Here is a 211,463-nt window from a genome sequence, read left to right on the forward strand (position 1 = left end):
GCGTCAAAATAAATTGCGAGAAACCTTTATTAAATTAGTTATTTTTAATGTTTGTTTTCAATTGTGAGAAAATTGTGATTTCTATTTTAATTTAATTCAGTTTATCAAGAATCATGTAGCTCTACCTTTTTGTATTTGCAGTGTATGTCAATATGTGTATCTTGCAGGTATAAGCCAGTCAGAGAAGATGAAGAGGGCTGTAAAGACGCTGTAGGAGGGAAGAGGGGTCGAGCACAGACGGCACCCACTAAAACCTCCCCTCGAAATGCCAAGAAACAGGACGAACTGTGGCATGGTATGGAGATATCATTTTTTACAAAGATCAAATGTGTTTTGTTGTTTCGTAATGAACTGCTTTCAATCTTTTTTGCGTGTGTGTTTTTTCAGAGGGTGTGTGTCCCAGTGTGGCAAACCCATTAGAGACATACCTCATTTGTGATCCTCCAGAGGGCATCACTTTTGATGACCCTTCAATGGAGGTGATTCTGCTGCTGAGGGTCCTGCACTCCATCAGTAGATACTGGTTCTACCTGTACGATGTGAGTAAACCATGCTAGAGGATACAATTTAACTGTGTGAATCTCATGCTTCACCCCAGAAAAAATGAAAGATGTTAAACTTTACTAAAGAAAAAATAAACTTTCAGATGCAATTTTTTGAGCACATTTAAAAAAAAAAGAAATAGTTTATTTTCATGATAAATAAGTACAGACTGGTACAATCTTGATGCTGGAAAATGTCTAGTGAAAGTATACAATTATATATATATATATATATATATATATATATATATATATACATTTAAAAAAAAATAATAAATATGTACACAGTTTTTTAAAATATAGTCATACAGGAAAAAGTGTTGAAACATTTATTAAAACCATTTATTTATTTTATTTTTTCCTAAATAAAACTATTATTTATCTTATTATAAATAAACTTCTTATTGGAATAGATTCAGATATATTCATTAATGATGCAAAAATATGAAATGAGACTAAAGTTGGATTATCTTTTTATGGAAAATACACTTTCATTTAGACTTGGTTTGGAAAAAAATGTGTCCTGGATGTTAGCCCAGCAATAAAATGCCCAAACTGAGTATATTTTACCTTTGTTGTATTTGTTGCTTATCCTCAGAATGCTGCATGTAAGGAGATCATTCCCACTGGAGAGTTTATTAACAGTAAACTGACAGCAAAGGCCAACAGACAGTTGCAGGATCCGCTGGTCATCATGACAGGAAACATCCCCACCTGGCTCACAGAGCTCGGCAAGACCTGGTACAGCAAACTCTTGATTCTGCAGTTTAAGCTTAATTTAGTCTTAAACATTTCCCCAGAATATGCTCTTCTATACATTTTAAACATCTCATCTTCTCTCCTCCAGTCCATTCTTCTTCCCGTTTGACACGCGGCAGATGCTCTTCTACGTGACTGCATTTGACCGTGATCGTGCCATGCAACGTCTGCTCGACACCAACCCTGAGATTAACCAGTCTGACTCACAAGACAGCCGCGTGGCTCCACGGCTTGACAGAAAGAAGGTTGACATCAAATTCCAGTTTAAATGAGACCTAGTATGCAAAATCAATTTTAGAAGAGGTTTAAACACAACTGTGTGGATATAGCCAGCCTGTAATAGTCAAAATTCAGTATTTCTATTTTTTATAATCACACTTGATTAAAACGCTTTGACATTTTCCTTTTGTACATGTCATCAGAGCAGAAAAGCTCTGCCCATTAGTAACGATCTCTCCCTCATTAGCATAGACAGCCCTTAGTATGTGCATAAGTTTATAGCTCCGCCCTTTATTAAAAAAAGAGGGCCGGGCACACAATGTTATTAGAATTTAAAGTGGCACACATCCAGGGTTCCCACACTTTTTGAAAGCACTTGAATTTCAGACATTTAAGGCCTGGGAAGTACTTAAACAAAAACATAGGTCCTTGAAAGTGCTTAAATCAAATTTAAAAATGAAATTTTTGGCATTATTTCAGCAATTGTACTGTGGTGCTCTCAAATACGGAGCAAAAAAGTAATAAATACTTATAAATCCTTTAAAAATAAATAAAAAAATAATAAATACTTCCTTTAAAAATCTACATTTAAATATTGTACAAGAACTGACTAATAACGCACATTTTATAAATATTTCTGAAACCACATTTGAATATTAACAATATTTAATTTAACAAATTTTACTTAAGTTTTTTTTTTTAAACATGACTTTGTTTTATCAACATGTTTTATTAGTGAAAATGATTAAAAATGACTTATGCCAGCAGCTAGCTCTCTATAACTCTCACATGGTTGCACACTAAAGCTAAGCAGGGCTGTGTCTGGTCAGTACCAGGATGGGGGATCACATAAGAAAGCTAGGTTGCTGCCGGAAGTAGTGTTAGTAAGACATGCAGGGGGCGCTCAACCTGTGGTCTGTGTGGATCCTAACGCCCCAGTATAGTGAAAGGGACTTTTTACTGCTAAGTGAGCACCGTCTTTCAGATGAGACGTTAAACCGAGGTCCTGATCCCTTAAAATTACAGGATGTTTTTCGAAAAAGAGTAGGGGTTTAATCCTGGCTTCCTGGTCAAATTTGCCCACTGGCCTCTGTCCATCATGACCTCCTTACCATCCTCGTATTATAGTTGGCTTCATCTCTCTTTCTCCTCTCCACCAATCAGCTGGTGTGTGGTGTGCAGTCTGGCGCGAAATGGCTGCCGTCACATCATCCAGGTGGATGCTGCACACTGGTGGTGGATGAGGAGACCCTCCCAAAAAATGTGTAAAGCACTTTGAGTATCCAGAAAAGCACTATATAAATGTAAGGAATTATTATTATTATTATTAGTATTATTGAAAACGTCATCATTATTCTGACGTTTTAATCTTAATATTAAGTTTAATGGAATAGTTAAGGGCTTTCGTGCCGCTACATATGCTGGGGGAAATTCTAAAAGGTGCTTGATTTGAAATTAATGGTGCTTTAAAAAGTCATTAAATCTGCTGTTCATTAAAGAGTGGGAACCCTGGTCACCAAAATGGCATAATTTGGATAAAAGCTTAAATGGGGCAGTTTCAAAGAGTTATAAAAAGATTTTTTGTGCTGTATTTTGAGCTGAAACTTTACATACACACTCTAGGGACGTCAGAGACTTGTATTACTTATAAAATAGACATAATAGGTCCCTTTTAAAAATCTTGCATGCAATAATTTTTCTATTCTAATTTTTTCTATTGTCTAACCTTTTTTTTCTCATACGTGTAGAGAACGATAAACCGAGATGAGCTTCTGAAGCAAGCAGAGTCAGTAATGCAGGATCTCGGGAGCTCTAGAGCCATGCTGGAAATTCAATATGAGAACGAGGTATGCATGACTGTCCATTAGCATAGAAACATAATCTCTACAAATGCATAGGCACACATTCCTGACAAGTCCATTTTAAATGTGTTTTTTGTGTACCTGCATTCTTTTGTTGTTGTTACGGTTTTAAAATGATAAACATTAAGTTTAGAGCCTTGAAATATGCAGATGTGTTGGCATTTTAATACTTCACTAGAAGCTTGCTGCTATTTGAACTAATTACCTAGATTTTCTTTAGGGAGGCACAATATATAAGTTTTGCATTAGGCTCTGTGAAACTGCAGTTTAACCAAACCCGTTTTTCCAAAATAGTGCTTGATTATATAAATATAAATGTTCAAACTCAGCCAATACATAGCATTTGAAGTCAGTTAACTCTTTTAGTTAGTGAAATTTCTCTTCCCAAATAATACTATAGTGCCCTTTAACCTACATTCACACTGCAGGCAAATGTGGGCCGAATCTAATTTCCCCCCCCCTCATGTGACTCAGGTAATGACAGTGTGAACATCCCAAACCGCATGGAGTCTGGGGTCCGTTCTTCGTACGTGGATTACTCAGTTAGCTGGATTTGGATATTGACGATTTGACACGATCCAAAATCGTTTCGTTCTTCAAAGCTGATCCGAGAGTTGTTGTCATAGCAACAGTTCTGCTAGCTCAAACCTGATCGGAAGCAGGTTCTATTCATATAAACAGGATTAGATCGGGTCAGTTCAAGCAAATATAATAGAGAAAGTATGTTCCGAATTCTGATATTTTCTTACAGTTGTAGTTATATACACTTGGGAAAATAGTAAATATTTTTTAACTATATATAAAGTTAAAATTATTAATAAAATAAATAAAGTTATGTATATATTAATAAAACTTATGCAATCTGCACCCCCGAAGTGAAAGTGCAAAGTATGCCACCTGGTGGTGCAAAGAGAAAACTTATTGATATTAACTTTTTAGATCGCTTTAGTACAATTTGTGTATGATAATAGAAATGTACAATATGTGACTTTAAAAAAAAGAAATAATACATTAATGCAGTCATAAACATGTTTTGACAGTTAATATGCCTGTGATTATACTTCACAAAAGTTGCAGACGCCTTTACCAATATCAAAATGCTTTTGTAAACATCCAGTTATTCCATACAGCGATTAAAAAACCAGCTACTATAATAAAGAAAATCTTTTCTAAATGTAGAACTAAATACACTGATATGCATTGAAATACATGATGAATACTCGACACATGAAAGAGTAAAGCCTGCAGCTCACAACAAATGCTGAAGGTTATTGCGTGTCATATTTAACAAACAGTTTACTGCTAATTTGAGGTAATTTTGCTCACATGGATAATTGAATATTAATCAGATGATGTCATTACGCTGCTGTGCCGTCAGCCAATCGCTGCATTGCTGATCATGATTTCGAGGATCGATGGGTCTGTCCTTCACAACACACGTAGCGATCTCAGATCAGTTCATCTAGACATGCTAATCTGATTCGCGAACTTGTTTGAAGAACCAAATTAGCGAGAGATCAGTTACCAAGATTAAAAAATCCAGGATCTGCCAAATCATCTTAGATCATTTAAGCGAGGTACGAAGAACGGACCCCTGATCTTTTCAGTTCAGATTTGTGCCACTTTCATATGTAGTCTTAAATCAGAGACCGAACTAATGTTTTTGTTTCTGTCGGATTTCATGTGACTTTTACATAATCTTCGAGCGACATGCGTCATCACTCTGTGCCACAAACATCCTCTACTCTTCAGCAGCATAGTAGAAAGGCACACAGGGTGATTACTGTATCACAGAAAGTTGGTTGTTTATATTGAAAACGATTTTGAAGGCGAAACTGGTGCTTGTTAACTAATCTGATTAATGATTGAGGCACGGGTTGATCGCGAAGCAATGAGTGTCGTGGGTGTTGCAGATAGGGGATGCGTGTGCAAAGGACAGGGAACTTTCTCTCCGAGAGAAAAAAGGGCAGGTGCTCGAGCACCCAAACCACGCTCTGCACGTGTCTGCTGTTTATAACCAATTGAAATTAAAAAACTATGCAAACAGAGATAATTTAAGTCTGCCTTCACAGTTCAGTCTGCGGCTGCTCATTATCCCTTTATGAGTTCACTGCACCGGTGGTCAGAGCGCCGGTGTGATCAAATGATCAGTGTTTTCAATCACAGGAGACTTATTTTCATTCTCAAATTTTCATTCTCACATTAGTAGTAGCAGAACAATCCTTTACAGTTCGTGAAATATACCATGGTCGTCTGTGAAAAGGGTAATAATCATATAAGCATGATCTGACGTTGCTTACCTCATACAGTATACACATTGTGTGCATAATTAGACATTTTGTGGTCTCCGTAATGCACTTTTGTGCATGCGGGTCAGGTATGACAATGATCTGTTCACACTGCAAATCTGATATTGGCCACGTTTATAAGAGCAGTGTGAACAGCCATGCAGAAAAAAAATCAGATCTGAGAAAAAAAAAAATCAGATTTGAGCACTATGCCTCGCATAGTGTGAACGTAGCCTTATGCCGAGTTCAGACTGCATGATTTTCCAACTAGTCGTGTCACAGATGTTTTTACACTGCTTGACTATCTGGGCTGGTGTTTCGTCGCTGCTTTATTTACACTGCAAGATGGTTCGGCGACATAGACATTCACATTGCATGACTTTACTATAGGAAGAATCGCCGACAACTTCGTCCAAACTACGTCTCACAGCCAAAAACACGTAGTATAGCCTATCTTTTGTTATTAACTACATAATGAGAAAGAAGCCTTTAATGGGGTAGAACATGTACATGTTTGCTCACCTGGGTTTAAAGGGTATTAGCCATTTCTCCTCAACGTTGATAATAAACTAATTTCTTTCTGTATGAAACGTCAAACAGACACGGTTGCCCCTGAGTCCTGTCAAACCTCCACTAGATTTTCCTCCATTTCGTGGGTCCAAATAAACCGAAAAAGAGCGCTTTTAACTTCTCCTCCAGCCTCCCGCTGGCCTGCAGCAGGTATACACACACGCACACACAAGTGAAAGCTGCTCTCTCATTGGCTGTAGGCGATGGCTAATGTTATTTTCAGTCAAAACTCAATTTACACGGCATGATGTGCATCGCCGACAGCTCCAGATATTTAGCATGCCAAATATCTCACAGGCATCTGCGACTCATCGGCAATTCTCTCAGATCGCGTCTTTGATAGTTCATACTTTGTGATTGTCACTCACGTGCACGAGCAGCGATTTGCCTGTGATTTCAGGCATTTGTCGGCGATTTCTTAAAACCTGTCGGCGAGCCAAAATCGGGGCTAAAATCACGCAGTCTGAACTAGGCATTAGATAGCGGTGTGTAGCTTATTTTTGTCAATTCGAGATTGTATGGAAAATCTGTAATATTGATCACTTATCCTAAAGACAGTTCTGTTCTGTGTGAAGCACCGTGAATATAAATTAAAGTTCTGAATGCACTACACAGTCATCAACAGTGTGTGAACAGGAACTATCAGTTGTGTTAGTCTATGTAAACAAGCTCTTGATGTTGAAATTACAGTAAGTCATGCAGTCCCTCTTGTTGCTGATGAATTTCCATTTTTTCCAAATCACTTGAAATTGTGATTCTGCATGTTTTCTGTTTGGATCCAATTTGCCACCCTTGGCTGAAATACACAAACAGACCCAGTGTGGGTGCTTGTAAAACAACAGCTCCAACATTAAATCTAAAAACCTGTCGTCTTTGGAATATGTTTTTCTACCAATCTTGTTTAATCTCGTCTTCCCTCCGCATCTTAGGTGGGAACGGGACTCGGCCCGACACAAGAGTTCTATGCTCTGGTGTCTCAGGAGTTGCAAAGGGCTGATTTAGGCCTTTGGAGAGGAGAGGAAGTCACTCTCTCTAACCCTAAAGGTAACTGTCACAGATTGGTCAAAATAAATACGATATTCAGTGTTAACTCAAAGAGCATTCACTAAGTTTATCTATTCTCTGTCTTGCATCCCTGTTTCTCCTTCACACACATACTCTCTCCGTCTGTCTCCGAGTAGGGAGTCAGGAGGGCACCAAGTATATGTTCAGTTCCAGAGGGTTGTTTGCTGTACCGTTTGGACGAACTACCAAACCAGCTCACATCGCCAAGATCAAAATGAAGTTCCGTTTTCTTGGGAAGCTCATGGCTAAAGCGATCATGGACTTCAGATTGGTATGTTTGCCATTTTGACTGCACTGCAAAAAACGATTTTCTTACTTAGATTTTTTTTGTCTTGTTTCTAAGGGTGTCACGATCCTCCAAATCCTCGATTCGATTACATTTTCGATTCTAAAGGCACGATTCGATTCGATTATGAATAATTAATTAATTAATAAATGACCAATTAATTATTTGTAGCCTACCGTTTAAACTACCTGACCTGTATGGTCTTTGTTTTACCCATAAACAAATCATACAGTAAATGAATAAAGGCAAGATACACACATAATTACCACCTGTCAACCACTTTTTTTCTGCGGGACTCGTGAATAGGCAGTAATCTGTGTCGTTATAATGGCGCCTGTAAAAAAGACGCACAACCAACAGGAACCAGCCAACAGTATCTGAGGTGTGCGCTAAAATGACAAGTACAAGTGAGTGAAAGATTGAAGCAGTCCTCTGACTGCCTGGACCTGCTGTCTGGAGCACATGGCTGTGTGTGTGCCTGTGTGTGTGGTCACGTGATGTGCATTTTCAGCGGTTGTGAGGAAGGAGGGCTGCTCAGAAATGCTACACGCCACTGTGGAGGTCAAATCGTTGTCGTTCTAAAATGCCATTTAAATACAAAGACAGTGTAAACAGGGCCTGAGTGTGTACTTTTCGCGAGCGGATTTGCAACGGGGGCGGGCGGAGGATCGCGATGCCGGTGTTGTCTATCGGACGAACCGTACGTAATACGCACATAGCAGAGCTTGCAAAACTGACGACTTCATTGAAAGAGGAGAAGGGTTTAAGCTCTGTCGATGGGTCTCCTGCTTCTGCAGTTTAACAAGCACTTCAACAAGACAGTTTTTTCCCGCTTGGCAAGCCAAGCTGACATGACTTGGGGGCTTGGCAGCATCGATGATTCTATTTTTTGATTCGATAATCGAAATTGAGCATAAATTTTGATCGATTTCGTGACACCCCTACTTGTTTCTAATCCAAATATCTAAAAACTCTTAAATCAAGCTGAATTTTCTTGACAAGCAAAACATATTGTCTTGTTTTCAGAAATAATATGCCAAAATTAAGCGAGTTTTTCCTTAAAACAAGCAAAATAATCTGCCAATGGGGTAAGCAAAATAATCTTATGTCAAAAAGAAAAACAAGAGTATTTTGCTTACCCCATGGGCAGATTATTTTTCTTGTTTTAAGGAAAAACTCACTTAATTTTGGCATATTTCTGTAAACAAGACAATATGTTTTGCTTGCCTAGAAAATGGCTCTTGATATAAGAATTCTTAGATTTTTGGACTAGAATTAAGACAAAAAAAAAATCTAAGTAAGAAAGGCATTTTTTGCAGTGTGTATGTCGTTGACCAAAATTTGCGAATATTCACTCGCTACTCAATGCTGCTAATTTATGTATTTTATTATTTCAGTTGAGACTTACAATTCTACATTTTATAATATTTCAATAATTTAGTTTAGGGGTGCCACTATATGCTAGTGTTGACTGTGATATTTTAGATAAAGAAAATAGATGCCATGTGAAAACTACACCCTTAATATAATGAATCCGTTACGTCTGTTGATGTAGCATTTCTGTTTATTCAGGTTGGCACCCGTCATAAAAATTAAAAATAAAACGCCTTGTTTTTTCTATAGTTTTTATTTCAAATTTTGACTTGTTACAAAACCTAAGAATGTTTTCCCCCTGTGAAATAACATCCTCTTATGATGTTAGTGTGATGGTTTGTAAGAACATCCTGTCCAACTGTCATGCATACCCCTGCTTTTCTCCATCCAATCAATTGACCATTCGGTAAGCCCCGCCCTACTTAGTTACTGTTGCTACGCCTGTCAAGCTTTCGTGCCTGGCACATCTATTACAATGTGTATGCGCTAATGTCAGACATTGCCAGGGATATAACTAGTCATTTTTGGCAAACAGGTGAGATATTCGAGAAAGCCAGACAAAAAAGGTCTGACATAGGCACGAGGCTTATAAATTACTGAAAAACTGCTGAACTGAAACTATTTAACGCAAGTGCTCAGATTGTGATCATCTTTGTTTTGTTCTGTTGATATGTAATTTCAAATATTCGTAGCTTGAAACAGATGGAAATATAATTGCTATTGGTATGACTACTATGGCGACGGCTTAAACGGAGCAGTGCTCATAATATCCAGCGGGGAAAAAAGACAGCTGGGAAACATAACCTGCTTTGTAGTCTTGTAGGAAACATGGTTTAGATCTTTTTAGGGTAAAAGGTGTGAGAGTTTTTGCCGTCGGTCTATCACTGAATATGTCAGGATGATCAAAACAAAACCAACTTAACTTTGCTCCTTTAGTGCCCCTCACAGAGCTTGATCCACGCTGGCATTTCTCCCCTATGGTTTTAGGTCTGGAAAAGGGAAAAAATTCCATCACCCAGTCTAAAGTTTTAGGACACTGGGTATCAGATTTGCACAGTTCATATGCACAATGCTCTGACCTGTTTCCCTCGCTTGAAAAGCTTGACAGAGCTCTTGCGCGTAGCTACGGTTGCTAAGCCACCATTGGTGGTTGGTGGTTTTTAGGTGTGGCTTAGCGAAGGGTCAATTTTTCACCCTCTGTTATTATTCAGCGTTTTATTTTCACTCTGAAAATACAATGCAACAATAACTTCTGTCACATCTTTTTGATTCATGCAGACATTGAAAGGTTAGTTCACTCAAATTCAAATTCTGTTATTAATAAATCTCCCTCCAAACTCATGAAACCTTCATTTGTCTTCAGAACACAAATTAACATATTTTAGGTGAACTTTAAAAGCTCTTATATCTTCCATAAATGATGATGATGAAAAAAGCGATTATTTATTTATTTATAATTAATTTATTTTTTTGTATGGACATAAAACAAAATTTCATTTAACAGTTTCTTTTTCTCAGTGTCAGTATATTGTGATGCACCCAATACCAGGGGTGTCCAAACTTGGTCCTGCAGGGCCAGTGTCCTCCATCTTTTGGTTCCATCCCCAATTAAACACACCTGAATCAGCTAATCAAGCTCTTTCAAGGTAAACTAGAAACTGCCCGGCTGGTGTGTTGAAAGAAGTTGGAGCTAAACTATGCAGAACACTGGTGCTCCAGGACGGAGTTTGGGCACCCCTGCCCAATACTGACACTGAGGAGAAGAAACTGTTGAATGAAGGTATTTTTTTTTTTTTTTTGTGTACACAATAGACACTTGAAAATATTTTGATAATGCTTTTTGGTACTTCTCTGGAATTTGAATGAGTCAGGAACCTTACAGTCTATAGAGGATGAGGTATCTCTCAGATTCCACCTAAAATATCTTGATTTGTGTTCTGAAGATGAATGTCTCATACATGGTCGCCCACTAAAGCCAAGCAAGGATGCGCCTGGGTAGTACCTGAGTGGGAGACGACATAGAAAAGCTCGGTTTTTGCCCGAAATAGTGTTAGTGAGACCCACAAGGTTCACTGAAACTGCAGTTTGTGTGAGTCCTAATGCCTCAGTATAGTGAAGGGGACTCTATACTGCTCAGTGAGTGCTGTCTTTCAGATGAGACGTTTTTTGTGGTCATTAAAATGTTTTCTTTGAAAAAGAGTTGTGCTTTAACCCTGGCATCCTGGCCAAATTTACCATCTGGCCTCTGTCCATCATGACCTATGAATGTTTTGAATTCATCGTTCATTCATTATTAATTCTAAGTTTTTATTTTGGGGAGAACTAACACTTTAATACCATCATGTTTAAAAGGAATATCATGTCACTTGAGTTTAATTGAGGTTTGTTTTTGTCTTCAGCTGGACTTGCCTCTAGGTTTGCCATTTTACAAATGGATGCTGAGGCACGAGTCCTCTATCAGCTCACATGACCTGGTCAACATCGATCCTGGCGTCGCCAAATCCATCCAGCACCTAGAGGACATCATCCGTCAGAAGAAGAGAATAGAGCAGGACAGATCACACGTGAGCATTGAAACTTAAACTTTTTAGAAACACACAACTAAAGACATGGGGCACAGACTTCTACATATGGCAACAAAACCAACAGTCAACTTGGTGCTTTTTCTTTTATATTTTCTATTGTACAGTAAGTAAGAGTGTGCACGTTTTATTTTGCTACATTACTTTGCTGGCAGGAAATACAGTGAGTCCATAAAAAATGCTGCTTACACATGAAAGCTTGTTTTCAAAAATATCACTGACTACTTTCTGGTTGCACAATTAAATTAAAATGGGATTTTAACAATATTCTGATTAAACTTCACATGAACACAAGCAGATCCTACACTCTCGGTTTAGAGTTGTTGCGTCTCTTGTCCAAACTCGAGGCTTTGTGGTTTTTGCTCAAATTATAGGCCGTTTAAATATTGCGTCTTTTGCGTGCACAAGTTTGTCATTTCCACAGTTGAAAACAAATCAACTTTTCAGAATGCCATTATTGCACCATTAGTCACGTGACAAGAACTGACAGATCAGCTTCATAATTTGTATGTAATATACACATTTTGATAGACTAATTACTTCAGACAATCACAAAACACCCAAACACTACAGTGCTTTTAATTTTCTTTATAGATAAAACTTATCAGAGCTGTTTTGTTAGTTTGTCATCTTTTAAAAAAATGGTTGATGGTCGCCTATCAGCGACAAAGGAGCATAAGAGCAAATCATGTTGAAAATAGTGAAGGAAGCGATGCGCTTGCTCCTTCCACATGCTTTTATATGTGATGTGATATTGGTGTGCAAGCCTGATGGAGCATATCTTTGAAGCTGGCATTATTGTTAAAAAAAACAGAGCCAACATTAATTCTATAGTATTGATATTAGGGATCCACTGTATGTTCAACCAAAAGAGAAATGACTGAAGATATGAGCTGAAAAAAGGGCTATGCTGTACCGCACTGCCCAGCAGAGTTCAGTGCGCTGGTTTCACTCTCCCTCCAGCTATAGTCACTGCTCATGTGAAGTGGCTTTCACACCAGATGTGGAAAGCGCTGCGCTATGAAACCCATTGATTTCAATGTGTTGAGCACTGCACCAGAGCAGTGGATCACACACACTTCATCTAGCTTGTGCCTGCCATAAAGGATAAAAATAGCTTAATATTCCAATCTGTGGATATTCCGCTCATGTGCATGTAAACGTATATACAAAATAGACTTTATATTATTTAACAAAATAATTATTGTAAAGCATTTTCCGCCAAGTGTATCTAGGATTTTAGGTAGTGGTTCTGCTCCAGAATTTTAATTTGTGTGAAATCTTGAAATGGATTAATTATGAAAGAAATTGCTCATTCCTAATTGTGCCTGTGTGTGTTTGTATCAGACGCGGGAGACGCTGCAGCAGGCCTTGGAGAGTCTCAACATGAACGGCTGCTCGGTGGAGGATCTGGGGCTGGACTTTACTCTGCCTGGATTCCCAAACATCGAGTTGAAGAAAGGAGGCAAAGATGTGCCAGTCACCATTCACAACCTGGAGGATTACCTCAGAGTACGCCACTGAATAACCTGCCCTATCACATCGTCAGTGTTATCCGAATAAACTGCTCTAACCTCCTTCTCTCTCTCCTCTATCTGTAGCTGGTGGTCTACTGGACGCTCAATGAGGGCGTCCTACGGCAGTTTGAGTCCTTCAGGGAAGGGTTCGAGTCTGTCTTCCCTCTGCACCACCTGCAGTACTTCTATCCTGAAGAGGTGAGCACTTACACTCTTTTCATTTGTTCAAATCTTCTTTATTAAAAAAAAGCACTGAAGAAGACGCAGGTGTGCATTTATGCCTAAAAGAAATTGTTCAGAAGCTGTAAATGTGTGAGCATGTGTGCTTCTAACATGTCCATGGGCATTTTTTATAATCTTAAATACAAAAATGTTGTATTTAATTTTTTATTTTTGGGGTTGGAAAAATGGTAATCACCCAAATATAATCCTCTTGTGTGGGATAAAGTTATGAACAATGTTGCACAGTAATGATTTCATACAGTTATTTTTAAACAGTGTGACAACCAGTGCTTTAGCAATGAAACAATGATTAGTTTTAATATGTTTTTGTTAACGTACTCTCTCCTCTCAGCTGGATCAGTTGTTATGCGGCAGTAAGTCAGAGTCCTGGGATGTGAAGACACTAATGGAGTGCTGCAGACCAGACCACGGCTACACACATGACAGGTATACAGTCACGTTTGCAGACCTCCACTGAAAGCTGGTGGCAACTGTAAACTCTTTAATGTCTGAAGCAGTTAATCAAGGCAAAATGTGAAATATTGGCCATTTGAAGTTGATTTAAAGATTTTAATTAAAATAGTGTGGCTTCATATTGGTGCATTTTTTTCCTTGTCAAGATTATTATTCTTGAGACTGATTTCACCCAATCTTGGGTTCATCAAACTTTTTATATTCTTAGTCAATTTTTTAACTATATATATAATTTTAAAACAAATCTAAAAAGTCTAGAACAGGGGAACAAGTCTCAATTCAAGGGTCCTTTAAAAAAAATACTATGATGCGCCTTTTGTGTTTAAAAATACATTAATATCAAGTACAAGAAGTGGCAAACTGATTAATAACGGTTAAAGCAGGGGTCACCAATCTCGGTCCTGGAGGGCCGATGTCCTTGCTGGGTTTAGCTCCAACTTGCCTCAACACACCTGCCTGGATGGTTCAAGTACATCTAGTAAGACCTTGATTAGCTTGTTCAGGTCTGTTTGATTAGGGTTGGAGGTAAAATCTGCTGTACACCGGCCCTCCAGGAACAAGTTTGGTGATCCCTGCATCAAAGTATCAGCAATTTCATGACCAAAGCACAACCAGCGTTAGGTTAAAGGTAACATGGTCAGAGCAGCCTAATGTGCAAAATGGCACTGTCTGTATTCCACCAGCTTTTGTGTTATAATGATGTTTGACATTTCCACTCTTTACAACTTCACAAATCTCATTACCAATCAAATGAAACTGTTTTGTGCTGGATTAAAGCAAAATGAAAACAAACCGCTGTCATTTTTAAAAACACAGAAATTGACATCCACACCCATTCAAACTTTGACTGTGGTGAAGGGTGTCGCCCGATTACAGCAAATATCATATTATGTTAACTGGATGTCATGACAACAGCATCACACAGGGAAACGTTAAGTATAATTTAAAAAACATCACAGAAAAAACATTTAAAAAATAGAATTGCAAGATAAGAATGCATTTATCGTAGTAGTAAATCCATACTATTAATCCTTTACACACAATTAGTGCTCTTGTATGCAAGTATGAAATGCAAGTGGATCTTAATTGAGTTGTCTCCAGGTCTAGATCCGCGTGTTAAGGAGCTATAGCTGTATCATTGGTTCACACGACTAAACCATTTTTATGTCATTGCAAGAAAAAGGCACACATAATTTCAGCATCAAAGAGGTCCAGATCTTCCTCATGTTGGTAGCCGAAGAGCAGATTCAGAGAGGATGGGATGACTTGTAATTTATTATTCATTAATAAAAAAAATCACAGAAGAAGGGGCATGGCAACTCTAGCAGTGATCCCACCCACCTTTAAAAGGCACTAAACTGTAGTGGAAATGCAAAAGGAGCTGAAGTGAGCCGTGCCCAGCCATACTGTGCAGTGAGAAAGCTGCTCTAGAGCAGTGGTCCCCAACTGGGTGCGTCTGGAAGGCGCAAGTCGCACACCTCTATTGGAAATAATGAGCTTCCGCAAACTCTAGAAAAGATGCGAAATGCGAGCGGCCCCTTAAAGGTCACTGTCATTTGCGATCTCCAGCATTTGATCATCTTCTTGCATGCACAGACATGCTGGATTCACCTGACTTGTTGACAAATGGGTTGCGGATCCATCCCTTGGCAGTTTGTGGGTCTTTTACTGGGCCTTTGCCCCTTAGCAAAAATCTTCTTTTTTTTGACGTCTGTTTCTTACTCATTTTGCTGCTTGTGGGTTAGTAGTTGGGCGCTCAAGTGACCAAGATGTAAACGAGAGAATACAGTCAGTTTTCAAAATAAAAGATCATTCAGACTCGGTTAAGAAATAAAACGGAAATAATTAATAATTTCTTGTGGTCCATGGTCCACGGCCCTGTGGTTGAGGACCACTGCTCTGGAATATAATTACTAATCTATATGAATATATAGTAACTTGCATGTTTGGTCGTATTATTGACAGAAATGTTGTTGTTTGTGTCTGCAGTCGTGCAGTTCGGTTCCTGTTTGAGGTGCTCAGCAGTTTTGATGCAGAACAACAGAGACTGTTCCTGCAGTTCGTCACCGGGAGCCCCAGACTTCCTGTCGGAGGTGAGAAACCCTTTTCTTTTGTATGTATATGTATATATATATATATATATATATATATATATATATATATATATATATATATATATATATATATATTTCCTTTTTCAAAACAGTTCAGAACAAAACAAACAACAACAACAAAAATGGAAACAAAAAGACATACAATACAAGCGTCTTAAGGTCACAGAATACAAGTTTATTTCTTCTTAACCGTTTACCCCAGTATGCAGAAATTTTATAGGCTAGTTGTCTCAAGAAAAATGTCAGTACTTCCATATCATACACCTCTTTTACAATATCATGCCATTCACCTTCAAATGGAGGATCTTCCTTGAGCCATTTCTTTGTAATTGCCTTTTTGCTAGTTATTAGTAATGTATTAAGAAGATATGCATCTATTTTGGTATTTTTACAAGGTACAAGGTTTTAAAATTACATTCCAGATTCAATCCCATTATTGCATTTATCTCTTTATTTAAATCCTGCCAATAGGTGTGTATAATATTAAAATCCGTGAAAGCCTTTTACATTATTTTATTCAGCTGTCAAAAGAGTATTCTTGCATAAACGTGGCTTCTGTCTCTGTGTTTTTCAGGCTTCCGGAGTTTAAACCCTCCCCTCACCATCGTCCGGAAGACGTTCGAGTCGACGGAGAACCCGGACGACTTCCTGCCGTCGGTGATGACGTGTGTGAACTACCTGAAACTGCCGGATTACTCCAGCATCGAGATCATGCGCGAGAAACTGTTGATCGCTGCGCGCGAGGGCCAGCAGTCTTTCCATCTGTCCTGATCTCACCTCCTGCTCCCCCTCACTCAAAATGGCCTTCAATCAACTCACTGCAGAACCACACAAATCGTGACTTCTTCCTTTAGGGTTCCTCTTCCTGTTTCATTTCCCCCTCCCCCCCTTTTTTTTTTTTTTTTTTTCAGTTCGTTTGTTTTTTTTAAACACCCACATTGAGGCAAATATGTACAGCCGACTTGTTTAAAGAAAAGCAGCTTGCAGAAATTAAACGATAGAACATAAGAGACACTTCCTTTTGACTCCTAAACTGGAGGAAAGGGTGTTATGCGACTCAACAGATTTAAAAAAAGATAACCTTTTTTTTTAAAGAAACGTTTAAACTAAAAAAAGAAGAGAGAAACACTTCAGAGCAGATTATAAAATATATCAGTAGTCGAGAGATGTTCAAGGCGAAAAATAAAGAGGAGAAAAACCTGGGCGACATTTTAACTCTTGCTGTCTGATGTATTAAGAAAAAAGGGATGTTTTCGCTCTCTCTTCTCTCCTCTCTCTCTCTCTCTCTCTCCTGGTGAATGACATCTTCACTGTGTGTTCCTGTTGGGAGTGGGCATCCATCAAGCCGGCGAGGGTTCCTATAGCTCCAAAGATCATTTGTACAGACAAACATTTGCAGATTTTGCTTATTCGACACATTTGATAGAATAGCTGTGTGCTCTCCTGCCCAGTTTCCTCTGTTCTGTATTATACCCCCCCCAACCCCCCCTCCCGAAGTCTTGTTGCGTTTACTTTCCACTTCATTTAATTTCTCTCTCTCTTCCTCTTGTGTGTCTCCTTTTTATTTGAGCATTTTTTGAACGCGTCAGAGAGTTCCAGTTGGTTGAATGCGGGTAGTGTTGGAAGTGTAGTATCTTTATTATTATATTATTATTATAATTATTATTATTATTATTATTTTTTGGTTTTGTTTTGTTTTTTAACCCGAGTTGAAATTGTTTTCTGGCCGACATTTCACAGAGTGTCAGCACCATGTTGAAAAGATGTATCCATCGCGTTGGATAAATAGACTCTTCTATGGTTATAGTAGTGTGCCTCTGCTGGACTTTTTGGGGGACTGGAGGTCTTACGATGGGCCTGCTGAAGTTTGCTTGGCAGCCGAAGCCGGGCTTTAATCCCATAATGTAGCCGAGCACAAGAAATTCATTTAAAAAGAATTGGCTGGTCTTATTTTATGGTTTCACGGCCAGATTGCATTTCAAAAAAAGACAAAAAAAGTTCATTAAAATAAAGTTTATATGCAGTCTTCACACCCGGTTTGAGGTGGGATCGTCTGCTCGTTTTTTTATTTTAATTTTCTATCGTTTCTTTTTGTTTTTCCCTCTTGCTGTAGTTTATTTTTGCACTGCTGGCTTGGAACAAACCGTGGTGTGCACTGCAGTCTGTGGCCAGGAGGAGGCGTTCTCCTGTCCTCATTGTTCATGTGCTGGTTTCTAAGATCTGCAATAATTTACTGCATCAGGTTCATGTTTTTACCTGAACATAAATAAAGTAATTGTTTGACTCAGCCTGTCCCGTTACTGACCAAGCTGCAGTTTTCTCTTGGTCCAGAGTTTTCAAAACATATACATATTTCTGTATTTATTTTTACTTTTGTCTTCAGAACAGTTTGCAACTACTGTACGCTACCTGACAAAAGTCTTGTTGCCTATTCAAGTTTTAGGAACAACAAATAATAACCTAACTTCTAGCTGATCATTTGGTATCAGAAGTGGCTTATATGAAAGGCAAAGACCTCTAGATTGCACTTATTTTACCAAAATAAAATATGATCATGCCTTGATTTTTAATTATTTAATGAGGACAGTAAGGTCTGACTTGGCTTAGACTAAAGTCTAGTCACTACCCAAAATAATGTACAGCAGGGGTGTCCAAACTCGGTCCTGGAGGGCCCTGTGTCCTGCAAAGTTTAGCTGTAACTTCCCTAAACACACCTGCTTGGAAGTTTCTAGTATACCCAGAAAGAGCTTGATTAGCTGATTCAGGTGTGTTTAATAAAATATGCAGGACACCAGCCCTCAAGAACTGAGTTTGGACACCCCGGATGTACAGTATAGAATATAAAGTCATGGTGCAGTTGAAAAAGTCATCTGAAATGGCAAAGAAAGTGTTCTTGGAGGACTCCCAGAGTTCATCAAGATTCTCTGTATTCATCTTCAATGCCTCCATTTTACCCCAGACATGCTCAATAATGTTAATTTCTGGTGACTGGGCTGGCCAATCCTGGAGCACCTTGACGCTCCTTGTTTTTTTTATTAACTTTGTGGAGGCTGAAGTATGAGAAGTGCAATCCTGCTGAAGAATTTGCCCTCTCCTGTGGTTTGTAATGTAATGGGCAGCACAAATGTCTTTATGCCTCAGGCTGTTGATGTTGCCATCCACTCTGCAGATCTCTCACACACCCCCATACTGAATGTAACCCCAAACCATGATTTTTCCTTTACCAAACTTGCCTGGTTTCTGTGAGAATCTTTGAGGTTCCAGTAGGTCTTCTGCAGTATTTGTAATGATTGGGATGCAGGTCAGCAGATGATTCATCAGAAAAATCTTCCTTCTGCCACTTTTCCATATGATCAACTAGAAGTCAAGTTACTAATTGTGCTCTTACTACTGAGATCGACAAGACTTTTGTCAGGTAGTGTATGTTGCAGTGTCCTATTTTTGAAAAGCCTCTGGAGTGCCCTTACAATTGTTTTTGTACTACTCGGTTTGTCCACAAGGTGTCAACACTGAACCAGAAATTATAGAGGAAATTCATACATTGTTCTATTTTGACTGCTATATCATCATAAATTGTACAAATAATCAATCACAGAAGGCTTTAAGACCAAGCGGAATCCCATGTCGGCTGTCATTTCGGTCTGACTTCTGCTAATCAGTTTTGACCAATGCAAACAATTATTTCTCATGACTCAAAGCTGTGCAAGAAACCCAAGACTATTTATAATCGGCTTTGTCATGTTTCACTACTACAGTGCTCAGCATGAGTGCACCCCTCACAAATCTACCTTTTAAATTCATATTTATAATAGGAAGCTATACAATAATATATTTGTGCATATACATTAGATCAGTCAGTACTGAAGCCAAATCTGGAGCTTATCTAACAAAATAACTTATGACAACGGTCCAAAAACTAGTACACCCAAACTTATGTTGTAGAAAAATATTAAATACAAAATTTAAAATGAGGAAAAATCAAGAGAAGCAAAAATATAGATTGTTTTTTTTTAATTTTGTAGTTTTTTTTTTTTTGCAATATTTTTCTTGAATTTAATTGTATTAACTTTCGATTTCTAAATATGTTTAATAACTAAAATATTATTTTAATATTTCTGTTTAATAAATCTGTTTTGCTTAAACGCACCAAAATACATTGCCGATATTCACTGAGAAATGGATATAAACATTCATTTTCAAAATGGGCTGTACTCAATTATGCTGAGCACTGACTATTATTGAAATTAGTATTTTTACCTGCTGAGACTTTATTGACATGAGAGCTTAGGAAGTGGGATGGGTAAAATAAGTTTAAATAATAACAGGACAAAATTGTATATACATGGTTACATTAAAAATGATTACACCCAAACTTAAACTAAATAACTGACAAATGTTCTTTTGCTGTAATAATTTACCATAAAAGCATGATCGAGATATGAATTAAAGAAAAATGTAAGCAAATGTTTGTGGGCAAATTAAACTTGTCAAGTTTTTTAAACTTTTATATAGAATCTTAATAGCGTATATTGCCAAGTGCCCTTAAGGTTTTCAATCTGGATAAAGACATGTAAAAAAAATAATGTAAACTGGTCTAAAATATTATTAGACGATATTTATTTATTTCTAAATTATGTGTAAATTATTGATAATTTTAAGACTTACATTTACTAATGATTTAAATCCAGTGCTGTTATTCAAATAACATTTTGGATAATTTATTTTATAATAATTACCATAATTAACCACCAACTTATCCAGCATATGTTTTACACAGCAGATGCTCTTCTAGCTGCAACCCAGTACTGGGAAACATTCATACACTCCCATGCACTACAGCCAATTTAGTTGTATTCAATTTACCTACAGCTTATGTCTTTGGACTGTGGGGTAAACCGGAGCACCTGGAGAAACCCACGCCGACACGGGGAGAACATGCACACTCCACACAGAAATGCCAACTCACCTAGCTGGGACTCGAATCAGCGACCTTGTTGCTGTGAGGCGACAGCGTGCTAACGGTGCAAACCTCTAAGCCTCCGTGTCGCCCATATAAGATGCTTAATTACATTTTTGTAACTTTATTTATGTAAACGTTTATGAATTATCATTTATTGATTAAATATTTTAAAATATATTTACGTTTTTTTTCCGCTGCGGGACACCTCTGGTCCTGTTAAAAGAGCTCATTAATGCACCTGTTGCTGAATGTAGCTCCAGCTTTGACCACGAGGAGGCGAATCCGCCACTCCAGCTCTCAAGTGACTGAAATAAAACTGCGTCCTGTGGGAGAAGTTGGTAGAAACAGCGAGCATCTCGCGTTGGACTATCCAGAAAGCCCAACACTTCGCCTCCTTGTTTTAATATCGACGGCAAACCCGCGGGCTGCTGTACTGAGAAGAGGTGAGTGACCTTGAGTGTTTCGAGAGCCTGCTTTAGCTCATTATGATGCTTACAGAAATGTGGTTTACTGGCATCAGCCAAAGTTGACGAGAAACATCCATTAAAGCTTTAATCAGACATACCTTATGTTCATTAATGTGTAGCGATGTGGTTAAAGTTGAACTGTGGTCGCGGTCACTCTCTGTCACGTGCAAAGGATTTCAATGCAGAATTAATGTATTAAAGCAACTCAAGTTGAGAGGTGAATATGGACCAGCAGCCTTAATATTATATTTCCAAATGCACTCGGTTGTCTTCTAGAGAGGCTGTGAAATGAAACGCCACTCTTTAAGGATAAATAAAGCGGAATGATCTTGAATTGCAGTGGATGTTGCGAGGATTCCGCGCGCATTCCGTTGGACGTCACCGCGTAAACAAATAGTTCTTATTCGGAGAATAGTTCCTGTGAGAGTCGCGCATTTTCTACTCGACCGAGCCAGTTCACATGCACGTTAGTATCCCAAACGCAAATCTTGGTTCATATTAAGTTAGATATTGGCACCAGTAATTTAAGGCTTCAGATGATTTTATGTTTGATCAAGCAAAATTATGTTAGTAGCCCACCTCTACTTGTGGTAAAATTGTAAAATGCCTTACAACAAGAAATATGTATGTACATGCCCATTATGAAGATAAATGTAATATTGTTTTTTTTTTTTTTTTTACATATTTTGCTGACTTACAGGATCACATTATCACAAATAGTGATACAACGATTACCTGTTATTTAATTAGTTACATTAATTAATCGTAAAAGCTTCTCATCATTGTGTTTGTGTACTGCAACTAAACAAAGTTGTGCCAACTGTGCGCTAGTTTAAAGTTCAGAACTTGTACACCAATGCTAATACGCACGCACACTAGATTAACTAATCGCTGATCAAAAATTACTTTTAGACAGAGGTTCAGCAGCCTTTGACTACATTTGTTCTCTTTAAAAAGGGAAATGTTTAGCTAATAGCTTAGATTTACATTAGACAAATACTGTATTTATTTATTTGTTTGTTTATTCATTGTTCTGTCAATTTTACATTTCAGTGTAAAATTATCAGTTGCGTTTAAATGCCAAAAACATTTTTTCACTTATTTATATTTCACTTATATAGTTTTGATATATATATATATATATATATATATATATATATATATATATATATATATATATATATATATATATATTATATACACATGTGATTATATACACACACACACACACACACACATACATATATACATATATATATATATATATATATATATATATATATATATATATATATATATATATATATATATATATATATATATATATATATATATTTATTTATTTATTTTTTATTAGATTTTTAAATATATGGAGTTTTCTAAACTAGTATTGTTTTGAAATTAACGAATGCCTAATAATTGTGATTATTCCTTAGACTGTAATCGTACAACCAAAATCTATAATCTTTGCATCCCTAGTCACAAATGGTTAGAACAGGGTTGTCCAAACTCGGTCCTGGAGGGCCGATGTCCTGGAGAGTTTAGCTGCAACCCTAATCAAACACACCTGATCCAGCTAATCAAGATCTTACTAGATATACTAGAAACTTCCTGGGAGGTGTGTTGAAGCAAGTTGCAGATAAACTTTCCAGGACACCGGCCCTCCAGGACTGAGGTTGGACACCCCTGGGTTAGAATGTATAACCTGTGGCTGTAAGCCATGAAGAAGTGTTTGTACAACAAAATACAATATTTACAAAAATACGGCGGTAGTAAAAATAGAGCACTTACAGACATATAACTTCATGTGATTTATTGACAAATGGCTTGCGGATCCATTCTTTGGCAGTGAGGTCCTTCACTAGGCCTTTTCCCCATAGCAAAGAAAATTCCCAAAGATGTCTGTTTCTTATTTATTTTGCTGCTTGAGGCTTAAATTTGGGCGCTCAAGTGACCGAGATCAGACTGAGAGAATATGGCCATTTTTCAAAATAAAAGTTTTTTCAAAATTAAATATTGTTCAGACTCAGATAATACATAAAACGGAAATAATTAATGACTTCTTGCACAGCCCGGTACCATTTGATCCATGGACTGGTACCGGTTGAGGACCACTGAGAAAATGCATCAACTGATCTTTGTGCACTGATGATCGTCATATCCATTCACAGTCATTTCTGCTCAACAGTGGTGCTTAAATGTTAGTGGGAAATGGGCAGTTTTGTACCGAACTCGATAGTTTTGACAACCCTAATTCATACTACCCCCGTTTATTCAATATTTTATTGTGAAGTGTAGCACTAGACAAACTCCTTGAGAGTAAACAGTGATTGAAACCGGTTGAATAGATTGAACAGGTTGAATAGAGTAGCATTTGTAGCACATTCTGACCGATGGCTTTGGTGATCAGATCCATGCATGGTTTGACCCGTCTTGACAGGTAAAGTGAGGTTGATTGAGTTGAGCAGTGAATTCTGCAGTAGGACAGTGTTTGGACTGGACTGGTTTGGGTTTAAAAAGGCCTGAAAAAAGAGGTTGAGTCCACAGTGTGATATGAGATCAAAGTATTCAGTAAAGTCTGAATTAATATTAGCCCTCCTGAATTATTAGTCCCCCTGTATAATATTTCCTCAATTTCTGTTTAAAGGAAATACATTTTTAAACATAATAGCTTTAATAAATAATTTCTAATAACTGATTTCTTTGCCATGGTGACAGCACATAATGTTTTACTAGATATTTTTAAGATAGTAGTGCAATCTAAAGGTTTAACAAGGTTAATTAGGTAGGCAAGTTTGGTTAATTAGGCAAGTCGTTGTATAATGATGGTTTGTTCTGCAAACAATTTAAAAAAATATATTGACCTTAAAATGTTTTTTAAAAAAATTAAAAACTAATTTTATTGTTGCTGAAATCAAACAAATAAGGTTTTTTCTAGAAGAAAAAGTATTATTGGAAATACTGTGAAAAATTCCTTGCTCTGTTAAGCATCATTTAGGAAATATTTGACTTTATTTTGCCTTTATGTGACTTTTTTGTATTATTTAGGAGTCAGTCTAGAATTTGGTCAAAAGAAACTGAAACTTGAAGTTGTCTATTTAGCAGTGCTACTGTCTGTGTGTGAAGGAATGAGAGAAAGGCAGTTGCATGGGGTGTATTTGAGTGTCTGTACTTTATGTATAGGAGTTGCTGACAGCTTCCAGCATTGTTCGTCATTCACTCCTGCACAGCAGCTGCACTACTGCAGGCCATAAATAATGCAACATCTCCGCCAGCGATTCATGCTGATTCCTTTTTTGAGCATATTTAGCATATCTTTTTTGTGGAGTTCCTGTGTAGTTCATCTCATGTCTTCCTGATGCTTTTCTGCAGCATCTGCATAATGAGATAATGTGAAGGCAAACATTGCTCTCTTGCCAGCATGTGTGACCCACTTTGCAACAGGAATGTGTAACCACTCACACAATCGGTTAATTTTGCAGAGGAATAAGAAAGGCCTATTTTGGGGCATTGGCTGTCATTCACTTAACATGTGTTCGTACAATTTCATTAGAATGAAATATGCTACAATTGATACAAAATCCACACTAAATATCTGAACAAATTATATTCCAAAATTTAAGTTGATATCTCAAAACATGAGCTTTCAGTCAGATTATGTTTGACCGCAGTACCAAACATGACCACCTTCAGTTTTTATTAGTGACCAAACAAGGGCGCCCCCTATGATTTCAGCAATATGAATTTTGGAAAAATATTGGTAGCGTAAACATACAACTTTAAAGTAGGATGAGAAATTTAATGGGGTTTGATTTGAATATAACCTCTAAAAATATCTGAAACAGGTGTACATGTGGATTGCTGTAGCAAAGTAATGCTCTGATGAGTATTCTTGTTGCAAATGAACTGTTGCTCAGTAATATCTATCAAAAATCAGTAAATGGAAACTAGGAAATGGAAAGTAGAAATTTTAAGCTATCAAATGATATATAGTTAGTAGTGATTGCTTTATGTTTAGACTAATTTAATGGTTTACAAATTTTAACCATTAATGGTCCCACTGGTGTTAAGGTGACAGTAAAAGTTTTAACCTATTACGTAACAAAAAAAACCCTAAAAACAGAGATAAAATATGTTTTTAGAAGTCTTGACCTATCAACAACATGATTAGATATGAGTTTAATTGGAAAAAAATGTAAACTAAAGCATCTGGATGGTGAGACAGTGACAGGGGTTATGTTTGCTGTGAGTGACAAATGGCTGTTCAGACCAGAACATACATGCGTACACTACGGACAATTTAGCTTACCCAATTCTCCTATAACACATGTCTTTTGACTGTGGGGAAACCAGAGCACTTGTAGGAAACCCAAACCAACACAGGGAAAACATGCAAACTCCACACAGAGATGCCCACTTGCTCGAACTAGCAACCTTTTTGCTGTGAGGCAACAGTGCTAACCACTGCACCACCATGTCGCGCTCCCTTATTGATTTTTCCAACTTTTTTAAATGCCAATTTTTTCTGGTTTCCACCTCAGCAAAGACTCCAGTTCTGTCTTTTGTTTCGATGCCATAATTGTCTTTTTGTGGATGAGTGCTGCTTTGTGGAAAGCCCTTATATGGAATGGCGTTTATTATGCAGATTACCAACCTTGTGCATGTGGACGCTCAGTTAAGGACTCCAAATTAACAAAAGAAAAACGAGTTTAAGAACAAGCTTATGTGCATGTTAGAGCTGCACGATTCTGGCTAAAATGAGAATCGCGATTAAAAAAAAAAAAATCAAGATCACGATTTTCTCACGATTCTGTAGATGTAAAATAAAGGTTAATACGAGTGGGCTATTGTTATTGTTGTTCTCAAACATCTGGTAAAACAGCAAGAGGCTTTGAGTAGCTGTACTGTTGGTTAAAAGGCTCAATTTTGTATAAACTTGTAACAGTGGACTTGAAAAGACTTTAGATTTGTCCTGGTCATTAATGCTGATAATAATTCTGATGTTGAAATATTGTGTTTGAGACGTATGCTTGCAATCTGTCATTTTCTGCTTAAAATCCGTCACTGAAGTGGTTTTCGTGAATACAGAAGACTGGGTGGGTATGTTTGCATTTCGGCGGGTTTTGGATGCTTTTTGGGCTGGAATCAGTCAGCTACATCTGGCAACACTGTGTGCGCTTTCAGTTTCATTTTCACTGCTAAGAGCGGTTCCCTTCACGCACGGCTCTCAAACATTCACTCTGTGCCACAAGCTGAATGTTATTTACAACTTTATTACCTGTTATTCACAGCCTATGCAGGTTCTGTTCTCTTAAGTAGACTTCATTCAGAGGCGCGCGTGTGATTTTGCGGTCGTAAATACATTACATGAAGACAGAATGGCATTTTTGAGGTGAATTATTTCTTATAAAGGGCGAAGCAGTGGTGCAGTAGGTAGTGCTGTTGCCTCACAGCAAGAAGGTCGCTGGGTTGCTGGTTCCAGCCTTGGCTCAGTTGACGTTTCTGTGTGGAGTTTGCATGTTCTCCCTGCGTTCACATGAGTTTTTTCCGGGTGCTCCGGTTTCAGACGCAAGTTTAAAGACATGCGGTACAGGTGAATTGGGTAGGCTAAATTGTCCGTAGTGTATGAATGTGTGTGTGTGTGTGTGTGTGTGGATGTTTCCCAGAGATGGGTTGCGGCTGAAAGGGCATCTGTTGCGTAAAAACTTGCTGGATATGTTGGCAGTTCATTCCACTGTGGCGACCCCGGATTAATAAAGGAACTAAGCTGACAAGAAAATGAATGAATGAATATTTTTATAAATACAGCATGTGACTCCTTCAACACCATTTGGAGATGTCCACGTTGCTGAACAGCGTATGTAAATGTGAAGACTTGTGCGGCCACCATTGCTTCTCTTCTGAACTTGAACATATGATTGACAGAATCGTAAAAATGCTAAATTAAGATCATCTAGGGGGTCGAATCGAGATCGCAGTCTTTTTACGATTAATTTTGCAGCTCTAATGCACATGTTGTAAAAGCTTTGCGTGAGAAGTTCAAATGTGTGTAAAAGGACTTAAGAATACTGTTAATATAATTATTAGTATTATTTATTATATGCAAATTTATTTTTATTTTTATTAAAAAAAGTTTAGGTTTGTCCACCTGTCTGGATTTGGAGATGTATGCGTCACTATAAGGGGCATAAAAATAGGACGCGTGTCTGGATATAACTCAGTTTTTTAACCACACTTCATTATTATTGTTCATTTCTTCATTTGCTGGAAATTGGAACTGATTCTAGAAATAGTTTTGAAACAAATATTTGCGCTTAACAAACAAAATTAAACAGGCTAATGGATGTCATCAGTGGAGTGAGTTTCCACCTGTTCCTTACACCATGAAATTAAAGGAGTAAAGAGTAAAAGGAAAGTAAAGAGGCTGAATGGAGGAGGCTTGTTCTTTATCCTTGAGCTGCAGATGGTCTTTAATTGTTTTCTCACTCGTGAATCAGTTTTTCTCTTTACAAAGTCCGCCAGGTAAATAGCAACTGCATTATGGCACAATGACTCTTAAAGGCAATGGGAGATGGGACTCCGATTGGTTTAATGCACCTTATGCTCAAAACACACCCATTACTCATTAAGAGAATAAGCACAACCCTGTTATACCATGCACTGGGACGTAGACCATATTTTTCCACCCTTAAAATTCTAAAAGTGGATTCGGACACGCCCTTAATGCTTTTGCGCCATGTGCTTTAGACCTTAGCCTTAGATCATTAAAATAGAGCCCGAATGTTTTGTTTTGGAAAAAAAAACTGTTTCTCAATAGACATTAGGGCTACATGATATTGGAAAAATCTGACATTTCAATATTTTATTTTTCTGCGATGTATATTATGATATAAATACAATTTTGGCAGATGACTTTAATAGCTCTATTTGGAATTTGATCATTAACTTTGATTGGAATAATTTTGTAGAGCAGGGGTGTCAAACGTACGGCCCGCTGCCTGGATCATCTCGCAAACGGGTTTAATCCGACTTGCGAGATGATTCTGTAAAGTATAAAAAAAGCTGCATTTTTTCAATAAAAGAAAATGCTGTTCCAATTGTGTCCACTGGATGGCAAAATTGCAAATTTGTAATTTCATCCAATCCAGAAGCCTGAATCCGTGTCAGTTTTACAGCCTTCTCAGACAGGAAGACCACATCTATGCCCTGCCATAACACACTGAGGTCTTCTCACGAGGAAACGTAAAAATTTCACGTTTGGTCAGTTTAGTGGTTCATTCGTACAAGTTCAGTTGTATAAAAATGTATGATATAAAATGAAGGCGTAGCACCCAACCACACCACTAAACCCAACCGTCATTGTACAAATTTGTACTAATGAGATTGTACGAATTCATAATAGCCATTAAATGAAAAATTTGTTAATTGTCTTGAGATCGTGTTGTCCTCAGGCTCCAGCTTTATGTTAAATGTTGATTATATTAAAACAAAGAAAATCTGATGTTGTTGTTTTTAAGTTATATATACTATGATTTTACTAGTCTGGCCCACTTGAGAATTGATTTTCCTCCATGTGGCACCTGAGCTAAAATGAGTTTGACATCCCTGTTGTAGAGGAATCAAAGACATTGCAAGTGTAAATAAATAAGATAGAACAAAGATAAAACTGAAATAAGTAGTCAGATATTCAGTAGAACGATACGCTACGATATTATTGTGTTATTTTGCCCCCATCAGCAATAAATAACAAGAAAATCACAATATGTTATGATGTTTGTTAATGAAGGGGAAAAATGCAACTAAACTTTATAAGATGTACTTCTTTTATTAACAGCACATTTATTTTGTAGAACTGCAACACTGATATATGTTCGATCCGTCGTTACCAGAAAAATTATAAATTGTGCAGCCCTAGTAAACATTATTAATCGCATCCTATCCTTCATTTTACTTTAATATTTACCCTGTTTTTACCAAGCATGTCTAAATCCACTAGAATACAGGTTGGATAGCCTCGTCTGCTGCAGTTCTGCTTCAAATATCTGACCTTGAGGGTTTTCGTTTCAAGGACGTTTGGCTGGCGGGCTGCATTGTTTTGATTGTGATGGCGAAGGAATGTATGAATGGGCACTTTGCTCCCACCCTCATCCCTGCCACACAAAGCCTCTCTTTGACCACGAGCCTGGAGGGAAACCCACTCCCACCCTGTCTGGGACAGCGTACACAAACCGAGGGTTGTGAACAGACCCTGTGTATGTGTGTGGGGAGAGACCAGGTGAACAGGTATTAAGGGATGATCATAGGAATGCTGTTGTATCTGCTGTTGGTGGCTTGGACATCTCCATAAGTGAGCTGTGATCAACAGGTGGCCATTAGGGAAGAAGAGGAGGAGTGAGAATACAAAAGACTCTATGTCAGTCTCTCTACTTTAAAGAAAAGCCTGGCTATGTTTAGTTGGTGATCTTTATAAAGGTCAGACTTAATTTTATAAGCAGTTTATAGTCATTAACATGACATGCGCTGCCTTTTTTACATTCCCCAGGCCAAAGGGATTTTTCCCACAGGACTATGCTGGGTGGTGGCTGTCTTGCGAGAGAGTTGCTTGGTTTGATGAATTAATTCTTTATGGTATAGATTTGACAAGGTGGTACTGTCAGATTTTGGCCCTTATTGTCATGATGGCATCACTCATCAATCTCATGTCTTTATTGAATTAAGTTCTGGAGGCTCTAATATATTTTAAAGGGGCTGTATGTAAGTTTTTGAGTCTTCTAAAGCAGGGATTCCTAAACTTTTTTTAATCCGGGACCCACCTAGGCAAGTAATTCAATCCCAAGACCCACCATAATATTTTAATATGGAAAAATGGGTTTAAAAATGTATCCATTCAAAGCAGTCAAAAATATATGGTGTGTGGCTTTTTGGATTTAGCAATTTGATCATAGACTGTAAAATATATGGACGTAGTATCTGTGACGTCACCCATAGGTTTCTAAAAAGCGCAAAAGAAGCCACAAGTAGGCGCGGCCAATCGTCGCCATTTTGTTTGCGCGTCATCACACCCACGGCGGGAGACCAAACAAGGGCAAAGAGGCGAAGAGTGAGCGGAGCTACAGACACCTGCTGACAGTTTGCTTGGACCTGGTTCAGACACACTTTACCTAGGGAGAAATGCTTAATACTTTATCACCTGTGACTCTTTTGTATTCTGACCACATGTGCTTGGTTGTACACTATATCAATAAAGTGTTTAGACTTTTAAAAACACTTCTGTAATACAGTGAGCCACTAAACATTGTTCTTATGATGTTTTCCAACAGGAGGAAAACGCAAAACTTCCAAACACTTCAGATATAGTCTGTGTTAGTTAATGTAAGACTATTGATGAAATCCAGCATAACACTGTATGACAACGCTTCAGATGACTGTTCTAGAGCCTACAGCTAATCAATCTGACAGATTCTGAAGTGCATTACAGCTCTAAATATAAATATAAACGATAAATGATCTTAAATAAAACATATACATGTATAGAGATGGTATATAAGTATATAACTTTACTCACATGGGAAACGGAGGCCACGTGAATGGTTTGTGAGCATAAGTTCACTCAGCATGCCATGCCATCTAATAATTGTAAGAAACAAGTCCAAAAGGCAGTTGACTGTGTAAAGCCACATAAAACAACACAGAAATACGATAAATATGCCGAGTTCAGTGGCTAATCTGCAGGATTCAGCTGAGGTGACGTGACGGCAACCAACGAGACCTAGCTGTCACTCAAGTGGCCACGCCCTTAATTATGCAAACTTAATATAGCTTAATATAAAGGAAACGATTGAGTTATTAAAAAAAATCACCCCCTCACAGTTGTCATGAAGGGTAATATTAGCTGTATTAACTAAAATCTTTTTTTGTACCAGGCTGTAAACACCTTTTTTTCTGCTGTAAATTTGGCCATTCTAACAGTGGGCTCAATTGAAATTTGCTCTGTTTTGGAGCCAGGAGCGGCCAAGACTAGCGGAATTTCGGATGAATTGCAGTTTTAGTTACTTCCGTATTGGCTTCCTGAGGGAGAGCGGGAGGTTGCCGCTTGGATTTGATATGCACAAAATGAGGCTTGAAGTGCATTTTGTGGGATGCTGGCTGTAACTGTGATCATTTTTTTGTTGATAAAGATACTCTTCTTTTTTCAGAAGAGAATATGATCAACCTTTGATCAAGCCCCTTGATTATGATCAAGCCCCGTCACATCGCAGTAAATTCAACTGCTAGTGTATAGTCATAAGAAACTAAATAGCTTTTTGATCGACTACTACAAGCTGGGAAAAGGTCAGATAAATATGCCAATGCAATTAAAATTATTGCTGAATTGATCTAATATTTACACATTTGCTTGAAGTGAATGGAATGATGGGGGTAGTTACATTACTATTACTATTTTCCATAACATCTATGCCCTTCCATAACATTAGGTGACGTTAAAACTAACAGATAGCACTATAACTATTTATTGATTAGCAATGTGTCAACGTTGGGATGTAAATAATATGGGACAACAAATAGCTTCAAATGACAGAATGCATAGCAAACATTAGAAAATATTGAATAAAAGGTTATAAAATAAAAGGTTTAGCCTACTAAAATCAATCGCCTATCCATAAATAAAATAAAGCTATTAAATCTATTTCACTTTTAATTGTATTTGCATATTGATTAAAGTTACTATTGTTATTTAGTGAAGAGCAGCAAATGAATCTCCCATTGTGTTTTGTTTGATAACAGAGGTGTTAATGGAAGAATGCACAGATCTATAATGAAAGCATTCGACTGCTTTAGTAACTGTTTGTGCTCATTTAAGAGAACATTAGTAGTGTTTAAAATAAAACACGCAGGACGGAGCAAAAAAACAAAAAGAAAAAATGTGAAAAAAATAAGCACTTTTCCGACGGTCCCTTACTGAGAGCTCCGCTCTGCGCAAGCTCTCGCGGCTGAACGCAGATTGCGAAGGCTCAAACAGAGCAGTGCTCGTAATGTCGAGCGGAAAAAAAAAAGAAAAAGACAGCTGTGAAACATAACCAGCTTTGTCTTTTTGTATGAAACACACTTTAGATATTTTTAACATATTTTTAGGGTAAGAGGTTTTTGAGTTATTGCCGTCAATCGTACTAGTTTTGATTCACCGCAATGTAAATATAGCTGCAGCTATGTGACGTTGCGCGACCCATCTTTGCTCGCTACCCACAGTTTGAAAACCCCTGTCCTAAAGCATAAAAATAACATAAAATGACTGCAGATATTTAAGAAACATGCTACTTACTTAATTCTGCTTTGAAAATGTGCCTTTAGTGCCAGAACGTCTGAGAGGGGAGGGGGAGCTCTCGAGACCTACCTGATCTCGGATCCCCTTATATGCCTATAGACCGGCCGGGAGCCTTGGGCTCAAGTATCTCCGAGCTCAGGGTTCTCTCCCGGGACAGCATGCCAAACCTGCTATAAACGCCAAGCATATCTAAGTGGGAACTCTTGAAATTTGTTTTGTCAATAGAGTTTGAGGTTTACTGTGGGATTATTATAGACACCTTAATAGATGTTCATCTGTATCTGTGTTTACACTTTATCATTGCACACACTTTGTAACATTTTATTTATTAAGTTTGAGTCTCTTTAGCACTTATGTTTACTCACTGAAGCTAAGCAGGGCTGAGCCTGGTTAGTACCTGGATGGGAGACCACTAGGGAACACCAGGTTGCTGTTGGAAGTGGTGTTAGTGAGGCCAGCAGGGGGCGCTCAACCTGTGGTCTGTGTGAGTCCTAATGCCCCAGTATAGTGAAGGGGACACTACACTGTCAGTGGGCGGTGTCTTTCGGATGAGACGTTAAACCGAGGTCCTGACGGTCATAAAAAATCCCATGGCACTTCTTGTGAAAGAGCAGGGGTGTAACCCCGATGTCCTGGCCTAAGCCCCTTACGATCATGGCCTCCCAATCATCCCCTTCCACCGAACTGGCTCTATCACTGTCTCTCCACTCCACCAATAGCTGGTGTGTGGTGAGCACACTTGTGCCGTTGTCCCGCGGCTGCCGTCGCATCATCCAAGTGGATGCTGCACACTGGTGGTGGTGTGGAGAAACCCCCCTCATGATTGCGAAGCGCTTTGGGTGTATGGCCATACACAGTAAATGCGCTATATAAATACACATTACATTACATTACATTATGTTTATTTTATTATAAGAACATAAGAGACAAGATTTTTTTGTTAAATTTTTTTGTTTATTAAAACTATTTGCCTTAATGTTGGTAGATTAAAATAAAGTGGTTTAATACAAAAACAATCCTAATACTTTTAAATGGATTGTAAAAAATATTTAATAATTATCGAGACCGAATGATATGAAACATGATATCATGATTTTTTTTTCTGTTTCACCCAGCCCTATAAGAGAGAATCTTAACGTAAACAAATTACCTTTCAGCAGCTTATCAACAAAAACCTGACCCAAACAGTGCATCCTCAATGTGCGTCTCAAATAAAATACAATGAAATAAATGTAGTTTAATTATCTAAATTGCAGTAAATAGATGTAATATCTTCCTTCGTTTGTCTATTTTATGCTTTTCATTAGTTGTTTTTTCATCTCTTTGCCGGGATAATTTAGCTAACAAACCTTTGTAGAAGTATAGTTGGAAGTTTGGAAAACGTTTTAGAAAAAGTGCAGAAGTCAACTTTTGACGATTATTATGCACTATTTTGAACAGCCATGTGCTGCTTGTGCTTTGCTTCCTACTGGTGTTTTGCATGCGTTGGCTTTGGATCATGGTAGCGCATGCTTGTGTGCACTGAACCGTGTGTATATGAGCGTGTTTTTAAAAGGCTGCATTCCTGGGATTGCTGAGCCGTTACCTGGAGATTAATTGTAACTTGGTGGTTGTTTAAGAGACCAGACCCAGTGACCTGCTTTATGTCTAACACATTCAGAACTGTCTAGTTACAAATCAAGGTGTCATCAAGTGATTGTGCATTTTTGCTGCTGTGCTTTGTTTTAAAAACAAACCAGCATAAATTAATTCATTACAGATTTATGAAGCAAAGTCAAAGATTAAAGGCCTGTTCACGCAAACAATAATACCTAAATACAGTAGATTATATTAACATCCAATTATTGGTTCATTGGTTGTATATTGGTTGAAATAGTATTATGAAAGTGATACCTGTGATTTTGTTGCTTGTTAATATCATTGTAGTTTTTCTGAACTTCAGTATTGCAATCGAATTACACTCACCGGCCACTTTATTAGGGACACCTGTCCAACTGCTTGTTAACGCAAATTTCTAATCAGCCAATAACATGGCAGCAACTCAATGCATTTAAGCATGTAGACTTGATCAAGACGATCTGCTGCAGTTCAAACCGAGCATCAGAATGGGGAAGAAAGGTGATTTAAGTGACTTGGAATGTGGCATGGTTGTTGGTGTCAGACGGGAAGGTCTGAGTATTTCAGAAACTGCTGATATACTGGCATTTTCACGCACAACCATCTCTAGGGTTTACTGAGAATGTTCTGAAAAAGAGAAAATATCCAGTGAGCGTCAGTTCTGTGGGCGCAAATGCCTTGTTGATGCCACAGGTCAGAGGAGAATGGCCAGACTGGTCTGAGCTGATAGAAAGGCAACAGTAACTCAAATAACCACTCGCTATAACTAAGGAGAGCATCTCTGAACACACAACACGTCCAACCCTGAGGCGGATGGGCTACAGCTGCAGAAGACCACACCAGGTGCCACTCATGTCAGCTAAGAACAGGAAACTTTGCTGCAATTCGCACATGCTCACCAAAATTGGAAATTAGAAGTTTAAAAAAATTTGCCTGGTCTGTTGAATCTCTATTTCTGCTGTGACATTTGGATGGTAGGGTAAGAATTTGCCATCAACAACATGAAAACATGGATCCATCCTGCCTTGGATGAATGGTTCAGGCTGGTGGTGGTGGTGTAATGGTGTGGGCGATATGTTTTTGGCACACTTTGAGCCCATTAGCATCGATTGAGCATTGTGTCAACGCCACAGCCTACCTGAATATTGTTGCTGACCATGTCCATCCCTTTATGACCACAGTGTACCCATCTTCTGATGGCTACTTTCTGCAGGATAACATGCTATGTCATAAAGCGTGAATAATCTCAGACTTGTTTTTTGAACATGACAATGAGTTCACTGTACTCTAATGGCCTCCACAGTCACCAGAGCTAAATCCAATAAAGTAACTGGGATGTGGTGGAACGGGAGATTGGCATCATGGATGTGCAGCTGACAAATCTGCAGCAATGCGTCATGCTATCATATGGACCAAAATCTCTGAGGAATATTCTAGTACCTTCTTGAATCTATTCTCCGAAGGATTAAGGCAGTTCTGAATACAAAAGGAGGTCAATGCTTATCTTGTTTACTGGCACAATTGCAGATTTACAGCAGATAAAATAATTATTGAACATGTCATGATTTTACTGGTAAACATATTTCTAAAACAACTTTTGACATGAAATTGACCAAGACTTTTGTAAAAACAACGATTCAAACATTTTTTGTTAGGTGCAATAACAATGGAATGAACTTCTGAAAGGTTTTTAATACTTTGGATACACTCTGTTGTTTGGTAATGAGAGTTTTAAGTCGCTTCTCGTATGCAGAATGTACTCTCATGCATTCTTAGGTGTGATTTTTATTTTATTTTTTATTATAATTTTTTTCCAGACTTCAACACAGGGTTCAAATCTTAATGGTTTTGCTGGTTCTCGTCCATCAACTCTGATCTTTAGTTCTTTTTTTTTTGATTCAGGTGGTTATTAAAGAGCCCATATTATGGGTTTTTGAAAATTCCCCTCCATGTAGTGTGTAACACAGCTCTAAGTGAAGTGAAGTATCCAGCTAAGGCTTAAATCTGTTAGTGTACAGTGTTTAAAACTGTTGATTCATCTATAAAAGAGTCGACTCATAGTGCTTCAAACGAGTCGCCTTGATCACGATTCATTAGGTGTTTCGCCATGACGTACGAACGAAACCAAGTTATTCACGTGCACGCGCAAACCCGGGAGATTTCAAACCTGAGGCCCCGCCCTCTGACGCAGAAACCCAGACACACACATACACACACCCACAAACACACACACACAAACATGCCGGTTGATTGAAGTCACACTGCAGATGGATATATTGAGTCTCTACCCAAAGATGAAACCTCAGCATTATAACCAAGCAGTTGGAAACTTCTGGAAGCTACATGCTACAAAGAATACTTCATCTGAGTTTGTTAAAGGAAGGATCAGTAAAGAGTAACTGATGGACGTCAGGATGGGTTTCTTCCATTTCTCAAGTGTAAGTACGTGCGGTTAAAGTTGTTGCCTCGTTTACTCTAGCTTGCAAATGTATTTAGTTGTGATTTGTTACTTGTAACCGAGTGTACTGTATCAGGTTAACTGGATATATTATCTTATCGCGTGCAAAGTCACGTTAAAAACGCGACGCGTGCTGTTTGTTTATGGAGCTCCGTGTTAGAGTTCTGCTCCCGCGATTTATTCGGAAATTTATTCCCGCGCCGCAGAAATCTGGCGCGGGGACAGCCGCGGGAATAAATTTCCGAATAAATCGCGGGAGCGGTCGGTAACGGGTTTAATTTGGGACGGGAGCGGGCTGTCTAGCAATATCACGGATATTGCTATGTGAATTAGAAAGAGAGAGTCTGCTTGGTATGAGAGAGCGTATGAGAGAGAGAGAGAGAGAGAGAGAGCGAACGAACGAACGAACGAGCTTTGTGCTGTGTGTATGTGTTTATACAGACAGCTTGGCTGTCTGGACTGTATACTGGGTGATTTTTGGTTGTGTTCTCCGCTCTAGCAGGACCGGGCGCGGCGGGCAGAAAACGGAGCGGGTTCTCAGGCTAAAACCTGGCGGGTGCGGGCGGAAACGGGAGCGTTGTCATCCGGAGGTGTGTGTGTGTTTTTGTGTGTGTTTGGTATGGCGAGTACACGACTGTCTCCTTAGTTCGGTTATCCGTAGCACTATCCACTCGCCATAGTGTGGCAGCTAAAATCCACGCATACACTATCGAGCGTGTATGAACTGTGATTACTTTTTAAATTGCTGATTAGCTATTGGCCATTTCCCTCTCTGACTGAAGGCAGTTGACCAATCGCGACAGACTGTCATCGGTCCAATCAGCGCAGATTAGCTCTGCGCTAAGGAGGGGTTTGGGAACAAATGAATCACTGGACGATTCATACAGGAGTCGCTGGGATAATTAGGTAAAAATAAATGCAGATTATAAGACCATGAAAGTGTTTTTTGACCTTGCATGCATATTAGACTGTTGTTGGAGACCCTTACAACCAAGATATGACCCTATTTCATGTATAATATGGGCTCTTTAAGTCAGGTGATTGGCTGGGCCATTCTAGCAGCTTTATTTTTTTTCTGAAAGCAGTTTAGATTTTCCTTAGGTGGAATGTGGTCATTGACTTGCTTAATTGTTCACCCTGGTTTCATCTTCATCATCCTAGAAATGTAGGTGTTCAGACCGAAGCATCTAATATCAATTTACACTGACGAGAAGCAGGGTTGCTTTCTAAATACTGAGAAATTTTAGCTGCTGTCTGGGCTTTCCATGATTTTTTACACCTCCCTTTCTTCATGTGTTCAATAGTTTTCTTTTTTGTCATTTTGTTTTATTAGACGTGAATTCATTTGACTAATTAGTTTTGTGTTTTTTGTATGTATGGATTGCTTTGTTACTAACTTTTGGTAAAACTCAACCAAAAGTCCAAAAGTCAACGGCACCTTTGTTTGTTCTGAGAAAAATGGTGACATGTTCAATACTTATTTTACAGACTGTATCTGCTCAGAATATACAGCACAATAATAATTGAAATCTGTTAAATTTTACTTTAATTAAGCTCGGCCTATAAAATCATTTTCAAATTCAAAATCAAGTACATATAGCATATTGTCAGTTTTTAGGGAATGAAGTGAGTTTAATTGCTTTATAAGCAGTTGCATTGATGTGTTTTCAGCTTTGAATGCCTATCCAGATAAAGTCACTGGGATTGTATTTATGGTTAAATCTTTTGCTCAGACCTCCAAAGGCTCCCTGAGTGTTCCTGATCTGGTATCCTAGCGATGCTCAGATCGGGAATGCAAGGACGGGGTGTAAAGTGCAGCTGTGCCGTCTCCTCCGAAACGACTTGCCATTGGCTGCCTGCCCCACAGAGCCTTCTGATTGGCAGGACTAATGATTCGTTTGGATCACTGACTGATAAAACAACAAACAAGAGAGGGCCCCAAGACAGGGAACTTTTCTTTATAAAGTTTTATTCTCGGAGCCAGACCTTTTTTCATTGACAGATCATTCTGACAACTGATTTTTCTTTAACCTTCTGTTTCATACAGAAGAGAGCAGTTAAGGAAAGTTGCATGGTTGCGTAAAATAACCATAATAATCTAATGACGGGTCAATGTTATACAACATAAGAGAGGTACATTCTGTAGCCGTTTTTCATGACGGAACACATCCTCTCTCGTAGTGATCCATGTTTGCATATTTAAGAGTTTGTGTTGAAAAGTGTGACATTTTGCACTCTTTAATGAATGATGGAGTTCTGCAGGGACAGGTTTAACATATCACAGATTAACAGAAGTTTAGCTTCACACTGTAAATTGTCTGAGTTGTCAACACTGGCAGAATTGTCTTCTGAAAGAAAAAAAAAAGTCATTAACAGGAAGCCTGACAGAATGGAACTCCATACAGGATCATTTTGGGGCATTCACTCATCTCAAGAATATTTTTTCCATTTGATGTCAATCCAAACTCTTATGCTGTTTTTATTTTATATGCAAAACTAAAGGATGCGTTTCAGGGTGGCCTTAAGGAAAGATAAAAGTATTTTGATAGCTTCTGTGATTTTATCAACCTGGGCTCATTCTGAAAACATACCCCTATATACATTTCTGGAATGTGCCAAAAACGCCCCTGGAGCTACATTTTTTGCAGTTTTTGTTTTCGTAAATCCACCAAAGGCCACTGTGTACACTTTTTGACATCTCAATTTTTTTCTCGTGAGTGCTATTTGTGCCTGCTCTTTTTACGTAAATCCACCAGAGGCTGCTATCGACTGATTGACTTAATGACTGAATGACCGATCGACTCACCCACCCTCCTACTTTTTCTAAACTTAACCAATAGTGTTTTCAAAAGCATAGATTGACTCGCCCACCCCCTTTCTCTTAACCCAACTGACAGTTTTAAAAAGCAATACAGAAAAAAATCTCGGCTGATTTTTACCACGTTTTCAGATTTTACCACATTCTCACCTTGATGTTTTTATTCTTAGCCACTTTCTGGAACTGTTCTTTGCTGGACCCCAACCTCATCATTGTGGTCAGCTCCTCTCTGCGTCAACTGGTCAAACTGGTAATAGCAGAAGAGCCGTCCATACGGAGTTAAGCGGTCAGCTGTTAAGCACGAATAGGAATGGTGTCATACCCCACTGTAGCGTTTGTTTTAAAGATGAAATGCAGCCGTACGTACTTCTGGCTACATAATTCGTGATCTCCAGAAAGGTATATAGGGCTGCGTTTTAGGAATGAGCCTATGTTGCATTAATGCTTCAATATCATGCCTAAATGTTTTTTTTTTTTTTTTTTTATATATCTGTTGTTATTTTTGGATCAACATACTGTCACTTTTGTCCCTTTTTTGAATATCCGCATGTCCTGTTTGGAGCCTTGTTCTCGTCTCCTTGTTTGTCTTAATTTATCTTCCTTGAAGCATTCTTTCAACATAGACTCATTCTGAGAACGTAGCCTTATATACATTTCTGGAGATCGCGAACTATGTAGCCAGAAGTACGTATGGCTGCATTTAATTTTTAAAAGGATTGTTACGAGGCGGTATCACATCGTTTCTTTTTTTACGCTAACCAGCTGACCGCTTACCTCCATATGAACGCTTTCACGATGTTACATGTTTTGTTCAGTATCTCGCCATGTACGTTGACGAACTTGAGACACAGAAAGAGGAGTTACCATGATGACGGGGTTCCAGTTCCAGAAAGTAAGACAAAAACAGAAGCTAAAAAAACAAACAAACAAGTAAATAATATGGTGAGTGTGGTCAAATCTGCAATTGTGGTTAAAGTCATTCTTTTAATGGTTGCTTTTCAAAAACCCATCGGTTGGGTTTAGGGAAGGAGGTGGGCGGGTCAATTGATGCTTTTGAAAACACTATTGGTTGGGTTTAGGAAAGGAGGAGGGTGGGTCAGTTGATTGGTCAGTCAGTCACACCGTGTTCCCACTAGACACGAAAGAAGCATCAAGCGGGAGTGATTTACGTGTTAAGTCAATGCAAATTCGTGAATAGACATCCTGCCGTGCAATAAACGGGAATAAGGTGGCACGAGTGACACGATTTGCATGAATGAAGTGGCAAGAGTTGTGCGATACATGCGCGTTGTGTGCGAATCACTCAAGTTCGAAAATCTGAACTTCAGCAGACATTCGCGTCGCGTTAACCAATCAGGAGCTTTCTCTTGTAGTGGCATGCTTAAGATGTAGCGCCTGTTGTTCGTGTCCCAGGGGAAATCCTCCAGCCGTCACCGACAACAGTTGATCAAACTGGGCTCGGCTCAGTCAGAAGCACTGCTGAAAGCTTCCATCATCCAGGTTAAGTTTCTGGAGGAGTTTATGAACTCAAAGAGCTGGGTGCACCTCTGAAAGAATGTAGTGGACTCCAAACTTATCGACGCTTTTTTTCAGCCTTCATAAAGCACATACAAAACTACAGTCACCAGGCACACAGAAGCCCTGCCCATGACGTGATTCCGTGTCTATTGTTAAGTGGATTTGATGCACGAATGAAGCGGGTAAAGTCAAAATGTTCACGCGATTTATCCACGCGTACCGTGTCTGGTGTAAACACAGCATCAGTCAGTCAGTCATTCAGTTAGTTTACAGCGGCCTCTGGTGGATTTATGCATGAAGAGCATGTGTGAATGCCACTCGCAAGGGAAATTTAAGATCACAAAATGCGTACACAGCGGCCTCTGGTGGATTCACGAAAACAAAAACTGCAAAAAAACAAAAGAAAAAACGTCACTCCAGTGACATATTTGGCACTTTCCAAAAATGTATATAGGGGTATGTTTTCAGAATGAGCCTGGGTTGCATTCTTCTCTTGTTTGGTCATTTTTGGCCTTTCTTTGTGCTTTCATCTCTTCTGTCTTGAATTGTAGGTGTGAGACTGATGTCACTTTCAGGAGCATGTCAAGTGATTGTGGAAACACAGGACAGCAGGTTCAGCCTGCTCGAGTTTGAGCCTGTCCCAGAATGCACCAGCTGTTCCGTCTAGTGCTGGGGCAGAGGGACTTGTCCCGTGCAGGAGACCTCTTCTCTCTGGATGACAGTGAGATCGAAGATTGCCTGTCCCAAGCCCTGGAGGAAATTAAAGTCATATCCTGCTCTCCAGTAAGTAGACAGCCAACGTCAAATAGCCAACAAGAACACCATTAAACAGACACACCATTATGTTATAATTGTAAGATGTACCTAAAGTTTGCATTAATCATTGCTGTTGAAGTACGTTATAATGAAAAAGTGAATTGCCTAGAAATTCACATTATTGTAATGAGCAACTCCATGCAAATTTCAACATTGCCAGGAAAAAAATTAAAGGTTTAGTTTATGACCAAAACACAGAAACTGTTTCTATATTTTCTGTGTAAGCAAGTATTTTACAATACTTTAGAACTACTCAAAAATGTCTCTGTCAATGTTTTTAAGTGAAGTTTCATTAAATAATTTTCGAGAGGAGCACGGGATTGAGCACGTAATCAGTAATCAGTAATAATCCAATCAGAGTGATCCTAGTTTACGAAAAATGGATCATTTTCTCCCTACGGCTCTTTGTTTTGGAAAAATCCCCCCTTCCACCCCATCTCCTCCTTTTTCTCCCTTTTTTTAAAGGGGGAGATCTCAAGACCTACCTGATCTCGGATCTCTTGATATGCTTATTGACCGGGCAGGAGCCCTGGGCTCTAATATCCCCAAGCTCAGGGTTCTCTCCCAGGATAGCATGCCAAACCTGCTATAAATGCTAAGCATATCTAAGTGGGAACTCTAGAAACATTTTTATTTGATTTACCAAAGTCACACGGGTGGCAACTTCACATCTGTCGCATCCATAATGAAGCTTTTAAAATAAATCCAAAAAATCTGAAATAAAATAGGATTAATCATTTTTGTTCTATAGTGAGACAATTCTTATCCTTTTGAATAGCATTATAAGCATTATTTCTTTTGGGTTGAGCAGTTTAATTCACAGAATTTCTACAAAGCATGTTGTATACTGTAAAGTCACATACTTTTTTGGTTTCATCCATAACACATGTTTATTTTCCTCATTTAAAGTACAAAACATGTTTACAGATTGATATCTTTCAGATCCCTTAATTCTGTGGTCGGGTGTTCCTGGAAAATAATAGCAGATGTTTCAATATAATGTTAACGTTTACTTTCTATGTAAATTTATGTTTTGAGTTTTTACTGCAAATGTCACACTCATTATGCTAGAATTGCTCTAATGCAAAAACATGTTATTGTAATACAATAATGAATCAGTTTAGAAACAAAATATTGCTGTAATGTCAGTGCGCATAAGCTCGTTGACATTTAATGCAGCTGCGTTTACGGCAATTTTCTGTCCCCACATTGAGGTCTCTCTATTAAGTTCCTTTCAAGAAAGGTCTTTTCACTTGGCAGCCATATTTGCAAAGCCTTCCGGCAGCTCATCCAAGACCAGGACCAAGTCCCATTTAGTGCAACTTAATGGAGGAAACCTGATATCTCACACACTGCTTACTGAACTTACAGTTAACTTGCATATATTCATCAAATGCGGCATGGTGGCTCAGTGGTTAGCACTGTCACCTCACAGGAAGAAGGTTGCTGGTTCGAGTCCAGACTGGGCCAGTCTGTTTGGAGTTTGCATGTTCTCCCTGCATTCACGTGGGTTTTCTCTGGGTGTTCCGGTTTCCCCTACAGTCCAAAGACATGCGGTATAGGTGAATTGGATGGGCCAAATTGTCCATAGTGTATGAGTGTGTGTATGAATGAGTGTGTGGATGTTTCCCAGAGATGGGTTGTGGCTGGAAGGGCATTCGCTGCGTAAAAACGTGCTGGATGAGTTGGCGGTTCATTCCGCTGTGACGACCCCGGATTAATAAAGGGACTAAGCCGAAAAGAAAGTGAATAAATGAATGAACGAGTGCTTACTGGGCTCTTAATTTTTGTTGGCCGGCCAAACCTGGGACGGTTCTCTACTCTTCAATGTTTTTACTATTTATAAATGACTTCATAAATAGTTTTCTAACAATTTCCAGACTGGTAAATTCTTTCTGATTTATTTTTGAATTTCTTTGTATCTAGACACAACGTCTAGCTTTCGAAGATCTTTTGGTCTACTTCACTTCTTCAGACAGGTTCTGTTTAAGTAATTTCTTAATTGCGAATAGCTGTGGCAGAAATTAGGTCCTGGGTGTTGATGATTTGTTTTACGATATGAAATATTAAAGTGTGACAAACATGCAAAAAAAATAAATAAATGAAATAAATCAGGGGGCCAAAGACATGCGGTGTAGTGTATGTGTGTGATTGCGTGTGTACGGGTAATTCCTAGTTCTGGGTTGCGGTTGAAGAGGCGTCCGCTGTCTAAAACATTAATTCATTCATTTTCTTGTCAGCTTAGTCCCTTTATTAATCAGGGTTTGCCACAGCGAAATGAACCGCCAACCTATCCTGCACATTTTTACGCAGCGGATGCCCTTCCAGCCGCAACCCATCTCTGAGAAACATTCACACACTCATACAGCCTACCCAATTCACCGGAACCGCATGTCTTTGAACTGTGCAAACATGCAAACATGCAAACTCCACACAGAAACGCCAGCTGAGCCGAGGCTCAAACCAGCGACCAAGCAACCTTCTTGCTGTGAGGCGACAGCACTACCTACTGCGCCACTGCGTCACCTTGTCTAAAACATATGCTGGATAAGTTGGCAGTTCATTCAGCTGTGGCGACCTCTGATGAATAAATGGACTATAGTCAAGGAAAATGAATGAATGAATAAGGGGGCTATGAATGTATCTACAGTATATATGTGAGAGTGTGTGTGTCTGTTATTATTAGCTTTGTACATATTTTGTTTAAAATGGTAGTATGTTCTGTTCTGACGTTTAATTGTGTTATATTAATTACTAGAAGAATTATGATGAAGAAGAAATTAATTAAAGATTATTATTGTTGTTGTTCAAAGTCATATTGAATTAGTTAAACCCAGGTTTTTATTTCTTTACAATTTTAGCTGATCACATTCACATGATGCTGTTACAGTGAAGTTAGAGAGCATATGGCATGTTTTGGTTGATCGCTGACCCCATCAGCACTACAGAATAATTACTATCTGGATAATTTGAATAAGGTGACCCCTAATTTGCACACATTGTATATTTTAAATTCAAATGAGTGAACTTGTAAAGGATTGCTGGTGTCACCGTGTGTGCTAAAGCCAGTTTCTCCTGCCTCATTGGGCTTCTTTGTTCTGGATGGCTTCTGTAAACAGATTTGGGCTCATCCAGCGTCTCAGGGGCAGCTTTCTCTCATTCACTCTTCATCTCATTCTCTCTTCTCTTGCATTTCCCTCTCCAGGGCCAACAGTGCCCTCCTTTTCACAGTCGCTTGCATTACATTATCATTCTGAACATGCCACATCGCAAAAAAGATGAAAACATTTGCCATCAAATATTTTAGTTTAATTATAGCTCATGTTTTCAGAGATTTTAATGAAGCTGTTTGCATAGACAATTACCATACAAGCTGTAGCTTAATAGCCAATTAAATGACATCTGTCAATTCATAAATGTTTAATGTGTTACATAATAATGTAAAAAAGCCAGTTCATTGGATAAATCAAATCAGATATGATAGACATCTCTTCTTTTTTGATTGATTTGTTTGTTTTAATATTTAATAATTTAATTTAATATTTAATAATTAATAATTTAATTTAATATTTAATAATTGCTTCTAAATCCGAACGTTAATATATAGATCATAAACTGTGTGTGTGTGTGTGTGTGTGTGTGTGTGTATATATATATATATATATACACACACACACACACACACACACACACATACACACACACACACACACACAGTTGAAGTCAGAATTATTAGCCCCCCTGAATTATATATATATATATATATATATATATATATATATATATATATATATATATGTCTGTATGTATATACATACATACATATATACCTACCTACTGCGCCACTGCGTCATCGTGCATTAACCAATAAAATTAAAACTGACATTAATTAAATCTGAACAATCTGTTGTCATTTCTGATATTTGGGATTTAGATTTAATGCAAGTAGAACATTGTAAACATTGCAAAAATTGTAAACTAAGCTTGGTAGATTCAAATAATGTAGTGTAAAAACTTTAAAAAACATCAATATCTGTGCATTGTCCATTAATATAAAAAGCTTATCAGGCGAATAGGTATTATAAAGTAATACAAATAATGTATAGTTTTCTACATTATGTTTATCTTTTAAAAAATAGCTTACATTAGCAAATAAAACACAAGGTAGGCCTACTGGGCTTGTTTATCCTCATAGCATCCACGCGGGATAAAAGAACAGCATCTTAACGTCGTCTTTCGTGAAATGCTTATAGATTTTTGTTTATAGTAAATCGGACTCATTCAAAGTAGCGTCGCTGCGCAAAAAACGTTATGAATGCATGCTACAATTCCGACTACACAATGTGTTTTCTTTTTCTTATGATGCACAGAGTTTTGAGGTAAGCGATGTTTTCATTTGCCATTCACTGACCGTCAGACAGCCTCATACAGTTCATCAAACTCCGTCTTTTAAAATCGAAATCAAATGTGTAATAAAACAGTCTCCTCATAAAGCAGGGGTATCAGCGCGCTGCTACATTGAAAACATATGATTCGATTCGCGTCTTCTGATTGGAATTTGGATGATTAGAAGCAAATCTACATGCCTAAAGCATTCACTTAATGTCATTATCAAATTTTTGGCGGAAGTGGCGTTTAGCGGCTTTTGCATTTGAACTCTTCACATACATATATATATATATATATATATATATATATATATATATATATATATATATATATATATATATATATATATATATATATATATATATATATATATATTTTTTTTTTTTTTTTTTTTTACATTGGCGTCACGGTGGCTTATTGGGTAGCACGATTGCAAAAAGGTCACTGGTTTGAGCCCTGGCTGGGTCAGTTGGTATTTGTGTGTGGAGTTTGCATGTACTTTCCATGTTGGCGTGGGTTTGCTCCGGGTGCTCCGGTTTCCCACAGATAACAAAGACATGCGGTGTATTGAATAAGCTAAATTGGCCGCAGTGTATGTGTGTGAAAGGGTGTGTATGGGTTTTTCCTAGTGTTGGGTTGCAGCTGGAAGGGCATCCGCTGCTTAAAACATATGCTGGATAAGTTGGTTCATTCTGCTGTAGTCTGTGTGGGTCCTAAAACCCCATTATAGTGAAGGGGACTCTATACTGCTTAGTGAGCGCCGTCTTTCGAATCAGAAGTTAAATTGAGATCTGACTCTTTTACTCTGGCATCCTGGCCAAATTTGCCCACTGGCCTCTGTTCATCATGGCCTTCTAACCATCCGCATTGGCTTCATCACTCTGTCTCCTCTCCACCAATCAGCTGGTGTGTGTTGTGCAGTCTGGTGCAATATTGCTGCCGTTGTGCATCCAGATGGATGCTGCACACTGGTAATGGATGATTGAGGTGGATGAGGAGATTTCATCAATGTGTAAAGCACTTGCAGTGTCTAGAAAAACGCTATATAAATGAAAGCAATTATTACAATTATTATTAATATTATTTAGTGTGTTCAAGAAACCTATTTATGTTTTCTCCATTAAGCAATACCTGGGAATAATTTGAAAAAGAATTCCAGTTTCCCAGGAGGGCTAATATATTTTTGTCTTTAACTGAATGTAATGTGCGATCTGTGACTGGTTTCAGGACTACCTCACCAATGACAATGACCAGGCGGTGGTGGAGATCTGCATCACACGCATCACTACAGCCATTAGAGAGACCGGCTCCATCGAGAGGCATGGAGCAGCGCTGGTGTCATTATGGGAGTCTTGCCTCGAACATAACCTTCAGCCACAGGGCAAAGATGAAGACACACCTCATGCCAAAATTGCCTCTGACATCACCAGCTGCATCTTGCAGGTGGGAGCAACACCTGTGGGTTGTCACACAAATCACACAAATGATTCCAGATCTAGATTTTCTATATTTATAAAGATATTAATAAACCACAGATATGTCACAGACACCTTCTAAAGCAGGGCTTTTATTATGGAGTCCTGAGGGTTTGAACTTATTATAAAAAAAGCATAATAAATATGCAAATAGTTTACTAATTAAATAATTAATTGTATAATGTAAAAAAAAAACTTTATCTACTTTATTGTGAAATTATTATTTATATAATAAATAGATTAATAAAATCTTATAATAAAAAAAATAATAATAGTAATAAAAATATGAAATAATAATAAAAAAAATAAAATTAAATAATGCAAAGTTTGATTAAAACCAATATAAACCAGTAAACGTGTACATAAATAAATATAGTAGATTAGTAATACATTTAGATGAAAATAATCTAGAAATAATAATGTTTACTCATTTAAAAATAAAATACAAATAAATAATGTAAATTTTGATTTGCATAGAAATAAAATAAAAACTAAATGAACAGAAATAAGATTGAAATGTATACCCAGTTACTGAAATTAATCCATAAGCATGTAAATAAATAATATATATTTAGTAGATTTATAGTACATTTATTAAAATTAAATCCAGTAATAATAAGAATATAAATATAAAATGTTTTATTATAAAATTATATTAATATATAATAAATTATTCAATTATAAATCAATAACCATTAAATAAACAAATGCAAAATTTAACTAGTAGATTAGTAGTAAATTTGGATAAAAATATTTACTAGTAGTAGTAATAATAATAATAATAATAAAGAAATTTTGATTAAACCAGAAATAAAATGAACATTAAATGAAAACAAATACAATTCATTTATAACAAATTATTGAAATAAATCAATAAAGCATAAATAAATAAATAAATGTAATATATAATTTGTAGATTGGTAATAAATTTAGATGCAAATAATCTAGTAGTATAATATTAATAAATTTAATATTCAGTATTTTTTAAATAAAACTAATTAATGCAAATGAAAAGATGAAAATAGTCTAGTAATAATAATAAAAAAATAATATATATATATTTGTAATAAAATAAAATTAAAATTGATTGAAACAAAAAACATAATTAAATGAACACAAATAAGATTAAAATGTATAATAAATTATTAAAATAAATCTAGAACGTGTGAATAAATAAATGTAACATAAAAAGTAGATTAGTAGTACATTTGGATAAACATAATCTATTAATAATAATAATAATAATAATACAAATATTAAATAAATTTAGCTTGAAACTGAAATAAAATTAAAATTAAATGAACACCAATAAAATTAAATTTATAACAAATTACATCCATACACTCTCACATTCACATATAACGACCAATTTAGCTTATTCAATTCACCTGTAACTCATGCCTTTGGACTGTGGGGGAAACCAGAGCACCCGGAGGAAATCCACACGAACACGTGGAGAACTTGCAAACTCCACACAGAAATACCAACTGATCCAGCTGGGGCTCGAACCAGCGACCTTCTTGGTGTGAGGTGACAGTGGTAGCCACTGAGCCACCACGCCGCTCCTAAAATGTATACCAAATTATATAAATTAATCATTAAATGTGTAAATAAATAAATGTAATATATAATTAGTAGTATATTATTTACAGTAGATGAGAATAATTTAGTAATAATAAATATGCTGTAAGACAACAGTGTTAACCACTGAGCCAAGGTGCCGCATCATTAAAAATTTCTATTATTTACTTTTTCTTTCATTCATTTTATTTTCGGCTCAGTCCCATTATTAATCAGGAGTCGCCACAGGGAATGAACCGCCAACTTATCCAGCAAATGTTTTATGCAGCGAATGCCTTTTAAGCTGCAACCCATCACTGGGAAACACCCATACACTCCCATTCACACACAAAACACTACGGACAATTTAGTTTATCCAATTCACCTATAGCGCATGTCTTTGGACCTGGAGCACCTGGAGGAAACCCACGCAAACACAGGGACAACTTGAAAACTCCACCCAGAAATGCCAACTGACCCAGCCAAGGCTCAAATTAGTGACTTTCTTGCTACCCACTGCCACGCCGTGTCACCCTTCCACCATGTTGTGTTGCAAATATTGGCCAAATCAAAAACTTTGACTTCAATTCCATCAGACTTTCAGAGCTAAATGTAGCATACATAGCACAAGAAAAGCTTTAATATGGGTTTTTGCAGATCCAGCTTGTAATGTGAACCCGTGACATTTACAGATCAAATGAACATTTATTTTTTCGGCTCATTTGAGCTCCTCTAATTGCGGTCAAAACAGCTAAACCATACATTTCAACTCTGAACTAATAATTATTCACTCTAAGGAAGCCAAATGCTGTGTCTCGAAATGAAACTGACACGCCTGACAACAGCAATTATCCATAATCTCCTTCAAATTCTTTCAGTTTTAAAGAAGCGTTCACCGTTTCTTCTGCTGCGTTTGATATTTACTTCATTCTCGTTTCAATAGATTTTCCACATCCTCAGTGACTCCTCTCCTTCTCTTTTTTCTTATTATTTTCACACACGCAATCCCTTATATAATGAGCCGCATATGAATCTTACAGCAGGGCTTTTGGAGGAAGGCTGAGCTAGGGTGATGCATTGTGGGTAGTGGCGGAGATCAGTATTCATTAGAGGACTGCAGCTTGAACAGTCTTATGCCTGAGTTCTTCACAACTATTTGTAGAAGGGCTCTTTGATCTGAGCAGCAGTCACACATTCAAGCGGCTGTTTTATAATTAGCTCAGCCTTTTAAAGTTAGCTTGCCTTTTAAACGTTTACTTCCGATACTCCAGGAGCTTTAGGCAAGAAAACAATGGCCTTCTTTTTATACAGTAAAGGAAAATAAATCAGTTTACCCCAGATTGTATTCGTGACTATTGTACGCAGGAACTCCTTTCCATTTAAAGAGAAAATTTAATGCAAAAATGACTTCTATAAGAGGTCCAAGTAGGCTTGCCACGATAGACAGTGTTGACGGTGATACGGTTTTAAGACGCAACACCGGTGACATCACTTTTCCACCGTGACACCCTCCCCACATTAGTTTTTTTTTTTTAAGTATTCAGTTTTTTTTTGTATTAAATATTTATTTGAATTAAATGGAAAATACAATTATAAATAATTGACTTAAGACGTGAGCATGCACTATAATTGTCATCTGAACATAGCTACAATGCGTCATATTTCATTTATCACGTGAGAAAAAAAGAGGAGTCAAATTTGCAGAAAGATGATGGCGGACGATTTAAAAAACGCGCCTGTTTGGCAATATTTTGGGTTCAAACCAAATGCAAAAAGAAAACCTGAAGACGTTAATGAGGCAATCTGCAAACTATCTAGAGGAAACATAACTAATTTATACACGCACCTTCAACGCACCTTTATGTTTAACTATGGGTGGGTCGCGGATAGATCAATGGCCGTAAATACGCAACACATACTCTCATTTTAAAAATCACGCGACCATCATCTCACAATGTTTAATAATAAATATCTTATTTTTTTATTAAAACGAGTGATTTAGCTATGCCGCGGTATTGACAATCCAACTGCAGAGAAACAACATCGCGGCAACCACAGTGAGCACCTTTTCCGAAGTTCAGCTGTTCTTTTTTGTACTTGATTATGTGTTTATTGTTAAAAAAATCAATAATGAATAGGCCGACAAGAGTGTATCCTGTGTGTGCGTGCATCTCTTATCACTGAGGCCGCTCTCTTCAAAAAACGAAAGTTGCTTTGTCTGTCTGGTAATATTTCGGCTTTTAATCGGATGAAAAGTTCATTTAGATGAACAAATATTAAAAATTGCAATAAAGTAACTGAGACGTGCGGCCACACATTAAATCTGAGGTCTGATCTCATCTCTCTCTCTCTCACTCGCTGTCATTCAGACATCAAGACCCCACACAAGTCAAGTCGCAAAACTTAAGCTGGTGCAGCTGACTGGTAGAATAGCTGAAGCCTTTGGGAAATCTGTCAAAATACAGAACTGAAATTGACAGGCATAAATGTCTTTGAGCCAAAAAAAGTCTATTTGTAGGATATCTGTAAAAACGCAATTGGAGCCAGTGTCATGTAGGAGTTGTGTAGCCTATTAACTATATTAATTCAAATAAAATGAAAACCAAAATAAACAATTCATTGCATTTTTCGTTTGATAAAAATATACGTAATAGACAAGTCACCGCCAATAGACAAGCCATTCAAAACATATTATTTCACTGTGCATTGGGTTATAATGTAGATTTTACAATAAAAACTAAACGTAGCATGTCTTGCTGTCAATTAAAACATGGAATTCATACCACACCAGAGCCATTGGATTTTTCACGTTGTACCTGCTGAAGATTACAACATAGGCTCCTTCTGAAAACATATCCCTATATACGTTTCTGGAGATCACGAATTATGTAGCCAGAAGTACATATGGTTGCATTTCGCCTTTAAAATGAAAGCTACGGGGTGGTATGACGCATTCTTTTTCGCACTTACCAGCTGATTGCTTACGTCCGTGTGGACGGCTTTCCTACTGTTACCAGTTTGTCCAGTATCTCGTCAGTAGACGAGGAGAGGAGTTGATCATGTTTACTGGGTTCTAGTCCAGTAAAGAACGGTTGCAGAAAGCAGGTAAGACAAAAACAGGAGCCATATGAAAAGATGTTAAAAATTAGGCGAGGGCTTTTCATTTTCTGCATTGCTTTTTAAAACTGTCGGTTGGGTTTAGGGAAGTGGGTGGACGGGTCAATTGGTCCTTTTGAAAACATTATTGGTTGGGTTTAGGGAAGGAGGAGGGTAAGCCAGTCGATTGGTCAGTCAGACGGTCAGTCATTCACTCAGTCAGTCAACAGTGGCCTCGGGTAGAGCAGGCGCGAATGGAACTCGTGAGAGAAATTTGAGATCTGAAAAAGCGTACACAGCGGCTTCTGGTGCATTCGCGAAAACAAAAACTGCAAAAAAACATAGCTCCTGGGACATATTTGGCACTCTCCAGAAATGTATATAGGGGTATGTAGTCAGAACGACCCTGGGTTGGAAGATAATGTCAGTGACCAAGAGGCAGTTTTAAGATGTGCAAATGAACACAGACTATCTTTGTCTGAGCCGCCACTTCTGACAGTTTTTCACAGAGATAACATGAGTCTTGTTTTGAATCTGCCGCTATGCTGATGTATTGGTGTTTGTAGCCCCACCCACGTTTAAAAAAAGGCTGTTCTATACATCTATGTTTTGTTTATATCTATACTTTTTGCTTCACTTTTTGATATTTACGACCTATAATAAAATGCCGTCAACCGTTATGCATGCTGCATATTTTTGTTCTGTTATTTATGTACAGTACTTTGATCTATCCACTCAATAACCTTTACACACACACACACACACACACACACACACACACACACACACACACCTCATCTCTGTTCTTTCTTTTTCTCTCTTCCATTTGTATGTGACTCCATGTCATTTGTGCGCCTCTTTGCATAATTTCCCATTCATTAAAATTGGCACATTTAGGATCTAAGCCTAAAATGTGCTGTTATAAAACATTATTTGTGTGGTATTCGGAAACCTCACATACACACTCTAGTCTTGGGACAACAGAGGCTTATTTTTATGTTCTGTAAAAAAGGGCATAATAGGTAAATCTTTGATTACAGGGATAATTCACCCAGAAATGAAAGTAATGACCTATCCTTTGCTCTCCCTCATGTGGTTTTAAACTGACCCAGCCGGGACTCAAATCAGCGCCCTTTTTGCTGTGAAGTAACCGTGCTAACCACTGAGCCACCATGTCGTCCCTAAAACTATATATCAAATGTAATATCATGTAAAACCTGATTAATGATAATAAAGCAGCCTCATATTTCTTTTGATGGAAAGAATATCAGTCTTTTTTGAATTATATATTTTTATTTTGCCTTTTCAAGAGTTAACAGTACAGAACAACACCGAAACTAAGCAACATTCACACAGTATGTAAAAACAAATCAATAAAATAATAATAAATAATTAAAAAGGGAGGAGATACGGTTTAAAACAATAGGGAAAAATGTCAAACTAAATCATGAGGTAGTGTTTTGCAAGAATTATCTATCTGATGACATGTACACATCTCCTGCTCTAGGGGGCAGCAGAACATTTCACATAACCTACTTTCTGTGGCAGACTTCAGTTTGATCTTTTCAGAGGTTTACCGCTGCCTTTCAAAGCTCATGTAGTGTCTATTATTATCTTTATTAAATAAAATAAGCAGCCAGCTTACCCATATACAGTCATTTTCTGAATCTATTAACGTCTTAATTGGCTGATCTTGACATTCGCCATTTAGAATCTACATGTTGTTTTATATTTTTACCTTATTTGAATGAAATGTCTCTGTATTTTAGTCTGTATGACAGATTTACCTCGTAAACAGTGGATAAATTACAGTAAAAGTTTCTCTTTTTTTTCAGAATTACAACAGGCCACCAGTGATGGCTTTAGCGGTTCCTGTAGCTGTGCGGTTCTTGCAGCAAGGCAACCAAGAGCTGAGCAGAAACATGTCCAGCTACTTGTCACTGGCTGCCATTGCTAAAGCAGAACTCTTGGCTCAACACACAGAGGCGATCACATGCAGCGTTCTGGCAGGTAAGGGTTCACATTACTCTTTAATATACAAGAGTTAATACTGTTTTTACACTACTATGAGGGTAAGGTTAGATGTTAATAAAGTAAAATTTAATGTGTAATTTAAACAATATAGAAACATTTTGGATTTTTATTTTAAATGATTTAAGTTTTTCCATTATTGTGAGGGTAGGTTTAGGATTATGGTGAGAGTAAACGGTAATACAATACAGTTGAATGTGTACTTTAATAAACAAAATGCGTACTATATTTTTGGACACAAGGTAACGTAAGCTGTTGAAACAAACTAAAATAACATACAGCAAATTTTTAAAATAGTATTGAAATAAAAAAAAATATTTATAATTTTTTTTACCATCAACACCCACAGGTTAACACAAGCCTTTATCATAATTTCCTAAACAGCCACTACTGCAACAAGCGAAACCTGTATGAATCCAAACCTGTATGACTTTGTTTAGCAAAATAAATAAATTCATTATAATCAGAACAAACTGAAGTTGTGTAAATAATGAATTTTAATTTGTGTTGTCTTGGGTGCCTCAATTCTGGACAGACAATTTTGTTTTGGTACCTAATTGTTAAGGTTAGGGCTACGCTTGTTAGATAAAAATTTTGTTCTAGTACCGACAACAGATGTTGATCCAGAAACACGTCCTACTTGGCAAAGTCACTGTGACCGTGTGCTGTGTTTGATTACACGATAGAATAGTAGAGTGAGTCATGAAAGGTATAAAATCCTCATATTTCCCATGATTCAGTGCTTTCCAGGCCCTGCACCTCATTGACTTTTCGCAATTAGAGAAGCACTCCCTTTGTTTTTACAAGAATATTCACACACACATGCAGACCAGTGACTGTTTAGTTTCCACAGCATTAGTGTGCCACCCACAGCATCAGTGTAGTGTAAATGACATGCGGTCATCCTGGCCCACAGAGTGCGGTTCTGGTTTTTGCTCCCAAAACCACACAGTTAAATGGGTCATTTGAGACATCCACAATGAAGCAAACTTTATTACATCCATTGTTCTTTAAATTGCTTGAAGTACTTGATATTTAGTTATTTTTGAGTGAAAGATTTTCTTTTTGTTTTATGAGTTGGTCTGAGTGAATGGTAAATTTAACATGGTGTGTGTGTGCCAAAACACACTATGCCCTCAGCAGTTCAAACTCTCACACAGATTGTTGCCCATTGAAGATTAAGATCTAATTGGTGTTGTGTCTACTTGTTCAGATGCCAGAAACATATATGTCTTTAGGGATAGTGGTCCTATTATGTATAGTTTGGGTCAGTCAAAGAACAGCAATGTTGTAAATGGCTTCATATAGTGGCTGAATATTTGTTGATTGCACATTTATAATAAGCAGTGTTTGGTAAGTTACTTTAAAAAAGTAATCGATTACAATTACTGACTACTACTGGAAACGTGTCATCTGTTTACATTATTAATTACTTCATGTAAAAAGTAACTAGTTTACTAATTATTTACATTGAAGTTACTTTTAAAACATATAAAATATACCTATAAAATACAAATAAACTGCAGCTCTTAAACTGCAGGGCGGGGGTGTATTATTGTGGATGAAAGTGAAGTGCAGGATGGCGGGGCGTTGGATGGCGGAGTGGTGTCACGGGCGAAAGTAAAGAGTGTTGAGGAGTCATGGAGGAAAGCGAAAGTGAACAGCTGATGGAGAAGGAAGGCGGTTGAGGAGGGGGATCGGAATAATTAGGTGCCAGATTAGATTTAAGAGGTGTCAGATCTGCCGTGTTCGGGCACCAATTAAGCCCTGGCTGTAATCATTGACATCCATAGTATGCAAAAGCACTGCACTGTTTGGGTGTTCTGTGTTTGTCTGAGGTATTTAGTCTACCAAAATGTGTATATTCCATACAAAGCATGAAGTTGATCTTTCAGTTCTTGTCATGTGACTAACAGTTTTCAATTGGCGCGCCTGGAAAATGCATGCCTCCATTGGAAATAACGAACGTGCACGCACAAATGATGCAATATGTGAAGGCCCCCACAAGCAGCTACGCTTTAGAGGTCTGCATTCCCCCCGCTGTACTGCGGGAGCCGCGGGACCCGACGAGATTTATAAATTTACGAATAAAGCGCAAGAGTGGTCGGGAACTGGTGTATTTTTGGACGGGAGCGGGCAGTCTAACAATATTACTCCTGACTCCTGAGCGAGCACGCGTATATATGTGTGTGAATGAGACAGCGTGATGCTGCGTTTAGCTTGTTTGTTGCTGTCTGTTTGTGTATGCGTGTGTGTGCGCGCGAATGAGAGAGAGAGCTTTGTGCTATGTGTGTGTTTATGCGTATGTGTGTGAATGAGAGAGCGTGATGTTGCTGTCTGTGTGTGTCACTTGCTTGGCATGCTTGGTGCTGTGTGTGTGTGTGTGTGTGTGTGTGTGTTTATACAAACAGCGTGTTATAGGCTGTCTGGACTCTGTATAGCTGGGTGGTTTTCGCATTTGTTCTCCCCCCGCACATTAGCGGGAACGGGCGCGACGGGTAGAAAACGGAGTGGGTCGGGCAGCGGGACAACGAATGCTGAACATAAGCGGTAGCGGTCGGGTTCAGATTAAAACCTGGCAGCGGGACCTGGATTCAAAATTTAGTCCTGCGCAGATCTCTACTATGCTTTTCTTCACATTACATTTACTTCACATACCTTCACTCCTGATCTTGCATAAAAATTCAACTTAGCTTGTTTAGGCTGAGTTGAACCGCCATGTTTTAGGGCGCCGGTGTCCTCCGCATTTCTGTGGAACATGTTACATCCTACTCTGATAATAAGGGCTTTATTTTGCAAACAAAAAACTGTCTAGATGTAATTTATCTCATTTATTACATGACTACTTGCCACAAAACACAACGGTTTGACAGAAAAAATAATTGTAGTAAAATCAATAGAGTTGTAAAATCTATTAATACCTTAATTAAAGGCAAAGCTGACAGAAACAAAAATGGTTGAATGGAGCATACACTAACCTACATATTGTTGAGTAAGAGGATAGTTCCAAACAGTCCAGATGATTTAAAGCACCCGGATGAGCCTGTGTTATTCAGTGGTTGTTATATCAGAAAAACATGGCTTGGAATGTCGCGACTGACCAATCAGAATCGGTTTTTGGCACAAACGTGTAATAATTAGATATAATGAACTCCTAGTCATGGTCAAGAGACCAGTTATTAGATTTTTTTAACATTGACATGACATGCCATGACGCATTATCTTGTTGGAAGTAGCCATGACAAGATTGGTACACTTTGCTCCTGAAAGGGGTGGACAGGGTCAGTAACGAAATGCAGTTAGGCAGCGTGAAATTAATTTTAAATGGTTCTCAAGGCATCATCATTGCTAGTATTTCTGGGCCCAATGCACAGGTTTTCAGGCTCCCTTGGTCAAAATCAAAACAGGTAGTAAAATGTTCCAGCCCTCCAAGCTTCATTGTGGGCCCCTAAAACCTCTGGGACCCATGCATTTAGCTCCACAAGTCTCCAACCAAGCAAGCCAGTGGCGACAGTGGCGAGGAACAAACTTCACCATTTGACGAAAATGAAGGAAAAAAACCAGCCTCAGTTGGCCACGACCATTTCTCCTCTGACCAAGCTTCCTTAGCAGAGCTGCAGTCTAGGTGCCTGAGGCTGAAGAACTTCAGGTGTGAGTAGGTGATCAGGCTGGCCCACATGGCTGTAGAGTCTAAAATAAATACCTTCATATTTTGTAATAGTCTCAGTTTTTTCATATCCTATTGCTGAATAACTAAAATTCTTGGAGAGCTACAAGTGAAGACACTTTTGAGGGGTTTATGTTTCCTCTTGTACTCTTTAAGTATTTTAGTTGTTCACTTGATGTATTATAAACATAGTTGACTACGTGTATAAATCTGATATGGTTGTCACCGTGTACTGCCAAATAAATCCCCTTGTAGAGTGAAGAGATTGACAGGTAAAAAGCTAAACATTATGAATATCGACTGGCTCCTTTACCGCCATGTTTGGATGCACTCTTCAAGCACATTATGTAAACAGTTTACCACAGTTATCTCATACATAAATTTTTTTCAGCCTGTAAAGCATTATCTATCCACTGGATATCCATTCAGTCATGCCACATTGGTTTATGTATTCTTCTTTCAACATCTACTTCTAAATTCAACAATCTTTCTCTTGCCAACACAGAAAAAAACATTGCCTCAGCTGAAGAAGCACCCTCTTGGGCTTTAATTTGTATTATTCAACTGTTGACGGGGGTTCCAGATCTAAATGAAGTGTATTGTCTTAAAACTGGGCTTGCTGCTTGACCATCATGTTCGTCCAAGAACTGGTTACATAACTCTCAATTGTGAAACTGTCATGACAGCTTCCACTCAACATTTGCCCAGGTTTTTCAGCCTGAGGTACAATCAACAATTGGCTGACCACTATAGTTAAACAGCTTGTATTGAAGTGTTTAGGTTTCTTTATACCCCATGCATCGTGTATACTCTCGAGCATCCATTGATTGTGTTTTGGACCACTGCGGCAGTTTGGATGGCTGAGTAAGAACAGAAAACTGATATACAAGTCAGCAGAACCCCTGGATTGAATCCAGCCTGCACTAGAGATGTAAAACAGAGGACTAACAGAGTTGATATTTGCTCAAATCTACATGAAACAGTCCAGGACAGAAGGACAACACCAGGGATTCAACTTTGAAGGATTTACTGGCCTACATTGCCATCTGTGTATGATTCACTATGGTACTTGGTGTAACTTACAGTAATGGTAAGTTATGGATCTTCGTTTCCAGTATAAGCATAATAGGTTTTGTGGTTTTTGCATATGTCATGCATTATAGCGCTACAACTACAGAGCCCCAGCTAACAGGATTATTAGATCTTAATAGCTCACCCTCGTTTTTCCTCAAGCCTCCTGTTGGGGTCTGTCTCCTAATCAGTCTCCTTTCCTCTTCTCTCATTAACACCACCCTTGTCCTACTTCCCTCGGGTTCACAAAGGGGCAATAACGTGCGACCTCTGTACAGTGCATGAAGCAGGAAATGGGGTGAGGTAATGGGTTTCAGGCTAGATTTTGTGGAGGATCATTGAGCTGAACAGTACAACGGAATGAGTGAAGCTATGATTCATATACGACTCATTCATTGGTGCCGCAGTTAAACTGTTCATTTTCATGGTGTGTTTAATGCAACACGGGGTCATTCTGAAAAAGTATAATATATATTGCTGGAGATTGCAAATTTTGTAGCCAGAAGTACGTATGGCTGCATTTTGTCTTTAAAACGAATGCTACGGGGCGGTATGACAAGGCTCCTTTTTGCGCTCACCAGCTGACCGCTTACCTCTATGTGGATTGCTTTCCCGCTTTAACCAATTCGTCCAGTAGCCTGCCATGTACGACGGCAGACTTGATGCAGAAAGGAGCTGACCATGACAGCGGGGTTTGAGTCTGGCGGAAAACGGTTCCAGAAAGCAGGTTAGACAAAAACAGAAGCCCAAAATGTAAATAAACAAGTGAATAACAAGGTGAGAATGTGGTAAAACCTGATAACGTGGTAAAAATCAGACAAGATTGCTTTTTAAAACTGTTGATTGGGTTTAGGGAAGTGGGTGGGCGGGTCAGTCTGTGCTTTTGAAAACACTATTGATTGGGTTTAGGGAAGGAGGAGGGGGTGGGTCAGTCGATCAGTCAGTCATTCAGTCAGTCGACAGCGTCCTCTGGTGGATTTACGTGAGAAAACCAGGCGCAAATGGCCCTCGCTAGAGAAATTTGAGATGTCCAAAAAGCATACACAGCGGCCTCTGGTGGATTCGCGAAAACAAAAACTGCAAAAAAAAAAAACGTAGCTCCTAGGACGTATTTGGTGCTATGCAGAAATGTATATAGAGGTCCATTTTCAGAATGAGCCAGTGTTGATTTATTGCTGAGCCTAGGCTCAAGGTCTTTGCACACGAAATCTGACATTTTTGTGTACGATTTTTATTTTTTGCATTCATTATCCTAAGAATTCATCACAGAAAGAAAATTTAGAATAATCAGTTACAATCAAAACAACACAAAGTGGAACCTTGTACCTGAAACCAATCAATTACTGTGATTTTGCTGTCTTGTCTATTTAAAAAGAAAAAAGGGTAAGTAAACATTGGGACTCATTCACTAAACATGCATACAGACAAATAAATCATGATTCATCAAAGACATTCGTAATTTTATTTTATTGTATGAAAAAAATTACACATGTATGTAATAATCCAATGCTATCTCACAGCAGTTCGTAACTTTTTGATTTGGTGTCTAATTCGTATAAAATCGTACGATCTCATTCTTACAATTAAGTACAATTTGCTCATCCCCCAATGGCAGTTGGGTTTAGGGGTGGGGATTTAAAAATCATACATTTTCATACGACTGGATTAGTCACTAAACTGACAAAATGTAAAATAGTTACGTTTCCTCATGAGATCGGGCTGAGTAATCATGTACGCCTGGGGTCTTTTAAGCTTGTACAAAGAACCCTACAAGTAATTAGAACTCTTATTTACAAGGTTGGCGAAAAACCCTTATATGGTGTTAGTTTGTGTGTGTATTATGCAAATTACTAACTTTATGCACACACTCATTTAAGACTCCAAATTTACTAACAGAAGATTAAGTATAAGAGCAAGCTCATGAGCTTGAACACGTTGTGAATTAGGCAGAACATTTTTTGTTCAAAATGTGCAAATGAATATGAATATTGTACACAGTTATTAACGAATAGGACTTATTGAGTCCTTCCAATCTTTTTTAGATATCACAGAGAGGATGGAGGGTTCAACCTTGTTATTACAGATGCAAAAAATGCTGAAAAAAATATGAAAACAGTGTGAATTTCATTAAGGCAAATGGTTTCTAAAATGTGTTTATAATGTTAGGTAAAAAAAACTATGACCCTCTTGATTGCAGCAATGACCTGTTGGCATCTGGTGATAAGTAACCCTATAGTCAAAAAACCGTCATGGATTTCCACACTGGTCAAATTAGATTTTTACTTGCCATGGTCTGCAGTCATGGGGTTTGCAAGCAATACCTTGCTGGTCCTGATTGCCGAAGGTGATCTTGGAAGTTAGGCTAGGATTTTAAGCTAGTTAAGACACCACATTTACAACACAAGATACTGTGGTTATTTCAGCAGGACAGACGACTCCCCATTTAGTCTCTTTGAAATGTTTTTCCGAACTGCATCGGTGTCTCCCCATGAGCTCTTATGTTTACTTAGTATGTAGCTGCCTCAACACAGGGGTCTCATGTTAAAGTCATGTCGGAAGTAGGTTGTGAGTGTTTGTAGTGGTCTGGAGTGTGTTAGCGGCACAGTTCCCCCTGGTGTGTACTCTGGCTGCAGGAGCAGGAAAGGTAGAGTTGGAAAATAGCGTCTTTAAAAGATTAAAGCGTTTGAATGGCTCACAAACTCCCTCTAGCAATACTCATCATTAGTAATATCCCTTCAAGAATGCAGTTTCCTTAACGCCATCTGGATCTACTAATCGCTCTGAGAGTTTTGCTAAATCAGTGATTTGTTTATCTTATACACTGACTCGTGGCCTGTATAACACACATCATTGGTTATGTTGCATGTTAGAAATGTAAAATATCAGACACGTGTTGTTGTGTCTGTGCAGTTAACTGATTTACTTGGTTACAGTCCTAATGTGTATGACTTGGCAGGGCAGATGGTGGTGTAATGGTGTGGGGGACATTTTCTTGGCACACTTTGGGCACATAAGTACCAATTGATCATTGTGTAAACTTCACAGCCTACCTGAATATTGTTGCTGACCATGTCCATCGCTTTATGACCACAGTGTACCCATCTCCTGATGGTTACATCCAGCAAGATAACACGCCATGTCATAAAGTGCGAATCATCTCAGACTGGTTTCTTGAACATCACAATGAGTTCACTGTACTCAAATGGTCTCCACAGTCAACAGATCTCAATCCAATAGAGCACCTTTGGGATGTGGTGGAAAGGGAAATTCACATCATGGATGTGCAGCCGACAAATCTGCAGCAACTGCATCATGCTATCATGTCAATATGGACCAAAATTTCTGAAGAATATTTCCAGTATCTTGTTGAATTAATGCCACAAAGGATTAAGGCAGTTCTGAAGGCAAAATGGGGTCCAACCCAGTACTAGTAAGGTGTACCTAAAAAAAGGCTGGTGAGTCTACTCAGAAACAGAACTTTACTGATATTGAAGAGCCATTGCAAGTACTAATAAACTGAAAAATTACCCTTACCCTTGAAGCTTGACTCTATATCAGTTTTCTAAATTATTCAAAATTAAATCAATATTGATTTAAAGCACTTTCATTATGCCGTACCTTCAACAGGATCTGAATGACAATGTTAGCTTTTAGTTTACACTTTTATTATGGTTTGCTTCTCCCTGTCCTCAGGAAAAGATCTATGTACATTATACATTCATTTTATCCTCTTAACAAAAACAATTTACATTCTATAATACATTTAATCACATCAGCGGAAACAAAAATAAAGTCAAGATTTGTAAACATTTTCCACAGTTCCATCATCATCAACAAAGCAACCGTCTTCGACAAAAAAAGTTATGCATTAGCAGAACTCGTATAACAACATATTTAAAAATGGCCATCACAAGATACCTATTAGATAATCTATAGTTTAACAAATGCATAAGATAAAATAACACTGATGAATGATTATATTACAAATAGTTTAAAAATCTGAATGTAAACAATACCAATCAAGATAAATAGTTTAATGATACGTTATATATATTTGAACAATCCTTTCACACTTTTTAAAGATGAGAACATTCATCAAATAATTTTGTAATTAAAAAAAAAAAGTTGTATATGAGTAGTCTTATAATACACACAGTGTCAAGATGATTTATTGCCTTATGTCAATAATTTATGAGTATGTTTTGGACGGTATGGTAATAATTTATGGCATGGTTTGTCCAATGTGTTTCATGAATGTAAGACTGGTGACCAATGACAGGCAGCTTTCCCCAGGTCACAGGCTTAGGGTCCCTGCTTAGTGGTAGGATTTATGACGGTTTGTCCCAAATTGACAGTTGAACCAAGTGTCGGGCTGATTTTGGCAAAGATTTACAGTATAGTTAGATTTGTGGCAATGTGTATGGTTTGTCATTTTTACAACCTATGCAGCTCTTCTGGCATTCCAGCTCCTTCCAATCTGTGAGTGTATGTAGGGGGGTTTCAGGTTGTTGGGGTGTAATCGGGCAATCGATCGTATACCGCTGACTGAGGATCCTTTGATTTTGGTCTTACTTTGAAAACTTTGTTTGATCTTAAAAAGTTCTGGTTTTATCTAACTACCCTGGTCGTCGTGCTATCTGCCGTCCTACTGTTTGGGAATGGTGGCTATGTAGACATCTGTACCCCCAGAAAAAAGCTTCTCTCCTTATCTCGTTTATTCCTGCTGTGACGTAGTCTGTGGTACTTTAATTCACATCGGAGCCATGTGTTGTGGTAAAAAACAACAACAACAAAATTATTTTTAAAAGGATGTTTTAAAAAAGAAACAATGAAAAGTGCAGAAAAATCCAAATATTTTATATTCACAAAAAAAAAATAAAAATGTGTATGTATAAATGCGTGAAATAAATAATGTATAATATTCATTGTATGCTTAATTGTCTTACACATACACAAAAGCAGATCTTCAATCAGATGTTTTAAAAATCGATATACTGGCTAAAAGAAAAGATGTGTATTATTTAATATATCTTAATTTATTTCATTATTTGAGCAATATATACTTTTACTCGTATATTAAAATTGTTTTGTTTTTTTACACCAGTACAATGTGTGTTTTACATTGGAGGTGTGGACTATCAACACACGCCCACTTTTTTCACACATCATTTTACAAGACACTAAGCCCTCGTCCCTAAGAGTAAAATCACAGTATTTCGGAAAACCAACGTGGTTGAAAAGACTTCGGCTTTCAATTTTTTTGGGGGAAAAAAATAAACTGTTCCGGAAATAAAAATGGCAGGAACCTCTAATGGTAAGTTTATATATAAGAAATATTCAAAATACTGTTGTTTAAAGCAATCGTTTTTTTTAATATTATACATGATTATTAAATCAGACATCGCTTAAAAGGCGAACTGCCCCTCTCTCTGCAGACACCAGGACTTCAGGCGATATGGGCTGAGATTTTAGCGCTGAATACTGACGGTATGTTTTTTTGGTTTGTTATATGTATATATATATATATATATATGACATGTTTTTATTTATACATTACGGTATTGTGTGATGGGATATGTCATAATTTTCTTCTTTTATTGTCACCATTAGAGTTTAAAAATCTTGCTGAAAATCGTAGCTCACAAGGTAAAATTTGCTTTTCACGTTTTATTTATTTTTTTGTCTGTTTTATGTTTCTATAGGCGTACACGCTAAATTAGTCTGTCTCTTTTTTTACTAGAGTGTATTAACGAGTCGTCTGCACCTCGGACAGTTCATGAAGATGCACCATCAGGTATTTCTTTAGCAAAACTTTTTTTTTTTTTTTTTTTTTTTTTTACCAGCGTGTATAAATGTGTCGTCACCCCTGACGAGTATTCATGAAAACACATTACCACTAGGTAATTTTTAAAAACTTTTTTTTTTCTTGTTTATTTTTCCACATGTGTTAAATAATAATGAAAAAAAAAAAATCTTGTATTGTGTTTGTTTTAACTATAGCGTCTATGAGTGAAATCGTCAGCCGTGTCGACGACAAACGGTCTACCGGTCTACTAGAGGTCTACACAACAAGTACACGCGCAGGAACGAGCAGTATGTATTGTTAGATCAGTCATTGTTATATTTATTATTACCAAAATAATATTAATAATCATACCCTCCATTTATTTTAGGACGTAAAAGGAATATTGTGCCGAGAGACCGTCGTGTCGGTGGTGTAAAGCAGAAAGTAGTCACCACTACAGCACAGGTTCATGTGGATGCTACATCTGACGAAATAAGCATTATACCAAATACACCTGAACCAAAACGACCAAGAAAATCACAAGGTATGTTATCTCTATTTAATGATATAGAAAAAAAAAAAAATCTGGTTGATATGTTTACTCATTAGCATTATTCACACACACACAGGCCAGACTGACCCAAATGTTGTTTCGAGTCAGGACGATGTTGAAAAATGGAACGACGATATGGTGAATGTTTGGAATGCTTCTGAGTTCTCAAACGAGATCCCGGTTCACGCTGCCACCACCGTGCAAGATTCGGATTCTGATACACTACCATCCAACCAGGAGGCTTACAAAAACAAGCAAAACACAAAACCGGTGCCAGTTGTGGATCAATCAAACACGTATGCAAAAGTTGCCACAAATGACATTCTGAAGTACAAGGAGCTTCTTTTACAGCTATCAAATGGATTGAACAATATTGCATCGCAGCAACAGAGAGATAAACGGACCATCGAGCTTTTCATCGCAACTGCTACAAAGGATTTAAAGCAGTTAAAACTTGATGCAAAGGAACATGCGGCCTTAGTTCGACGATGTATGGCTAATCATCAGAAAATAATGTACAATCAACAGAAAATAATGAATGATCAACAGATATTAATGAATGATAATAAATTGACTGTTCAATTATTGACATTGCTGGTCAACACACGCAAACAACAATCTCGGTAAGTTGTTTTTTTTCTTTTAAATCGCATGTCTTTTTTCTACAATATGTCTTATGTGTAGTATTATGTTTTAGACGCTCATTTTAGGGTTTCTATATACTTAGATTTTTAGTAATTGATTTGAATGATTAGTTTTTGTAACTGATTTACTTATTGTACAACTATTGGTATATTTTTTTTTTTTAACTACCATAAATAAATTTGTGTTAAAATGGCCACAAAACGTTGTCTGGATTCAGATGGTAATGAACAATATCGTACAGTGAGATTTAGAGGAGATAGTAATGATGGTCACCACGACCAACAAAACACTACAGAAACATTGCGTCATTTAATTCAAACGGTTGAGGATATGGATAGACCTAGATCTACGACTGATGCGTTAATAGAACTATTAAATTCAGTTCAATCCATGTCCGATAATCAGCCAGAACCATCTTTTGATCTGAATGTGTTTTTGAGTTCTCCTCAGAACAGTGATGTATCTGAGGATAATCAACGAGAACTATGTTTTGATCCAGATCAATTTTTAAACATGTCTCAGAACATTGATGCATGTGATGAATGGTCTACTACTGATTTTGATATGGATCACTTTTTAAATACATCTCAGAGCAGTGTGTCTGAACAGAATTCAAAATCAGATCAGGATCAGATTGTATTATCATGTCAGACAGGTGAGGGGTCTGATACACGTCCTTACCAAACATTTAACCCCACCGCAGCAAACATGGGTCTAAGTCAAGATGAAATTGAAACACTAGTGAGACAAGGCGGTAGTGTGCACAAGTACACTGTAATACCTAGAGCGCGGTTTAACGGTCTGGAAATACATAGACGCATAAACCTGCGGGAGATATCATCCACAGATTTAGCAGACTATACAACATTTTTACATGAATTGTTGTCTGAAATAGTTTCATTCTCCAGATTATTAGCCGGTGATTCCGGTGTAATAAACATTACATTGAGAGGGGAGAGTCTGACGTCTGATGTTAATACACTATTGTCGCCTCGCAACAACTATGATTTAGACCTCTTTATCAACCAGCTTGAAAAAATAATGCAAAGCAACTCTGAAGTACAGGCGGATCAGGCGTTGGATTTGTGTGTGTCAATAGCGACATGTAAAAATGGCGGCGGTCGTCGGAAGATACAAGATCTAGCACATGACGAAGTGATTAGAAGGAACAAAATGAATTTGTTTTGCCCTACAAATATCACGAATAATCTGTGTTTTACAATTTGCTTAGCACACTTTCTAAACCCTCAGAAGTCGCATTCAGAACTTGAAGCAATAGCAGCAAACATGCAAACAACAGCCGGCCACAAAGTTCAGTACAAAATAGCATTTGATGACATAGCGAGATTTGAACAGATGCTGAATATCAAAATTGTAACCTTTTATCGTTCGAACACTGGGATGTTGGAAAAGTATACTACCACAGACAAGCCACATTCCAAAACGGCATATTTATACCTGCATGACGGTCATTACTTTTTGATTAAAAACCTAACAGCATTCATAGGTACACCATACGTTTGTGAGTATTGTCATGTAGGCTATACATGTAGACGAAATCACAGATGTGAATATGTGTGCGACGTTTGCAACTACCCAGACTGTCATACCCAAACAAAACAAATAATACAGTGTAATGACTGCTTGCGCTTCTGTAGATCAAGGTACTGTTTTGAGATGCATAAACAACCTCCACCAGGACAACAGTTTGCACAATGCGATGTTACAAAATATTGTAAAATGTGTAACAGGCGTTACTACATCAGTGGATCCAAACCCAAGCCACATCGTTGTGAAGCTGAATATTGCGTCCACTGTGGTGAAAGTTTGGCTACTGGTGGAGAACATGAATGCTTTATACAGCCATACAAACCTATGGAGCCGAGCGATCGTTACATTTTCTATGATTTTGAGACACGATTTGAAAATGGTAAACACGTTGCCAATTTTGTGTGTGCGATTACATTTAACGGGGAAGAATTTGTGGCTGAGGGAGTTGATTGTGTGGATCGTCTCATTAAAAAATTTAGACGACCCAAGTATCGTAATTATACATGGGTTGCACACAATGCGTCTGGTTTTGACAATTTCATACTTTTGGAATATTTTGTTAGGATGGGAATACCACCAAAAATCACAATGCGCGGCTGTCGTCTGATCTTCATGTTTGACCGTACATACAAGCAAAGGTTTTTAGATTCATACCTTTTCATGCCAATGCGTCTATCCAAGACCCCTGAGGCATTTCAGCTAGATAATATTGAGAAGGGCTATTTTCCACATGTGTTCAATCGTGCCGAAAACGACTGCTACATAGGCCCATACCCCGAAAAACATTTTTACGGGTATGAGACGATGTCAGACAAAGAGAGATCAGACTTTGATGCATGGTACTGTACAGTCTCAGGCAAAGTCTTTGATTTTAAAAAAGAACTGGCAAAGTATGGTAAAAATGACGTTGTGCTGTTGAGAAAGGCATGCATAAAGTACCGTCACGAGTTCATTTTGTGTACAGATCTCGACCCGTTTACTTTTACAACACTTGCCGGTTGCTGCATGGGTGTGTACAAGTCCAAATTTCTGCCAAAAGATACATTGGCACTGACTCGTAATGACGGCTACACAAATCAAAACAAAACATATTCAAATGCCTCAATTGAATGGCTAGAATATGTTGCAAAATCGCGGTCCATAGAAATTCAACATGCGCTAAATGGCGGCGAGGTGTCATTTGGTAAATATCATGTCGATGGTTTTTATGACGACGGACGTGTGAAAAAAGCATTTGATTTTTTAGGCTGTTTTTATCATGGATGCGAACGTTGTTATAATCCATACGATATAAACCCGTTATCAAAATTGTCTTATGGGGTTCTCAGAAGACAGGTTAATGACAGGTGTGAAATTTTGCAGCGGATGTATGGCTTACAGGTAGAGTTCATGTGGGAGTGTGATTGGAAAGCGGCTAAAAATTCAGATGTCGGTGTGATGGATTTCATGTCCACATACAAACGCCCTGAAAGATTAAAACCGCGTGATGCATTATTCGGAGGTAGGGTAAACGCATTTAAGCTGTACCACAAAACATCGGACGATGAAAAGGTGTTTTACAGAGACATCACCTCTCTTTACCCTTTTGTACAAAGTACAAAAAGCTATCCGGTAGGGCATCCAAAAATAATTTTCAAAGATTTTGAAAATCTTGAAAATTATTTTGGATTCATCAAAGCAGAGGTCATACCGCCCCGTGGTTTATTTCACCCTGTCTTGCCCTATAGAACAGGGGGTAGGCTGATGTTTCCACTCTGCAGATCATGTGCTGAAGAACAAAATCAGGACACCCCCTGCCAGCATGCTGATAAGGAAAGGGCCCTGACAGGATGTTGGGTCAGCATAGAGTTGTCAAAAGCTGTGGAGCGAGGCTATGTTGTCTCTGAGGTGTATGAAGTTTGGCATTTTTCTCAACGCTCTGATACACTATTTAGTGATTATGTTAAAACTTTTTTACAGTTTAAACAGGAGAGTTCCGGATTTCCAGAGGATGTAGTGACTGATGAGGAGAAAGAGTCTTATGTCAAAGATTACTTTGAAAAAGAGGGGGTTAAACTCAATATCGATAATATAACATTTAATGCCGCACGACGTTCCATAAATAAGCAAATTCTTAATTCACTTTGGGGACGCTTCAGCTTGAAATCGCAGCTTCCTAGCTCAGAACTAATTTCAGATCCTGAACCGTTTGCTCGGCACATTTTTGCAAAGGGGCATGACATAAATTATTTTTCCTTTTTATCAGACTCTATCGCACTCGTTCAGTACACACAACCATACGGTAAAGGCAAGTCGACGCGTGACACTAACGTATTCTTGGGAGCTTTTACTACATGTTACGGGCGATTAGAACTTTATGATCTTCTAGAAAAATTGGGAGAGCGGGTCTTATACTGTGACACTGACAGTGTCATTTACACATATAGAGAAGGTGAATATGACCCACCGCTAGGACCATATCTCGGTGAACTTACTGACGAGTTGGATGGTGGAGATTATATCAATATCTTTGCATCTTCCGGTCCCAAGTCATATGGTTATAGTACCGCTAAGGGTAAGGTGTGTATGAAGGCTAAAGGCATAACACTAAATACTGTAAACTCCCAAGCCATTAGGTTAGACACACTGATCGGGCTGGTTGATGATTATGTTAGTGGGCGTGATAACAGCAGGCATGTACTGGCTCACACCGACACCATAGTGAGAAATAAAACCCAGTTCACACTGCACAACAAGGCATTAGTCAAAAAATTTAAGGTAGTCTACACCAAAAGAGTACTTCTCCCTGATTACTCGACAGTACCTTATGGGTTTTGACAACGTTTTTGGTCATGGGGGTGTTCAAGATGCAGGTGTTTTTGATTTCAGATTTCAACACCCCTTTACTTGTATTATTAGTGGACCGTCATTTTCAGGAAAGACGTTTTTTGTAAAAATGTTGTTACAAAATTGTGAAAAAATGTTTTCTAAAAATGTCGAAAATGTTATTTTTGTGTACAATTCATGGCAGCCTCTTTATGATGATTTGTTGAAAATGTATGATGTGAAATTCATTAAAGGTATTCCTGAGAGTTTCGATGATGATCATTTGTTCCCCCCAGAAAAAACCAATTTACTGATTCTGGATGATTTAATGGATGAATGTAGTAATAACTTAGAAGTGTCACGTGTTTTCACACAATATTCACACCATAAAAATATGTCCTGCATAAAAATAGTGCAGAACCTATTTATTCAAGGCAAGTTCAGTAGGACTATAAGTCTGAACACAAATTATTTGGTGTTGTTTAAAAACCCTAGAGACAGCGGTCAGGTGAATGTTCTTGCTAGACAGATGTTTGCTGGGAATACAAAATTTTTTATGGAATGTTATCATGATGCCACAAGTATTCCTCACGGTTATCTCTTGATTGATTTTAAAGCCCACACCCCAGATCAGTATCGTCTCAGAACAGCGGTGCTTTCAGATCGTCCGGTAGTCTATATTCAGAAAAGAAAATAGTGACAACGCCTGGGTTAAAAAAATTTAAATTATGTCTGCTAAACTTTTAAGAAACTTGTCTCTTTTAAAGTTACTATTAAAAGCTAAACCTGGACAAAGACGTGTTATTTTACAGGCAGCCACAGATGAGCTTATTGTAACATTGTGTGAAATCGCTCTTAATATACTACGTGGGAACATACCACTTACAGAACAGCAGTATCAGAAGCTGAAGAGGAGAAAGAGTGATATTAAACTCATCGCTAATAAAAAGATTGGTGTCAGAAGAAAAAGAAAATTTATCAATCAGCAGGGTGGATTTCTTCTCCCTCTTTTAAGTATTGCAGTTCCTTTTATAACCAGCCTGATAGCCAACAGATAATGTCTACGCTGAAATATGCAGAGAAGATGTATCTTGTTCCGCAGCACCAGCTGGATAAGATAAAACCGACTACGCCCCGTGAGTCTATACAACACGCTGTTGAAAGTGATTTGGACACGACTATAAGGAATATTTTGTACAGGACCGATATCGACCCGCATGAAAAAGCCAAGCTGTACACAGCTGTTTTGCAGAGGTATTTAACAATTACCAAACAGGGAGACATGGATGCGACCACTTTAAAATTGTCACTCCCTCAACATGATCATACCGATAAAGAAGATCCACAGAAGACGATTACCATAGGAGCAGTGGAGGATTTAATTGTTGATGATATTCTAAAGAATATTCCTCAGAGGAATGAAAAAAATGTTCGTTACATTTTAGACAAAATGTCTAAAAGCAAAGATCATGCTTCTTGGTCAGAATCAGGCGAATTCATGTTTAAAGGCAAAACCATCCCTGGTTCACATATGTTGGATTTAGTTAAAAGTATCACGGCTCCGCAAAAGATTGCCGATGATCGAAGACCTATAGGGTGGTATGAGTTTTTAGAAGCCTTTGCTGATTTAAACATACCGTATTCAATGGTACCAAATCATGGGGTTAGACATACAATCAACTCTTTTAAAAACAAATCAAAATCCCCCACGTCTGTTTCCTTTAAAAAAGGTAAAAAACTAAAAACGCAACAGTCCAGTCATATGACACGTTCTAGTTATCTAGAAGACACCTTTTTTGAATCTCCCACTTTTGACAGGAGTCGGTGGATGGCTTTTTAATATCAGTATCTTAATTTATGTACTTTCACCGTTCTCTTTTTCCAGACTTTTTAGTTTTGTAATGAATGTTTTTTATGTAATAATGTATGTATGTATGCATGTATGTATGTATGTATAATAATAATAAAAAAGACATATGATGGATTCTTAAAGTTTCTTTTAGTTTTTTTATTAATTGTTTCATGCATGAGACATAAACACTGCACCCAGCTGTACACATTGAACACAATTGAAAACATTTTCATTACACCTTGATCGCTTTAATTTTTTTACAAAAGTTGAAACACGTTTGTCATTTTTAACAAAATCATTGCTATACAGTTTCAGAATGTAATCATAACATTTTCCTTTTGCCATATGATAAAGAAAGAACACACAATGCTGCCCGCAGGTGTCTGATGAATAATCTTGCACCTGCTTGGCAGAATATTGTACAACTACACAATTTAGCCTTAAAAAATCATCGATAAAAGCGGGAAAACGGACATCATTCGGCTTATTACCAAAGCTGTCAAAAAAACACCCCACACCAACTTCGTTTATGTATATAGCTAGCCAATGTTCACCCGGAAGACCTGAAGGATGTGTGTTGATTATAGCCATTGCAGGTAATTTTCTTAACGGTGTTTTTGCTAAATAGTCGCACGGGATCACCCCTATAAAATGAACGTTGCGTGAAACCTTATCCATGATGTTGGTGAGCTCTATTGTGTCCATTATTTTTTAAAAGTAATCAACCAGGATCTGTCGACGATTTGACACTTCTATGATGCTGTCGAATATGGCATAGACAATCAGGTTGATTGTTCGAGGTAAAGGCTGTCTGAAGCGCGCTTCAAGCCTGATGTTTCCTGACTTGATAAGCGAGATGTGCTGTCCACAATCCTCGTCTGGTGTGAGATTAAATGCGTATAGCGTATATCCATTCAAAAAGTCCTCCCTATCTATGGATAGGGCATGGTTTTTGAGATGTTTTCCAGATGCTAATACTAATTGGTAGAATTCACGCACTGCAGAACCATTCGCATAATCAGGCTGTAGTGGTTTTGATGGAAACTGAAGAGAGTCCAGATAAATAGAAAGAAATTCTGCATCATAATGCTTAAATGCGAATGGGTTTTTAGCATAAGTACCTGTAAAAGCATCATTATCAACCATTGCTATAACAATCGATTTGGGTAGTGTTCCTAAAAACAGGTTTTCCTGATTGCAGACACGCGATCCTGCAGGGATTGAAAAGTTTTTCACACACACCCTGTCAATGGGGTATTTAGCAGTAGTTGAAAGCAGGGCCTGTGCATGTCCCAATCTCACGGCTGGTGAAACAGCTACCTTTTTCACAAACAAGGACGCAGATAATATGCTTAATTTATAAGCTACGGCATCACTTCTCATCAAACAGAATTCATCTTTACCCCTCGTCATCCGTATTCTGACGTCCACACCGTTAAGCATCAGTTTTTCTTGAAAAAAAATATCGCTGTGAAGAGGTGTGAGAAGCTCCAGCACGCTGCTAGCATTGGTAAATGCTGCCCTTTTGGTCAGACCATGATTTCCACCAGCAGGATCCGCTGTGTCCATGTGCCCTGCTGTGTCCTTGTAAAACAGGCCTGCAGAGAAAAGCGACTCAAGAGTGTCTTTACCATAGTTGATGAGACACTCTATTATGCATCGATAGGGATATAAATTTGATCCTTGAGAAATTAATCTATCTCCTAAAGACACGTCCACTTGTGAAAATATTGTAGCTCCCGCATAGTTGATAAGACCTACAGGTGCACCGTCTGCTATATCTGTCCCGTCTGGATTTGTTATTTTGAGGCGTAAAAACACCAACGTGTTGTTTAGGTCCAAATAATCTTCACCATTACCGGCGATAAAAAACTCGAGAGGCGATGTGTCTGAAATTGCAGACAGCGGCGGCACCTCGATGTATGCATTTTTCTCAATCGCGGTTTGAGTCAGCGGCACTGTGAACAGATCCAGTTCGGATTTTAAACATTCTTCTGACATGGTGTGTAGTAAGGCCATGGTCTAAAAAATTGTTTTGATAGATTTATGTTTTTTTTTTGAAGATGGGGCTGTACGTTTTCCTGGCTCCTTGCGCTTGCGTTTCAAGACTGGCGTTTTCTTGGGAGCACGTTTTCTTTTCTTCTGTGTATGACCACTCCTCCGCACGCCTGGTGGTTTAGATGAGTGTCTGCGTGCCATTACCATCAGCCCTGATCCGTCTTGAGTATTGTTATTAATAGTCCGTGATAATGTGTTGCTAACAACGTCTGTTAATATGTTTTTGGCGGCTGATTTAAGATGCGGTTTTGCTATGCTAAACCCTCGTTTAAGCAATGGTATGGCCATTCTGAAAAGGCCCCTGAATATGCCACCCAAACCAGCACCATACATAACACCGCCCCCGGCATAACCAGGGAGTCCATTGCCTGCCTGATTTTGGTAATATGACACGTAGCGCTCAGCATCCATATTTCGGTTGTTAAAATACACCATTGTTGCTCTATTTCACCGGTCGAAAGTGTAGCTTGGCACACACTTTTCCGTAACTAAAATTCACTTCTTGATTCTGATCGTCTTTTACTTGTATGGTAATCTCATTGATAGATGTTTTATTAACAGCTGCGTAGTGTGGTTTATCGTACCTAACACTGACAACCTTGTGTTTTTCTCCAGCTATGTGGACACACCTTAGCAAGGGGACATAATAATCACCAACTGATTGGTATTCGATTATGTCTGAATAAATAAACAATGAATAGAACCCAGCATTTATGTCAGCTTGATAGGGCGCATACGTCACTGGTGTTGTTCCTGTGCTATGATTTTCTCGTGTATGATTAGCAGACTCAATAGACACCCCTGGTTTTAATCCTAAAATAACTGCCAGTTTCCCAAAAAATGTTAATGACATTTTTGGTGGCGCTTTTAAAAAAACTTTGTTTTTAACGTGATCATAGCCGAGTTTCACCTGTGGGGGCATGTTTGCATTTATCTCCCTGATCAAAAAAAGGATATCATCATAGTATCCGTACTTTAGCATGTAAAGCTCGTTCGATATGTTTTGGTTGGTATTGATTAAAGTATCAATCTCTTTGCCTTCACCGTAATTATCATATCTTAAACCGTCACTGACTTTGGTTTCGCCGTTGTTAAGAATGAAACGACAATCTTGCTCAGAAAATGTATACCACGTTATGGGGAATTCAAACTCGATCAGTCCAACTTGCCATTCTCCTTTCAAGTTTATAGTTCTTGCTAGCCTTGTTGTATAACACGATATACGGTTTTCTGGATAAACAGATAGCGATGCATTGCATGGTAGTGTGACATAAAAACCATCCTCAGCCATGGTTAATTATTACATAAATGCACATGTTCTATACACGCGTTTTGTATTTATGGTGTCTGAACATCAACCAACTCTTTCTGGTTTACCCAGGAAGAAAATTTTGCTGGCCATCCTAACCACTGCACCAGTACTAATGTTTCACGACCCTGTTTTTTCTTGTCTAATATTTTTTCCACTTTGAATGCTTTGTTTTTATTTACAACTATTTTTTGTAATTCCTGCTCATAAAAGACACCATCTATGACATCACCATCATAATCACATAATCTGTAGACATGTGGTTCACGCGGTATGCATGCCGCTATTGTAAAAAACTCGTGTGTATAGTTTTCTTCATACCCTTTAGTAAACGTACCTCTTACTTTAGAAATTCTAACTATGTCACCTATTTTAAATTTACATTTTGACTTCACACTACGACCGACACATGTCCCATATAGATTATGAAACACTACAGATTCATTTTCTTTGGTCACATCTATTGGTCTCATCTTAATACTTCTGTGGTAGCTGTTGTTGTATCCTTTAACAATGTCTTGAAGAACATCTATGTAGCGTTTAGAGTTTGTTGCTGTTAAATACCGCCACATTCTACCTTTCAAGGTTCTATTAAACCGCTCGACAACGCATGCTTTTAATTCTGTGGAAGGTGCAAAATGTGTGATATTGTACTTTTTTACCATGCTTTGAAAATGTTTGTTTAAAAACTCTTTCCCTTTATCTGTTTGTAATTTGAGTGGAACGCGCCCTTCTTTCAGGATAGATTCAAAAGCTTTTACTACCTCTACACCAGTCTTGTTTTTTAACACACGGACCCATCCATGTTTACTAAAAACATCTATGCATGTCAATAAAAAATTTTTGTTGTCATTTTCCTTGGAATATGCCGACATGTCAACCAGATCTGCCTGAAACTGCTCATCAATATTGAAGACAATTACCCTATTTCTTTTGTATTTTAGAGGCGCTGTTCTGTGAAGTGTGTAAGTATCCTCACCCGCTAACCAGTCTGAAATATGTTTATCAGATAAGCGAACGCCTGTTTCATTGAAAATCGCATCTTTTAAACGTTTTTTACCGCCTAAAGAACCAGGGTTAGAAGGGGTGTAATAAGTCTGTTTCAACAGTTCAGACATTTTCTTCGTCTCACCAGACATATTACCGGTTCGGTGTCAAAAAAAGAATAAGACGTGTAGCTTGGTGATACATACTTTTTTATTTTTAACATATCATAGAAAAAGTATATGATGACATCATAAACTGTCATGGTAGTGAAAAAAACTTTTATACATAGTACAATGTTTTTTATTTTTTTAATCAAGGAGATAATAAACCAGTGTTTCAATAACAAATTGTAAAAAGAATATATATATATAGACATCATACATCGTCAAGGTAGTGAAGAAACTTTATACATATAACAATGTTTTTATCAAGGAGATAATCAACCAGTGTTTCAATAACGATACAAACATCAGCTTTGTCATTTCTTGAAAGCATGGTCACACACAGATCTGACACATATGTACACAAACACAATGTGTCGGCAATTCTTATACCATTACCGCATTCAATCATCAGGTCAAGTATTTTTCGAATAGTTACACAGATTGGCTCGCCTGCATTAATACACATATGCATCATGTCAGCCCACTCATTCGTTAGCATTCTTACAACATTCATTTGTTTTTTGAGGTTAGAAAATCGTTTGGTATCAACGCCACAATTATTTTTCACAACAACCAGATCAACTCTGTCATCTATGGTCTTATACAACAAGTTAGTCATTTCACATCTTACACGTTGTTTCAGAAGACATTTTGCCAGTCCAGCATAACAACAAATGTTACCCATACTGACTTTGCAAACGTTCAGCTTGAGAGGTGTCTTTGAGACTTTACACGCGGGTGGCTTGTGAGGTTCCCTTCCAGCAGTCAACAGCGTCATAAACGATCTGCTCGCTGTTAGTGTCCAGAACCTTCTCTCTGACTTCTCTGAGCTTTTCCACAATGTAGACTTCGTCGCGTAGCTCATGCAAAATGGCATCCACCGATCCTTGAATTCTCTGAGGGTGAATCCTTAGACCATGACGGTTTAGTGCTTGAGCAATGACGTGTTTCAGTCCTGGTTTAATCAGGGTGCGTGTCAGTTCATCGAAGTATGTGTCAAAGAAAAAGGCATTAGGTTCAAACAAACAGCTGTGTCTGATCTGGCTGGGATGGTCAACTTCACACCCGAGGCAGAGGTCCTTCAGCTTTTTGTTGATGAGATGTTCCAGGATGACGATGATGGTTGCTTTTATGATTTTAAAAGCATCAGCTCGTATACAGCCATCTGTATCGTCACACCCTGCATAGGCCGCAGCTCCGGCTATCGTGCCAGCATTTCCATATGGGGTTGTGAGGAAAGTTAAATTGTGGTATCCCAGATCCATACAAAATTGATCCAGCCAGTTATTGTCTAAAACTTGTGTGGGTGGCTCCGGCGGCATCGCGTTGTCGTCAGGCAGTGCGGGTACTGTTTCAGGCGTGTTGCTGTAGCAGCAGTCAGATGTAAATTCTTGAGACATGTTGAGAGTTTACTGTGAATGAATGAGTCGACCTCCAGGCGTTTTAATGACTGTAATATGTGGGAGGAGTTAAGTCAAATTTTGAGAGTTCAGGGTCACTCTTTTCAGGATGAAATAGCTTCGTCTTAACAGAATTGTATCTGTCATACATATCTGCCCATTTAAACATCTTGTTGATGCATGAAAAAATACTGTCCATCATGTACATGTCCTTCCACTGAAACAAAAACTTCATTTTATAGTATGTGTGGTGTTCCGTCTCAGGAATAGGCCACACATAATTCTCCAGCTTTGTGTTATCGTTGCAGCAAAAAAAATATACACAGTCATCAGGCTGCTTTTTAGAGTGATCACCAACCACACGATACCGTGTTTTCGGCATTATACCATTCCATTCGGCAATGTAGAGCGGTCGATCGCAGCATTCTTTTAAATCACTCCACACGTGGTTGTAAAATAGCCTCCAATCCTTAGCCGGTAAAATCAAGGAAGGCGTCTGTGATGTAAAATCGTCTTCAACATCCACAGTGTACAATGTCACAATCCTTTTCAGTTTGTCAAACACGTATCTCACGACGCGTTGTTCAGACATGCTGAAATCACGTTTAGTAACGGGTGCATATTCATGGAGAAATGATGTCAAACGAACTCCTTCTTTTTTCTTCGGTGCCCATGGTGGCGGCTGTGGCATTTCCACATGTCCTCTTGTAGGCGACATACACACCACTCTTTTTGGTTTTTTAGGTGAGTGCGGTGCTGCCATCGTAACAGGAAAAAAGTTGCAGAGTGTCTTCTGTGCTTTAGTCACTATTTTCCAAAATACACTATATGTACCACATGCATTCAGGCGGTCAGGGAGGGGAGGGGTGGGATGGTGTTAAATAACAACACCCTGCTGCTTACACTCACAGATTGGAAGGAGCTGGAATGCCAGAAGAGCTGCATAGGTTGTAAAAATGACAAACCATACACATTGCCACAAATCTAACTATACTGTAAATCTTTGCCAAAATCAGCCCGACACTTGGTTCAACTGTCAATTTGGGACAAACCGTCATAAATCCTACCACTAAGCAGGGACCCTAAGCCTGTGACCTGGGGAAAGCTGCCTGTCATTGGTCACCAGTCTTACATTCATGAAACACATTGGACAAACCATGCCATAAATTATTACCATACCGTCCAAAACATACTCATAAATTATTGACATAAGGCAATAAATCATCTTGACACTGTGTGTATTATAAGACTACTTATATGACGTCCCTCTTTTTGCAGCAGTTTAAATCATTTAACAGCCAGTTCAACCTAAATCACATTTTCCCTATGAGGGAGCATTTTCTGCACATCTAAGAAAAGAAGGAAAATGATGGTAGTGTGCAGGTGCAGCAAAGCTTGTTCTTAATATGTGCTTGTAGGAGCTCACCTGCCAAGCAATTTTGTGTTTAAAAGACATCTAATAGTTGTCTAAACATCCCAGCAGACACACAATGTCATAAGAGGTTAATATTAGGTTAGATTTAGGTCACCAGCATCTAAGGACAATGTTATTTTATTATTGAAATTATTTTGAAATTTGGTTTATTTTAGGTTGTGGTGGAAAGTGACCAAAGTCTTGCCAAGATCTTAAAGCAATGTCATATTGATGTCCTATACTGACATTTATTCATCAGATATGGCAACCAAAATCCATCTGATAGACGTCATATTGGTAACATCCACATAACATCAAGATGTAACATCATTAGATGTTAATGTTTTGTTATTTTAGGTTGCATTGGAAAGTAACCGAAATGCAACGTCTGTCCAATGGTGGACATTGACTTCGGCCTGGCGTTGTGTTTCGTCAAGCTGCTTTTCATTCCCAAAGAAAATGCAACGTCCCACAACGTTGGGGTACAACGTCAATCTTGACGTCCTGTGCCTGCTTGGATAGACATCTTTGTTAAAACAAGGCAAAATTTGGTCTGTCAGTGAAAATCTAATAGACGTCTTACAATAGTCCAAAAATAAACTAGTCATCAGATAGACAGATTATACACACTTGAAATGTGTAGTCATCCATTCTTGTCTATTTGGTTCCTATAGTCTAATTTTGGACGTCTGTTAGATTTTCCCAAATTTAGCCTTGTTTTAGCCACATCTATTTGATGACTACTAGACTTCTTTTAAACACAACACAATGCTTGCTTGGCAGCTGATTGGTGTGCAGGGCTCAGGGTGTTGAAGTGGGTTAAGTACACAAATTAGTATAACAACTTGACACCCTCTTTTGGCTGAATGTCAGACACACCCCATGCCACAACATTACCACGGATACCACAAGCAGTCCCATACAGCCTGGCCTGTTGAGAAATCTCTTTTGGATCCAAAACACGGTCCCACATGTTTACTCCGGTCATCTTCCCTGTGAAGGCCAACTCTGCGTCAAATGTGTCGGGTGTACTGAGATGCTTATAGTGACGTCCATACTCTTGTCCAAGAAGGATACTTCCTTTGCTGCGTAATTCATGACCCTCAGCTACACCGGGGGAGCTTGCAGCTTGTTGACCGTTCACCCACAAAGAGGCCAAGCCCTGTTGTGAGCTCCAGGATGCACAAAGGTGCCCCCACTGACCCTCTTGCACTGCTCCTGAAGCTTCCACCAAATGGCTTTCACCATCTACAGTAAATGATGCACTCTGTCCACTCAACACCAACTGGAGTTCGTAGGCATTGCCAGTTGTGCTGTACGAAAAGAGGATGGTCTTGTTGAAGACCTGAGTTGGTTTCACCCAAAGGCAGATGGTGACTGCATTGGTCCTAAGCAATCCATGGGGCGAGACTTCAGCATGAGCTTTAGATGAACGTGTGGGGAAGAGCAGTCCAGTGTCACATCCTGGAGAGAAAGCAGAATTGAGAGAGGGAAATAATATTGTTAGCTAAACTTGTTTATTCCTGTTGTGGTATGTTCACACCAGACTTGATTGAAGTGTCAGGCTTGAGTGTTTACATGTTAAATCAATGTGATAGATGCGATAAGACGTCCTGTGGCTCTATTCGTGCAAATGAGGAGGCGAATGATGTGTGTTTGATGCGCTTAACGCGTGATTCAGGAGAATCGTTAGAGTTGAAAAATCTGAACTTTGCTGGACTTTCACACCGCGTTAACCAATCAGGAGCTTGCTCTAGTAGGGGCAAGATCATGATGTAGAGCCTGTAGTTGGTGTCTTGAGGGGAAATCCTCCTATCGACACAGGATAACCACACATCAAACTGGGATCAGCTCAGCCAGAAGTACCGCTGAAAGTGCTCATCATCGAGCCACGGCTTCTGAAGGAGAGCTGAGTGCACCTTTGAAGGATCTAATGTACCCAAACATGGCACCAAATGCATATATGCTGTTGTTCGGGCTTCATAAAGCACATAAAGCACAGATACTCTCAATAAAATCCATGTCAGCCATTAGCAACGAAACTGGAGTCACTAGGCAGATAGACGCCCCTCCCATGAAGTGAATTATTATCACGATCATCAGCGATCTAACCACCAGAGATCGCTGGAAAACATTCACACTCACATAGGACTACAAATCCGCCAATTATAGACTGCAAGACCCAGTCATGCACCACACACACAACCGGTTCCAGATCCTGACTGATTACACTCTCACAGCTGATGCTGGTCAATGACTGATTACACACACATATATTCAGCTCACTTTGAGACACTCATAGCTGAGTCTTCTGTAACCTGGGGTAGTGACACCGACAACAAGGGTGAGGATCCACATGCAGGTTTATTAGAATGGTCAGGCAAGCAGTGGTCAATACAGGGGCAAACAGATGTATAAGGGCAATCCAGAGTCGTAGTCAAGATAATAGGCAGGTGGTCACAAGGCAGGCAGCAAACAGGATGTAGCAAATAAACAAGGCAAGGATCAAAAAACAGGGTAAAACAAGACAAAGGAAAACACGTTGTAGTGTCACTAAGCAGATAACAAGACTCAGCAATGAGTGTCTCAAAGTAAGCCGAATATATGTAATCAGTAATTGAGCAGCATCAGCTGTGAGATTGTAATCAGTCAGAATCTGGTACCAGGTGTTTGTGTGTGTGTGTGGTTGCATGACTGGGTCTTGTAGTCCATAAATGGCGGATTTGTAGTCCTATGTGAGTGTGAATGTTTTCCAGCGATCTCTGGTGGTTGTATCGCTGGTGAGCATGAAAATTACTTCTAGAGAGTTTCATGTCCAAATGAAGCGAATTTGACACGTGAATGAAGTGAGTAAACATAAAATGTCCACCCATCTAATTATGCTTGAATAGATTGCGAAAGCTTCATCTGATGTGAATGTCCTATTAGAAGGAAATTTTGAGAAAACCATTACACTACTCCACCTATCTCTAGTTGTGTTTGATTGTGGGGTGGGTGTAATTTTGTCAAGTAGGATGCAATTCTGGAACACATTTCTGTTTGAAAATGTAATCCATACCTAATCCCTACCCCAATCCTAACCCTAACTGTAAATTATTCCCCAAATCAGAAGGGAGTAATATTAGATAACAGTGATGTAGAAGAACACAACCCTTACTGTAAGTCTAAACTTAACATAAGCTGTAAATTCATTCATTCATTTTCTTTTCGGCTTAGTCCCTTTTTTAATCTGGGGTCACCACAGCGGAATGAACTTATCTAGCATGTGTTCTACGCAGCAGATGCCCTTCCAGCCGCAATCCATCACTGGGAAACATCCACACACACTCATTCACACACATACACTACAGACAATTTAGCTTACCCAATTCACCTATACCACATGTTTTTGGACTTGTGGGGGAATCGGCGCACCCGGAGGAAACCCACGCTAACGCGGGGAGAACATGCAAACTCAACACAGAAATGCCAACTGTACTAGCTGGGGCTTAAACCAGCAACCTTCTTGCTATGAGGCGATTGTGCTACCCACTGAGCCACCGTGCTGCCCCCATAAGCTGTAAATGTATCCCTTAAAGCTGATTGGCTGATTGGAATGTTGGTCCATGATCCACATCGATGTTTATTCAGGTCTTACTTGGCGAAATCACACTAACCATGATTGTGGAAGACTTATCATTTCTGTGAATAACCTTCACACTGTGCAAATCTTTTAAGGAGGTTCCATCACACAGTCTAATCTTTTTTTTTTTACAATAATAAAAGGTCCGTTCTTGTGATGTAATCTTCAGTCCATCCTTTATATTGCAATAGCGGTATTCAGAGTAATGATTTTCAGAGTAAACATTTAGTCATTGTGGATCCCCTCCAAGTTTTGCTACAAGTGAGCCTCCTAAAAGCAGAACACAAGATACGGTCTACGAATTTTTGCTTTTGTTATTAATATATATTAACCTCTGAATATGATAAGAATGTATCTGTTAAAATCCTAGAAGAACTTTCTTCTTTGCTGTTGCATATTGTTGCATGAGCATGTTTATATGGATGGCCAGTTTTGTGTATGATTAGCTTGCATAACCATTTAGAGGATCTTTAACTAGAGTAAAAGAAATTAATGGGGTTTGGGTAGGTCCATTTCTCTCCTATAGGTGATTGCTTTGATATGACAGGCCACAACTCTCCTACCGTAGCTTATAATATTTTCATTACATTTGTCTTGGGTTTCCTGCATTGGGAAGATGGAGGGAGGCAAAGTCATTCTTTAAACAATCTCATCTGGTTCTGTTTTCCCCCCTGGACGCTTTGGTGTGGTCGCCCTGCATGGCTGTTAATAATTATACCCCCTTCTGTCTTGCATTTACTCTACCTCTACAAAGCTATTTAATGGAGAAGGCATGGGTATCGCAGATTAAATAATTTTTAACTTAAGTTGACTAGAAACTGTTTCCGGCTTGCTGACAAGGTGAAAGCTTTTCTCGATGCAGACAACGCTTGTTTCCCAGCTCAGTAGGAGCTCGAAGAAAGTCTTAGGGGGTTAAACGTTTATCAGATTTTGGGGGATATCAACCTCCTACCTTGGGGTGATGATGGTGGTCTGCTCAGGGGTCGTATGAGTTGACACACTCTATGTTTGTGTTAGTCAGCTAAGTTGGCTGGTGGTTTGATCGTAGCATGTGGTTTGTATAAATTGCAGATTTACAGCTTAAAATTTACAGCCCCAAAGCAAAATCGTCACCTTGGCGGTCTGTTTCAGTCCTGTCCAAATTGAGCTCAAAAGATTAACTCAAACAAAGCAACATACTTGCTGAGGGTGTTGAAGTTGGAGCGTGCTGCTTTGTTGTTCAGAATCAATGACATAAATTGGTTTTCCAATCCTATACACAGTGTGTTATCAGAATAATTTATTGCTCATTGGTGAACTTTTGAGTCGTCCTTTAGGAGATGCAAGTTTTAATCCAGGTAAAGATGTTTCTTGTATTTTCGTGAGGCTGTTTTTGCCTCTTAATAAAATGCTGCATTTGCTAGCTACACTACCTGATAAAAGTCCAAGTTTTAGGAACAACAAGTAATAACTTGACTTCTAGTTGATCATTTGGTATCTGAAATGGTTTATATCATGGGTGTCCAAACTACGGCCCGTGGGCCGTCTGCGGCCCGCAAGTAGTCTTGTGGTGGCCCGCGAGGCTTTTGATAAATATTAATACAATACAATACTACAAAACAATAATACAAATACAAAAATGAACGTAATTCAATAAATAACCACCGGGTGTCGCTATTACATGCCTTCAATTAGGCAGCAGTTCTTGTAATGATGCAAAACAAACCAAAAAAAAACTGAAGGAAACATAATTGATAACATTTTGATTCACATTTTGGCAAGCCATGGCGAAACCAAGAAAAAGGAAAATCAACAGTGAGTGCAGGAAATTTCAGTCACGTTGGGGAAAAGAATATTTCTTCACAGAGGTCAGCGGGAAATGTATCTGCTTAATTTGCCAGCAATCAGTTGAAGCAATGAGGAAATTTAATATTAAAATACATTATGAAACAAAACATCAGGCCTTCAGCTCTTACACTGGTGCCGAACGAGATCAAAAAGTAAAACAATTAGCAGCTGCCCTATCAGCTCAACAACAGCAGTTTTTTCGTGCTAATAAAGTGCAAGAAAATTCTACACTGGTTAGTTATGAGGTATAATATATATATATATATATATATATATATATATATATATATATATATATATAATATATATATATATATATATATATATATATAAATATATGCATGTCTGTGTGATGTATGTAAAATTTGGCTCAGGACAACGTGGGTAGTTTGTAAAATTTGGCCCTCGGCCCAAAAAGTTTGGACACCCCTGGTTTATATGAAAGGCAAAAGCTTATTTTACCAAAATAAAACATGATAATGTCTTGATTTTTAATTATATAATTCGGACAGTAAGGTCTGACTTGCTTCGACAAAAGTCTTGTCACTTAACAGAAACAGGGTTCAACGCTTAGGAATTTTTCTACTGGCCCGATTGGACCAGTGGTTAAGATTTTTACTTGCCCTGCCAATATTTTCACTGGCCCCACCCAAAAAAAGTTAATGGCATTTCTTAGCCACAAATTTTTAAAAAATGTTTATAAATCTAGAATTTAAATATAAAAATGTTAATTGATGTATAATGAGCAAAATTCAAAGTCTTATGCAAAAAAAAGTAGTGGTATGGAAAAATGTGCAGGTATTTTATTGCAAAACAAAAGTGGCTGACCTGCCAAACTGATGGCAAATTGTACAAAACATCACTTCATTTTTTTTAGTCGTGGTGTACCCTCACAGTGTCTGCTTCCAAAAAGTTAAAAACAAACATTTTCTTTTAGCATCAGCATTTGATGTTGCCGTCTCTTTGCTGTACTTGTTGTTATGGAAAAAATTACGTGCGTACAACATCCAATCAGATAAGAGGAAAAGCATTATAGTGCTTACGGCTTCACCTAGCATTTGAAGGCTAAAAAACCCAAACTGTTTCTCCAATCTAAGACTGTATTTGCACACAATTGACAAATAGTTGCAGCCAAATTAAACTTTAGTGACAAGGCAGCACTGTAATGATCTACTTATTATTTTTAATTATTAATTTACTATATTGTGTATGACTCCCATGAGCTTGGAGGACTGCATCCATACATCTCTGCAATGACTCAAATAACTAATTAATAAAGTCATCTGGAATGGCAAAGAAAGCGCTCTTGCAGTTCATCAAGATTCATTGGATTCATCTTTAATGCCTCCTCCTTCATCTTACCCCAGACATGCTCAATAATGTTCATGTCTGGTGACTGGGCTGGCCAATCCTGGAGCACCTTGACCTTCTTTGCTTTCGGGAGCTTACTGAATGTAACCCCAAACCATGATTTTTCCTTCACCAAACTTGGGTTCCAGTAGGTATTCTGCGGTATTTGTGATGATTGGGATGCAGTTCAACAGATGATTCATCTGAAAAATCTTCCTTCTGCCAATTTTCCAAATGATCAACTAGAAGTCAAGTTATTAATTATTTGTTGCTCTTACAACTGGGATTGATGACAAGACTTTTGTCAGGTAGTGTATATCAAACTATGTTTCCATCTAAATATTAGAACTAAACTGAAATATTGCATAAACATTAGTGAATAAAGCACTGTTTCTAGAACAAAATCATCACTTCCTAAAAAATGGTTAGGAGAAGCAACTGTGGGCCATCTTACTTGTATAATAAATTACCTGTGCCTAAGAAGAAAATGACGACAAAATGCATTTTGGAGGCATGAAGACAATTCAAATTCAATTCTTGAAGGTAATAATACCGAACCACTTTGATGGACTTTGTCTAAAACATTTTGGAATGACCAATGACCAAAGGATGTGATCGGTCTGCTGGTTTGTCCATCAATGTTTTATCCCCTAAAACATATTTACCATATGATCTGTTGAAAACAAAATCACATTACCTTTTTTGATGCGCATGATAGACTTTATTCGGTAAATGTGTTTCAACTTTAGTTTATGAACATTTTTTCTTATTGAATAAAAAAAGTTAATCCTATTCAGTTGTGTGCATTGTTTTTTTTTTTTGCAAATTTTTCAAATGTATCTGCCCCCTGGCATTTCCATAAAGCATTTTTTTATGCAACATTCCAAAATGTGTATACAAGTAGGTGGTAGAAAACATATCTATAGATCAACTCACCTGATGGAAGCTTATCAGCAAAAGCTGATCTGGTGTAAAGGCTCAGCTGTTCCCGGATGCTTTGCAGCTCACTGGAAATGGTTTCCAGACTCTTTTCCAACTTCCCACCATTCTCTATCTCTGTCACATCCTGCATGAGATGTCGAGTTTGGATGTTTTTAAAAGCCCCCGATTTCAAGCAGCCCTTCTCCAGCCGATCCAGCTGTGCGGCCTGGTTTACGCTGACTGCCAGTAGCTGCTGCAGGACTGCATCATGCTGCTCGTACCGATCAGCTGAAACCTCTCGCGCACGGTCCAGTGCGTTCTGCAGGCACGACTCTGTTTGAGTCCCGGCCCGTCGAACCGAGCTCTCAACTGCAGATGCGCAAGATCCACCATACTGCGCCACAAACTGTATCATCTCTCCTCTCAGATTCTGCAGCTCCACCTTGATGATATCATCGGCGTACTGCAGGAGCATGTTTTCTTTCATTTGGGAATTTTCCAGCATTGTGAAGAGCTTATCCCATTTGGTAAAGGCTGTATTTTTGCAGGGTTCAGGGGACGGTGTGGGGGTCTCGTCTGAGAGAGAAAAGACAAAAACAGAAAGAGAGAAAAGTATGTTTATATGAGATGTGTTTCAGGTGATACCATGTGTAAAGGGTTCATTACCATAGACTTCAGTATTCAAATTATTTGTCTTAATCTGAATAAGACAATAATATTATCAAGGTTTTTACATGAGTTGCTTTTTGGATGTTCCTTTCTGGATCCCGTTTTACATTTTAAGGCACATAATTCTATTAACGTCATTGCGTCAACATGCTATCCACATTTCCTCCAGAGTTTTGTGTAATTTCGAGTGTTTCATCTTTAATTTGTTGAATATAACTGCAGTTTGGCATTTTCACTTTCATTCAGGAACATTTTATGCATGCCCCCCGTAACAAACGAGATATTGGATGCGAGTATGAACTGCTGGAAGAGTGCTGTTTTTTTATTATTATTATATTTTTGGGGTTTTCACCTTTAATTGATAGGATAGTGAAGTATTGACAGCAAAGCGTGGTGAGCAGAGAGAGGGGAACGATCGGCATTGGACCCTGAGGCGGGAATCAAACTCAGGTCGTCGTGAGCACTGGCGTGCATATGTCGACGCACTACCACTTCGCCATTGGTGCCGATGAAAGAGTGTTGTTTTAATGGAATTTGAAATCGCACGTTGTATGAAAAAAACTCTATATTTCGTGATGCAGGTGTCTGTGGTCCTTCACACACTTGGTAAGTGTATAGAATAGTGTCAAACAGCCGTGTGTATAGACTATCCTGTCACAAAATGCGGTGAAAATCCTACATGACGGCAATAGTTTGATTGCGATGTTTACATGTCTGTACTGAACTTCAATAATGTGACTAAATCAGCATACTCCACGTCTTAATCCGATTTCTGTTTAGTTCGATTATGACCTTAATTGATTTAAATTAATAAAAAATCACTGTTTACATGGTAGAATCTTAATCTGAGTATTGTCAAATCGGATTAAAATCGCATTATTGGTGTCCATGTAAACGTACTCATTTTAAAAACTGCAGGATTCCACACAGATCATTCATGTTATCTCAACACAAATCGATTAAGTTAACTTAACAAATTTAAGTAGATTGAACATAAAACAATTGCGTTGCCCAAAGAAAATCTTAATAATTGAGTTGTTTCAGTTCATTTTATTTAAGTAGTTTGAACAAGCAGGAAACAAACTTTTTTGAGTATATGGTATATCTGCCTAACTTCCATTAAAGAACACATTTAATAAATACGATCAAATATTGCAACAAGTAATTTACTCATCCTCCTCACAGTAAGGTCCAAAAGTGTCAAACATGTAAAAGTGACTTTACTACTATAGAAGTGAGTGTTTGAAATGCAAATAGCTTTGCTGAAAACAATCTAAAATCGATATCTTCACATTTAAAAAATATTTTGTTTAAACGTAGCATTTCCTTATACACTCAAAAGTTATTTTTGCTGTTTGTTCAAACTACTCATTTAAAATGAGCTGAATCAACTCAATTATTGTTTTTTTTGGGACAATTTCATTGTTTTATGTTCTATCCACTTAAATTTGTAAAACCAATTAAGTTCACTTAATCGATTTGTGTTGGGACAACGTGGAGGAATTGTGTACAACCCAGCATTTTTACAGTGTAGGATTAATTTCATTATTGGATTCATTTTTTGTCACTAATAAAGGGATGAGCTGTTTTAATTGCTTTTATTTGACATGGTAAACTTTATGGTCACTTTATTGGTCACTTATGCTTCAATAAAGTCCTAGTTTACTGTTGAATAGTTGATATGGTAGTAGTTAGGTTTAGGTATTTGGTAGGTTTAGGGACGCAGAATAAGATCATGTAGAACATGCAATTTATAGTCACTATACAGCCAATGTGTTAATAACATACATGTTAATTGCCAAAGTTAGTAGTAAGAATGTGTCCCCATACTATAGTGTTAGCAAAATCCTTTATAAAGTAATGCTTTTTTAAATTATCAGCTTTAATTTTTTTCATTTTCCAATTTTCTCTCTTTCTGTGTCACTTCATCGATTTCTGTTCGGCAGAAACTTATTGCATACTCAAAACACAATAGTCAAATACAGTAATCAATCTGTTAATGCACAATCAGAACGCTCATTCTAATTTACATCATATCATGCATCCTGTTAAACTACAAGAAATATTCCAGCATTTAACTCTTAACTTTTAACATAACTCCTTTCTGAAAGGTAGTGGAATTATATATCTCTTTATCTCACCTCTTACTCTGATCACAGTTGAGTATTTCTTTCTGGTTACTCACCTTCCAACTGGTCCTCATCAGGTATTTCATTAAAATAATTGTGTCCAAAGCCCACTTCGATATCATCGTCATAATTGTCAGATACCGCCATGGACAATGAAGCCACCAGACACATGGTCTGGAGGAATGTCCACATGGACTTGCTGGCCATGTGTGAATATGAGCAAGACTCAGCTTTTGTGTATACTTGTCTTTGTCCTCTTGGATGGTCCTCCTTGTTAGATGCTGAGCAATTTGTTGGCTGGACTCCTGCTTGTTTGGTGAACTGCAGCTGAAAGGCAACTGAGCCTGATAGAGCAGCTCTGTGGTCTATTTAAACATTGCGCTGAGAGAGAGAGAGAGAGAGAGAGAGAGAGAGAGTGAGAGAGAGTGGTGGGGGAGAGAGTGAGTTTCTCCAGTGAGAAATTCTTCGTTGGAGGTAGTTTGGGTAGTCATATTGCTGTACAGCTCCTGCAGCACAGGCATAGAGAGAAAGAGAGAGATTTTGGGGGAGGATGTTGGGAAAGATGTAAGGAAACCTGGAAATAGCAATGAATTTTGAAATACTGCTCTGGAAACATTTTGGGAATATCTGTATTAAATGCAAGTTGTTCTCTGGTAAATCCTAAATACCACCCCATTTCTTTTCCACAGTATGGATAAAATCAAAGGGACATGATTATTTAATAGAAATATTACTCAGGACCATAACAGTAATAAAACCCCTTACATCATGTCCTGGTGTGATGCTGAGACACACGATAAATGGTATCTTTTCCTTGATAAAAGGAGTTTTTGTCCTAAACAAAACCCAGGCTCAATGTGGATACGTACCCAGGTCTGAATTTGTGGAGATTGCCAAATGCCTACCAGAGGCACGTCTTTAGTTTTCGCAAATCCACCAGAGGCCACTGTACACACTTTGGTGATCTCAAGTATTTCTTACACGTGTTATTTGTGCAGTCTCTTCTCGCATAAATCCACCAGTGGCATCAATGTGGATTTTAGCAGATCAAACTGACTGACTGACCCACCCACCCCCTTCCCTAAACCCAACCCATAGAGTTTTCAAATCTAGAATCAGCCAGCTATTTATTTATCTTTTTGCTTTTGTTTTACCTGGTTTTTGAAACGGTTCTTCACAACTATGAACCCTGTTATCACTGTCCACTCCGCTCCACATCCAAAGTTCATCAGCATGCGGGATGAGCTACTGGGCAAACTGGTTACACTGGAAAAGCCGTCCATATGAAGGTAAGCGGTCAGCGGTAGCACTAAAAGGAACAGAAGATGTCGGTGGCAACGTACCACCCCATTAACAGAGGAAATGCAGCCAGATGTACCTCTGGGTACATATTTCGTGATCTCCAGAAATGTAGACGCGGTTACGTATCCACAATGAGCCTGTGTTGCCTAAACATCCGTGACAACGACACATACAATTTTAGTTTAATGTGAAAGATTATGGAAGCCCAGACCAACACCCACCTATTACATAGTCAAGTGCCAATAGCAGTTTACCAGCCTGAGCAAACTTTTCTGTAAAGCTCACTTTGACAAGCTGTTCTTACCTACAGTACCAAATTCAAAATACAGTTTGTATTTTCTCAGGAACTTGAGATTGACAAAAAGGTTGCTGTAGCAGCATCTTCAATGTGGTCAATGTTCAAAATAATAAGATCTCGGATACAAGAAACTGAAATAAGCTTCCTTTGCAGGGTGGCAGGGCTCACCCTACTGTTGTCACAATACTGGAATTTTGGTACCAATCAGTTCAGAAATTTTAAAAACTTCCATTTCCCGCTGATTGGCCCATGTGTTCAAGTGCTCAACAGAAATGATTGTTATTGGCTTTGAAGGTCATCAGAGTGCATTTCTTCACCGAGTGCAAATACAGATACAGGGACACTGGATTTTAAAGTTGCGTTGATCCGCTGGCCTGTCTATGTGCTGACATACGAACAATCTGTTGATGTATCAACTGATCTACATGGCTTTTCGGAGGATGAGGAGCTCTGTCACCCAGGAGTTCCCTGCTAACACTGAGCTGTTGTAAATGGATGGATGGATGGATGGATGGATGGATGGATGGATGGATGGATGGATGGATGACATCACATCAGTTAGTTCAGTTTTGCTTGACTAAGCCTCTAGACTCTTATCTTAATCATATTTTTTTAATCTCATTCATTCACATTTTTTAAAGATGCTTCTTACTTCGATCTCAACCCCATTACGGCATCAAGCCCTTAATATGGCAATCATTTATATTTTCAGGCCCAAGTTTTTGAGCAATCTTTTCCTGTGACAGAGAATCTCTGTGTATGTTTGACATATGTGAATGTTTTTCGAATGTAATTAGATTTTCAAAAGGCTGGGGTCTGTTTTGCAGCTAACTAGCAAGTAGCAACCTTGTATTCTAACCTAGAGACCACCGGTGAGTTAAAATTGCTGTAAATGTAAATGGGCATAAAGCCAAGTCCCTTGTCCAGCCTTCCTCATACCCAACTACTTTCTTGTAGTCCAAATGGTGTTCCTATAAACCAAACATGCTTCTGGTTCTAGATTAGGATCTGCTGATTAGGACCCCTGTTCAAAACCCCTAAAAATCTGATTCATTGATACAACTGTTTATGCAAAACTGTTTTGCATTCTGTTATTTTATACATTAAAGTTCACCCAAATGAAAATTCTGCCACCATTTACTCTTCCTACGCTTATTCCAAACCTGTTTCTTTCTTCTGTTAAACACAAAGGAAGATGAAACTGAAGAATATTGAAAAAATAGCCATTGACTTCCAATGTATTTCTTATTTCTACTATGGATGGTTGGAGGAGGAGGGGGGTTTGGGGCTGCTGGAGTTTGCTTCATGGAAATTTGCTGTCGTTTTTTTGTGCAAATGGCAGGCACCACTTTCACAGTCACGCGCATTTCCCCAGAAACAAAGACTCCACACCCAACTGCAAATAATTTGGTGCCCTTTAAAGCTCTGGGGCCAGTACAGGATTGATTTATTTCATATGCAGGACAAAAGTGGAGTTTTATGGAAACAGAAGGCCCCCATGACATGTACCCTTTGTGAGGTCGACATTAATATGTCTGCAACTCAAAATGCATTTTACATCAACAGATAAAATTTTCTGCTTATGTCAGCCAGGTTTGCAACACCATGGGCACACCAACAAGTCCTTAAGCTACATTTACATGACAAGGATGTAGACAAAAATATAAAAGTGTTTCCCTTGCGATTTTAAAAAAGTTTTCATTTACACTACAACAGGGTTTTTCAAAGTCTAAGACAGTGGGCCTCCCTTTTGACACAACTTATCCATTGGCGCCCCCCTCCTCCCAAACACGCACACACACACACACACACACACACACAAAATTCTGGAGGTTTTCCTGCTACCTCATCATGCTTGGTTTCAAGGTGTCGCCGAAGTTTAGCGGGTCTCATGCTGTCATTAGCCAAAATATCTTGACAAACCACACATAAAGGTCGTGGTTCATCAGCTGGTCCTGTCCACGTAAATCCTAAACTCAAATACTGATCATCATATCGTCGTCTTTTGGGTTTAAGCCCTGAACTTGAAGGCTTTGAATCGGGGGGGTCTCAGAAACCGATCCATTGTATTAGCAGGCATATACCTGTCTTGGCGGGCTTGCCAAACAGAAGCGAATTCACAGCTATGGCCTTCTGGGTAAAAAAGGTTTTCTTATTTTTGACGTATTTTTTTTTTAGCTTTGTTTAATTAAAACGCTTAATTATAATAAAAATACATATAATAATTAAACTTAATAATTATATTTTTATTATATAATATTTTTTCCCGCGCCTCCCCTGACATACTCTGGCGCCTCCCAGGGGAGGCGCGCCTCACACTTTGAAAACCCCTGCACTACAACATTTTCAAAACAGTCTGTATTTAGACATCTACAAAAGATGCAAAAATTGCCGCATTTCATATTAAAGGCTAGTATTCGTATATATTGTGTGTTTGCTTGCACTTGCCTTGAATCTAACTCTCTCAACCTTTATTTTCATAGACTCTTGTTTTTGGTGTTTACACAGACACAACAACTTCATCTTCTTTATTTATATTGACCTTATTCTTCACATACCAGCATCTGCAGTCATTGGAATCTTTTTGGCTCGAGACTTCTGTCTCATATACTTCCATTGATATTTAGAGGTTAAAACTGATGCTTTATGTGGCAAACTGATATTTTGTTATTATATTATTCTACTTTTTATGTAAAGTCATGAACACACTTGTTTGTAAAGAAAGTAGTTTGACCGTTTTCTGCCATTTATTATTCCTAGTCATTTCTCCTATAGGCAACTGAATTGGAAGTTCTAAACCAATCCCAAAAACGAGCGCACTTCCACATTGTAGAATAAGGTCAATAACGCATATAATGCAATGACTGCAAGCCTCACATAAACCATATATAAACAAAATAACACATATAACTGCAAGTTTAAGTGCTTCAGATTAAACATGGAAATGTAAAATATACAACTGACATGGACAACAAAGTAGAAACAGAGTATGTCAAATGCTAAACTGAACAAATATGTCTTCAACTGTGACCTTAAAACTTTAAAATTTAACTTTTTTGGGGCATACCACAGCAAATTTGTGGTTGCCTTTAGATTTTTTGTGGTCAACAATGACTTATTACCTGATCTGAGTGACCTGGTTGATGTATTAGAGTACAGTATTTGGGGAAGAGTTGAGTATACCTTTTAAAAATCAGGTATAAAATCTTAAAATCAGTGCTGAACTTGACTGGGAACCAGTGGAGAGAAGATCTCTTTTTTCAAACTCTGGCTCATTGTAAAAATGTACCCCTGTATACATTTCTGGAGACTGCGAATCTTCTAACCAGAGCTATGCATGGCTGCATTTCATTTTTAAATTGAACGATACGGCCACAGCTTGTTTCTTTTTGCACTACCAGTTGACCGCTTACCTACATGTTGACGGCTGTTCCAATGTTACCAGTTTGCCCAGCGGCTCGCCACGTACGTCAACAGACCTGAGACACAAAGAGGAAATGACCGTGAAAATGGGGTTTGAGTCCGGCAAAGAACAGTTCCAGTAAAACAAAAACAAAAAGCAAAAAATAAAATAAACAAGTAAATAACAGAGTGAGAACATTGTCGGTTGGGTTTAGGCAAGGCGGGGGGGCGGGTCAATCAGTGCTTTTGAAAACACTGTCAGTTAGGTTTAGGGAAAGCGGTGGGCGGGTCAATCGGTGCTTTTGGAAACACTGTCGGTTAGGTTTAGGGCAGGCGGTGGGCGGGTCATTCGGTGGTTTTGAAAACACTGTCGGTTAGGTTTAGGAAAGGTGGTGGGCCGGTCAATTGGTGCTTTTGAAAACACTGTGGGTTGGGTATAGGGAAGGCAGTTGGCGGGCCAATTGTTTTTTTTTTTTTAAAACACTGTTGGTTGGGTTTAAGGAAGGCGGTGGGTGGGTCAGTCTGTGTTTTTGAAAACACTGTCGGTTGGCTTTAGGGAAGGCAGTTGGAGGGTCAATCCGTGCTTTTGATAACACTGTCTGTTGGGTTTAAGGAAGGCGGTGGGCGGGTCAATTGGTGCTTTTGAAAACACTGTGGGTTGGGTTTAAGGAAGATGATGGGCGGGCCAGTTGGTGCTGTTGAAAACACTGTCGGTTGGGTTTAGAGAAGGGGTGGGCGGGTCAATTGGTGCTTTTGAAAACACTGTCGGTTGGGTTTAGGGAAGGCGGTCGGCGGGTCTATCCGTGCCTTTGAAGACACTGTCGGTTGTGTTCAAGGAAGGCGGTGGATTGGTCAATTGGTGTTTTTGAAAACACGGTTGGGTTTTAGAAAGGCGGTGGAGGGGTCAATTGGTGATTTTGAAAACACTGTCGGTTGGATTTAAGGAAGGTGGTGCTCCTGGAACATATTTTGCGCTGTCCAGAAATGTTTACATCTATCAATAATGAGCCTGGATTGTTTTTTTTTTTTTTTTGTACCAGTTAGAATACATGTACACTTTAAAACCCATTTTCAGCCACAAAAACTCAGTTGCTGTGTAAATTAAAAGGCAAATTGTATGAATTTTTCATTTTTGGTCATTTAGCTTATCAGCATTCTCAATATCTGCATGAAGTGTCAGTGATAAAGAGCATATGGCCAGCAGTGTCTCATTTGCCATAGTAATGCGGTTCTCTGTTGATGACATATACTTTTGTGGTGCAAAAAAACTACGGAGGCGTATCTGAATGTGAACTCAGTGGAGGGCTACTCACTGGACAGTACAAATGTGTATGACTGCACTCGTTGTCTGAAGGGAACACAGTGGAAGGTCAATCTTGGCTAATGCGTCGATCTGCCACCTTGGAATGAAAAGCGCTGATGAGGAAATTCCCATAGCACCTACACCATAATTGACTCAAAGCTCAGACAATGAGCTCCTCTAATCGTGATTTGAAATGGTGCTGTATGTTCCATGATTACCTCACACCTACAACTCGAGAGGTGGGCTGAGAAGGAAGGAAATATTAAAATGAACACCTGGATATTTATCTTTCCCTTGAAATCTGTTTTTGTCATGTGTTGTACACGGAGTGCACTTTGTTATTTGCTGTACTGAACGAAATGTTTTCTCATTCAGCTGATTTAAAGGAACATTTCTGACAAGCAAAATGAATTTAAAGTTTAAGTTTAAGTAAACCCACAAATCAAGTTCTCGAGTAAAAGTACCATTCCAAGCTTATTTTGATTACGTACCCCTGTATACATTTCTGAAAAGCACCAAATACATTTCAGAAGCTACGTTTTTTTTTTTTTTTTTTTTTTTTGCAGTTTTTGTATTTTCAAATACACTAGAGGCTGCTGGATATGCTTTTTGAGATCTTAAATTTGCATAAATCCAATAGAGGCCAAAATCGACTGACTGACTAAGTAAGGGGTTTTCAACACACACCCAACCTCCCCCCATCCACCCCAAGATTGGCTAATTTCACTCGCCCCCTCTCCAACTCCCATCCTGCGAGCCAAAACTATAATGCATGTGCAAACATCATTCACATATTACTTTCTGCCTTTAAAGAGCGTCACATTAATTACATTGAGACTTAAATATAAAGCTTACCTGGTTCAGTGTGATGGCTGAGCCTGTTTCTTTGAGGACAACATGGTTGGATTCTTGACACGACTGACCGTAAATCATCATCTACTGTCAATAAGTGTGAGCCATAGCATCGGTGCTTGCTTTTGATGTACATACATACAGAAAATGAATATTGAGTATGTATACATGGGACGCCAGTATTTTAATAGATTTTATTACAATTAAGACAATACATTGATTAAGAGTCTACCATGTAAACATCAATTTTTGATTACCTTAATCTGAATAAACTCATAACTGAACTAAACAGAAATGGAATTAAGTTATGGAGTATGCATATATTAGTGGCATTATAGAAGTAAACATAGCAATCAAACTATTACCGTGATGTTGGACTTTCTCCATATTTTCTGACAAGATCCACACAAGCGGCTGTCAGTAAAGGACCACACACAGACACACACATCGCGAAATGCTGAAATTTTTTTTCTTTCCATTCGACGTGCGTTATTAAATTCCATTTAAAACAACACTCTTCCACCAGTCCTTACTCCTTATTTGCGTCCAATACACCAGTTTGTCACTGGAGCATGAATAAAATGTTCATGAGTGAAAGTTAATCTGCCGAACTGCAGTTAAAGTCACCCAAACTTACGTGAAACTTTGCAGGAAACGTGGATAGCTTTGCGACGCAAAATTCAAAAAGCACTTCATGTAAATAACTTGATTATATTATTGTCTATTAAGGCAAATAGCTAGACTACTGATGTCCATGTAAATGTAGTCAGTAATGTCTTCAAAGTAAGTGAAAGATCCAGATAGGCATCCTGCTGATTTTAATCAGAAGTGCACTTTTTTTGTCAGACGACTCACTGATTTTACTTTTATTCTCATCATTATTTTTAAATCAGCCAGCCCATTTTATTTGTATATGTTTTACCCGAATGCATTAACTCTACTTGATAGTTAGATGTGGAGGAGCTTTCAATAATCAGATTCACTCTAGTGAACGCCTCAAATTGACAGTTTGAAAACCCCTGGACTAAGTGACCCACCAACCAATACCCCCACCCACCCCATTCCCTAAACCCAACCGATAGTGTTTTCAGAAGCACAGATTGTTCAGCGATTGACTTCTATTAATTTGTACTTGAGTAAAGGTAAACCACAAGTAATTTTTTTATACTTAAAATGGTTTATTAAAAGTAGTTATATATAACCAATTACAATTTTATTACCAAAACTTGCCATGCACTAATTACCATTACTAAAAGTAGTGATAATTCAGTTCTAAAATTAAAATGACAGTCTAAAATGTTTAAAAAGATGTTTAAATGTGTGCAAGAAACAAAAAACTGTTAAAATATTATGAACAATGCTGTAAAAACATGCTAATTTCATGTATGTTATATCCATTTTGCAGCAGAAAGATAGATAGGCCAAAAAATTACATAATTTTTAACATTATATTTAGGTTTTAAATAAAATCTACCACATTCAGGCAGTAATTCACAAATCTAGAAGTGTCCACATTCAAGCATTTCATACAGTGGATTTAAAAAGCTCAAACTTTTAAAGCTGATTTATGATTTTCATTTGCAATAATACATTTTAAAATTCAGCAGTACTAAGTTACTTTTCTTGGCCTATACATAGGCAGTTTTGGGAATGAACTGAATCATTAACTAGAGACTCTGTCTGGGCTACATTTCCCAAAAGCATCGTTAGTCAACTATGGTTGCAAGTTCTTTTAAACAGTGGAATTTGGGAATATAATCGTCTTCAGGAAACACACCACTGACCCTTTCATTTTTGTGTCATTGACTAGAGACTTGCACTGACCAAATCATTTGTATCAGCAAATCCTTATCTGAACACTTGCTCTGACGATAGATGACTTGAATTAGGGAGTTGTTGACTGGAGAGTCACTCTAACTAGATCATTTGAATTAGTGGATATTGACTGCAGTCTGACCCTGACTGGATCATTTAAACCAGTGAGTCATTAGCCCCTTTCACACAGGGATACCGGTAAATATCCAGAAACCTTACGGAACGACTTTACCGGTAAATTAAAAAAAAGAGCTGTTCACACAGGCGAGGACATTACAGAATTTTTCCAGAAAAGACAGTTTACAGATCCATTCCAAAATACCAGTTATGACATCATTAACCAGAAATAAGCTCTAAATGGCTGCGCTTGTATTTGTAAATATTTGACTACATTGCAAACTTTGTGGATGGATCAGTATCGTGAACAACTTCGGTGAAAATATAGAGAAACACTTTCGCATGTCAGGATGTACATGATATGTGTGTGTGCTGGCGCTCACAGGCTGCTTCGCAGGCACACGCGACGCGCCAAGCAACTGAAGGAAGCAGAGCTTGAAGGTAAAAAAACAACGGCTTATCATAAGCATCTTACTGATATTTATTTACACAGTTGGCATTAAGAAGAAATATATAAACGTTATCTGACTAACATCTAGCAGCTAAATGTGTCTGGAAAAATATTCAAAGGCTTTTATTCTCATAAACCGCATGGACGTTAATGCGCCTGACTGTTCTGATTGGCTAAAGTAGACGCGCTCTGTCCGGCAATCTTTCACACAAAGCAGCATTTCGGCAAATTACCGGTAATGTTACAACTTCTCTTTCTGGAAAATAGCCGGAACGAATTTACCGATATTTTTAAAATAGGCCTGTTCACATTTACTTTTTCTGGAATTTTCCAGAAAGGTCTGTATGTGTGAAAGGGGCTATAGACTGGAGAGTCACTTTGAGTGTCATTGTAATCAATGAATCATTGACTGGAAACTCACAAAACAATTGTTCAGTGCGTGTTGTGAAAATAATCGCGTCTCCTAGATGGTGACATATAAATTGAAAATTACATCTTAGTTCACTCCATGTTATAAATAAAATGTATGATATTTAGGTTAAGTGTAGTGACGTAAAGAAAAAGTATCTCAATTGTTAACACAGATTTTTTTAAAGTATCTCAATTGTTAACACAGGTTTTTTTAACCGCTGTCTCAGTTTACACATGGTTGATAAACAATCACATTCACTTTACAATCGCATCAGATACTAAAAATATGTCGAACCTGTAAATATTACAATTATACTTTCCAGGTTTTATTCTGTAACACCTTCATTATGACCAACTCTGTTATAAAGGTAACTCTTACAATAGATTCTGTGAAATGACAAAGTTGGCTGACCAAGATGAAGGGGGGAATTGAAATTTTGATTTATATCGCAAGCATAAGTATGTAGAAAAGCTTTTTATGGAAATTAATATGTCTCATACTACTTTTAGTTGAGCTCTTTGGAGGATGCATTTCTCCAAAACTATAAAAATGTCTTCTGCCAAAGCACCTGGCAAAGATTAAACAGCTTATCGCATGTGGTCTTTGAAAGTGAATGAAAGATCGTCCGTTTCTTCTATTAACTATCTGAGGCCAGTAACATTTCCCCAGCTGTCTCATTAAGGAAGGTTATGTATTGCCCTAATCCTTCATTAACATCACCCACTGTGTGTAGAAGCAGGTGGGCAGGTCTTCAGCAAGCCTAAATGTCCCCCCTGAGCCAGGCGAAACATCTTGTTCTCAGAATGATTTCTGCTAACCGGCCGCCATGGCTTAGATGACTTGCCAGAACTGGGATTAGATTTGTGGTTGATGTTGGGCGGGAGTTTCCTACCATATTTTAGTTTCTGATGAGATTTTGTTTTCCCAGGTAGGTGGACAGTCAGTGAAAACTTTGTCGCAGTTGGGTTATAGAAATTGGTAGATTAATACATCAATGTCTTTTTAGCAGAATCTTTCAGTAAACCATTAAAAAAAGTCCATTACGTAAGTTATTAGGGAAATGTTAGGCCACAGTTTTTGCTTAAAACATCAAAGGGCCATTTTTCTTGCACAAAAATTGTTTGTTTTTTGTTTGTTTGTTGCAATTTCGTTTTTTAAGCTCTCAAAAATATTTTAATTTAAACTAATTATTCAAAATGAGCTAAACAACACAATTCTTGAGGCCCTGCAAACCCCACAACTCACCTCTATTGACCAAAGTCCCTTTAAGACAAGTCATTTCACTGGGTGGCCATCTTTGAAATGCCTCTCGGGCAGTATGCGTGGACATTCAGTCTAAATAGGGAAACATCAAATTCTCCTAATCTACTAGCCAAGCTTATGACTGAATTTCATATCTAGAATCACCAATAAAACTAAACAACAATGGCCTCATAAGTTTTGTTTCTAAATGTTCAACTCCCTTTCCCGGAGTTTTGTCACTCTATTGACTTTATTCTAAAATGCGGAAGTGCGCCTGTTTTCGCGATTGTCTTAGAACTTCCGTTTCAGTCGCCTATAGGAGAAATGACAAGGAAAAATAAACGGCAAAAAACGGTCAAACTACTTGCTCTACAAACAAATGTTTGCATGACTATACAGACCAAGTAGAATAATATAACAAGGAAATATCAGTTTGCAACATCAAACAGCGAAACGAGCATTTTTTAATGTCTAAAAATGAATGGAAGTGAATGAGACCGGAAGTCTTGTGCCAAAAAGATTCAAATGGCGGCGCCCTCTCGTCTGCGGAGAATAAGGTCAATAGATGATTGGCTTCTGTGGTACAAGGCGGTCTTTATTCGCTATATTGACCATTACACTTTACGAACTATGAATGACATGTCTTGTGTAGAATAGTCTTTGTATTGGCTCACAGTTGGTCTTCCAGCCCCCTTCCCAGCACTTCTTTACTAGCTCCTGGTACTCATGGTTTCCTTTCATTTGCCTCTTCCATCCACTCTTCCCAGGGCACTGCGAGTTCAAGCATAGTCAACTGTCTTGTTGCCTCAGAAATTATAATAATGTCTGTTGGGAGTGATATTGGAACTATGTGCTGTGGGAACTTTAACTGCTTCCCCAGGTTGACTTGCAACTGCCAGTCAGCGGCTGAGTGGAGGAGGCCTGACCTTGTCCTTTGCCGTTGGCAGGGTTCCTCCCCAGCTCCTTTTCAATCCTCCTTTTTGGGGCAAGATGGTACCTACCAGAGATTATGGCATTGCATATTCTCTCCGCCACACTGCCTTCAGTACTTGTCCATGCTGCCAATGGTATTGCCCTTCCACTAAGGCCTTTGGACAGCTCCTCAATAGATGTTGTAATGATCCCCTACTAAAGTATAACTGGCATGCTGGACTCTCAATCTTGCCCCACACGTGAAGGTTGGCTGGACTTGGTAGTATGCACAGCCTGGATGAGGAATCGAATGTGCTGGAAGTCTGCCTGCATAATGTTTGTCCATGCCTCCTGCTGCCTCAGCCCCACTGTCCTGCTCACTCACTCTTTCTCCACACCAGCTCGAACTTCTTCCTGGATTAGCTGGTGTCTCTCCTTTCCTCTGGCCTTGCCCACTTGGGTCTTTAGGAAAAATCCCAAGCCTTATTAAAAACTAATAAGTTAACTTAATTCCTTCATGCTGTCCCAACAAATCGATTGTGTGGAATCCAGCTTTTTTTTTTTTTTGGTAAGTGTGAAATGTCAAGCATGTGTCATAAGGTCAAAGGACAATGACTGGTACACAAAACTCGGTGGCACTATTATACTCCATATTCTAACATCATAGTATCTTTTCACTTCTTTTCCCCACACTTTTATTTAAGGGTGCTGTTCCAGATTACTAACCAAGATCTACTCTAACTTTCCAGGTTCTGCAGGTTGCAATGTGCCGAATTTTGCTTGCCACTCTTAAACCAATTGTAACTGATTGTTTTGTAGGATCAAAATCAATGCCAAAAGTGTTGAAATGAAAAGCTTATGAAATAGCACAAGCTGGAAAAAAATAATACATTGTAAAAAATAATACATACATTGCTACTTTTTCACTAGCAGGTGGACCAATTTAAGATTTTTAAACCAGTAAATAAGTGAGGAAAAAAGCTAATAACAGTACAAAAGTAGCATTTAATACTGTCAGTGTCAAATTTTAAAAGCTGAATTTAATCCACTGAATTTATGGAGACACATTTTTTAACTGAAATAAAATGAATTGAAAATTGATTTTTGAATAATTTACATGAAATCTGGAAATTGAATATGAATTATTGAATTTTTAAGTATATAATCATGTTTGAAACATTTTTAGTTGAAATATTCACAGCTTAAATAAACAGCTGTGGTAAATTTCAGGACGTAAAATTACAAACCCTGGCAATCCAAGTCATTAAAATGCAGGCAGTTGTTAATTCAATGTATTATTTTTTTTCAGCTTGTGCTATTCGATAAGCTTTTTATTTCAATACTTATGGCATTGATTTTGTTCTATAGTTTCGGTACAATTTGCAATTTCCCCAACCAGCTCAGAGCTTGGGGGACCTGAGTGAGTGCTCCGACTTGGGGCCCCCCCCCCCCCTGGTTGTATTGACATTATTCATTTTTTCACACTGATCAATTCAATATGTGTCTAAAAGCCTGACATTTCCAAATGGATTAATGAGGAAACAAACGGCATTAAAATCCGAAGAATAACAACAACAACAACAACAGTTTGTTCATTTTCAAGAAAAGTGTTCATATAGTAAATCAGTCCTCACTCACTTTTACAGGGGAAATAACTTGCACATTTTTCACCACAGTCCAAATTGTTTATCTCTCTGCTGGAGGTCCAGTTCAACATTCATAGTTTTTCTTTACTCATTTGTGTGTGCATTAGTAACAGTACTCATGGCAGCTTGTTATTACTGTGCCGAATTGAACAATTATGTGTTTTGACAGGTAACACCATGCTGTTGAGAGTGTTGCCATCTGTATATCCACGCCAACCAGAGCCCATCCATCAACACGTGCGGGAGCTTACAGCGATGATGCCCCGCCTGGACCAGACAGGCAGACAGCACCTGCTCAGACTGCTGCAGATGATCTCAGACCTTCACCCCCTGGTGAGTGAATGACACATTACAGGATGTATGAGCAGAAGAACAGGGGGTATTTGCGGTTATTCGGGCTAAAAACAGAAAGAATGTGAAGGTCACCAAGGGAGTGGAGGATAAATGAGTGATTTAGCATTTCTTTTAGAGCTGACAGCTGCAGTACAAGGTCAGAGACTGTAAAATGGTGTGATGGTTGACACCTCTGTCGGTACTACAGTTGCGGATGGGGAAATGTCGGAAAACACATCCGAACCCCCCACGACTCTGAGTGAAGACAAATTTACAGGAAAAGAAAAAGGGAAACCACATTTTTGGCAGAAGCAGTCATCTATTTTTTTATGTTTTGAAGGGATTGGAGGATTTCTTGTTTGCCAATAGCAGATGTACGGTGTCACAGGAATGCTGAAGTCATAAGGAGCACATTTCGCATTGGACAGGAAGATGCATAATCAGTGACAATACCCGCATTAACACACTGGATTCTTTCAACAGTAGTGAGGAAATCGGGGATCCTCTTGTAGTTTCCAGGAGATACACAGGAAATGGAGATTCAGTGTAAAATGGTGCAACATTCAAGGATTCTTACTGTAATTCTAGACCCTCTTGTTTTTTTTACGATTTATTTTAAAAATATATTTAATAATTTATTCCAGTGATTTGAAAGATGAATTTTCAGCTTCATTACTCCAGTTTTCAGAGTTACACGATCCTTTAGAAATCACTCTAATTATTATTATTATTATTATTGCAATTTTTTGCGATTAAAAATGACTAATTTTGTGGTGGTAATTCCCAGAAATTTGTGAGAGTTTACAATTTATTTATTTTTTGTATATACACACACTACCAGTTAAAAGTTTGAGGTCAGTAGGATTTTTAATGTTTTAAAATAAGCTTCTCCTGCTCACCAAGGCTGCATTTATTTAATCAAAAATACAGTAGAAATTGTAAAATTGTGAAATGTTATTGCACTATAAAATAACTGCTCAAAAGTAGATTATAATTTAATTTAATCATTTATCCAGAGATTTTAAAGATGAATTTTCAGCTTCATTACTAAAGTCTTCAGTCACACCATCCGTCGGAAATCACTCTAATATTAATTATTCATTCATTCATTTTCTTGTCGGCTTAGTCCCTTTATTAATCCGGGGTCCCCACAGCGGAATGAAATGCCAACTTATCCAGCAAGTTTTTACGCAGCGGATGCCCTTCCAACCGCAACCCATCTCTGGGAAACATTCACACACACATTCACACACACTCTCATACACTACAGACAATTTAGCCTACCCAATTCACCTGTACCGCATGTCTTTAGACTGTGGGGGAAACCGGAGCACCCGGGGGAAACCCATGCGAAAGCAGGGAGAACATGCAAACTCCACACAGAAACGCTAACTGAGCCGAGGTTCGAACCAGCGACCCAGTGACCTTCTTGCTGTGAGGTGACAGCACTACCTACTGCGCCACTGCCTCGCCCCAATAGTAGTTATATTTTTATAATTATTAATATTAATGGTAATAGTAAAAAAAACAAAAAAAAACCTGACCCCAAACTTTTGAATGGTCGTGTATATATTTAAATAATAAATATTAAGTATTGTGTTAGATGTGCAATCTACTGAACTGCATCAAAAATGCCTAAAATGTTCTGTGTCGTTCATGTCGCAGGATGTCTAATGGCATCTTTGCAATCACGTAAAACAATGAATCGCAAACTAAAATAATATATCATTTGATTATATAGTTCAAATTGGTGGTTTTATGAGATAATTACTTTTTTGGGGGCTTAATTTTCCATTTAAATGAAGAATTTTCCAGGATCGCGAAAAAACTGACTTTGTTGATTTTGCATTGGATAACAAGGGGATCTGTAATTCTTCAAGCCCACATTCCAATAAAGGTCAACAAAAGTACAGTGTTCAGTGGCTGATTCTTGAATTACAGTAGAATAGTTTTAATAACTTATCTCTAATAATTGATTTATTTTATCTTTGCTATGATGACAGTAAATAATATTTGACTAGATATTTTTCAAGACACTTCTATTCAGCTTGAAATTTAAAGGCTTAACTAGGGTAATTAGGTTAACTAGGCAGGTTAGGGTAATTAGGCAAGATTTCTTTTAAGCTTAGTCCCTTTATTTATCAGGTGTCGCCACAGTGGAATAAATCGCCAACTTATCCAACATTTTTTTTTACACCGCAAATGCCCTTCCAGCCGCAACCCAGTACTGGAAAACACCTATACACACTCATTCAATCCCATACACCACAACCTATTTAGTTTATTCAATTCGCCTATAGCGCATTTTTTTTGGACTGTGGGGGTAACTGGACTTTCTAAAATGTTTTATTAACAGTTAACAGTTTATTGTTAATAAATTGATTAGAAACTGATTAGTTCTCTCACTGCTTGAATGTTTGTAGAATTTTTCACTTTTAAAGCTATATTTAGAGGAAATGCACATCATCTAGGAAACTTTTCAGTTATTTATTTTATTTATTTTTTGTATTTTTACTCCAAAATAAAAATTTATTAGGCTTAAATTGAGTTAATGGTTAAAAAATGTTCTCTAAGGGAAGACTGGGTTTTAAGTTGTCACATTTGTTAACTGTATATATTTTGACAAAATTTGTTTATAACAGAGTTGACAGATATTTCTGTTTACACTTTGACTTTCAGAATAAATATTTGAGATATTACAAGTTTAAGATTGACAAATGTAGAATCTGTAACAGTTGAAGTCAGAATTTTTTGAAGTCAGTATATTTTTCTCCAATTTCTGTTTTACAGGGTGAAGATTTTTTTCAGCACATTTCTAAACATAATAGTTTTAATAACTCATTTCTAATAACTGATTTGTTTTATCTTTACCATGATGACAGTAAATAATATTTTACTACATATTTTTCAAGATTCAGTTTAAGTGCAATCTAAAAGATTAATTAGGTTAATTAGGCAAACAAGGGTAATTAGGAAAGTTATTGTATAACAGTGTTTTTTCTGTTGATACCTGAAAAAATATTGCTTAAGGCAGATAATAATATTGATCTTATTTTTTTTATGGAAAACTAGCCGAATAAAGCAAATAAAACTTTCTTCAAAAGAAAAATTATTAAAGTATAAATATAATATAATATAAATATAAATGTAAATACTGTGAAAAATGTCTTGCTCTGTAAAAAATCATTTGTGAAATATTTGAAAAAGAAAAACATTCACAGAGGGCTAATAATTCTGACTTCTGACTGTATATATCCTACCAGTTTAAACTAGCATAAAAATAGTTTATATAAAAAGATTTTTTAGTGATGGATAAGTCCCCCAGACCATTCTGTCCCAGTGCTATCCAAGTGCTGCTAGTCATTTGAAAACAAGCGGGAGTAATAAAGATTAATCAATGGGTTTTCACATAATCACAGAGACTGGGAATTGTTCTCATAGGATGTCCTGTCTGCTGCTCTCCCAGAATCATCAGATCTACTTCATCAATTCAAAGGTGAAACGCTTCATAAGAAAAAAAAGAGAGGATTAAGCACATCCTTACTAAAAGTGTGTCATGCTGGAGAAAAGAGCTGGTGTGACGCAGTGTCCTCTAGTCATCACAATAGTTTGCCAGACGTGAATGTCAACCAACACAAGGTTTGACTGATGGTCTGTATTTCTTCTGTGAGTCACTCTTCTATTTGAAGGTCATCACTGCTTAGCTGTAACAGATAAATCTAGATAAACTGTCCACAGTGCACGGATGATTACGAGTTTCCTTTTACTCAACTTTTATTTTGTCAGTCTCTTACCATCACTTTTTTTTCTCTGTAAGCTCATGTAGGAACCAGGATTAATGGGTGGGCGGCACTGATATCAACCAACCAGAGGGCAGTGGTTCTTTACACAGCACAATCAGAACCATGAGGGACCACTGATGAAAGAGCAGTCGTGTTTGTGATGTTTTTACCGTTTTTATTACATCCCCGTTGTGAAGGGTCCAGATAGCCTGTCCTTGTGCGCTTCCAAGAACAGCGGAAAACAAACCTTTTCCACATCATGCATCTGCTGATTCTTCAGCGTGTTTACACACCACACATTTTGCATGATTTGAAACATGTCTTACGCAGTGCCTTAACATGCTTTAAAAGGTATCTTTTCCATGTTAAAAGGAATGTGACAGCGACTCACACAATTAATATTATATAAACAGTATATTTATAATATATTAACAATTTATTTATAAGCAGTTTGTATTTCGTGATGTCATGGCTGAACAACTGCATAAACTACCATGACAATGATCACCTCAGGTACTGATTATGTGCTTTATTCAGTGTTAAAGGGGACCTACAGTATTAGACCCATTTTACAAGATGTAAAATAAGTGTCTGATGTCCCTAAAAGTGAAGTTTCAGCTGAAAAAAATCCCACAGATAATGTTTATTAACTCTTTGTAACTGCCCCTATTAAGCTTTAATCCTAATTGTGCCATTTTGGTGACTGTCACTTTAAATTCAAATGAGATTGTGCTCCCAGCCCTCTTATCAAAAGAGGGAGGAGCTACAGATACCTATGTCTGCATAGTGGCAGAATCAAAATAAGACTAACGTCCTGTGCTAATGACATCATCACTAATGGGCGGGGCTTTCCCCTCTGAAAATGCACAAAGGGAGAAAGTCGATCAAAGTGTTTCTGCAGACTGTTTTTTATCAAGTGTGATTCTAAAATATTAAATGAATACATTATTTCCTATTACAAGCTATTTACAGTATATTCACAGAATATGTTAAAACTGTTAGAACCCATAATAGGTCACCTTTAAATGCTACTACAGTGTTTCCTCTAGGATTCTTTTCCAGCTGTGGCGGCAGGCCTTTTTTTTTACACAGATTTACCAACTACCTGTGGCGTTATTTCAATAACAAATGTTATGAGCGCAGTATTAGAATTCAAGATTGCATTTATATAATAGCCTACGAGCATGCGGATCTCTTTGCTTGCGCGCCGATTTCCTCTGCTTGTGCACAAAACTTGCACACCCCCTAAAATATAAGCCGCTTCAAGAGCGCGCAGATCTTCTTGTGCGGTCTCAAATAAACACTGCTGAAGTGCGATTTAGTGCATTTATGTAACGAGTATGTCTCCAGCATTTAATAGATTTGCTAGGAACATTTATTAATGTCTTCAATAGACCTGCAGAGCCGCATTAATGCACCCTGAAGTAAAGTGAAACGGCTATACGTCGTGTTTGCTGGCCTAATACATCACACACCTGCCGGTCAGGCAGTCAGTCAGTCAGTCAACACTTCACCTTAAAGGGTTAAACAAATGACGCACAACGGTTAAATACTAGTACAATACTACGGTTAAAGAAAAGTTTGTGCTGTTATAATTCACTTACCCTTTAATACGTTTTGGTGCGATTATCACCCGCTATTAAAAAAAAAAACGAATTGAAAAAAAAAAAATTTTAAATGAGAAGCTGTAATGTAGCCTTGGCGGGGTGAATCTTGGCGTGGTGCCCCGTCTTGGAAGAATTAATGTAGCGGAAACCATGCACTATGTGAGTTTGAATACCATTTTACGTGACATTCATTGCCATACTGAAAGCGGGAGCGGGAGTTTATCTGAGATCTTAAAAATAAATCTAGCAAACATAGTTTGAAAATGAATGTTAGAACTGTAACAAATATCAGTCACTCAGCATGTACTTTTAATAATGTTAAAGAGGTTTAATATGTTTCAATTCCATTATAAACCTTACAATTTCTTTAGAAGTGCAGTACACTGTTTGCTAACATTTTAATTCAAGATGACATTGTTATACATTCCATCCATTTACTATAGTAAATACAATGACTGATGCATCATTACATGTAACTAACCCTGAACCTAACCTAAATCTCCAAGCATATAGGAAGTACATGTGATTAATTTATAATGCTCAGTAGTTCGATAAATAGTAACGCTGTAACTACGTCACTTCAAAATAAAGTGTAACACACTGACTATGTTTACATGGACATCAGTAATCAAATTATTTGCCTTAATCTAATTAAGACAATAATATGATGAAGGCGTTTCCATGAGTTGCTTTTTAAATGTTCCTTTCATGATCTCGTTTTACATGTTAAGCACATAATCTTCATTTCCTTCGGAGCTTCATGTAATTTGGGTGTTTCATTTTTTATTTTGTCAACTTTATCTAAATTTTGGCATTTTCACTTTTATTCAGGAACATTTCATGCATGCCCCCCTTGACAAGTGAGATATTGGTTGCAACTATGAACTGCTGGAAGAGTGTTGTTTTAATTGAAGTTCATACTGCATGCTGAAAGGAAGGACAATACCTCCCCATTTCACGATGCAGGTGTCTGTGGTCTGGACTCTGAGTCTGTAGGAGCAAATAATAGTCAAACAGCCATGTGTGTGTGTGTGTGTGTGTGTACTATCCTCTCGCAGAACGCGGCGAAAAGTCTTACATGACAGTAATAGTTTGAATAAGGTGTCTGTACTGCACTTTAATAATGCGTCTAAAATCACCATATTCCACATTTCCTAATTCAATTTCTCCTTAGTTCGATTATGACCTTAATCAGATTAATCAAAATCGCTATTTACATGTTCAAGAGTTCACACTTAGCTCATGATTTATTCATAGCTTGTTTGGCATGCTGTCCCAGGAGAGAGCCCTGAGCTCAAGGGATCCTCAAGCCCAGGGCTCCCCCCGTTTTGCAGGGCGAGTGGAGATTGAGCTCAGGTCTATCGCAAACTCCCCCGCTGCTGAGGCCAAGGCGAACTTCCTGAGAGTAAGACATTATAAAAAAGGTTTAGGCTTGTTTTATCTATAATATAGAGCACATTTGGATGGTGGGAGGAAACCGGGGAACCCGGGGGAAACCCACGCGGACACGGGGAGAACATGCAAACTCCACACAGAAATACCAGATGGCTCAGCGAGGACCCAACACCATTGGTATTCTTGCTGTGAGGCAACAGTGCTAGTCACTGGGCCACCGTGCCGCCCATTCTGGATAAAGGAGGAAGAAGGGGAGGAGGGGGGTTTCTTCAAGACGAAGATAGTAGTAGAAAGGAAATGAGGATATATATAGTGATTTGGGATCCTTTGATTGGAGGATCATAATTAGCTAATGTGGACCAGCTGGGTCAATTATGAGCACATCGAAATTAGTTTAAAATTAAACTTCACGTAGACTCGTAATCAGAGTATTGTCTTAATCGCATTAAAATCGGATTATTGGTGTCCATGTAAACATACTCATCGTTTTTCACTTTCTGAATGGCTCTGGTGTTTATATTTTTCCATTGTAAGGCATCTGATGTTGATAGACAATCTAAGCCTGTTCACTTGTGAATGTTGTTGTGTTTTTGTGTGCTCAGGTATTGTCGTCTTTGGTGCCGTTGTTGATTGGTTTCCTCGGTGACAGCGATCTCGGTGACTCTGCGCTGGGTGTGCTGGTGAATGTGGCTCAATCAAGTCCTGTGTCTCTCGCACCCTTCCTGTCCACCCTGAGAAATGTGGGACAGAAGAACCCTTGGTTACTGGGACACATCGCTAAGATCCATAGAGCAGTGGGTCTGACAAGTGAGGTGAGCATTTGTTCATTTATGTTTGCACTTTTGTTTTAGTTGTCTTTTATTTATTTTGTTTTGGTTCCTATTATGAATTCTCATTGTGCTTAACAAGTTTACAATGATAATAAAGCTTGTTAAAAAGCTATAATACTTTGTTTTGTAGTGTGTAGTGTAGTTTGTGTAATAAATAGATTGCGCATTGGATGTAAATTTGGTTAAGACTTAAGAAAAATGTATAAATAAACTACAAACACGTGAGACCAACCGTCAAGAGAGTCTTCAGTAAAGATGTTTGAATGACTATTAATTAATTAATATCTGGCAAACTGGAAAGTATTTAAACCACTGTTCATTGCGCTGTGGCGACCCCAGATGAATAAAGGGAATAAGCCGAAAAGAAAATGAATAAATGAATGAATGACTACAAAGCATTTTGGTTCCAGTTTTGGGCCAAGTGCATTCAGAAGTTTCAGTTTTAACCCAGAAATGTTCATTTCTATACATCTTTACTGACAATAGTTGCTGCTTAACTATTGATGTGGTTTAATGTGCGTTTTAAAGAAATCACACTTATATTAATTTACATCTTATAACTAAATTAAAAAGCAACTTCATCAAATATTTCCATTAATGCCATAACTTTGTTTGTTATGGCATTAATTTTATATATATATATATATATATATATATATATATATATATATATATATATATATATATATATATATATATATATATATATATATATATATATTAGGGGTGTAACGATTTATCGTTGTACGATTTATTGCGATGCAAAAATGTCTCAATATGCATCGTGGCGTTATGACGATTTGATTACGATATGCCGTCCGTTTTCTCTTATTAGTTGAGCTGTTTGCAAGTGAGCTACGTTCCACCTGCTGTCGCACGTGAGTTCAGATTGCAGCAGCAGTAATGTTAGCAGACCAAGATGAGTGGAGCTGAAATAGAGGATGGCCCATCCTCTCAAAATCAGACGTCTGGCAACATTTCGGTTGTACAGTCATTGCTTTAGACTCGTCCGCTTTTTGACACGCATACTGGGTCAAACATCCTAAGTTTTAAAGTCTTCACAGTGATTTACATACTTTGCACAGCGACAGGGATACCTCCTAATGGTGTTGAAAGAGTCACATACTGTATTTATAAGGTACAATTCACCCTAAATTATCATTCTGTCTTCATATAATGTTCCCGCCGCAAAATCACACATGACGTGAGCTGACCGTGAACTGTTACTACAGAGGGCGGACTTTGATAGTATGGCAAGCGGTTTTAGCATTTAAACCTTTGTTTTGACTATCCATAAATATGTTTAAAGATATCTCTAATTATATTTTGACTAGTCAGAGTTATATTTCGACTAGTCAGAATGACAATTAGAGATATCTGCAATTACAATTGTACTAGTACGAAATCAGATTGGAGATATCTGCAAATATATTGTGACTAGTCATATTCCTCCATTGACTTCCATTGAAAAATATTTGCAGATATCTCTAAATGAATTTAATTAAATATGAATTAAATACCTGGAAATGTGGATTTTTTTTTTGCACACACAAAAAACGCAAGTGACCAAGCAAAGCCTTAAGCTCTTACTGTTAAATTCAATTGAATAGAAAGCTTTTTTTTTTTTGCACCTTTACTTAAATTGTTCCTTAATTTTGTCTCTGTCATTTCAATAATTTTTTAAGAAGTTTTTAAATTGTTTTATTTTCCAGAGACAGGCCTGTTTAATTTATTTTCTTAAAGATGGTTCAGTTTAACAAGTTGAAACAAAAGAAATACATAATAAATAGTTTACTTGGTATATATATATATTTTTTTTTTTTGTACTTTATGCTTGTTTTAGCTGATAAAACTTTACAATTAGTATGTATAATTGTCTGGATTTCACTCTTTAAACTTCTTTAGATCTCAGTTACTGAAGGGGCACAGTCTCTGTGTATGTGTATGTCTCTGAACTTTAATAATAAATCTATATAAAATGTTGCGCTTCCCAACTCCTTTTGGGGCCTCTAGAGCGAGTTCAGTGCTTAAGCCTGCATCGGTGCATCCTCGATACCAAGAACACATCCAGGTTCTTTCACATGTCCTCCGTTCTTGCAGTCTTGAGTTTTGTAACTGAAATTTGGCAGTTCATGACGTTACACGAGAACATAATGACACAAGATTGCTCAAGAACACATAATAGCGGTTTCTCAATTGCAAGAACACATAGAAAAGACTTGTGTTCTTGACCGGTCTTGCCAGGTCACCTCCAAAGAACGAATTCGGGAGAATGTGAGAACAGAGAACACATCCTGTGAGAAATGAGATGCTGCGTTCTTTTCTGGTTCTTCCTGATGGTCACATGACCTTCACGCATTTTTAATAAAAATTATTTAAACATTACAGCATTCATACAACGATTTAATGTTTTTTCCCTTTTCAAAATATATCCTCTGCATAAAGACTTTACAAATATACATTCATACAAATATACAAATAAAACTGATTTTAATATGAATTTCAGCAAATAAACACCTTTAATGAGTTCATGCCTTTATTAAGAATTTCATGGTAATGTTTACTTTTACCGTCTCATTTAAGGAAACTCCTGAGATAAATAAGTTATATCTCTGAACTTTAATAATAAATGCTGCGCTTCCCACCTTCTTTATTCAGCCGCAATGACCACTAAGACTTCTCGAGCGAGTTTTGCACTCATCGATGCATCCTTGATAACATGAACACATCCGGAAACTTTTACGTGTCTTCTGTTCTTGCGGTCTTGAGTTTTGGGACTGAACTTTGGCGGTTGATGATTCATATACGTTACACGAGAACACAAGGACACAAGGTAGCTGAAGAACGCATAGTGAGAAACAGCCTTTAGTTCCAACCCTAATTAAACACACCTGATCAAACTAACTAAGTCCTTCAGGCTTGTTTAACACTCCTGCTTTGCGCCAACAAGCAGCACTACTCTATTAGTGCATTTGTAGACACTGCAGTTAATGACTGTGACCTTAAGGAATCTCTACAGTGTTTTCTGCAGGTGCACTTCATGACTTTGCCAAGTACGATGCGATCCTGGATTAACATAATTTTTGTTTGAAAATGTAATCCATACCCATTTCCCACCCCTAAACCCAACCATAACTGTAAATTATTCCCAAAATCAGATCAGAGGGAAATAATAGTAGGATAACAATCATGTAGAAGTGCATAAAGTTAACTGTAAGCCTAAACTTAACATGAACAGTAAACATATCCCTTAATTCTGATTGGCTGATTGGAATGTTGTTCCAGGATCAACACAGATGTTAATCCAGGATCATGTCTTACTTGGTGAAATCAGGTTGGAGACTGCAGGTCACATCATTTCAGCACTGTATGATATTGAAAGGAGTCAACTACACTATGAATAAATAATTAAAACACACTGAATAGAAAACAGGGATTTATAAAACATGGAAACATTTAAATTCTGAAATGAATTATTGTGAGATTTATTGTTGAAAGCAGTGATTTTGTTGTAGAAACAGCGCTTTGTTGACTGTTATGGTGTTGCATTATGGGTGAATTTGGAAGCAGAGAGAAGTTTCACACAAAGGATTTGTAGCACGCTAAATCTGCCGTGAGGTCTATGAGATATGACAGTTTTCACGTTTCTGTTGGAATTAAAGTTTCGTAATAGCCATTTTTTTGTCTTGTTTCTTTATGGGGGGTTGCAAAACAAATCTGGGCACCATTATGGTTATGGTAATTGTTATGGTCATCATTCTTGTCTCAGCGTGTGTAAATGTGTGGATGTCCCAGTTTCTGTGTTCTAATGGATTACTGGCATGCTGGACTGTTTGTTCCAGCATTTTCGTATCATTATCAGAGGGATTCATTCCATCATTTTAGCCAAATCACTGCACCATGACTTTATATTCTATACTGTGCATTATTTCTGTTAAGTGACAAGACTTTTATCTAAGCAAAGTCAGACCTTACTGTCCTAATTAAATAATTTTAAAAAATCAAGGCATGATCATATTTTATTTTGGTAAAATAAGCGTAATCTAGAGGTCTTTGCCTTTTATACAAGCCAATTCTGATACCAAATGATCAACTAGGAGTCACGTTATTATTTGTTGTTCCTAAAACATGGATAGGCGACTAGACTTTTGTCAGATAGTGTACATTTTAAAATCTAAAACTAAAGTCATGACTCTACAAGTATGGACTGATTAGTTGAAGTTGAAAGGCATTCTGCTGTTAGCAAGTAGAATATGCTGCTGCTGCAAAAACAATAATAGTCATATAATAGTCATATGGGTAGTAGTCATATGAGGGGGCCCAACAAATCAGTGAACAAAGCACAATAATCCAAAAGACCAATCAGAAAGTGATTGTGGATAGCCACATGCTTGTTTTCAAACATTCGCAGCTCAGTTTTAGCATTTTCAAAACACTCCTTTTTTTCATTGAAGATGCTAGAGTAGTTCGAACAGGAGGCATAACCCACAGGGTCCATACAGTCATTGAAAACCTGGAAAAGTGATGGAATTTTGACATGGCATTTTTTAGGCCTGGAAAAGATATGGAAAAACAGAAAAACCCACAAGGTTTTGGAAAAGTCATGGAAATTACATTTACATTAGTCATTTAGCAGACATTTTTTGTCCAAAGCGACTTCAGCTGCGGTCCCACTAGAGTTTGTGCTTGCAAAATTCTGTTGTACGGCGCTGCGAAAAGGGATAGTATTAAACAATAGGATTAGACGTTAATAAAAGTGAGCGATTGCTCCATATTTAAAAATTTCTTATTTTAAATTATCTTCTATTGGTCTCATGCAATCACCTGATGTGATTTTGCATGGAAAAGTTCACCTAGCTTGAACTTCCGAATGCAGTGAAATGCGAAACTTGTCGCACGTCCTTGTGCTTCTGATCTGCCGCATACGCATGCCTATAAATGGAAGTCTATGGAGCGAAAAGTGCAGTGTGATCACGGCTTTACACTAGAAGTAGTTTTACCTACTATTACTAGTTTAACAAACTATAAACATCGTCTAAAATTTGTCTGACAAATATCTGTGTACTGGAATGGAGGTTAGTTGTTTTTACTTCTTTTCTTGGCCTAAACATGGTCTCGCATACTTAATGCTGCGCAAGCATAATCTATTTTACATAGATATAAAAATAAATTGAAACTAAAGAGATTGTTGCGAGTTGTATGATATGCTGTAATAAATTTAAACGTCATTGTTTTTCTTATGATTTACCATGTATACGTAGACATTACATGAAACAGTAGGTCATGAAAATTGACTTGAAAGTCCTGGAAAAGTCATAGAAATGTTGTAGTAAAAATGTGTATAATCCCTGAACCTAACAATACAGTACGTATGTGTAACGTATGTGTAACGTACGTATAACAATCTTTTTACATTGGTGAAAATGCCACCTAAATGTTAACAGATATTTGACCTTCTTTAAATATAGCAATACCCCCAGCTCCTACCACCACAAACTCTGTTTCTGGCTTTCATTATACTTTCAGCTACTTCAGTCTTTACAGCTGCTTTAATTACTTTAGCAGTGATTTAACCACTAATGTCTCTCTTCGCTTTATTGTGAGTGTCATCCTTTCTTTTATGTTAATTGAACAGCCTGGAAGCGTTGACAGCCTTTTTAAGCACTTTGTTCATTCGTGCAGTGAAGTTCCACACCTTCTGTCTGTGCCAGAAATATGAGGGATCATATTTTAACGCCATTATAGAGAGCACTAGCATTCTTGCCATTTGTTCTTAACTGTGTGTGTTTGGTAAATTGATACCTGCAGAGAACTTGGACATTTCTCAATGTTGCCTAATGTGTTTGCTTTGGAGATGGATCGCAGTCTGACCAGTGGTGGTCAGGGCCATGTGGAGATAAAATGGCACAATCTGAAAGAGGCTTGATCCAGTTACTGTATGTAATGTTCTACACCCCACTTGTTCACTTTGACTTGTTCCTGGTCCAAATATCTAAGAATTCTTAAATTATACAAATACAAATATTTTCAGAAATAAGACATAAAAATTTAGAAAAGTTTTCCTTAAAAAAGTAAAATAATCTGCCAGCGGTATAAGCTAAATAATCATAATTCAAAGCAGAAACTAGAGTTTTTTTGCTTACCCCACTGGTAGATTTAATTAGCTTGTTTTAAGGAAAAACTTGACTTATTATTTCTGAAAACTAGACAATGTTTTTTTTATATATTTTTAAATAGTAAGGTTTACAATCTACTTAATGCATATTCAACCTCTTTAACATTATTAAATGTAGATGCTGAGTCACTGATACATGTTGGCTTGCGCTGAGTTCTACATCTAAGTTTCTTATCCACAGTTCTAAAGTTCAATTTCAAACGGTTTATTTCGTTTTCAAGATCTGAGGTGATCTTTTCAAGATCTGCTGCTGCTTTCAGTAGTATCACAATACATGTCACGTAAAATGGCATTCAAACTCACACTGTTAGCATTTAAACACTGAATAAAGCACATGAGGTGTAGCTGAGGTGATCATTGTTCAGCTGTGAGAAATAGAAGTGGTTTCTAAAATATAAATCTCAGGTGTTGGTTAGGACAAAAACTCATTTTAGTATGGAAAACATTCCTTATATTGCTTGCCATTGCTTTTATTTAGAAAACTGTTCCAATTAGCCTTAAATCTACCTTTAGACTCCATTATACGGCGCAGTCACGTCAATCGGGAGCCTGAAAATGTGTTTTGATCCAGCAGTGCAATTTCTAGTTCAACCACTGAGTGTCAAATTTACACACTACACCTTTAAAAAAAGCTAAATATTCTGCCAATGGGGAAAGCAAAATAATCTTATTTTAAAGCGAAAACAAAATTATCCTTAGTGCATTGGCAGATTATTTAACTTTTTTTAAGGGAAAGCTCACTTAATTTTGACTCATTATTTGTAAAAACAATGTAAAACTATACAAAATGTTTTGCTTGCCTAGAAAATGCTTGTGATGTAAATTTTATTGAATTTATGGACAAGAAACAAGACAAAAAAAATGAATTTTTTTTTGGACCAGTAAAAACAGTGAATTAAATATGGCCTGGTCTTCAGCTTTTACTTCTATATAGTTCTGATGTAGCTTCTAAAGAACAAAATAAACTCCTAAAACCAACTGCAGACTTCGAGAAACAATTTTTAAAAAGCTGTGGTGGGCTTTTCATACATGATAAATGTAGGTAAAAGCTTTCTGCGTAGGTCTTTTGAGAAACTAGCCAGTGTTTATTGAACTGGCTTCACCCTGTGTTCAGAAAGCTTTGTGAGACAGAGTTGGCTTGGTAGATACTCATACGGATATGTGCCAAATTGGAAGCTTGTTTCTTCTTTTCATATTTGTGGAGGGGCAATCAGCAGAAAAAAAGTGTTAACACGGTTTTTGAAAAGTGTCAGTGAAACGTGAGCTGCTGAACGTTTCACACAAAAGACAAACACATGCGCAATAACATGCACAGCACACACACACACACACATACGCTTAACCACCATGGAGGATAGATCAAACTATTGTTGGATGTTAAATCTCTGAAGATTATTCAAGACAGGCCAAATTGCTCCCTTTCCCCTGTGTAGCACCACATGCTGCGAATCTGCATTTCTTAAAATCTCCCTGCCACTACTAGTCAAAAAATCCATCAGAGTTAAAGGCGAAAAGGCTAGAATGAATAATAGATTTTGTGTTTGTATGTGTGTGTGTGTGTGTGTGTGTGTGTGTGTGTTTGTGTGTGCGCATCAAAAAATAATGTTTGTTTTTTGTTCAAACTATTTATTTACAATAATTTGAAAATATACAATTCTTGAGTATTTTAGGGGAACAACCTAACTGTTTTGTGTTCAGTCCACTTAAATTTATAAAAATTGTAAATTTGTCATAACTTAAATTGATTGTGTGGAACCCAGCATTTTGTACTGTGTGTGTGTGTGTGTGTGTGTGTGTGTGTGTGTGTGTGTGTGTGTGTGTGTGTGTGTGTGTGTGTGTGTGTGTGTGTGTGTGTGTGTGTGTGTGTGTGTGTGTGTTTGAAGAGCCGAAAATGTTCCAAAGGCATAAGGAAGTTCAGTCGCTTAATTTTAATTCACTGTTGACCATGTTTACATTTTAGTCAAATGTAATTTTCCTTGAATTAAATATTTCTTTTAGTTTTTGCAGACATAGAAAAGCAAAGAACAGACAGACAAACCCATGATGTAAAAATAATCGGTGCAAAATGTAAAATGACGACATATAAGGCATATATGACCTACAAAAAGACACCGCAATGGATGTAAAGAGGTTCTGACTGTAAGGCAGATCTGCTTCATTGTTGTCTGTCACTGTGCTGTTTATCTATGTGAGATGCAGCAGGTGAAGACTATGCCTATCAGAGCGATCTCTATGGCTCTGACATGCACGTGGGATGGGTGGGTGGGGAGAACCAGCTCATTTGCATTAAAGGTACAGACAACAAAAACAGATACAATGTCATAACAGCTCACATTTCAGATTCAGAAAGGTATAATAGATAATCTGATAGGTGATTTGAGCTGAAACTTAGACACATTCTGGAGACACAAAAGATATATCTCAATAAAGGGTTAAAATGGTGCCTTTTAACAAATGATGCTATCCACTACTTTCAATTAATCATTCTAAAAAAGTTTAAAGTCCCTATGAATTCATCACAAACAAAACAAAAACAAAAGACTGAAATTCGTTGGACAGAAATGGTAAATGACAAATAAGACAAGCTCAACTGCACTCTCTATCCATGCGAAAGGAAAAAACAGCAACAATTTAGCCTCATTCATGAAAACACATTAGCCATGTTCATGAAATATGTTTGTACTTATTTTAAACGTATGGAAAAGTAAACAACAACTTACAAATCTTCAGAAATTAAACAACATTATTGGTCTTTTTGTTGTGTTAGAAAAAAAAGACTGGATCCCACATTTGATCAAATTTTGCAGTGTTCCCAGAAGTGGTATATCCAATTCTTTCCAAATGTAAAGTGGAGGTGAGTCCAATAAGCCAGTCAGAAAATAAGCGGCTTAACATTTTTCTTTCAGAAACAAAGGATAACTTTCTTAGCTATGATCATGCCATACTGAACCGGTAACCGTAAATTTAAGTTGAGAGTCTCCAGAAGGTCTGACCAATCAAAAACTGCTATCATTGGGTCAGGGAGTAAAACAAAATTGTAAACCTTAGAAAAGAACCGAAATATTTCTAAACAAAAAACTGTGTTAATGTACCCTCAGCAGCTTTACACTGTCGGGGAAACAGAGAGATATAATTTATTAAGCTTTGTCTGAGAGATTCAAATTCCTATGGGCTCTATTTTAACTATCTAGGCGCATAATCTGAAGCACATGGCACAAAAGCATTAAGGGCATGTCCGCAACCACTTTAGCTAATTTAAGGATGGAAAAATGCGCTTTGCACCCCGGTGTATGGTCTAACAGGGTTGTGCTTATTCTCTTAATGAGTTATGGGTGTATTTTGAGCATAACATGCATTAAACCAATCCAGATTCCTTTTAAGATTCAATTGCATTGCGCCATGCCACATTTGCTAATTACATTATATTTAAGTGGGAAAAACTGAACGCTAGCGAGAAAACAGTTAAACAGACCATCTGCAGTGCGAGGATAAAGAAAAAGCCTCCTCTATTTGGCCTCTTTCTCTTTACTTTTACTCTTTACTTTACTTTTGTGGAGTAAGGAAATAGTGTTGGACGCCCTCCACTGTAGATATCCATTAGCTTACATGTTTAATTTTGTTTGTGACGTGCAAAAATTTGTTTCAAAATCTCTATCTCTAAATTCAGTTTTAATATTCAGCAAACTATTAAATCAGCAATAATAATGAAGTGTCAAAACAACTGAGTAATATCCAAACACACCTCCTATTCTTATGCCTCATATGGTGATGCAGACGTCTCTAAACCCGACAGGTGGACAAATCTAAACTTGTTTTATTAAAAACAAATATAAATATGCATATAATCAATAACACTGCTTATAATAATAAAGTTATACAAATGGAAACTGTCATAAATAAACTGAAAACATCTGAAATGAATAAACAGTAGATGTAGATGATTGTTACTAACCCATGTAGTTGGCGTAAATATTGCATTTTAGCACTGTATCACACAATGACACAGAACTTGTTGTAAAGTTTATTATGTGTTTAATTTGTGCGTTTGAACACTCTCCCGTCTTTCTAAGCAAATCTTGAAGAAATTATCACATCCTTTCATGAGAGAATCATTTAATCAGTTTTCCTCCAAGTCCCCATTTTCATTTCCTTTTGGTGATTGGTCTATTAAACCCACATAGGGTGATTTATTTATCTTTTTTGTTTTCCATTTCAGTTGAAGTACTGCCTTTAATTTATTTGCAGATATATTTATTTATTTAAGGTTCTGTATACGTTTGAATACAATTTAAACGTAAAAATACCATAATATGTTTGCAGATATTTAAGAAACATGCTTATTGAACACATTTGTTCATCTGAAAAACAGCCCTAAAGTCAGTTATTCTCATTTGTACCTTCTGTCATTGTTTTGGACTGTTTAACTCTGCCCACTGTCAGTTTACCCAACTATATTTCAGCACTCTGGGTTGCTGGGTGAAAAACAAAAAATCTTATTTTTTGAATTTGAACTGCAATACAGAACTGCACCTTTAAACCTTATAAAGAGCTGATTTTTGTTTTGTGTTGTTGTTTGTTTTGTGAATTTTTGTTTTGTTTTATTTTGTGTTGTTTTATAAAAAAAATTAGTTATGTTTTTAGTTTTGTTGTTTTTAGTTTTGTTTATTTTTTGTTTGTTTTATTTATTTTTTTGTTTTGTAAATTTTTTTGTTTTTTTGTTTTGCTTTGTTTATTTTTGATTTGTTTTAGTTTTGTGTTGTCTTGTTTCGTTTAAACTAGAATTTTGTTTTTTGTTTTGTTTATTTTTTTGTTTTATGTTGTTTTGTTTAATATTTTCCTTTGTTTCGTTACATTTTTTGTTTTATTTTGTAACATTTTTTGTTTTTGTTTTGTTTTGTTAGCTCAGTGGTTAGCACTGTCACTTTGACTGTGTCACACTGTGACTTCCTAGCATACAGTTAAAATAATTTAATAATTTAATCATTTATCTTTTTGGTTATTAAAAAAGTTTGATCTGGGAACACTAAACTAATATGTCCCATATATAAACAACCATGTACATGTGTGTGCCATTCTCTTAGCATTGGCCCTTGTTCATGCTTTCTTGAGTAATCTTTTGGGACGTTTCTCAGAAGTGAGCGATGTTTACTCCATTTTGAATGATGAAACTGGGCAACTAGTTTGTGTGTGAACAGGGCATGTTTTTAACACTGCCAGTAAAAAAAATGGCACAGTTGTCATTTTTGATTTTGGCTTTGCATATTTTGCATAAGTGTGATATTTTTAACATCTGTGTTTACCTTCTGAAGACTCAAGAGCGAGCAGATTATTTGCAACCGTGACTCAACCACAATCAACGAGGGTGTTTTGTAACACACGACAGCAGCTTCCAAAAACAGTTCGTCAGATAATTGTTTGGATTATTTCCTAGAAACTATTCCGACTTGGAAAGCCGAATTTATGTTACAGAACATCAAATTAAAGTGGGTTTTTTGTATATGTGTGTGTGAGTGTTAAAATATTTTCACATATCTCCATTTACATACACAGACAGCATGAGTTATTATAGTATAATTGATGTAATGAATGCATGCATTAGTGATATGGCACTTTTGCTGTGTTTATGTGTACACTTTTTACGATGATTACATTTGCTGTTCAAACTATTTAAAAATGAGGTACAACAACACAAGTCTGGTATTTTGGTGACAACTTAATTGTTTAATGTTTAATCTACTTTAATCTGCAAAAACTAATAAGTTTACTTAATTTCTTCATGTTGTCCCATCACAAATCGATTGTGTGGAACCCAGGATTTTTACAGTAAATCAGGTACCAACTTGAAACATCTTGTAACAATAAAAATATGACGTCCAAATAAGCAGTGACACTGTGCTAACCATAAACTATACATTAAACAAAAAAAGACCTTAAATTCACAGTAAATTACTTGCTATTAACTGCATTACTTTCACAGTAAAATACTGTATGTAAATTCACAACAAATTACTGTGAGGTAGTTAACAGTAATTTACTGTAAATGTTTCATTAATTATTGTGAAGCAATATAGTGTAACTTCACAGTAGATAGTAAAGTCCATCACTGTCACCGTATTATCTTATAGAATTAACTATTTACTGTGAAGCAGGCTTTCCTCGGCTAGTCATTCTGACATTTACCCTGACTTTAAAATAATTTTGGGTGTTTAACAGTGTTTGGTTTAATGAATCAATTACTTTTGTTCCAGTTTATAATATTTTTGGCTATAGGCACAAAGTTATGTTCATTAAAAATAGTTTCATATTTCTATGTTAAACTTATAAAATGAAATATAGGTGCAGTGCATAAAAAATAAAAATGTACTTTGACATTTATGATGATTTTCTTTCAAGTTATTTTTGAAGATGTAACCAAATTGTTTTTGGGGCTGCAATAACATTCTGTCATTTCTAAATATCAAAAGAGTGTCAAACTACCATAGAAGTTCATTTGTATTAATGTCTATGTTGAATAAAATAAAAAGAGTTTAAATTCCTGACCAATGAACATGCAAAAGATATAGCCCTTTTACAGTCATTTGCTGTAATCATGCTAATTTGATTATTTTCACAATAAAATTCTGAATACAACACATTACTGTCAATATTTACAGTTAAATCCTGTACAGTGACACTAATGCAATTTACTGTAAAAATTACAGTGACATGTAAAAATCTGGAATATTCGTACAGTGTAGTCTATAAGAAGACTAAAGCTTATGTGCATATTTGATGTACCAAGATGCTTCCTTGGAGTACTTCTGGTTAAATACTGTATGGTTTATATACTCAACTCATTTAGTCTGATTGCTCCTGCTCATTGATGTAGCTTTTGGAATGGTGACTGTATTTCCTACACTTTTTAGATTAGAATTGTAAAGTATTGCACTGTAAAAAAAAAAAAAAAAATGTATTGCTTAAACTCAAAAATTTCTAGTGACTAGTCACGTCTAAATTTTTCAATTGGCCCAAATGAAATTCAGCCAACAGATTTTCTTCAATTGGAGCAACACCCTGTTAACATTAGCTCAATGAGAAATAATGTGTTAAGCCAATTGAAAAACCATCCAGTCTGCCCTATCATGTCATTGGCCCAATTGAATATTTAAAATGATGTAGGATGCTTTTTTGGTTTCCACTAATTTAAAAATGTACATTGGTAAATTTACAATGCTAAAGCAACTTTACTAAATAGTTTATTCCTGATCAAATGATAAATGCCTAAAGGAAGTTTTATTTTTAAAAGTGTAGAAAATCAAGAAAAGAGCTCAGGGTGAGTGATGGAGGAAGAGGAAATCTGCCTCAGCACTGCTCTGTAATCACCAGGCTAATGCTTTAAGACTGTAAATTACACCTATTGATTTGTTCCTCTGTTTGACTCAGTTAAGAGTCTGCAGAAAATTAAACGCAACTAATCAGAACACCATCTTTTCTCCCCTTGATGGGACAGGAACAATGTGGTCCAGTTTATACCTCATACTGTATACCTGGGTCTCTAGAATACAGTTCTCTAAAACACTGATATTATGTCAGTATATGGAATCCTCAATATGTTCCTGTTTGACTTTTCTTTCATCTGTGGAAATATGATGCAGTCATGAGACAGAGTTCATCTTACTCCATCACTCACCCTGAGCTCTTTACTGATTTTCTACAACAACACTTTTCAAAATAAACCTTCTTTATTGACCTTATTCTAAAATGTGGAAGTGCGCCTGTTTTCGCGATTGTCTTAGAACTTCCGATTCAGTCGCCTATGGGAGAAATGACTAGGAATAATAAACGGCAGAAAATGGTCAAACTACTTGCTCTACAAACAAATGTTTGCATGACTATACAGTCCAAGTAAAATAATATAACAAGAAAATATCAAATTGCAACATCAAGCAACGTAATGAGCAGTTTTTAACGTCAAAAAATTAATGGAAGTGAATGAGACCGGAAGTCTCAAGCCAAAAAGATTCAAATGGCGGCGCCCGCTCGTCGGCGGAGAATAAGGTGAATAGGCATCTATAGATTGATGTAGAATCTTTAACATTAATTAAATCTTTTCATTGCGGTAAGGCTTTGTTTTGGAGCTAAGTTCTTTGTTAGATGTTAAAATACCTTTGATAGTGCCTGTTTGAATGCTTTTTGAATGCTTTTGAAGGCTCTAAATGCATGTTGACATCTCGAGAATAGCCTGTTAATTGTTAATTGTTCAGTTTTACCCTTTGCAACCTGTTAACTATAGCTTCCGTTTTTTATTTATTTCAGTTTAAGTCACTTTTATATTCTATATACATAAAAGCAAATTGTAAATCTTTGTCTGATTCTGCCTGAAACCTGTCAAAAAATCTTAATTTTTTCAAGAAAGTATACCGTCTGACCGCCGTGACTTATATAGCAAAAACATATCGGATATATTCAGTCAATTCCCATTCTTCTTAAATGTGAGAAGAGTCTGAGGTATTGTTGCATGCAATTTGGCTGATAGCTTTAGTGCAGTAATTTAGTTGAAAGTGATCTCATTAGGCCAGACACAAATTAATGATGGTGGTGGTGGTGGTGGTAAGCAGAGACTACAAGCTAAGATGAAGTGTGTTGGTTTATTGAGCCAGAGCTCAGCCCGGTGTCTATGGGACACAATTGGCTGAACAAGGCTTTTCTTGGCACTTCTGACTTCATCTCTAGCCCAAAGCTCGTATCAGATTTAAACACAACCAGATGTTTACATATGCATTCAACCTGTGAAACTCACACATTTGTGCCAAAAATTGGAATCCTTCATTCGGTTTTAATAGAAATGGCACTTTGTCATTTACTTCCTTCTTATTGTTACAAGCTTAATCCTGTCGGTCTGTGATTTCCCTGTCCTGATAGCCTCTCTTACAGTTGAAACAGTATATTTTGTGTTTGAATTTAGAATACAAGGACAATGTTTTTAAATTGATAGCATCCCCATCAGATGGCAACAACGTCTCCCCTGCCAAAAGGGGTCTTGGCAGGATGACACAAATTGTGTACTATATGGTCCGAAGACCACGTCGTCTCACCAGTTAAAAACACTGGACAGCACAAATGCACAGCATGTCCTAAAATGCATTAATATACGCTTGTAAGCATTTGTACATTTCTGTATTTGAATGGGGTTGTGTGTGTTTACAATTTTATGTATGCATAATTCAACATATACCATGTTGTGATTGTCTATAAGTGACGTCCTTTACATGTGCATTTATAGTCCATCATTACCCTCGCTGAAATTATGAGATATACAAAAGTATTGCACTTTTTTCATCTGTACCTAAGAATCCTTTAGGAATTAATCATTTAAGAATCCTTTATTGGAGTTATTTAAACCCAAATTGTATAAAATGTGCACTAACCCAAACATTGGGTAAATTCCATCCTATTAATTGAATTTAAAAAATGAACCCAAGAGTTGGCTTAGTCCCTATTACACCCAGAATTGGTGTGAAATAACCCAGCATTTTTAGAGTGTTTCTAAATGCCCACTTTTTACATGTAAATTGAGCAAGAACTACAATTTTCAGCTTTTTACTAATGGAAACATTAGTCTTTTATTATGGAGAGCTCATGTACTTGTTTAAAAAGTCCTCAGTCAATGCATGGTGTTGTTCTTATTACTGTAATTTTGTTTTGTACAGTATGTAAACACTGGCGTGTTAGCTTATCCGGTGTGCTAACAATTCTGACATATTGTTAAACAGTCAGTGTCACATACCAGCAGACCAACTTGCGTCATACTGATCATTATTAAAATAACGTACGGGCAAACATGCTGTATAGGCCTGCTTTGGTTTTCCATTCGCGTATCCGCCAAAATGAATAATATATAACGATCATGGTCTTACTTCATTCAGCTGTGCATTAGCTTGTCGTCATACGCTACTATAATTTGGGAATATCTAGTGGGGAGAATTGTTCAGGGAAAAACTCAGGTTTACTGCAGACAAGTTAAAGGCTTATCTAATTTAAAGTTTAATTTGTACCTTATGTTCTTTCCAAAAGCTGCTGTTTTTTTCTCAAAGGGTGTGAAAGCACAACTCGTATGTTATCTAAATTCATCTGACTTCACCTTCTGTGCTTCACGGGTCATGTTGACATGACCCTGACCTTGCTTAATGTGGAGGAAACGACTTGTGAGATGCAGATTATTGACATAATGGGTCAATTAGTTTGACCTTTGCTTATCAGCATTAACATCTGCTGCTGACATGGGTAGATGCAGGTTCTCCTGCCGATATAGCTCATGAGATCTTGTCTGGAAGCTCTCTTGTGTTTCAGCAAGTGCTGCGTGAGTCTCTGACTTTTATGTTCTGCAAGCTTGCTAATCTCAGATCTTAAATACTTCGATTATTTTTGGTTGTAGTTTACTTAAACATTCTTGGACTAATTTGTTAGTCCTTTATTAAAAATATTTTACCATGATAAAATGATTGATTTATCTATTTTTGTTATGTTTTATTATTGTATTTTTATTTTTTAGCACAAAAATGTTTTGTTAATGCAATAATGTAGCATATATGATTCCTTATTATTGTTATTATTATTATTATTTGTATTTCATTATCAGATTCATAAGATTCTATACCAAAAAAATAAAAATAAATAAATAATATATATATATATATATATATATATATATATATATATATATATATATATATATATATATATATATATATATATATATATATTTACATACATACAGCTGGGAAAATATGTATTGAACACATCACCCTTTTCCTCAGAAAACATATCTCTAAAGGTGCCGTTGACTTGAACTTTTCACTGGATGTTGGTAACAACCAAGGGAATCCATATATGTAAAGAAAACAAATCTAATTAATTTACTAATTAAGTTATGCGTTATAAAATGAAATAATGCAGGGAAAAAGTTATTGAACACATGAAAAAAGGGAGGTGTAGAAAGACTGTGAAAGCTCAGACAGCAGCTGGCATCTCTCATTAGTTCTTCAGCAATCCTCTGCCCTTCCTCAGTGTAAATGAATATTTGCTGCTTCAGTTCAACATCTACATTAGCAGGATAATGAAGATGAAACCAGGGGTACATTTCAACAAGACAACGATCCAATGTTTGTATAATCCCTAGTTACCCATAACACTTTTTAGAGATATAATTACTATATTGAGTTTTGCATTCTTTTATGTATTTAGAGATATTTAAAGGCTAATTTGGATGTGCCACATTTTGCATAATGATAACATTGAAGTGTAAAAACACGTATCAGAGGACAGAAAAGTTGTTTCTGAATATGTTATGAAAAGAAATAAAATATGTTGTGCTTTACGTTTAAGGTTATATTGTACAGTATATACTGTAAAAGTGTATATACTGTAATACGAGCTAGTTACAGTGTAAAAAATCCCTGTAAGATAACAGTAAAATACTGGCAGCTACAGTACTGTTATTTTACACTGCTTTACCGTAACTGCCATTTTATGGTGTTGCTGTAAAAATACATGATCTTAATTAATTAATCAATAAGTGAACTCTGCACTGAAACTGTGACTGTCTTAAATCGGTCAAATGCTGTATGAGTTTAAGTAATGTTTGTAATGTGTTATACAGTTAAATTCAGAATTATTAGCCCCCTTTTGATTTTTATTTTCTTTTTTAAATATTTCCCAAATGAATTTTAACAGAGTAATGAAATTTTCACAGTATGTCTGATAATATTTTTTCTTCTGGAGAAAGTCTTATTTGTTTTATTTCGGCTAGAATAAAATCATAAAATTAGCATAAAAATAGAATAAAATTAATTTTATAAAAACATTTTTGGGACAAAATTATTAGCCCCTTTAAGATAACTTTTTTTCGATAATCTACAGAACAAATCATCATTATACAATAACTTGCCTAATTACCCTAAACTGCCTAGTTCACCTTATTAACCTTGTTAAGCCTTTAAATGTCACTTTAAGGTGAATAGAAGTGTCTTGAAAAATATCTAGTCAAATATTATTTACTGTCATCATGAAAAAGATAAAATAAATCAGTTAATAGAAATAAGTTTTTAAAACTATTATGCTTAGAAATGTGCTGAAATAATCTTCCCAGAACAGAACAGAAATTGAGGAAAAAAATAAACAGGGGCGCTAATAATTCAGGGGGGCTAATAATTCTGACTTCAACTGTATATGCAAAATGAACCTCCAAGTATTCCAACATATGTTTAATGCAGTGGATGAATGCCCTTCCAGCCACAAACCAGAAATACCAACTGGCCCAGCCGGGACTCAAACCAGCCACCTTTTTGCTTTGAGGCGACAGTGCTAACGACTATTAATGACTTTAGTTCATTTAGAAAAATTCTGTTTAACCCAAAAGTCTTAAAGCTCACAGTGTATATGAATTATAGTTATTTAGCTTTTGGTTTTTGTAACATTGTCTTTAATAGTTTTCCCACATTTTCTGCATCTAGTCGATCTTCATGAAGTTCCTGGTTTTAACTCCCTAATAAATCCGAATGTGAGAACATACGACACTGTGGCTTCCAACATGACATCCATATCCTGACGAATCAGCAGTACATCATCATACACAAGTCTTATGTTTTGATTGGGGAATTCAGCTTCTGATGCCAGTATGATAATTTATCATCTCCCCCTTTTAGCTGGATCTAGTTTTTGCTTTGAGTCACCTCTCCGATTTGGGCAAAAACATGTTTTGAATCAGATCCACATATTAGTTTAAAATAGGAATGGAAAATACTGTTTAGATCTGCTTACAGCCACAGCCAAACACACACCCGTTGTCCAAGACGTAATGTACTCTAGTCCCTGTTGTACACGCTGATGAAAACTGTGATCTTACTTTATTTCTGGACCTTTCTTGATGTTTTTGAAATATTGTTTATTGCATTAAATGCATTACACTGCTGTTAGTTTGTTTTGAATCATTTTGTTAATTTTCTTGTAAGCTGTTCACCAACTTTGTGTTTGATAAAGATATATATATATATATATGGTTAATTCCGGCGTTATGGATGTGACATTTGCAGTAGAAATTCAAAACATAAACGTACAGAGAAAGTATACGTTAACATTATATTGAAACATCTGTTTATATTTTCCTAAACAACAAACCACAGAGTTATGGGATCAAAAAAATTCTATTTGTTAACATGTTTTATACTTTAAATGAAGAAAATAAAAATGTGTTATGAATGTGACAAAAAAAGTGCGAGTTTACAGTTTACAACATATTTTGTAGAAACTCTGTAAATGAAACTGCACAACCCAAAATAAATAATGCTCATCAAAAGGATAAGAGTTGGCTTTTTCTAGAACAAAATGATTGATTTGATTTTATTTTGACATTTTTGCATTTTTGAGGGAAAAGCTTTGTTATGGATGTGACACTTTTTTGTTATGGATGTGACGGATATGAAATTGCTATTTCTGCGACTTTGGTCAATTAAATATAATAGTTTGAAAACACTGACAGAGACATTTTTAAGTATTTTTAAAGTACTGTAAAACACTTGCCTATGCAAAAAAAAAAATGTAGAAATGGTTTCGCTATTTTGATGAAAACATTTTTCTTTTCATGGCAAGCTTGACAATTGATTTATATATATATATATATATATATATATATATATATATATATATATATATATATATATATATATATATATATATATATATATATATACATACATACAAAACAGCATACATACATACATATAAAAATAGACACAAAAAATTGTTCTGGGTCATAATAGTTTATTAATTCCTTAATTATACACAAAGCTGAAAGAATCGAAAACAGCTGATGGAGTCAATACAATTACTTGCGTGTTATTCAATCACAAGATGGCGCCAAAGAGTCAAAAACCTGACACTGACAAAAATGAAACTGGCTGAATAAAGCATATGCTAACGTGTATATACTAACTTTATTCATTTACATGTAAATTTATGAATCTGAACATATTAGCTGATGGTCAAGGTGATTTGAAGTTCCCGAATGAGACTGAGATTATTTAGAGGTTGTTATCTCGCAATAACATACCTCGAAGTGTCTCGAATGTCCAGTCAGAATCGAGTATTCCAGAATAACATTAACTAATATGAACTTATTGAAAAGTGTTAACCAAATTTATAAAATCAATGTGTTTCTCATGCACAGATCCAGGCTCGTGGGGCTCTGCAGTATCTGGTGTCTCTGTTAGCGAGTATGGAGCACAGCGCTCATCACACACTGCTGCTGGAAATCCGCTGTCTGACCGATCGTTACACCTCCATCCTGGGTGGCGGAGGAAAAGACATCTACCGCATGAGCAACAGCTTCTCTGCCATCGCTCGACTGCTGGGACGCAAGCTGGAGGCTGACGGTGCAGTGAGCAGGTAAACACACACTGTTCCCCAATCTGTCACTTACTTGGTTTTCTTGAGGAGTCTTGACATGCTCCACAATGAGTTTTGGGATCCACATGGGTGATTGGTTTTATTGCAGTAATTGACTTTTTATTATGATGGAGTAACTTCTGAGTAAAAGTTCCATAATCCACAGATCTTTGTCAAACCACATTGCAAAATTCTTAGGCTAATCAGCTTTTTGGCAGGTTCATAGCTAAAAGAGCGATGAGGTAAATAGTTGTAGTCCAGATTTTGTCCATTTTCTTAGTTTCATTTGGACTCTCTTGAGGAACAATGATGGAGATAGAAAAATATACTAAATGATATATAGGATAGAATATATACAGGGGTTGGACAATGAAACTGAAATGCCTGGTTTTAGAGCACAATAATTCACTAGTTTAGTGTAGGGCCTCCTTTTTTTTGTAAACAATACAGCATCAGTTCATCTTGGAAATGACAGATACAAGTCCTGCACAGTGGCCAGAGATATTTTGAGCCATACTTCCTGCAGAATAGTGGCCAGTCACTACATGATGCTGATAGAGGAAAATGTTTTCTGACTCGCTCCTCCAAAACACCCCAAGGTGGCTCAATAATGTTTAAATCTGGTGACTGTGCAGGCCATGGGAGATGTTCAACTTTACTTTCATGTTCATCAAACCACTCTGTCACCTGTCTTGCTGTGTGCATTAGTGCATTATCATCCTGATACACGGCACCACCTTCAGGATACAATGTTTGAACCATTGGGTGCACACAGTCCTCCAGAATGGTTCGGTAGTCCTTTTCAGTGATGCGCACATCTAGCGCAAGTATTGGGCCTAGGGGATGCCATGATATTGCAGCCCAAACCATCACTGATCATCCCCATGCTTCACTCTGGGCAGCAACAGTCGGGGTGGTACACTTTTTTCGGGGCTTCTCCACACCGTAACTCTCCCAAATGTGCGAAGATATTAGATAGCTTAAAAGATGAGCACCATTTAGGAATTATTAAGCATTAATTTGCTTTTCTATTCTAGCTTAAAAGGATTGTTCACCCAATAATTAGTTTTGTCATCATTCTCTCATCCTCTATTTGAGTTTATTCTGACTTCTGTGGAAATATAAATGTAAATAATCATGTTTCAAATGATCAATAATCTACATATAACTGAAAAGTTATATTCTTTGGCTTTTGATTGTATCATTTCATTAACAGCCCTGCCATGAGAGACCTTTGTCTTTCTGACTACTGGCTAAGCCAAAGGGATGCAAATGCTACGGGAAGGCTTTTAACGACTCTGCCTTTCTCTTCGGGTGATACTTTCATGCTACAGAAACCATTTTTTTTTTTTATTAACTTGTGTGGTCAGTAGCTGGGCCGGTTTGTAACACCTATATGCCAGTTATTATGCTGACTTCAATACTGAATCTGCATGCTTTGTGCTTTGTTTAGCCATCTCCCTTACTCCTAAGAAGACATTATAGACAAGACAGCTTTGTCTTAAATCAGACTTGCGATAAAACTCGCAGACTGCAGACCTCCAGTAGGCTCTGTGAACACATGGACTTCTTGAAGACGCTGTATGACTGCAGATTAACCAGCATGTCTTAATAAAGAAATACTCCCACTTGTTCAAGTCTTCTGGACTGGGTTCTCTCTATTCAAATGCATAAAAGTTTAGAAGTTTTCATTTCTGGGTAAACTATCCCTTTAATTAATTTTGCTAGAAAAGTTTCAGAAAAATGCACCAACAAGTTTGCAAAATATATCAAACAGTGTTTATAATTAATTCTCATATTAGTCTTAGTGGCAAACCGTTAATGTTTAGCTTTGTACAAAATTACAATCTTTCTTATTTTTGTGTAATGGTATTGCATTCACTTGAGGTTTTAGATTGTTCATTAAAATGAAAAATTCCAGCATGTTTAAATTCCTGAGCACTGTTTAAATCAAAGTATAAATGTTCTCTCGTTTACAGTTGTGTTTTATTGACTATATTTCTAAGTTATTTCTTTCTGAGATCACTTGTGTACATTCCGTTTAGTATATGTTTGGAATACCACAATGTTGAACATTTGCAAAAATGTCAAGCTTTTACAACAGATTACACTGCATTTAATATGGTTTCCCCCTTCGTTCATTTAAGTACAAAAAGTGAAAACATTTTACACAATGCCGGATAAAAATGCTAAATATTAGTAGATTAGAATATAATTTTCTGAGCTGGATGTGTTTGTATCAATACTACACAGTGTGTGGCATTGTGTTTTTGCATAATGTAATATGGTTGCACTTGCTAACATCACATACTTATTTTAAAACCAGGATTATTATGCTTTATTGTGCGTAATTCAATGTTAAAATATTATTTGCTGTCATCATGGTAAAGCTAAAATAAATCAGTTATTAGAAATTAGTTATTTAAACTATTAAGTTTAGAAATGTGTTAAAAAAATCCTCTCTTCGGTAAACAGAAATTGGGAAAAAAAATAAACGGGGCTTATAATTCTGACTTCAATTGTATGTATACTTAAACAGCCATTTTTGTGATTAGATTTTAATCTAAATTAAAAAAAAAACATTTAAACAAATTTAATTCACAATCAATCAAACTAATCTAATAAACAAATTCTCAAAATTCTTACTCTTGCACACTCTACCTCAGCTCTACTCTGATTGCCGTCAGACTGGCAGTGGCTTTGAATTGTTCATACCTCACGCATGTGCAGTACAGAAGGAATGTTCCATCATTCATGGGGGCCCCTGGTTTTGAAAAGGAAATAATAACGTTAAAATTTATGGATAAGCTTCTTGGCATTGGTTGGGCCCCCTATTTTCTGGGGCTCTAAGGTGCTGCTTACCTCGCTTATTTTATATATGAGTTAATAAGTTCACCCCTGTCTACAGGTGGTTTGTCAATCCCACTACCCTGTGTGAGGCACACTCAGAATTGATAATGTTTTGGGCTTGCATTTAATTCTGTACATGCCACACAGTATACAAAGGTATACATTTGTGCCTGTTCACATGGCATTGCACTTTGGCACATGACAAAAATTTATATAAATAGTATTGTCAGCATTTAAAATGCAGTAAATGGCAATATGCAGTTAAAAAAAATGTCTTTGTCTTCCATGGACCTCTTGTCATAAGAACTGCTGTGTTAATATATATATATATATATATATATATATATATATATATATATATATATATATATATATATATATATATATATATATATATATATATATATATATATATTTTATTTTTTTAGCCAAATCTCAATCATTATTTGTTTTTAATTTTTTCAAAAAAGCATTTTGCTGCCTTTTTGTCAACTACCCATTTTATAACATAGTCTTCACCTGTGTGGCAGAGGGGAGGAGAAGGTGCAGGATTTGCCCAGGCCGCATGAAGCCGAGTCTGGTTCTGAGATGTTTGCTGAAAACCTGCATCTGCAGGTGAAGATCCAGGCTTTTGAGGAGAAGATAGGAGATGAGGAGGTGGAGTCTGAGGTAGACGGAGCTTCTCCTGGCCCTCAGAGACGCCACAGTCTGGGTCAGGCAGCACGAGACGAGCGCAGAGAGATGAGGTTTAACAGGTGGGATTGACCTATGGGATACAGTGTATGAAACAGTAATAAAAGTTTCATAAATACTAATCAATTTGACATTATTACGGTCTCATTCTATTTCAAGGTGGTTAAGATTATGGTTCTGTTTTGTTTTTCTAAAGCTGTGGTCACACTAGATCAGGCATGATCAACCCTGTTGCTGGAGATCTACCTTCCTGCAAATTTCAGTTGCAACCCTAACCAAACACACCTGTCTGTAATTATGAAGTGCTGCTTCAGGTCCTAATTTATTGGCTCAGGTGTATTTGAGGGTTGGAGCTGAATTCTGCAGGAAGGTAAGTCTCAAGGAACAGGGTTTGTGATGGTTGTTGCTACAGTATATCAGATATGGTTGTGGCCGGAAGTTAACAAGAATTATTTATGGCGGCAAATCATTATTTTAGAAGATTAATTATCATTATTTGACTGTTTCTCGAGATTGAATCCTCATAAAGTTCATAAAGTTCTCAAAAAGTTTCTTATGATTATGACTTGCAAATTGTAATTTAATTTAATGGCGTGATCTTCTAACCTGCATCCAATCCCGGCTAACTTCCGGAAAGGTAGAGTAGCCAATAGCGTTAGAGATAACAAGTAAACCAAGTCCCGCCCCAGGACTGACAAAAATCCGAAATGTTTCGCGCGAGCAGAGAGAAGAACCAGCGAGCAAGCGGAGAGAACTGATCGCGCGCACGCGCTGTAGGCATGACCTCGCTCGCGAGAGCGTACATCGTGCGCACAGATGATGATTAGCGCGCACGGGACTTGTTTTCTCGCGCTGGATCAGTTGAGCGCGTGCGCGTGAAGATCCCCTGTGCGCTCGCAAGCTGTAGTTTTCTCGCGTGTAGACCTGTAATCTGCTCACGGTTCACTTCTCCTCGCGCGCAAACATCACCTCTGCGCTCGATTTATATTGGCATTGATTTGCCGTCATAATTATTTATATTATTTATTATTTAGAAATTTTCATTTTTGGGTGAGCTACCCCTCCAACTAATTTAACTAGAAACGTTTCAGAAAAATGCACCAACAAGTTTGCAAAATATATTAAACAATGTTTATAATTACTCCTCAAACTAGTTTTGCTAGCAAACCGTTAATGTTTAGCTTAGTAATAAATTATAATCTTTCTTATTTTGACATTGCATTTACTTGAGGTTTTAGATTGAACATTAAAATGAAAAATTCCAGCATGTTTTAATTCCAGCACTGTTTAAATAAAAGTATAAATGTAGAAAAGACTAAGGAAATGACTTATTGGAATGTATTAAGTCATTAAAACGGGTACGTTTTAAAAATGATCCAAAAACTGTTATTTTTATTAAACAGCACTTGTGGAGTATTTGTAAAATAATTAAAAAAGAAAAATCACAGGAGGGCCATTGGATTGGTCTTTGACTACATATAATAATTATTAAATTCAACTGAAAAACAGAATTTGTTTTCTTCTGTTTTTGTAATCAAATGTAACCATTTTGTCAGCTTAGATGCTTGCATATAAAATTAAATCCACTTTTTAAAAATGCTTACTGAGAAAAAAATATATAGAATTCTTAACTCTTAACGTAAATAGTACACCACATTACAGAAGTTAAATGGATTGTAAAATGCTTACAGGTAAAGAAAAAAACAGCAAACATTTTAATTATGAACCTCAGAAATAGGCAGGAAATTGGTTTTGAAAAAACAATTTTAAGGTTTAAATAGACTTCAGGGAACAATACAACACTGCATAATATATGCTCTACATCTGTAAGTATAGTTCTGTCCTATGTAATAACTCACAGTCTAAAAAGATGAACTGACTCATGAGTTTTGTATTTTGACTTGAGTTTTTCTTGCATGTTCAGGTCAAAGAGTCTGGCTCTTCATGCTGTACGCACCCGATCCATTAACTCTGACAGCAGCCCAGAGGGAGAGGGGCTTGATCTGAACGCAGAACTCAATGTCTGTGAGGCAGAGACCAGTTCTGTCTCTTCGACCCCCCACAACCATACAGAACTCACAGAGACTCAGCCTGACACGTCTCCAAACACTGAGGGGGCAAAGGTGGAGGATGGAGACCCCCGGGAGAGAGACAGACTCTGGATCCATCTACGAGACAACATGGAGGAAATCAAATCCTTCTGTGCGGAAATGATCAAACAAATCCCTGTACCTGAGCACTGTGTGATTGAAGGTAACCTGTCAAATCTGAGAACATTTCACACTGAAACTTGTAGAGCTTTGGCACAAAATTGCTCATGAAATAGATTCTTTAGCAATTCATAGATGTTTAAAATGCATCGCTAATCTCTCTCAAATCGATTATAATATTGATGTTTAACAGCAGATGACACTGTATGCTTTACAAACAGCTATATGGTGCTTGCTTCCAATTCTTTACACATACCACCTGAATCTAAAATAGTCATTAACAAAGCTAGGAAAGGTTTAAGCAAATTACATGGGTGTTTACAATGAGCCAATCACCTTCTGCTGTTAAAAACTAGCTTAGAGCACCATCTTCCATTAAAAACTAGCCTAAAGCGTCATCTGGTGTTAAAAACTAGCCTAAAGCACCATTCCCTTTTAATAAAACTAGCCTAGAACACCATCTGCTATTAAAAACAAGCCTAGAGCACCATTTGCTGTTAAAAACTAGTCTAGAGTGCCATCTAGTATTAAAAACTAGCCTAGATGACCATCTGCAGTCGACTGCTGTTACAAACTAGTCTAGAGCACCATCTGGTGTTAAAACCTAGCCTAGAGTGCCATTTGGTGTCAAAAATCTAACCTGGAGCGCCGTCTGTTGGTAAAAACAGGCTAGTGTGCTGTCTTCTGTTAAACAATCCTGGAGCACTTTTACCAACTAGCCTAGCATGCCGTCTGCTGTTCAAAAACTAGCCTAAAGTGCTGTCAGCTATTAAAAACTACTGTTTGTCTTTTGTTAAGAGCTATCCTTGAGCGACGTCTGCTGTTAAAAACTAGCCTAGAGCAACATCTGTTGTTAAAAACTAGCTTAGAGTGACATCTGCCATTAAAAATTAGCCTAGAGCAACATCTGGTGTTAAAACCTAGGCTAGTGTGCTGTCTGCTGTTAAAAACAATCCTAGAGCACTGTTACCAACTAGCCTAGCATGTTAAAAAAACTAGCCTAAAGTGCTGTCAGCTGTTAAATACTACTGTTACGTTTTATGTTAAGTACTATCCTTGAGTGCCACCTGCTGTTAAAAACTAGCCTAGAACGCCATTTGCTAGCTGTTAAAAATGGCTAAATGCTAGGTGTTCATGTTAAAACCTAGCATAGACCATTATCTATTGTTAAAAACTAGCCTAGAGCATTATGTGCCGTTTAAAACTATCCCAGACAACATCTGCTGTTTAAAACTAGCATAAGCAACATCTGCCATTAAAAACTAGCCTAGAACGATGTCTAGTGGGAAAAACTAGCCTAGAGCGCCATCTGCTTTTAGAACCCAGCCTAGATCAGCATCCGATGTTTAAACAAGCCTAAACCACCATCTGCAGTCAACTGCTTTTACAAACTAGCCTAGAGCGCCATCTGGTGTTAAAAAAAGCCTAGAACGCCATCTGCTGGTAAAAATTTCTCTAGTGAGCGGTCTGCTTTTTAAAACAAGCTCCACCTGCTGTTAAAAACTAGCCTAGAATGCCATCTGCTAGTCTGCTTTTAAAAACTAGGCTCGGAATCGATTCAACAGATGAGCGATGCATTTTGAAAACCTCCGAATCGATTTCTCAAACAATTCTTCGCCACAGCTCTCGCAACTTCTATGCATTCTGTAGTGATGGGACAACTCATTCCACAAGTTTTAAGTTACTTATTATTGACAAAAATACAGACAGGAATATGTTTAGACTAGATCAAATTTCAGGTTAGCTTCTTGTAATTGTTTTTTATGTTGTTGATTCAGCAATATGAGTTTGCTACTATATTGTTAGAAATGTGAACTCATCCGTTACACACTGGCATGTCATGCTGAGTTGAACTTCTTCAGTCAGGTCACTGATGCTTTCTGACTGACCCACTGACAGGACTCTTGCTGTTATACCATAGTTGCACACATGTGAATATCAGAAATAACATAGGAGTTCAGTTTACATTTTTACTATTTGTTTGTGGGCAATGAATGTGCTATATACAGCATTTTTAAAATACAAGTGTGTTTGGTAACACTTTATTTTGATGGTTCATTTGAGTATTAGTAGACTGTCTTCTTAATATCTCTTGATACTGCTGCTAAACAGACATTTAACTGACTATAAGAAATTTTGCAAGTACATGTCAACTCTAACCCTGACCCCAACCTAACTGTCTACTTCTAATCTAATGAGAATTAGTTGCCATGTAGATGCAGTGTAACTTATATTCAACAAACTGACCATCAAAATAAAGTGTGACCGTGTGTTTTCATAATAAAAGTAACTATAGTTGACTATTGAAATGGGATGCTCAAAATAGTTTTGTGAATTTAACTTTGAAAGGCAATATGCAATAATGTTTTCAACATAAGCCTCATTCTGAAAATGTAGCCCTATATACATTTCTGGAGATTACGAATTACTGTATGTAGCCAGAAGTATGTATGGCTGCATTTCGTCTTTAAAACGAACGCTACGGGGCGGTGTGACGGTGTTCCTTTTCGTGCTTACCCGCTGACCGCATACCTTTATATGGACAGCTTTTCTGCAGTTACCAGATCGTCCAAAAGCTCATCATTTAGGTCGACAGACTTGAGACACAGAGAGGAGCTGACCACGACTATGAAGTTAGAGTCTGTTAAAGAACGATTCCAGAAAGCAGGTAAAACAAAAGCAAGCCAAAAAATATAAGAAACAAGTAAATAACAGGGTGAAAATGTGGTAAAATCTGAAAATGTGGTAAAAATCAGGCGACGCCTTTTCTTTTTCTGGATTGCTTTTTAAAACTGTCGGTTGGGTTTAGGGAAGTGGGTGGTTGGGTCGATCAGTGCTTTTGAAAACACTATTGGTTGGGTTTAGGGAAGGAGGAGGGTGCGTCAGTTGATCTGTAATTCAGTTAGTCAGTTGACAGCAGCCTCTGGTGGATTTATGGGAGAACAGCAGGCGTGAATGGCACTCGCGAGAGAAATTTGAGATCTGTAAAGCACACACAACAGCCTCTGGTTGATTTGCGAAAACAAAAACGTATCTCCTGGGACATATTTGGTGCTCTCCAGAAATGTATATAGCGGCACGTTTTCAGAATGAGCTTGGGTTCAAACAACATTTGAAAAGAAGTGAGAAAAACTCAAACAAATACACATTTATTTACATCCATATGTTGAAAAATAAATACGAAAAAAGTAGTTTAATGGGTTTATTTACGAGAAAAGCCATGAGTCAAAAGTTGTTGAGGGGTGGGGAAAGGTAGTTAATGCCAAAAATCATTAGATTTTTAAGTAAAGATCGTAAGTTTCTGTAATTTTCCTACCATAAATGAAAATTTTATCAGTAAAAGGTTATTTTACTAAGTTAATCATGACCTTAACTTAATTTTAACAACTTTAAAGCCTAATATTTTACATTTTTAAATCTGATATTCAAACATGTACACTTATGAGTGGTTTTGTGGTCCAGTGTCAATGTCACATATTGCAATTCAGCACCCAAAAATGTGAGATGTTTTTTTTTTTTTGACCATATTACCCAACCCAATGTTACAATATAACAAGAATTCCGGTTCTTGCCAAAAACTGGTCTTGTGGGTTTTGGTCTTTTATATGCAGCATATATCATATAACATAGTATCACACAAGCAAGAGTACCATTTTTCAAAAATATCTGCTTGATTTATTATACAGCTTAATAAATATTACATTAATAGTGTTACTGATATTTTAGACACAAAACTGTATTTGCTGTGTGAGAATAGATCAAACCAAAGCCTTGGAGAACCAGCTGTTCAATGCAGGTCTAAAATTAGCCAAGATAACTACTAATTAATTTGATAACACTTGGTTTTAAGGTGTCTTAATATATTAATTACATTTAATTAAAACTTAATTAAATGCAACTACCCCTAACCATATTATCCCAAGTAAGTACATGTAACATGAACTAATAATGAATAATACTTGTAGAGAATTCATAAATCATAGTTTAACTTTTACTAATGCATTATTAAAATCCAAGTCCATGCCTGTTAACATTTGTTACTGCGTCATGAGTCTAAGAACGATCAACTTTATTTCCATTAAATACTGTGAACAATGTATTGTTCACTGTTAGTTTATGTATTTACTTAATACAACTTAATACAATTATACTGTAAAGTGCTACAGTTAAATGAATAATTTGGTACACTGTAACAAGGACACCCTAAATAAGGTGTGCCCATTATTTTTAATGGCAAAATTGCAGATAATATTTACTGTAGATCTTATATTTTGTACTTAATGCATCTTGTTGCTAATTTGATTTCAGAATTTTGGTTTGTTGATATAACTTGACCTTTCTTCTCGAGTCTACCTGACTCACTTTTTTATTGTCCTTTTTTAAAGTAATTTTTTAAATAGATATCACACTTACACTCAACAAGCCACATGATATGATGTTTTATTCACAAAGAGCAACGATGGGCCGAGGACCATCAGTTTTTTGATGCACAAAAGTATTCCTGGAGCTTCATATGATTGCAGTTGAACTGAGTCTGGACAGAATGTCTTGGGACTGTTGCTGTCTTTGTGTTGCTAGTCCCTTTGAATGAAAGTGTCTGCTAGATGTTTAAATGTAAATGATAGCTTCACTATGACATTAGTTGGCCTCCCATGATCTGTTAAATATGACTGCGCTGAATACTTCACACATAAACGCTCTCACATGTTTTCCACCAGTTCAGGTCTCCGACTGATCGATTACCTTACAGTTTCTCAGTGGGAGAGCTGTTGAATAACATGAAGTGGAGGTAAAGACCTGGGCCACTGTTAAAATGTTAAAGATGTTAAAATGAACCTGCATCTGGATTCCAGAGCCGAGCAAACGGCCTCCTTCTATCTGCCACCCTCAGCTGAACTCTCTAGCGTATCACACTCAGATAGCTAATATAAAGTGGGATTTGCTAAGGCAAGCATAGGTATGACTGTGAATAGGAACAATAACCTCAACTTATATAGTGAACTTCAGGGCATAACTTATCCGATACTGCACTCTGGATTTGAATAAAACAGCACACAACATCCATTTTTCCACAAAACAACCTGAAATACTGACTCATGTGACCAGTCACATTTTCACTGTGTGATGGTCCATCCCAGATGCCTCCTAGCCCAGAGAAGTCGACGGCGCTTTTGGACACTGTTAACATAGGGCTTCCTTTTAGCACACTACCCTTTTAACTGGCATTTGTGGATGTAACTATGTATTGTGGCACTTTACAAATGTTTGCTAAAGCAGTCCTGAGCCCATGTGGTGATAACACTAATAGATGAATGAGGATTCTTGATGCAGTGACGCCTGAGGGATCGGAGTAGTTCAGCTTAGGCTTGCGCTCTTGTGCTTTATGCACAGAAATTTCTCCAGATTCCTTGAAACTTTTAATGATGTTATGCACTGTTGAAGGTGAAATATCCAAATGTGCTCCTATCTTTCTTTGAGGAACATTGTTTTTAAACATTTTAATAGTTTTCACATGTATTTGTTGGCAAACTGGCGATCGTCTGCCCATCTTTGCTCCTAAAGGACTAAACCTTTCTTGGATGCTGCTTTTGTACCAAATCATAATTACAATCACCTGTTGACATCACCTGTTTCAAATCACATCATTATTTTACCAATTTACCTGATTACTAGCCCTAAATGGCTCCTGTCACTACTTTTTTTGGAGTGTGTTGCAGGTCTGAATGACAAGAAAGGAGGTATGTTTTTAAATAAAATGATGTTGAGCCGACAAAAAATGAAATATTTTCCATTCGTTTTGTCTGCAGTGAAAAACAAGTCAAAGTAAATTTGGAAATCACTGCTTTTTCTGGTTTAGGGTTGTAGTTTTCAGTTTCTCAAACAGTGGCTAATCTGTGAAAACAGTGGGTAAACCAGAATGAATTGATGTGTTGATGAGTTAAGTGAGTGCAGATACAACTGAAATAGTTGAGCAGGAATAGAATGATAAAGTAGTTAGATTGTTGACAACATCTGATTTTTGATGATCTGACTTCATCATATGAGAGCAGATCTGTGCTTTTCTCATTCAGTCCTATTTGATATATTTTTGCACTTAGTCAGCTTTTTAAAGTGTACACCTACAGTAGATTGAGCCAATAGCATTTGAGTGTGTTTGTGAAGACAATTCTGAACCTACTCACTGAACCTACACTGAATCCTCAAAAACGTGTTAGCTCAGTTTATGAATGTGTATAAAGATGTAAACTACACTCACCAGTCACTGTATTAGGTACACAGTTAGTAGTACCATGTCAGACCGACCCTTTTTTGCATTGAGAACTGCCTTAATCCTTCGTGGCATAGATTCAACAAGGTACTGGAAATATTCCTCAGAGATTTTGGTCCATATTGACATAATAGAATTGCGCAGTTGCTGCAGATTTGTCGGATTGTCCATGATGTAAATCTCCCATTCCACCACATCCCAAAGGTGCTCTATTGGATTGAGATCTGGTGACTGTAGAGGCCATTTGAGTACTGTGAATTTATTGTCATGTTTAAGAAACCAGGCTGTGGCATTGCACAATGCTCAGTTGGAACTAATGGGCCCAAAGTGTGAAGCACCACCAGCACCAGCCTGAACTGTTGATACAAGGCAGGATGAATCCATGCTTTCATATTGTTGATGCCAAATTCTGACCCTACTATCCGAATGTCGCAGCTGAAATCGAGACTTATCAGACCAGGCAACGTTTTTCCAATCTCTTATTGTCCATTTTTGGTGAGCCTGTGGAAATTGTAGCCTCAGTTTCCTGTTCTTAGATGACAGGAGTGGCACCCGGTGCGTCTTCTGCTGCTGTAGCCCATCCGTCTCAAGGTTAGATGTTTTGTGCGTTCAGAGATGCTCTTCTGCAAACCTCAGTTGTAACGAGTGGTTTTTAAATTAATGTTGCCTTTATAAAACCATTCTGGCCATTCTCCTCTGACCTCTGCATCAACAACGCATTTATGCCCACAGAAATGACGCTTTAAATATTTTCTCTCTTTCGGACCATTCTCTGTAAACCCTAGAGATGGTTGTGTGTGAAAATCCCAGTAGATCAGCAGTTTTTGAAATACTCTGACCAGCCTAGACCAGTCACTTAAATATCTTAAATACCTTTCTTTCCTATTCTGACACTCGGTTTGAACTGCAGCAGATCGTCTTGACCATGTCTACATGCGTAAATGCATTGAGTTGCTCCCATGTGATTGGCTGATTGGAAATTTGCGTTAACGAGCAGTACCTAATAAAGTGGCCGGTGAGAGTATATTATCACACAGATTTAATTTAGGCACAAAGATGTTACAAGATATTATCATTCAAATTGACTATATTATATATGTGATTAATATTAATCATTAATTTTCCACAAATCTGCTTTGAAACTGTGTAATGTTAAAAGTTCTGTGCAAGCAATTTTGACATTATTTTAACCTCTATTTATTTATTTATTTTTAATTCAATTTTAATACCTTTTTCTATTCTTTGACATGTCCTTCAGAGCACTTGATGAAAAAGGAAAAACAGATCTAATTTAGTGTGGATATGATTATTATGAACTAGACTTTTAGTTAATATAAACTAAACATCTGAGTCGCCAAGATAAATCAACACCACCGTCATCAAGCCCAAAGTGCAATATACAAAGTATAATAGCTCGTCTGAATTCCACTATATCTCATGAAAGCTGGTCTCTTTTTTAATTCCCATGAACTCATTTTCTTTTACAAGAACAGCCTCATTTATCTTCAGTCCAACAGAGTTGAGTTATTCCAAGAGGTCCAGCTTTAGTTTCTCTTGTCTTTCATTGGTTCTTTTAGTTTCATTAAACAGCTGGTGCGTAAGCCACATGTCACCAAGTTGCATTAAAAAGGGAATATGCAAACTATGACTTATGCTTCATCTTTTGTTTCAAAAACACATTTAAGTCTGAAAGGCCACAAGCAGGGTCACATACACAAACCCAAACACAGAAATGCAACATAAAACCTCTACTTCACCCTAACTTGTATAGTGTCAGTAAAAGCCTAAGAGAATAAAGGATGGATTATGTTTATAAAGAGGTTGATGCTACATGATTTGTATAATCAATAGACAGAACAAAATTATGCATTTATGAGTAATGGTTTACCAAAAGGAGCTTTGCGATGACTGGTGGAAATGTAAATAAATACAGTACTGTGAAGTGTGAGATACGCACGCACTTAGCTGATGTTTTTAATTTGATTAAAAAAATGTATATGCATATGTTTTGTTCACTTGCAGTATGTTTATGAATTTGCATGCATGTGTGTTTTCAAACTGATGCTTTTTCTATTGTTTTTTTTTACTTGCCTGTTTGAGCTCTCTCAGTCATCACAGTTTACCTTAATGTGTCATAATTCACTAAATCATAATTCTGTAACTTGGTGTGTTTGTGTTCCTGGTCTGGTTTCTTCACATTTTCCTATTGCTGTGGGCATAAATGAATAATGCTAGGATTAAAGAAGGAATAATGGGCCTGAGATCTTTTAAACTCAATATTGTTGCAGTTTAGGTCCTTTTTGGAACAACACAAATGATAAACAAGTTTGAAAATCCTTTAAGGCATGAGAAAACAAGCTTTCTGTAGTTTCATGATTGCCTGGTATTACTGATTAATACTCAATTTTGTTATCTGACTATACTATAGTATTACAAGATGGGGCAGTTTAGCTGCTGGCAGTATATTTTACAATATTTAGTGGTTTGGGAAAGTATTATGCATTTCTGGAGGAGGAATTCAAAAGTAATTTATTTTCTTGTGTTTGTGTGTTTGCAATCCAGACTCTCACCGAGGCTGTGTAGCTAAGCTGTCGTTCTCCTGTCCACTGAAAGGACACTACTGTCTCTACGGGAAGTCCAGTTTCTCTCTGTGTAGCAGTCAACCACACCTCTGGATCCAAATCATGCTATTGGCACTGCAGGTAACAGTTAAGGATGTTGATTTTGTGACAAAGAGTATGTGTTTGTACTTATCTACAAACAGTGGAGTGGCCAAGAATTCTCATATACACCACCTGACAAAGATCTTGTCGCTTATCCAAGTTTTAGGAACAACAAATAATAACTTGACTTCCAGCTGATCATTTGGTATCAAAAGTGGCTTATATGAAAGGAAAAGGCCTCTAAATTACGCTTATTTTACCAAAATAAAATATAATAATGCCTTGATTTTAAATTTATTAATTAGGACAGTAAGTTCTGACTTTGCTTAGACCAGGGGTCAGGAACCTATTTTTCAGCAGGGTTTTTTTTTTTAGCAAATTAATTTTCTTTTTAGGAGCCACCGGCCACTTTTTTTAGGTGCACCTGTCCAAATTTGTAATCAGCCTATCACATGGCAGCAACTCAAACGCCTTGTTGATGCCAGAGGTCAGAGGAGAATGGCCAGACTGGTTGTATGTAGACATAGTCATAGGCATGTAGACATATAGTCCCTTTCACACAGTAATACCGGTAAATATGCGGAAAATTTCAAGAAGAACTTACCGGTAAATTCAATAAAGCGCTGTTCACACAGGCGAGGACGTTCCGGAACTTTCCCGGACAAGACCATTCACACACTCATTCCAATATACCGGTAAATTCTGACATCATTAATTAGAAGTGAGCTCTAAACGGCTGTGCTTGTGTTTGTAAACATTTGACTACATTACAAACTCTGTGGATAAGTATTGTGAACTACTTCGATAAAAACATATGGAGGAACACTTTCACATGTCGAGATGTACACGATATGTGTGTGTTTTGGTTCTCACTCCTTCATGGGCACACACGACACGTCAAGCAACTAAAGGAAGCAGAGCTTGAAGGTAAACAAACAACGGCTTATGATTAGCATCTTATCGATATTTATTTACACAGATTGCACTAAAAAGGAACATATAAACCTCATCTGACTAACATCTAGCAGCTAAATGTTTCTGGAAAAATATTCAAAGGCTTTTATTCTCGTATACTGCGCTAACTTGAATGCGTCTGACTGTTCTGATTGGCTAAAGTAGACGTCTCACGTCAGCACGTTCTAGGCGTGCACGCGCTCTTTCCGGCAATCTTCCTTCTGTGTTCACACAGCGCAGCATTCCGGCAAATAACCGGTAATGTTACAACTACTCTTTCCGGAAAATAGCCTTTACCGGTACTTTCAAAAAGGGCCTGTTCACACATACAGACCTTTTCGGCAAATTGCCGGTAATTTTCCAGAAAGGTCTGTATGTGTGAAAGGGGCTATAGTCAAGACGATAGATTACTATTATAAATGACACAGGTTTAAACAAAAACTTTATGTCCATGCACAACTCAAAAATAAGCATCACATGTTGAGCAAGTCCATGAATGAAAAAAAGGACAGTTTATAGAATGTTTTTCTTTTCGCCATCACCACTCATGGATGTTATTTGTACTTACATACACGAGAAGATTACCATAAAAACGCAAGTTCTGTGCTCTTTATTGGTGTCGTAATTCAAGTTTTTCCATAGTGCCGCACACGCAGATTGGTTGAATCATTTTTATTTTTTTTTTTTGTTAACTGAGTTCTTATTCATTTTGCTCTAAAAAATTACAATTAAAAAGGGATTTAAAATTGTATTTGCAATCGGAAACTGATTTCTTGTGACTGTTTAAAAAAAAACACTTAAACTGTTGTAAAACATTATTGTAGGGAGACAGCTGGAGATCCTTGTATATTTGGTCAAAGAGCCAGATGTGGCTCGCGAGCTGTAGGCTCCACACCACTGGTTAAGACGAAAGTCTTATCACTTAACAGAAATAATGTACAGTATAGAATGTAAAGTCATGGTGTAGCGGAAAAATAAATAAAATTGTGTATGACTCCCATGAACTTGGAGAACTGCATCCATACATCTCTGCAATGACTCAAATAACTTATTAATAAAGTCATATGAAATGGCAAAGAAAGCGCTCTTGCAGGACTCCCAGAGTGCATCAAGATACATTGCATTCATCTTCAATATCTCCTCCTTGGGATGCAGTTTAACCCATGATTCTTTGGAAAAATCTACCTTCTCCCACTTTTCCAAACAATCAACCAGAAAGTCAAGTTATTATTTGTTGCTCTTACAACTGAGATTGAGGACAAGACTTTTGTCAGGTAGTGTATGTAGTAAAATTTCATGACAAAAGTGTCCTAAAAAGGCATTATTATGTTATATTATGTTTAAAGGTCCATTTTTTTGGGTGTACTATCTCTTTAAAGGATTATGGTGGTCTCTACGGATTTCATGTTGTGTGCAAACCTACACAGTGAAGTTCATTACTTTGGCTCAGCGGTTAATCTTATCTCTCCAAGAGCAGCAGTACATGTAACACTAACCATATCAAGCACCAGTAATTACGATTAGCTTGTATGTTGGCAGGCTAGCAGTTTATCATGTCTGTGTGCAGAGCAAAGAGAGCGAGGCCTTGTGCTGTCGGGACGAGTGTGTGCTGCAGCTGAGGAAACTCTGGGAGAAAACACAGCTGACAGGAGCACACAGCTTTGAGCTGGCCATGACCCAGACCACTGTTCCTCACAAGAAGGTGAAGTCTTCTACTGTCTGCCAGTCACACAAACACACTCATACGAACCATGGCCAGAGGCGCTGTAATGTTTTAGCAGTGAAAGCTAAAATGTCGTCTAAATGCTGCTATTTTCACAGAGCTTCTTGTGTTTCTGTATTTGGGATTCCAAAGGACATGACACAAAGAGAGAAGTGCTTGCAATTAAATTTTAATTATGTTTAGAGAATTATATAAAAGATATAGCTCTAGCATTTGACAAAGGATAGCTTCCAGAATCTCTCCCAGTTCAGTGCTGGATTCCGCTAAAAGCTCCTCAAAGGAGCAGGTCTAACCATAATAGACGAAGCTGTGGACTGAGCCACAACCTGTAAGTGTTTTTAATTGTTAAAATGGATCTATTACATGCACAGTTTCTAGCGCTAACATTATGTCGTAGCAAGGACATAAACAAGGATGTAAATAATGGGAAATGCTATTTGGCATCGTTAACAATTTAGCTACAAATTCATATTTATCAGTCAAACCCACAATCTTCACCAGCTCTACAGAGTCTCTTCATGCAGCCTATCTCCCTGCGATCTACATTTCAAATAACCAACTTGCAAAAGATATGTGAACGTTTCATATTACTTATAAGCCCGATACATTATCGCAGTATTTACACAGCAGTGGCGTGCTATTAGAGGTGTGACACTTCCTGGTGATGTGGAGCCAATCCGCGAATCACATCACATTATGTCAGCTGACCAATCAGAGCCTCTTAAGGGCAGGCTTTCAGAGGAACTAAGAAATATGACAGTCGTTTTCATGTTAGCTAGTAACAGTAGATAATTAAAGGAAGATATATGAAGAAATAAAGTGATTTTTTTTTACAAGTGAAGCATGAGCACACATTGTTTTGTACCATGTAAACACAACCAAGCCTTAAAAGTACACTCTGGACCACCCCTTTAAAAGCAAACCTGTACAGGAATGTGCAAAAAAAACTATTTACAATGGAGATTTTAATTGTTTAAAATGAATAACATGTTTCGACCTAAGAGCTTCTTTAGGCTTAAGAGCTTCCTTTATTTACAAGTAGTGCTGGATTATTCTTTCACATTTTTGAACACCATGGACTCGGACTCCACCGGAAAAGGGTGCTTTGCCATCTCCTGGTTAGAGGAGAGTCTTAACCCCAGGTGAAGTAGTTCAAGTATCTTGGGTTTTTTTCACGAGTAAGAAAAGGAAGGAGTGTAAGATTGACAGGCGGATCGGTGCAGCGGCAGCAGTAATGCGACCTGTATACCGGTCCGTTGTGGTGAAGGAACTGAATCGAAAGGCAAAGCTCTCGATTTACCGGTCAATCTACGTTCCTACTCTCACCTATGCTCATGAGCTTCGGGTCATGACTAAAAAGACAAGATCTTGGATACAAGTGGCTGAGTTTTCTTCGAAGGGTGGCAGGGCGCATCTTTATAGACAGGGTGAGGAGCTCTGACACCCGGGAGGAGCTCAGAGTAGAGTCCGTGCTTCTCTACATCGAGAGAAGTCAGCTGAGGTGGCTCGGGCATCTGTTTCGGAAGCCTCCAGGACGCCTACCTAGGGAGGTGTTCCTGGCATGTCCCACTAGGAGGAGGCCTCGGGGAAGACCCAGGACACGCTGGAGGGACTATGTCTCTCGGCTGGCCTGGGAACACCTCGCGATTTCCCCCACGGATTAGCGGGAAGAAGTGTCTGGGGAGAGGGAAGTCTGAGGTTCTCTCCTAAGACTGCTTCCCCCAGGACCCGGTCCCGGATAAGCGGATAAAAATGATGATGATGATGATGATGATTTTTGAATATTACTTTAGAAAAATATCTAAAATATTGTGCGAAACTGAAGGCTGGAGTAGTGCTTTTAAATATTACACTACTTTTACACAGAAAAAAAAATTGTGCCTAAAATTAAATTAAAGGAGAACTAGTCTTTTAAATTGCAAAAAGCATTTTACAATATCTATTTTACTGCATTTTAATAATAAAAAAAAGATTGCAGATTTCCAGACACGTAGTGCACATGCAGACAGTGAAATAAATTATTTATATGGCTTTCTGCTGAGAATCCCTAACTCCAAGCTAGACTAAATAAGCAGGAAACATAATTTATCCTTCCTCTTCTTCTCTGCAAGTCATGTTTAAGCAAGAGGTGGCCCAGCAGGGTAGGAAAAAACCACGTCTGATCCCGATCAAGACTTACATTTATGCCTTTGGGAAAAGAGTATAAGTTACAACACTGGACGCAATTTATGCATGTATATCTAACAGGACCCTGCTGTATGAGTCAAAGTCCTCTGTGGAGACCGATGAAGAAAGACCTTTAATAAGTAGACGTTTAACAACACAAATCTCTTCACCACCACCTCTATAGTGGAAAATGGTCACGTCATGTAGGTCAAAGGTCATGATTGCTGCTGAGACTGGGATGTTTACCTTAGGTCATTTCCTCAGCACGGTGCCATGTAAATCCATGTGCTCAGATGATCTTATCAAACATCGTAAATGTCACGTCTGGAGTAATTACATAGTACAGCTGGTGTCTTTTGTGTCTTAATGCTCTTCCTAAATCTGGGGTCATTCACCGTCCATTGAAGGACTGTGTGTGTGCATTAGACATATGGAATCTGTTTGTGTTGGGCAAATGCGCACATGCCAAATTACAAGGCAGGACACTAGCTAGTCCATCTTAAATGCTCTCGTAAATGTTCACTAGCTGATGCCCTATACCTTTTGATTTATACAATGGTTTAAACTGCCTTTTAAAGAGGCAAACTTTGGCAACATTGGGTAAATAGGGTTGGATTTCTTGCCCTATTGAAGTGAGCTAGTGCTAGTGCTGTTTTACGATTAATCTTGTCTAGTCGCATACAAAATAAAAATGTATATTTACATAATGTAAGTTCATGTACGGTATTTTTGTCAGATCCCCTCTTTTTTTTATGATTTTTTTTGTAATTTATTTGCGATTTAATAAATGACTGATTTTGTGGTGGCAATTGCCAGACATTTGCAGACAATTTTGCAATTATATATATATATATATATATATATATATATATATATATATATATATATATATATATATATATATATATATAAATTATATTATAATTAAATAATAATAATAATTTAATTATATTATTATATTAAATTATAATAATGAATATATTATATTAATAAATATAATATATCTCAGAGGTCGCGTTAACTGAATATTTTCCGTCATTGACGGATTTTCTTCAGCAGTGACGGATTAAGCTGAGGGTGATCTATAGTAATTTGTAGCTAACTGTAATTCCCACTCCTGTCCAGCTGATGGCGATTGCTCTTGTTTTATTTCCTCTTTGTCATTTGTACGTTTGCAAAAATAAGTGTGAGAAGTTTCTTTAAACGGCCATATAGTTGTGATATTAATGATGCAGTAGACGATGAAGAACAAAAGACAAAAATACGATCCAACCAAGCGGCAGCTAGCAAGGTCAGATTTATTGTTTTTATATTGATGTTCTTATGCACTACAAAATAATTTTTGTATCATGTATTAAGTATCAATGTCATATCAAAAGGTTATATATGCAGGTAAACTGAGTCGCGCTAGCTCTGGGCCGCAGCGCACATTACTCGGGGGCCGATTCTGGCTCAGATGCGGCAACGTCGGCTCGCTTACGGGTGCCGCATGTGACCCGATTGACTAGGGCCTGAGTACGGCAGCTGGAGTCTCCGGCAGGTGAGTATTTTGCTATCTAGGGTGCGTTGGAGTGTGTTGTGAGCACTACCGGAGTCAGAGGGTTGCAGCCGCACCCCTGGTGCAGAAGGAGCGCGGGCTGTAGTATTTTTTTCCCAGTGAAACAAGTACCTCCAGAATCGAGAAATCCCACATTCAGAGAATCCAGCAAACTTTCTGATCACAGCCTTTGGAGAAATGTTTCCTAACTACAAAACACTGGCTGAAGTGGCGCTAGTAAATCCAGTCTTTGCTCACGAGAAGTCGACTTTCCGAGGCAAAGACAGTCTCCCTTGATTATGCACAGGCATGCACCCAATTCAGGTCAACACAGGAGGAAGATATGAGTTAATGCAGATAAATAAATAAATGAATAATTTAGCCTGTATGCTCGTCGTGCAAGTTTATTATTAAAATATGAATGAAAAAAGCGATCAAAGTCTAAGTTAAGAAATAAGTTATGACGGAAATTTTACAACCCTCTCCGTCAAAATGACGGACAATGAGAAAATCTAATGCAACCTCTGAGATATATATATATATATATATATATATATATATATATATATATATATATATATATATATATATATATATATATATATATATATACATATATATATATACACACACACACACACATACACAGTAAATTATTAGCGCTCCCTGTATATTAATATTTACTGTATATATAATGTTATGTTATAATCTTGCTGGAAAGTTTAAATACCCCTTAAAGAATCTGTTAAAATGTGAATGATTTTAACTAAATTATATAGACAGCTCATTGAAGTGCTTTTTTAATCTTCATGAATGAGCCATTTGTGAATTAGGCTAAATTGCCCAGACTACTCACTCAGTCCAGTGTTCAGTCATGTCCAGCTCGAAATAAGCCAGGAAGTAATATGATCAGATTGACTGCTAACTGTGCCTTTCGTTTGGTTTGTCAGTTCATTTACATTCCCAAAGTCCACTGCGACACCAAGAGAATATGAGTCAGCTAGAGTAACTCGAGCTTTGCTATAGCTGTGTACTGTAGGGAGAAACTGTGTCTAGTAGTAGTAGACAAGTCATTTTATTGAAAGAACCTGTTTCAGTGGATGAGTGTGGACATTCCAGATCGTTTCAGAGGGTTTTTTAAAGTAAATTCACAGGTTTATTGCTATTTTAGGTGGCACGGTGGCTCAGTGGTTTGCACTGTCACCTCACACCAAGAAGGTCACTGGTTTGAGTCCCAGCTGGGCCAGTTGGCATTTCTGTGTGAAGTTTGCATGTTCTTCCGGTGTTGGCTTGGGTTTCCTCTGGGTGCTCCAGTTTCCCCCACAGTCCAAAGACATGCAGTATTAGTGAATTAAATAAACTAAATTGGCTTTAGTGTATGAGTGTATGGGTGTGTCCCAGTACTGGGTTATGATTGAAAGGGCATGCGCTGCGTAAAAACATGTGTTGAATAAGGCGGTTCATTCCGCTTTGGCGACCCCAGATCAATAAAGGGACTAAGCTGAAAAGAAAATGAATGAATGAATTGCTATTTTACTCGTCAGTTCTCAAGTTTTCATTTTCCCAAAGTTTATACAAGCAGAGCGCAATACTCAACTAGATGTAGGGGTATTAAATTATGCAGTGATTTACTTCATACAAAAGAAAATTGTTCCTCTTTAACAGGTTTTAAGAAATGCATATGGGAATCACTTTCAAGAGTTCCCACTTAGAAATGCTTGGCACTTATAGCAGGTTTGGCATGCTGTCCCAGGAAAGAACCCTGAGCTCGGAGATATTTGAGCCCAGGGCTCCCGCCCGGTCTAAAAGCATATCAGGAGAACCGAGATCAGGTAGGTCTCGATCGCTCCCCCTTTAGAAGGGGAGAAAAAGGAGGAGATGGGGTGGAAGGGGGATTCTTCCAAAACGAAGATAGTGCAATAAGGAGAAAGTGATCCATTTATATTAAGCTAGGATCATTCTGATTGGATTATTACTGATTACGGATGAGTGGCCAGCGGTGCACAATCATATCACGTGCTCCTCTCGAAATTAGTTTATGAAACTTCACTTAATGTTGTCTGTAACTTGTCATTTAGATTTGAATTTTATTCACTTGTAACTGTAATTTAGCATTTGTTGTAATGCAATAGTTTTGTTAATTCCTATTATTATTATTATTATTATTATTATTATTATTATTATTATTTATGCAGAGGCTCTAAATAAGCCCTTGGGCTTTTGTCTCTTCCTGCACATTATGGCTTTTTTTCTGTTTTATTCCAATATTTTTTGCATTCTTGTGCAAAGAAAATAAGCAAGCTAGATAGAACAGACAAACAAACATATAAATAGTAACAAAAAACAAACAAATGAATTATTTAATAATAAAAAACAGACAAACAAACAAATAAAATAATAACAAAAACAGACAAAAACATTCAAACAAATAAATAAATAAAATAATAACAAAAACATTCAAACAAATACACAAATAAAACAATAACAAAAACAGACAAACAAATAAACAAATAAAATAATAAAAAAACAGACAAAAACATTCAAACAAATAAATAAATAAAATAATAACAAAAACATTCAAACAAATAAACAAATAAAATAATAACAAAAACAGACAAACAAATAAACAAATAAAATAATAACAACAAAAACAGACAAATAAATTAATAAATAAATTATAACAAGAACAGACAAATAAATTAATTATTTAATAACAAAAACAGACAGACAAACAAACAAATTAATTAATTAAATAAACAAATACATAAAATAATTACAAAAACAGACAAATAAACAAATAAATAAAATAACAAAAACAGACAAATAAATAAATAATAACAAGAACAGTCGAACAAATAAATTAATTATTCAATAACAAAAACAGACAAACAAATGAATAATTAAAATAATAATGAAAACAGACAAATAAATAAATAAACAAACAAAAAACAATTTTGTGAAAAGAAAAAAGGGAGACACTGGAAGTTGTATTAAATTCAAGAAGGCAGCCGGTCATTTGAAACATGAACAAGAGAATGAGTTAAACTCACCAGTATTATGCGTCCATATTTTCTTCATTGTGTTCAGAATAAATGAAGTAGACAGGAAAATTAAATCACAGGAGGTCTTAAAGGAATTTTTACCAGACAACATCTTGAAGGCATTACATGCGTGTCATTTTGCTAATGATGGATCACCCTGAAATAGTAGTAAATAAAAGAATATTTTTAGAAAATATAGGAAACCCCCCTTTGGTTTCATATCATTGTGTTTTTTATTGATTGGTGGATGATATCCCATTACCATCTCTGCATGAGCGTACGTGTGCATGTGTTATGCTCTATAAATGACACTGGGAAGAGTGTTGCAATAGTATCTATTACAAACAGAAGGACCTCTGTTGCTTTTCCGCTCCCCGCAGCATAATGATGACATGCTAGCTAGCATGTAGTGTGGTTTTGGTCGTTCTCCCCTGACGCTTCGCCACATCTGGGGTTTAGTGTTTTCAGTGCACATGCACACTGGGGCTCTGAGAGTCAAGGCTGGTGTTGACGTGTTTCTTCTGACAGGCTAGCAAAGTATAGTCCCGTTGTTCAGCTCTGTTTCCCAACACTGGCAGAGTGCCGGCCCGGATTGCCCAATTTTTTGGGGATCAGAAAAGGATAGTGAAAATTGACTCTCTTTTTTTAAATACTGCTCTCTATTAAATATCTAAGCACCCTCAAATTGTCATTTCTCCCTGTGATTCACTAGACTAACGCATCATTTCCTGTGTGTCATCTTTAGTCATCAGTTTACAGATTCATCTCATGAAAGAGATTAAACACTGAGCAACTCGAGGCTTTTTCCTGACTAGTTAACTGGTTCAACTTGCAATGAGTGGAATACAATATACTGAAATATACAGATAAAGTCAAAATTACTAACCCTCCTATGAATATAGTCAAATATTTCCAAAATAACAGAGCAAGCAAATTTTCACAGCATGTCTGATAATATTTTTTTTTTCTGGAGAAAGTCCTAAATGTTTTTATTTTGGCTAAAGTAAAAGCAGTTGTTAATTTTTTAAAAGCTTTTTTAAGGTCAATATTATTAGCCTCCTCAAGCAGTATTGTTTTCAATTGTCTACAAAACAAACCATTGTAATACAACGACTTGACTTGTCTAATTAAGCTAGTTAAGCCTTTAAATGTCACTTTAAGCTACTAGTATCTTGAAAAATATCTTGTAAAATATTATTTACTATTATCATGGCTAAGACAAAAGAAATCCGCTATTAGAAATTAGTTATTATGTTTAGAAATGTGTTAAAAATAGGGGAGTGCTAATAATACAAGAGAGCTAATAATTCTGACTTCAACTGTATATTTTTGGGGATTTTGTCATAAAATTTTATATTTTGAATTGGATTTTATTTTTTGTTTTTTTTAACTTTTACTGCAAAATAATGGCATCAACCAATCACAATCAAGATTTCATCATCCTTATTATCATAAAGTATATGTGAATACAGTAAAATGAGTGAAGTGATTTAGTTCATATGTATCAAGTGGTTTAAACCAAAACTTCCAGTGAGACAAAATCAGTTTATTTTGTTAACAGTCAATCAGCCAACAGTCTTTTGAAGGTTTGGAACCATATGATTCATTCAATGTTCATTTTCAGGCAAACTAAATCTTGCTTTCATGCATATGTTTTATAATATTCAATATGTTATCTTGCAGTGGAATGAATGTTGATTCAGTGGGTGAGATACATTAAATGTTTGACTAATTTCCATGATTTAGTTCATATGGGTTATTTCACTGAATCCATTCAAAAATCTGATGCACTGATTTTTTAAATTTGCAGCATCACTCCATTGATTCCTTTCCTATATTTTCTTTTTTGTCAGATTTATGCATATAATTAAAATGAAAACATATTTTTTCTTGTAATGTTTTTTTTAAGTTAATTGCCACTTTTTTAATGATATTTTTACTTTATTTTTTACAGTACAAGTCAACATTTCAGTTTTTGTTTTTGAGCAACAATTTTAATTTTAAACATTGTCATACAAATTGACAATAGTTTACATTTTTAATTTAACCAAAATTAAACAAAAAATAAAAAAATACAACTACAATAATGTATAAACTTAAAATAGCTTAAAACACTTTGAAAGAAAAAAAAAAATTAAGTAATACATTAATAACATGTGCCCAATCTATAAACTTTTAATGCCTATCAGTTCGACAAAACCAGTTCAGAGTCACCATTCAGACTCTCCAAAAAGTCATAAACTACTTTACAAATAGACCAAAATATATGACCAGTTGTCACATTCAAGTTTAATGGACAAATATGCAATATTGTAATCAAAAGGAATTACTTTACCAATGATTTGACTTGCAATATTCAGTATTTTAACCCAAAAACAACTGACTTTAGTACACTCCCGCATACAGTGAAATAGAGTGACCTTCTCTTGTTTACATTTATAGCATGTAAATCATTTCACCTTTTAAACTTTTCTTTTTTTAAATCATGTAAATGCATATTAAAACTTGAAATTGGGAGTAAACATTTAAAAGTAAAAAAAAAATCAATTTAGAGCTAATCGGAAAAACAAAAAATTTAAATTCCTAAAAAAATTATGTCAGCCAATGCACTTCTTATTTTACATCTGGCGGTTTTGACTTTTATTTCAGAATTGTGAAATTTACTTTTTTATTCTGTGACAGAACAAAACAAAGGCTAAAAATATAATAAAGTTGTTTTTGGTGGATGTGAAATCACATGGTTTCAGTTGTGTTTTTGAATTGAGTCCTGTTCTTGCCATTCATTTGGTAGGGTGCTCTGTTATAAATCTATTCGAAATGATGATTCGAGTTCGCAAAGCATGTCATAAGTGCAGCACACAATCTGCAGCTGGCCATCTGAACACTGTCTTTTATATAAGCAGTCACTCCATTGGTGGAGCCAGAAGTTGACATATTGGGCCGCTCAAACAAATAGTGTTTGTGTTTCAAATAGAGAGTGTTTCGATAGGACCACGGAGACACAGTGTTGTTTATACTCTTTTGGGAAATCAGCCTAAGAAATGGCTACTTAAAGTTGTCTCTGCGCATTAAACTGAGATAGAAGAAAGTATTTTAGCATCCAGACAATGACTTGCATCAGCTTTAACTACCATTTAGAATCAAGAGTTCTGCTCATTGAGAGATTTTGAGATTTTTCTTTAAGCGGCACATGGCCTGTATATAATCTATTATTTGTACAGATGTTTCTGACTGTCATTTAATGTTTTTATTATTAGCCCCCATCAAACAATGACAAGCGGCCATAGCTGAAATGTTGACTCGGTTGCCGTTTACACCAATGCATTTTTGTTTTAAAATGCTTTTTTTTTTAATCATCCACATTACTCCACCATCTTCAAACTATGAAAATGGTAAAAATCCTGTTTTAGTTTGGAAATGCTGATGTTACATTTAAGTTTAACAGACTAAAATGCGAACTTTTGAGAAAGTGGCTGTCTACAATCACTCTCTAAATGGTCTTCTGGACCAGGGGTTTTTAAACTGTGTAGTTTCAAACACTAGTGGGTCGCACAGCGAACAAAGGTGGTCACGCAACATCACATAGCTGCAGCTATATTTACGTTGCGGTGAATCAAAACCAGTACGATAATGAGCGAACGACTCTTCAGAGACAATTCTGTTCTGCAAAAGAATCATTTAGGTTAAAACACATGAACTGAAACAGTCTGAATCAGCATTCATAGAATGACTGAGTCAGATTCATTTGTTCATGTGTTCACTGTCACGTGTCTACGTCAGTAGCGTGCAGCACTCATGACCGCAGCCGCAAAGTGTTTGGTAAAATGGAAAAGTTTTTAAAACTAAAGGCATGGCAGACTTCTGATGCGTCTTCAGATCAAACCAAATCTAAAAAAGGAGCCACACAGAAATATGATCAGTCCTACCTCAATCTCAGTTTTATTGCCGGCAGAGGTCCAGAGGGTGAGGAAGTCCTGCAATGTCTTTTATGCTTAGAAAGTGCTAGCATGAAACCCTTAAAACATAAACAACACCTGACAACAAAACATTCTGAATATGTCAACAAAGGTTGATCATATTCTCTTCTGAAAAGAGAAGAGTATCTTTGCCAACAAAAAATGATCACAGTTACAGCCAGCATCCCACAAAAAGCACTCATTTTGTGCAAATCAAATCGCAAAATCCAAAAAGCCACACACCATCTTTGAATGGATAAATTTTTTTACCCATTTTTCCATATTAAAATATTATGTTGGGTCTTGAGATTGAATTACTTGCCTTGGTGGGTCCCGGAATAAAAAAGTTTGGTAATCCCTGTTCTGGACTATAGACTGATTTCACACGGCTGACATTTTTTAAATAAAAATTGAGGCTACGTTGGGAAGAAACTCGAGAGTATCATGGGGAGTCACATAGGAACGTTGTGTACCTGGCTGTATGTCTTATCAGTGAATAGAAAGTGACATAAATTTATATATATATATATATATATATATATATATATATATATATATATATATATATATATATATATATATATATATATATATATATATATGTATATATGTATGTATATATATTGTGCACTTTTAATCAAATTCATTTAACAATGGAAGATTTAGTTGCATGGGGTGTGGGCAATATATATATGTGTGTGTGTGTGTGTGTATATATATATTGCCCACACCCCATGCAACTAAATCTTCCATTGTTAAATGAATTTGATTAAAAGTGCACAATATTTTCACGCTAGAAAGCATGTTTTATGCGGGAATGTAACTGAATGATATGCTGCAACGGCCTCTTTAAACACGAGATTAATGTAGCAGATTTTGACGCTCTCGCCACCTGAGCTGAAGGTAGACAGCATTGTGGCCAGGGTGGCCAGAGCGACCTTTGACACTCTCACCGCCTTCTGTGTGAAGGCACAGTAAGAGTTTGAAGAAAGGATGGGTGGGACATTGTTCTGCTTTACTTCACAATAAGAAGTACTTTTGAATTCATCTGCAGCATTTATCATTATGTCGTTTCCATATTATTGTTCCTGTTTAGTGCTTTCAGTTGTTGAGTTCATTACAAAGTTTAATTCAAATCAAGCTCAGTCGGAGTGATAAAGGTGTTTGCTCGGTTGCATGTATATGTAACCCCTGATATGGAGCCATATTACACTAATATCGGGTCACGACCCACCAATTCAGAACCACTACCTTAAATAAAGTGATGTGAGCAAATCCTCTTCAGCTCAGGGCCCGGTTTTTAATAAGGTGCATAAACCACAGCCAAATATCCCCTACTGGACTCCACATGTGAGAATATAAATATCACACACGCTCACACATGGCCCTTGTTTAGATCTATGTACTTGACTCATCTGTAAAAAAATAATAATGTCAGATTCATTTGAGAATTTGTGCTCTTTGTAAGGTTTTCATGACACAAATAATCAAATCCAGATTACATTTCTTGCTCAGTTCTTACACTGATTTAGTTGGCATAAAATAAGTGATGGCAGAGCACTAGTAAGATGACTCGACGGTTCTTGGCCAGAAAGACTGTCTGCAGGGGTTTGATAATGACCTGCATTAATCTAAAGACAAGCATGAAGAGAGATTTAAACATGAGGTGTCTGATGGATAGTCTTTCAGCTGCCATTAGAAAGAAAGACACTAACAAATGCTCTAAAACAGTGGTTCTCAAACTGTGGTACGTGTACCACTAGTGGTATGCAGGCTTCCTTCTAGTGGTACACGGACGAATGAAATATGTCATGTACATGCTACATATATTTTAAAATGTATCAAAAATTATGTATATGATGTGCCATATATGACATATAGCCTATATTTATGAGATAATCTGCCACGTTTTATTTACTGTGCAGAGTTGTAGCTACTTTACTGGGCCTACTACGCTACTGTATTTCAATACTGCTCATTATGGTGGTACTTGGAGATAAAAAAAAATTCTGAAGTGGTACTTGATGAAAAAATTTTGAGAACCACTGCTCTAAAATGTCCAGACTGTGATAGCCGCAAGGTGAAGTTACACATTGTATCACTTGTATTGTGTCGTTGAACTGAATTGTATCTTTCTGAGGAACAAATTTGGCTTTTTTAAGTGTGCTTGACGCAGATAAGTGGGCTTGACACTGTAGGAAACACTCTCCTTCCTCTACATTTAATGCTTGCAGATCGCTGGAAAACAACAGCTCTGTCACTGAACCGGACTACAAATAGCATCATGCACCTCATGCACACCAGTTCCTTATTCCTTCTGAATTCTTCTGTTACCCAGGAAGTGTGAGACTCTCGGATTGTAGATCCAAATGCAGTAGACAACATGAGGGCGAATAACTGTTGACAGAATTTTCATTTTTGGGTGAACTATCCCCTTTAAGGGTGCAGCTAGTGCACAGGATTGTAATTTCTTGGAATGGACTTTCAAATCTCTTCCAACTCTTCTGTGCGATGTTTGTAATCATCCTTGTCCAGACTACCTCAACTCAGTATAATAGTCTCTTTACTGGCTTTTATGTCTATAAAAACATATAATTCAAATATCATTGCACGTCTTAATTTTGGCAGACTGGCCTTGCTATAGGCCACACACCCTTGCATCAGCATGTGTAGCCAATAAAGTACATTTAGATGTCAGCTCCTATTGTTCATCAGTATCTAGCTGTGCAGTTGACTCCTTAATACGTAAAGCAAATCCCTTATTGTCAATACTCAGCTGTTTCTGTTCATTGTGCATGAAGACTTTAGAGACTGATTCTAGGATGACTTAATCAATAGCTGTGTTTACATCCAATGATGTGAATTAAACCTAATGTTGCATACAAATATATAATAAAGTCAAATAGAAAAAAAACAAATATCAAAAAGAGACATGGAATTTGCTGCAATATTATTAAATTCGTTTTTATTTCTATAGCGCTTTTACAGTATAGATTGTGTCAAAGTAGCTCCACGTAGAAGTTCTAGGAAATTGAATCTGTCAGTCCAGATTTCAGAGTTGAAGTTCAGTTTAGTTCAGTTCAGTGTGGTTTAAATTTCACTGCTGAAAGTCCAAACACTGCAGGACAAGTGCATCGATGCTCAGCTCCACAAGTCCCAAACCAAGCAAGCCAGTGGCAAGGAACAAACTTCACCAATTGATGAAAGCGAAGTAAATAAAACCCCGAGAGAAACCAGGCTCAGTTGGGCATGATCATTTCTCCTCTGGTCAAACTTCTTGTGCAGAGCTGCAGTGTAGGTGCTGGAGGCTGGAGAATGCTGGACGTTAATCGTGAAGAAGCTGCAGGTGTAAGTAGGTCACCGGCGGGTGAACACAGATCAATGCGAAGACTCATCTGTCACTGGAGTCTTTCAGGAATCAGTCTCAAACTCTCCGCTCCTCCATGACCACCACAGCATCTGCTCAGGATACGGCCTGGTCCAGGATTATGGATACCTTGGCATCATCTCTTTACAGGTCTTGGATCACATCTATGGTGCTGCACAATCTCTAGAGGCACACTTGTGCATCATGCTTACATGTGCTGCATTGTGTGTACACTTTACTAAAAAGATTGGTCTTTAATCAGGTTTTGGACTGAGAGAGTGTGTCTGAGCCTCAGACATTATAAGGAAGGCTGTTGCAGAGTTTAGAAGCCATAAATGTGAAGTCTCAACCTCCTTTAGTAGACTTTGATATTCTGAGTACTACCAAAAGCCCTGAGTTTTCAGATCTTTAAGAGCCGGTTGGAATATTAGATGCAACTGTGGGCCTTTTTTCTTAAATAAAAAAAATCACTTGCACCTCAGAGGATGAAGATGGAACACAATGAATGTGCAGTGGTTTTTGGAGGTGCAAGGCGGCTCTTAAAACAAAATAAAAATATTTTTGATGCGCATGCTGAAATTTAGATGCGTTTTCATCCTATTTAATGCACAGGTTTATCCTGCTCAGCTGTGTGTACAATTTTTGCACATTTTCCAAATGTATGCGCATCTTGGTGTTTCTATTAAGCATGTTTTAATGCTATCCCAGCAGACACACATCAAATCATCATAAGATGATTTGCTTATATTAAGTTAGATTTAGGTCACCAGCATCTAAGGATATTGATGTCCAATACAGACATGAAATGATGTTGGTTTTAGGTTGTTTTGAAAAGTGACCAAAACCTAATGTCGAGCCAACATCTTAAACCAACGTTATATTGACATCAAATAATGATATGGCAACCAAAATTCAATGTCTGATAGACGTTATGGTGGTAACCTTCACACAACGTCAAGCTGTAGCATCATTAGACGTTCATATTTAATTGTTTTTAGGTTGTGTTGGAAAACAACCAAAATGCAACATCTGTCCATCATTGGACATTGATGTTGACCTTGAGATAGGACCGTTGACGTTGGGTTCTGACATCAACCTGATTTTCATTTCCAAACAAAATGCAATGTCCCAAGATGTTGGGGTACAACATCATTGTGACGTCATGTTGACGTCCTGTGCCTGCTGAGATAACTCTAAATGCACATAAGAATAGTTGAATACAAACATAGCTAGTGTCTCCATTCCGTGCTGTCGAGAAGTAATAATAAATAACTTGTCGCAACTCTCTCAAAGTTAGTTTGTGGTTTAATACTTCTATACTTACTTTTTTAGCAGAAAAGTTATTCATCTACAGTAACTACACTGTAAAAAATGCAATCGATTTGTGTCGAGAACACATGAGGGAATTAAGTTAACTTACTAGTTTTTTTTACAATTGAGTGAATTGAATATAAAACAACAAAGTTGTCCCCCAAAAGACCCTTAAGAATAGTGTTGTATCAGCTCATTTTAAATAAATAGTTTGAACAAACAGTCAACATCTTTTTTTGGGTGTAGTTTGTTACAACTAACTGCTTAGTAACAACACAAAGACTTAGGCCCAATCCCAATTCTACCGTTTAGCCCTTTCCCTTACCCCTACCCCTCATTTTGCGCGTTCTCGTGAAGGGGTAGGGGTGTTCTAATTATTTTTTAGCTTGAAGGCATAGGGCTAAGGGGGTATAGGGCACGGTGTAAATACACAGTACAGTTATGATCTTGTTGCCACATTTGATCGTTATAATAACATAATATATACCTCTAGTGATTTCCTGAAGATAAATACCAAAAAAATAACACAACTGCAATAACTACAGCAGTCTCGATCGTCTGATATCATATGAAGTAAGAGATCTTGATGACGTGTGCAGGTGCTGTAGTGGTTTCCCATTCCTTAGGAGTAAATTTTTAAGCCCTCCCCCTTCACACTTGGTTTTAAAGGCCATGGGGAAGGGCAATGGGTACAAAAATATTTTTGGGATTAGGTCTTACTTTACACTTAAATAAATTATTTTAAATATGTAATAGACCGTTTGTATGTGTAAGTAGCACATAACTCATTCAGTTGTGTGGAGTTTTTTTTTAATGCTGTTGATTTGCTGAATTTCATCACTTTCCCTCTCTATTTAATTTCAGGATGTAGACAGTTTGCAGATGTATCTGGAGGAGGTTCGTTTCTTTGACCTGTTTAGTTACAGCGAAGACAAGGGTGGATGGCTCTGCTTCATGTGCAGCAATCCAGAGAAAGCCACAGGTAAATAAGATTTGCTTTTCCTTGGCCATGTACAATTGTACGCATACAATGCAATATATCCGTCACTCTCATTCTTCTGAAACAATCATTGATTCACAATGCTAGTTTGGACTGTTAATAAGACAAAAACTAGCACTGATTTAATTCATTTTTGAAAAAGGATTCAGTATAATCAGGCGTCAATTCAGGTCTTTAAAAATGCAATCGAACCCATCCAAAACAAGAAATTTGTTTTCGTTTTTGACGGAACCCTTTAAAATCAACGCTATCTCACAGCAATTCAGAACTATTTGATTTTGTGGCTAATTCATATGAATTTGTAAAATCTCATTCGTACAATTTAGTAAGATTTTAGCTCATTTTTTTTTGTTTAAAAAGTTGAAGTTTTCAGCAAATGCCTTCCCACAACAAAGTCAAACAAAATCAGAAAATTAGTAGGCTATCTATAAAACATTCATTCATTCATTTTCTTTTCGGCTTAGTCCCTTTATTAATCTGAGGTCGCCACAGCGGAATGAACCGCCAACTTAGCCAGCACATCACACACATACTACGGACAATTTTAGCTTACCTAATTCACCTAGGGCCTCATGTACGAAGACTTGCGTGGAAATCATACTAAAACATTGCGTACGCACAAAGCTGTAAATGTGCGTACGCAGAAAAAAATTCAGATGTATGAAACACTGCGTACGCCGAATCCCACGCATATTCTTTTGTACATCCGAATGAACGTTAAACTAAGCGCAACATGCACGAGCACAAAACCCCTCCCTGCCTCCTCCCCCGTATGAATATGCTAATGACTCTACTTTGGCAAAACCCAACGAAAAAGCAAAGGCAAAAGCAATCAAGAAGAGAAACTTTGAACAGAATGTGAATTGGAGGTGCTCCTTTCGGAGGTAGACCGGAGAAAATTGGTGTTATTTGCAAGTTTGTTCTCCGGAATTAACAACAAAAGAAAAAAATAGAATGGGAGAGTTTAGCTGATGCGGTTAACACAGTTGGGTCTGAACATCGCACTGAGTGAACTAAAAAAGAAATAGTGTGGTTTATAGGTGTAAAATGTTGCACTACCCTTAACAGTCTCTGTGGCGCAGCTCGTAAAATGCATGTCAACATGTTTTGACACGTTCGAGCATGAACTCAGTTCGAATCCAGCGTCTGATGAACTCTTTCTTCTTTTTTTCCCGCTACATATCAGATTTTGCCAACTAATTATCACGAGAAAGACAAGTAGGAATCATTAATAAGTTTGTGCATCATATTTTATTTGCATATTTATCGAATGGAAAGTTTCTGATTCACGTATGCAAATTCATCTTCAGATAGTGTCTTCATAGCACTGTGTGCAGTAGATAGCTCAGATTACATTGGGAAAACAGGCGACCGCTGCAAATTGCGCTTTAATGTTTAGCTGGTCAACCGTATGGTATGGAAACCTTATATACCTGCTAGATGAACCCGTCTCATACAGCTGCCATTGCAAGGCTCAGACACTTTGTAGAGAGGAATTTAACACAACTGCCTCTAGGAGTCGCCAATGGAAATAAAACGGACACGCACAAAAAAGCCAAGAAGCTGGCGTGGAGCTGCGCACATTCCCACGTTCAGTTCATCGTTAGTAAATCCAAACGTGAGCGATTCTGAGCGTGAAACCTGGCGTACGCAAAGTTTTTGTGCGTACGCAGCATTGATACATGAGGCCCCTGTACTGCATGGCTTTGGACTTGTGGGGGAAAGTGAAGCACCCAGAGGAAACCCACGCGAACATGGGGAGAACAACGCTGAACTCCACGCAGAAATGCCAAATGAACCAGCCGAGTCTCGAACCAGCAGCCTTCTTGCTGTGAGGTGACAGCACTACCTACTGCGCTACCGCGTCGCCATCTATAAAACAATAATAAAAAACTTTACATATTAAATATTGTTATGCTTAAATTAATAATAGGCATAAGTTATTGACATTGGAAAAGTATTGTCTGTTAGTGTTGATAATGCAGTCTGATGTAGGATTTTTATTATGTTTATTATTATTATTATTATTATTATTATTATTATTATTATTATTATTATTATTATTATTATTATTATTAAAGGTGCTGCATGTAAGTTTTTGACTCTTCTAAAGTATAAAAATACCATAATAAGTTTGCAGATGTTTAAGAAACATGCCAAGTGAACATTCTTGTTTATCTGAAAAACAATGCTAAAGTCAGACATTCTGCTTTGAATATGTGCAAACGGCTGTCTTTGTTTTAGTCAATTTAACCCGCCCATTGCCAGTTTAACCAATTATATTTCAGCACCTCGGGTTACTTTTATGGAAAACTGAAAGCCTTCATGACTGAATGAACCAAATGTGCAAAGTATGCGTCTGTGGCCAAAATAGGACCACCGGTGGACAGTAACAGCCTCTGAAAATAGGACGTAGATTTAGAGTTCCACATGAAGTGGTTTATTATTAGCAAATAACATAAATATTATGAACATAAACATCAGGTTAGCAGGTTACATTGTAACCCAGTGACCTAACAACACACTACGTGACAACATTGGCAGTGATAAGCAATTTGGCTGCTTGCACCAGACGAAACATGATAGAAATGTAAATACAGCCATTCAGAAGCACAGAATAGTGCACTCACTGCAATCCAATGATATGGTAAGGTTTATAATCTAATTATTACATTTTAAACCTCTTTAATATTATTAAATGTACATGCTGAATCACTGATATGTGTTGGTTTGCACTGAGTCACAGTTCTAGAGTTCAATTTCATATAGTTAACATCTGAGGTGAACTATCTGCAGCTGCTTTCAGTAGTATGGCAATAAATGTCATGTAAAACGGCATTCAAACTCACATTATTAGCAATAAACACTGAATAAAGCACATGAAGTGTACCTGAGGTGATCATTGTCAGTTTATCCTGTTGTTCAGCTGCAAGAAATATTTATATTTCTAAATAATACATTTCAGGTGTTGGTTAGAACAAAAACTTTTAATATGTTGAAAATTCCTTTTATCTAGTGCCATTAATTTTATTTAGAACACAATTTAAATCAGCTTTAAATCAGCCTTTAGGCTCGATGGTCAGGCATGCTCTTGTTGATCCTCAATCTGGCAACCAGTGCTTGCCTGTGTTTTGAACCAGGAATGCAATACCTAGTTCAACCACTGTGTCAAACTTAAATTCTGCATTTTTAATAATAATAATAATGCTTTGAGTTTTTTTCACACTTTATATAGTATGTATAATTAACAGTGTAAAGGTGGCTATTGTTTATTTGTATTCATTTATTTATTGCAAATTCTGTACTGTAATAGTCTTAAATTTAATTCGGTGTAGGATTGAAAAGGTCTTAAAAAGTCTCAGTTTAAACTTATAGAAACCTGCAAATACCCTGATAATTCTCTCTTTTATGTGAATTCAGGAGGGAAGAAATCATAGTGAAATTTTCGGGGGGTATTTTCAATTAGATAAAACTTGGTCTGAATGATTTCATCACCGAATATCTGATCTGGATAATCCAGTTGCAGCTGCTCACTCTAGGGCAAGATTATCAGTGAAGAACACCCACCTCTCTTTAACAGAGTAACACTTGATCCCCTTCTGAAGTTAATGATTAGTGGCTACGTGATTTTACTAAAGCACATCAGGACTCAGGACAGATGTCTTGGTCCTCAAATCTGCTTTGCATGAGAAGAAGAAAGAGATCAAAACTAGAGTCAAAGGTGGTTCCTTTGGTTGCTTTAGCTTTAGAGACAGTTTAGCATTAGGATGCTCAGACAAAGAGGCTTCTGATCCCATTCAACTGCATCCAGAATGTTGCTGTTGCTTTGTTTTGAATCTTCTCCAAACATACACATGTGCTTTTTGGTAGGATTTTTTCCACAAGAACCAATTAGATACAATAGGGAAGGTTTTTTGCCTCTGGCCTCAATGTTTTACCAAAAACAATGAAACATATTGTAAATAAGTGCACATGGAACTTGTCTTTTTCATCTGAGATCATTTATAGGCGTTTGAAACAAAAAAGAAGGTCTCAGGCCTCTGCGTTGATGATGCTAAAACACGACATAATTCCCCATGTGTTTAGCAGAACTTTACTATTTACCTAAAACATGCCAGGGACTAAAACAATGTGTGCTGGATCACTTTATTTTCTGGATTTTGTCGACTATAAGTTACAAGTACATGCAACTAATCCTCATTAGAGTATTAAAAGACTCTGCTTAATGTCTGCTGACGCTGCTTGGGTTTCTTTTTTTACACCAGACGTAAAAGCGTCATTTAAAAAAAAAAAAACGCCTCATGCTCGTTTTTTTTTTATTTGACCCGCCGTGTTACAACCTTCTCCACCAATTATGGTTGGCACTTTTGTTCACGTGCACTGAGCTGCTAAAGTTACAGTAAACAGCACTTGGAGGCGCTCAAGAGCAAAACTGTCAATGCGAGCGCACATTGAAGAAGATGCTCAGAGTCGATATGAACGTGGAGCTGCTTATTGCAATGGTGAACAATAATCATGTCTTCATCACTAGAGCTGGAGCTGCTGCTTGAACCATCCATAACAACAAGCGTGTTCACTTTGTCTTTTTCTTCTGTGTTACAAGCGGTTGTCAGAAGCTTAAATTTTTGTAGCGCCATCTAACGTCAAGGAGTGATTTTGCATACTCTTCTGCTCGACGCCAGTAAAACTCGCTTGAGTTTGAATACGGAAAAATGTCTTGGAAAAAAAAAAGTATCCCGGTGTGTACGAGCCTTTACACTGTAGTCTCCTCAGCGGATGTTTAAAGTTGTAATATTCATATTGTAAAAATCATCTCATGTAGATTTTTAGAACTCTGAATCTGCATCTCGTTTCAGAAGGTCACGTTTTCTTTGCATATAGAGGCAGCTTTCCTGACTTAAATGAAAAGCGCTGTTTATTTCATCAAGGCAACCTAGGGTGCTGAAATTTGATTGGGTAAACTGGCAGTGGGCGGAGTTACACAGTCCAAAACAATGATGGACGTTCTGACACAGAACTTTTCAAAGGTTTTCAAAGGAGAATAACTGACTTTAGCATTGTGTTTCAGATAAACAAACATGTTCATTAAGCATGTTTCGTGAATATTTGCAAACATGTTGTTGCATTTTTATGCTTTAGAAGTGTAAAAAACAAACCCACAGAACCTTTAAGGGTTAACAGACAGTTTGACGGCATTGGAGGCTGAGGCTTTTGTGAAGTATTGGATTGCTGCTGTACGTGAAATATTGATGGCGTCACTCCACCTCAGAAAAAGCCACGTAGAGACAATTTAATGAGACAGGAAATGTTTTTACATGCCACAACTCGGCAGCCAAGGTGGCAATAAAAAGCTCATTGAACCTCAATAGCAAGTGCCGCTCATTAAAGGAGTGTTTGTAGCACACATTCCACCTCTTACTCCTTATTCGTAATGCGGGACAGTTTCCATGGACAGAGAGCTGTAATGATTTTTAATAGAGCGAGATGAATGTTTACAGAAATAAGGACTTTGGGAAGGGTGAGCAAGGCAGCACGTACCCTTGGCAGTGTTATGGTCTAACAGAAGTCTTGTGTGTCGTCAGCTCATGAAACATGTTATAGTGTTTGAGAGCACTCCAGCGCTTGGAGTTTGGCTTTTACATTAATGAGGAATTCAAACAGGGGATCAAGAAGCTTCAGAACGACCCATATATTGCTGCATACAGCCTTTTTTACTGTTCGTAATGTTTAGGGAGGGTAATTGTTTACATTTTATTGTCAGCTATATGGCTTATCAATACCTGCTCTAACCTATACAGTTATTAATAATATTCTCTGTAATTTGACAGAAAGAAAAACAAACATATGTGAAAATCCTAAAAGTGTACATTTGTTTTAATACTGTTGAACCCTACAGCAGTTTACACCTTAAAGCAAACAGAAGTAGGTGCATAAAGTATGTGGGCATAATAAACATGGCACTTTGCTTAAGTTTGATGGTGTCGCACCACAGATGATCGAGACTCAGAGATTATCAAAAAAACATAGTAATATAAAAAATGGTAAAATAAACCGCACTTACAACAAGAACTTGGCACACAGGATTCACATGGAGGTTGACACTTTAATACCGGACACTAAACTAAACCAAAACAGCGACACACAGGAAACAATTACAAAGATTACAAACAGGGGTGACACGACAGGTGGAACTAATGGTCATTAACACAGCAGGAAACAGAACAAAGGGGTCACATGACATACAGACAAGCACATGGAACACGGCACAACATAACATCAAATAGCACAACACAGATACACCAGACATGTGACATTGCCCCACCCAACCACGTGCCTTCAAAACATAAAGGATGGTGGAAGGGCGGGGGCCAGGGAGGAGTCATAGGAGGGAAGAGTCAGGAGAGGAGCTGGAGAATGAGGAGCGGAGGACACGGCCAGGGCAAAGACACAAGAGGGAGGAGCCTGGAAGAGAGCTGAAGCAGTAGTATTACGACCCAAGACACAGCAAGGAGGATGGCCACAGAGCGGAGTCGAGGGAGGGAAGAACCATGGAAGAGGAATGGCCTCCAACTCCATGGGGCCGACCGAGGAAGACGCCGCTGAGGGAAGTGGAGCCCAAGGAGGAGACAGAAAGCCACAGGGCGAGGGTGATGCCGGGGGACCAAAGTAAAGCGGCCGACTCACCCCCGAACAAGGCGACGATGCGGTCCAGAAGCCCGCGGCGAAGCCGTAGTGACAAAAGACCAAGGTGTAGCTGGAGGGAAAGAGGAGCTCAATATAGCCTACAGGACAAAAAGACGAGGCGCAGCTAAAGGAGTGGAATCAAGAAGTGTAGGCACAGCAATGAATGACCAAGGCAGAGCTGGAGGGATGAGGGAGCTGGTGGGCTGACGGTCTATGGAGGAGATGAGGGAGTAGTGAGCCAAAGCGGAACCTTAGGGTCGGAGGGCTGAGGCGGAGTTTGCAACTCAGAGGGCAGAGTAGATGACGCTGGGCGACACCTTGATGGCGATGTTGGCAAGCAGACTCACAGAGAGATCTCCCCACCTGGTGCTTGAGGGTAAGTTGGGGGGATGGCAGACTTCAGCGACACTTGATCTGGCTGACTGGCTGCAGTCATTGGCATATGCACAGGAAGAGAGAGCGGGTTGGGTGGGATGCTACTCAAGACTCTGAAGCTAATATCGTCGGGATCAACAGGGCTGGGATATTGTCTGGGAACAGTCGACTCAGAATTTGACCTTGGCTGACTGGAAACAGTGGGGAAGGGTTGGCTTCACTCCAGAAGTCGATGAGCAGCATCTCAGTGTCCAGCAGTAGGTCATCTTCAGCAGTGGGGAGGTGGGCAGGACTCTCGCTCGATCTCACATTCTTCACCAGAACTCTCACAATCTGTGATGCTGCCGGCTCACACACCTGGTCTGATTATCTGTTAAACTCCTAGATGGAGAGCTACCTGTGGTGTTCGATCCATGCCCATCGGGAGCACAGAGCCAAGCACTACCGTCGAGAACATCGTCAGACACAGGACTCACATGGAGGTTGAAACTTCAATACCAGACACTAAACAGGGGTGACACAACAGGTGGAACTAATGATCATTAACACAGTGGGAAACAGAACAAAGGGGTCACATGACATAAACACACGCTCATGGAACATGGCACAACATAACATTTACACGACTGTGGTGAGGGGGCGTGGCTGAGAGGCCACCGCGTAAGTGGATACACCTGCGGTGCGCACCTGCCTCGGATCCCACGGAAGGAGCTCTGGACCATAAAAGGAGGAACTATGACAGAGGAAGCCGAGAGAGGACCGGACCCGGACATATTTTACTTTTGCTTTCAGTTTGACGGCAGTCTCCGTGAGGAGCTGCCGTTCTATATGTTTTGGTTTAGACGGCAGTCTCCGTGAGGAGCTGCCATCCCTGTTATTAATAAATATTTTAAACTACGTCAGTTCTCCGCCTCCTTCTTCCCGGCGGCCAAAGGGCCGTAAACTTCATTACAACGACACAACACAGATACACCAGACATGTGACAGATGGATTGTCTTTGTTTCCAAAAGTACTAATTCTTAGTACACAGTCTTAGTTGTGACATGGAACTGCTGCAACTACTCCACCTGTGTCGTTATCATAAAACATTAGAATCAAAATCAAGCATGCATTGTTCAGATCTTTACTGTAACTTAGGAACTAACGGGTACAGGTACAATAAATGTTAAAATTAAATACAATTTAAAGGTTTTAAAATGTGCATTTTTATTTGATATTTGACGTAATCTCAACTGAAAAACGAAGAGAGGGCGATAGAGTAGCTTCTCCCCTTTTCAAAAGCAGCCAAAAGTGTTTTGTTTTATCAGAGCTCTGCCGGTGAGAGTGGTTGAGATCAAATTAAAAGCAGACTTGAAGCATCCTGAAGGGGCGGGGCATGTGAGATACTAGAGAGCATTTGATTGGTTATGATTTAATGAGAAAATAAAGTATGAGGTGATGTGAAAAAAAAACGTTGATCCATTTAGGAGGGAGTGACAAACTACAAGCTTCATATGTTTATATCGGTGTTATATCTTCTAAACGCCAATTTTGTCATCGTTTTGTACCACATTAGCTTATAGGTATTATTGAAGACTAACATACTATACTTACATCTATAAAACATCGTTTGAATTTCACTGGACCTTTAATAAATTCTTAAAAAGAACATATTTATGATATAGCAAGTATACAAATGCATTTTTAAGATCTGGAAAACATCTGCTGTGTTTAAAGGTCTTAAAATGGTCCAACGAATGAACATGTAATATTTTAAACATCTTAAAGCACAACCAATATTTCACCTTTTAATGCCCCAAATGAACTACTGAACTGTTATCCTATGCTTTGTTTTCAATGTGGACTATTGGACGTACTCCAGCTGAAAATACATCAAAAGACTCTCCAGTAAATTGTATAGAAGTGAATCCGTTTTCTCAGCAAGGGGTTGCTGGAGTCCTTTCTCAGTCTGAGCTTCTTTCTTTAGTTACTCTAAATCAACAGTAAAGCCGAACACTGGCCAAAACCCAGAGACAAATCTATAACACACACCAACCAGCAGAATAATAAACACCGACCTTCCTTTCCCCCACAGTGACTAACAATATCCTCATTGAATCAATTTACAATCGATCCAGAACTGGAATAAACAAAACTTACCTCAAAAGATGTATCGGTGTAACCACTTACTCTTCTCCCATTGGCATTCATAGCTTGCGACTGCCAAAATCCTGATTTACAAAGCTATTTTCTCAATTTGTATAACATGCTATTTAGAGTGTCTTACTGAAGGCTACTATGATTTGGCACATTGTGTAACTTCAGACCAAACATTAGTAGTCTTGCTCTGTTATCATTAGTGTATCTTTCACTTTCATGGCCACAAACAGTCAAGCTTAGTTTTTAGTGCTGTATCGTATACACAATAAAATAAACAGAGAGCATAAATCATGTTAGGCAAACAAACTCAATGCAGAATGAACTGCAGATGCGTTAAATGTTCTGAGATTTAAAAAAAATGTACACTTCATATTTGTTTTGCTCTTGCTAGCGCTTTAGATTTATGCATGGCAGAGAAAGGCAGATAGAGTGAAAGAAATCAAAGTAAGATCAAAAATAGAGGATTATTACTTTGCTCACGGGATAAACACAGATATCAGGTTCAGATATCAACCATAACCACTACTGCAAAGTTTGGTTTAATCAACCAGAACAACTCATATCTCTTATGAAACTTATTTTTTTACTTTTTATTGTTAATTTTTGCAGTTTTGTGTGTTTTTATTTATTAGTTATGATTGCTTAATGCTTAGGGTGAACTCACCCTATGCTATTCGAACCATGCCAGGGCATGTTTCTCTGTTTGTTTGGCAAATGTGAGTGCTGCGAGTCGAGCCCAGGCGCTGTTCAGTTGGCCGGCCATTTCCCAGTTGTGGTCCATTTCCACTGAGTGGTACGGTATGGTTCAGTGCGTTTTATGGCCCTTTCCGATGTCAAAAGGTACCTAAAAGGGAACCGTACCGTACCACTTATTGGATACCCTTTCTAATAGCCGGTTTTCACTGAGTGGTATGGTATGGTTCGGTACCCTTTAATGGCCGTTTCCACTGTCAAAAAGTTCCTAAAAGAGAACCGTACCTTACCACTTTTTGGGTACCTTTTTGAAAGGGTACCTAGCACAACAAAAGGGTACCAAAAGGCTGAGTAGGACGCACAGATGAACGCTATTGGTTTACAGAGAAACGTCCCGAGCTCGTGCACAAGCTAGGAGAATGAAATAGAAGTGCCATTTTAAAAACACAACCAAGACATTACACCATAATAAAATATACATATAATATCGAGCCATGGTCAACCCGAGCGCAAACAAACCTTGTCATTGTCTTGATGAACAGAAAAAAAAAGCAGAGAAGAAGAGCAGAATCTACCCTGTGCCCCAAAGTTGTTTACAAGGCCGTCTAAGGCACGAGCAGTTTCACTTTCTCGAAAGAGCTTGCGTGCACATCTATATTTGAAATAATGAACGAATGATGAATGATAATAATGTGCGCGTGATTATTAAACTGCTTCTAGCATCCAATCCTTTCAGAAACGAACACGTTAGAGTGACGTGCAAAAAAACAAAGGAGAAGCCGTAAAAACCATGGAGCAAATGATTCTTTCAGCAAACTAAAACATGAACAAACTGCCATGTTTAACTATTATCATCACCTTTTGGACTATTATAAACTTGGACCGATGGAATGACGTTCTAACAAGAGTCTACATGTGCTGATGAAGAATAAAGATAAAGATGAGAGGTTTGTACTGACTGTGGGCTATATTTCTTGTTTGTCTGCGGTGCTCAGTGGGAAGCACATTCACCTCACAGCCAGAAGGTCGCTGGTTTGAGCCTTGACTGGGTCAGTTGAAGTTTCTGTGTGGAGTTTGCATGTTCTCCCTGTGTTTGCGCGAGTTTCCTCCGAGTGCTCTGGTTTTCCCCACAAGTCCAAAGGCATGCGGTACAGGTGAATTAGGTAGGCTAAATTGTCTGTAGTGTATGTGTGTGAATGAGTGTGTTTGAGTGTTTCACAGTGATGGGTTGCAGCTGGAAGGGCATCCATAAAACATGTGCTGGATAAGTTGGCGGTTCATTCCGCTGTGGCTACCCCAGATTAATAAAGGGACTAAGCCGAAAAGAAAATGAATGAATATGGGAGACTGTGAGGGTCTGTATGTGTTCATATATGTTGCATTTATTTATTTAATTTATTTAATTACAGACGTTACAGTAGGCTATTTTGCACAGATCATTGATCTGCAGTTATAATCAAATCTTGGTCAGAGAAAGGTTAGTAATGAACATTTAAACACAAGTATTTGTGTATAGAGCATTTGTTTTGTGAGAAGTGCTTCTCATATGGTATATGAACGACCTGTACAGCTTTACTGTAGACATTTACTTGAGAGATAATGGCGTCAACTGAAACTTTCTGTAGAACCATTGGTCCCCTTTTGCCAGTGGAAACACTGGCCTGATAAAAGGTTGGACTGTACCACTCAGTGGAAACAGGCCATTGGAAGAGTTGTGCCAGAGTGCGGTTCTGTAGGCTTTGGTGCTGTAGACTTGTAGTCTGGTGTGTGCGCAAAGCACACCTGAGCCCGAAACTGAAGACGCAACATTGAAATTCCACTCTCTCACAATAACCAAACCATTACAGTAACTAACTGGCAACATTGTGGCCAGTATTTTACTGTAAAAAAGCAAGGCACTAATTCTTACCTTATTCATAGAAAGTGTCTTTTATACATCAGAACAAAATGATTTAACTAAATAAACAAAAGACGTTTCTAAAGCTGTTTTTGCTATACAGGAAACTGCAGGTCATGATCAGTCATTTTCACCCCAGTGTTAATCAGGGCTCCAGTGTTCTCTAATGCACCAGCAGTTAAACATCTGATTATCAGACTTGCCTAATCTTAAGCGGGCTATCAAAGTGCTGCAGATTCTCATCTGTTTTTCTTGCTGGAAAAAAAGGAAAAGTCAGACAATGGGCTTCTTTGTACCATCCTGGAAGGGCTATAACACAGTTTCCTGTTTAACTGAAATAGACCCATGAGGGAGATCTGTGAAATGCTTTGTGTAGCTTAGACAGACCCAGCAAACACAGGCAGGAGAGACACGATGTTCACCACATCTGAAAGCACACCAGATATTGCAGTGTGGTCATAAACACTGAGTAATGCTCTTTTGTTCGTCTAATGAGAACAATTTACCCAGAATTCTCAGTGTGTGTAGAAATAGAGTAGATCCAGAAGATGATGGCTGTGGTAGAGAGTTGTTTGAATTGTCGGTTTCACTTTATATTAAGGTGAAGTTACAATTCATTTATTCATTTTCCTTCGGCTTAGTCCCTTTATTCTTCAGGGGTCACCACAGCGGAATGAACCACCAACTTGTCCAGCATTTGTTTTACACAGCAAATGCCCTTCCAGCTACATCCCAGTACTGGGAAACACCCATACACATTTTTTCACGCACATACGCTATGGCCAATTTAATTCATTAAATTCACCTATAGAGCATGTCTTTGGACTGTCTTTGGACTATAGCGCAGAGGTGTCCAAACTCGGTCCTGGAGGGCCGGTGTCCTGCAGATTTTAGCTCCAACATGCCTCAACACACCTGCAGGGATGTTTCTAGAAGGCCTAGTAAGGGCTTGATAAGGTAGCCCAGGTGTGTCTGATTGGGATTGGAGCTAAACTTTGCAGGACACCAGCCCTCCAGGACCGAGATTGGACACCCCTGCTATAGCGCATGTCTTTAGAAAATCAGAGCACCCGGGTTTCTCCCTGTGTTATGTTTTATGCCCTTTTTACAAGATCTAAATTAAGTCTCTGATGTCAGTGTTTATGAGACTTTTCAGCTCAAAATACCCCACAAATAATGTTTTATATCTCTTTGAAGCTGCCCTTTTTAGGCTTTGATCCTAATTGTGCCATATTGGTGACTGTCGCTTTAAATTAAAATAAACTTTTTTTAAAGCGGGCGGGGCTACAAATACCCATGTGCCCTATTAGTGATGCACGAATGGCGGTTATATTCGCGGGCACTGCGGATAATCCGAGGGTCGGGTAATAAAAAAATACATTATGATTAATTGCGGGTAGATGTAGCAGGATATGACAGTGGGCTTTACAGAATGGGATGATGAGACACCTAAAATAATGGATGAAGTGCAAGAGTAGCCTACTGTTCATAGTTTCAGTTAGAGGAGTCATCAGAGGAAAATCTGCTATCGTTCTGGGAGAAACAAGATTACATATTTCCACAACTGTAGGGCCTTGCGAGGAGAATCTTGTTCATTCCTACAACAAGCGGTGCTAACAAACGCTCAATTCAGTGCAGCTGGCAGCGTTTTGGAGGCAAGGCAGAATCGCCCGATTCCAGGCACAGTTGATGCTATTCTGTTTTTGCACAGTGCAAAGAAATAGGCCAAGAAAACACAACATATCGCCGTTTAGGCTAAAGTGGCACCCTTTTTGTTATCTTGTTCCCTTATCTGTAAAAGCTAAAATGTCTACTTTCTGTATCTATTTGTAAATGAAGAAAATGTTGTCTGAAGACAAGCTTTTCTTTTTATAAATAAATGTTCATTAAAAAACATTTACAATTAACGTATTATTGTACTATCAGAGATGCGCAGATTAAAGCTGAATGAATCTGCTGTTAATATCTACAGTGAACAGATCCGGGGCGTCCATAAAGCATAGAGGCAACCCAGGCGGCAGAATAGAGAGGGCGGCATCCGCGACACCCCCCCGGTCCTCTCTTTCATTCGTGACAATACCCCCACCGCCCGATCCTCGCTGTCATACGCACAATCACACCCCCGTTTCTCGTTTTCGCTTTCGGTATAAGGGCGGCAAGATCATCTTTTGCCTAGAGCTCCAGTTCAGGTTGCTCTGACCCTGACGGTGACCTATCATGCCTTAAACAAAGAATTAAATTATTAAAGTGACGATCGGGTGCGGATACATATATCAAATAAAAAATGTGTGCGGGCGGGAGGCGGGTTGATGATTAGTATAAAGCCGCTGATTCGGGTATCATTTCCGCTGATCCGCGCATCTCTACTGCCTATAGTGGCATATTCAAAAACAAGACTACCTTCTTATGCTAATGAGATCATTAATGGGCGGGGCTTTCCCTTCTGATGACATGTACTAAGGGAGAATGTCTATCAAAGGCAAGTGTATCCCTTTTTACCATTAGACGCTGGTTATGTCCACATACCGTTGCCACACAACTGTGTTTAAACCCCTTATAAAAGTGACTTTTGCATTATAGGTCCCCTTTAAGGACTAGCAGAATGTTCTAGCCATGGCCAGAGCACCATTTCATTTGTTCATTACTAATACAATCCTACGTGTGATCATTTTTTGTGCTCAGTTGTTAACCAGGACGGCCAGCCACTCATCGAGGGTAAGCTGAAGGAGAAACAAGTGCGCTGGAAGTTCATCAAAAGATGGAAAACACGTTATTTCACCCTTGCTGGAAACCAGCTTCTGTTCCGTAGAGGAAAATCAGTAAGTGTGTCTCATTCACCACAATTGCATATGCAGATTTTCTTTCCAAAGTACAATGTTGTATTTAGATAGTTACTCAGCCTTTGTATGTACAAAGTTTTGTGCATCAAAATATGCTTTGTCAGATATTATTGCTTTATATGGAATTAGATAAATGCATATATGTAGTACTGAAGTGTTTCTGATAGGAAATCTCTTAATAATTTAGAGTCCTTCTGACAGGAAGATGATCTTTACTTTTAAAAGCCTATGACTTAATCTTGAGACTAAGCAAAGCTTCCCTGGAGGCAATTACTTGAACTGGATTAAATAGAATCTCTCTGTTGTGCTTCACAAAAGAGCAAAGCCAAATTTAGTAAGTGTTCATATAACTTGGAAGACATATTGTGCAGAAGAGAATTCATAACCAAAGCAATGACACACAAACACTGACTTAAAAGCCACAATCAGTCAGTTTTACAGGATTCGGACACAAAGCCAGCAAAATCTTTTTAAGCAAAAAAATAAATGGATTTGTCAGAGCTGTAAGCACATTAAATCTCGATTTGCTGTAAATCTTAATCTGGAAAAGAGATTCATCACTACAGTCATTTCATCTTGATTTGTCTTTATTTGATCAGGCATGACACTAATGCATACAATATCATTTGGCCTCCTGTCATGGTATCTTGCTTTTATTATGCCTTTAATTTGCTCGCAGTTCTTCTGTTTTTCTTTTCTTAATGATGTTCGTCAGTGCACAAAAACAACGATAAGCCTCAATTTTGGCAGCCTTTATGCAGCACAACTTAAAAACACTTTGAGAGACAGGAAAAATAATAGAGTGGGAGAATTGGAACCATCAATAGAGAGCTGTTTCTCTACTCCAAAACCCTTATTGCTGTTAGAGATTAATAGACAATATTTGACTAGTTGACAATTCCTCACAAGATTGCGTCTTGTGTAAACCATTGTGATAACCATTGCATCTTACTCTCAAACAATTACATTTGCTGTTTGTTCAAACTACTTATATAAAGTAAAACAACATAATTCCTAAGTTTTTTGTTACAACTTAACTGTTTTGAGCAATCTACTTAAATGTGTTCTACTTAAACATGTTGTGCCAACACAAATTGATTGTGTGGAACCCAGCATTTTTTACAGTGTACACTCTAGACCAGTGGTCCCCAAGCCCTGGGCTGCGGACTGGTACTGGTTTGTGGATCAATTGGTAACGGACTGCACAAGATTATTTTTAATTATTTTTAATTAATTAATTTGTGGGCGACGCGGTGGCGCAGTAGGTAGTGCTGTCGCCTCACAGCAAGAAGGTCGCTGGTTCAAGCCACGGCTGGGTCAGTTGCCGTTTCTGTGTGGAGTTTGCATGTTCTCCCTGCGTCCGCGTGGGTTTCCTTCGGGTGCTCCGGTTTCCCCCACAGTCCAAAGACATGCGGTACAGGTGAATTTGGTAGGCTAAATTGTCCGTAGTGTATGAGTGTGTATGGGTGTTTCCCAGTGATGGGTTGCGACTGTAAGGGCATCCGCTGCGTAAAAACATGCTGGATAAGTTGGCGGTTCATTCCGCTGTGGCGACCCAGGATTAATAAAGGGGCTAAGCTGACAAGAAAATGAATGAATGAATGAATAATTGTTTTCGTTTTAAGTCTAAACAATTTTTATTTTGAAAAATCTTATAGTTTGAAAAATGACCGTATTTCTTTGAACGCTAAAATTTAACCCACAAGCCAGCAAAATTTGTGAGTAAAAAAGATGTCTGAAAAGTTTCTTTGCAAAGGGGAAAAGGCTCAGTGAAGCGACCTGCCAAGGAATACATCCGCAACTCATTTGTCAACAAATCAGGTGACCAGGTTGGGGACCAACGCTCTAAACAATGCTGGGTTCACTATTGCACAAAACAACTCCATGTTGTCTCAACACAAACCAATTAAGTTAACTTTTTTCTTACACAAATTTACATAGATTGAACATAAGTTGTCCTAAAGACATCTCAGGAATGTGACTCATTTTAAACAGGTTGTTTGATCAAGCACCCAATTTTTTTTGAGTGTATGTAAACCATTATGTGAACCCCCTATCTATTGCTAAACAGAGCTTTTCTTACTTGTTTTGATTGTACGCTGTAAAAAGCGATTAGTTGACTTTACTTAAAGAAAGTGAGTAAACCTGTTGCTTTAAAAAGACTAAGTGAACTGTGCATAATTAAAACAAATAAAGTCAACTTAACAGTTCCAAGTTACAACGGGTTTACTCACTTTTTTAAATTAAAGTCAGGTTGCTGTTTTGGAAAGTTTTATTATTCACGTTTTATTATATATTGATTATTATTTATTATTTATATTAGGGATATTTTATGTTGGGCCTGTAATAATTAGTTTTTTAAATTATTATTATTATTATAATTATTATTAATCTTATTTTTTATTCATATTTATTTCTATTTCTACATTCACTGTAAAAATTTTGAGTTTCACACATTTAATTTGTGTTGGAACCATATGTAGGAATTAAGTTAGCTTGTTGTTTCTACAAATTTAAAATAATTGAACATAAATCAATTAGTTTGTGCCCAAATAAAACTCAATAATTGTGTTGTTTAGGCTCAATTTAAATAAGTAGTTTGAACAAATGGCAAACAATTCCTTAAGTTTTCTTAAACATTTGCCCTGAAGTTCTAAATAAAAAGTGAGAAATATGATTGAGCAGATTTGAGGATATACTTTAAAATGTAAAAAAAGTCAGTTTTTGGTAAGGGTATATAAACTATTATTGCCAGAATTTACAAAAATGGTACTATATCATGATATATATCGTTATCAAAATATGACTTGAGATTTTGTCATATTGCCCATCCCAATGTACAGTTATGATCTCTTTTTGTGTGTGGTGGGTGACCTTTAAGTTAGCATGTCTTTAGTGTCTTATAGTACTTTTGAATGGTAATGTATCGTATTACCTTTTCCAACGTTGATAATCAAAGCTGTCCACTGATCATCAGTTCAGCATGTGGCAATACCGAAAATTCAACTTTGACATCACGGGAATAAATAGCATCCTAAACCATTGTCACATGGTCTATACAGGAGCCTAAACCAATTTCAAGCTATGTTCCCCTCTTATACTCACAGAAGGACGAGCTGGACAACAACACGATTGAACTTAGCAAAGTGCAAAGCGTTAAAGTGGTCGCAAAGAAGAGGCGAGACCGCGGCCTGCCCAGAGCCTTCGAGATCTTCACCGACAGCAAAACCTACGTGCTGAAAGCGCAGGACGAGAAGCATGCAGAAGAGTGGCTGCAGTGCATCAATGTGGCCGTGGCCCAAGCCAAAGAACGAGAGAACCGAGAGGCCACAACATACCTGTGACTCACTCGCTTATTAGGTGTCTCCAATGCCACCGCTGCAGTCATCATCAATCCCATTCTTGTGATGGTAAGCTGCAAAGATCATCGGTTAGTGCTACACAAGGTGGCACGTTATGGCCAAAACTGAAGGGTACTCTGAGAGAAGCCTTCTGAATCATGAAGTGACCAATGGGATGTCCAGCAGCCTTGTGGACTTCTCAGATGTGCTTGGAAAGGGCTTAATGCCAAAAGTCAACATGAAGCGTGTTGCTTGGATGTTGAGGCTGAGCAACACTGACACACTCATTCTGTGTGTCATATTGCTGCATTTTTTTGAATAGGAATGATGATTGGTTTCATCTTTTTGAAAGCAACAGAAGATTCATTCAGAATAAGGGCACGTGTCCACCGCAGTGTTTTGCGCTGCAGAAATGCCAGCTGAGAGTTTTGTTTTGTATTGTCAATGCTGCATGTTTTAAAGGATCTCTGCTGAGCATCTATCTATCTATCTATCTATCTATCTATCTATCTATCTATCTATCTATCTATCTATCTATCTATCTATCTATCTATCTATCTATCTATCTATCATCTATCATCTATCTATCTATCTATCTATCTATCTATCATCTGTCTCTCTGTCTGTCTGTCTGTCTATCTATCAGTTGAAGAAGTGCTCACAACCAAAGTCCCTTTAAGGCAAGTCATTTCACTTGGCGGCCATTTTTTAAATGCAGATCGGGAATTCTGTTTGAATGGGGAAACAAAATTCTCCATAATTGTTTGCCAAGCTTATTATGATTTAATTTCATATTAGGAATCAGCAGCAAAAAAATAAACAACTGTCTCTTTAGTTTAATTTCCTAACATTCAAATCACACAAAATCTGCAGAAACTCATGTCTGGTCCATGCCCCTCCAGAGAATCCTCAGTTTATAGCGATCAATGATGGCTCCTGTACTAGACGGTGGCTATATTGACTGTTACTCTTTTCCCCATTCAAAACTATACAAATGATGTGTCTTGTGGATTCTATATAGTCTGTCACAACTGCAGCACAAAAATACTTTAGTGGACATGTGCCCTAATTGCTTGTGCACACTTTTCATACCCAGGCGATTTTCACAAGTGATGGGCAAATTGAGCATGCACATTTTTTCCTGACATTATAGCGCTTAATGCAAAACATACATACCGGTACACTAGGCAGCACAACACAACTTACACTTCTGACACTTGCCTGTTACACAAAAACAAAATCGTTTTATAGTGGGTTTTTTTAAAGCATACCTGTCAACCCTCCCATTTTTCCTGGGATTCTCCCGTATTTTACAGTTCTTTCCTGCTATCATCCCTTAAAGGTATTTTCCTATATTTCTCCCGTATTTTCAGTGTTTCTCTGAAGGGGGGCAAGAAACAATAAAGAGCCAAGCCTTTCTATACACAAACCATACTGCCGAACCACCAGGGGCCGCCCCTTGCTCTTAAATGTGGGTCTGTTCTGTGCTTTCACTTTGTTTAGACACAAAAACACTTTGCAATAAATATAAAAATGGCGCGATTCCCCTTCCTTTTCATTACAGGTGCTGTCACCCCTCCTATGCAATCCTCAAAACAGTCATATAATGCTGACGCATTCCATAGTGATAAATAGAAGCTGTTTCCCAAAATGATTCTGTACATGCGATTTGAAGCAGAGCGAAAGTCTGGCTTTTGGGTGCGTGTTTAAACCGACATACACACATAATTAATAATAATAATATCTAAAGATGTCGATCTTGGTGTTTGTTTTTTTTTCAAACACAACTAATTTCATCCTAAATGAGCATAAAAAGTTAGGAAAGCAGCCGAATGCCTTTATTTTATTGTTAGATGTGTGCATTATTAAAGTGACACCTGTTATTTAATGTAATCAAATGAAAAGAATCTAAATAAGAGATTCATTCATTACTCTTTAATCAGAATGTGTAAGTTATACAGTGAAGAAATAGCTAATTAGATTTGATATCTTGATTCTATTTCATTATAATAGCTATTAATTTAAATAGGCTGAACAGTTTGCTAATGTATTTGCTGCTAATGTATATATTTATTTTTTCTTTTGTAAATAATAATAATAGATTACATAGACAAGATTACATATTGCTGACCATTTAACTGCTTATTTACAATGAAACAGCTCCAAATAAACATAGCTAGTCCCTTATTATGGTGGGCATATCCCTTATTTTCACATCCCAATGTTGACAGGTATGTTTTAAAGTGATTTATTTTATTATCGGGCTGAAACCTATAACTAAACAATGCTTTAAACATTTATTAGCCAATACAGATATGGTGGATGCTATTTCTTTCATCAATAGTTAACACATCAATAATTATGTTAAGTCACAGGTGTCAAACTCAGTTCCAAAAGGGCCGCAGCTCTGCACAGTTTAGTTCCAACCCTAATTAAACACACCTGATCAAACTAATTGAGTCCTTCAGGCTTGTTTGAAACCTACAGGTAAGTGTGTTGGAGCAGGGTTGGAACTAAACTGTGCAGGGCTTCGGCCCTCCAGGAATTGAGTTTGACACCCCTGCGTTAAGTGTATGGTTTAGCATGAGGGGACTCAAACCACAAGTCATACCCCCTAGTGGACGTGTTATCTAAAAAACACAATGAACTGCACCTACAACAACTTTAGATAGTGAAAGAATTATTTCAGATTGTTCAAAAAACAGGCAGATTCACATATTTCCATCGAGCCTGGGCTGCCAGTACTAGTAAATAATCCTAAATTTTACTACCAGATCCCAGAATACACAAAATAGGCCGGTGTCATTTATACAGCAATCATTTTATACTTCACTTAGCACTCATACTGTTACAGAAGAGCAATAAAAGAACCACGCTGGATCAGTTATACGAATAAAGCATCAAGTAGGGCCTCTCTGGTAGGGCACACACTGTTCCTTGGCCACAGGAGCTTGCGTGTCAGTAATGTGGATCAGCGTCTTCTTGAAGGACCTCTCCTGAAGCTCCAGAAAAGTGCAGAACAATAGCAGAGAGAAATCTGTTCCACTGGCATCTGTTTCAGAGCTGTGTTAGCTGGGCTTTCATGTCTTTGTAGATGAAGACCAGTAATGTTGTACTGTAAGAGTGGCTTCAATCCAAGCCCTTTATTGATTTATATTAATAGCTATTTTGCCATGAGAAGCCAAAATCAATGATTGATGTTGGTATCGTATGTTCTGCCGATGGGTTTTGCTCAATAGTTTAGCGTGAGATTGATGTCCGTCAGTTTTCTAGTATTCAGTATTGGTGTATTTGCTGTAGTTTGGCTTTTCTAGATCATCATGCCAATCGGAGGCTGATCGTTATTCGTCGTGGGAGGAATTGCTCAGTTTATTTGCGAGCATTGTTTTGGTGCCCAGTTCAGTAAACGTATTAAATTAGGTAATAGCTCAGACTTACCCACAAAATTGGTTGCTAAACACAGTGTACATGGTATAATTCCTTCCTGTAGGGTTCAGCTCTGACTGCTAGTTTAAGGAGAATATATAATACATCTAATGGACAGCCTCCTAATGTGCAACGAAAATAATGACAGTACATTTAGGCAAAGCAAACTTTATTTATAGAACACAACCATAGTTGATCCAAAGGGCTTTACAGGAATATAAATTAAATTAAATTAGTATTAAATATATAAGAGAAAAATAATATATGGATACCTGAAATACAGGCATAAAATAACATGCATGCATCACTCAAAGGCTAGGGGATATTTACATTTAAAAATTCAGAGCACCGATATTGTTTCAGTACATTTAAGCAAACTGTAACAAACTGAATGCCTGTTTAGAACCAAAGCAAGCAATCTATGGGAGTGAAAACACCATAAAGGGGGTCAGAAACTGGTTCTCAACAGAATTATGTGAGATGTCATTAAAGAACGACTACTTTATGGAAAAATCTATGAATGTAACAATATATTAGAAGCCTAAATTGTTTGTGCATACAAAAGTCTACAAATTTACTTCTGACTCTAAACCATTAAAACAGTGGCCAAATATACATTGTATGGGTAAAATTCTAAATATAATCAAAGCTTGTTTGGCATGCTGTCCCGGTAGAGAGCCCTAAACTCATAAGATCCTAAAGCCCGGGGCTCCCTCCCGTTTTGCGAGGCGAGAGGGGAGTTTGAGCTCAGGTAGATCTCGAGAACTGTCCTACAGTAGTAGCTAATGATCAGATAGTGATTCCTTTTAAAGAGATAACTGCTTATTAGGAGCATTTCTATGGTGCCGATTTGGATTAGGAAATAGGCATGACTGTCATTTGAATTATAAATTTATTGCCCCTTAAACTATTTTATTGTCCTTGTAACGCCTGGTTGACCTTTCATCATTAAATCCAAAAACTCAAATTTTTTGTCAGAAACACAATGTAACCAAAAAATTACTTTTATCTTAGCGAGCAAGTTAAAATATTTTGATAGATCATTGTCTTGTGTTGTAAAGTTGTTCTTTTTTACATTCTGAGATGATTCTTTTTTACATTTTATCCTCTCTTTTTTACGTCAGAACAGTTAGGCTCAATCCCAATTCTATTTTTGTACCCCTTCTCCTTCCCCTTGGCCCTTACAACCGAGGGTTAAGGGGAAGGGCTTCAAATTTTAGCCCTAAGAATTGGGACAGCACTACAGTCAAAAATCAGTCAATAATATGTCAAAAATAATTGGAGTTTTTCAACATAGGCTCATTCTGAAAATGTACTTCTACATACATTTCTGGTGATTGTGAATTATGTAGCCAGAGTTTTAAGACGTCTCTAAAACGAACGATTCGGGGTGGTATGACGCCGTCCCTTTTCACGCTTACCAGCTGACCGATTGCCTCTATATGGAAGGCTTTCTTGTCTACATCAGCAGACTTGAGACACAGAGCGGAATAGACTTCGACGAAAGGGTTTGAGTCCAGTGAAAAACAGGACAGGAAAGCCGGTAAAACAAAAACCAAAAGATAATAACAAAAAAGTAAATAACAGGGTGAGAACATAGTAAGGCCTGATAATGTGGTAAAAATCAGGCGGCCATGGATTGCTTTTAAAAACAGTGTTGGTTGGGTTTAGGGAAGGGGATGATTGAGTCAATCTGTGCTTTTGAAAACACTATTGGTTGGGTTTAGGGAAGGAGGATGGTGGGTCAATCAGTCAGTCGACAGCTGCCTTTGGTGGATTTACGCGAGAACAGCAGGCACGAATGGCGAACTTACGAGAGAAATTTGAGATCTCAAAAAGTGTACACAGCAGCCTCTGGTTGATTCACGAAAATAAACTGCTTAAAAAAACGTAGCTCCTGGCACGTACAGTCTTTAACGCTCTCCAGTAATGGATACTGGGGTACGTTTTCAGAATGAGCCTGAGTTGGAGTTTTGCCTTTAAACAAGCAAAATAATCTAGTTTTCGCTTTCAAATAAAATTATGTTGCTTGTTTTAAGGGAAACCTTGTTTATTTTTGCCACAAAACAAGACAATATTTTACGCTTGTCTACAAAATGCTAAGAATTCTTGGACTTTTGCACTAGAAACAAGACAAAAACTCCTTTTTCAAGCTCTTTTTGAACTATATTGTTGCTTAACCCAGAGTTAAATTTACATCGCTTTAACCCAGAACTAAAAAGATACTACCTCACGGCTTATCATGATGTGAAAATCCCACTTGTAGTTGATGTTTTCAACATCCCAAAATAACAAACAAGTCCACAGATGCTTCTTGTTTTGCTTCACAATGTTGAATCACTCTGTCTGTTTACTTCAGTTGACAATATAATCCAGTCAGGATGTGTTTCTTGTAGCATTTCTTTACACCTCACACCCCTATTGGCCAAAGAAACTGATGGACTTTCAGCTCAGCAAGGCGTTTAAAGGTCCCAAAATGTTTGAAGATCCAAAATATGGACACACTTTTGTGCTTCCAGTCGGTTACAATGGTTGTACAGTTCAATTACCAACACAAACTTTCTCCCAGGCATTTTTTTTTACGTGTCGAAGCCAAAGTGTGTTTATCCTTTTTTTTTTCTTCTGCTTTTCAATGCGTTTCCAGGCAGCTGTATAAATATCAGCCCAATTCCATGTTAAATGAAGGTGTGCATATGTGCGGTTGACCTCCATAACCCGAGCATGGCTTCTGTTTGTGTTGTTTCTCCTGAGGGACCGATGTCTATTTTCTCTGTAATGAATGCTGGAGGGCTTTTTTCGTTCTCTTTATATGTGTCACTGAACGTCGTGTTCTCTCTTAAAAAACTGGAGCTTTTAACTGTGAGCAAAAAACAGTTTCACTGGTTGAAATATTTGAAGTATTAGTCAACGTGAAATTGACCCTCTTTACTAAATTTTGCGCTCGACAGTGTTGTGAAAGATTCAGCTGAACATGTTTTCCAAAGAATTTTGATATTATTGAATAATTTGAGTAGAAGAATCTATTTAAGCATTGTTTTCCAAAGCACAATTCCTATTCAGGCTGCATTCTGGTGTTGGACACATGCAGCAGATCGAATTGAATCCTGCTTTGTATTTTCTGTATTAATATCAGTTATGTCTGATATTAATGTCAAACTGTAAACAATGCAGGGTTCCACACAATTTCTCCATGTTGTCCCAACACAAATCAATTAAGTTAACTTTAGTGATTTTACAAATCTAATTGGATTGAACATAAAACAACTAAGTTGTCGCTAAATACTCTCAAGAATTGTGTTTATTCAGCTCATTTTAATTAAGTAGGATTAGTAGTATTAAAGTAGTAATAACAAGCAGCAAAAACATCTTGTCTGAGTAAAATATGAAAGTAAAATAAGTCGCAAATAGCAATTTAGCCATCGTGAACATGAAGAGGGCATGTAAAATCTAATATTTGTTTATTCGTCTGTTTTTTTCTTTTATGTATATTTATTTCAAGTGTTTGAATTTTTATATTATTGTAAGTAGACTAATCTGTATAAGCATTGTTTTCTAAAGCACTACTTATATTATGGTTTCATTTTGGTGTTGGACACATACACATATTTTAAGTGTTGATTTGCAGCAGATCGAATTGAATCCTGCTTTGTATTTTTCTTGCTGAGTTATGTCTGATATTAATGTCAAACACTGTAAAAAATGCAGGGTTCCACACAATTCCAAATGTTGTCCCAACAAAAATCAATTAAGTTAACTTTATTGATTTTACAAATCTAAGTGGATTGAAAATAAGTTGTCGCTAAAAACCCTCAAGAATTGTGTTGATTCAGCTCATTTTATTTAAGTAGTATTAGTAGTATTAAAGTAGTAATAACAAGCTGCATAAACATTTTTTCTGAGTGAAATATGAAATTAAAATGAGTCGCAAATAGCAATGAAGAGAACATGTAAAATCAAACATTTGTTTATTCGACTATTTTTTCTTTTATGTATATTTATATCAAGTGTTTTAATTTTGATATTACTGTGAGTGAGCAAATCTATTTAAGCATTGTTTTCTAAAGCACTACTCATATTCTGGCTTCATTCTGATATTGGACATATACAGTTACTTAAGTGTTGATTTGCAGCAGATCGAATTGAATTCTGCTTTGTATTTTCTTGCTTGATATTAATGTCAAACACTGTAAAAATGCAGGATTCCACACAATTCCTTCATGTTGTCCCAAACCAAATCAATTAGATTAACTTTATTGATTTTACAATTCTATGTGGATTGAACATAAAACAGTGAAGTGGACGCTAAAAACCCTCAAGAATTGTGTTGATTCAGCACATTTTAAATTAGCAGCATGGTGAATACATGTAAAGTAAATCATTTGTTTATTCAAGTAGTTTTTCTTCTTTCATCTGTATTTATTTCAAGTGTTTGAAACTATTTGACTAAATGCTGAAATGCTGTTTGATTTTAGACTAATGTTAGCTGACAAATCTGAAATAGATTCCTTTTATATACAGTAGAGGTGAACAGTTTTGCTAAATGTGTCTTTGACTAATGTAATATATATGTTTCGTTCTTCTGTTTATATTGTATGATGACCTTTTTTCTAAAAATAAATCATTAGGATAAATATCGTAGCATTTACTTTTATTGACACCATCTTGAAGGTGTGATTGAAGTATCGATGTCCATGTAATTCAGGTAATTGAGTGTAAAAGGTGTTGCAAAGGGATTCTGGGTGGATTGTTAGGTGAAAGGTCATGAGCGTGACATTTAGAGTAGAACATATCTTAGAAAATTCTAGGTTGTATTATTAATATATATTTTTATAAAGCATTATCTTTTAGGCACATTATAGGTTCATTCTGAAAATGTAGGTCTATATATATTTCTGGAGATCACAAATTCGTTCTTTTTTACGCTAACCATCTGACCGATATCCTGCGTATAAATGGCTTTTCCGCTGTTACCAGTTTGTCCAGTAGCAAATCATGTACGTCGGCGGATATGAGACTCGAAGAGGAGTTGACCACAACGACAGGGTTTGAGTCTGGTGAAGAATGTTTCCAGAAAGCGGATAAGACAAAAACAGAAACCAAAAAATAAATAAACAAGGAAATAACAGGGTGAGAATGTGGTAAAATCTGAAAATGTGGTTAAAAACAGGTGAGGGCTTTTCATTTTCTAGTGCTTTTGAAAACACTATTGGTTGGGTTTAGGGGAGTCAGTCAGTCGAAAGCGGCCTCTGGTGCATTTACGTGAGAACAGCAGGCGCAAATGACACTTGTGAGAGCAATTTGTGATCTCAAAAAGCATACACAGTGGCCTCTGGTGGATTTTTTTATGAAAACAAAAACTGCAAACAAACACACCTCCTGGGACGTATTTGTTGCTCTCCAAAAATGTATACAAGGGTACGCTTTCAGAATGAGCCTGGGTTGACAAAATGACGGTCTGTGCCATCATGTTTGTTTGCTGTAGGTTGAAAACAAGGTGAATTGCTAAAAATGTCACCTTGAGGTTGAGATTTTGGGGGAAAAAACTGTTTAATGTAAGTTTTACACCAAAAAAAAACTACATGTTTAATGAAATTAGACTAAAGGCTGATTTATACTTCAGCATCAAGCATGCGTATTCTCTGGCGCAGGCTACGGGTGGACGCATAGCCCTCACTGTGGCCATCGGCGACGCTGACGCGCACCTCTCAAAAAATGTAACCACACGTTGCATGAGAGCCCCGCGAGCCCGATGGAGTAAGTGTTTACAAGTGTCAACTCCCGAGAAGGAGCTTCAGATGAAGACTGTTGTTGTGTTTACCTTGGGATTGCACGTTCGCTGATTCCTGCATCAAAATGAGCGAATTTGAGCCACTTGTACATTAAAGTAGCACTCCAAAAAAAAAAAAAAACGTTGGAGAAGAAACTCGACACAGAGGAAGATAAAGACTCACTGCCAGCTAGCGTTTCGGAAGTGTTGTTACAGAGCAACACAAACAGCGTACAGAAGTATAAATGCACAGCAATGCGCGTTGCATGAGCCGTGGGTCACGCCGATCACTTGACGCAGAAGCATAAACCAGGCTTGACTTAGCAGTGACCTTACCCTAAGAAATTATAGGTCGTTCTCCAACATTTATCTCCTGTGTTTGTGTGCATGTGCTTAAATGTATGGGGGATATTATGTACATATGTATGAATGTACTTTATATAACACTTGTTCATTTCATTAATTCAGTTATTTTCCGTTGAGTTGGTCCCTTTCTTCATTGGAATGAACCGCCAACTTATCCAGCATATGTTTTACACAGCAGATGCCCTTTCAGCTGCAACCCAGTACCGGTACCCATCCATACACTCTCATTCACTTTCATACACTACGGCCAATTTAGTTTATTCAATTCACCTATAATGCATGTGTTTAGACTGTGGGGGAAACCGAAGCAACCGGAGGAAACTCACACGAACACGGGGAGAACATGCAAATGCAGAAATGCCAACTGGCCCAGCCGGGACTCGAACCAGCGACAGCGCTAACCACTGAGCCACCATGTCGCCCCCTGTTTTTTAGTTTGTTTGATTGTTTTAATATACAGCTCTAACAAATTATTTGTACAAATATCTGATATTTATGCATTACTAGTCGCATTTGCTGTTTCATTCCCTTCCCAGCAGGCACAAGACGTCAATATGATGTCAGATTGATGCTGTACTCCAACTTCTTGGGGACGTTGTATTCTGTTTGAAGATGAAATCGGGTTAACGTCAAAACCCAACGTCAGGTTGACGTCAAAGTCCAAAGTCCAACCTAAAATCAGCCAAATATAAACGTCTTATGATGTTACAGCTTGACATTGTGTGGACTTTAACACTATCAGATGTTGGATTTTGGTTGCCATACCTGAAGATTAAATGTCAGTAAATGATGTCAATATGACGCTGGTTTAAGATGTTGGCTCGACGTTGGATTTTATTAACTTTCCAACACAACCTAAAATCAACCAAATATCAACGTCATTTGACATTGTTATTGAACATCAAAATAACTTTGTCCAGACGCTGGCTAGACATTGAATTTTGGTCACCTGACATCACAACCTAAATCTAACCTAATATATTGTGTGCCTGCTGGGTTAATGAAGCATTTTATGTACATTTCTATGTATCTGAAGACCAAAACAAACCCGAATGCTTTTGTGGGTTAAATAGGGTTAAACACTGCAAGTAAATTGGCTTTGGAAAACTTGCTTTAGTGGAGTTTTTCATGTTGTTCACACATCAGACCCGAGTGCCCGCATGGGTTGTGCATTAAACTGCCATTATGTGCAGCATTAAACAGCAGTCACTGCGCTGATCACAGAGAGAACAGCCCTTAAACACGAACACAGCAGCTTTGCCAAAACACATCCATATTCAATCCCACCCAACAGACCGATGGCACGTCGGAAAGCTCGTGGGCCCTCTCCAAAGCAAATACAATCACCATATGTAGTGAATACACCTTACAAACATGAGTATGTGCGCAAGCAAATTACACCGTCCATAAAGCCAACTTTTTGTGCCATATAGAGACCCTACTGACAGCGGATCCTGAGCAAATGGGACACCAAAAGTTTCCAGAGTGAATCAATGCAGCAAATACAAAACAGCTGCTCAACATGACACAATCACAGCCAATCACAATGCGTTTGATGTCTAATGTACAGTGACGGAGGTCTTTTAAGGGGGTCTTTAATATCCCATTGGTTCACAGATCCATATTGCTCAATGTCTCATGAAAAATAATGATGGTCAACAGGCGAAGAGACTAGTGGATGCCGTCGCTAAATAATAACAGACCCCACATTATTTACATTATGTTTTCATAACTCATTGGATGATTTTGGATCATTAAACCTTTAGAAAACATGAAATGTCTCTTGTTAAATGTAAATGTATATTTTTATATTTATTGAATATGATTATTTGATAAGTTATCCATCACAAGATGGGCACATACATTTTTTTTTGTTAAAAATATATGTAAATTAGCAGTTTTTCGTATTTTGTGACTTCGTATTTTCTTTTTCCACATTTATTTATGCTTTTGGATTGCATTATGGGACCATGATCTTACTTCCAACAACTTTTTAACTAAAAAAGTGACTTGGTAACATTGAATTGTTTCAGCTTTAAAGTTTTGGTGTTGTATGTTATTGTACAAAAACCTTCAACAAAAGGATTTTCTGTTATTTTACAGACTTATTTTTTCTATATATTGTTTCTTAAACATTAACTTATTTTAAACTTCTAACATGTTAATAAAAGTCCCTTTGTAAAACTGTAGAGTTGAATTTTCAACATCAAGTGTTGACAGAGCAGAGATCTATGGAGCTAAAAATATGCCAAAACAATCCGAATTTGAACTGTGTTCATTTGAATTATTGCGATTATAATTTAACAAATCTGAATTTTTATATGACGTTAAAATTGTTATGAATTTGAATTTCTTAATTTGAATTTGAAGTTCATAACTTGAATATTGAACATTTGAAATTTAACACAACTGAATTTTAAGGATGAATTTTTCTAGACGTATTTTCAACTCTTCCCTGTTGTTCACCCCTGACCTCGTTTCTGCTGAATCTGAATTTCACGATCTGAATTTCTGGTTTTGAATTTTAGGATATTGAATTTAATGTTCTGAATTTCTTCATCTTGAAAACTTGAAACTGTATTCTTACAAACTGGATATCTGCAGTCTATGAATTCATTCATTTTCTTGTCGGCTTAGTCCCTTTATTAATCTGGAGTCGCCACAGCGGAATGAACCGCCAACTTATCCAGCACATTTTTATGCAGAAGAATGCCCTTCCAGCCGCAACCCATGTCTGGGAAACATTCACACAAACACACACACACACTATGGATAATTCACCTGTACCGCATGTCTTTGGACTGTGGGGGAAACCAGAGCACCCGGAGGAAACCCACGCGAACGCAGGGAGAACATGCAAACTCCACACAGAAACGCGAACTGACCCAGCCGAGGCTCGAACCTGCGACCTAGCGACCTTCTTGCTGTGAGGTGACAGCATTACCTACTGCACCACTGCCTTGCCCCAGTCTATGAATTCAGAACACAAAAAATCTGAAGAAATACATCTATAGATACGTTTATACATTTATAAAAATACATCTAGAAAGAAATCATCCTTGAAAAATTCAGTTGTGTTAAATTTCAGATGTTAACTATTCAAGTTTGAAATTCAAATTCAAATGATGAAATTTAAATTATGAACTTCAAATTCAAATTAAGAAATTCAAATTCAAAACAATTTTAACGGCATAAAAAATCAGATTTATAAATTACAATTGTCAATAATTCAAATGAACACAATTCAAATACAGATTATTTTGGCATATTATTAGCTCCATAGTGATCATGCTCCCATAATGCAATGCGCTACCGTAAACAAACAAAAACACTGAAACTGTTAATGAACAGATATTTTGTTTACAGTGTAGTCAAAAAATTGATGGACAACCAGCAATAATTCATACTCAGCTGTGACCTTTGAACAATTCTCAATATCCACACAGACCTTTAATTTCAGTCAGCCAGTCCCAGGACATCCAGTTATCTGTCATCCTATACAAAATTGCTGCATTTAAGATCTGATTTCTTAAAAAAAAAAAAAAAAAAAAAAAAAAAACAGCAATCATCACTGCCTGCCTGAGATATCGATATAAAGTGGTTATCAGACCAAACAAGAAGCACACCCCGGTATTTTCAATGGAATTTGCTTTGACTCTATTAGGTACAGCTTACTAGTACCTGGTTGGACCCCTTTTGCCTTCAGAACAGCCTTAACCCTTTGTGGCATAGATCTGCCGCTCACTGGATATTTACTCTTTTGTCAAACCATTCTCTGTAAACCCTAGAGATGGTTGTGCATGAAAATCCCAGTAGATCAGCAGTTTCTGAAATACTCAGACCAGCCCGTCTGGCACCAACAACGTCACATTCAAAGTAACTTAAATCCCCTTTCTTCCCCATTGTGATGCTGGGTTTAAACTGCAGCAGATCTAAATGCATTGAGTTGCTGCCATGTGATTGGCTGATTAGAAATTTGCATTAACAAGCAGTTGGACAGGTGTACCTAATAAAGTGGCCGGTGAAATGATTGATTGCTTGCATTGTCACCCAAAAAAGCAAAGACAGAATAATTGCCCCACTCTAATCTGTTTAATGTGACTGATTAAGAAATTATAAACATTAACTTCCAGCATTTACTCTAAAGTTGCTTTGAAACTATGTGTATTGTGAAATGTGCTGTACAAATACATGTTAACTCACTGCAGCTGCTCAGGTCAAAGTTTTAAAGGTGGAAGTGGTCCCCAAAGATGACCTGAAAATACAAAGATTATTATAGTTCATTTATACCAGAATAACAACAACAGCGCCGAGTGGTGTTTAACGTGGGTTAAAGCAATTGTGTCTGACCCGCCGTTACTAGTATTTATTGTGTTTGGCTGGTCTGATCTGGTCCGATGCTGTTCTTTCCGCTCGACTACGTTTCAGTTTTTGCTCAGAAAAGAAAAGTGCTCCCATAAGTCAAGGAGAAGTGGATAAATCTTTGTCTTCCTCATTCCGAGCACTCCTTGATGCCACTTTTAGATCAAATAAACAATTGTTGTGAAATCTTCCACGTTTTGGATTGAGTGCACACTTGTAATGTAATCTAGGGCAGATGTTAATGTGGCAAAGATGTATAAAAGATTTTAGATTTATATAAGAAATGTGGGTAAACTTTGGAGTGAAGCAAAATAAAATGGCATTTTAACTGTTTCTGAGGTATATTAACTTGATCTTTTACAGGTAAATCAATAATGCTTTATGATGATATATCCATGTCAAGATGGCAAAGCAGGGTGGATCAATGCTTTCATGTTGTTTATGCCCAATTCTGACCCCACCATTCAAATGTTGTAGCAGAAATCGAGACTCATCAGACCAGGCAATTTTTCCCATCTTGTATTGTCCAATTTTGGTGAGCCTGTGTGAATTGTAGCCTCAGTTTCCTGTTCTTGGCTGACAGGAGTGGCACCTGGTGTGGTCTTCTGCTGCTATAGCCCATCCAAGGTTTTCAAGGTTGGACGTGTTGTGCATTCAGAGATGCTTTTCTGCATACCTCAGTTGTAAGGAGTGGTTATTTGACTTACTGTTGCCTTTCTATCAGCTGGAACCAGTCTAGCAATTCTCCTCTGGCCTCTGGCATCAACAAGGCATTTGTGCCTACAGAACTGCCCCTCACTGGATATTTTCTCTTTTATATATATCTATATATCTCAAAAAGTTTGTTTGTGTTTTTGTGTGTGCATAAGTGTGTTTTCTTATTCATTGACTATTAATATAAATATAGAGAACAGACGATGGATCATAACAATAAATGGCCTCTATTTTTTTCCTGAACAATATCATTATAGTCATTAAATTTTACTTTAGTCATGATAAGGAGTTTTTGTCGTGCAATATATTGTCCCAGAAATTGTTGCGATGAGCGATATTATTGTCATTTTGGGATCATTTTATGCCACAGATTATATAATGATTATATACCAGAAATATAATGAAAATAGCCATAAACACTTTAAAAATTTTTTACGGTTATTTAGATTATAATTTGATGTTAAAAAGGCAAATGTCCTATTACGTTACCATACTATTAAATGTTTTGGTAAATGTCCAATTATAAACTGTCATCGGTGAGGTAGAACCTAAATATCATGGTGAAATAGCTTTAACATTATTTGTGAAATTGTAAATATATATATTGAAACGGTAAAAGTTATTGAGGTCATCTCCAAGTATTGCACGATAAGTCGATATATTAATTATTGTGACAGGCCTGTTAAGTATCATTATTGAACATTATAATTGCTAAACATTCTGATAAAATAGTTTAATCTGAATTGAAATGTATAGAAATTTTAATCAGTAATTGTATATGTTTGGTATTTTGATGTATTCATCATTAGATCTCTTTGTTATTTTGCTTCTTTTGGCTCTTTCGGTTTTGGACAAAATAAATAAATTAATGCATTTAGTACCTTGTTTAACACTTTATGTTGTTGGCCTTATTATATACAGTTGAAGTCAGAATTATTAGCCCCCCTGAATTATTAGCCCCTTGTTAATTTTTTTTCCCAATTTCTGTTTAACAGAGATAAGGTTTTTAACACATTTCTAAACATAATAGTTTTAATAACTCATCTCTTATAACTGATTTATTTTATCTTTGCCATGATGACAGTAAATATTATTTTACAAGATATTTTTCGAGACACTTCTATACAGCTTAAAGGGACATTTAAAGGCTTAACTAGGTTCATAGGCAAGTTATTGTATAACAGTGTTTTTTCTGTAGACTATCGAAAAAAATATATAGCTTAAAGGGGCTAATAATTTTGTCCTTGTTTTTGTTTTTTTTGTTTGTTTGTTTTTGGAAAGAATTAATAAAATGTGTGCAAGAGGAGTCTGGTTCTCAATGGCTAAATTGAAAGGTAGTGGTGTAGTGGGCAATATTGAGAGTATAACATCAATAGAAAAACAGATATGGCATCATATTCCCTGTTATGGTTACATCATTTCCTGTTTTTGTTTATTCAAAAATATTTTTCACTGCACTGTTGTGTGTTTGGAACCCTTTCAGTGCCCTGTAAATAACAATTTATTGGGTTTACTCAATTTTTTTTTACAAGGCAAGTGTGTCAGGATTCTACCACTTCGGGTTTTTGTTGGCAGAGTCCAGACACTGGTCCTGTCTTGTTTGTTGTGCTCGGCTCTAGTTTTCAGTTGTTTTCCCTATAGTGTTTTATTTATCGTGTACTCATGTCTTGCGTTCTGTCTCGTCTTGGTGTTGTGTTTAGCACGTGGATCCATGTTTAGATGTTGGTCGCGTGCTTTAGTGTTGTGTTTCATGTGAACACACGGTGAATGATTTCTCTTATTCGCGGTGTGTTCTAGTTCCATTTTACATGAGCACGTGGCTTGTGTCTTTTCTTTGTGTCATGTCTTCCTGTGCCTAATCTCACCCTCCTTGTTAACCCATTATTAGTTTATTGTGTTCACCTTTTTTTAGTCTTTTATTTTTATTTTTATTATTAATAAACCCATTATTTACTGCGCTTACTGTATGTCCTCGCTCTCGTTCTCTTTCTTGAAACCTTGACTAAGTGGTTGCAAACAATTTACATGGGCTGAATTTAAATAAACAATTGCCTTTAGTGACATTGAACTTAAGTAAGTTGTTTAAATTTAGCCAATATAAATAGTTTGCAATCACTTACCTTAAAAAAATGCGTAAATCGAATGAATCATTTATTTCAATGTGGTCTCGATCCACTTGTTAGGTGCACTAGAGTTCATATGACAGTGTTCACACTTATTTAAATGAACCACAATCAAAACAATCACACAAACCAGCCAAATGTGAACGCATCCTCAGTGTGCTGGTCACCTTCCAAAATCGTTGAGATTTCCTCACAGTTAATGAAGGTAGTTTCCTATGTAGGCAGAAGACAGCAAGGGAAACTCACTACGGAGAGCTTCTGGAGCCGAGCCATAGATTACATTTGGCAAGCAGACTGTTTTCAAAGCCCAGAGCAGTTCGCTGATGCTGTATATCAATATGTGGTTGTGTTTTTTTTTAAGCTGCGTGTGCTCTTCACGTGTCTGGGCCAGTGCTGTTACTATGACCGCATACAAGCCATTAGCTCATTTCATAAATCTGTACGAGATTTATTAATTAGAATTAGAAGCGAGTCCAATCTGTAGACAAGATCAGTGACCGCTGGCCGACTGGGAATTGCTGGACTGACAGATGAAGTGCTGACTGAATGTCAAAGGGTTACGGTTACAATCCCCACCGAACACTGAAGCCAAAGAAAGCACAAGTAAAGGTGATCTTGTAATGTTAATACAGAAAGGAAATGACTGCAAGAAGTTGAAAGAACTGGGCCTTAGTAGGATGAGTTTTTGGTATGTGACAGTTTAACCATCATCTGTAGCTATGTTTCCCTCCAGCTATTTTTTTATGTGCGTTTTGGAATGTGAGATTAAAACATTGCTAGAAAACGCTAAGATGTGCATTCATTTTGAAAACAATGAAACAGTGAAAATCACAAAAATTAAAAAAAATTGTTTATCAAGAAGGTTACTGGTTTGAGTCTCGGCTGGGTGAGTTGGCATTTCTGTGTGGAGTTTGCATGTTCTCCCCTTGTTTGTGTGGGTTTCCTCCAGGTGCTCCAGCTTCCTCCACAGTCCAAAGACATGCGATATAGGTTTAATTAATAAACTAAATTGGCTGTAGTGTATGAATGTGTGTGGGAATGTGAGAGTTTATGGGTGTTTCCCAGTACTGGGTTGCAGTTGGAATCCGCTGCGTAAAACATATGCTGGATAAGTAGGCAGTTTATTCCGTACCACTATAAAACCACCGTAAAACGTACCACTATACATTTCTGGAGTGTGACAAATGTGTCCTAGGAGCTACGATTTTTTGCAGTTTTTGTTTTCGCGAATCCACTAGAGGCCGCTGTGCATGTTTTTTGAGAGCTCAAACTTCTCTTGTGATTGCCATTCACGTCTGCTGTCCTCACGTAAATCCACCACAGGGCAACTCTCGAGTGACTGAATGATTGACCCATCCTCCTCCTTCTCTAAACCCAACCAATAGTGTTTTTAAAAGCACAGTTTGACCCGCCCACCAACTTCCCTAAACCTAAACAACAGTCTTAAAAAGCAATCCAGAAAAAGAAAAGCCCTTGCCTGATTTTTTACCACGTTTTCAAACTTTTTACCACATTCTCACCCTGTTATTAACTTGTTTATTTTATTTGTTGGCTTTTGTGTTTGTCTTACCCGCTTTCTGGAACCAATCTTCGAACTCGAACCCCATCATCTTGGTAAACTTATCTCTGTGTCTCAAGTCCCTCGACCTACATGGGAAGCTATTGGACAAACTGGTAACAGCAGAAAAGACACATGGAGGTAAGCGGTCAGCTGGTAAGTCCGAAAAGGAATGGCGTCATACTTTCAGTGTTGCCAGATGTAGCTCACTAAATCCAGCCCAAAAACTCTAAAACCTGCCGAAATGCAAAAACAACTGCCCAGAATCTAACATAAGCGATTCTAAAGTTCAGGGCCGAGGGGGGAAGGGGGGGTGGTTGTAGATGGCATCGCATTGTGAGATAATAAACGGTTTATAAGTTAAGGATGGGGGGGGGGGGGGTACAGGAAGGGGTGTGGTTGAACATAAGCAGATGATAAGTTAAGGCGGGGGGGTAATGGGGGATGTTGGGAGGTGTTGTGGGTTGGGGGTCTGGGGCAAAACCGCAAAAAATTTTTCCATCCACCCATGTTATAATCAAATTCAAAACTGCCCAATTGGGTGGTAAAACTGCCCAATCTGGCAACAATACCTACTTCTGGCTACAAAATTAGCCATCCTCAAAAATCTATATAGGGCTACGTTTTCAGAATGAGCCTATGTTGACTAATATCTGACATGCCCCGCCCCCTTTAAGACGCTTTTCATTTGCCTTTCATTTGATGAGCTTGAGTTCAACCACTCTCACTGGCAGAGCGGTGATAAAAACAACACGCTACTGGCTACTTTTTAAAAAGGTAAGGGGCAACTCTACATTCCACCCTCTCTTCATTTTTCAGTTGAGATTACATCAAAACATTGAATAAAAATGGACTTTTTCATGAGACCTTTAGCACTGCATCTCCATATTGAAGTATAAGCAGAAACCAAGCAGCTTTAACTTTGCTGATACAAGCTGCTGTGGTGCCTTCAAAATAGAAGATCCTCATTTTTTAAAGATGTTTTGTCACTTACAAGGAATCGTATATTCAAACACAATGTATTAACAATAGAGTGCAATTGAATTCCTGATATTCCTCTCCCACAGAGACACATGTCCCACTCAGTGAGGGGTTGGTTTTGGACATCAGCGATGCCAAGACACATCCAGAATATTTCACTGTCATTGCTTCAAAATTAGTCGCTTGCAGAAAATCTGCTCTCCACGGATGTAAATCTTAGTTTGTTTAAGTCACTCTCCTTATTAAGCTTCAAAATTGACTTTTATTCAAAGGTTCCCTGAAGACTAAAGAAACAAAACACTTAATATTAAAATACAAACAAAATTGGAAATTGCATTAAAATCAAATCAATGCAAAATCCTTGAGTTTGACAAAACTAGGGGAGATGGAGAAACAGCGTGAGTCTACGTTCTCTAAAGAGAGGCAGCATGTGTTTTCAATCGGTTCCTCTGGCTGTGATTTGCTCTGAGGCCCTGTGGGGTCCCGCGTGTGTCTTAATTACCTCAGATTTCGCTTTAATAAGCTTTTTTTGTCGAGCTTTGCTTCTACCTGATTGGGCTTCTGGCTCCACAGAGGCTAGTTTTTGACGACGACGTTTACATCATCAGCACTTGGATGTAACGTTTAAAATAAATAAAGCAAAACACAAACTGCTTTAACCACATCCAGTATGAGGGTCAATGTAGACACGGACATTTTTTTGAGACTGCACCAAATTAAACGTACAAAAGGTCAACTTAACTGAAGGGTTTCATCATCATTCAGCATAACGGATATGTTTACATAAAAATGATGCAGCTCTTAACTGTATTAGTTAAAAATCTTTAAAACTATAAATGATCATAAAACTCCTAATGGTGAATGGGAAAGCCTAGTAGTTTGAAGAATAGAGGTAAATTATAAAGATTTCACTTGACAATTAAGCTGTGTTTACGATGTTTTCAAAAAACTGAAAGGTTTTCATGTATTATAAACGACGTTTGGAAAATGATTCACGTATAGCCTGATCTCACAAGAAAACGTAACTATTTTACGTTTTGCCAATTTAGTGGCTAAACGTTTAGTGGAGTTAAAAGGAGGAGTGGAACCAAACCAAACCCCACCCCTAAACCCAACCGTCATTGAGGGATATGCAAATCGTACTAAATTGTACAACTGAGATTGTACAATTTCATACGAATTAGCTACTAAATTTAAAAGTTACGAATTGCCATGAGATATCGTTGCATACAAATATCGACAAAAGCATCCAAAAATGCTGTATTACGTATACCAGGCTAGTATTTGGCATTGTCACCTTGTAAGTAAACAATACCTGTAGGGAAGTGACTTTGGCTGTAACGAAAACCGTCACTACTCAGTAGGTACTGCATTTGAATTTATTAGTACTACTCGACCATTAGAAAAGTACGTTCTGTACAGTATGAATGTGAGCAATATGAATTGAGCAAATTTATAAAAAATATGTGAGCAAAATTCTCTTGCAAGGCATCATGGTATAGCGTTCCGTTCATTGGATGTGCACTTCAGAATCTTCCCGGAAGTAGTAGGTCATCCGGGCACTTCTCGCATACTGTTTTTTAAATTCTATGAATTCGGACATACTACTCGTCTCGCATACTGTATTTAGCGTATTATATAGTATAAATGTATACAGTTTCGGACACAGCCTATAAGTGACGAGCAGGCCCGTGCAGAGACTGTCCAAAGGGCATGTGCAGGATAATTTATTTGATGAGCGGGGGGTGGGGGTGGTGTTGGGGGGGGAGGGGGGGTTGTTGTCGTCTTCGCTGCGCACGTACTGAAGAGCAGTGTTGTCGCGCGCGTTCTGATCAGCGGTGTTGTCGTGTGCGTACTCAAGAGCTGTGTTGTCGCGCGCTAAAGGCCCATGGAAGGGGGGGGCGGGGGCTGTTGCGGGGGCACTTTTGATCAATTTGGAAGGGGACTTTCTATCCAAGACTAAAAAGGGCATGTGCACTGCACAGGTTGAGCCCTATGTGTGCACGTGCCTGATGACGAGCTCGGTGTTCTTTTCCATGTACTGTATATTTTACTGTGTGTCTAAGATGTCTCGGCTTTTGTTTGCAATGTGAAGTAAATCTGAAGTTTGCTGATGAAGTGTTAGCATACACTTGAGCAACAACAACACTACCACATACTCAATCATTGTTGTGTGTTTGTTTGTGCTTGCCTTTAACCTCTCTAAACATGTGCTATGCACGCACATGACAATCATCATCGCTTTTAAAGCCTCTCAATGTCTGGCATTTTCAAAAACTTCCATTTGAAACCCGATTTATGCAGTTTTCAGTCTCAAAAAACGGCATTATCATGTAAACAGACAGGCAAGAATCATACAAATGTTCCTCATGTCATCAACTGATTCTTAATCAAAAATTTCCTGATAAGATTTATTTACTGTTTTTCATTTTATTTTATTTTTAATTTTATTTGTAAATCATAGTAAAAAAAAGATATTGCATTTTTTCTCAAAAAATTATTATTGAAGAGAAAATTTAAACTGAATTACAATTTCATTGATTTGGTTCTTTAAAACTCATGTTAATCTTGACCCATGTACATCTAGTTATTAATTAAACACTTCCAAATATCCCATGATGCAACACCTTTACAATACATATTTTTTCATATTTGCTAAAAAATAATTTAACCTAAACTCAGAATTAGTATACAGGTCTTTCAACAGGGTTTCGAAATGTATCAGAACCCAAAAACATTAGAATTCATGGTCCCACTTTATATTAAGACTGCTATGTACTTGCATCAAAAAGTAAAAACACTGTACTTAGTGTGTTCATAATGTATTGCAGAACACATTTGGTACTCTTGAGGTAGAATATGAATAGGCTTAGGGTGGTATGGACAGGTTTAAGGGTGGGACAAGGAGTAGGGATGATTAACAGTGTAATTAATAATGTAATTACAGAAATAAATTACATGTAAATACATGCAGGTATTCAATCAAGCATAAGTACAATGTAAAAATCATGTATTTACAAAATAAGTACATTGTAACATTATAGTCAGTGTATGTTCATATTAGTTAAAGCCATTTAATATATAATGGGTCTGAATTTATTTTACAAGGTTGCAACTTTAGCAAGAAAACGTAGTCCAAAAGCATAAAAAAATGAGCCACAAATTTTCAAAACTGTACAATAATTCTACCAGAAAGACTTTAGGAGGTAGATAAACGTTTGAACATTTATTGTGAATTGTTTACATGAATGAAAGTTCGTTACGATCCTTTCATGAAGTTCTTTGGCGTAAGCCCCGTCTATAGTGCAGAACTCAGGATGAGCTGGCAGATCCTGCCTGAAGATGAAGGCAGGGTGAAGCCGACCCCCTGAGTGGAGACAAGGCCGACCTGGTGGTGGTGGTGATGGGGAGGATGGAGGGAAACTTCCGCAACGTCACCTGAATACAGCGAAACAGATTGTTTAGATGAGCTTATATACATTGCTTGCTTGGTTGTTATTGAAGAAGATTTTATTCTCTCTGTATAAAGTATTTTCTAAGTGTAAAGCAGTTAATTTTCTCTTCTCAAAATGTATGTAGTGTTTGCAGCAAACATGCCAGCCTGTGTTAAAAATACTGTGTAAGATGAGTATGCCTGCACAGGAGCAACACTAGGAGAAGGCTGAGTGACTGATTGTGTAGAATAACTGAATATGTAAAGCACTGATCATATATGTTAAATACTTGTATGAAGCTATATGTGTTAGAAGTTAGAATGAGTAACATATTATCAAGTGATTATGCTATCATGACAATGTATGTAAAACTTAGTCCTTTTGCATAAGTTGCATCTATGGAGAGAGAACTTTGGTGTCAAAACAGTTGCTGACACAGACCTGTAACATCTCTGTTGACATGAGCTAGTGGGCTGAGAGCCAAGAATAACAGGGCCACCTAGAGTAAAAACCTATCCTAAAATGGTTAAAAGTTAAAATGAGACACCTAGGGGTGTGTCAAAATAACCTGGTTAAATATTGTAAAAAACTTGAGACTTGAGAAAGGAGCAGATGAAGAGAGAACCAAAGAAATGAAGTGTCCAGGAGAGACTTCAGAATGCTCTGGGGTCTCCTCTGCTCTTTCTCGGCTTTATTATGAAGAATAAAGTCTATTTTCCGATATTCAAAACCTCCAGTCTGATAATTTCTAATTGATAAGAAGTCGAATTTACGACATTATAGGCTGACGAGATAATTATAATGAATGACTTGACATCTCAGTCTTCCTGGTAGAATTATTCCTAAAGCTTTAATATACATAAAAAATGTTATTAATCACAATAATTAGATTGTGGTTTATGTTTAAACAGTTTTAACGACTACATTTTGTGCCTTAAGTGTTCTATTTCTAAAGTCTGCAACCCTTAAAAGCTATATTGTGCAATTCCCCAACTGCCCATTAGCAACAACATAATCACGGCACATTTTCATTTGATTTATGAAAGAAACACATTCTTCTCTAAACTATACATACAGTTTCTCTTCACATATACATGTCCATTCAGTAACCTGAACACTCCGTGTTTTTCTATTATGATGTTTGAATTATCTTCCAGAGATTGACTCAATCCATCTGTTCGGGCTCTTAGTGAAAAGTGCTGTTTCAGCAGATTGAGAACTCTGGCAGATCTGAGCTGCAGAAACCCGGCTCGTTTTTATGGACCTCTCTAACATGAATTATGGTAATCCTGCATACATTAAACCACAAGGCTTTAGAGAGACTCAGTGGATGGTTCGTATTTGCTTCTTATGGATGTCATAATCACTGATTGAGGATTCTGCCGGGTTGTGAACATTCATACTGTAGTATCCTTTTACACACTTTCAATGACATTTACATTACACTGAACTGAACTAAACTGGACCGAAGCGGTTTTAGTTTACTAGAACCTTTTTGTACAAAAACATTTATGAACATTTATGTTAAGCTGCTTTGACAATCTACCTAGTAAAAGTGCTGTAGAAATAATGGTGAATTGAAAAGTGAATGGAACTGTGTGAGGGTAATGAATAACTTATAAAAGACCGAATATTACTGCCACTTATAATCAGAGGATTTTAAATGTATCCTCATACGTTATCTGTTTTTAAAGTTTGTTTGAAATCAAAATGGAAAAGGTTTATTTTGCTAGCGCACATTGTTATTCTTTAGGTGAATAGTGTGGATATGTACCCCTGTCTACATTTCTGAAGAGCACGAATTATGTATCCAGAGGTATGTATGGCTGCATTTTGTCTTTAAAATGAAGGCTATGGCATGAAATGATGCCACTGATGACTTCTGTTCCTTTTAGCGCTACCAGCTGACCACTTGCCTCTGTACAGACGGCTTTTCTGGTGTTACTAGTTGGCCCAATAGCTGAGAAGGGTCTGGCTACAGAGTTGCACTTGCACTTTCAGGCTTGCACTCTCATACTTGCACTCTCAGGCACCTGCTATGCTTCCTATGCAAGTGACATCATTTACAATGGCACTCTCCTGTCACGTCACTTGCAATCAACACAAATAAACCGAAATTAAGTTTCCAGTTTGTTTGTGTTGCTAGTGACAACGTTGTTAAATAATTTTAAGTACTTATGTTGTAAACCATGACAGATCCAGCATCTTATCCTTAACCGCAACTTATCCTGTATGTTTTATGCAGCGGTTGCCCTTCCAGCTGCAACCCATCTCTGGGAAACATCCACACACACTCATTTACACACTTACACTATGGACAGTGTGCTTACCCAATTTACCTGTACCGCATGTCTTTGGACTGTGGTGGAAACCGGAGCACCTGGAGGAAACCCACGCAAACTCGGGGAGAACATGCAAACTCCACACAGAAACGTCTTCTTGCTGTGAGGCGAACGTGTTACCCACTGCGCCACCGCGCAGCCCAGTGTTCATATACTTAACGTTCCTTAGATTCTCATTGACAGGCTAGATTTAGCTTGTTTTAGCCAAGATGTCAATGTTTAGACGTATATTAGACCAAATTTTCACCAGGTTTTGTACAGAGAATGAAAATGAGAATGGGAAATAAAATCTTATTTTTTTATTTTGTTTTTTTGATGCTTGAGAAACATGATATACAAATTTGAAATGTTTTTTTTTTTCATGACCCCTTTGGTTTATTATACTTGAACGTTTATATATATATATATATATATATATATATATATATATATATATATATATATATATATATATATATATATATATATATATATTGGAGTTTGCTTTTGTTGTAAACAAATGAGCAGCAAGAACATTTTTTCAAATATCTTCATTCTTGCTCTACAGCAGGGTTGTCCAAACTCGGTCCTGGAGGGCCAGTGTCCTAGAGCGTTTAGCTCCAAACCCTAATCAAACACACCTGAAGCAGCTAATCAAGTCCTTACTAGATAAACTAGAAACTTTCTGGCAGGTGTGTTGAAACAAGTTGGAGGTAAACTCAGCAGGACACCGGCCCTCCAGGACCGAGTTTGGACACCCCTGCTCTACAGCAAAGAGACATTTTTTTCCCTTATTTTTTTAATGAACTGCATGAACTACAGCTTTAAATGTTAAACTATTTGTCCTGAAAGATTTAGTAAAACAAGCCTGAAGAACAAATCTCAGAGGTTCAATGTGGAATCATCAGATACTGTGCAAAACAGGTGTGGTTGGTTGGAACTGCACGCTTAGACAACATTTTGTCACACTTAGGGTCTCAAATCACTGATGTCCTTATCTAATAAAAGACTGACTTCTGGACGAATGAGCTAATGAATGCTTACAACAGCGCCTCTAGCGGTTCAGTGTGATAATAAATCTTTGCTGGACAGACATTGCCCTCTTGTGGGTCAGTGAATGTACTTTGATGGAGGTCAATGGCAAAAACCTGCTGGGAAGCAAAACAAACACAATGTGCTCTTGAAGAGACGCCCCTGTGAGGCCCATAAAAAACAGGCCTTCCTTCACAAGCCCAAAAACCCACCCGACATTAACACACCATTCAGACTCAAAGCGCAAATCACCTGCAGGGAGGATGATGATGTCATACTCGTGTCTTGGATGTCAAGAAATGGTTTGTTACGCTATTGTGTGTTTGCTGATTTACTCCTGAAGCCACTGAGCAACAGGAAGTCTTAAATAAGGTCTTCCAGACGTGGAAATGTGAAACAGGACTCTGTTATAAATTGATTGCTTGTGATTTCATTACACAAACTTTAGAGGAGTATCTAGGATTAACTGTTGTTTGGCAACTGCAAACGTGACATTTGCTGTGACTGGTGGCTAATTGTTATACTGTCATCTAGGAGGTTGCTGGTTCGAGTTTGAGCTGGAAAAGGATGCTTTGCTGTGTGGAGTTCAGTCAAAAAAGTCAATGTTGACAATTTTTCAAAAACAATATTAGCTTGACTTTAAAAAGGAAGTTAACTTGTTGGTTTTAAAGCAATTAATTGGCTTTACTTAAAAATATGTAAACCTGTTGCCTTTAAGAAATTTTTTTTGTGGGGAAATTAGTCCATTTTACACCTTCCCTAAAGTTAAACAGTCAAGTTTTATAATTTTTTAATCCAGTTAGCCGATCTCCAGGACTGGCGGGAATTTTTTTTGCTTAGCTTAGCATAAATAATTGAATTGGATTAGACCATTAGCATCTCACCTAAAATGACCAAATATTTTCAATAATTCTCCTATTTAAAGCTTGACTTTTGAATTTGCTTTCTACAAAAATGTATATAGGGCTACGTTTTCAGAAAGAGCCTATAATATAGATAAATTGTCTGGGTCTGAGACTCTTCTTTAGTTACATCGTGCACTAAGCCTAACGACAAATGAAAATTGCTATTTTTTAGGCTGATATGACTATGAACTATACTCAGGGTTCAAACAATCTGGTTTTGATTTCAAATTTAAACCTTTCAAACTTCTGCCTTTTAAAAGTAATAAACTTTCAAGCTATAGTTTCTAAA

At 37.5% G+C, this 211,463-nt stretch overlaps 4 protein-coding genes and 1 long non-coding RNA gene across 29 annotated transcripts in view; 3 read left to right on the top strand and 2 right to left on the bottom strand.

The window, feature by feature from the left end:
* trip12 (thyroid hormone receptor interactor 12) overlaps positions 1-18,161 on the top strand; it is an 82,302-nt gene extending 64,141 nt beyond the window's left edge. For 11 of the 22 annotated variants that reach the window (XM_005159226.6, XM_005159230.6, XM_005159228.5 and 8 more), the window contains 13 exons: positions 168-295; positions 388-539; positions 1,141-1,283; positions 1,390-1,546; positions 3,269-3,367; positions 7,170-7,284; positions 7,419-7,576; positions 11,365-11,529; positions 12,895-13,059; positions 13,149-13,262; positions 13,639-13,733; positions 15,750-15,853; positions 16,449-18,161. In XM_005159226.6, the coding sequence (XP_005159283.2) occupies positions 168-295; positions 388-539; positions 1,141-1,283; positions 1,390-1,546; positions 3,269-3,367; positions 7,170-7,284; positions 7,419-7,576; positions 11,365-11,529; positions 12,895-13,059; positions 13,149-13,262; positions 13,639-13,733; positions 15,750-15,853; positions 16,449-16,645 (1,792 nt within the window). In that variant the 3' untranslated portion in view covers positions 16,646-18,161. 22 annotated transcript variants of the gene reach the window in all.
* A 3,010-nt stretch (positions 18,162-21,171) lies between these two features.
* On the top strand, positions 21,172-184,188 carry veph1 (ventricular zone expressed PH domain-containing 1). 3 transcript variants are annotated; one of them, NM_212831.1, is given in 14 exon segments: positions 21,177-21,277; positions 41,587-41,818; positions 47,468-47,683; positions 54,207-54,381; positions 104,103-104,266; positions 111,653-111,862; positions 132,259-132,476; positions 135,857-136,081; positions 137,944-138,272; positions 147,060-147,199; positions 149,682-149,816; positions 166,080-166,197; positions 180,687-180,823; positions 183,952-184,188. In NM_212831.1, coding segments are annotated over 13 exon segments (2,442 nt in total). In that variant the 5' UTR covers positions 21,177-21,277; positions 41,587-41,680.
* On the bottom strand, positions 46,636-50,332 carry LOC141378766 (uncharacterized). The gene is made up of 3 exons (XR_012394096.1): positions 50,172-50,332; positions 49,104-49,280; positions 46,636-47,696 (listed from the first exon to the last, which is right to left on the bottom strand). It is a non-coding gene; the product is annotated as an uncharacterized lncRNA (long non-coding RNA).
* Positions 64,349-70,745, top strand: LOC110437852 (uncharacterized). 2 transcript variants are annotated; one of them, XM_068218932.2, is made up of 8 exons: positions 64,349-64,454; positions 64,576-64,627; positions 64,751-64,786; positions 64,881-64,934; positions 64,984-65,040; positions 65,141-65,233; positions 65,314-65,469; positions 65,555-70,745. In XM_068218932.2, exons 1-8 carry the CDS (start codon positions 64,452-64,454, stop codon positions 66,103-66,105), a joined length of 1,002 nt encoding a protein of 333 aa, XP_068075033.2. In that variant the 5' UTR covers positions 64,349-64,451; the 3' UTR covers positions 66,106-70,745. The 2 variants fall into 2 exon arrangements, with proteins under 2 accessions (XP_068075033.2, XP_073786147.1); XM_073930046.1 differs by lacking the exon at positions 64,984-65,040.
* ptx3a (pentraxin 3, long a) lies at positions 76,878-90,521 on the bottom strand. Its single transcript, XM_021473342.3, has 3 exons — positions 90,238-90,521; positions 87,399-87,959; positions 76,878-81,127 (listed from the first exon to the last, which is right to left on the bottom strand). The coding sequence occupies exons 1-3, from the start codon at positions 90,386-90,388 to the stop codon at positions 80,496-80,498; spliced, it is 1,344 nt and encodes a 447-aa protein (XP_021329017.1). The 5' UTR covers positions 90,389-90,521; the 3' UTR covers positions 76,878-80,495.
* Positions 184,189-211,463: the final 27,275 nt, after the last annotated feature.

This window comes from Danio rerio, chromosome 18, assembly GCF_049306965.1.
Source record: "Danio rerio strain Tuebingen ecotype United States chromosome 18, GRCz12tu, whole genome shotgun sequence".
Taxonomy (NCBI): Eukaryota; Metazoa; Chordata; class Actinopteri; order Cypriniformes; family Danionidae; genus Danio; species Danio rerio.

Coding starts and splice junctions, on each gene's coding strand:
- LOC110437852 (XM_068218932.2), top strand. Junction 64,935..64,983: donor TCATGAAGATGCACCATCAG/GTATTTCTTTAG, acceptor TTTTTTTACCAG/CGTGTATAAATGTGTCGTCA. Junction 65,041..65,140: donor TGAAAACACATTACCACTAG/GTAATTTTTAAA, acceptor TTTTAACTATAG/CGTCTATGAGTGAAATCGTC.
- ptx3a (XM_021473342.3), bottom strand. CDS start 90,388: ATGGCCAGCAAGTCCATGTGGACATTCCTCCAGACCATGTGTCTGGTG. Junction 87,960..90,237: donor TGATGAGGACCAGTTGGAAG/GTGAGTAACCAG, acceptor TTTCTCTCTCAG/ACGAGACCCCCACACCGTCC. Junction 81,128..87,398: donor TGCTGATAAGCTTCCATCAG/GTGAGTTGATCT, acceptor CTTTCTCTCCAG/GATGTGACACTGGACTGCTC.